The following is a 288,358-nucleotide window of genomic DNA, read 5'->3' as shown; positions in this document are numbered from 1 at the left end:
GTTGATTCCAATGAATTGCTTGAAGTTTTATCTTATACCCAATGAATTAAACTGAATCCTAAGTTTGTCTAGTTTTCTTGGATGTTTAGCTACAACACTCCAGACTAATACTTACTTTTCTCCTATCCTTAGCCTTGTATTCATTGAACACTAAAGCATTTTTCCTTTTACTGGATCACTTGTCATAATTCTTATTGTTCAGTTTGTCCCCACCAGGTTACAAGTCCTACTTGCACACAGGGAATACCACCTGTAAATACCATCGCCACCTCCTTCTGTGCCCAAGTCTCATCATTCCTTTGGCAGAGAACAAAGATTTCTTGGCTCTGAAGAAAAACATCACCCCCTCCCCTTCTATAAGGTGGGATTTGTTTAGTCCTTTTCCAGTAAGGAGATTAACTCACCAGTGGATGTAAAGTCCTAATCTTAACTAAAGTAGGGTTCTACCCTTTCCATATAAGTCCCTCATTATTGACAGACTGGGGAGACCAGAATGAAGAAGATAGAGCTTTTGGTAGTGAGGGCATACAGAGGAATAAGACCGGAGCTGTTTGTATGCTCCTTGGAGCCCTGGGTGGTGGCCACCCCAGAGTTCCAGGTACTGGCCAAACTCTCCCAGCCCTTGGCCTAGAGACACTTCCTTTTAAACTCCTCTAGGAAGCTTAATGGGTATTTCAAAAACATTGGAACCATCTTAGACGTGTTTAATCAGGGACCTGGTTTAGTACAGGCTTCCCCACACCTGGAGCAGGACGAGTGTCTGGTAGGTGCGCACAGTCCAGTAGGTCAGTTCTATTAGTGTGCACACACAGGTTTTCTTGCCCTATATCTCATCTCACCAGTAAGTGTGACTAGTCTGGCAGATCCTCTTTTGTGGTCACACAAAAAGACACTCATCTCACATCCCTTATTTAGGAAGGGGATGCCCCAAACAGAGAAGGGAAGATCACAAAGGATGCTAGACATCCTTTCGTGTGTTTTCTTACAGATGGGAATTGCTTTGCCCACACCCCATGCAGATAGCCCTTTGGGCTGTATTCGTAAACACTGGGGGGCATTTGACCCTCAGACCCTTAAGAGGAAATGCCTGATTTTCTTTTATACCCAGACATGGCCTCAATATTAATTGGTGGATAGAGAGACATGGCCCTCCCCCAGAGGGAAGTATTAACTACAATACCATCTTGCAATTAAATCTTTTCTATATGAAGGAAGGGAAGTAGTGTAAGCTCTCATATATTCAGGCTTCTGTACTTTAAGAAACAATAAAAAATTATGTCAGCAAAGCAAAATTAAACCCTAGCTCTTAACAGCCTTGACCTAAAACAATACTAGAGAGTTAAAAACTCCTAAGAATGTGATGGGGCCTAGTGGCCCACAGAATACACCCAAACCATCTTGTCTGCCTTATAATACAAGGCCTTTGGAAGGACAAGTCCCACCAAGACCCAAGGGAACTCAGACACCCAAGCCCCCAAGTACCATCTACCTTCTCTAGGCAATAGCAGGAGGATAGTTTTGACCCACTCTGGTCCAGGTATCATTTTCCACATAGAATTGAAAACAAATGTAAAAAATGATCCCATCCCTAAGAAACTGGCCCTTTGTTTAGCTATTTCAATTAGTTGTCTTTGGCCTTTGCTTGTTAAACTTCCTGATACAATTTGTTTCTTCTCACATAGAGGCTATAAAGCTCCAAATGGTTCTTCAAATGCAGCCCCAGATGGAAGCGACTGCCTTTTACCGTGGACTCCTAGACCGGCCTCCTCCAATGGGACCCAACGACTGCTCCCCAACAATGCCCACTGTCAGCAGGAAGTAGCCAGAGTGGTCATCGCCCCTGCTCCCAATAGCAGTTGGGGTCTCTTAATTGGAGGGAGACTGAGAGGGTTAATTTGAAATGCAGGCAGATAGGGCAAGGGTCCCGTGGAAAACACAGGCAGGTGGAACATAGGACAGGGCAGACACGGCAGTTTGAGCCAGCCTAATCACAGAAACCAACTAAGCATAAATAATAAAATGTTTCTAGACTCAAAGCAGGAAGCATGGAAAAACAAGGGAGGGCCTGTAGCAACAAGATGTAGGAACGCATAGAAACAGAAAAAGTTCAGCATAGGAACAGAGAAAGAACATGGAAACAGGAAAAGATCAGGTCCATTGCTGGGCAAAAACAATGAGGGGCTCAATCAAGTGACTACACAGGTAGGCTTATAGCAAATACATACCCCTGGACTAAAGGTTTTAATGGGAAGCCCTTGTTGGGTCCACCTCCCCTTGCAGGGAGTCTGAATCTGCTTGTAATAAATTTTCCACACTTTTGCTTACATCTTCTGGTCTGTGGAGCTCATTCTTCAGCATCACAAGACACCACACTAGGAAAATACCTCAGCTCACTCTTCTGGTGTTATATATATATATTTCAGAGAGGAAGGGAGAGGGAGAGAGAGATAGAAACATCAACGATGAGAGAGAATCATGGATCAGCTGCCTCCTGCATGCCCCACACTGGGGATCCAGCCAGCAACCTGGGCATGTGCCCCAACCTGGAATTGAACCATGACCTCCTGGTTCAGAGGTTGATGCTCAACTGCTCAACCATGCTGGCTGGGCTCTACTACCTCTTTTAATTTTCACAATGACCCTCTGAGTTGGTTGCTATCATCGTTTTTACTTTTAAATGTTGGGGGGAAAATTAGAATATTGGGGACGAGCTGTTAGTTATAAGATTTATTAAACACGAGAGGCCCAGTGCATGAATTTTGTGCACTTGGGGAAGAGGGGGGATCCCTGTAATACCCTTTGGGGGTCTGGGGCAGAACTCCATTGTTTGGGCAACGAGGTGGTTAATCTTTCCACAACAATAGGCAGTTCTTGAATGAAAATGAACCACATTCCTAGGTTGACTCCCAGGTCCAAGGTTGATTGTCAGGTTCAAGGTTGATTCCCAGGTCCCAAGGCAATACAACTCCCAGCCAAGTTAGAATGTCCTTTTTCAATCAGAACAAGGCAATCATGGTTAACAGAGCATGATTAATATCTCTTTTAACTATATTTAGTCCCCAATATTCTAGTTTTTGCCCCTAACATTTCCATCAGTTTTTGCTTTATTTCAATACTGTACAGTTAGAGGTGTAAAATCTCATGACTGTTGTATCTTTTGGAAATGATTCTTTGTTATGACTTTTGCTTTTTTCCTTTTAATGCTATTAACTTTTATTCTATTTGGTATAATTGGAATATTTCTATACTATTTTAAATTATTATTGTTATTATTACATTCACCTGATATATCTCCTGCCAATCCTTTATTTTCTACTTTTTAGAGTTATTTCATTGTGATGTTATTTAATACTCTAATCTGAGAGAATTTCTCTTTTAAGATCACTGATTATTAATAGTTTTGGTTTTTTATAACCATTATATTTTTCTTTCTTGCTATTTTCTAATTTTCTTCCTTTTACATTGTTTTGTTATGTGGACAAAAGGGGCCACATGCTAACCTGACAAGCTCAGGGAAGGCCTGCATGGCAGTCCTGCAAACTCAAAGACCTAAAGTAACCACAAAGGATGGTCTGACATAAACTTTAACTAAAGCAGTTATGGTGGGTAGTCATCTCCTAGGCTGGTATCTTCCCTGACAAGGTCAATCTTTACCTTAACTGAGCTTACAGCCTTTTTGCACATATGATAACATATCATTGAAATGTCATCATAACAACTTCCCTTTTTTCCAGACTGTTCAGGGCACAGCCAAATACCCTGGTGCCAGGACACATACCACAAATTCTTTCATTGTTATTGTTATCATGCTAATTGTTGACGGTTAACTATCCTGTACCCACCTAAGTAATGTGTCTATCATTTTACTCTTTATCCAATCCCAGAGGTTTTCCCACTTTGCTCTCTCCCGCCTCTCTAACCTATCACCAATGGATTTCATGTAACCCATCTATATCTCCGCCTTTGATTGCAATGTATAAAAATAGATGAAAACCCGCCATTCTCTGGAGCACTATCCCAATCCATTAAGATTCTGCTTCCCGGCAATTGTCGACAGTTTGGCCCAAATAAACTCACAAAAAATTCTTTACAGGTTTGAATGTTTTTATGTCAACAGTTAGATAGACTTAGTTGTTTTTTATTTCATTTATAGTATACATTATAACACACACACACTATGGCTATTCTTCTGGTGATTAACCTTATTTATAAAACATTTTAATTTTATTTTTGTCAAAGTAATACTTTTACATAAGTTTAAAAAGTTAGGTAGGTAGGGGCAGGACCATGGGAGGAGGAAATGAAACCAGGAACCCAGCTGGGCAGAGATACTAAGACACCCCAACTGGGGTGGGAAGGAGGGGTGTGCCCGAGAGGCATGAACTTTAAAATGAATGGATGTTACTAAGACAGACAGTGTGCAGATCACCAATCACAAGGCAGTGAGGCAAGCATATATACAAAAAAGCAGGCACTTCGCTCCCTTATCCCCCAGTACAGCGCACAGTGGATACCTGGCGCACAGTGGATACCTGTTGTGAGGGAGTACACCCCCCGTGGCCCACACGGCTATGAGCATGTGGACCTCCACACATGGACCAACATACTTTAATTAGCTTGGATGTTGAACTACTCCTGAGTGTAACCTGGAAATGAAGCTCTGGACACTGGCTGACTCCTAGAAGCCCAACTACACCTTTTCCAGGACTGGCTTCTCCCAATACACTTTGGTTCCATTAATCGTTTTTGTCCGTGACTTCCTTGTTCAATAAGAATTCGGACTCTGAGGGGCAATGGGGAGATAAGGACACATATGTAATAACTTAATCAATAGAATAAAATAAAATTAAATTTAACAACAAAAAAAAGAACTCGGACTCAAAACACCCACATTTTTGGTTTCAAGGTGGTGCTACAACCTCATAAAGAAAATCAGAAGTTCTCTGTACCTGTTCTCCACAGGTTTTACTCCACCTTTCCCCCCCCCCCCCCCCCCCCCCGAGATGGTGAGCAAGGACAAAGGATGAGCTTCCAGACAATGTTGGGAGCTGGCCCTCTGGTTTCTCCTGGTGTGACAGCCCCAGAAAGGCTGCTCTGGCTCCACCCTGTGGCAGGCACCTCTCCTGGTCACTTCTCGGCACAGCACCCGCTGCTTCCACTCTGGTGTCCCAACCCTTCCCCTGGCCAATCCTTCCCACAGAGCTCCCTCCTGCTCTGTATATTCTCTTCTTCTAAAAGCCTCTACAGCCACCCCTGTCCTTCGCAGCAGTTCTTCATTTTAAATTCTTTCCATCTACTCTCCATCTTTTAGGGACTTCTCACCTTCTGGCCCACGGCAAACACCAAGCACCCCTTCTCATTTTCTAGCACTGTAACAGGAATCAAGGGGAGGCAAGAACATGGGCTCAATCCATCATACTGAGTCAAATTCTAAGTATTTCTTTGTTCATTAGTGAAAAAAAATTAACATGTTCCCATTGTGGGGGCGGGGGAGGGACTTCAAATTTGCTTAATAAGATCAAATGAGGAGAGGAAGCAAGCTGGACCCTTCGACGCCTACATCTAGGCAATGTGAATGGGGATATTGTCATGGCATATCTGGCATTCCAGTTTCTGCCTTTCAAAATCCCTCCCTCTTGGCTTACCCATGTCCTACCACCCCACATCCACTGTCCTTTCCAGTTCTCATGCCTGTCATGACTTGAAACAGAAAACATTTCAAGAGTAACTCTCTTTAAAGGTGTGAGAGTTGATGGATAAATCAATAAACAGGTCAATGAATTGGGGGGTATCATTCAACAAAATCCAAGGGATCTTTATCCTCAGTATCCTGAGGAGAATGTGGTTTTGATTTTGAACTGAGGATTGTACCTCGGAGATTCTTGCTGTAGTAGAAGGAAGAACATGGCCTCTGAGGAAAATGCAGAAATGGGTTTGCACCCTCGTGCTGCTCTTACCACTAGTTTACCCATCCTCTTCGCCTCTCAGTTTCTCAACCTGTAAAACTGGAATAAAAATATTTTCTCTGAAATTAGGCACTACTGCCACCTCATACACTGTAGCCCAAGTCACTGCAATCTCTCAATAGGATTTTGCAAAAGCTCCTGAATGGTCTCCCTGCCTCTATGGCTGTTCTCCCCACCTCCCGCCCCCCCAACACACACACACACAACCTATGTTTAGTCCAGCAGCCATCAGATCGGGTCATTCTCTGAGACTCTGATTGGCTCCCTCCTTTCTCTCCATAGGAGAGCTGGTCCGTTGCTACCTCTCTGACCTCCTGTGCTAGTACACTCCTCTCCCTCCCCACACACCTGCTGCACAGGCCTCCTTGGTATCCCTCCATCACACCAGGCAGCTTCTACCTCCAGCACCTTGGTACTGCCTTTACTCTCTGCCTGGAGTGCTCTTCTCCAGATGCCCACAAGGCTTTCTTTACTAGCATGTCACAACTTTTAGCTTTCACCTTCTGCGTTGCTTTTTCCTCTTAGCAGTTAGCACTAGCTAACATGCTATATCTTTTACTTACTTAAATTTGCTATTTTCTGTTTCTACAACTAGAATGGAAGTTCCCTGAGAACAGGGATGTTTTAAAAATTCAGATTGTCACTATCCTAGCCCCAGGAATCATGTCTGGCCCACCATAGATGCTCAACGTATATTAGAGCAGGGGTCCTCAAACTTTTTAAACAGGGGGCCAGTTCACTGTCCCTCAGACCGTTGGAGGGCCGGACTATAGTTTAAAAAAAACTATGAACAAATTCCTATGCACACTGCACAAATCTTATTTTGAAGTAAAAAACAAAACAAAAGGGGAACAAATACAATATTTGTATTTGCATGTGGCCCCGCGGGCCGTAGTTGGAGGACCCCTGAGATAGAGTGTTTGTAAAGCAAAACAATATAGCGGAGCAGTTAAGAATGCCGCTTCAGACACCAGACTCCATGGGTTCCCACCGAGCTCTCCTATTTACTAGGCATATAACCTGGGCAAGTTGCTTCACCTCCCAGGTCTCCGTTTTATCACCTTTACTATGGAACTGGTACTACTATCTATGCATAGAGTTGTTGGGAAGATTAAATTAGTTAATACATGTAAAGTGCTTAGAACAATGATTGACACATAGTAAACCATCAATAAGAGATATCTACTGTGATCGGTATGTCTGGCACACAGTAGGTCCCAAGTTCAATGGTACTGGTGATTATTATTAAGTTCAATCTGTAAATCTGAGGACTTCAGAGAATGAGCAGATTTAAGAGGTGAAGGATGAAGTTCTCTACTTAGAAATAAAAAAGCGAAGATTGTGAGCTAGCAGAGGACTCTGTAGCTAAGCTGACCATCTCTAGTGCAACTACAAATATGCAGCTTATGCTAATATCATCTAACTCCAAACAACTGACGAAGCACCATATGGCTGAAAGAGAAATGGCATCAACAGGACAAGGGTTCAGGTTGTGGTCACAAGGTCGGTGAACTCAGAAGGCTCAGTTCATCTCACAGGGAGCGCGGAGCATAATTAGCCAGACAAGAGCACAGAGACCTTCTGTTTGAGTCCCCTGAGCAGCCTTGTCACAGCTGAATGAGGAGGCAGGCACAAGATATTATTAACTGTCCCATAAGCAAAGGCCCGTAAAAGCAAAGTTGTCCTGTATCAGCAAATTCCATTGCAGACGTATCCAGTGACAGAGTAATTCCTGAAAGCAAAGGAGCTATGAAACGCATGATTCCTACACAGTGAGATGAGCAGAGGGCCTCCACTCTTCTGACTGCTTCCTCTTCTGATGCTGAGTTTGGATTGTGGGGGGTTGATATAGACAATTGCTGTTCTTAAATTATATTAGTCATTAGGTAACATAAAGGAATTATAGGCCTTTTTATTATTCTATGCTCATACTTATAAAATGATAGCGGAGTAATGGAAAAATCCTTAAATGAATTTGTTTTCGAATAACCAGTTTTACTTCTCTTCTCGGAGTGGCCCTCGGTTCTCATGTGTCATGTTTAATAGTTACACTTCAGTGATTCAGCTGGCTATTGGGACATTATGGATATATAGGTCTTGTTCATAAAAGCAGATATCATCTTTGTATTTTTTTTATGCTGTTTATTTTTATTTTTATTTTAAATTAAATCTTTATTATTCAGATTATTACATTTGTTCCTCTTTTCCCCCCCATAACTCCCACACTCCTCCCTCACTCCCCACCCACTGTCCTCATCCATAGGTGCACGATTTTTGTCCAGTCTCTTCCCTCACCCCCACACCCCTTTCCCCCCCAAGAATAGTCAGTCCATTCCCTTTCTATGTCCCTGATTCTATTATAATCACCAGTTCATTCTGTTCATCAGATGATTTATTCACTTGATTCTTAGATTCACTTGTTGATAGATGTGTATTTGTTGTTCATAATCTGTATCTTTACCTTTTTCTTCTTCTTCCTCTTCTTAAAGGATACCTTTCAGCATTTCATATAATACTGGTTTGGTGGTGATGAACTCCTTTAGCTTTTCCTTATCTGTGAAGCTCTTTATCTGACCTTCAATTCTGAATGATAGCTTTGCTGGATAAAGTAATCTTGGTTGTAGGTTCTTGGTATTCATCACTTTGAATATTTCTTGCCACTCCCTTCTGGCCTGCAAAGTTTCTGTTGAGAAATCAGCTGACAGTCGTATGGATATTCCCTTGTAGGTAACTGAGTTTCTTTCTCTTGCTGCTTTTAAGATTCTCTCTTTGTCTTTTGCTCTTGGCATTTTAATTATGATGTGTCTTGGTGTGGTCCTCTTTGGATTCCTTTTGTTTGGGGTTCTCTGCGCTTCCTGGACTTGGAAGTCTATTTCTTTCACCAGGTAGGGGAAGTTTTCTGTCATTATTTCTTCAAATAGGTTTTCAATATCTTGCTCTCTCTCTTCTTCTGGCACCCCTATAATTCTGATGTTGGTACGCTTGAAGCTGTCCCAGAGGCTCCTTACACTATCTTCGTATTTTCGGATTCTTCTTTCATTTTGCTTTTCCGGTTGGGTGTTTTTTGCTTCTTCACATTTCAAATCTTTGACTTGATTCTTGCGTTCCTCTGGTCTGCTGTTGGGATTCTGTATAATATTCTTTATTTCAGTCAGTGTATGCTTCATTTCTAGTTGGTCCTTTATCACAACATCGAGGGTCTCATTAGATTTCTTGAGGATCTCATTAAGTTTATCAGCAGCTTCTAGACAGTTCTTGACAGACCTTAAAAGTGTGGTTTTGAGCTCTATATCCTCCATTTCTGTCATTTGTGTCCTGTTTCTTTGTCTCCACATTTTTTATGCTTTCTTGGTGCACCCCGTAGTGGTCTTTGTGCGCAGTTGTTGTAGTTAAGCCTTGATTGTTGTAGGTATTACTGGAGGGGATTTGACCTCCAGGCCAACTGTCTGTGAGAATCAGCTGTGTCAGCAGTGAGAGAACTTCTGTCCTCTAGGGAGGTGCTAATCTAGCCTTTGCCTGAGGCTATCCGGCAAATGCCTCTGTGCAGGGCTTGGGCAGGGCGGGTCACACGGGATCAACAGGGCGGGTGGAGAGAGCAGTTATGGCTGTTCTCAGTCCCGTCCCCAGAGGCTCTGCCTCTCAGAGTCCCAGCAACCACTGCAAACCTCAGAGAGAAAGCTGCCCTCGAGTTCCAACCAATGCCAGACGGTCCCGCTTCTCCTGTTTGAGTCTGGGTCCCCAGAGACTCGCCCAGAACTGGAGCTCAGAGCCTGAGACTCCCTCCTGATTGAAACAGACAACCACGCCCTCAGCCGCCAGCCCGCTCCGCACGCACCTCTCACCTTTGTATTTTCCGCACTGCGCCTCCTCTGAGTCTCGGTATGCTTTTCTCTTTCCTTCTAGTTGTAGAATTTCCCCTCAGCCAGCCTTCCTGTGGTTCTGGGTGATGTCCGTTCCGTCTTTTAGTTGTATTTTTGAAGTGGTTGTGAGAGGCAGAAATCTCCGGTGTTTACCTATGCCGCCATCTTGGTTTCTCTCCATCTTTGTATTTTAAGCAAAGTGGCATAATGCAAGCTTTCAAGAGTCAGGGGAGACCTGTATTCTATTATATTTTAAAATTAGATATAGAAAAGAAATTCATTTTTAATATGTGAATCACCAAGAAAGATTTTAAGTATTATTATAAAAGTAAAACTGCCCTGGCCAGAGTGCTCAGTAGGTTGGAGCATTGTCCCATGCAGTGAAAGGTCACAGGTTAAATTCCCAGTCAGGGGCACATGCCTGAATTGTGGGTTCCATCCCTGGTACCCGTTCAGGGGCATGATGAAGGCAGTCAGCCTGTCTCTCTTCTCTCTCTCTCTCTGCTTTCCCTTTCTTTCTGTGCATTCCCCTCTCTCTCAAAATCAATGGATGAGTCCTCAGGAGAGGATTAATAAAAATTAAAACAAGTACATGAAAAAGTTCACACAGTATTAAAGATCATGACATAAGATTACAACTGCCCAGCCATTCAGTCTCACACCCCAGAGAGTAGCTTTCTTAATAGTTGTCTGAGTAAACTTCCAAAGACTTTATAAGTATTTGTGTAACCCCATGGCCCTGTTTTTTGCTTTTTTAAAAATTAACATTAGATCTTGGAGAATTTCATAGGAGAAAATATATCTAGCTCATGAATTCTAACAGCTGCATAATATCGCATTGTGGTAATATGGACTTACCACAAATTTATTTACCTCACACTGACTTAACACTTCTCTTCTCTGAGTGTCCCTCGATTGTCATGTGTCGTGTTTAAAAGCTATTTGTAGGTCTAAGCAATAACAGCGATTTAAAAATTTTAGAGTGAGTAGGGATTACCTATGAAGCTTAGCAAAAATGAGGATTCCTGAGCCTCATCCCTAGTGAGTCCGATTTATATGTCTAAAATGAATGCAATAATTTTGACTTTTTAAAAAAATATATTGTTATTGATTTTTTTACAGAGAGGAAGGGAAAGGGATAGAGAGTTAGACACATTGATGAGAGAGAAACATCGATCAGCTACCTTCTGCACACCCCACACCGGGGATGTACTCGCAACCAAGGTACATGCCCTTGACCGGAATCGAACCTGGGACCCTTCAGTCCGCAGGCCGACACTCCATTCACTGAGCCAAACCGGTCAGGGCAATAATTTTGACTTTTTCATAGGCACCCCAGGTAATTCTGATGCAAGGGGTTAAAAAAAACTAGGAACCTCATTAATTCCAGCAAACCATTGTAGAGCTGTTGTTAAACTCCAAAATCTGTTTGTATGCTGTGAGTGCAAAGATAAGTACACTAGCCAATGCCACACCTTGAGGTGTGCACAGAAGAAGTGCAGACAGGATGCTGGAGCTGGGGAAGGAAAGACTTATGATCAAGGGAGGCCTCATAAAGGATGTCACAGCTGAGCAGAACAGTTGTAGAGTAACAAGGGTTTTCCAAAGAGTTGGAACTTGAGGTGGTGTAGAGATAAGGTAGCAGACAGAAGGAATACCATGTGAATAGTCATGGAACTGAGAGAGAACAGAGTGATCACTGAGAGTCTACTGGAAGAAATATTGGTTATAATGGTCACATCACTGAGTGTGCTACGTGAAGGAGCTTACTTATCTGTGCTTACAAAAACTATGAATTATTTCAACAGGGTTGAACTTGCATTTTAAAAAATAACTGTAGCTACAGTATGGAAATAGATTCAAGGGGTCATATACTTGGTGGTACAGAAATTCATTTAAAGGCCATCACAGCCCGGCCAGTGTGGCTCACTGGTTGAGCATTGACCCATGAACCAGGAAATCACAGTTTGATTCCAGGTCAGGGCACTTACCCTGGTTGTGGGCTTGATCCCCAGTAAGGGTGCGCAGGAGGCAGCCGATCAATGATTCTCTCTCATCATTGATGTTTCTATCTTTTCCTCTCTCTTCCTCTCTGAAATCAATAAAAATATATTTAAAAAAATAAATCAATAAAAGCTATCACAAAATCATTTTAAAATGATAGATTTTTGAAAATGTGTAAAAATAATACAAGAAAATGTAAAAGGATCTTCTTATAATTTTAGGTAGAGAAAATGCTATTTAAAAAAATAACAACAGGGGCCCTTAGAAACTATTAATCTTTTAAAAATATTTTTTAAATATATGTTTAAAGATTTCAGAGAGGGAGGGAGAGGCAGAGGTAGATAGAAACTTAAATGATGAGAATCATTGATCAGCTGACTCCTGCATGTTCCCTACAGGGGATCAAACCTGAAACCTGGATATATGCTCTGACCGGGAATGGAATCATGACCTCCTGGTTCAAAGGCTGATGCTCAACCACTGAGCACACGGACTGGGTGAGAAGATGCTTAAAAAAAATAATAATAAAACTCAGAAGTCAAAAAAGAAAAGAATGGTAAATTGGAAAAAATAAAAATGGAAAGTTCTGTGTGTATAAAAAAAAATAAAGGAAGATCAAAATACAAACAATAAACTGTGGGAAATGTTTGCCACACATGCCACAAGGACTAACTTCTTTGAATCAGAGAAAATAGGCCAATTATTCACTAGAAACAAACAAACCATGAGTAAATAGTTCTTAAGCTACAAATGGCTTTTAAATATTCAAGTATTATGTTTAAGCTCATTTGTAATTGGAGTGATTGCAAAAAAGAAACTATACTAAAGTACCATTTTCACCTTATAAAATCTTAAACAAATTTAAGAAAAAATATTCACCAAACAAATACAAGAAATTATAAGGTCATGAACTGATACAATTGTTGTCATGCAGGTAAATGTAAACTCCAAATGCACCAAGTACAGGATGGGGACAGACATCTACGCAATTGCCCACATGGAGAAATGGCTAAGATCTTAATTGATAATCTGTATATATAAAAGCCTAAGCAACTGAACGACCAGAATGACCAGTTGCTATGATGCGCACTGACCACCAGGGGGCAGATGCTCAATGCAGGAGCTGCCCCCTGATGGTCAGTGCACTCCCACAGCCAACCTTCCACAGCCAACCAACCTCTCCTGGTGCCTCCTACCCCCCCCCCCCCCAAGCTGGCAAACCTCCCGCAGTCTCTCCCTGCCAGCCGGCAGGCCCCAGCCAGCAGCCAGCAGGCCCCAGCTGGCCCAGCCCCAATCAGGACTGGGTGAGACAGCCCCAATAGGCCAGGCCTAGGGTCCCCACCCATGCCCAAATTTCATGCACCGGTCCTCTAGTAACACAATAAGGTTAAAGCTGATAAACAATATTTTCAGTATGATCCCATTCATATAAAAAAAAATTTTAAGTAACTTCACAAAATTCAAACAGTTTTACAATGTGATATGTTTACAAAGTAAACAAAAGTATCTACTGGGATTTTAGGCCAGCATATCTTCTTTTCAAAGTAAATGTAAAACAAGCTTTAGATTCATACATTGCTGAATTTCAATCTTCCCATTGAGGTAATACCCATTCTTAAAGTTGTAGGGGATGAAAGAGGCAACATTAAAGCATCTTAGCATGATGCCTGGCGAAGAATCTGTTTAATTAATGTCAAGTCTCATTTCCTTCCCTCTTCTCTTTCGTAGCCCTCTCCCTTTCCCATCACATCAGACCACTTCCCCACTAGAGTATTATATTGGCCTCAGAAGTTGTTGGAGGGTACTTTATCAGGAGAGATAATGAGAAAGTCCTTAGCAGAGTTAACGTTATGGAATTTAAAGTCTTTTGAGACAGTCCCAGCAGAACTTGGGAGTAAAGGTTGCCGAGACAGAACTAGAGTTTCAAATAGAGGGAAGACAAGGTGGCCCAAGGGTTTTAGTCACAGAGAAGCAGTGCTGGGCAGGCAGACCAAGTCAGTAGTAGGCCAGGTCAGCTGTAGGAACTTGCAGAACATAGTCACATCTGCAGCATGTTTTCAGAAATGTCTCATTAGATAATAGGAGAGTAATAGGCAGCTGGAGGATTCTCTGCTCAGAGCCAGAGTAGGAGCAATGGTCAATGTAAATCAAAGACACCAGAGGCCCAACTGGATCCATGCATGTCAGAGGACCTTGAACTGGAGCCAGAGACCAAATTAGAGCAGTCCTCTGGCAATGGCCTGTGGAGCTAATGAGAATAGTCACCAGTGTTGTTTCTCTGCTAGCAGCACTGCTCTGAGGAGGCAAGAAAACTTAAATGTAGACAGATAACTGCCTCTCTAAGAGTTTCCTACCTGTGAAGAGCCAGGAATTAATTTTACAGCAATCTCTTTACAAATGAAATCAAAACTGCTTAGGAGCCCAGCTGGCGTGGCTCAGTGGTTGAGCATCGACGTATGGAGCAGGAGGTCATGGTTTGATTCCCAGTCGGGGCACATGCCCGGGTTGTGAGTTTGGTCCCCAGTAGGAGGCATGCAAGAGGTAGCCAATCAATGATTCTTCCTCATCATTGATGTTTCGATCTCTCTCTTCCTCTGAAATCAATAAAAATATATATTTTAAACTGCTTAAGAACATGAGAGGAGAAGGTTAGCAATTCCTTGCTCCTAAGAGCAAAGGTCAATCCTATGAAATGACCTCCATAACCTATATGTATTAGGATTCTCCAGATAAACAATATATAAATATAGATATAGATATAATTTTCATAACAATTGGCTCACATAATTATGGAGTCTGAGAAGTGCCATGCAAGCTGGAGAACAAGGAAAGTCAGTGGTGCAATTCAGTCCAAAGGTTCAAGAACCAGGAGAGTAGATGGTATAACTCCCAGTATGGATCCCAAATCTCAAGAATGGGATGGTGGTGAGACAATGGTGCAAATCTGAATACAAGTCCAAAGACCAGAGAACCAGGGACACCGATGTCCAACAGCAAGAGAAGATGGATGTCCCAGCACAACAACAGAGCAAATATCTCCTTTCTCCGCCTTTTCGTTCTATTCAGGTCCTCAATGGATTGAGAGGAGAGTAATTTTTATCAGTTTACCATTTCAAATGTCTTACAAAAACACCCTCAAAGTCATATCCAGAAATAATGTTTTACCAATTATCTGGGCATTCCATATCCCAGTCAGATTGACAATAAAAATGACCATCACACTATTAAATAGCCCCAAGCATTATTGGCAAGTGATTTGTTGGAAAATTAGATAAGTGAAAGATCTTCTCTGAGGATTAAATAAAAAAAATAAAACAGGTACCTTGATTCCAAAGAGGTTGTGATCAAGTCAAAGCTAGAGTCAGAAACAAGCATTCTGGTTTCATCTTCAGAACTTTTCTCTCTCCCCCCCTCCCCCACCCCCCACCCCCGCCCTACAGGATATTCTTATCTATCGCTGTGGCTTTAAATATCACACATAGTAACAACTTCTCCTCTTAGGCTACAATACTATCTTCTTCCCTCTACCCCACCTTCTCATGAATGCCCTCCTCATTTTGCGTAGGTTCTGAGGTTTAAAATTTTTTCATGAAATCTCAACTTAATAATTACAGAAATTAAAATAAGAAGCCATCATGAACATAGGGGCAAAAATTTTCAATATAATATTTGCAAACTGAATCTAAAAGAATTATACACCATTACCAACTGGGATTTATCTTGGGTCTATAAGGCTGGTTCAACATTTGAAAATTGATTAATGAGGTATCACCTCACACCTGCCAGAATGGCTACCATCAAAAAATCAACAAACAAGTGCTGGCAAGGATGTGGAGAAAAGGGAACCCTAGTACACTGCTGGTGGGAATGCAGACTGGTGCAGCCAAATGGAAAACGGTATGGAGTTTCCTGAAACAATTAAAAATGGAACTGCTGTCTGATGCAGTGATCCTACTTATGGAAATATATCCTAAGAATCCTGACACACCAATCAGAAAGGGTATATGCACCCCTATGTTCATAATGGCATTATTTACAATAGGTAAGAGCTGGAAACAGCCCAAGTGCCCATGAAGAGATGAGTCGATTAAAAAAGCTGTGGTACATTTACACCATGGAATACTATGCAGCTGTCTAAAAGCTGGATCTCTTACCCTTCAAGACAGCATGGATGGACCTGAGACCATTATGCTAAGTGAAATAAGCCAGCCAGAGAAAGATAAATGTCACACAATCTCACTTATCTGTGGTCTAATGAACAAAATAAACTGACAAACAAAATAGGCCCCAGGGCATGGATGCGTGGAACAGACTGACGGATCTCAGAGGCAAGGGGAATGGGAGGGACGGGTAGAGATTAATCAACAAATATATATATATATATATATATATATATATATATATATATATAGTCCATGGACACAGACAATAGTATGGTAAAGCCTGAGGTGGAGTGGGGGCTGGGTAGAAGGGGAAAGTGAGGAGAAAATAGGGACACCTGTAACACTGTCAACAATAAAAAATAAATGAACAAGGACATTTTCATGAACTAACTAAATAAACAAGCAAACGGAAGGTTTCAAAGTGCTACATAAGCAGCGGGATTGCAGCGACAATGTGAGTGTGCCCTTTGCACCAGTTCCCCATGTGCAGGAGGGTTACACTTGCAAGTGGGAGACAGCAGGTCAGGGGATGGACTCATCTGCCCGGCAGGATGTAGAATAGACATTTCAGGAAATGAGGAAAGTCATTCAAGGACAGGATTAAAATGTTTGAGAAGTTTATTGCTGTGCTTTCCTTCCCAATAGGAAGGGATCATTTGAAGCTATAGCGGAAGGAAAATGGATTTGGAGTCATGCCAGGACTCAGTCCTGGCTCAGCTCCTTTCTATCTACATGACCTTTACCATGTTTAATAACCGCTCTCTGAACTTCACTTCCATCCTGTAAAATGGGGGAAAGAGCAATGCTTTTTTTCATAAAGTTGTAAGCATAGAGTAGACATTTAATAATTAATCTCTGTGTGTTTTTAAGGTGTCTTTATTGTTAAAAATATTACAGATGTTCCCCCCCCCCACTGCCCCCCATACACCCTGCCCCCACTCCCAGAGAGTAGTCATTTAATAATTATTCTTTATAATTTCTCTTAAGTACTCATATTTTCCTCTACCTATTTATAAATACCAGGTTTGCTATTTTCATGTCAATAAAATTAATATAAAGAGATGTCTCTGTGGTCACAAGGACATGAATGTCTCCCATAGCCCAGATCAGGGTTTCTCAGTGGTGGCACTGTTGACGTTTTGGGAGAGATTGCTCTTCATGGGCTGTCCTCTGCATGTTTTGTAGGATGGTCAGCAGCATCCCTGGCCTCTTCCCAGTGGCACTTACCCCAGTTGTGACAACTAAAAATGTCTCTAGACATTGTCAAATGTCCCCCGGAGGCAAAATTGTCTCCAGTTGAGAACCACTGCTCTAGGAGACTTTTCTGAAAACTAACGGGGAAAACTGCAAGGCAGGGCACTTGGATGGATAGTCAGTTCAGGTCGGAGTTCAGACGAGACAAGTCTTTAGGAGGCTTATTTAAATATCCCCTATCAGAAACACTACCTGGAATATTAGAAGATAGCCTATGCTCATGACAGGGCATTTTGGTAGTTCAGTTCATCAGAGGCAAGCCAGGAAGTAATTAGATACAGATGGACCCGCTAACTAAAGGTACGGAGGGCATTTGCTAAGCTATCGGGAGCTTGGATGAGCACTGAGATCCACAATGGCCTGAGATTCACCTGACATACGTGTGATGCAAGGGGTGCTGAGAGTCTCTCACTGTATTCTAGGGGAATTGGACTCAGCCCTATTTATAGGAATTCTCCTGTTCATCATTGAAATACACACTCCTTCAAGGTAGAAACCAGCAGCTGTTTAAACATCATCAGTGTGTGATGCTGGAGTTTAGAATAGAAAGCAAAGAGCAACGTTTCCGTGAAGACCACAGGGGCCACTCCAGAAGGTGATAAACAGGGACTCTCGGACAGTGAGCTCCACCAGGTTCCACCCTGAGCAGTGTGACCTAAGAGTGCCATAGTTCGCCACTGGATGCCATTTCTCCTCTTTAAATCAATCTCTTTAAAGTCTTCATTTAAAATCATATAGAAAGATTTATGCTATAAATAAACACAAAGTGATGATAGCTTTGAACCTCTGATTCTACGTCATTTATTTGCTCCACAAATATTGGTTTAGCACTTGTTTGTTAGGCATTGTCTAACTATTGGAAATAGTAGTAATCAAGATAGCTTAGTTCTTTCCCATTTTATTTGGGGTAGGGCGTAGGACAGTGATGGCGAACCTCTGACACCTCTGACACGCGAACTCATTTTTCTGGTTGATTTTTCTTTGTTAAATGGCATTTAAATATATAAAATAAATATCAAAAATATAAGTCTTTGTTTTACTATGGTTTCAAATATCAAAAAATTTCTATATGTGACACTGCACCAGAGTTAAGTTAGGGTTTTTCAAAATGCTGACACGCCGAGCTCAAAAGGTTCGCCATCACTGGCGTAGGACAAGTCTCAGGCCAAAATAGTGAAGTAGGACTTGTGTCTTTCTAGTCCTCCCCATCCTTGTACTAAGTATTGAAGGCGCAGCTTCAGTAGCAAGGTTCTAAGGAAACACAGATTCTGAGATTTGGTTCAAATCTCGATTGTACCATTTGCTAGTTTTCCAACACTGTAAAAGTACCTAACTTCTCGGTGTCCAGTTTCTTTTTTTTTTTTTTTTTTCGGTGTCCAGTTTCTTAATCTATAAAGTGGGAAAATATAATAATATCTGTATTGTGGAATGAGTAAGAAGATTGAATGCATTTATTGCATTTATTAAACACAAAGTAAATTATAATCAATAATAGCTAAACTACCACACATTCATTCAGGAACTTGGTGCCTCATGCCATCTTTTGTTTGACCAGAGTCCCAACTAGCATCCTTCACCCAGATGTGCCTTTCAAATAAGATTTTCCTAGACTCTCAGAGCTTGCATTGAATTCTCTCACTCAAATTCTAGTCCTGTTTCTTGATTTCTCAGCTTTGTAAATGAAATGAGAGGGAGCTAGAAGGGATCCTGCAATTTGGGGGGTGCAATGGACCTGTACTATTCTTTTCTTTTTTTAAAAAAACAAACAAACATATTTTATTGATTTTTTACAGAGAGGAAGGGAGAGAGATAGAGAGTTAGAAACATCGATGAGAGAGAAACATCTATCAGCTGCCTCCTGCACATCTCCTACTGGGGATGTGCCCGCAACCCAGGTACATGCCCTTGACCGGAATCGAACCTGGGACCTTCCAGTCCCCAGGTTGACGCTCTATCCACTGAGCCAAACCGGCTTTGGCAGACCTGTACTATTCTTGCTTAATTGAGTAAAAAATGCTCCAAAACTAACAGTATAGAAAATCATACTATAGAAAATAAAGACATCTCAGAAAAAGCATACCTTTCATAAAATATGATAACAATTTAGGACTCAAAAGAACTGAACTGCAAAAGCTAGACACAGAAGAACCCTTCACTAAGTAATGGGTTGTGGTTTTTTTAAATTATATTTTTATTGATTTCAGAGAGGAAGGGAGAGGTAGAGAGAGATAGAAACATCAATGATGAGAGAGAATCATTGACTGGCTGCCTCCTGCACACCCCGCACTGGGGATCAAGCCCGCAACTCAGGCATGTGCCCTTGACCGGAATTGAACCTGGGACCCTTTAGTCCGCAGGCCAACGCTCTATCCATTGAGCCAAACCAGCTAGGGCAAATAATGGGTTTTATTGGGAGATGGTAGGAGAAGCATTTCTTGAAGTAGCATCATAGGCCACTGCTAAGTGAGAGCTGGCCAAATTATAGCAAACATTTTCCTTTCAACGAGGTGAGAACAACGAAGAGTTGATGGACTGTGGGTATTAGAGATGGGGCTAATTAATTGTGCTGACTTTGCAGGTATAATACCCATAAATGCCGTATTATTTTTGTGAATTTAGCTCACTGTGGGCATAATATTTATTTGAGGTCATTTGGTTTGATTTAGATCAAAGATAACAGATGGGCTTTGTTGTGAGTACCAATCAGATCATGTGGTAGTGGCCACCTGGGGCAGTGTATGGAGAAGGTTGTGTGAGGCTGTGCCCAGACTCAGTGAGAAGAGTGCCAAAGTGGACTATCAACGACTGCAATGGGCAGTTAGAGAAGTAACATTGCAGACTGACATTGCAGATTCAGGCCATCTTCATGTTTTTCCCCATTAGATAAAAAGCAGACTTTTTTAGAGTTCAAGAAAGGTTAGTCAATAGATAAATCTAAATAAAATTACCTCCATACAAAAAAATATTTTTATTCATTTTTTTTAACATATAGTAATAGAGTAACTATTATATTCTAGACACTGCTGGATGCTGGGGGAACGGAGACTATAAGATATATGCTCTTTATCCCTCTGTGTCTTAGTTGGAAAACAGGACCTTGAATAATAATCCAAATAAACATAGAATTGAGAACTGAAATAAATGGGCTAAAGAAAATTCCAGAGAGCTATGAATATAGAACGAAAGGACTTAGCACTTCCTCAGAGACTAGTTTGGAATATATGATACATGGCTCTGCTGTAGGGGGTGCTTTTCGCTGTCCCTCTGTGACAAATAGAAACATTTTCATTCATTGAAAAATATTTATTGAAAGCCAAGTTCTGAGTTAGATGTTGAAGATACAAAAATTAAGAGGATGTTGGCATTTTCTATACTCACTCCATTAGTGATCTCTCCAATCCCAAGGCATTGAATAACATCTGTAAATTAATGACTCCCAAAAGTGTATTTCCACTTGGGACCTCTTCCATTGCTTTCACAGCATGTGCACCTGCATTTCTAATAGAGACCTTGCTATTCTTCTCCAATCTACTTCCCCCTCAATCTTTTCCATTTAGTCATCAGTAACACCATCCATCTTTTGCTTAGACTAGAATACTTGTGGCCATCCTTGACCCCTCTTTTTCTCTCACAACCCACATCCAATTCATCAACAAAGTTCATCATTCTTGCCTTTGAAATATTTACAAAACGCAGACACCTCTCATTATCCCCACTGAAAATACCCTGGAACAATCACCATCATTGCTCACTTGGTTTATTACCGTGGCCTCCTAACTGATTCTCCACCTCCTGTTCTTGCCCTCTTCAATCTATTTCCCACATAATCTAGCCTCCAGTCACCTCCTTGACTTCATCTTTCACTGCTCTCCCCTGTGTTTTTTCCTTTGTCCATATACTCTAGTCATATTGACCTCCTTGGTGTCATTCAAATACTAAGCACCTTTTAGCCTCATAGCATAAGAACTTGCTATTCCTTCTTATACAAATAATCTCTGTCCATATTCTAAACACCTCACTCACCTCTTTCGGGTCTACTCATATGTCACCTGCTCAGAAAATGTTGCTCTTGGAGCACCCTTTCTAAAATGTCAACTCCCTTGCCCCAAACACTTTCAACTCTTCTCCCTTGATTCATTTTTTGCTTTAATATACTATACATTTTATTCTTTTCTCATCTGTCTTTCTCTGGGCTGCATATGACTTTCATAGACTCTAGCGATTTTTGCATTTGTGAGCCCCTTTGTCCATGAAAAAATATTTAACGTTTTCTTTGAGAGTTCCAGTCAAGACGGTGAAGTAGGTGAATGCTGTGCTCTCCTTCTCTCATGATCACATCAACATTACAGCTAAATTATAGAACAATCAAGCTGAAGAACCATCTGAAGACAAGATGAATAGAAGTCCTATAACTAAGGATAAAAAGAAGAAACCAGCCTAGCTGGTGTGACTCAGGGGTTGAGCGTCAACCCAGGAACCAAGAGGTCACTGGTTTGATTCCATCCCCAGGGTTGCGGGAATCCATCCCCAGTAGGGGTGTGCAGGAGGCAGCCAATCGATGATGTTCCTCTTTTATCAATGTTCCTATCTCTCTGTCCCTCTCCCTTCCTTTCTCTCTAAAAATCAATAAAAACGTATTTTTACAAAAGAAGAAGAAACCATGTGAAACCTACAGGAAAGATGGAGACACAAAGTGGGCTGGCCCACACCCATATGTGGCTGTTGTGAATCTGGAGGAATATTTCAGCTGCAGAAGTTCCCCCTGAGGAGTGTGGGCAGTGGTTCTCAACCTTCCTAATGCCACGACCTTTTAATACAGTTCCTCATGTTGTGGTGACCCCCAATTTCATTGTTACAAATTGAACATAATTAAGCATAGTGATTAATCACAAAAACAATATGTAATGATATATGTGTTTTCCAATGGTCTTAGGTGACCCCTGTGAAAGGGTCGTTTGACCCCCAAAGGGGTCGCGACCCACAGGTTGAGAACCGCTGAGTGAGGAGCTCCAGTCCCACTCTGGGCCCCCAGCCTGGAGCTTTAGTATCAGAAAGAGGAGCCCACACAACACCTGGCTGCGAAGTCAGCTGGGATTCCATCTGTCTGGGTTAGACAGAATGCTCCTGGAAACACGGACATATTCTTAAAGAGCCTGCACAAACCTTACTTGCTCTCAGGTACCCACGTTGGGCTCTTGTGGAGATGCCAGAAACATACAAAAAAAAGCTGAGCTGTGGGGCTTCAAGGCGAGAGCTGGAGGGACAGCTGCCATTGTCCCTGTATTGGAGCCTCCTCCCATATGATCAAATCTGAATTTGCATTATCTTGGTGAACTCTGCTAGCTCCATCCTGATGACTCCCTGAGACCTAAGCCCACCCAACTTGTATACCGCCAGCCCATGCTACAGGTTTTTTAAAGAAACTCTCAAAGGTCTGCAGGCTCCTGGCCAGAAATGACTGACCTCGGTGTGCCCTGTGCCATTAAGCTCAGCACTGGTGCCAGATCTGAATCTGCATTAATTGGTGAAAACCACTTGCCCACCTGATGACATCCTCAGACCCTGCCTCACCCAACTCAAGTACCACCGAAGGCTCTTTCAGCAGCTGAGCCTTAAGGATGACCTGTGTCTTTGGCTGGACTCAGGCATGGCACTGGTGGCAGCTGACCTCACTTCTCAGCTGGTCACATGCAGCTGCTGACATTGGCCTGATTCCAATACCAGACAAAGACATTAAAAAATGTATGGGTCAATATCCATGATGAACATAGATGTAAAAATCTTCAACAATATTAGCAAACTGAATTCAGCAATACATTTAAAATATTCAACACACTTATGATCAAGGTAGATTTATTCCTGAATACAAGGTAGGTTCAGTATCTGTAGATCAATTAATGTGATATACCATATAAACAAAATGAAGGATAAAAACCATATGATAATCTCAATAAATGAAAAAGCATTTGACAAAATCCCATTTATTATTAAAATTATCAGAAAAGTTGGGATAGAAGAAACATACCTCAATATAATAAAGGCATATGTGGCAACCCAGAGCTAACATCATACTCAATGGGAAAAAGCTAAAAGCATTTTCTTTAAGATAGTGAACAAGACAAGTATATCCACTTTCACCACTTCTGTAGAACATAGTATTGAATATCCTAATCACAGCAATCTGACAGAAAGGAACAAGTATGGTCATTATTTGCAGATGACATTGTACTGTATACAAAGAAGCCTAAGGATTCCACCAGAAAACTACTAGAACTGATAAATAAATTCAGTAAAGTAACAGGATACAAAATTAATATTCAGAAATTGGTTTCATTTTTTATACACTAATAACAAGCTGTCAGAAAGATAATTTAAGAAAAACAATCCCATTTATAATTACATAAAAAGTTGAAATAGCTAAGAATAAATTTAACCAGGGAGGTAAAAGACCTGTACTCAAAAACTCTAAGACATGAAGAAAAAAAAATGGAAGAAAATCCAAATAAATGGAAAAATATACCTTGTTCCTGGACAAGATGAATTAACATCATTAAAATATTCAGACTACAAAAGCCATCCACATATTCAATGCAATCTCTGTCAAAATACCAATGGTATTTGTTATAGAACTAGAACAAATACTCCCAAAATTTATATGGAACAACAAATGACCCCGAATAGCTACAGCAATCTTGAGAAAAAAGAACAGGTTGGAGGTATTACACTACCGGATATTAAACTACACTACAAGGCTATGGTAACCAAAACATCATGGTACTGGCATAAAAACAGAAATGTAGATCAATAGAACAGAATACAGAGCCCAAAAATAAATCCATGCTTATTTGGTAAGTTAACTTATAACAAAAGATGCAAGAACATACAATGGGGAAAAGATAATCTACACTAATAAAAGACAAACATGCAAATTGACCATACCTCCACTACACCTAAAGCCATGCCCACCAGCCAATCAGAGTGACTATATGCAAATTAATCCAGCCAAGATGGCGGCCAGCAGCTACAAAGCTGGAGCAAGCAGGAGGCTTGGTTGCCCCAATGATGGAGGAAGCCAAGCTTCCAGCTTGCCACAGCCTGGCTCTGAGCTCCACTCAAAGCAACAAAGTTTTAATTATAGAAGATAAATAAACCCCAGATATCTGCTTTCAGCCGGCCATGGCCACGGAGCTGGAGCGAGCAGGAGGCTTCCCTACCGCCCTCCCTGGCTGGCTCTGAGCTCCTCTCAAGGCTACAAAGTTTCAATTATAGAAGGTAAATAAATCCCAGAATTAAAAAAAAAAAGAAAAAAAGGAGAGGCTGGGAGCTTCCGTCACCAGGGGGCTTGGCCAGCCTGAAAATGGCCCTCAGCCCCTCACCTAGACTGGTCAGGCACCCCAGTGGGGACCCCCCACCTTAAAGGGGGCTTGGCCAGCCTGAAAACAGCCATCAGCCCCTCACCTGGGCTGGCCAAACCTCCATGGGGTGAGGGTCCCCACTGTGGGGGGGCTTGACCAGCCTGAAAACAGCCATCAGCCACTCACCCAGGCTGGCCAGGCACCCCAGTGGGGACCCCCCACCCTAAAGGGGGCTTGGCCAGCTTGAAAACAGCCATCAGCCCCTCACCCAGGCTGGCCAGGCACCCCAGTGGGGACCCCCACCCTGAAGGGTGTGTGACCAGCTGCAAACAGCCATCAGCCCCTCACCTAGGCTGGCCAGGCACCCCAGTGGGGACTCTCACCCTGAAGGGGGTGTGACCAGCCTGCAAACAGCCATCAGCCCCTCACCCAGGCTGGCCAGGCACCCTAGCGGGACACCCACCCTGATCCGGGACACTCTTCAGGGCAAACCAGCCGGCCCCCACCCATGCACCAGGCCTCTATCCTAGATAATAAAAGGGTAATATGCAAACTGACCCTAATGGCAGAACGACTGGGAATGACTGGTCACTATGACACACACTGACCACCAGGGGGCAGACTCTCAATGCAGGAGCTGCCCCTGGTGGTCAGTGAGCTCCCTCAGGGGGAGCTCTACTCAGCCACAAGCCAGGCTGATAGCTGCCAGTACAGCGGTGGTGATAGGAGCCTCTCCCCCCTCCTCAGCAGCACTAAGGATGTCCAACTGCAGCTTAGGCCTGTTCCCCGCTGGCAAGTGGACATCCCCCGAGGGCTGCCAGGCTGCCAGAGGGATGTCTGACTGCCAGCTTGGGCCCAATCCCCCAGGGAGCGGGCCTAAGCCAGCAGGTGGACATTCTCCGAGGGGTCCCAGACTGCAAGAGGACATAGACGGGGCTGAGGGACCCCCCTGAGTGCACAAATTTTTGTGCACTGGGCCTCTAGTCTCTTTAATAAATGGCATTGAGGAAACATTTTGCATGGACAGATACATCGAAAAACATAAAACTAGACCATTTTCTTACACCATATATAAGAATAAAGTCAAAATGGATTAAAGACTTAGATATAAGATCCAAAACCATAAACTTCTTAGAAGAAAACAGGCAGGAAACTATCAAACATTGCTCTTAGTAATATTTTTGCTGATATATATCAGCTCAGACAAAGGAAACAAAAAAAAAATAAACAAATGGAACTACATCAATCTAAAAAGTTTTGCATAGCAAAGGAAGTCATCAACAAAAAGACAACCTACTGAATGGAACAACATATTTGTCAATGATACCTCTAATAAGGGATTAATATCCTTAATTTATAAAGAACTCATACAACTCTACACTTAAAAAAAAATCTAATTATAAAACAAGCAGAGGACCTGAAGAGACACTTCTGGCAGCCAGGCAGTGGGCCTGGTGAGGGTGCTGGGGCATCTCTGGTCGCTGCTGATATGTTGGTTCTGAGCAGAGACAGGAATGTTGGTGGGGGTAGGGGGAGGGAAGAAGAGGGAGCCCCCTCCATCACTGCTGCTGTTGCAGTAGAAATTCAAAGGTGCTTTACTTTACTAGACTGGATAGCAAACCTAGAGTAGGCATGTATCAGCCTCAGTTTTATAGTGTATTGCATGTTTGAAAGTTCCTAAAAGAACAGAGTTTAAAAGTTCTCATCACAAGAAAATAAATTGTATAACTATGTATGGTGATGGATATTGACTAGACTTATTGTGGTTTTGCAGAATATACAATTAACCACTCATCATGTTTCACACCTGAAATGTTATATGTCAACTAAAAAAATTCTAGATTGGAGCTTGATGTTGGGATTGGCCTAGTGCAGTGGTCGGCAAACTCATTAGTTAACAGAGCCAAACAATCAACAGTACAATGATTGAAACTTCTTTTGAGAGCCAAATTTTTTAAACTTAAACTATATAAGTAGGTACATTGTTATTAACTTAATTAGGGTACTCCTAAGGCTTAGGAAGAGCCACACTCAAGGGGCCAAAGAGCCGCATGTGGCTCGCAAGCTGCAGTTTGCAGACCACGGGCCTAGTGGGTATCTCTGCAGTGACTCCCCCCTCTCCGTGTCCATACCCCCCTCTACCCCCTTCTACCCCCCGCCTCCCCGGCCCTTGGCTGCAATGCAGAGACCTCCCATCTCTGGAAGAGCATTACTGTAATTGGTCCTTCTTGGTTCACAGGTAATTCCAGGGCAGCTATGCGAGATCAGAATTGGGAACTGAAGGTTGGAGTTCTCCAATGTAGTTCCACCAGTGTAACCATTGACAGCCCTGGGTGAGGGAAAATGTCTCCTTTGTTTTGTTTTGCTTTGTTTTGTTCCTAAAGTGATTAGGCACTAATTTCTGTGCTTTTTAAGGATTGCACTACAGAAAAATATAAAATGATGTCAATCTCTCTGTTCTGGGAGACAAACGCCCTCAGACCAGTCAGTGCAAGCTATGTGACTTAGTACACTACAGAGAGCTCAGTATTCCTCTTTCAGACATTGTAGCAATTTCCAGTTTTTAATTTTTTCCCTGGAAATAAACTTAAACTACATTATTAATCTTAAAAAATCATAACACTCCAGTTCTCCTACCACCTTATTCATATGAAGAAGGATCTATTAACCCAAAATTACTTAGAAGGAAATTAATCTTAGACTAAAGCATAGTCCTTTAAATTGCTAAATTGGATGAGAAAATGGTAGCAGCAGTTTTGAATCATATCACTTTGCCTGGAAATCCTACAAAGCCAGGAGAACAACAGCAACCACATGCAAAGAACAAACTATATCCTCAGAAAATGAACACACAAAAATTCCAAATCACACTGAAGTGTGGTCAAAACATGAGCGTGAAGGAGGTACCTAAGAAGCAACGTTAGTGCAGTCCTAGAGTTGGGAAGAATGGGCCAGGGAGGGATTGGCAGTGGGCCAGCTCACACCCTGACAGCTAAATTGACTCTTAGAATCTGAGGTTTTGCCCTGATGGGGAATACCATGAATGTTGCAGAAGACCAAAGAAAAACCAAGCAACACTTTTAGAGAAAAGGAGTTACACTGTTTAATACGCCGGTGGACTCAGCAGAATAACTTCCCAAATCTGAGTAAAGTAACATGCAGGGAGCTTCTCTTTTATATCTTTCTGGGGTCATTGTCCTGCAAGTATAGATTATGCTTCTGGTCCTTTTCACGGGCTTTGCAAGAAGGCCCCCAGGTGTTGGGGGTCTCCAGGCCATATCTGATGCTCTGGCCTGGCGCCAGCATTAATAAACCCCCCTCTGGGGCAGTGCACTGTTCACAGTTTTATGGCCTCTGTATTTAGATAACAGGTTATGCAAGACCAGTTTCTGGGCAAGAGGCAATGACTTAATTATAGGTTATCAAGAATGGACACTGGGCTTGCTGGCACGGATCCAGATTTCTAGCCCCCAAATATCAGGTTTACATTGGAATTAGCCCTTTTTAGCCTTCTCATGAGCAGGCCCGAGATGGAATGGGGAGCATGAACTGTGGAAGGCAGAGGGAAAAAGCATGGAAGGCCCCAGGGAAGACTTGAGATGACTAACTCAGAGGACACCACTTTTTAAAAAAATAAATCTTAAACTGTATACTTTGACCAATATATACACCCATGCAACTCATACTTGATTCAAGTCTAGGAAGGACATTTCTATCAACCCCAGAAAGTTCCCTCATGTCCGTACCCAGTTGACCCCCTCCTATTCCAAAGCATCCAGTGTTCTAAATGTTTTCTACTATAAATTAGTTTTGCCTGTTCTAGAATTAATTTAAAAGGAATCATGTAGTATATACATCCAGCTCAGCATAATATGTGTGAGATAGAGAACACCACTTTTTTTTTAAAGAAAGATGTACGTGGAAAGCATAGGCTGTTTCTTTCTTTTTTAAAAAATAATATATTTTTATTGATTTTTTACAGAGGGGAAGGGTGAAGAAGAGGGAGAGAGAGTTAGAAACATCGATTCAGCTGCTTCCTGCACACTCCCTACTGGGGATGTGCCCGCAACCAAGGTACATGCCCTTGTCCAGAATCAAACCTGGGAACCTTCAATCCACAGGCCGACGCTCTATCCACTGAGCCAAACCAGTCAGGGCGAGGCTGAGTTTCTTGTTAGTAACAGCTGGGGAAGCTCACCGCTGGCAGAAACTGCTCTTGTGAGCCGAAGGAGGCGGTGATACAGAGTGGGACCATGTTGTCTGCTCCGAAGCCTCACAAGAGGGAGCACGGGAGCACAGCAACCTGGCAAACTACTCTGGGTCCTCCCCTCACGCCACATGAATCTTGCACTAGTGGTTGGTCTGGAAAAAGATGGAACATTGAAATACATGTAAGCACAGCCTCCTAACAAGAAAAACAAACTCTAAGAAAAATTGTGAAGGAACTTGCCAGGAAAAAAAAAAAATGTTGTCACAAAGCAAATTAAAATCATAACTCAAAACTCCTACGTGAGTGGAAAAAAACACACCTAAACTTTGACAGTTAAATTGACTGAGAGCCGAAACCGGTTTGGCTCAGTGGATAGAGCGTCGGCCTGCGGACTGAGAGGTCCCAGGTTCGATTCCGGTCAAGGGCATGTACCTGGGTTGCGGGCATATCCCCAGTAGGAGATGTGCAGGAGGCAGCTGATCGATGATTCTCTCTCATCGATGTTTCTAACTCTCTATCTCTCTCCCTTCCTCTCTGTAAAAAATCAATAAAATATATAAAAAATAAAAAATAAATAAATTGACTGAGAATGGGAACAGGGGAAAAGAAGACTAAATTACATTGACATGAAAGTGCTTGATATGGTCAGAAAAAGTGAGTGCCTTGGTGAGGCTGGACTATAAAATGGAGGAAAAAACCATACATTGTGCCAAGAAATCTTCTGGAAGACAAACTATGGGGCGTTTAGTTGCTACTCTGAATGAGTCTGCGATTTATTCAGTCAATAGGCAATGAAGGATCACTTCAGGGTTTTGAGGAGAGTGAGCTGATTCAGTCCGTGCCTTTGGAGTATAACTTTACTTCTTTGAGTGAAAGATAAACTTAGAGGCAAGAGAGCCGATCAGTTAGGAAACCATTGTAAAATTTCTGTTGATTGAGTCGTCCATCGTCTGTTTCTTGAGCATCTGCGATGAGCAAGGCACTGTCACAGCAGTGTACCACACAGGGTCCCTGCCTGTAGGTAGCTTGCATCCTAGCAAGGTGAGACAGCTAACACAAGTACACTCACATCCTGTCAGGAAATTATAGGTGCTGTTAGGGGAAATAAAGCCTGGTTAGGACATACAGAACGATGCTGAAGGGAGGGGACAGTCGAGAAGAGCTGAGGCCCAAATGAAGTGAATAAGTGAATAGTCTATCTCCGTGAGAAATGCTAGGACATTGGCAGAGTCAGGAGCTAGGAGTGGGTGCTAAATCAAACCAGCCAGAGACTCTCTGTTACTAGAATATTTAAGCACTAGAGGCCTGGTGTATGAAATTCGTGCACTGGCAGAGGGGAGGGGTCCCTCAGCCTGGCCTGTACCCTCTTGCAGTCCAGGAGCCCTCAGGGGATGTCCAACTGATGAGGAGGTGGGAGAGGCTCCCGCCACCACCGCTGTGCTTGCCTGTGGGAGCACACTGCTCCCCCTGTGGAAGCACACTGACCACCAGGGGGCAGCTCCTGCATTGAGCATCTGCCCCCTGGTGGTCAGTGCACATCACAGTGACCGGTGGTTCCACCCTTCGGTCAATTTGCATATTAGCCTTTTATTATATAGGATATCCTGGTATAAAATAGAGAACCCAAATGAAAACCCTAGCTCCTAGATGTGGAAAGGTTAACTGTAGGAAGATGCTGAGAAAGTAGAGGCTAGTAAACTAATAAAAGATTTGAAAGCCCTCAGTTATCCCTGGGCAGATTTTATCAGGGCAATGGTTTTTGACTCCTGACAGCTATTTTTTCACCACACATTAGGAAGAAGCCCAACTGCACGAAACGATAATGCGAAGGGGGATGATTTGGCCACCAAATGCCATAGGGAAAAAAGAGCCAGTGTATTGCTGCAGGAACATGCTGTTACAGCCCTTGTCGGCTTAAAGGGGATTCTTAGGCAGAGATGACCCTCCTAAAAATTATCTCCCCTCATGTGTGCCTCCTAAAATGATACAGCTACTCTGGAAAACAGTTTGATAGTTTCTTGAAAAACTAAACATGTACTTATCCTACAACTTGGCAATTGCACTTGTGGGCATTTATCCCAGAGAAATAAAAACATATGCCCACACAAAAAACATAATTGTTCACAACAGTGTTATTTGTAATGGTTAAGAAGTGGAAACAGGCAAAATGTCCTCAGTAGATGAATGGTTACACCAATTATGGTACTACCATACTATAAATCACTCAGCAATAAAAAGATATGCACTATTGACACACATAACTACTTGGATGGAGCTCAAAGACATTATGCTGAGTGAAAAGCCAATCCCCCAAAGTCATATATTGTGTGATTCTATTTATATAACATTCTATAAATAAAAAAATTGTAGAGATGGAAAATAGATTAGTCATTGTCAAGTGATGGAAATGATGGGAAAGAATGGGTGAGTATAACTATAAAGGCACAAGGGAAATCTTTGTGGTGATGGAATAGCTCTGTATCTTAACTGCAATGTTGATTTCTCTCCCCCTCCCTCTTCCTCTCCCTCTCTGGCTCTCTCCCCGTCTTTTCTTCCCTCCACTTTCTCTGAAAAAAAAAAAAAATCAATGGAAAAAATACCCTATGGTGAGGATAAAAAATAAAATAAGCAGCAAAGAGGAATTCTGGTCAAGATAGTAGACTGGGTCAATGCTGTGCTTGCCTCCTCCCATGACCACATCAAAATTACAACTAAATTATACAACAACCATCATGTAAAAGCAGCTGCTGACCGGATGAACAGAGGTCTTATAACTAAGTATATAAAGAGGAAATCATGTCAAGACTGGTGAAGGGGTGGAGATGCAGAAGAGTGGGTCCCACACCCATGGTGTGGCGAGTAAGCATCAGGAAGGATATCTCAGCTGCTGAGCTCTTGCTTGAGGAAGGAGGGGTCCCAGCCCCACATCAGCTCCCCAGCCCAGGGAACCAGTGCCAGGAAGAGGAGTGCCCATAACATCGGACTGTGAAAAGCAGTGGGGATTGCATCAGAGTGCTAGGGAGGTATGCTGAAGACCTAGGCACTGCTTTTGAGTGGCCCAGGTACAGACTTGCTTGATCACAGATTCACTCACTCTAACCTCAGCAGAGGGACAGCTGCTAGAAAAGTGCCAGGGGCACACAGGGAGGAACCAACTTGACTATTTCCTGGCAAGGGCTGGAGGAGCAAGTGTGGGGGCAGCTCTCTGATGGCATGGAAGTGCTGGCAGGCACCATGGTTTTTTTGTTGAACTCTCTTCTTACCCAGTCAGCCAGGTTCAGGTGGGCTCCAAATCTGAGCTATCCATTAAGGTGGCTCACACCATTTACCTCACCCTGGTGACATCCTGAGACCCAGCCCCACCCACATGCCCACTTGTCCCAAGGCACTTCCAGGTGTTTTCCTACACAAGGGGCCTGCCTTGGCTGATGCTACAGACTTCAGTAAATCTCTCAAAGATTCACAACCCCACACAAGTAGCGACTGGCCTTGGCATACCCTGTACCACTTGAAAAAAATCCATGGGTTTTTTCCAGACCAGTAAAGCAGGTGACCGATCTTTTTCTTTTTTAAAAACATATTTTTATTGATTTCAGAGAGGAAGGGAGAAAGAGAGATAGAAACATCAATGATGAGAGCATCATGGATCAGCTGCCTCCTGCATGCCTTTTATTGGAGATCGAGCACGCAAGGGCATGTGCCCTTAACCGGAATCAAACCCAGGACCCTTCAGTCTGCAGGCTGACGCTCTATCCACTGAGCCAAACCAGCTAGGGCCAGGCGACCAATCTTAACTTGATTTGTAAATCCCGTCTGGTGGCCCCAAGCCTGGCATAAGTGGCAGCTAGTTTTGGCATGGAACATGGCTACGACTAAGTGGCCACAGGCCTGGCACAATTGGTGGCCGCCTCGGTTCACATCATGGTGTCCACCAAAAAGCTTGGTGTCTTTCTCCCTCTGCTACAATAAAAGCTCCAGAGATATGAAAAATCTTGATCTATTTTACTCACATATATGCACTAAGTGCCTATTACTTTGCTGGAGGTATTGTGAGTACTAAATATGTTTTAATGAACTGAGTTAATTAAATGTCAACCAACTAAAAATTGATTTTTCAGGCATGATGAGAACATGCCCATGCAACAAGTTCTAACCTATGTTCCCATTTTTAGCTCCTATTTTACTACTTTGATTTTCTACACTTCAGTCCATGAATAGCATACCCATGTTCAGATAGTTTTGATAAAAATAAAATACTAGGAGAAAATAACAGGCATGTTTCCATAAAATGCATTTTTGCCTCTAGGTCACTTTTCCAAATTGTAATGTGAGAAGGGCGGACCATTTTACTTGTCTTCTGCAATCATTTCCAAGTCAATTGCTTACATGGTTTCTAAGAAGTAAAGATGGAATAGCACCATCTGCTGTCAGCCTGCTGATCTTGACAAAGTGACTTATTTGGGCCTTTCTGGGAGTAGTTTGTTCTCTAATACATTTTAATACTTAGCTTTATGAACTTTGTTCTGTTCTATCCAACATGTCTATCTCCTTTAACTTGGCAATCTAAATTTCTTCTCTTCTTCTACAAAAAAAAAAAAAAAGATTGTTTTCTAATTATCACCAACAAAGTTTGTTTGATATTATGTAACTTAAATATAGTACAAGTAAGAAAATGATTCATCCATGGAAATTTAGAAAATTTTATATCACATCTCTAGAAAATTAAGAAGAGTACTGAGGTAGTAATTCTAGTTTTTCTGGCATAGAGTCCATTAAATAAAAGCAAAAATGACTTATCTGACTTTAAATGCCATTAGTTTATCCAAAAGTATTTATTGAGTGCCTGCTGTGTGCCAGGTTCTGTCACAGGTGATGGTGATTCAACAGAACCCAAAACTGACCAATTCCCTGTCTTCAAGGAATTTATACTCCACGTGCTGGTTGTCCATTTATTGTTTATCTAGGCAAAAAGAGTGTCAATGGTTGCTCTCCTAGAAGCTGATATTCAACTGGGAGAAAGCAAACAATAATAACAATAAATAAAATATATAGCATGCTGGATGGTGTTCTGGGTTGAATTGTATCCTCCCAACATAAGTTGAAGATCTAACCCCCAGTACCTCAGAGTGACATTTGTAAATAACACCACTGCAGATGTAATTAGTTAAGATGATGTCATAGCGGAGTAGGGTGAACCCTTAATCCTTCTTAAAAGGGAAAAGTTGGACACAGAAATTCACACAAGGAGGATGCCATGTGAACATGGTTAAGATTGAAGTGATGCACCTACAAGGCAAGGAGACCAAATATTGACAATAAACTGCCAGGAGCCAGGGAGGAGGTATGGAACAGGCACTCTCTTAAAAACCTCAAAAAGAGCTGAAACCGGTTTGGCTCGGTAGATAGAGCGTCGGCTTGCAGACTGAAAGGTCCCAGGTTCGATTCCGGTCAAGGGCATGTACCTGGGTTGCGGGCACATCCCCAGTAGGAGATGTGCAGGAGGCACCTGATCGATGTTCCTCTCTCATCGATGTTTCTAATTCTCTATCTCTCTCCCTTCCTCTCTGTAAAAAATCAATAAAATATATTAAAAAAAAAAAAAAACCTCAAAAAGAACCAACTCTGCTGACAACTTGATCACACACTTCTAGTCTCCAGATCTGTGAGGCAATGCTTTCCTGTTCCAAGTGCCTAGTTTGGGGTACTTTGTTATGGCAAATCTAGGAAACTAATGGAAGAAACAAGAGTATACAGGCTGCAATTAAAAATAGTGACCTTGGAAGTGACTTCCTAATGGGTTGGGGAGGGGGTTCTTTTGTAGTGATGAAAATGCTTTAGAACTAGTTAGAGGTGGTGGTGGCACAACATACTGAATGTTTTAAATGCCATTAGATTTTTACACTTTAAAACAGTTAATTTTGTGCCATATGAATTTCACGTCATTTTTTAAAATAGAGTGTTCGGGGAAGGCCTCTCAGAGAGGGTGAAATTTTAGTGAAGACAAGAAATAAGGATTGTGTCTGGCCGATGTGGCTCAATGGTTAAACGTAGATCTCTTGGTAGAGGTCACTGGTTCAATTCCTGATTTCTGGTTAGGACACATGCCTAGGGTTGTAGGCTTGATCCCCAGTAGGGGGCATGCAGGAGGCAGCCGATTAATGTTTCTCTCTTTTTTTCCTCTCCCTTCCTCTCTCTCTAAAAATCAATAAAAACATTAAAAAAAGATATTGTTTTGTCCATATCTGTATTGTAGATGCTCAGTAAATGCGTTTACTGAGCATTGAAGAATAAAGATGAAAAAGAATTTTGCCTTTTAACCTGTGGAATTTGAGCAGAAGTGTGATTTACATTTTAGAAAAATCTTTTTATGGGGGACGTTTTTAAGACAAAATATAAAGAAAAGGAGGAGCTCTGACTGGTTTGGCTCAGTGGATAGAGCGTCAGCCTGACCACTGAAGGGTCCCGGTTCGATTCCGGTCAGGGGCATGTACCTGGGTTGCAGGCACATCCCCAGTGGGGGGTGTGCAGGAGACAGCTGATCTATGTTTCTCTTTCATCAGTGTTTCTAAGTCTCTATCCCTCTCCTTTCCTCTCTGTAAAAAAATCAATAAAATATATTTTTTAAAAAAGAAAAGGAGGAAAAGCTAAAAGCAGAGAAAGAACTTGGGTGACGATTGCAATCATCTAGAGACAAGGTGATAGCAGTGGTGGGCATGAGAATGATTTGCTGAGGACTTGGATGTGGTAGGAGAGAGAATGATGGATATAAGCATGATGCCCAGATTTTGGGGGTAGGCCACTGGAGGAATGAAATGGTCCTTAACTGAGATGAGAAAGACTGTGGTGGAGCAAGTGTAGTGCAGGTGAAGGTGAGGACAGGAGTTCAATTTGGAGCATGTTGAGTTCATCAAAATAACTTCTGAATAAAAGTAATGATGCTGAGTCTGAAGTGCTTCCCACTTTGGATCCTTACGCAGTATGCAGCCGCGACACTTCGCCACTGTGAAGCAACCATTGCTCTGTGTAAGGCAAGGGAACCAAAGCGAAACAAATGTGAGTGACTACCTGCTGGTCTATTGAGAGCAGAAGCAACAACTCGCCCTCTGTCTTAGAGAGGGTTGTCTCCCAGTAACTGTTTTCCACTCTTCCATAATAATAGTATGTTTTTGCTGTACCTGACTCCCTACGACAAAGAAATTTCTAGCTGCCTGTGGAACAAGGAGGACCTGTGTAATTCTGGCCAATGGGATGCAAGTAGAAACGTCATCCAGGACTCTTTCTTTCTTTCTTTCTTTCTTTCTTTCTTTCTTTCTTTCTTTCTTTCTTTCTTTCTTTCTTTCTTCCTTCCTTCCTTCCTTCCTTCCTTCCTTCCTTCCTTCCTTCCTTTCTTTCTTTCTTTTTCTTTCTTTCTTTCTTTCTTCTTTTTTTGCCAAAGACCACCATCGAAATTGATTTTATTATAAACTCATATTTTAATTACTAGAAGTATGAAATCACATGTAAAAGTTATAAGATTACAAGGTATTTCAAGTCAACCAAAAATCCACTGGAAGCCATGGATAATCACAATACTACGCAACCTTCGTTGTGGGTAGCTAGTGTGCACTTTGCCCATTATTCTTTGTCACTTTATCCCTGATGCCCAATGTGCAGACATCACTGCTGGCTGCAGCTCTGGCACTCCAGTCACTATCTTTTTTAAAAAAAGTTTATTGCTGAAAGTATTACATTTGCCCCCCTTTTCTCTCCATTGACCCTTTTAGCATGGGTCCATTCCAAGCCATATATCTTTTTTTAATAGACAGGCTTTCGGTTATATCTTTTTATTTTCCAGCACAGACAAACTGGCTAGAGAAGCATAAACATTGTACATTTCTACCATCTTCAACAGAATATGAACATTTATTTATTAAAAATACAGAAGGGATACAGACTCCACCAATGTCTTTCAAAAGACATACAGGTCCAAGTAGTAGCAAAAGTATAAATAAATCACCAGTTAGCTGACATTCTGAACTTGATATCATAGAGTGAACGGAGATTTCTCAGTCCTGTGTTCATGGTTACTTAGTACTTCAGTAACATTTGGGCAATTTGTGGTAGAGCTAAATTCCTGTCTTTCTATATGCACATGAGGTCCATAGCTTATATAATAAAACTGGCAAATAATGCGTAATACATGTAAAATTACAACTGTGTATTTGACAGTGTCATATATAAGAAGACAAATGCCACGATCAGAAGAAAACTATTAAAGCACCAATAGTATTTTAAAAACCCTGAAATTCTATTTTTAAATTTGAAGCTATATATAATTTTATTAACCAATGCCACCCCAATAAATTTAATTTAAAAATTAAATAAAATTTAAAATGTTGAAGCTATTTACATGTTTCTACTGATCAATATGACCAGCTGAATTTACTGGAAAAGAAGTCCAAGACCAGCAGATCCTCACATTTCATCACAACCCAGGTTGTCAGCCTTCACTTTTCTGGATTCTGTGCAAAAATTAACATAAATATAGAACAGAGGGGTCATTTCAGTCATTGCAGGGTCAATAGCACCTGTAGCAGGTAGTTGCTATTCTTAGACCTTTTCTATCTTTTGTGCCCATAAAGCCACATACAGGTTAGTCTTTGCTGACTTACCCACCTTGCAAAGTCTAGTTTTTGATCTTTTGGTACCACCACTACCTTGAATAAAGAAGAGAGGGACTACTTTCTCAAGGATCCTCAAAAGGAGGTTAGGCCTTTGAGGTTTTTTCAGAGTTCATCTGCCATGCTATACCTGGATGGCAATATCCCGGATGCTTTTGTTTTGTTTTCTAAAAATATATTTGTATTGATTTCAGAGAGGGAAAGAGAGGGAAGAGAGATAGAAACACCCTTGATGAGAGAAAAATCATTGATTGGCTGCCTCCTGCATGCCCCACACTAGGGATTGAGCCAGCAGTCTGGACATATGCCCTGACTGGGAATTGAACTGTGATCTCCTGGTTCATAGGTTGATGCTCAACCACTGAGCAATGCCAGCTGGGCTCTTTTGTGAGAGAGAAATAAACTCTGCCCTGATTAGTTTTTCTTTTTCAGATATATCCACATCTAATTTTAACTAAAACGATTTGGAATTGGAGCTAGAGAATATTTAATCCAACCCCTTATAGACAAGGAAACTGAAAATCAGAGAGATACAATATGATCTACATAATTCTGTGTCCATAGCTGGACACAAATAAGTATTAGTTGATCTACCAAGTTTTAACTTTGTGTGCTAGCCACCACATATACTTCTCTTCAATTTATATTTTCTAGGGTAGGAAGCACTGTTAGGTTTAAGCCAGTCTCTCCATAAAGCTTCCCCTTTGTTGATCACCTTCTGGCCTCAGGAAGTAAGAGATATACCTGAAATAGTGCCAGAAGATAGATAAACAATGTTAAGATTTTTTAAATGACAAGGAAAATTAATACTAATAGTATCTACCATTCATTAAACATGTCCAATTCACAGGTTCTGTGCCAAGAGTGTTACTAAGATTTCTCATTTAGTCTCACAACAACCCTATGAAGTATTATTATTATCTTCATTTTTCATAAGAGGAAACTAAAGCTTTAAGAAATTGATTGACTTTCCCAAGTGTGTACAATTAGTAAAGAAACACATTAACCTAAAGTTGATTGGCACCAAACTCCGTGATTCTAAGTACTGTGTAAATTAGTATAAATGAAAGCTCTTGTGCCATCTGACCAGTCTATTTCTTTGTAACCATCTCATTGCCACTTACCAATAGAAAGCTCAACTTCAGTACATTGTGCTTCCTATAGATTTATTTTACCTCTGCTACCTAATGATTTTTTTCTGCAATACATATACTCTTTTTAAAAAATATATATTTTATTGATTTTTTTACAGAGAGGAAGGGAGAGGGATAGAGAGTTAGAAACATCGATGAGACAGAAACATTGATCAGCTGCCTCCTGCACACTCCCTACTGGGGATGTGCCCTCAACCAAGGTACATGCCCTTGACCGGACTCGAACCTGGGACCCTTGAGTCCGCAGACTGATGCTCTATCCACTGAGCAAAACCGGTTAGGGCCATACATATACTTTTAATGTACAGTGTACAACGTACATTGTAGAAGGCAGTAAAATTCTTCATTCATAAACAGCAGCAGTTATAGCCTCTTTTAGACATCTTTATTCAACTTGGGTATTTGCAGAAATGAGGAATGCATTACCTTGTATCCATGTTCCTACAGCATTAACTTTTATTTGTGGAAGAAAGGAATTTTTTGAGGAAAATGAAGGTTTCTCCCTCTTATAAAATTGTTGAGACCTACTGAATTCATTACCGTATAACAGAAAGGCTAACACCACTACTCTCTCATCACTCCATAAACCCTTCACTCTATTCTTAATCTCTCCACAACTTCTTTCTTGTCTCTTTATTTTTAACATACTCCTCTCCTGGCAAGAATGATACTCTCCTCAAATCCCCTCTCACCTCCTACTTATTACTCAAGACTGGTCAGAAGGGGGACCCTTTCCCCCTCCCCACGTGGGAGTCTGTACTTGTTCTTTAATAAATTTCCACCTTTGCTATATCAAAAAAAAAAAAAAAAAAAAAAAGACTGGTCAGAAGTCTTCTCTTTGTAAAGCCCCTTCCACCTGCCCACTCAGGTTACTAGCTCCCCTCTATGCCCCAACATGCTTGGTTCAGCTCCCTCTTACACTTTTTCCCTCATTATATTTAACTTATCTGCTCATTTGGCTATATCCTGTACTAGACCAGTGGTCAGCGAACTGTGACTCACGAGCCACATGTGGCTCTTTGGCCCCTTGAGTGTGGCCACGAAGTTTTAATCGCACTGTACGTGCGCGCCCGCACGTGGTATTTTGTGAAAGAGCCACACTCAAGGGGCCGCAGTTTGCCAATCACTGCACTAGACCAACAGCAACGTAGCAACATGAACATGTATTTTTCTGTTCTGAATCCTTATTACTTTAGTTAGTTCTTGGCACATAGTAGGTAGATAAATATTTATTGAATGAAAGAAAAATCCAATGAAAGAAAACGGCATGTTAATCCACTATTCTCTGAATAAAGCAAACTAATGACAAGCCTTAAAATAAGGAATTTGGTGTAGTATTTAGTTCAAAGTTAATTTGATATGTAAAGCAAGGATTTGCAAAAAAAAAAAAATTCCTCAAAGTCTTTTTGGCCATAAATAACAAGAGATTATATTTTTTCATTAGATTTTAAGGGGTTTGATGGCTGTGAATTTTCTTTTGATGATATGTAGATATTTTCTCACATGAAATCCTAATGAAAATTTCAATGAGCTAATAAATTATCACCTTTTACTTCTGTAAATGATAATCCTTTTTAGCCTTGCAAAAATGCCAAGTGTTGAATGATTTTTATCAAAACTAAAGAGTTTATTGTGTAAGGTAGCTGCCAATTGCCTTCACCAGATGGGCATGTTAAATTTATGAGCACACAATATACTAGTAAACTGAATATATATTTTAATCCTATTCAACTGATTGAGTATTCATATAATTTCTTGTATATTTTCAGAAAGTTAGTCTGCAGGTTATTCTTCTAGGAATGGAATCTTTGAAATTAATCAGAAATGACTGTAAAATTGTGAGCGTAATAATATGCTACTCAGAGCATTAATACCATTGAGATGATTAGCTATTACATAGCACCTTGTCTTAAATAATAAAATATGGTTTCAAAAGAAACCTTCTTTTCTCCCCAGTTTAGTACTGATTTTTTCCCACCTGCCTATCTCTACAACAGTGCCCATACTCTAGCATTAAAAGAAAAGACTAAGTACAACATGCCGATATTCCTGACACAGAATAACTTGGAAAACTGAAAACAACACTTCTTCCTTTCATAAGCACATTTCTGTCACCTAAATGTCTCTGATCTCATTTGTAAGATCATGAGACTCCTACATCTGATTACTTAGATATTTATTTTATTTCCACCATTTTCCTGATTTCTACTCACCCTGCCTTTTCTTTATTTTTTTCTTTTTAAACCGCTTTCTTGTCTTGTAGTAGACAAGTATCCTGATTTGACTTCATCTTTTCTTCTCAAATATTCTATAGCCATGCTGTCCAATACATATGTAATGTGAGCCACATATCCTATATAATAAAAGGCTAATATGCAAATTGTCCCCTCGACCCAGGAGTTCGACCTGGAGTTTGACCAGGGGGCAGGGCCAGATAGCCAACTGCCCGCAGTCCCTCACCCTGGCTGGTCCCACCCCTAGTTGCCCCCCCCACACACACCCTGATTGCAGGTGGGGCCGGCTGGCCAACCTCCTGCATCCCCTCCTCTCTGCCAGCCAGGCCCGATCAGCCCAGATCAGGGCGAGCTGGCCAGACCCCACCTGTGCATGAATTCATGCACCAGGCCTCTAGTGTAAGTATAAAATTAAAGAGTTAAGATTAATTAATATACATGTGTTTCTTATTTTACTCAATATATCCAAAATGTTTTCAAATCAACATGTAATCAATAACCATCTTACTTTTTTGTATTTAGATTTGAAATCTGGTGTGCATTTTACACTTAGAGAACCTCTCAATCCAAATTAGCCACATACCAATGCTTAATAACTACTGTGGCTAATAGCTACCACATTGGACAGCATAAGTTTAGAATATACTTACTCTCTTGTTTTGGCCTTAGGAAAATTTCATTAACAAAGCAGCAACTTGTAAATGGGACAAAACAATAATAAACCTTCAATAACACTACCATTTGCCTAAGATTATTGTTATCTATTCAGGAGTTATTTCAGAGGTGGGGGTCAAGACCTTTATAATGTGCCATTATTACACATTAAATCAATAAAATTCTGTTATGTCCTCCTAAAATCAGGAGCTCTGAGTCACTACAGAGAACAGAAAATATATTTGCTAGAAGATAGAAATCTAAGAATTTACTTTCCTGTTTTTATGATTAACAATTCAGAGTCTTTCAATTCATTATGGATAAAAGCATGGCATTAGCATACATGAAGAGAACAGAATATCATTTAATAATGTTGACATCATCAGTTCTCCAGTGAACATAATACATCTCCCAGCGACAAGATTATTTCTCACTCCATAAATGCAGAGTGAATAAAGGACACAGACTAACTCAGAATTCTCTGAACAGCCGCTACTCATTCCGTGTGCACGGCTTGACCACATGCAAGCATGTCTAAAACATAACTCGCGGCTGGGGAGATTATAGTTCTGCTGCAAAGTTCCAATGGACTAATTTTAGTGTAAATGTTGGACCTGTCTTATCCTCTCATTCTAGTAACTGAACAAAGGTAGAAAATAAACTATTGAAATAATTCAGTTTCCTATTTCCAACTGTCAGAGCAACTGTTCAAAATGTTCCTCAAATAAATCATTTTAAATGAATCTGTTTTAAAATGACCAAACGTGGGCCTCAACTGCCAGCAATTTGACTAGGAATACACAGGATTTCTCTACTCCCTTTTAGAAGCTGTACTTACAGTGGTGGAAATTGTTTTAATATCATTTCCTATTGTGTAAGATGGATCTGGTTTAAATATAAATAAACTTTTAAATAATTCTTCACAATTCATTTTGATGTTTTGTCTCTTTTTTGTTTGTTATGATTTTAGTGAGCTTTTATCTTTATTAAAAAGAAGAGATAAAATAGTTACATATAGCACATACATTGCATCATGAATAAATCTTTAACATACATAACTTAGGGTGATTCGAAAAAGAAATGAACACTTTAAAAAATGTATTACTCAGTAATTAGGTTAAATATAAAACTGTTTTCAAAACCAATTGATAAAAGGACTATTCATTGTTTTACAAATGCTCAATATGTGCACACATCAATCCTGTAGTTAATTAATCCCAGATCTTTACAGCCTATCATGAATGTTTGGAATGGCAGCCTCCACATGATTCTTTTTACTTCCTCGAGGTAACAAGGAAGAGGTAACTGTACAATTTGGTGTATATTATCTGATAGAATTAGTGAAATGTATTTGGTTGGTTATTTCTGTGGTTGAATTCTTTTCCCTTTTTGAAATGTGTATTTTAATTTGTATTTATTTATTTATTTATTTATTTAATCTTTAGTGTTGTATTACATATGTCTCCTTTTTTCCCCCATTGACCCCCTCCAGCCCCCCCCCCCCTGCACCCCCACCCCAGGCCTCCACTACCCTATTGTCTGTGTCCATGGGCTATGCATATATGCATATAAATTCTTTGATTGATCACCTCCCACCCACCCACTTTCCCCCACCTTCCCTCTGAGATTCTGTGTGGTTGATTGTTTTAGTTGTATTTCATGCATTTTCATCTATAGCCAGAATAGTCTATTATATGTTTCTTTTTTTATGAATGCTAACTCCTTTTGAACCATTCTCTCAGTGTAAGCTACCCTTTCATAGTACCCAACTCTTGGAAACATCAAAGCAGTTTTCAAAGGTGACCATCTATCACAAAATAATAGACAAAACCAAGAAACTGTAAATCTATGCATATAATTTTAAGGATATGAAAATAACCCCTAGAAGAATTCCAAATAGAATGGCTAGAAGAGATTGCCCTCAAAGATCAGAACTGGGTATGAAAAAAGTGGGGCCTGTATTGAAAGACTTCATAAAAATTGCTTAGAAATCATTCAGTAAAAGTTAGACATTGCTATTACCATTATTATTGTTAGTGTTGTTGTTATTATTACGAGCTCTTATATATTATTTAATTGTTAAGCCATATAAATTAATTACATTTATTTATTTATTTACTAGGGGCCCAGTGCATGAATTATTATTCTCATTCACAAATAAGAAAGCTAAGGCAGATATCACCTCAACTTTTTGCTCCCCACTCTGAAACCTACACCAACCTCTAGATCTCCATTTGTAGTAGGCATGGAAATGTGCCTTTTGGTTTCCTGACTTTGGGGAATATCACTGACTGATAGACCCAACTCTTAGGCTCCAAATCCATCCTGGAGTTTGAGCTGCTGGCACAATTTCCATGTCAGCCAATGAATGGTGTGCCAGAGATATGAAGGCAGACCTACTGCCCTGTGTCACTGGACCCCTCTGACTTTGATTCAAGGATTTCCCCATGGCCTTGTCAAAACTTGCTTAGAATTGCACTGCATCTAAGACACTCCCTACTCAACTTTTTCCCTTTCATATTTTTTGAACCAGAGTCATACCTGCCTCCTCCAGCATCATCCCCATTTTTCCTCATAGGCATTTTCTCCAGTAAATAACTTGCATACTTAATTCCACCCTGGTATCTGTTTCTCAGAGGAGCCAAACTAATACAGCATCCATTCTTAAGTTATTTCTAGCTCTAAGGATATATCCCTCCCTCCCCCTGATCAAGGATAGTCCATTCAACAATACTTTCAATATATATTTGTATCAATTTCTGAGAGGAAGGGAGAGGGAGAGACAGAAACATCAGTGATGAGAATCATTGATCGGCTGCTTCCTGCACACCCCACTCTGGGGATCAAGACCACAACCTGGACATGTGCGCTGATCGGGAATTGAACAGTGACCTCCTGGTTCATAGGTTGACGTTCATCCATTGAGCCACGCTAGCTGGGCAATTCAACAATACTCTTGGTACGCTTGAAGCTGTCCCAGAGGCTCCTTACACTATCTTCGTATTTTTGGATTCTTTTTTCATTTTGCTTTTCCGGTTGGGTGTTTTTTTGCTTCTTCGTATTTCAAATCGTTGACTTGATTCTTGTGATCCTCTAGTCTTCTGTTGGGAGTCTGTATAATATTCTTTATTTCAGTCAGTGTATGCTTAATTTCTAGTTGGTCCTTTATCACAACCTCAAGGGTCTCATTAGATTTCTTGTACGTCTCATTAAGTTTATCGGCAGTTTCTAGAAAATTCTTGAAAAACCTTAAAAGTGTGGTTTTGAACGCTATATCCAGTAGTTTGCTTTCCTCCATTTCTGTCATTTGTGTCCTTTTTCTTTGTCTCCGCATTTTTTATGCTTCCCTATGTTGATAAAGTGGTTTTCTGTGCTAAGTGTCCTCTAGGGCCCAGTGGTTCAGCCTCCCCAATTACCTGAGGTGGACACTCTTGGTGCACCCCTTTGTGGGCTTTATGCACAGTCTTGTTGTAGTTAAGCCGTGATTGTTGTAGGTATCACTGGGAGGAATTGTCCTCCAGGCCAATTGGCTGTGAGAATCAGCTGTGTCTGCAGTGGGAGAACTTCTGTGCTGGAGATACCCCTCCGGGGCAAGACTTGCTTCAATGGGGCTTTGGTGCTCACTGAGTCTTCCCTGAGTGTTCCTTTATGGTTCCACGGAGCTGCAAACTGGATGGTCCCACTCTGACCTCTGAGTACACTGGCTCCTGGATCTCTAGGGAGGTGCTAATCTAGCCTCTGCCTTAGGCTGTCCAACAAAAGCCTCCCTGCAGGGCTTGGGTGGGGCAGGTCCCACGGGATCAACAGGGTGGGGCTAGCAGTTATGGCTGCTCTCAGAGGCCCAGCTTCTCAGTGTCTCGGCAATCGCTGCAAGCCCCTCCGAGAGAAAGCTGCCCTAAAGTTCTGACCGATGTCAGACAGTCCCACTTCTCCCGTATGAGTCTGGGTCCCCAGGGACTCACCCAGAACTGGAGCTCAGAGCCTGAGACTCCCTCCCTATTGAAAACGACAACCGCGCCCTCAGCCATCAGCCCGCTCCGTGTGCGCCTCTGTACCTTAGTATTTTACTTCTGCACTGTGCCTCCTCTGAGTCTCGGTACGCTTTTCTCTTTCCTTCTAGTTGTAGAATTTCCACTCAGCCAGCCTTCCTGTGGTTCTGGATGATGTCCGTTCCATCTTTTAGTTGTATTTTTGAAGTGGTTGTTCGAGGCAGCAAACTCCGGTGTTTACCTATGCCGCCATATTGGTTTCTCCCAAACAATACTCTTGACCTTAAGTCCTTCTGTCTTCTCTAGGACCCGTTGCTCCACCCCCTTCATTCTTACACTACTTTCATCTTTCTTCTTAGGATTTATGGTCCCTCTCAACTAAACAACAACTACTAAAACATCTGCCCTGAAAACTGGTTCTTTTTCAGTATGGACTTGATTAAGAAAGCAGAGCCACTCTAAGAACTCCAGAAATAAAAGGTTTAATACAAGAATTAAAATTTACTTGAAGATCTGGGGGAGCAAAGATCAGGGAACTCATCACCAAAGGTCAGAAAAGGTGGAACAGACACTGATGACCACAACGTGAATCACTAAGGCAAGAGGTTATCTACTTAAACTTCAGAGAAAAACTTGGAATTTTCAAGTTGCTCTGAAAATGTTTCCATCAACTAATTCATTCCAAAGCAGTGAAGTTGATAGTTCTCAAATGTACATCAAGAAACCTCTGGAGGGAGAACCAAGATGGCGGCATAGGTTAACGCCGGAGATTGCTGCCTCGAACAACCAATTCAAGGGTACACCTAAAAGATGGAACGGACATCATCCAGAACCACAGGAAGGCTGGCTGAGTGGAAATTCTACAACTAGGAGGAAAGAGAATATCATACCCAGACTCAGAGGAGGCGCAGTGCTGAAGTGAAATACTGAGGTGCGGAGTGCACATGAGCGGGCTGGCAGCGGAGGTCGCGGTTGTTGTTTTCAATCTGGAGGGAGTTTCAGACTCTGAGCTCCAGATCTGGGCGAGTTTCTAGGGACCCAGACTCAAACGGAAGAAGCGGGACTGTCTGGCTTCGGTTGGAACTCGAAGGCAGCTTTCTCTCCGAGGTTTGCAGCGGTTGCTGGGACTCTGTGAGGCATAGCCCCTAGGGACGGAACTGACAGCAGCCATAAGTGCTCGCTTCGGCCCACCCTGTTGATCCGGAGCCGAGCGACCCACCCGCCCCGCCCAAGCCCTGCACAGAGCCATTTGCCAGATAGCCTCAGGCAAAGGCTAGATTAGCACCTCCCCAGAGGACAGAAGTTTTCCCACTGCAGACACAGCTGACTCTCACAGCCAGTTGGCCTGGAGGTCAAATCCCCCCAGTATTAACTACAACAATCAAGGCTTAACTACAACAAGACTGCACACAAAGACCACTAGGGGGTTCACCAAGAAAGCATAAAAAAATGCGTAGACAAAGAAACAGGACAAAACTGTCAATGGAGGATATTCAGTTCAGAACCACACTTTTAAGGTCTCTCAAGAACTGTATAGAAGCTGCCGATAAACTTAATGAGATCTACAAGAAATCTAATGAGACCCTCGATGTTATGATAAAGAACCAACTAGAAATTAAGCATACACTGACTGAAATAAAGAATACTATACAGACTCCCAACAGCAGACCAGAGGAGCGCAAGAATCAAGGCAAAGATTTGAAATGCGAAGAAGCAAAAAACACCCAACTGGAAAAGCAAAATGAAAAAAGAATCTGAAAATACGAAGATAGTGTAAGGAGCCTCTGGGACAGCTTCAAGCATACCAACATCAGAATTATAGGGGTGCCAGAAGATGAGAGAGAGCAATATATTGAAAACCTATTTGAAGAAATAATGACAGAAAACTTCCCCCACCTGGTGAAAGAAATAGACTTACAGGTCCAGAAAGCGCAGAGAACCCTAAACAAAAGGAATCCAAAGAGGACCACACCAAGACACATCATAATTAAAATGCCAAGAGCAAAAGACAAAGAGAAAATCCTAAAAGCAGCAAGAGAAAGAAACTCAGTTACCTATAAGGGAATACCCATACGACTGTCAGCTGATTTCTCAACAGAAACTTTGCAGGCCAGAAGGGAATGGCAAGAAATATTCAAAGTGATGAATACCAAGAACCTACAACCAAGATTACTTTATCCAGCAAAGCTATCATTCAGAACTGAAGGTCAGATAAAGAGCTTCACAGATAAGGAAAAGCTAAAGGAGTTCATCACCACCAAACCAGGATTATATGAAATGCTGAAAGGTATCCTTTAAGAAGAGGAAGAAGCCGAAACCGGTTTGGCTCAGTGGATAGAGTGTCGGCCTGCGGACTGAAGGGTCCCAGGTTCGGTTCCGGTCAGGGGCATGTACCTGGGTTGCAGGCACATCCCCAGTAGGAGATGTGCAGGAGGCAGCTGATCGATGTTTCTCTCTCATTGATGTTTCTAACTCTCTATCTCTCTCCCTTCCTCTCTGTAAAAAATCAATAAAATATATTTAAAAAAAAAAAGAAGAGGAAGGAGAAGAAAAAGGTAAAGATAAAATTATGAACAACAAACATGCATCTATCAACAAGTGAATCTAAGAATCTAGTGAACAAATAATCTGGTGATCATAATAGAATCAGGGACATAGAAAGGGAATGGACTGACTATTCTTGGGGGGAAAAGGGGTTTGGGAGATGCGGGAAGAGACTGGACAAAAATCGTGCACCTATGAATGAGGACAGTGGGTGGGGAGTGAGGGCGGAGGGTGGGGCGGGAACTGGGAGGAGGGGAGTTATGGGGGGAAAAAAGAGGAACAAATGTAATAATCTGAACAATAAAGATTTAATTAAAAAAAAAAAAGAAGCCTCTGTATAGGGTAGTAGAGATCTGGGGGGTGGGGGGAAGATGAGGGGCTGGGAGGAGAAGGGTAAAGGGGTGAAAATGGGAGAAATCTCTAATACTATCAACAATAAAAAAATATATTGAAAAAGAAAAAAAAAAGAAGCCTCTGTTGATCTCATTCTAGTTTGGCGCTAGCAAAATCGAATTCAGAATCACATGGGGAAGGAACTTAGGGAACATGTAGTTCCCTAGAATCTAATACAGAGGAAACTTTGGACAGGGGTTCTGGTGACACTCTCTACTTTCACCAGCCCCCCTCATGGAGGTGTCATAGGCACCTCACAGACACCAGAAAAGGTGCTGTGGAGCAGCCCACTGAGCTGGAGGGAGAGGCCTGTCCAATGGCACCCAAGGACTGCGTTATAGCAAAGTGAATTTATTAAAGAAGCAAAGTTAGCAAATTTATCAGAATATATCTGCCCTATCAGGTGCAGATGGACTTCCCAGCTAGCCTGGGAACAAGTCAGGTGAGGGTTCAAGGGCTTATATGCCCTAATGTCTATAGGCTTCAAAATTCCTCTGCCAGGTATCTTGGTACAGATTAACTCTCAAGGTTTCCCTTTTACTTTGTTACGGCTTCCCCAGAATTCATGAGAAGCACCTAGCAATCTTATCTCGCCAAGCCTCGGGAGGGCTGGCTTTTCTGTTAGGGAGTGAAATACAACTTCCCTTTTTTCCTTTCCCCTCCCCTCCTCCTTTCCTGCATTCTCTAGTTGGGGAGGTTTTAACCATTTGCTTTCAAGTGTCCTTGGTCTGGGGAAGGTAATGGCTTGTTATTCACAAGTCAGCTGCAAGCTGCCCAAACTGTTTGGCCTTGTTTACTTTTCTTGCCTCAGTTTCCCTATTCGTCCTGCCCTGGGATTTTCCTAGCTTCTTGCTGCCCTTGGGGGCAGTGCACAGAAAATAGTGGGGCTCCAAACACCCTTGCTCTGGACCTTCTCAGCCCTTGCCCAAAATGAGAAGACCGGAGGCTGCAGTGGCACCTGGCCTCTGCCAAGTGCTCAGCTCCTAAAGCAGGTGTGTCACTCTGAGAGACGCACATCACTGTTCCCACCTATACCCCCAGAAACTTGGCTCAGAGATTTTGCCAATGAGGAGAGGCAGGCCTGAAATCAGAGGGCTTGACACCTCTTCCCAAGGGAACTGACTCCATTTGCAAAAGAGTGTGGGAAAGTTTAAGCCTAAAGATTCTCTCAAAAACAATGGAAGTTGAGGTGAAAGCAAACAACAGGAGATTTGTGAATTCATGAGAGGTATACATGAAACCATAGATCAGTTAGTTTGCCAGAGAGATTTAAGGAAAGAGACAGGTAGGAACGCTCTCTTGGGGTCAGAAGTCTCCAAACACTGACTTTAAAACAACTCCTTCCAAGGAGCCCAAACTATTACATCTATCTGTGTTGACAGATCACAGGGCTCTGTTGAAACAACATAGCAATCACACAGCAATTAGCGAAGCTTATCAGCTCAGTGTGGTCAGGAAGAGACAAACAGATGTCTTGATTTTATGAGGCCAGCATTACCTTCATACCCAAACCAGACAAGGACATCATGTAAAGAAGAAAATGATAGGCCAATATCTCTTATGAATAGATTTTTAAAATCCTCAGCAAAATATTGGCAAAGCAAATAAAAACTTGTTGAAAAATAATTATACACCATGACAAAATAGGGTTTATTATAGGTATGCAAGGCTGGTTCAACATTTGAAAAGTTAATGTAATTTATCACATCCGCAAGTTAATAAAGAAAAGTCATATGATCATAATAATAAGTGCAAAAAAAGTATTTGACAAAATCCAACACCTATTCATGATAAAAAGAAAGAAGAAAGAAAGAAAGAAAGAAAGAAAGAAAGAAAGAAAGAAAGAAAGAAAGAAAGAAAGAAAGAAGAGAAAGGAAGGAAGGAAGGAAGGAAGGAAGGAAGGAAGGAAGGAAGGAAGGAAGAAAGGAAGGAAAGAAGAAAGAAAGAAAGAAAGTTCAGAAAACTAGGTATAGAGGGGAACTTCCTAAACTTGATAAAGAACATCTACAAAAAAACCTCCAGCTAACATCACACTAAATGGGAAAAGATTGAGTCCTCTCCTCTGAAGATCAGGAACAAGACAAAGATGTCTGTTTTCATCACTTGGATTCAATACTGTACTGGAAAGTCTACTCAGGGCAATAAGGCACGAAAACAAAATAAAAGACATCTAGTTTGGAATAGAAGAAATAAAGCTATTTTATTCACAGATGACATGGTCATACACATGGAAAAATTCTAAGGAATACACTAAAAAACAACTAGAACTAATAAGGTCAGCAAGATTGTACAGTACAAGATTAATATGTTAAAAAAAACAATAATTTTCTATGCATTTGCAATGAACAATTAGAAAATAATATTAAGGAAACAATTCCACTCCGATAGCATTCAAAAGAAGAAAATATTTAGGATAAAATTTAACAGAAATGCAAAACTTATGCTCTGAAAATTATAAGACATTGTTGAAAGAAATTAATATCAAAATAAATGAACAAATACTTTATGTTCACGTATCAGAAGATTTAATATTAAGATGGCAATACTTCCCAAATTGATCTACAGATTCAATGCAATCTTATTAAATTTACAGCTAACCTCTTTGCAGAAATTGATAGTATGATCCTAAAACTTATATGGAAACTCAAGGGGACCCAAAATAACCAAAAAAAAACTTGAAAAAGGAAGAACAAAGTTGGAGGACTCATGCTCCCCAATTTTAAAATGTACTGCAAAGCACCAGTACTGCCATAAAGACAGACATATAGACTAATGGAATAGAATAGAGAACCCAGAAATAAACTCTTGCTTACACAGTCAAATGTTTTTTGACAAGGGTGCCAAGACCATACAATAGGGGGAAAAATAGTTTTTCCACCAAATGGTTATGGGACCTCTCTCTCCCCCTCTCCCGTTCCCTTACCCTCTCCCTCACTATCTCCCTTTTTCTTTGCCTCTCACTTCCCCATGCCCCTTAAGACACTCCTCTCCTTGCCCATAAGCAGGACTCTTTCTGGACTCGGGTTAGAGTTGCCAGAGTTTACAATCGAATAAAAATCCTGTGACCGTAAGAACTCTAGAAGCCTGGGTCATTTCAACACCTCTTTTCTTCTCTCTGCTCTTAGCGCATTGTCCCTTATGGCCAGGACTAAGTTCCACTAAGGTCTCCAAAAATTAAAGAAAAACACATAAAACTATGTTAGCTAATTCAGAAAAATGTGAGGAGAGTGTTACTTTTCTTAGGACCTCAAAATATTGTGCAAAAAAATACAATTTCTCGTTACTTCTCTATAGCAATTACAAAGAAAATGTTGTCCCTATTGAAGGACAAATGGTTAGACAAAACATGATGTGTCCCCTCCAAGCCTTTAAGAGAACCCAGGGGATCAGATTCTCCAGCAGGTGTCTAGTCATCCTATTTCTATTGAAATATTTGTCACATAAGCAAACTATCCATTGTGCAGTTCGCCTCTAAATAATTACTCAGAAATTTAGAAACATATGTTCACTTTTCTCTCATCTATGTTCAAAACATATATGTAGAGAGCTACCCAGAGCTATTAATAATCCAAAGCTGGCATAACATATCTATTATGTTTTTCTGTGGCAATTTCAAGAACCAATTGCATTAACAATTGTAGATGCTGTGCTATCAGCTCAAAGACTGCAGTCTAAAAAATAATATTATGAGTTAGTGGAAACCTAACTCAAATGTTTAATAAAGGAAGCAGTCATCCAAAAAACATGCATCTGGAAACATAAGTAGCTCAAAATCTTCTAGTTATTAGGATCCTTTTTGGTTGAAAATTGCATTTGTGGAAATGGAAAAAAACCCAGAGGAACATTTTAAAATTGTATTTATTGGGGGTGACATTGGTTAATAAAATTATATAGATTTCAGGGGTACAATTCTAGAATACTGTATATTATCTGTATACTATATTGTGTGTTCACCACCTCAAGTCAAGTCTCCTTGTATCACCATTGATCCGTCCTTTACCCTCTCCTACCTTCCCCTTTCCCCTCTTTTCCTCTGGTAATCACCATACTGTTGTCTATCAGGTGTTTTTTTTCCCTTTTTTGCTTAATCCCTTCACCTTTTTCACCCAGCCCCCTAAACTCCCTCACCTCTGACAGCTATCAATCTGTTCTCTGTATCTATGAGTCTGTTTCAATTTTGTTTGTTAGTTTATTTTATTCCTTAGATTCCATATAAGTGAAATCATATGGTACTTGCCCTTCTCTGACAGGATTATTTCACTTAGCAAAATACTCTCCAGGTCCATCCATGCTGTCGCAGAGTAAGATTTCCTTCTTTTTTATGGCCAAGTAGTATCCCACTGTGTAAATGTACCATAGCTTTTTTATCCATTCATCTACTGATGGGCACTTGGGCTGCTTCCAAATTTTGGCTATTGCAAATAATAACTGCAATGAACATAGGGGCGCATATATTCTTTTGAATCATTGTTTAGAGTTTTTTCAGATAGATTCCCAGAAGTGGAATTGCTGAGTGATAAGGCGCTCCATTTTTAATTTTTTTAGGAAACTCCATACTGTTTTTCACAGTAGTTGTATCAATCTGTGTTCCCACTAACAGTGCACTAGGGTTCCCTTTTCCCCACCTCCTCATCAACATTTATTGTTTGTTGACTTATTGATGATATCCATTCTGACAAGGGTGAGATGATATCATATTGTGTTTTTAATTTGCATTTCTCTGATGATTAGGGACGTTGGGCATGTTTTCATATGTCTATCGGCCATCTGTAGATCCTCTTTGGAGAAATGTCAACTACTTTCCTTTGCCCATTTTTTAATTGGATCATTTGTTTTTTTGGTGTTGAGTTGTATACGTTTTTTATATATTTTGTATATTAACCCCTAATTAGACATATCATGTAGTAGGTTGTCTTTTTATTTCGTTGATGGTTTTCTTTGCCACACAAAACCCTTTTAGTTTGGTGTAGTCCTGTTTGTTTATTTTTTATTTTGTTTCCCTTGCCCAAGGAGATATATTAGAAAAAAAAATATTTCTATGAGAAATGTCCGAGATTTTATTGCCTATTTTTTTCTTCTAGGATTTTTATGGTTTCAAGTCCTACTGCCTCACTCTTGTCAGAATGCCTATCATCAATAAATAAACATGAGCGGAAATAGGGGACATTTGTAATAATGTCAACAATAAAAAATAAATAAACAAAAATGAATCCACAGACAACAAATGGTGGCAAGGATGTGGAAGTACAAGATTCAGGTAGGGGTTAAAAAACAATGAAAGAAAGAAAGAAAGAAAGAAAGAAAGAAAGAAAGAAAGAAAGAAAGAAAGAAAGAAAGAAGGAAGGAAGGAAGGAAGGAAGGAAGGAAGGAAGGAAGGAAGGAAGGAAGAAAGAAAGAAAGAAAGAAAGAAAGAAAGAAAGAAAGAAACGAAGAAAGGAAGGAAGGAAGGAAGGAAGGAAGGAAGGAAGGAAGGAAGGAAGGAAGGAAGGAAGGAAGAAAGAAAGGAAGGAAGATTAAGGTAGGGGCAGGTTTGATTTCTCCTGAGTTCTCCCTCTTAGCTTACACCTTCTTGCTGTGTTCTGGTATCTCTGTGTGACCAAATGTTCTTTTCTTATAAGGATATCAGTCAAATCACAGGAGGTCTACTATAATGGCCATATTTTAACTTATATGTTAAAAGGTACTGCCTCCAAATATAGTCATATTCCACAGTACTGAGGGTTAGGGCTTAAACATACGAATTTTGGGGAACACAATTCAGCTCATAACAGGGAAATTATTCACATGGGCCTAATCTAATCACACAATCTCTTAAAAACAAAAAACAAAAAAATTTCTCTAGCTGGCAGAAGGAGAGAAAGACAGAGAGGTTCCATAATGGTTGAATGTGTCCCCCAAGAAGACATGTTAATTACTTGAAAATAGAGTCTTTGCAGATGCAATCAAGCTTTCATGAGGTCCTACTAGATTAACATGGACCCTGAATCTAGTGACTGATGTTGCTACCAGACTGGGTTTGGTCTCAGGATGGGTCTACCTAGGACCCACTGATGGTGTGTCGGTTCTTGACTTCACATAGGAAAGATTTCACAGCACAAGTTCAGGTGGCTTTGAGAGTGTGTTTATTAAAGCTGAAATAAAGAGAAGGTTTAAGGTAGGAGAATCAACAGGAGAGGAAAAGTCAGAGAAAGGGGGGCCTTAGAGACAGGTTCGGGGGGGGGGGGGCGTAGCCTGGCAAGATCTGCCACTGCCCACTGCTCCCCTGGCTGCAAGTCTCATGGGTCCCTTGGAGTTTAGGAGATGCATGCCTCTGGGGGAAGAAGTTGGGGGAGAGAAAGGTTTGGGTATGCCCCCAGGAGGGAGAGCTCTCCCCGGATTATTTGCCTTGAAGCGTTTTTTATCTCTCCTTGGCTGGCTGGCTGGCTGGAATCCTAGGGGAGGGTCTTAACAGAATATTGATTAGCTTTTCAGATGTGTCCTTTAATATGTTGATTTGTCAAAATGTGTGTAAAGGGCCCTAGCTGGTTTGGCTCCGTGGATGGAGAGTCGGCCTGTGGACTGAAGGGTCCCAGTTTCGATTCCAGTCAAGGGCATGTGCCTTGGTTGTGGGCACATCCCCAGTAGGGGGTGTGCAGGAGGCAGCTGGTCAATGTTTCTCTTTCATTGATGTGTATAACTCGTTATCCCTCTCCCTTTCTCTCTGTAAAAAAATCAATAAAATATATTTTTTTAAAAAAGAAAATGTGTGTAAAGGGGTCAGGGTTATTTTCTGGTTAGTTTTATTTTTAAAGAATGCTATCGAAGAGGTACTGGGACAGAGGCCAGTCTGCCTGGGAGTCTGGAATGCATAAACCATTTGCACCTGTGTCCTTGTGATTCATTAGTTGGCTGTAAATTGCTCAAATTGTTTTCCTTGTCTAATTATTTCATCTCAGTTTTCTTTATTCCACTTGTCAAGGAATTTCCCTACTTTCTTACTCTCCTGCCTCAGTGTCTCTGTGAGAGAAAGGAGAGGGAGATTGGATACAGACACACAGGGAAGAAAGCCATGTGATGATAGAGACAAAGATTGGAGTGATGCAGCTACAAGCCAAGGAATGCCAAGAATTGCTGGATGCCACCAGAAGCTAGGAAGAGGCAATGAAGGGCTCTTTCCTAGAGTTTCAAAGGGAGTGTGGAGCTATCAACACCTTCATTTCCAATTTCTAGACTCCAGAACTGTGAGAAAATAAATTTCTATTGTTTTAAGCCACCTGGTTTGTGGCATTTGTTACAGCAGTCCCAAAGAAACTAGTACAGACTAAAAGCGTGAGAACTCCACCTGCAGCTGCCTGCTTGAAAATGTGGAAGGTCACATTGAAAATATGAGAAGGAACTAAATTCTACCAACATCTTGAATGAGTTTGGCAGCAGATTCTTCCCTAGAACCTCTGGAAAGGAAGGCAGCCCCGCCAACACTTTGGTTTCAGCCTTGTGAGACCCTGAACAGAGAATCAGCTGCACCATGCTGGAAGACAATGAATAGGTGTTGTTTTACGCTGCTAAGCTTGTGGCAATTTGTTATGAAACATGGAAAATGACTACATCAAGAAATTAAAGGATATGTAAGAGACAAAAACTTCAAATTCCAAAACCTAGACTAAAAAAGAATTGTTTCAGTGTATGAATTATAAGGGATGGATGGGAGTGGAACTTCTTCAGTCTCAAATTTCCCAACCCACCTAAGCTCATGAGTCCAGTTATGGATACAGATGAGCTGGGACCCACTATGTCTAAGCTAAAGAGAAGAGGGCAAGTCATTTGCCACCTGATCCAAGGTATCTATACTAATGCCAAAACCTGTAGATAATTTTATTAGTTTATTTGAGCCAAACTGATGACATGCCCAGAGGCAAGATCTCAAATACTTCAGTAAATGACAGTTTGGCAGGTTTTTTTTTTATACATTTGGAATTAAGGAGGGAGCATCAGAAAGATTCTCTCTCTCTCTCTCTCTCTCTCTATATATATATATATATATATATATATATATATATATACTATCTAATAATAGATAAACATGGTAATTGACCGTACCTTTGCTACGCCTCCCATTGGCTAATCAGCATGATATGCAAATTAACCACCAACAAAGATGGCGGCTAATTTGCATACTGCAGGCAGGGCAGGACAGCATGAGCCGCCAGCACAAGTCGCCATCCAGGCCCCCGTGTGCAACCCCAGAAGCCCCGGAAGCTCCAGAAGCCGCCTGCCTGCCGCCCGTGACCGGATCCGATCCCGGGCCGCTGGCAGGCCCCAGAAGCCCTAGAAGCTGCCTGATATGGCAGTAACTCTATCAGTAAGCACTCTGAAAGTCAGTGGCATAATGCACCAATTAAAAGACAGATTATGAGGGTGAATCAAAAACAAAACCCACTTTAAATATAAAGACACATATAGATTAAAAGTAAATGAATTGCCGAAACCGGTTTGGCTCAGTGGATAGAGCGTCGGTCTGCGGACTGAAAGGTCCCGGGTTCGATTCCGGTCAGGGGCATGTACCTGGGTTGCGGGCATATCCCCAGTAGGAGATGTGCAGGAGGCAGCTGATCGATGTTTCTCGCTCATCGATGTTTCTAACTCTCTATCTCTCTCCTTTCCTCTCTGTAAAAAATCAATAAAATATATTTAAAAAAAAAAAGTAAATGAATTAAGCTGCAGCCTGTTTTGCTCAGTGGATAGAGCATTAGCCCGTGGACTGAAGGGTCCCGGGTTCGATTCCAGTCAAGGGCATGTACCTCAGTTGCTGGCTTGATCCCCAGTCCCTATCAGAGCATGTGCAGGAGGCAACCAATCAATGTGTCTCTCCCTTTCCCTTCACTCTCTCTAAAATTCAATGGAAAAATATCCTTGGGTGAAGATTAACAAAAACAAAGTAAATGGATTAAGTAACATTAAAGAGATTATAAAAAATATATATTCCAAATTTTGTTAGTTGTATAATAGTTATGTTTAAGTTATTAACACCTAAGAAATTGGGTGAAGGGTACATATAATATGCTGCAGCATTTTATAGTTTTTTTTACATGTATGAGATTATTTCAAATTAAAATATTAAAAAAATAAAAATTAATAAAATATTAATTGAAATGTATCTGCATTACATGAAAAATCTCCTAATTGCTTCTAGCATAATTTATTAAATTGTGCTAAAATTTACAAGGGTTCAATTAAAAAATATCTTAATTCTAAATGATATAATAGAAAATATATAATAGTGCAGCTATAAGCACTTATCTGAAAATAAAAATTTAAAGAAGTGAATTTAAAGAAGGGATTAGCCAAAGAAAATATATGCACAACCCATGGACACAGACAACAGTATGGTGATGGCTAGAGAGAAGTGGGGAGCAAGAGCTGGGTAGAGGGGACAAAAGGGGGGAAATAGGGACATCCTATATAATAATAATAAAAGGCTAATGTGCAAATTGACTGAACAACAGAATGGCCAGTTGCTATGATGCACACTGGCCATCAGGGGGCAGACGATCAATGCAGGAGCTGCCCCCTGGTGGTTAGTGTATTTCCATATGGGGAGTGCCACTCAGCCAGAAGCTGGCTCATGGCTGGCCAGTGCAGAGGTGGTGGCAGGAGCCTCTCCCACCTCCGTGGCAGCACTAAGAATGTCCAACTAACAGTTTAGGCCTGATCCCTTGGGGGCCTAAGCCTTTAGTCAGACATCCCCTGAGGGCTCCCTCGCTGCCAGAAGGATGTCTGACTGCAAGCTTAGGCCTGATCCCCCGGGGAGTGGGCCTAAGTCAACAGGTGGACATCCCCCAAGGGGTCCTGGACTGAAAATGGGCATAGGCTGGGCTGAGGGACCCCCCCCCCCCCTGAGTGCACAAATTTTTGTGCACCAGGCCTCTAGTACACACACACACACACACACACACACACACATTTGAGTGAGAGTGAGAGAGGAAAAGAAATGGAGGGAGGGAGAGAGAAAAACACACACACACACACTGATTTGTTGTTCTACTTACTTATGTATTCACTAGAGGCCCTCATAGCCCTGGCTTTGTCCAGAAGGTCGTCTGGAAGGACGTCCGGCTGTCCGGTCTAATTAGCATATTATGCTTTTATTATTATAGATTGGTTGATTCTTATATGTGCCCTGACAGGGGATCAAACACACAACCTTGGCATAAAGGGATGACGTTCTAACCAACTGAGCAACCTGGCCAGGGCAGGAAGATTCCTGATGGTGGGAGAAAGCAAGGTGAGGGAAATATCTAGGATTGGATTACAAGGCATGTGCTCCCTTGAAGGTAGGAACACCTCTGAGGGGTCTGGAAAATGGATTACTTCTGGAATTTCAAAGGTGTGTTAACCTAGATGCACATGAACAAAAGACAAGGCTTGCTTAAAGCAGAGATAAACGTTTTACTAAGGAAGGTATGTGCCTGGTGTATAGAGACATGGCCTGCCCAGTTAGGAGTTTATGAGCAGATCACCCTGTGAGGTTACTTTTGGTCCCTGGGTTTGTCAGATTTCTTAGAGCTCCTTTTTCATTCATTCTAAGAATAGTGTTCGTGGTCAGAGAGGGACTAACTATAAAAGGCAATTATAATAAAATATAAGTAAAAATAAGTATAAGTAAAATTTACCATGGAGAGAGAGAGAGAGAGAGAGAGAGAGAGAGAGAGAGAGAGAGAGAGAAGATGAACAAAACTGTCCTTAGAGAAAGGGTCAGATTGATGCTGGGTAAGCCTCAAGCAACTGCAATGCCAATCTCGAAGTTCAGGATTTCCAACAATGGAGGATTGAATGAATCAATCAGTGTTGGAGTTGTAACTGGTAGCTCTGTTATGTGTGAACTTTGTTAATCCGAACTCCATTTTTCAGATTTTGCTCTCCTGTTTCATTTTGGTTGGGCTGTCATAAGAGATCCGAAGGGCAGAAGCAAAGCAGCAGCTGTTTTGCAACTTGCAGGCATTCTAACTGATCTGCTGGCTCACACTGTGGGTGTGAGGTCGCCTGGCAGGCCTACAGGGTTTCCACCTTCCCCTGGCTCTTCTTTGGCTTCTCACCACCATGTCAAGGGGCCCTGGCTTCTGCTCAGAATCAGAGACAGATTTCAATCAGTTCTCAAGGGCTCTAGCTCATTCCCATGGGTCTCGTTTGTCCTTGCCTCTCCTCCCCTTTACTTTCATCTTCCCTTCCCAGCCACCTGCCTTACAGGCTTCAAAACTCCCACATCAGACCCAGAGACAACAGCCATACAAAGGCTGCTTAATCAGTCCCCACAGTTGTGTAAGGTCAAATCACAAGCATATCCAATTACATATACACATATACATACATATTCTATATAATCTAGAGTTTCTGCTTCTCGGGTGAAATGATACAATAATCCACACCTATATCTTTCATATATTTTTCTTACAATCATAGAGAATAAAAACCTAAAACTTTGATAATAAAGGAGCACAACTTCTTAAATTAGCTGTTGCACATGTAAAATGGTAAAACCCCAAGAAAAATGTAAACACATGGATTTCTTTACATTTGGGGTTTCCATCTGGCCATATTTCACTAAGACATTGACAATACTGCCAGAAACTTTGCTGATACTGTCAAACACTTGGAAGTGTTTATGTATGTATATTAAGGCATGGCATGTAAAACAGAATATAGTAAATATATCAAAATGCCAGGAAATTTTAAGCTGGATAGCCATAACCAAAGATAATTTTAAATAAAGGAGAAAAATAATCAGAAACATTACATCTTTCTAGAGAATAAAATATGTAAGCATTTGTCTCTAAGACACAGAACTGTTCTTATAAGAACTGATTAATTTTGTCTTCATGACTTCTATGAATCTTTATGTTAATGATTATGAAATACTATTTTATATGTAGTAGGAAGCACATTCTATATTCATTTTATCTACATATTTTATGTAAAATTAATAAAATTTAAATTTCAAATATATATTATCAAGTTCAAGGTACTTATAAATTATTAGCGGCCCAGTGCATGAAATTCGTGCACTGGGGATGGGGAGTATCCCTCAGCCTGGCCTGCACCCTCTCCAATCTGGGACCCCTTGGGGGATGTCTGACTGCCAGCAGTCGGACATCCCTTTCAAAATCCTGGACCACTGGCTCTTAACCGTTTGCCTACCTGTCTGCCTGATTGCCCTTAGCTGCCTCTACCTGCCTGTCTGTTTGCCCCTAGCGACCTCTGCCTGCTGGCCTGATCACTGCCTAACTGCTCCCCTGCTGGCCTGATTGCCCCCAACTGCCCTCCCCTGCCAGCCTGATCTCGCCCCTAACTGCTTGCTTCCCCACACTGGCCTGATCGCACCCTAACTGCTTGCTCCCCCATGCCAGCCTGATCTCGCCCCTAACTGCTTGCTCCCCTGCTGGCCTGCTCGCCCCTAACCATCTTTGCCTCGGCCCCTGCCACCGTGGCATTGTCCAGAAGGAAGTCAGATGTCCGGAAGATGTCCGGTCAACCTGGTCTAATTAGCATATTACGCTTATATTAGTATAGATATTCAGTGATAACATCTAAGGTTATACTCTTCCTCTTTTTGGGTAAATCACAACCAGCTTAGGAAATGTTTTCCTGAATTGTGACCTAAAACACTCAAGAAACAAAAAATTCAGTGGAAAATATTTAAATTCTAGCTAAGAATAGGACTTTTTCTTTCTCAATAACATATCAGACAGATAAAATTTTGATCACTAGAAATATCCTATATAATAAAAGTCTAATATGCAAATTGATCGAATGGCAGAACGACTGGTCACTATGAGGCCCACTGACCACCAGGGGGCAGGCGCTCAATGCAGGAGCTTCCCCCTGGTGGTCAGTGCACACCCACAGGGGGAGCACTGCTCAGTCAGAAGCTGGGCTCATGGCTGGCGAGTGCAGTGGCAGTGGCGGGAGCCTCTCCTGCCTCCACGGCAGCACTAAGGTTGTCTGACTGACAGCCATCAGTTGGATATCCCCCAAGGGCTCCCAGACTGTGAGAGGGCACAGGCTCAGCTGAGGGACCCCCTGAGTGCACTAATTTCGTGCACCCGGCCACTCATTTTTAAATAATGGCCAACAAAATCAGAAATCTCTCCTTTGAAAAATAGTCTTTTGCTTTGCACAAGGCAGTTTTAAATTGGGGATTTTCAGTAAAGATCAAATTAAAAGTGGTGGCAGCTAATGTCACCAAACACAAATAATTACTTTATTCCTAACCAAGAACTTGACTAAATATTAAAGATAATATGAATATCCCCCATGGTCAGGAACAGAGGAAAATGTTTGAGCTAATTTAATAAAGTGTATCACAACAAACATATCCCACCACCACAACACACTCTCATTCATTGACTTTTCAGCAAAGTTTAAACTATACACATTCAGATGAAAAGTCTGAAAAGTACTTTCAGACATTTACCAAAGTAAATCACACCAACGAATAAATCTACTAGTCAAGAGATCTTAATCTGAACAAAGAGTCTGCAATTAACATTTAGGCACTATCTAACACAAACCCTGCTTTCTTTTTCCTCATCAAGTTAAAGCCTAACTATTTGAAAATGGTCACTTCTTCTCCAGTGGGCTCACATACACATGTAACATATTTTTTTCCCAGTTTTTTTTCTTACTTTGAGAAAAATTATTTTAAATATAATATTACATGCAATAAACATTAATATTTTAAGAATAAAAGGATTTTAAGTATAATAATATTACCAAAACTGTAGTAACATAGTATGATATTACAAAAATTGTAGGAAATATTAAAAATCTGCAAATAACAGGATTACTTCTATTATATTCTAAAATATTTCCCCCCCTCTGGCTCTATTTTTGTTCATCAGTTTATGTTGTTCATTATATTCCACAAATGAGTGAGATCATATGATATTTATCTTTCTCCATCTTGCTTATTTCGCTTAGCATGATGCTTTTAAAGTCTATCTTGTTGGATATGAGTATTGCTACTCCAGCTTTTTTTTTCTTTTCCATTTGCTTGGAAAATTTCTTTCCATCCCCTCACTTTCATCCTGTTGGTGTCTTTTGTTTTGAGGTGGGTCTCTTGTAGACAGCATATAGTTGGGTCATGTTTTTGTATCCATTCAGCTAACCTACACCTTTTGATTGGAGTTTTTAATCCATTTACATTTATGGTTATTATTGAGAAGTAGTTATTTATAGTCATTTTAATTCTGTATTAAAATGGTTTCTCTCTCCGTTTCTTCTCAGCAATCCCTTACTGCAAGTGCTTTAGCATTTCTTGTAATGCTAGCTTGGTGGTGATGAACTCCTTTAGCCTTTTTTTTTTTTTTTTTGTCTGGGAAGCTCTTTATTTGGCTATCTATTTTTAATGATAGTCTTGCTGGATATAGTAATCTTGGTCTCAGATCCTTGCTTTTCATTACCTTGACTACTTCATGCCATTCCCTTCTGGCCTGTAGAGTTTCTGATGAGAAATCAGGTGTCAGCCTTATGGGAACTCCTTTCTAGGTAACAGTTTTCTCTTGCTGCCTTTAAGATTCTCTTTGTGTTTAATTTTTGGCATTTGAATTATGATGTGTCTGGGTGTGGGTCTGTTTGGGTTCTTCTTGTTTGGGGTTCTCTGTGCCTCCTGAACTTGTGTGACTTTTTCCTTTACCAGATTAGGGAAGTTTTCTACCATTATTTCTTCAAACACCTTCTCTATTCCTTTCTCCCTTTCTGCCTCTTCTGGCACACCTACTATTCTAATATTGTTACATATTCTTTGACCACATGGGGGCAGCCATCTTTGTGTGACGGTGTGATGGTCAATTTACATATAATCGCTTTATTATATAGGATCCTATCTAATAAAGAGGGAATATGCTAATTGACCCTCACACCATTGCAAAAATCGCAGCACCCATAGCCAATAAGGAGGGAATATGCTAATTGACTGCCCCACCCTCAAAGATGGTGGTGTCCACAGCCAATAAGGAGGGAATATGTTAATAGACTGTCCCGCCCTCAAAGATGGCAGTGCCCACAGCCACAAGATGGCCAGCAGGGGAGCAGTTAGGTGCCAATCAGGCTGACAGGGGAGTGGTTAGGGGTGATCAGGCTTGTAGGCAGAAATGGTTAGGAGCAATCAGGCAGGCAGGAGAGTGGTTGAGAGCCAGCAGTACCGGATTATGAGAGGGATCCCATATTGGAGAGGGTGCAGGCTGGGCTAAGAGACAACCTCGCCCCAGTGCATGAATTTCGTGCACTGGGCCTCTAGTATGACATAAACATGCACAATAATGCCTTACATTTTCTACAGGAGGATATATGTATGCAAATGCATGAACAAGAGCTGGGAGCCCATCCAGTGTAGCTCAGTGGTTGTGTTGATCTATGATCCAGAAGGTCACGGTTCGATTCCCAGTCAGGGCACATGTCTTGGTTGCAGGATCAAACCCTAGTAGGGGGTGTGCAGGAGACAGCTGATGGATGTTTCTCTCTCATTTATGTTTCTCTCTCTCCCTCTCTCTTCCTCTCTCTCTAAAAATAAATAAAAACATTTTTTAAAACTATCAGATGTGTTTTGTTGTCCTAAAGAAGTTAAACTCTAGTGAAGACATTTGGACTCAAAGAAGTGGATTAGTGATGTGTGAGAAGACCTTGGTGAGGTCTTTGCTCAGTTATCTCTTCTTCTAGAAAAAGACCAGTACTGTGTACTTTTTCAAGAAAACTTAGTAACAGGTACCTGGTCTTGCCCTATAGACACCTTATTAAACCTTAGAGGAGGATGCTACAAAAGATCAGGAAAAATTTACCTGAGAGAGATACCTCTTGGTAAGCTATGGCTGTTATAGCCACAACCTCTACGCCCAGTTATCACTGAAAACTCACTTCTTCATGCCGAAGATAAGCACAGGTTTGCTGGCTTGTGTAGACCTCTTGATAATATGTGGTATGTGGGTAGAAATGCTGATTGTTGTATGTCACCCAAAATTCATCTCTTAAACACAATGAAAGAATGAGTCTTGAGAAAAGTTTGTACCACATTCATAGATTTTAAAACTTGGTGATACACTCATCCCTAAAATAATTCTGATTATAGCTGGCAACGTAAACATTTACATATTATTTCTATACCTAATTGTACTTCATGTAGTTTCCAGAGCATCTTGAATTTGTCTTGTTATAACATGAAATTTTTCATGGAAAACACATAAATGCTTACTTATATTTATGCTGAAGAGAAAAATGTCCAGTGGGAAAAGAGAGAGCTTGACAACAATGAAGAGATGGGGAGTTGATTAATAGGACAAAGGGCGCAGAGGCCAGGGAATAGAGCCAGGACACACGCAAAAGAGTTATTGAAGAGATTTGGAAATATTAGAATAAAGTTGTTAAATATGAGTGGGTGTCAGTTAGTTTGTAAGCTGATGGGAAGATTGTTGAGAAAAAATATCTCAATTTTCCTGAGCAATCTGGTGACCTCCTAAGAGAATAAGAGCTTTGGGTTCACACTTGAGGAGTTTTAGAATAGTCATTGATACGTAGAGAAACTTGCCATAACTGACACCTGTGTTAAGAACAACTCACCTGTCCAAAGTTTCTGAAAGTGAAATATTCTGTATGCTTCCTTAATAGTTAAAATGAACAAGTCATTTACATAAGGAATTAGGTAAAAGAAGAGAATGTGGACTGAGAAGAAAGAAAAGAAGTCATAGCCCCAGTGAGCGGAACTACAAATTCATGGGGTCCAGTCTAAGGAGTACCTCAATACAGCCAGGCAATTCTTCTGTGTCCTCAGCAGGCTCTCACCCCACTTTCACAATAACTATTTCAAACCTACTCTGTACTCTCCTCTTCTCCTCCCCTCCTCCCTTCTCATTCTCAACTGACAATCTCACTTCCTATTTCAAGAGAAAATAGAAGCTCTAAGCAAAATTTACTCAGCCTCTGCTACTGACAACATGGACTCTCTATGGGTGCCACCCACTCTTTCTTCCTGTCTTTCTGTTAAAATCTGAGAAGTGGTTTTTTCTCATTATACATCTAACTCCTTTGAGCTTCCCTTCTTTCTTGCTCACCTCTGATTATTCCATCTTTTCTGACTCCTTTCTGGTCAACATTTAAGCAGAATTAACCACTTCAAATAAAATCCACCCACCTTCAGTCCTTTACCCCATCCAGATATGGGTCTATATTTCCTTTCAAAAACAAATTTTATAAATAGCTAATTCATTTATTCAGCAAATATTTGCTGAGTCATCTACATAGAAGGCTTTGCTTCAAGTATTAGGGATTCAACAACAAAAAAAGTGGACAAAACGCCCTACTCCTATGAAATATCTACTCTACTAAAGAGCTGTGACCATTTCCACATTTCCAATTCCTATAACTACCCAATGCCATCTGGCTTCTACTTCTACCCTCTTTGAAAAACTGCTGTGACCAAGGTTACTGATGATCTCCTTGTTTCTAAATCACCCAATTTTTTTTCTTATTCTCATCTTATTGGAAGATTTGTAGCATTTGAGATGTTGACTACTCTATCTTAAAACATGGCCCTTCAGATGTCCAGGACCTAATTATAAATCTGCAACAGCTGTCCATCCCTGTTAGAATTAACTTTTAAATCCCCAACTGTTGACAAGGCCCTTACTAATGTCTCTACTGCTTTCCTTTCCAACCTCAACTCTTATGTTCTTAGTCTTCATCTTAGTTTGCCATCCTTGGTTTCAATAGTCCTGCTCTCTCCATAATCCACTGGAAGTGCCACACCCTTCTTCACTTGGCTCATCCTTATTCACCCGTCAGACCTCAGCTTTGGTATCCTTTTTTCTGGGAGCCTGAGCTCCCAATTTTCAATTCAGAAGCTCTCACCCATACTTCCAAAGGAGCTTCTAATTCTTTATCTGGCAGCATTTACCTCAGAATGTATCCACATCAGTTTACCTGTCTGGTTTTAAATACTCCAAATGGAAGTCCAGGTGGAGTATATAAAACCCTTAAGAATGGAGACTAATTATTATTCAAGATATACTTCCAGCACCCAACATGGTGTTTGGCATTGAATAGTTCCTTAATAATTACAACTTGAATTAAGATTATTTATAGAAGACCTATTTTATTCCAGGGACTATGCTGCATACATGGCAAATAGTATATAATTTAAGCCTCACAAAACCTTACAACAGTAATTCCTGTCATAGGGAACCTGGACCTCCAGAAGTAGAATAATCTGCTCCCAGCAGGTTTGACCTGTGGTTGCCCAGCAGCCCAATGATGGACAATCTCCACAAGAGGAACCATGAACTAAAAGTCAGGACATTCTACCAGGTGAAGAGAAAGAGGATGAAGGAGCACCTACAGTTCAAGGGCTTGAGCCAGAAGCTGATCAACAGGAACTGGCTCAGCCAAAGATGGGGATGAGCGTGGAGATGGTCCAGAGGGCTAAAAGCACCTGAAGCACTTTAGCTTGTGATAATCTCTTTTCCAGTGTCTTGGTTCTTTGCAATAATTGCAGAAACCAGGAGACTTCCCACACTACAAACTGAAAGGACAATCCTTTCCCCATTGAGCATTCTTGGCTCTTTGTCAATTTATTTTTGACTGTGTATGCATGACTTTACTTCTGAGCTCTTGATTCTGTTCCATTGCTATGTGTCAGCTTTTATGCCAGTACCATAGCTTTGTAGTATAGTTTGAAATCAGGAATTTTGATGGTTCCAACTTGGTTCTTTTCTCTCAAGATTGCTTTGGCTATTCTTTTGTGTTTCCATAAGAATTTTAGAGTTGCTTTTCTATTTCTGTGAAAAATGCCATCAGAATTTTGATAGAGATTGCATTGAATCTATAGGTAGCACTTAATAGTATGACTATTGTTAACAATATTAATTATTCCAACTCGTGAACTTTTTTTTTCAGTTCATGAACTTTTGATTGAAGAATTTAATTTAAAGGTTAAAGTAATTATTGATAGGCAAGAACTTTTGCCATTTTGTTCATTATTTTCTAATTAATATTCTTAGTTCCTTTCTTCCTATCTTTCTTTTTATTATTTTGTGATGATAAACTTTAATTTTTTCTATTTTTTTTGTGTAACTTCTATAAGTTTTCCATTGTTGTTACCATGAGGCTTACACCTTGTAGATATAATACTATTTTAAGCCAATAACAACTTACCTTTAATCATATACAGAAACTCTACACTTTTACTTTTTTCCCAATATTTTCTGCTATTGATGTCAGGCTGTACATCTTTTCATATTGTGCATCTACTAGTAATTATTGTAGCTACTAGTGGCCTGTTGCACAAAATTCATGCATGGGGGTGAGGGGTGGGGGCGTGTTGTCCCTCAGCCGGGCCTGCACCCTCTCCAATCTGGGACCCCTCGGGGGATGTCCGACTGCCAGTTTAGGCCAAGAGGAATCGGACATCCCTCTCGCAATCCGGGACTGCTGGCTCCTAACCACTCACCTGCCTGCTGACCTGCTTGCCCCCAACTGCCTCCCCACTGGCCTGATCACTCCCAACTGCACTCCCCTCCTGGCCTGATCACCCCTAACCACCTCTGCCTCAGCTCCGCCACCATGGCTTTGCCTGGAAGGACATCTGGAAGGTCTCCCAGAAGGTCTTCCAGTCTAATTAGCATATTACCCTTTTATTAGTATAGATAGTTATTTTTAATATGTTTTTTAAAGTTTCATATCAGACATAATAGTGATTTACATACCACTTAGAATATAAAGGCATTCTAAATTTGATTATATAATTACCTTCACCAGTAAGTTTTATACTTTTACTAGAGGCCCGGTGCATGAAATTAGTGCTGGGGGGGGGGGGGCGGGGGGAGAGGTTCCTCAATCCAGCCTGCACGCTCTCACAGTCCAGGAGCCCTCAGAGGATGCTGGGAAGTGGGCCTAAGCTGGCAGTTGGACATCCTTAGTGCTGTCATGGAAGGGGAGAGGCTCCCACCACCACCACTGTGCTTGCCAGCTGTGAGCCTGGCTTCTGGCTGAGTGGCGCTGCTCCTGTGGGAGTGCACTGACCACCAGGGGGCAGCTCCTGACTTGAGCATCTGCCCTCTGGTGGTCAGTGCACATCATAGCAACTGGTCATGCTGCCATTCGGTCAATTTGCATATTAGCCTTTTATTATATAGGATGTTTTCAGGTAGCTACTTAGCATCCTTTCATTTCAACTTGAATAATTCCCTTTACATTTCTTTTTTCTTAAATATATGTTTTTATTGATTTCAGAGAGGAAGGGAGAGGGAGAGAGAGATAGAAACATCAATGATGAGAAAGAATCATTGATTGGCTGCCTTTTGCATGCCCCCCACTGGGGATTGTGCCCTCAACCTGGGCATGTGCCCTTGACAGGAATGGAACCTGGAACCTTCCATCTGTAGGCCAATACTCTATCCACTGAGCCAAACCAGGTAGGACCCCTTTAGCATTTCTTATAAGGCAGATCTAGTGATGATAAACTCCCTTTGCTTTTATTTGTCTAGGAGTGTCCTTATATCTCCATTTCTGAACGACAGTTTTGCCAGGTAGTGTTCTTGGTTGGCAGTCTTTTTCTTTCAGAACTGAATGTATCATTTGCTCCCCTTTAACCTTCAAAGTTTCTACAATGAAATCCTCTGATAGTGTTTGAAGGTTCCCATGTATGTGATGAATTGTTTTTTCTCTTACTGTATTTAAAAATTTTGTATTTGACTTTTGACATTTTGATTATAATGTTCTCAGAGAAATCTTTTTTGGGTTGATCTTGCTCCTCCCAGCTTCTTGCCCCTGGGTGTCCATATCTCTGCCAAGATTAGGGGAGTTTTTACTTATTACAACTTTAACCCTTTGAGTGCCAACCAATATCCTAGGAACTATGCTAAAATTGCCAAGGCATTTTTGCTGATTTTACAGCAGTTTAGAAAAAAAAATTATGAATCACAAGTAAATGAAGTTACATATTCAAAAACGTAAGGAAACCTTTACTACATTGACATATTTAGCAATATCATCATCACTAATAAAAGCAGACTTAGAACTGGATGCCATTTCAAAGCGTTGATAGCCTCCTGGCACTTTTGGTGAAAGACAGGAAGAGTCTGATCGAGCTCCCCGGCACTCTAGGGGTTAAGTAATTTTTCTGTCCCCTTCTCCTGCTTAAATCAATGAACATGATGCAAATGTTAATTGGTTTATGATACTTTATAATTTTAGTAGGCTTTCTTTACTCTTTTTTATTTTTGTTCTTCTAGCTGATTAATTTCAAATGGCTGGTTTTTGAGTTTGCTGATTCTTTCTTTTGCATGATCAAGTATGTTCTTGAAGCTCACTATTGAATTTTTCAGTTCACACATTGCAGTCTTCAGCTTCAGGATTTTGGGTTGGTTTCTTTTGATGATTTATATTTCCTTATTAAACTTCTCTTGTCGTTTGTGCATTGCTTTCCTAATTTTGTTTAATTGTCTATCTGTGTCCTCTTGCATTTCATTGAGTTACTATGTTGTTTTTAAATTCTTTATTAGGCAAATTGCAGGTCTTCATTTCTTTGGAGTCAGTTACTATGGTTTTTATTATTTTTCTTCGGTAGTGCTTTATCTGCCTGATTCTTCATGATCCATGAAGCTTCCTGTTGGTGTATGTGCAGTTGAAAAAGAAAACACCTCTTACAGTTTTTACAGACTACTTTGGCAGGAAAGTTCTTCTGTCGGTTTCCTGGGTTAATAGGATTATCACTGGAATCACAGTGGTGCTGTGTGAAAGCTAGTTTCAAGACTGTTGAATTCATCATCTGATCCACACTTGGAATGCTTGTTACCTCAGATAGCATGGATCTTACCTGGTTCCTAGTGGATAGAACTGCATTTAGTACCTTGTTCAGTAGTGGGATGCTAGAACAAGGGTTCACTTCAGCATTCACAGTTGGGTCCTCAGTTCACTTTGCAAGCCTTTTACCAGGTGCATGGACAGGTGTGACTTTGCTAGGTTCCTAGGAGGGCTCTGTCCTGGTCACTGGGTGGGTCCCTGAGTAGGTTGGACTGGCACTGGACAATGGCTGAGCAGGGCTACAATTATGCCCCAGGACTGTTTTGGGTTCCACAGCCAAGACTGAGCTCTACAGACATGGTTTTGAAGACACAGCTTAGCATGTCTCCTGCAAGGTCCCTGGATTTCTCCCTAACTGTGTCTGGAGGGGTCAGAGCAGAGTAGAGGGATTTTCAGGATCTCTTATGGCACAGATGCTTCTCCTACTGGGTCCATGGGTCAGCCATGTTATTCATGGACTTTGGCTTGAAGGGGCTGGAGCCTAGTATATCTATCTCTAAGGTTGAAGACAGAGTCTCTTCCGCCAGGTCCTGAGAGGGGCAAGAGTTGGTTCACAGACCACTTTAGTGTCCACAGGTGGGATGAGGGTCTATATACCTATTACACAACACATAGGTGGGCATGACCTCCCAGATTCCTTGGTATATGGTGTTAATGATAGGACCAAGGCCAAATGGAGCTGTAGCTGAGATCTCTGGGGTGTGGAGTTGTTTCTGGGTCAAGGCCAGGAAGTCAACTGCCTAGATGCAGGCATGCTGTTTCAAAACAGCTCTCATTAGTCTTGGATTGTATTGTGCTTTTGCAATTTCCTACCTGTATCCCACAGCTGCTACTTTTGCCTGTGGACTGGTGCCAAATTATTGCTGTTCAGGCCAGAGAAGGTAACTCAGGGGGTTATCTTATTCGGCCATCTTGCTTATACCATAGTTCATGATAATTTATCCTATGAAGGAACATAAAATAAAGGGAACCAGAGAGGAAATGCAATATAACCAGTTAATAATGACAAGTGCAGGCTCTCAGGGCCAGAACAACCATGCAGAAGAATGTCTAGTTCAAATTCTGAGTTTTATAAAAAAGGAAACAGAACAAGAAAAAGTTGTGTTTGTATAGAATTTAAGAATCTTTAGATCATGTTACAGACCTTTGTTGACTCTAGAATATCCCTGCTTCCATGGAACAGAATTTACTACCCTCTCTTTAGAAGACTGGGATAAAGAGGTAAAGGAAGGGAAAACATCTTATATAATAAAAGCCTAATACGCTAAGTGTCCTGTCATTCCCATCATTTGTTCAACCAAAGTGTAATATGCTAATGATATGCTAAGGCTGCTCAACCACTCTCTATGACGTGCACTGGGGGCCAGATAGTCAACTGGTCAACCAGTTGCTATGATGCGCACTGACCAGCTTGCTGCTAGGGTCCGGCTGATTGGGACTGAGCAAGATGGGCCAGACACGCCCTGGAGTCCTCCTGTGGTCCCTCCCCGGCTGGCCAACCTCCTACATCCCTCCCCGGCCCTGATTGTGCACTGGGGGTATCCCTCAGCTTGACCTGCACTCTCTCGCAATCCAGGACCCCTCGGGAGATGTCGGAGAGCCAGTTTCAGCTCGATCCTACAGGCCAGGCTAGGGGAACCCACTTTTGCATGAATTCGTGTACTGGGCCTCTAATAAAATATAAAAGTTTCATTTTAAAATATAGATGTCCATTGATGTGGGGAAAATATGTGATGGGACTCTGAGTAATTTTTTCTTCTTTATACTTTTCTAGAGACATATTATATATGAAAATTTATTTTGTACTAAAGAAAGAAAAAACAACTTACAATTAATAATAAATTAATATTATTAATTATTATTCTTGAAATATAATTATTAATTATTCATCACAATGATATAAGCCATTGCAAAGCAAAAAGCCTGAAAGAAAATTTACTAGGCAGCTTTAAAGGAGTGCATATAAATTCTTTTCCTTTTTTTTGCTTGCCTATGTTTTCCAAGTTTTTTATAATAATTGTATTATTGCTAACATAAAATTTTTTTAAAAAAATATATTTTATTGATTTTTTACAGAGAGGAAGGGAGAGGGATAGAGAGTTAGAAACATCGATGAGAGAGAAACATCGATCAGCTGCCTCCTGCACATCTCCCACTGGGGATATGCCCGCAACCCAGGTACATGCCCTTGACCGGAACCGAACCTGGGACCCTTCAGTCCACAGGCCGACGCTCTATCCACTGAGCCAAACCGGTTTCGGCAACATAAAATTTCATTTAAAAAATAACTGTGAATGAATATTTTTGAGGTATACAAATGACAATGTCTATTTGCCCTAGCAAAATTATCAAAATATGGGGTTTTTATTCTATCAATGGGATAAAAACTGAGTAATGATATCCATGCACATCTTGATTAGTGAAAAACAATAATCAAAACTGGTGCTCTGTAACTCTCGTGAAGTGGAGAGCATCTAGATGGAGTTAGATTCTGAGAGCTATTTAATAACCTGAGGCTTTCTAAGCCAGCTTCCCACACCAAGGAGAAGTGACTTCCTGCTCAGAACCTCAGTTTCCTTGTCTGTAAAACCTGCCTTGCCTTTCTTTACAGGAAACCAGATTGGGGCAAGTTAAGCTACCTGCCCAAGATCATCACAACTACTAGGTCTCCAAATTAAGGAAAATAATTCAGATAGCTTGACTACTAGTATAACACCTAAGCAGGCTCTTTCTAATGTGCCACAGGGCCCCCACACCAGAAGGGTTAATAATCATACTCTTTTGACATCCTGAAAGCTTGTCTTTAAGGTGGTAACACACTAAAATTAAAATAATACCCCTGGAAATACCAAATCATGGTACCATCAGGAAAACGATGTACATAGGACGGATGACATGGGGAAGCATTGCCCTTCAGGTGGCAAACAAAGGTATGAAATGGAAGTTTTTACAGCCAATGGTCTGAAAAAAATTGTTTGGACAATTGAGGTACTCCCCTGGATAATGGGATGGAGTGGTTTTATAAAACTCAATGATTACTACCACAGGTCTCAACATTGGCAGTGATGAAACTTCTAAGGTATTAAAGCACAACTCCCAAAGAAGTGCCATAACACAATGAAGGCTTGGCTTTCCAGCTTCATTTAAAATTATTTTCCTTCTTCCCTAGCCAGTTTGGCTCAGTGGGTAGAGCGTCAGGCTGCTTACCGAAGGGTCCTGAGTTCAGGAGGCAACTAATGACAATTGGTTGCTATGGTGTTTCATCATTGCCAATGCAGGAGGCAACTAATCACAGTGTGTTTCTCTCACATTAATATTTCTCTCTGTCGTTCCCTCTCTCTTCCACTCTTTCTAAAAATCAATAGAAAAATATCCTCAGATGAGGATTTAAAAAATTAAACAAATAATAAAATAAAATTATTTCCCTCAAGTATATTTTTTATTGTTGACACTATTACAGATGTTCCCCATTTCCACCACCACCCCCATCCTTTGCCCACCTCCACCCAGCCCCCACCCCGTCTACTCTGGCCTTTATCACCCTATTGCCTCTGTCCATGTGTAATGCATATACGTTCTTTGGCTAATCTCTTCACCTTTCCCATCAGATCCTCTCCACCCACCTCCCCTCTGACAGCTGTCAGTCTGTTCTATGTATCCACGCCTCTGGCTTTACCTTGTTCATCAGTTTATTTTGTTCATTAGATTCCACATGTAAGTGAGATCACATGATATTTGTCTTTCTCTGACAGGCTTATTAGCTTAGCATAATACTCTCCAGGTCCATCTATGGTGTCACAAAGGGCAAGAATTCCTTCTTTTTTACAGTCATGTAGTATTCCATTGTGTAAATGTAACAGCTACTCTATTCCCTTATCTACCGATGGGCACCAAAACAAAAACTAGATAAGAAGGTACATATGAGTTTGAGTGAACATAACCCTCAAATTTAACACTCAGCATTGTCTTACCTAGGAGAAAATGAACAGTCCAGCTGGACACAGCCACAGCCATCAGAATGCTAAACTAAAATTTGAAACGTGGTTCTATGGAAACTAACCCTAAAATCATATTTGAAGTTTTTTCTCTCAAATAAGACATGTGAGATACTCTTACGATATGTTCTTTAACCTTTTAAGAATTGTTATTTAATTTTAAAAGGCATTACAATAAAAGTACGTTTTATCCTAAAAAAAATTGTTTAGGACAACATCAACTTCTTTTTTTTATATCAATCAATTAAACTGTCTTCTGTATTTGGCCATGGGATCCAAAGTGACACCAAATCTTGTACATACCTGTCACATTAGGAAGACAAATAATCTTTAACGATAGGAGTTAAACCACCATTAAATATTTGAATGAAACAAGAAATTCTAGATCTCCTTTGTCAAACATTTCTGAAACAGAGAGGCCCTTTTAAATTTCTCAAGCTAACCCCCAGCTATTTCTTTGCAAAGATGATTTCTTTTACCTAAAGCATTTTGTTGCTGTGAGGAAGTTCTTTCAATGATATTAGGAAAGTATGGGATGGAGGCCACTATTGGTTTTAGAAAAGGACATGTGAATCTGTTTAAAAAAAATAGCATAGTAAACATTTTCTTCCCCTGACTCTATTCCACCTTTGTGTTTAAGCATGATTTATAAGGTATAAAATAATGTTATCACAGTCTATAATATTGTGAATCCAGAGGGGGAAAAGTCACATAATTTCAACACCATAACAACAATTGTAATTTTTGCCTAATATCCCGCAGTATTTTTTCTGGATCATTTTGAGGATGAAATCTTCACTGTAAATGAAAGAGCCCTTCATGGAGATGATTTGTAAAACTCCCTACCTTTTTAAATGTATTCATCTCATTTTAGTATCAATAAGAAGATAAAGCAGTGGGAAATTTAAAAAAACAAACAAAACAAAACAAAAAAAACAGGCCACAGTATTGAAAGAGAAAACAGGTTCTCATTAATGAAATTTGAGATAATTCAAAAGTAAGGCCCAATTGCAACCTTCCCATAGGTAATGGACTTGATCAGTCCTTAATTATAATATTATTAGGAGAAAATAAGAAAATAATCTAGCCCAAAATTTCAATTCTAAGGTAAGAAATATTACCTACTCCAAATCTTGAGCTAATGAGTCCAAAGGAAAAAGAAATGGAGAGATACTTATATCTGTGAATTACTCTTATGATATTCATTGTCCAGGCATACCTTGCCTAACACAACAAAAAAAGAACACAATATTCAATTTACAGATGAGGAAACCATGTTGTTGTTTTTTTAAAAAGAGCAAAAAATCCCGGCCAGCATAGCTCAGTGGTTGAGTGTCAGCCTATGAACCAGGAGGTCTTGGATCAATTCCAGTCAGGGCACATGCCCATGTTATAGGCTTGATCCCCAGAGTGGGGTGTGAAGGAGAGAGCCAATCGGTGATTCTCTCTCATCATTGATGTTTCTATCTCTCCCTCTCCCTTCCTCTCTGAAATCAATAAAAATATTTAAAAAATAATAATAAAAGTAGTAAAAAAAAGAACAAAATAGAAATATAAATGGGCAAACTTGGGACATGCCTTTCCTTTGCTTGCTTGCTTTCTTTTCTTCTTCTTTTTAAATTACACCACACTTTTTTTGTTTGCTTCCCTTGAACAAAGTACCTATGTTTATGCTGACTGTCATAGGCCAAAAAAGATTTGTTCAAGCCCAGCCAACGTGGCTTAGTGGCTGAGCGTCAATCTATGAAACCGGAGGTCATGGTTTGAATCCCAGTCATGGCAAATGCCCGGGTTGCAGGCTCCATTCCCAGTGTAGGGCATGCAGGAGATAGCCGATCAGTGATTCTCTGTCATCATGGATGTTTCTATCTCTCTCCCACTCCCTTCCTCCTTCCTCTCTAAAATCAATTATATATATATATATATATATATATATATATATATATATATATATACCAGAGGCCCAGTGCACAAAAATTTGTGCACTTGCCGGGGGGGGGGGGGGTGTCCCTCAGCCTGGCCTGTGCCCTCTCGCAGTCTGGGACCCATTGGGGGATGACCACCTACTGGTTTAGGCCCACTCCCTGGGTAATTGGGCCTAAACTGGCAGTCAGACATCACTCTGGCAGGCTGGGATCCCTCGAGGGATGTCCACTTGCCAGCGGGGAACAGGTCTAAGCTGCAGTCAGACATCCTTAGCACTGCTGAGGAGGTGGGAGAGGCTCCTACCACCACTGCTGTACTGGCAGCCATTAGCCTGGCTTAGCACCCCCTTTGGAAGCCCACTGACCACCAGGTACCATCTCCTGCATTGAGCGTCTGCCTCCTGGTGGTCAGTGTGTGTCATAGTGACCAGTCATTCCCAGTTTTTCTGCTGATAGGGTCAGCTTGCATATTACCCTTTTATTATATAGGATAGAGGCCTGGTGCATGGGTGGGGGCTGGCTGGTTTGCCCTGAAGGGTGTCCCAGATCAGGATGGGGTCCCGGTGGGGTGCCTGGCCAGCCTGGGTGAGGGGCTGATGGCCGTTTGCAGCTGGTCACACCCCTTTCAGGGTGGGGGTCCCCACTGGGGTGCCTGGCCAGCCTGGGTGAGGGGATGATGGCTGTTTGCAGGCATGTCAAGCACCCCCTCCCCCCCAGTGAGGACCCTCACTCCATGGAGGTTTGGCCAACCTGGGTGAGGGCTGAGTGCCATTTTCAGGCTGGCCAAGCCCCCAGGTGTCGGAAGCTCCCAGCCTCTCCTTTTTTTCTTTTTTTTTATTCTGGGATTTATTTACATTCTATATTGAAACTTTGTTGCCTTCAGTGGAGCTCAGAGTCAGCTCCTGCTCGCTCCAGCTCCATGGCCATGGCCGGCTGAAAGCAGGTATCTGGGGTTTATTTACCTTCTATAATTGAAACTTTGTTGTCTTCAGTGGAGCTCAGAGCCGGCCAGGAAGCTTGGCTTCCTCCATCACTGGAGCAACCAAGCCTCCTGCTTGCTTCAGCTCCGTGGCTGCCAGCTGCCATCTTGGTTGGGTTAATTTGCATATAGTCACTCTGATGGGCTGATGGGTGTGGCTTAAGACATAGCAAAGGTGTGGTCAATTTGCATGTTTGTCTTTTATTAGATTATATATATATAAAAGATTTGTTCACATTTCATTTGAATTACAGAAAAAATATAAATTTGAACACTTAAATATATAATATATTCTAAACTGTTTATAAACTACATCTCCTTATCTGAAATCGCAAGCACTGCCTTAATCATATATATGGATATATTTGAGTAATACTACATTGTTCCAAGTAACATAAATATTTTCCTAACATACATCTAACAGACATTTATGGTCAATAAAAAGATTATTTGAGGCTGAAACTTGATCATTAAAAAAATGTGATCTGCAGGAAGCCACCGCTTTCCCAATACTGTCATAAGAGTGCACCAAGGAATGCAGAAGGCTGATGTACCTTGGGTGTTAGCAGGCTGACTCTAAGCATGGAGTGTTCCGCATTGAGATAGTGGTGGCTTGAAGCAGTTCCTGACCTAATAGCCTCAAAGTAAATGTTTACCAAACCTTACTGATCTTTACTGACCTTAGAGATAGTCTGTCTGCTACCTGTTTGCCATGCTTTACTGAGGGCAAGATGTGTATCTAAAATTGAATAAAAAGCGGATAAGGCCAGGTTTCCGTGTGCTTCTGCAAAAGAGAGAGGTCTCCACCTGACCCCTTATGCCTTCTAAATTCATATTTCTTGTCTAATGTTTTCATTTGTGTGTCGGCCCCTTCTTCAGATCCCGAATCCCCCGCCACAAAAGATTGCGGCATTCTGGTGCCTTGAACAGGAATTTGGAGGAGAATATTCACCTGAGGAAAAAAACGAAGTAAAAAAGGAAAAGTGGAAATTCACCAGAAAGGTGGCAAGTTCACCGCCCACAAAGCCTATGCCAGCTTTGGATTCGTGACTGTAAGTGGACGAGGAGGAACATTTTGATTCAGCCAGGTTATAATGGGGAAGAATTTGAGTAAAAGGCCAAAACATCATTGTAAATTTTTAGCTTGCATGCTCAAGAATAAAGGAATTAAGGTGTCAAAAGGTACTCTCTTAAATCAGGCTCAAGGAAAACGAGTGCCCTTGTCATCTTTAACTATGTGGGCTCTTGTTCGAACTGCATTATGCTCACTTCGTATTGGAGATCAAAAGTCTGTAACACCCAAGGCCCCGGATCCTCCGCTTCTAGTGTGGGAAGGCTCAACAGCTAGAGAAAATGGGGCTATCAGTCCTTTTATAAAAGGACTCTTTAATGCTTTCTCTGAAAATTACCAGATGACACCTAGGGACTGGCAGATTTTAGCTAAAACAGCTTTAGACGCCAGTCAGTGCTATGGAGAGCAGAATAGGAGAAGATCTGTGAAAAACATGCTGAGATCTAGGCCATATTCTGGCTGTAAGTCCCAGGCAATAGAAAATATCTGAAAGATCCATGAAAAGAACTGGTTTGTTAAGTCTTGTCTATGTGTTATGTGCGCTTGTCTGTTGATTGTTGTTTTATCTGTCTTTTTTATTTGGTTTAATTTGTTTATTGTTAGTCTATTAAGCATGCCTTTAGTTTAATTTAATAGAAAAGAAACAGTAGGTGGACAGACCATTACTAAATTTCCCCAGAGCAAACAGAATGTGGGGGTGGGGAGAAAGAATATGAGCGATACACGTGGCTGATAGCACAAGTTCTAGGAAAATTCCCTAGACAAAGGGAGGTAACTAAAAAAGGACCCAGTCCATTAATTACTAGGTCTCTTAGTGATCCTGTAAAATGGACACCCATTCTCAGAAGTCTCATTTTTGCCATGTTTTTATTTCCCAGTCCATCATTTGAAATTTGGATAGATAAGACAGTTCTCACAATTTAAGGATGCGTTTGGGATTCCCATACCTATGAAGAGAAAAAGGCTAGCTTAAGAAAAGGCATGCCCCACCTGATTTTGGGTGGACTCTTGGCCTAAACTCCATCTCTTCAGGAATACATATGGAATAAACCCAAGACTGTTTTTCTTTAAAAGATGGCAAAAATGACACAAGGAAAATATACAGGCTGGGTTTGGGAAACAAAATTAATGTTTCCATAATAATGGGTAATTCTTGAATAATAATGGACCACAGAAGAGAGAACCAAGAGGTGGCATAGGTAAACACCTGAACTTGCTGCCGCGCACAACCACATTAAAACTACAGCTAAAAGACAAAACGAATATCATCCAGAACCACAGGAAGGCTGGCCGAGTGGAAATTCTACAACTAGAAGGAAAAAGAAAAGCACATTGAGTCTGGTAGGAGGTGCAGAGGTATGGAAGTGTGGACGTACGGAGGCATGTGTGAAAGGGGCTGGCAGTTGGGTACATTATTGTCTTTTTCAATCGGGAGGGAGATACAAGCTCCCAACTGCTCTGAATACCAGTTCCAGACGAGAATCTGGGGACCCAGATTCATACGGAGTGAAACTGGACTGTCTGGCGTTGGGCCGAAATGTAAGGGCAGCTTTCTCACAGAGGTGCTTGCTGCGTTCATTGTTCTTGCACGGGGATATGGGACACAGAGACTCAGAGACCTATCTGGGGCAGGGCCAATGGGCAGTCATTGCTGTTTGCACTACCCCGAGATTCCCTGAGACCCCGTCCCACCCAATTTACAACCCCACTCAAGCTGTGCGCAGAGGCTTTTGCATATGAATGGCCTGGCCTTTCTCTGCCTAAATACCTGTCAAACTGCAGCTGGGTCAGAAAACCCCAGAGCTTCCAAAAGAAGGCCTAAGGCTCATCAGAAGCCTGCATTGATTCACAGCTGCACCTCATCTTGGCGCCTTCAAACCCCAAACAAAGAGGAGGAATCTATAGATCTCTCTGTAGCTCCTACTGGGTGGCCTCAGGCAGTGGCTGACTTTGCACCTCCTTGGAGATCCAAGAGCCAGTGTGTTCAGTGGTCAGACTGAGACCATCCAGATTACAACTCATCCCATCTATAAGAAACACACTCAGGGGGCAGACTCAGTGAGTGCCAAAGCCCCACTGAAGCAAGTCCTGCCCCATAAGGGTGTCTCCAGCAAAGAAGTTCTCCCATTGCAGACACAGCTGGTCCTCACAGCCAACTGGCCTGGACATCAATTCCTCCCAGTGATACCAACTACAATCAAGGCTTAACTACAACAAGACTGTGTACACAGACCACAAGTGGGTGCACCAAGAGTGTCCACCTCAGGTAATTGGGGAGGCTGAGCCACTGGGCCCTATAGGCCACCTAGTACACAAAGCCACTCTATCAACACAGGGAAGCAGCCAAAATATGGAGACAAAGAAACAGGTCACAAATGACAGAAATGGAGGAAAGCAAACTACTGGATATAGAGTTCAAAACCATGGTTATAAGGCTACTCAATCTTCTAGAAACCTCCAAGAAATATAGTGAGATGAAAAAGCACCAATTACCCCTTGCCTCTTGGCGCCCCCTCGATGCTCTTAGCTGAATGTCCTGCGGAGCCTGAAGCATTTACTTTGAAAAATTTTGAGTGTTCAAAGCAGGCCCGAGCTGCCTGGATACCACAGCTAGGAATAATGGAATAGGACCGCAGTTCTATTTTGTTGGTTTTCAGAACTGAGGCCATGATTAAGAGGGATGGCCAGGGGCATTCATATTGCACCGCTAGAGGTGAAATTCTTGGACTGGCGCAAGACGGACCAGAGCGAAAGCATTTGCCAAGAATGTTTTCATTAATCAAGAACGAAAGTCGGAGGTTCAAAGATGATCAGATACCGTCGTAGTTCTGACCACAATCAATGCCGACTGGCAATGCAGCGGCATTATTAGAAAAAAAAAAGAAATAAAAAAAGAAAAGAAAAAGCACCTATTAGAAATTAAGCATACACTGACTGAAATAAAGAATAATATACAGAGATCCAACAGCAGACTGAAGAATCCCAAGAATCAAGTCAAAGATTTGAAATACTAAGAAGCAAAAAACACCCAACCAGAAAAGCAAAAGGAAAAAAGAATCCAAAATTATGAAGATAGTGCAAGCAGCCTCTGGGACAACTTCAAGTGTACCAACATCCAAATTATAGGATTGTCAGAAGAGAGAGAGCAAGATATTGAAAACCTATTTGAAGAAATAATGACAGAAAACTTCCCCTACTTGGTGAAAGAAATAGACTTACAAGTCCAGGAAGTACAGAGAACCCCAATCAAAAGGAATCCAAAGAGGACCACACCAAAACACATCATAATTAAAATGCCAAGAGAAAAAGACAAAGAGAAAATATTAAAAGTAGCAAGAGAAAAACAGTTAGTTACCCATAAGGGAGTACCCATATGACTGCCAGCTGATTTCTCAACAGAAACTATGCAGGCCAGAAGGGAGTGGCAAGAAATATTCAAGGTGCCGAGACCGGTTTGGCTCAGTGGATAGAGCTTCGGCCTGTGGACTGAAGGGTCCCGGGTTCGATTCCGGTCAAGGGCATGTGCCTTGGTTGCGGGCACATCCCCGGTGGGGAGTGTGCAGGAGGCAGCTGATCGATGTTTCTCTCTCATCGATGTTTCTGACTATCTCTCTCCCTTCCTCTCTGTAAAAAAAAAAAAAAAAAAAAAAAAAAAAAAAAAAAAAAAAAAAAAAAAAATCAATAAAATATATTTAAAAAAAAAAAGATATATTCAAGGTGATGAATACCAAGAACCTACAACCAAGATTTCTCTACCCAGCAAAGCTATCATTCAGAATTGAAGGTCAGATAAAGAGCTTCACAGATAAGAAAAAGCTAAAGGAGTTCATCACCACCAAACCAGGATTATATGAAATGCTGAAGGGTATTCTTTAAGAGGAAGAAGAAGAAAAAGATAAAGATAAAACTTATGAACAACAAAGTGACAACAAATACATATCTATCAACAAGTGAATCTAAAAATCAAGTTAATAAAAAATGTGATGAATAGAATAAACTGGTGAATAGATTATTATCAGGGGCATAGAAAGGGAGTGGACTGACAATTCTCAGGGGGGAAGGGGGTGTGGGGGTGAGGGAAGAGACTGGACAAAAATCGTACACCTATGGACGAGGACAGTGGGGGGGGATAAGGGCAGAGGGTGGATAAGGGCAGGGAGTGGGGTGGGAACTGGGTGGAGGGGAGCTAAGGGGGGAAAAGAGCAACAACTGTAATAATCTGAACAATAAAGATTTATTAAAATAATAATAATAATAACATGAAAGTCAGTAAGTTATTTCTGTTACAGAATTTGCCAAAGAAAAATGCCTTGGATAATAAGAATTGGCTTTAAAGTCTCAAAGTTGTTAAACCATAAATAAATAAATGTAACTAAAATGAAGAATTTGTAATAAAGCTTTTCAGTAATAATTACAAAATATTAATAATGAAAGTCCAGTCACTCAAATGGAGACTGACTGTACTCTCTGTTGGAGGAAAGGGCCAGTCTCTCTTCTCCCTGTAAAGGCAGAGAAGCCATAGCAGTAACCTAAGATGTTATCTCTAAGGGGAAATGTAGCAGTTTATATCCAAGAGGCTAAAGGCCTGCTCCCTCCTCCCCCTGCCTTTTCTCCAGCTTCATATGCCTATACATAATTTTCCAAAGTCGTTGGTAACTTAAAGACTTTAAAACATTGCTAGATTAAATGATAAACATCTAAATATTCCAACAAGTTTTAAGTTCACCTGATTTTACCTTTTATTACAGAAAATCTAAAAATATATTTCTTAAAGGTGACAATGTTCATAAATGTCAATTTAAGAAATGCTGGCTGTTTACTTTTAATTATCATTGGAAAATTAAGGTTTAAATATTGTATGGTTTTAATAATAGAAGGCAGGACATACATTTTAAAAGAAAAAGAAGAAAAAGGTCTGTGCAAGTTGCTGAAGGTATATACAAGTTGATGACAGAATGAAAGACTATTAAAATGGAAATACTTAATGAAAGGTCTAAGGCATAATTATGCATTTTTAAAAGACACAGGAAGAAGTTTTGAAGGCTAATTTGAAAGTGTGAAATTTGTGAAGGTTGTGTATGTGATGAGAAGGGAAAGAGAAATATTGAAAGAAAGAAGTTCTAAAGTTAACTATTTTCAAGAGTTGTAAAAAAGTCATTAAATCTCAGGGACGTTTAAACAGGGGCTAGACCCCTACCGTTATCTCCCCTGCCAAGGACAGAGTAAATGGTTAATACAGAAAGGGAGGGCAGGACAAGGTTGCTGAATACTTAAGCAAAACCAGAATATTCAGCAGCTGAATTTTAAGACAGGAGCATACATAATGCCTCAGACCACCACCCAGCCTGTTCTTCAGATTGGCTTCTGTACTTCATGGGTCAAATGTATAAGTATGCTTATTTTACTTTTCAATAAAGGTGCATATTTAAATTACTTAATAAGTTAGCTTCTCACAATATAATCAAGGTCTCATATAAACATATTTATATGAGAAGCCAATATTTTATGAGCAATTGGTTCTAACAAGGTCCAAAGTAAAATTTGCATATGTATGCAAATAAGCACTAACCAAAAAGAATGCTATTTAAAGGTAAATTTTAAGCTTAATAAAAAGAAGAAAGTTTTAAAATCTCTTCTGCTACTATTTACAAAGTAAATTATTATTTATGCATTAATGCTCACCATTAATGAGACACCATAAGTAAAAAGAAAGTTACTTTTACTTGAAATGTATGCATTGCAGTATTCACCAGCATGTCTCTCCTACCTGTTTTTCTGAAAGGCAACCAAGTTGGTTGCTGTTTAAAAGAAAGTAAAAGTTTTTAAAAGAAACTCTCTAAATGTGGCTTAGAATTGCTCTGGGAGGAAATACAGAGGGAAATGCCCTTCAAATATCTAGGAACTGAAGTTAAAAAATCAATGTATTAGGCCTTAAAAAGTAGGAATATGAAAGGATTATCTTAAGACCTTAAGTAACTATTAGAAATTACTAGGGGACATTAATTGGTTAAGACCTTATCTAAAAATCTCTATGGGAGAAATGACAAATTTATTCAATATACTTAGGGGTGACTAATCTTTCCTCTCCCTGAACATTAACAGATGAAGCTAGGAAGAAGTTACTAAAAATTGAGCAGGCAATCTCCTCAGCCCAAGTAACATGGGTACAGCCTGAATTGCCTTTATTAGGACAGATTAATCCTACTGCAAATAGTCCCACTGGAGTCATCTTCCAAAATAAAATCTCTTCTACTAAGGAATGTCCCACTTGTATGCTACATCTGCCTCAAGGGCCTAATACAGGAATTAACTCTCAAGGAATGATAAGGGACCATATCTGACAAATGGATATAACACATTATACTCCTTTTGGACACCTTAGGGCATTGCATGTTTCTCTAGACACTTTTTCAAAGGTCTTAGGGCCACTGCATCTACAGGGGAAATGGAAAAACAGGTAATTAATCATTGCCTAGCTGTTTTTGCCATCATGGGAATTCCAAAAATAATAAAACTGATAATGAACCTGCATGCAGAAGCTGTCATTTCCAGCAATTTTGTAAAAAGTAGAAAATTCAGCACATTACAGGAATGCCATACAATTCCCAAGGACAGGCAATTATAGAACACCAACATCAGTGGCTAAAATCCCAACTTGAAAAACAAAAAGGGGGAATAGTGGTGAAACCTCCTGTAAGTAGGCTACACCAAGCCTTAATTACTTTAAATATTTTCACTTGTAATGCTGATGGCAAGACACCTATGGAATTACACTTGTGTCACAATAAGCCAAAGGAAAATGATCTGGTTAAATGGAAAGATCCCGAGTCTGGTTTATGGAAGGGTCCCAACCCCTTAACATTCGGCCGAGGATATGTTTGTGTATTTCCAGAAAACTCCTCCAAGGAACATTAAACTTCAACATGGATCCGAGAGAGGAACTGACCAGTCTAATGAGGACCTTGCACCTGGAGCCTCATCCTGTAGCTGCAGCTGCACACAATCGACTACTCCAGCCACAGATAGCAGTAACCCCAAGTAACACACTGAAGATAAGAAGTGGGAGGAGAATGAGACAGAGGAGAAACAGTCCAGAGATGACCTGGGAGATGGTAAAGAAGCCTTGCCATGGTAGCAGTCATCAGTTGTGCGACAGTGCAGGTTGCCCTGGACAAAGCCAGAGAAGGTTGGACCTGCATTGCCATTGCCCACCATTTGTCCACCATCCAGAACTCGAATATCATTGCTGTCATGTCACAGGGAACAGTGATTGGGAAGGGGACCCATAAAGAACTGATGGCCCAGAAAGGAGCCTACTACAAACTAGTTTCTTAGATGCCTGGCAGCAATTTAAAAAGGACATGAAAGAACTCAGTCCTTTTCATTGGATCTCCCTACATTTGACTCTTAGCATAACCACTATTGTCTGTCTCATTCTTGTTCTTATATGATTATTTCTAGTCTGCAGATGCGGAATGGAGAGTCTTAAAAGGACTCAAGCCCTACAGACAGCATACACTCTCCTAGATTTATTAAGAAAACAAAAAGGGGGAGATGTGGGAAGTTACTGCTTTCCCAATACTGTCATAAGAGTGCACCAGGGAACGCAGAAGGCTGATAGACCTGGGGCGTTAGCAGGTTGATGCTAAGCACTGATTGCTCTGTGTTGAGATAGTGGTGGCTTGAAGCAGTTTCCTGACCTAATAGCCTCGAAGTAAATATTTACTGAATCTTATTGATCTTTACTGATCTTTATTGACCTTAGAGGCGGTCTGTCTGCTACCTGCTTGCATGCTTTACTGAGGGCAAGATGTGTATTTAAAATTGAATCAAAAGCGGATAAGGCCAGGTTTCAATGTGCCTCTCCAAAAGAGAGAGGTCTCCACTGGCCCCCCATACCTCCTAAATTCATATTTCTTGTCTAGTGTTTTCATTTGTGCATCAGCCCCTTCTTCAGATCCTGAACCCCTGATGCAAAATGTTGCAGCAGTGATCATTCAAAAAAATTGAGACATGTATCAAATGAAACAAAATGAATATTTGCTTTTATTCCCTTTTTAAAATGTATTTATTGATTCAAGAGAGAGAGGAAGGAAGGGAGGAAGAGAGAGGGGAAGAAAAAAGAGGGAAAGACATTGATTTATTATTCCACTATTTATGCATTCATTGGTTGATTCTTGTATGTACTCTGACTGGAAATTGAACCCACAAACTTGGCATATTGGGACAACACTCTAACCAACTGAACTATCCAGCCTGGGCTTTATTCCCTTTTCTTACAATGATATAGATCATGATCATGCACATTCATAAGGTCCTGAGATTTGCAAAAGGGTTCACCTGCATAAATTTGACCTCAACATCACTTTTATAATCTCCACCAAAAGGTGTTAGCCTATCTTTGGTGACTTTGTGTCTTTTCTTTTTCTAATCTGGTAAATGAAACTTCAAGACTATTTTTCCAAGGGGATCCAAGATGGCAGCAGAGAAGATAGATATTATACCATCTCCTCCCAGGACCAAACTGAAATTACAACTAAAATATAGAACAATCGACCTGAATAACAAACTGAAGAATAGCTGATCAGAAGTCTTATGACCAAGGATTTACAGAAGAAGTCACATAGAGACTGGTAGGAAGGGCTAAGACATGAAAAAGTTGGCCTGGATGCATAAGGATATGTCAGCTGCAAAAATTCTCCCTGAAAAGCTGGGGTCTCAACCCCATTCCAGGCTCTCTAGCCCAGAGCACCAGAGCCAGGAAGAGGTGCCCACATAACAGTAGGCAGTGAAAGTCAGTGGGGATTTTGTCTGACATGGAGGGACAGAAGTCTGCTAGAGACATATGTGTCCTCTTAAAGGGCCAACACACAAAATCTCATTCACAGCTACTCACCTGAGTTCTGTCAGAGAGAGGGCAGAGAAGACTAGAGTCATGTGAGAAGAAACTGGGTTTTGTGGCACTAGGGAGAGAACTGAAGGGACAGCCACCAGGACCCCTGTGCTGAGTCCGTCTACTATACCACAGACACCATGTTGGGTGGAACACTCACCTCCTTATGGCATCAGCCAGTAGGAATGCAATAGACCCATCCTTTGGACTCCCTGTAGCTCCACACTGCAGAGTTTGCCCACTGCCAAGGAGTCAGCTGCCTGGGCTGTGGTGTAGAAGACCAGGCAGACTTAAGAGTTATCAGTGACTGAATAGTGTGGCTTTGGAGTGGAGGCCATTCCCTCCACTCTCCCATGAAACTGACTGGTGTTTCCCACTCATGGGAGATCCATTAGTCCCAACTTTCTGACTAATAGAATCCCTCCCTGGTGAGTTTGTGCTCCTGGCAAAATCTGGGACAGATTGAGTTGTGTGGCTCTAAAACAAGGCCCAACTGCTGCAGAGCCCTCCACTCACATGGCCAAATCTTGGTTTGTTAGGGCCTGATAGACTCTCCTGGCTTCACCCTTATGACACCCTGAGACCCCAAAGGTCTGGAGTCACCTGTCAGGTGGCAACTGGTCTTGTTATATCCCAGGACATTTGCTAAGTTGCCTCAGTTCCAGCACTGGCACTGAGTTTGAACCTATATAAATCTGGTGAACTCCACTTGCCCCTGCCTGGTGACTTACTGAGAACCTAACCTCATGCAACTCAAGTACTACCAGAGAATCATTCAGTGATTAAGCCTACAGGCAGTTGACAGGTAGAAGTGGATCTCAAGGTGTCTTGGGACTTTTGTTGACCTTCCCCAGGGCCTGATACTGGTAAAAGCTAACCTTGGTGCACAGTTTGATTCTTCTAATGCACACCCAGGCCCAGTAGAAGCAGCCACAAACCATGGATTGCTTTGTAGCTCCAAACAGGTTATCCAGGGCCAGACAGTTACTTATAAGGGAGCTCCCATAAGACTGTCAGCTGATTTTTCAACAGAAAAATTTCATCCCAGAAGCGACTGGCATGAAATATTCAAAGTGATGAAAAGCAAGGATGTCAAAATAAGACTGTGTTACCCAACAAGGCTATCATTTAAAACTGAAGGAGAAATAAAGAGCTTCATAGACAACAAAAAGCTAAAGGAGTTCATAACCACAGAACTAGCATTATAAGTCATGTTAAAGGGTCTTCTTTAAAGAAGAAAAAAATAACCAGAAGAATATAGTTATCCTACATAATAAAAGCTTAATATGCTAAGTGTCCGACCATTCATTCGACCGTTCAACCAGTCGCTATGACACACACTGACCACTAGTGGGCAGATGATTCAACCGGTAGGTTAGCTTGCTGCTGGGGTCCAGCCCATCAGGGACTTGGCGAGACAGGCTGGACACTCCCTGGAGCCCTTCCACAGTCCCTCCCTGGCCCCGATCATGCATCTGTGGGGCCCCACGGTTTAGCCTGCACCCTCTTGTAATCTGGGACCTCTCAGGGAATGTTAGAGAGCCAGTTTCAGCCCGATCCCCGCAGGCCAGGCCAAGGGACCCCACAATCCATGCACCAGGCCTCTAGTAGAGAATAAAATGGTAATACATATGTACCTATCAATAATCACTTTAAATGTAAATTGCTTAAATGTTCCAATAAAAAACATAGTGTATCAGAATGAAAAAGAAAACATGACTCATATATATACTATCTACAAGAAGACCACCTCAGAATGAAAAATACACATGGACTAAAAGTAAGTAAAGGGAAGAAAAATCATATTTCATGCAAATAGAAATGAGAAAAAAAAAGCTGGGTAGCAATACTAATATCAGACAAAATTGACATAACAAAGGCCAAAAAAGAGACAAAGATGGGCATTATATAATGCTAAAGGGATAAATTCAACAACAGGAAATAACCCTTGTAGACATTTATGCACCCAACATAGCAGCACCTAAATATATAAAGCAAATTTTGATGGACATTAAGGGAGAGATCAACAGTAATACAGTCATAATAGGGAATTTTGACACCACATTGATATCAATGGGTAAATCTTCCAGGTACAAAATCAATAAGGAAACAGCAGCCTTAAATGACACATTAGACCTCATGGATTTATTGATTTTTTACAGAGAGGAAGGGAGAGAGATAGAGAGTTAGAAACATCGATGAGAGAGAAACATCGATCAGCTGCCTCCTGCACACCCCCCACTGGGGATGTGCCCGCAACCCAGGTACATGCCCTTGACCGGAATCGAACCCGGGACCCCTCAGTCCGCAGGCCGACGCTCTATCCACTGAGCCAAACCGGTGCTGGCTAGACCTCATGGATTTAATGAATATCTTCAGATAATTTCACCACAAGGCAGTAGAATATACATTCTTTTCAGGTGCACATGGAACATTTTCCAGGATAGACTACATGTTAAGACACAAAACAAGTCTCAATAAATTTAAGAAGGCTGAAATCATATCAAGCATCTTCCCTGACCATAATGGTATGAAACTTCTAGAAATCAGTCACAAGAAGAAAACGGAAAAACACCCAAAGACAATGAGATTAAATAATGTTACTAAACAATGAATGCGGCAACAATGAGATTAAGGAAGAAATCAAGAGATACCTTAAAACAGATAAAAATAAAAACACAATAACCCAGAATCTATGGGACACAGCAAAAGCAGTCCTAAGAGGGAAATTTATAGCATAACAGGTGTACCTTAATAAACAAGAAAATTCTTAAATGAACAATCTAACTTTATACTTAAAGGAGCTAGAAAAATAACATGCAAAATCTAAAGTCAGTAGAAGAAAGGAAATAATAAGATCAGAGCAGAAATAAATAAAATAGAGTCTAAAAATAACAATACAAAAGTTCAATGAAACCAAGAGCTGGTTCTTTGAAAAAATAAACAAGACTGACTAACCTTTTATTAAGAAAAAAAAAGATAAATAAAATCAGAAATGAAAGAAGAGAAGTAACAACTGACTCCACAGAAAGACAAAGGATTGTTAGAGAATATTATGAACACTATATGCCAACAAATAGGACAATCTGGACTAAATGAATAAATTTCTAGAAACATACAATCTTCCAAAATTGAATCAGGATGAATCAGAGAATCTGAATAGACAGATTACAACTAATGAAATTGAAGCAGTAGTCAAAACACACCCAACAAACAAAAGTCCTGGACCAAATGGTGTCAGGTGAATTTTACCAAACATTGAAAGAACTAACACCTATTCTTCTCAAACTATTCCAAAAAAATTCTCGAGGAAGGCAGACTCCCATGTTCATTTTATGAAACCAGCATTATCCTGATTCCAAAGACTCTACAAAGTTATAGGTCAATATACCTGATGAACATGGATGCTAAAATCATCAACAATATACTAGCAAACTGATCCAGCAATACATTAAAAATATCATAAACCATGATCAAGTGGGATTTATTTCAGGGATGCAAGGCAGTTTCAATATTCGCAAGTCAATGACACCACATAAACAAAATTAAGGATTAAAATCACACGATTATATCAATAGATGCAGAAAAAGCATTTGATAAAATCCAGCACCCATTTATGGTAAAAATCTCAGCAAAGTAGAAATAAAGGGAACATACTTCAACATAATAAACCCCATATATGACAAATCCACAGCCAACATCATACTCAACAGGCAAAAACTAAAAGCATTTTCCTTAGATCAGGAATAAGACAGGGATATCTATTTTCACCACTCTTATTTAACATAACACTGGAAGTCCTAGTCACAACAGTCAGACAAGAAGAAGAAATAAAAGACATCCAAAATGGAAAGGAAATAGTAAAATTGTCATATTTACAGATAATATAATACTGTATATAGTGAATCCTAAAGATTCCATCAAAAAACTATTAGAACTAATAACTGAATTCGGTAAAGTAGTAGGATACAAAATAAATATCCAGAAACCAGTTGCTTTTTTATACACCAATAATAAACTATCAAAGAGAAACTAAGAAAAAAATCCCATTTACCATTGCATCAAAAAATAAGCCCTAACCAGTTTGGCTCAGTGGATAGAGCATCAGCCTGCAGACTGAAGGGTCCCAGGTTCGATTCCAATCAAGGGCATGTACCTTGGTTGTGGGCACATCCCCAGTGGGGAGTGTGCAGGAGTCAGCTGATCAATGTTTCTCTCTCATCAATGTTTCTCTCTATCCCTCTCCCTTCCTCTCTGTAAAAAAATCTAAAATATATTTAAAAAGAAATAAAAAATAAAATAAAATAAAATAAAATAAAATAAAATACCTAGGAATAATTTTAACCAAGCATTTTTGGACTGGAACCCAGATTCTTTGTCCACCGGAGTCGAAGAATGAATCCAGGGACAGAGGGTAGTATAGCAAAGGTGGAGATTTATTGAAGAACAAGTGCAGACTCCCACGTGAGGAGGGGAAAGAGTCCCACCCCATCCCTTCTTCCACAGTTTATAAAGGCTGCAAGTCCCTGTGTCTGGATAGCCCCTCTGACTGGCCACTGTAACAACTCCTGAACTCAAAGGGACATATGATGCCTTCCTCCCTCATTGTTCTTTTCTTTCTGAGCTTTCTTCCTTTTCTTTATTTTGTAAATACAGGCCGTTAGGGCTACTTCCAGCTCCCTTGTCTTATGTAAATGCCACTGTTGCTGCTCCCTGCACTGGCTTCCTTGTGTTATGGAGATGTACCTTGTCCCAATCTGTAGCCCTGTGTTTTTCTATGGACCCCAATTCTAAAAATTCCCTAAGCCTGCCTATATTCCCCTAAAATTCCTGTTTCGATATAAAGACCTATACTTGGAAAATTATAAGAACAAAATAGAAGAAAAAATTGAAAAAGATACAAAGAAGTGAAAACCTATACTATATTCATAAATTGGAAGAATTAGCATCATTAGAAAAATGTCCATACCACCTAAAGTAACCTGTAGATTCAACACAGTTCCTATCAAGATACCAATGATATTTTTCACAGAGCTAGCACAAATATTCCAAAGATTTATGTGAAACCAGAAAAGACCCCCCAATAGCCAAATCAAGCTACCTGATCTCAAACTATACTACAAGGCCATAGTATTCAAAACAGCATGGTACTGGTTAAAAGTAGACACATAGATCAATGGAACAAAATAGATAATTCAGAAATAAACTTACACTTTTATGATCAATTAATCCTATCTAATAATAGGCAAACATGGTAATTGACCGACCATACCTTCGCTAATCCTCCCATAGGCTAATCAGTGTGATATGCAAATTAACCGCCAACAAAGATGTTGGCTAATTTGCATACTGCCGGCATGGTGGGACAGCGCCATCCTGTCTGCCCTGCTGCCATCCGGGCCTGCTATCTGCAACCCTGGGCGGCGGGTGTCCCATGTGCGACCCAACCTGAGGTGGCCGGGTGGGGCAGCAGCAATCGGCTGGCCCGCCTGGCCGCCATCTGGGCATCCTGTGTGCAACTTGGCCCGGGGCAGCCAGGCAGGGCAGCGAAGGCTTGAAGGCGGCTCCGGCTGGGGGGAAGGCCTGGGTCCCAGGTGCTGGAGGAAAACCAGTGCTGGCAGCCAGGGGATAGGAAAGCCTATTGCACAAATCTTTTCGTGCAACAGGCCTCTAGTATTTAATAAAGGAGACAGGAACTTAAGATGGGGTAAAGATAGTCTAATTAAATAAATGGTGTTGTGAAAATTGGACAGATATACCCCAAAAAAATTACACTACCTTCTTAAACATACACAAGAATAAATCCAAAGTTGATTAAAGACTTAACTGTAAGACTCAAAACCATAAAAATCCTGGAAGAAAATATAGGTAGTAAAACCTTGAGCATTTATTGTAGCAATGTTTTCTTCTGGCATATAGCCTTGAGCAAGGATAACAAAAGCATAAATAAACAAATGAGACTACACCATACAAAAACAGGTTTGCACAGCAAAGGAAACCATCAACAAAATGAAAAGGCAAACTACTGAATGGGAGAACATATTGGTCAATGATACATCTGATAAGGGGTTAATATCCAAAATTTATAAAATATAACCCAACACCAAAAAACAAACAATCCAATTAAAAAAAAAAAAAAATGGGCAAAGGACCTGAATAGACCTTTCTCTAAAGAAGACAACCTACAGATGGCCAATAGACATATAAAAATATGTCAATAATTATCAGAGGAATGCAAATTAAAACAACAATGTGATATCAACTCACACCTGTTAGAATGGATATCATCAATAAATCAACAAACAACAAGTGCTGGCGAGGATGTGGAGGAAAGGGAACCCTAGTGCACTGTTGGTAGGAATTCAGATTGTGGCAGCCACTGTGGAAAACTTATGGAGTTTCCTCAAAAAGTTAAAAATGAAACTGCCTGATGACCCAGTGATTCCACTTCTGGGAATATATCTGAAGAAACCCAAAATGCTAATTTGAAAGAATATATGTGGTCCTTTGTTCATTGCAGTGATATTTACAATAGCCAAGATTTGAAAGCAGCCCAAGTGCCAATTAGTAGATGAGTGGATAAAAAAGCTGAGGTACTACTCAGCTGTTAAAATAAGGAAATTTTACCTTTTGCAACAACATGGATGGACCTGGAGAGTATTATGTTAAGTGAAATAAGACAGTCACAGAAAGACAAATAATTTCAGTTATATGTGGAGTCTAATGAACAAAACAGGCCAATAAACAGAATAGAAACAGACTCAGACACAGAGAACAGACTGACAGCTGTCAGAGGGGAGGGGTTTGGGGGCTGGGTGGAAAAAGATTAAGCAAGGAAAAAAGCTCATAGACATAGACAACAGCATGGCAATCACCAGAGGGGATGGGGGATGGGGAGAGGTAAAAGAGGGTAAAAAGAGGATAAATAGTGATAGAAGGACAATACAGTATACTAGTACAGATGATGTATTATAGAATTGTATACCTGATACCTATATAATTTTATTAACTAATGTCACTCCAATAAATTTAATGAAAATTTTAAAAAGACTATTCATGCCTGGCCAGTATGGCTCAGTGGTTGAGCATTGACCTATGAACCAGGAGGTCACAGTCCGATTCCCTGTCAGGGCACATGCCCGGATTGCGGGCTTGGTGCAGGAAGCAGCTGATCAATGATTCTCTCTCATCACTGATGTTTCTCTCTCTCCTTCTCTTTCTAAAATCAATAAAATATATGTTAAAAAAAAAAAAAGGAACATGCCTAGCATAGCCTGCTGGTCCTGGAGGAGGGTGAGAAAGACAAGACTCCCAACTTATCCCTGATGCAAGAGCAAGCTTTGCTGAGAGGAACAGAGCCACCTACTTGAGCCCAGCCCAGCTTAGCTGAACTCCAGTTGGCCCATAATAAATGCTTATCATTGTATGCCGCTGAGGTTTTGTAGTTGTTCATTACACAGCGTTCTTGGGGCCATATTTAACTGCTACATCACCCCTATACTACTGCATTAGTTATCTATTGCTGTGTAACAAATTATTCCCACACATTTATTATCTTGCAACTTCTATAGTCAGGAATTTGAAAAAGCTCATTTGGATGGTACTGACTCAATCTTTCATGTGGTTGCAGTCAAGATGTTGGCAGGGGCTGCAGGGAATCATCAGAAGGCTTACATGGGGCTGGAAGACCTGCTCCCAAGATGGCTCACTCACAAGCTATCAGCAGGGGGGCTTTAGTTCCTCACATGCTGTTGACAATGGGCCTTAGTTCCTTGTATGTGGACCTTTTCATACACTACCTGGCAGCTAACTTCCCTCTTAGAGAGTGATCACAAAGAAAGCTTCAATGCTCCGATACTATGCGATGTCACTTCTGCTTTATCATATTCATTAAATATGAGCCATTAATGGAGAGCGTATTCAAGAAGAGGGAAATTAAGTTGCACTTCAGGAAGGGAAGAGTAGCTATGTCTTTGTGAACATATTTAAAAACCAGTACAGAATTCCCTCTAACAGATTATATACATTTCTTCTACATGCAACATACACTCACTCCTCCCCAAGGCTTTCATGAGTCTCATCCCAGTAGAACCTCAGCTCATTGTTCAGAATCTCATCATTTAAGTCAGCTCCAGTTGCAGAAGACATACTTCAATTTTAGTGTCTTAAGTACAGCTCCTGGAGTCCAGTTCCTCTCCATCCAACTGAAACGCAGAACCAAACTGAAACACGTGGTTTCTTCTGAGCAGGATGCAAAGGCGTTTTCTTTCCTGGGTTCTTGTCCAGCTGGATTCGAAGAATGAGTCCACAGACAAAAGGTGGTATATAGCCCTGGCGGGCTTGGCTCAGCGTATAGAGCATGAGCCTGTGGACTGAAGGGTCCCAGGTTCGGTTCCGGCCAAGGGCAGGAGGCAGCCAATCAATGAGTCTCTCTCATCATTGATGTTTCTAACTCTCTCTCCTCCCTTCCTCTCTGAAATCAATAAAAATATTTTTTTAAAGGTGGTATATAAAAAGGTGGACATTTATTGGAAACAAGTACAGACTCCCACGTAGGGAGGGAGTCCCACAGGGGTAGTCCCCTAAGTCCCTTTTCCCCAAGGTTTATAAAGGCTGCAGTTCTTTGTGTCCTGATATTCCCTTTTGATTGGTCATTACAGAAGTTTCAAAGCTCAAATCCCATGTGAGACACCCCCCCCACCCCGCCCCCGTGTTTCTTCCCCTTCAGAATCCTCTATCCCCTGTGAAAATCTGTTTTCCTCTTTTTCCCTTTTGTTTTTCTACACCCTGTGGCTTCCCCCTATCTTCTGTGAATGGGTGTCTTCCTCTCCCCTTATCCTGTGGCACCTTTTGCCAGCTCCAAGTACCCAACCAACTATGTCTCCCTCCCCCATTCACCCCCTAATGCCTAAAACTCCCTAAACCTGCCTATTTTATCCCTAACAACTCTTTTCACAAATATCTGTGTACTAAAGGGATCTGTACTCCCACCCCCACACCCAACATACAATGGTGAGATAAGTATAGGAGAAAGAATATAATCATTCTCAGATTTTAAAAAATATTCAGCAATATAACATTTACAGGTTTTTAATCAAATCTCTAGAAGAGGTATTATTCCTATTTTACAAAAGAGTAAATAGACTCACACATTCCTATTTAATGACAAAAAGTTAACCCCTAGTGAAAAAACAAAATATCATAAAAAATGATGAGGTCACTGGAAAGTTGGTTAAAGTTATTTGTTAATAGCGAATGCTTAAATTATAAGAGGCTTAATTAGTCTTCTTATATCATCACTTTTAGAAAAACTTTCCAGATGAACTGCTGTAAGCTATATAAGAAGATATCTATTTCTGCTTTAGTGGTATTACATACTAGAGCAAATGTTTTTATAGTATTGGAATTCTGTTGAATTCAAGATTATCAACAAACCAGGTGTGAAAATAAGTATCATATTTTTAAATCGTGCAGAAAGGTATACCACTGTATATCCACTCAGAATGTAAAAATGGTATAGAGGTGGAAAGGAATTGGAGAAGGGCCTTTGAGCACTGGATTATATTAAATTAGAGTCCCAGTGCACAAATTCATGCATGGGTGGGATCCGGTGGGTCCAGCCCCAGTTGGGGCAGATCAGGCTGGACCTGTTGGGAGGAGAAGACCACAGGAGGTTGGCTGGTCAGCCCGCCCCTATTGGGCCCAATCAGAGCTGGGCTGGCTGGGGGGGGGGGGGGGCCCACAGGCGATTGGATGGTGGGCCCTGCCCCCATTGGGATGAGGGGGCGATTGGGGGCAGATCTGGCCATAGGGAGGGCTGTGGATGGTGGGATGGCTGGCCCACACCCAAATGGGTTGGGGGACAATTTGGGGGTCAGCAGTTTGGGAAGGGGCCATGGGAGGTTGGCTGGCAAGCCCCACTCCCGATTGGTGTTTGTTGGGGGGTGGATTGGGGGAAGAGCTGGCTGGAAGGAGGGGCTGCAGGTGGGGGCTGATCAGGGGTGGGGCCAGCCATGGAGAGGGGCTATGATCAGTGGGCTGGCCCCGGCCCCAAAAGGGGTGGGGGTGTTGATCAGGGGCAGAGCTGTCTGGGGGAGGGGCCTCAGGCCTATCAGGGTGGGGGGCAATCAGGGGTGGGGCAGGCCAGAGGAAGGGGCTGTGGGAGGTTGGCTGCCGGCCAATTGGGCAGTTCACTGGCCAAAGTGGGTTTCATAGTGACTGGTTGTTCTGGTCATTAAGGCATTCTGGTCACTGGCTTTATATATATATATATATATATATACTAGAGGCTAGTGCACAAAATTTGTGCATGGGGGTGGGGGGTCCCTAACAATTCTGCCTACCTGCCTGATTGTCACTAACCTCTCTGCCTACCAGCCTGATTGCTCCTAACCACCTCTGACTGCTTGCCTGATCACACCCAACTGTCCTCCCCTGCTGGCCTGGTCACCCCCAACTGCTCTCCCCTGCTGAACTGGTCACCCCCAACTGCCCTCCCCTGCCGGCCTGATTGCTCCTAACCCCCTGCCAGCTTGATCTCACCCCTAACTGCTCTCCCCTGACAGCCTAATCACCCCTAACTTCCTCTGCCTTGGCCCCAACCACCATGGCTTTGTCCGGAAGGAAGTTGGATGTCCGGAAGATGGCCAGTTGACCCAGTCTAATTAGCATATTATCCATTTATTAGTATAGATAGATTATATCGGATAGGACTGATTAAATGGGGAAGGGGGAGCCTTTTTCAGCAGGAGGAGATTATTTTGGCAGACAAAAATACATAACCCCTATATCTGAACTGATAGCCAGCCATATGCACTATACTGCCAAACTGGTTATTGAAAATTTGAACGGCATTCATACACCTTACACCAAACAGCTGTTGCCTTTAAAACCCCTTCTCAGCCCCCACCTTAGGTTCTGCGTTCACAGTTCACTCAGACTAAGTTCTGATTGATCGGTTTCTATGTCAGTCAGTGTCAAAAGCTCCACCTCCTAGGCAGCCATTGTTTATAAAAAGTAAACAAATGGTACTATATCAAACTAAAAAGTTTTTGCACATCAAGGGAAACCATCAACAAAATAAAAAGACAACCCACTGAATGGGAGAAGATTTTCACCAATGATACAGCTGATAAGAGGTTAATATACAAATTTCTAAAGAACTCGGACAACTCAGCACCAGAAACACAAACAACCCAATTAAAAAGTAGGTGCAACACCTGAATAGACATTTCTCTAAAGAGGACATATAGATAGGCAACAGAAATATGAGAAGTTGCTCAACATCACCAGTCACCAGAGAATTGCAAATAAAACCCATAGTGAGATATCATCTCATACCTGTCAGAATGGTTATGGCCAATAACTCAACAAACAAGATTGGCACAACCATTATGAAAAACATTGTTGAGGTTCCTCTAAAAATAAAATTGCCTTATGACCCAGTGATTCCATTTCTGGGAATATATCTGAAGAAACCCAAAACACTAATTTGTACCCCTTTGTTCATTTCAGCATTATTTACAATAGCCAAGATATGGAAGCAACTCAAGTGCCTGTCAACAGACAAGTGGTGTTTATCCACTTGTGGTACATATACACAATGGAATACTAATCAGCCGTAAAAAGAATGAAATCTTATCTTTTGCAATAGCATGCATGGACTTAGAGGGTGTTGTGCTAAATAAAACAAGTCAGAAAAAGACAAATACCATATGATTTCAATTATATGTGGAATCTAAAGAACAAAATAAACAAACAAATAGAAACACACTCATAACCCTGGCCAGGTAGCTCCGTTAGTTAGAATGTTGTCTTGATATGTCAAGGTTGTGGGTTTGATGCCTGGTCAGGGCACATACAAGAAGCAACCAATAAATGCATAAATAAATGGAACAACAAATCAATGTTTCTCTCTCTCTCTCTCTCTCTCTCCCTCTCTCTCTCTCTCTCTCTCTCTCTCTCATCTGCTGTCTCTCTAAAATTAATTTAAAAACAAAAAAAGAAATAAACAAACTCATAGATACAGAGAACAGACTGATGGTTGCCAGAGGGGAAGAGGGTTGGGAGGATGGATGGAAAAGGTGAAGGGATTAAGAAGTACAAATTAGTGTTACAAAATAGTCACAGGGATGTAAATTACAGCATAAGGAATAGAGTCAATAATATCATAATAACTAGGTATGAGTCCAGGTGGGTACTTGAAATATCAGCAGTGGGGAATGGGGGAAACCACTCTATAAAGTACATGATTGTCTACCACTGTGCTGTACATCTGAAACTAATACAGAATACTACTGAATGTAGACTGTAATTGAAAAATAAGTAAAAATCAGCACAATCTTGGAAAACCCACATTGAGGGAATATTTTACTAATTTGGCTCTTTGGGAGCTGTTTCACTTTGTTGATGGTATTTTTTGCAAGGCCATTTTATTTTCCAACTTAAAACACCCTCCAATATCTCCCAAAGGTTTTTATCAAAATACTTGGGTAAGTATAAGAGTTCTCTACATGACCTGAGAAAGACTCCAGGCTCAGAATTGAATTGGTTGAGAGGAATCTGGTCCTATGAGTGCTTGCCACACTCATAGTGCATGGAGCACAGGTGGTCAGGCTAGATGTGGCACAGGCGTCTGCAGGGTAACTAGATTGCCAAGGTCAGTTTACAGCTCTCTCCTTTGCCTGCTAAGAACCATACAACATTAGAACTGGCGGAGAACGTACTGATCATATTTTCCAATATCCTTATTTCACAGAGGAGGAAAGTGAAAAGCAAACAAACAAAAAACCCTTCACTCAGAGTGGTAAAGGGATTTGCCCAGGATTACCCAGCAAGTTAATGGCAGGGCTAGCGAAGACTCCAGGCCTTCTGGCAGCAGGTCTAGTGCTCTTTACACTGTGACACACATTTCCCTTTCAGGATAGCCTTCCTCTAACACAGGGGCCCTCAAACTACGGCCCGCGGGCCACATGCAAATACAAATATTGTATTTGTTCCCGTTTTGTTTTTTTACTTCAAAATAAGATATATGCAGTGTGCATAGGAATTTGTTCATAGTTGTTTTTTTTAAACTATAGTCCGGCCCTCCAACGGTCTGAGGGACAGTGAACTGGCGCTCTGTTTAAAAAGTTTGAGGACCCCTGCTCTAACAGGCAGCTGAAGTGACTTCTGCCAGGTCTTGCTCTGCATGCATATGAGAGTGGTTGGTTTTCCTCCTTCCAACCTCTCCCTCTCTTCCTCCCACCCTTCTTCCCTCTCTCCCTCTTCCCTCCTTCCTTTTTCCTTCCTTTCTTCCTTCCTTCTTTCCTTCCTTCCTTCCTTCCTTCCTTCCTTCCTTCCTTCTCCCTTCTTTTTGTTCTTTCCCTACCTTTTTATATATAGAATGTTCAAAAAAATGTATACACATCTTTTTCTGATAGCTCAATTGATGTTTCTTTCTTTTCTAATTTAACCCATTAGGATCAATAATTGTTCAAAGTGTGTATTCATTTTTTGGGACACCCTGTATAAAATACAGTAGGAGAATGCATAAAATCCAACATCATAAAAATGTGTAAAATAAGACAAAATAAAGGTAAGATTATAAGAAGGAAAGGGGAATAAATGTATTTTATATTACGCTAAATACTTGCTCCAAGAGCAAGTCCCCGATTTGTCTCCAAACACTCTAACAGCGAAGACATGATTCTGTTACAATAGGTCAATTACTTAAGAAGAAACAATTATTCTTAGTACTGACACCAGATGCAAGCATTCTTCAGAGGTTCCTTATAATAAAAACACTTGCCCCTTTTTAGGTTGTCTTGCCTGGAGCAGGCTGAAAAGATGGTCTTTAGGAGTTTAATTAGTATTCACTGCTATGCAAGTCTTAGCCCAAGTCACAAGGTGGTGAAAGGCCCTCCTAACCTCACATGAGCGTCAACTCCCTGCTGTCCAAAGGCGGAGTCACAGTCCACTCACTGTCTTGCCACGATGCCTCTGACGGGGAAGGTTGGATCATGGTGGGAAGGGGCCCACTGAGACCCACGTCTTTCTGGAGGCCTCTCTTATAGTTTGGACCAATACATATCCGAAGGATCGCAGGAGAGCGTCTGGCATAATTTTGTAATTCAAGGGAGTTTATTCACTCATTTGATATATATATATATATATATTTTTAAATATATTTTATTGATTTTTTACAGAGAGGAAGGGAGAGAGATAGAGAGCTAGAAACATCGCTGATAGAGAAACATCGATCAGCTGCCTCCTGCACATCTCCCACCAGGGATGTGCCCGCAACCCAGGTACATGCCCTTGACCGGAATCGAACCCGGGACCTTTCAGTCCGCAGGCCGACGCTCTATCCACTGAGCCAAACCGGTCTCGGCTCATTTGATATTTTTGATGCATCTTCTAATCTCTAGTAAAACAGAGAATGAGGAGTAAATGAAATTTTCTAACAGCCAGTGCACTGATACACAAACACACACACATAGAGAGAGAGAAATATCTTATTAATGTAATCGGCATTTTCTAGGTTTCCCTTCACATGCAGGTTGCCCAATTGTCCTCCAGGGGCGCTATGACCTTCTTAGCAATGATGAGAAACCTGCTTTTGTTATCAAAGTGTCCTTTACTAGTACGTTTTCATTTACACCCCAAATAAATTTTTGTACTACCGAAAGACTGTGTGTATTGAACAGGGGAAGTGTGTGGGAACATATCTAAAATAAAGAAAGCGCGGGAGAGGCGGAAGCGCATCATGTTGAGGCCTGAGTCCCGAGGATTAAGATCTTAACTGCCCTCTGCCACTCACCACCAAGTGAAAAGTCTTGGCTCTCAGACTTAGAGGGTTTAGGCAGAAACTATCTTCAGCGTGGAAGGCACATGCTCACAGACTTGTGAAACCCCAGGATAAAATTGGAATTTTGAGCATCTTTCACATACCCTTGTCATAGTTTCTCAAATCAATTTTCTTCCTCTGAACTGCTGTGCTCACTCCTCACTTAAACTTCATAGGTATCTATTTTGGAGGGTAAGTCAATTTTTACATAATTATTCTCACTCCTCTTAGTTACATAAAATATTGGATGTCTTTTATATGTACCTCAATTCCCGTTAAAAACAGTAGAGCCCTGACCGGTTTGGCTCAGTGGATAGAGCGTTGGTCTGCGGACTGAAGGGTCCCGGGTTGGATTCCCGTCAAGGGCATGCACCTTGGTTGCGGGCACATCCCCGGTGGGGGGTGTGCAGGAGGCAGCTGATTGATGTTTCTCTCTCATTGATGTTTCTAACTCTATCCCTCTCTGTAAGAAATCAATAAAATATATATTTTAAAAAACAGTAGAGAATGTTTGTCAGTAGGATGAGCTCTTTTAGGACAGGTCTATTTGTGATGGGGTCAGAGGAGGCCCACCCCAAACTTTGGGTCAAGGGGAAGAGATACTCTGAGACTCTGGCTGGGGAGCAGATGCTGAAAAGATGGGTGGCTGACTCAGCCTGTTTCTCCCAGTGCCTGCCAGAGAATTTAAGGGGCCCCCAGGCACCAGCTTCACTGTTTGTCCCAAAAACCTTGTGAGAAGGTGAAGACCCATCTCTGTTCTGTCCATTTTGTTAAGAAAGGGGATGGGGATGTCCAAAGTCTTCTTGGCCTCTTCGGTTTGTAAATAAATTATGCCTTTGAGAAAAAAAATTATCTAAGAATTTATAATTTTCTGAGAAGTCTAAAGTGAAAATGATTGGGTGCTAAATATTGATTTTTTGTCTTCTGGGGCAGTTACAAGTTTGTGGATGAGTTTTTTATTTGCAATATTAAAAACACAAAGTAAGCATTCCTCTTTTACAAAATAATACGGCATCCAACTTTTTGAAAATATCTCTAATTAGGTTGCTAGCGAAGTTCATTGGGGAAAATACAAATCAGATGTGGATGTGGTCCCTATATTGCCACCCTCTGTAGGTGAGGCCACAATGATACTGCAACTATTCAGAGTGGCAGTCCCTTCCGACCCGTCCCTTTTGCCCAGAATTAATGCCAGCTTGGTAGCATCATCGAAGCTAGAAGAAGAAATTATGCATTATTTCCCACAGGGCATAAAATATCAAGTGAATCAGGATGCAAGGGGAAATGGGTTCACCTACTCAAGGTTTGTTTTCCAGTTTAGAAATCTCTAGACCTGTTGAAAGAGAGTTATGCAACTCTGGGGTGATGTGGTGGTTTGTAGTCATTTGTTACAGCAGCTTTAGGAAAATAATGCAAACAATAAATCATTGTCCCGGTCCTTACGGAAATTTACAATTTCCTACATGGGAGAGGAAATCTGCGGGCCTTAAGAGCTGTGCTAACAAGAGCTTCAAGAGTTTACGAGGCAAAGAGAGATTATCTCCAGGAGCAGCAAAGGCCTCAAGTAGAGAGCAGTTTGTGAGTATCCAAAGAGTAGACTAAATTTGACAGGTAAACATGGGTGGTTAGGAACAGAAGGGTATTCCAAGCAGAGGGAATTCTGAGAAAAAAGGAGATTAAACTTAAGATGTTCAGGTTTTCAATGGGTTAGCTTGGCTAGCCTTAGACTATGGAATTGAGGTCTAGAAAAGCAGGCTTGTATTAGAATATTTTAACATATTTCTACGCCAGAGAAATTCTGAGCTGGTATCCAGTTCATTCAGCCTAGCACGGTTATTTTATATGTGGAAAAGGACGTTAAAGGATTGATTTATTCTCCCCAAGATCAGACAGTTCAATCTGGAATACAATTAGCACTAAAATCCAGATCTTTTAGTAGTCAAGTCATCTTTGTAGTAAGTTTTGTCTTTCAAAGACTTCTTACTCTCTAGCCTAATTTTTAAAATATTACTACTAAATATCGATTAACTCACTTTGTGAGGTCCGGTTATTTATATGCAATATTAACTATCTATCTGGTTATGGGTTAAAAACACACACAATAAATCTTCTCATAAAAATTGCTAGTGGTGTTGCTGGGCACCCTCCCAACATCCCCTTCATCTTTCCTAACCTTCCATAGCCCCTCCATGGGAAAGTATCTAAGCAAATAGCCAGGACTCGGTGTACATTTTGTCATTTAAAACAAGTCTAGAAAAATTGCCATTTAAATGTGTTATTTCTAATATTATGTTACATTCTGAGTTTTTCAACATGGAAAATTAAAACTAGAAAAGTGACCTATTATCTCACTACTTAACTTTTTTTGACTTATTTTTCAATGACATACAAATACATCACAATAAAATTCAAATACTATAGAAAAATAAACAGTAAAAATAGTAAGAAAGAATTCTCCTCAGTTTGCTCCTAGGCCTTTCTCCAAATATATACATCACCAACAAATTCTTGTCTCATTTTCTAGAAAACAAATTGTGTACAATTGTAGATTTTTTTTTAATGTAACACTATATACAATGTCCTGTGCCTTTCTTTTTAAATTTCCTTTAAAATGTATCTGGAAGCTTTTTTGATATTGCAGCTTGCAGAATTATTTTTATTGATTTCAGAGAGGAAGGGAGAGAGAGAGAGAGAGAAACATCAATGATGAGAATCCTTGATTGGCTGCCTCCTGCGTACTCCCTGCCCCCTACTGGCAATCCAGTCCACAACCCAATTATTTCTTTTAAAAAAGCTTTATAATATTCCATTATAAGGGTGTTTTGTTATTACAAACAGTGCTGAACAATACCTTATATTTTGGATGTTTTTGTGAGTGTATTCACAGAGTAAATTCCCAGTAGTAGAATTACTAGGAATGATCATGCTATCCTCCAGTAAAAATCCTTTAATATTCCTTCACCCCATTGTAGTTTAGAATCAAATCCAAATATTTTGCCTTGATTTACCAGGCCATAAAGACCTGGCTCCTGCCTGCCTCTCCAACCTGTCAGTTATGACCTGGTTTGCTCTTAATTTTGCAATTTTAATTCCAGGGCTTTTGGACTTGCTGCTGCGTCCTGTAACACTGCAACAGAGGGCTGGCTTTGTCATTGTAGTTTCACCTCAAAGTTACCTTCTTAATGAGGCCTTCAGGGTTTAAAGGAGCACCCCCATCCTTTCACATCATGCAGTTTAATTTTAATCATAGCATTTCACCTGCTATTACATCATTTTGTCTTCCCCTCTGGAATGTGAGCTTCAAAAGAGCAGGACCCCTGTCTCCCTTCTTCCCCACTGAGTCCCAGGAGCTCAGAAGAACACAGGCTCCAGAAATACCTGGTGAATGACTGGTCAGAGGATAAGTGGGTTGAAAATGACCTGCCGAATATAGGCTGACCAGGTGCCTTCCAGATCATCGTCAGTTCTCACTGCCACCTACAGTGCCCGTTCTGTATACTCTCAACAGCACTTAGTACTATCAAGCATTTACCATTTTTGCAGGTGTCCACTTTAAAGGTTAAGAAATGGAGTGATATCTCCCACTTTGAAGTCATTTCTCTTTAGACACTATTAAGCATAAATCAGATATTTGTTTTTAGCATAGCCCCAAATCCATCTTTGGAAATAAGTAGGCAATCAGACATTATTTGAATAAGAAACTTGGTAAGTAAATGAGAATTTCTCAGACTAGTTTGAAATTGATGTCATGACTACTAAGAATACACAATTTAAAAATCAGATCCTTTAAAAACAAAACTAGGACTTATCCTTGCAACATATAGTAAACTGTTTGCTGGATTTTTACCTCCTTCTTTCGTCATAGTTTTTAAATCAATCTTTCATTCATTTTACAAATATTTATTGATTGCTCAGAAACTGTGAGAAAATCCTTATCTCATCAGGCCACACCCACCTTGCAGCCCAATGGGGCCCAGTCCTTTGGCCTGAGTTTTACCTTCACTGAGAATTGTACTGTAGAAGTCTCTAGAACAACACTTGAAAATTCCATGCATGGAATCTTTGAGTGTTAACTTATAAATTAATTTGCCAATCCTCAACCAGTCTAGTCCTTTGATTGATATAATCTGGTAGTGGATTTTTAAAACTCCTTCTTTAACTTCAAATGATACCTTCCTCTTTGACAGAACTGTTTCTCCTAGTCCCCACTTTACTATGGTTTCCAGACACTTGACTTTGCATGAAATACCCCGTTTTTGGATTACCAAGGGAGATGGGGAACCACCCACAAGAGAAGGGGAATTTTCTCCCAGGTCCTAATGTCCACCTAATTTTTAAAGCATAGGTTCCTTATTGTTGTATTTCAAGCTTACAATTACATCCATAGATTATATTTCTTTTTTTTTTCTAATTTGTGGGGAATGAATGGAGGGATGGACCGAGTGAAAAACACTTTTTGCTCTCGGAAAAGAAAGAGGGGTGTCTACAGGAGCTGGGACTAAAACACTGCTGAGAGACTGGGGTTTAGGAAGGGTCAACATTACATTTAGCACTCTCCTCAAGCAGTTCTGTTCCACCTCCCCGGAAAGTAAATGAAGGGCAATTCCTCACGGAGGGAAGTAAAATTTTCGCATTGGACCAGTTAGTTCAGTTTTCCTACCTGCTAACTTCCTCTCCCCCCTTTGTCTCTCTCAGTTCATTAACCCTCCCCCTTCCCCTCCCCCAACCCTCCACCTAACCAATTTCCCTCTCCGGGCTACTCCTTTTCACTCTGCACTTTCCACCATCCTCAGCCTGAGCATCCCAAGCCGGCAAGTGATTTTGGAGCTCTGCTGGCCGCCGGGCCCCACGTTTAAGTGAGTCAACACCATCGCTCCGGGATGGGGGACCTGGAGGGTGCTCGCGGGAGCCAGGAGGTGGGGAACTCCATTTCCTTCGCGGGTAAAAATCTCGGCTCAGATTTGCCTTGGCGTTCTTACAAGACAGCTGGCAGGTTTTACTATTTCCTGTCGCCTACTTGCCAAGCTCGTGGGCACGCGCGCCTCCGGGCTGCGCCCCGCACGCCGAAACTACCTTCAAAGGCAAGGTTAGGCGGCCCGCGAGGTCGGTATTGGGGACCGTGGCCGACCTGGAGGCCACTTTCTCCCTCTCCTCGTCCTTCTCCCACTTCCCCAGTCACCTTCGCGCGTGCAAAGCGCCTCCCAGGGCTCGAGGGGAGAGGTCTCGCGCGCCCTCGCTCTCCCGCGCAAAGGGTTAATTTTTCCCATCGCACGAGGGGGAGGAGATTTCCCTGTAGACAAGTAAAAAGGGTGATGGACAAACGTGCGGGCACTAAGACCGCAAGGCATTCATTTCCTCCTACGGTGGATGCGGACGCCGGGAGGAGGAGAGCCCCGGAGCGCGGAGCTGGGAGCCGAGCGCAGGCAATGCTCAGCCCTGGATGTAGCTGAGAGCTTGGGAGAGACCGACCGCCGCGACCAGCGGCGAGGGGCAGGCCTGGGGGGCGGGTAGGGGAAGCTTAATACTTGAAACCTAGCGCTTCACAGATTATTTTATTTTGTGTAGAGAACACATAGCGACTCCGAAGATCAGCCCCAATGAACATGTCAGTGTTGACTTTACAAGAATATGAATTCGAGAAGCAATTCAACGAGAACGAAGCCATCCAATGGATGCAGGAAAACTGGTAGGTGATGCTTTCGCGTGATTCTGTGTCCTGGAGTCCCGCGCGCCTCTCCGGGGTGCCTTCCTGGCGGCTCCCCGCCTGGGCGCGAATGGAGCGGGGGGATCGCGGGCCGCGGGGAGCCGGCCGCTGAGACACGGGGGCTGCCTGAAGCGCGTAGGTCTGGGTGCCCCTGTGCGAACCTCGGCGACACATGCATTTGAACACAGATTATATAACGTGGAGCATATATGTGTGCACAGAGAGTAGATGTTTTCGCGGCAGAGGAGCCACAGTCCGGGTTCCCTACCTGTGCTGCCTCCTGGCTTTCATCTAGAGTGGGGGGTTTCTTGCTCGGCCTCCCGCAATCGGAGTCTGCGAGGCGGCGGAGGGGAACCCGGTCCCTGGCGCCGTTTAACCCTCTCCCACCCGACGCCCTCGGCTCTCCGGTCCTCTCCCTCTTCCCATCCCTCGCGCCCTTCCTTTCTCCTTGCCGCTCGCCCACTTCTCTGCCCCCTCTGCACTCCCCAGCCGCTTTCCTCCTTTCCTGGACCCCTTTCTCCACGCGGATCCTTTCCGGTTTCATAAAGAGGCGGGGTTTGGGGGGGGGCGGGTGGGGGGACCATGAAAACAGAAATAAAAATGAATGAACCCCAGCGAGGGGAGGGAGCCACGCCATTAAGTTTCTGTTTTACGGAAACGCCTTTTGGACACGCTCAGTTCTAATCCAGTGGGAGGCTGCCGAGTGGAGTTGAGATGGACTGGATCCCTTGCGTGCTCTTCCCCAGGCAAACTTATAATAACCGGGGAAAGCATCTTTCTTGTTTACCGTGTTCCCTCCACCAGCCCTTTTGAAAATCCCCGTGTGGGAGGCGATCCTGTGTCCCTCTGCAATATTTAACAGGGCAGGGCGTGCTCACCTCTCTTCCCAGCAGGCGGAGGGAGCTGCTGTGGCAGACATTCCCTCTCCCCTCCGCCCGGCTCTGGCTCTCAGTGGAGTGCCAGCCGAGCGCGCTCGGAGCTGGGCAGTGGCCCGCCGCCCCCCCCGGTGTTGGAAGAGGGCGGGGGGTGGGGTGATCGGGTAGGAGAGGCTGGGGGTGCACAGGGACCCCGCCGCCGCGTGCGCCCCGCCCCGACCTGCCTTCCTTCCCAGGTCTCGGCGGTGGGAAACCAGAGACGCTGCGTGCTGGGGGCCAGGGCGGGTGGGTGCACTGGGCGGGCTGCCGCGGGTCGGAGCCGAGAGGGGGTTCAACTTCCCTTCCTCCGGCCCCGGGAGCAGCGACTGGCCTCAGGTGATTGGGCTGCCGCTCTCCCTTCCTCCCGCCCGGCCGACCCGCTGGCGGAGAGGGGCGCCGGGGCCAGAGGGCGCGGGGCACAGGAGGGCGTTGGGGTCCGGAGGCCCGCGTGGGGCCGGAGCGGAAGCCGGGAGCGGTGCGCGATCCGCTCGGGAGGCCGGGGAGTGAGGCTGGGGCCCCTCCTGGTCGCCGAGGCCGAGAGCGCCAGGGGTGGGTGGCGGTGGGAGGAGGTTGCACACCGCGAGGCTTGGCCCCGAAGAGTAGAGACTGAGTCTAGAGACATTGGAGGCCGCGGCGCTGAGAAAGCCGAGCCCCTCGCCGGGGCACCGTCTGCATCCAGCCGCACTTCCTCTTCCCGCGTAAGGGGTGGCGCTGAAGCCGCCGAGGGCTGGGGTCCGCTCTGCGGTCGTTTGTTCTAGCTCTGGTCCCACTACTCGAGCCCATCTTCCTCCCCCGTTAGCCCCACTGTGTGCTCTGTGTTCTAAGGTCGGCGTGTGTGCGACCTGCTGCACCGGAGTTGAGCCTGCCTTTCTGGAGTCTGCTGCGCCCCCCCCCCCCCCCCCAGTCGGGCAGCCTTCCCTTGCACCATCGCCGCCAAGAGGGCCTCTTGTTTACTTTTTGCCTTTTCTCTGAGGTCACTTTCTGTGCCTCCTCCAGGTACCATTTCCCGCCTCTTTTCTCCATTCACTCAACAAGTACACGCTGAGCCAGCCAGACTGGGCCTAGCCCTCAAGGGACTGACTGAAACTGGCAAAAATGTGCCAACTCTGACCAACGTTTCCTCCTAGCTCCTTATCTGTACTTTTCATCTGGCAGTCTCTTTCCTGGCATATACTCGTATGTATATATATATTTGCAGGTATGTGTCTGCCTCCTACCAGAACATCAGCTCTCGAGGGTCTATAGTTCTTGTCTCATTCCACTCTAGATTATGATGAGCGTCTCAAAGAATGCTTTGTCCAGGGCAATGCTGGGGAAAATGCTTGTCTAGTAGGTTATAAAATGATGATTGGTGCCCACTTTATGGCCAGCACTGCCTGGTAATATCTGCAACTTAACGTATTTGGCCTCCCCCTGCGTTTTGAATACTATGTCATTGTCCCTTGCTAGGATTTCTCCCTCCCTGACTTTTTGTCTCTGTTGATTTTATGTTCTTCTTGGCATGCTTATTGCAATAAAACAAACAAACAAACAAACAAACAAAAACAACTCAAAACAAAAACGGTGCTGGCTGTTACCCCTTACTTGCAAGTCTTCTTGATCCCAAATTGTATTGCTTCTTTTATTCCAGAGTTTGTGTACCCAGTTTTATAACCTCTCTCCCGTAATCCCAATAGCCAGAAAGTCCTGAACCAGGTGTACAAGAAAATGAAGAATTTCTTTCTGTTTCCCTTGTTTACAGGAGAAGGGAGCTCCATAACCAAGGCTTAGACCCTGTCGGGGACTAGGGCACGTTTAAGAAACCACAAGGTCTTAACTTTCCAGGTTCCTTAACTTCAAAGGGTTTGAAATAGCTTTGGGAGGAAAGTACAGTGTTGTGAAGCTTCTACTATATCTTTTGAAAAATCATCTGCAGTTGTCCTAAAAAATATTTTCTAGGCATAGTTTCAAACAAAACTTGTCAATGTAGAGAATTATAGTTTATCTCTCAAAAAGGAGCTATGCTATCTTTTGAAGGATTGTGAGGACTGCCAGGAATGCTGTTTTGTACTTCCTGGTATCATTTAAGTGGACCTTAAATAAGGGTAGTTTATTAAAACGTATCCTATAATCCATATTCATTACTTTATTACATATGAATGTAGTGGGGCCCCTGTTTTGGGAAAGTGTTGTATGAACACTACAGGGTCCAGCTGAGGCAAGTTTATTGCTGCTTTAACAAATGATTAACCCTCTATTCATTGTTCTAGACACAGAATAAATAGTGCAGACCTTTTAATTATTTTAGCAAATAATTTTACCTATAACAGATTAGAAAAGCAATTGAAATGAAATGCAAGGGAATACATCCCCTTGAATAGTCATCCTGAACCTCCTCTTAGAACTGAATGCCAAGTTAAAAATACCTGGGGTACTATTCTCTGGAAAATGAGAGTTTGTTACATGAGGTGGAGGAAAATGCCTGCTTTTAGCTCAATAGCATTTTTGAGTTCCAGTTTTACACTGAAAACTCCTTGTGATTTTACAACATTGAAAAGGGGCATTTTGTTCTTTTATGAGATGTCTGGCTTTTATCTGCTCTTCTCACTAATGGCTGACTTATTTTTTTATGAAGGCTTCTTGCAAGGAGCAAAATCACCTAGTGATTGGTAAGGCTACATAAAATTCATTCAGTAAGAAGGGCAGCTGGGCTCTGCCTTCTTTCAGCAGCCTGGCAGGTCTGTGCTCAGAGCAGTGGGTGCTTCTTGCTCCAGTTGTAATTGTCTGGCCAATGATGATTATCTTCTGATGTCGGCTGACATGGTGTTCACCAATAGGAAAGCAGGAGGCCTGTGCTGACGGCTGTAACATTAAGTCTGTGAGCTGACGTCACCACAGGGCTTGCCCTGAACCTCCTGAAACCCTCCCCCGCTCCCTCTGGCATCCTCCACATCCATCCTTTCAATGCTTTGTATATTTTTCTGACTTTTCCCCCCCTCCCTCCTCTTCTGGTGATATTCTAAGAGTTTTATATTTTGTGTTCTGTATTGTAAGGTCTATAAGATAGTGTTGGGATTTTTAGAATTAAATACTGACTGGCTAAGGAAACTTTTATCCACAAATTTGTTTTTACTAAGGGGAAAAAGAATTAAAAGAAACACTGTTTAAAAGAATTGCATCTCTACACGTTCTTTCTTATATGTGAGGTTTAGAAAGTAGCATGCTGTACAATTTCAGTATTAAAGGACATATAAGCATTACAAGCCTGTTTTAATATTTTACTCAATACAGCATCATAATGCCTATTAAACTATAAAATGCAGGCTATTTTTCCTGTAGTGACAATTGCTTTGCACTGATCCCTAAATTTTTCCTGCAACCTGCTGTATGCATTTGTAAGAAAAATGGCTGAAAAATAATGCAAACTGGTCATTAAACAGAAAGGCCAGAGTCTCATTTAATCAGTGACACTAAAGAAAATACAAATTTGGCCAGTTGTCTAGGAAAGTAATGTGTCCACATTGTACTCATTATGTTGCTTGCCACTCATTTTGGAGAATCACAGTTCATATTAGCTTTAAGATTTCAAAGTCTGGGGTGTGAGGAACTTAATTTGTCAATTCAGTAAACTTTAGAAAGCACCAGGATATTTTAAAAAAAATATATATATATATATTCCATTGATTCCTTACAGAGAGGAGGGGAGAGGGATAGAGAGTTAGAAACATCGACGAGAGAGAAACATCGATCAGCTGCCTCCTGTACACTCCCCACCGTGTATGTGCCCGCAACCAAGGCACATACCCCTGACTGGAATCGAACCCAAGACCCCTGAGTCCTCAGGCCGACGCTCTATCCACTGAGCCAAACCGGTCAGGGCAGCACCAGGATATTGGCCTAATATGTGCTGGATTAAGAATGAGAAGCCTGCCCTAGCCGGTTTGGCTCAGTGGAGAGAGCTTTGGTCTGCAGACTGAAGGGTCCCAGGTTCGGTTCCGGGGAAGGTCCTTTTTGAGCTAGATCCCCAGTGGGAGGCGTGCAGGAGGGAGCCGATTAATGATTCTCATCATTGATATTTCTCTCTTTCTCCCTTCCTCTCTGAAATCAATAAAAAAATACTTTTTAAAAAAATATATGATCTATGTTCTGATCCTAAAAAATAATAAAATCTTTTTAAAAAAAAATATATTTTATTGATTTTTTTTTTACAGAGAGGAAGGGAGAGGGATAGAGTTAGAAACATCAATGAGAGAGAACATCGATTAGCTGCCTCCTCCACAGCCCTTACTGGGGATGTGCCCGCACCAAGGTATATGCCCTTGACCGGAATCGAACCTGGGACCCTTTAGTCTGCAGACCGACGCTCTATCCACTGAGCCAAACTGGTCAGGATAATAAAATCTTGTTTGGAAATTTTTATCTGAAAACTTTCATGTATCTTTAAAGAATTGATGAATACTTATGGAGTCTTTGATTTTTGATTTTTGATTTTTTTAGGATTCCCAGGGATAATGCAAATTATTTTTAGATTATAGTATTCATCTCTTATTTGTATTAGTTATAAATAGTATATTATGTTAACATTTTTACATCAGGGCCTTTCCTTTGTTAAATTGGGACTTAAATTATGTGATCTAGAGAAGGCTGCTTGTTGCTTTTAATGTTAGATAATTCTAACATTAGGTGTCAGTATCAAATTGGATTTTAAAGTCAACTTACTTCAAAGTTAAAAGTTACTTTGCATTATTCCTTTAAAGAGAATCTTTCAAGTTAGTCAGTGGAAGAGCTGTGAGGGGGATGGAGACTTAGAAATACTTAGGAGGGCATAGGATCGCTATCATAATCAGTCTTCAGCCAACAAAATAAAATGGAGTGTAGCACTAGTCAAGAATTCATCTTTGTTTCAGTGCGATGGCTATTTTAGATCCAAGTATTTTCTGAGATGAATTATCCAAAAATTGTCTCAGTGACCCACCTAATTTTTTAATGTAGGGACACAGGTGAGCCAAGCTGCCCTATAGTAATGGGAACCAGACGGTACCACAAAATTTGCCTTAGTCCTTTACCTTCTCTAGCTTCAAAGCCACCTGCTCCCACTTACTTTCTGTTTATCTCTATTAGGAGAGCACAAGAGAAGTTTACCTAGAATAGTTACCTATACTACAAATGTTTCTATAGATAACCCCAGGAAATGAGAATGAAAATCTAGCATGGCTTTATTGAAATGTTAAGACATAATTTTATTCCTTTATCCATATACTGGTTGTGTGCCTCTACAGGCAAGTACAAATGTGCTATGTTGGCATAGGTACTCGGAATTTTTTAAAAAGCAGCATTCTTCACTATATTTAACTTACAATAATTTATTTTAGAGATATGTTATTCCTTTTTATAAAAATTATTGTCGTAGAGTAAACAAAGAAAAATGAATTTTCAATTTTAAGTTCATTGAGCAAAAATCATCCAAAATGCATGTCCATGTAAGGCATCTAAATTCAAGATTTTGTATTTATGATGATTCATTCTTATATTGAGTACTCACGATTTTTAGTTTTAAGGTTCTTTACCTACTATACTGTTTTGGAATGAAGACTTTTAGGAAAACTTTTGTTTATTTAGTCACCTATTGTGAACTTTCTGAAATTTAACTTTAAATTTGCCTGCCAAAAAAAAATGCACAAGTTAAAAAGATTGACACTTATCTTTGCTGAGATAAATAAGACATGCTGATTAGAAGAAATTTTGCTGAATAGATGCTCATGATTTTTTAACTCTTGTTCTATTTCCTTCAGGATTTCATATTTTAGGTGTTTTCTTTTTCCTAAAGTTTTTGTAGAAGTGTTTGTAATTGCAATCGGATAAGGAGAATTATCGTTGATATAATGTATTTTGGGGAGGGGAACTTGATGTTATAATCAAGTTTATGATCACATATTTTAAGTGTAATAAGTATAACTCCAATTTCTTAAAGATATATTTCAGATGTTCTAGCTCAGTCCTTATTTTTTTTTTTTAATACCCATTCTTGTAGCTAGTTTTTTTTTTTAATTGATCATTTGGGTTCTGAGGCTGAAGTTTTTGAATTGACTATTTGTTAACACTTAATGGACAGTATACATGATCATTCTTTGAAAACTATGAAAAGATGAGTGAAATGCATGTACATGTATGTATGTGTACACACATACATATACACAAACATATGTTAAAGTGACTGTTTAAAAGAAATAAAAACTGATACCACATTAAAGACCATTTTTTTCTATTAGAAGAGCGTCATGCTGAGCCAAACATATGTTTTTTAATGTCCTAATTTAATTGACAAGTTTGTTGTTTTTTAAAACTTGTTAAATAATACAATTTTAATAGGTCATTTAAAACTGCAAAAAATGGATCGTTTAGGCTTTGAGTTTACCCCAATTATTAATGTTTCTCAGTCTTTTAGACTCACTTACTTGGCTCCTCCCATTCAGAGGTGGTGTGTTTTTTGTTTGTTTGTTTGCTTTTTAAATATATTTTATTGATTTTTTACAGAGAGGAAGGGAGAGGGATAGAGAGTCAGAAACATCGATGAGAGAGAAACATCGATCAACTGCCTCCTGCACACTCCCGACTGGGGATGTGCCCGCAACCAAGGTACATGCCCTTAACTGGAATCAAACCTGGGACCCTTCAGTCCGCAGGCCGACGCTCTAACCACTAAGCCAAACCCGTTAGGGCGAGGTGGTATTAAAATGTAAGTTTTAAAAATACTAGACCCACTGTGACTGGGATAATAGACTTCTACAAGTGAACTTAGTTCAGTGGAATTCAATGTTGAGCATTTCATGATCTTGTGTTAGGAGGCTCAGTGGGGGGAAAAAAAGGTTTACTCCTGAAACTTATTTTTAATGTCCATTGGATTCCTTAAGCATTTAAAAGCTGGACTATTAATTATTATCAGTGGTTATCTATATATAAAAGCCTAATATACTAAGTGTCTGACAGATCGGTCAATCTGACCTCTCAACTAGTCGCTATGACGTGTACTGACCACCAGGGGACAGATGCTCTGACCAGTAGGTTAGCTTGCTGCTGGGGTCTAACTGATCGGGACTGGGCTGGGTGGGCCAGACATGCCCTGGAGCCCTCCCACAGTCCCTCCCTGGCCAGCTGCCTCGATTGGCCTGATGGGGACTGGGCGAGACTGGACATGCTCTGGAGCCACCCTCCTGAAGTCCCTCTCTGACCTCTAAAATAATTTCTTCTAATTAATTTCCTTTCAATGTGCATAAATTTGTGTACCTGGCCTCTAGTTATTACAATAAGAGAGTAGGAAGCTCAATAAAAGGTACTTTAAATGTCAAAATCTGTAGTTTCTCAATTTTATGATTTTTGATATAGACAAAGATCTTAGTATAGTAGATTTTCTTCATTCTAGAGTAATGACACTAATAGTTGATACTTATATAGCTATTTATTGACTGCAGGTGTTCTTTTAAAATGTTTCACATATGTCAACTGTTAAATCCTTCCAACCACCCTTCAATGTATTATTTTTTCAATTTTACACAAGAAGAAATGAGGCACAGTGTTGTTAAATAAGTTGGAATTTGCATGTAAGGATAACAAGAGGAGAAATGGGCTTCAGGCCTGACTTAAGTTTTTGGTTACTCATGCCCTGATCAATTCTTTATTTGAATAGGAATAAATATTGAATCAGTAATGCATTGCACTGTAAACTTGTAAAGTACTTGACCTGTTTTATACTTGCAATAATTTCACAAGTGTCTGATGTCTTCTGATTTTTCATTAAGTGGGTCCTGAACACTTATGGCCGGAATGACTACAAAAAGCACCTATTAATGTTAAAATGAACAATAACCTGTATAGATAAATACGTTAGTCATTAAGAAATATTTTCTGAATGTCATTTGTTTAGTATCTATCAATACTTTTATAATTGGAGAAAGCCATGCCACTTTAATGATGCTTCTATCATAAAAAAAAGTTTCAGTTTTATTTCAAAGAAACCATGACATGGATTTGGAACATTTCTTAAAGCGTATACTTCCATCTGTTTTTCCTATTGGCTTCATACACTCAGCATGGTTTTGTCTCTGGGAGCTTGCTGCCATCTGGTACTGCCTACAGCCAGGCTTTCCTCCAGGCAGGTTTAGTAACTACTGTTAAATAGCCGCCCCCAGTTGAAAAAAAAAAAGTGTGGTTTGGGGATGTCCCTATTCTTAGCTGTCAGCTCCTACAATGTGAAGAATTGAAGAGCACTTTTTAAAAATTGTTTCTTAGTTTTAAATTTTTTCCTCATTCTAAAGAAAGAAATGTTTATTATAAAAGAAGAAATGAAAACATTAAAACAATAGGAAGATGAAGGAAGAAAATGTCTTGAGGTCTTATCCAGAGGCAACCACAGTTCTTCTGCCACTTCTGCCTCAGCCTTGTTCCCACGTTTCCATACATTTCAGCTTACTTAGTACGTATCCCCCGGGGAGCGAGTGCCCTGTGCTGTGCCAGGAACTGACTGCACTGGGCACTGGGCACTTCATTTGCATCAAGCATGTTAAACTCTCGGCTCACGGGCTGCATGCCTCGTTTATTTGGCCCGTGTTAGCCTTTAAGTTTGATATGCTTGATTTACATGCTCTCTCCTTACAACTTTTTTTGTTGCTCTTTTCTCCCCTTTACATTATAAATGTGTTTCATGTCACTTAAAACCTCTCCATAAGTATAATTTTTAGTGGCTACTTCATATTTGATTGTTTGAGCTTAATTTCGGTAACCAATCCCTTCATGTTAAACGTGTTAAGTTTCTAGTTTTTCCTATTAGAAATAGTACTCTGATCATCTTTGTATATTAATCTTTTCACTTACCTGATAAACTTCTTTGGATGAATACAAACTAGCACCCAGGGGAATGACTCTCTTCAAGGTGTATGATATCTACAGCCGGACTGGTGTCTGGAAAAGTGGAACCAATTGACACTCCACCAGGGAAGGAGAGTTTTCACACCCTTCTTAGTATTGAAGATGATTATATTATTAAAAAATTGATAAGTTAATGTGAAAAGTGATATCCCATTGCTTTAATTGATATTTGTTTCTAGTAAGACTCAAAAGATTTACTTGCCTTTGTTCTCCATTTGTCCTTGTGCATTCTCTGTACCTGACCTTTGCTAATGAGCTATTTGCCTACACTTGGGAGATTACAAGGATATTAGCCTTTTGAACAGTATGATTAGTAGTTGCAAATAATTTCTTCTCCAGAATCATTCCTGTGGCCTCTAGTATGCTAACTTCCGTAGTTGGGAGCAGATCTAACAACTAGTTTAGTACACGAAATGTTCTATTTCCATCACCATCCAAGTGAAGAGAAATACCTGTGCTTATCTCTCGATGTTTGTGGGGGTGAGCAGTCCCAGGGAGGAAGGGAAGGGGAAGAGAAGAGGGCTCCTCTGTTCAGTACCCTGGGGCCCTGGAAGGTCTCCCAAGGCACCTCCTTCCCCGCCCTCCTGCTACATCTCCTCTCCCAGCGCCCTCCTCCAGCCCAGCGGTGCGCGCGGCCTCTGCTGGCAAACAGAAGGGCTGGAACTGCAGCCCACTTTAGCCTTTGTCCCTAGGCCTAGTTCCTCCATGGAGTTATTTTTCACTACCACCCCCTCCCCCAGCACCTCCACTGGTGCATTTGGGCTAAGCCCCCTCCATTCTGTCTGCATTGGAGAAATGTTCCCGGTACCAAAGGAATGAAAGGACGGGTTGGTCTCCATGACAACTAGAAGAAAGAGGAATAACTCTGGAAACCTAATTTCCAACTCTGGATATTCCAGCTTCTGCAGGAAGCTACTCCAGATGGGTCCTACACGAACCAAGAACTCTTCCAAATCTCAGTGCCCAGCATTGCCTGTCTTTCTGCCTCTCTCCCCTCCACAAAAAATAAATGGTCCTCCTTGACCGGAGGAAGCTTCTGTCCGAGTCTGTGAGCTCCCATAGATCATCCTGAGGGATCAAAGAATCACCATCACCCGAGGCTGCCAAGATGAACCTCAACATTAAACACACCTGAAGTCGGTGTAGTGATTTTGCCGTCCACGAAGTGCCTTTACATCCCACTTATTCTTCCCAGCAGCATTTGGATGGTGAGGCAGCTTATCGATAGGCACACAGATTTTTAAAATGGCAGAACCTGGACTTCTGAGAAGGTAACTACTCTGTCTTATGATAATCAAAAGAAAGAGTGGACGCAGTGAAATGCCAATACATTCCTGGAAGGCTTTTTCTCTTCAATGCATATGCGAGTCTTCACTCTCTCTAGTGCAGTGGTTGGCAAACTCATTAGTCAACAGAGCCAAATATCAACTACAACTATTGAAATCTCTTTTGAGAGCCAAATTTTTTAAACTTAAACTATATAGGTAGGTGCATTGTTATTAACTTAATTAGGGTACTCCTAAGGCTTAGGAAGAGCCACACTCAAGGGGCCAAAGAGCCGCATGTGACTCGCGAGCTGCAGTTTGCCGACCACGGCTCTAGTGTATTTGTGAACTTGCTGACAATCTGTGACTATCATTACAGTTTATCCAAAGTAACAAGTGAAGCATATACTACTGCAGCCAGGCAAGATGTATATAACCCTACATCAAAAAATGCAAATGAATCAAGCAAAAGAAACCAGACCCAAAAGAATATATATGGGTATGGGCAAAAGTAGGTTTATAGGTAGTTGTTCATAATGGAAAAATTTATAATATGAGAATAAATAATAATACAAGAATAAACTCTGTTTTGTGTACTGACACTGGTAGACCTACTTTTGCCCATACCTGTAATGTACGGTTCCATTCTTATGAAGTTCAACATTTATAAATGATGTTAGAAGTTAGGGTAATGGTTACTCTTGGGGAAAGAGGAGAGAGTAGTGATGAGAGGATACCAGATAAGCTTATAGAAAGCTGGTAAGGTTCGGTTTCTTTGATCTGGGTGGTGATTTCATGAGTCTGTTCACTTTATAATATTTCATTAAGATGTTCACTTGATTTGTGCAGTTTCCTGTATGTGTTATGCTTAAGCAAAGGAGGAAGGTATTAATCTCTTTGACTTTCTGTTAATTTTTGGACTCTTGCATTGACTTTTCTTTTTTTCACAAGTGTTGCCATGAGTATTGACTGTGGTATTGCAGGATAATGGCTAACCTCTGGACTCTGGAACCAGCGTGGCTGTGCTCAAGCCCTGGTTCTACCACATGGGAACTGAGTGACTCCCTCACTAATAGGCTAATTACTGCCTGTCTGCTTCAGTCCCCTCATCTCTAAATTGGGACTTGATGATAATAATGGGGGTTGATGGTGATGATGATGATGATAGAATCTACCTTAGCAGTTTGTGAGGATTCAACAATTTATTATGCACTAGCCCAAGAAGAGTGCCCAGCATAAACATTTTTATTACACCTCTATTGTTGTTTACACCATAGACTGTGGAATCCAGAAGGAAATGAGAAAATTAAATTCCCAAGGTGTACACCCCAATGGCCTTGCAATGGATCCTCCAAATACGATGTAAGAGCCCCATTACCTAGGAATCACTGCCAAGCCGTAGGCACTGAGGGGGGAAAAAAGGAAAATGTATGACATCAACTCCACTTTCTAGAAACTTATAATTACTTTCAAAGATCCTGGCAGACGAAAACATGGTTAATATAAATATGGCTTATAAAAAGTGTGGGGGCCAGCAGTGTGGAGAACATTTGGAAACATTTTCAGAAGCTCTGTTTCATCTTCAATCACAAGTAACAATATAAAGAAGAGCCAGTCCTGGTACTAGACACTGGTTACTATTTCCTACAAAACACCTGACATTATCTCATTTAATAACTCATTCAGCAAAAGTACGATAGTCTCTCTATACATTATCCACACGAAAGGTAAATCACTGTGTATGAATAAGTGAAAATGAAAATGATAGTGGCTGAAAATTTTGGAGTAAAGAGCAAGTCTTTGGTTGTTACTCAAAGATTTTTTTTTTCTTGTTTACTTCAATGAAAGAGGCAAGGCTGGTTGGTTCCTTAAAAAGAAGGTGAAGTAAAATAAAGATCATCAGACATCAGTTTTCTCTTTAGTGCTTCCCTTGTGGGAGGCCTGTGGGACCGGACCCTCGCAGTGGAGTCCTCTCTTTAAGGGTCCCAGTTCTCTCATCTTTGAGACAGGGAAGTGCATCAGGATTTCACAGGGGGTGCGGGAGTTTCTTCCACGTGCGTATTCGTCCCCCTTTAACTCTTGATAGAGGAGGTCATCAGAGTATGTGGCTGCTGGTTGACCCAAACCCCAAGCTGGGCCTGGGCAAGCCTTACCCCCTCCCCTGTCCATGGAATGTAAGTTCCACCTGCTGTTCCCATACTGGCAGCCACTTCAAGGGTGCAGCCTTGAGCGAGCACTGTGTTGTTGAGACCATCTAGACTGTGTTCGTGACCGAACCACATTGAGGCCACTATATCAACTTTAAGATTCTGGCAGGCAGGTGCGGAGATCTACTCATTTTGCAGCACTCAAGACAAGCCTCGGCGGTGAGACCCCGTGATCCCTAAGCCTGCCACCTACCAGTATGGAGCGGCTGCCTCTCTCTTTCTTTGGTTTCTTTCACCTTGTCCTCTGTGTACCGGGGCCACTTTTGAATGTCACCTGGGGAACTCCTGAGGTTACAAAACAATAGTTCCCCATCCCAGCCTGGGTTGGCATCGCAGCTGGCAGCTGGCATCCCTCTTTGTGACAGGACGGGTGTGATTGGAGGAGTTTTAGAACTAGCCTTCTAGCAGTAGTACTTAAATCATACGTGGATTCTCCCACTTGCTGGGCCCCTATCAACTGTGGGTTATTATTCCCTTTTTAGACCTAGTATTCCAGGTCTATTTTTTGTTGTTGTGATACTAACAATAGCGGTTTTGACTTTGAGAATGACAAAAAGCAATTTTTAAATTTTTGCTGAGGTCACATTTGAGAAGCATTTGCTTGTCAGAGCAGTTATGTTGTACTTTCTCTGGTCTGGTAAGTGGGAACTCTGCTGAAGACAGAAATGTTATGACCTGTGAAAAATGGCCCCACCGAGGGAGAGCAACACTTGGTACTGACTGTAGAAAGGAAGAGAATATTGCGAATAGGTCAAGGAACATTGTGAGGCTTAATTAGGAAAAATTGATGGTCTCTGTAGTTTTCTAGGTCTGAATAGGTGGTTCCAAGGAGTGTTCTTCAAACATTTTGCTTACATCCTCCTAAAAAGAAGGTTGAAAAACGATATACTGCCTCACACATTTAAAATTTGTCACCATAAGTTGACATACATTAATTTTTGATAGCGGTAGAATAAATAAGATGAGGATTGGCTAGAAATATTTCATGATGTGATGCTAAGACAGGTTTATCTACTTTATTTGAATAATACAGTGTGAATCTGAAGTAAATCACATAGCATTTTTATCCATGGTTTTATTTAATTGGTAGCTCCAAAAACATTCCGCATTCCACGTTGATAGATTTGAAAGGATCAGAGGCACTAGCTGATATTGCTTCGGGTTGCTCTGAATTCAGAACATCCTGGCATTCAGAGGGTCTAATCAGGAGGGGTGGCGGGGGAAAATGAAGATTAGCATTTTTACTTTGTTTTGGGTCTAGAAGGAGAGTAGTGGGTAGACCATCAATCAGGTAGGCCATCAATCGTTTTCAACTTTGTTTTCTTGACGGCAGAGAAGGTCATAGATGATAGCATAGAGTGTTGTCATTAGGACTAGCTTCCTACTTGGGTAAAGCAATTCCTTATTGTTGACTTGGTCATCCATTGTCAGAAACTGAGGACTTTAACCTTAACAAGTTCCTTTTAGTCCAGTCCGCTTGAGGTAGCTCTGATTGTTTGAAGGCTGTTCTCCATAATTGACCTGAAAGTTGTATCCTTCCATTAGTTCTTTATTTTTATAATCCTCATCTGAGGATATGTTTACTGCTTTTGAGGGAGAGAGAGAGAGAGAGAGAGAGAGAGAGAGAGAGAGAGAGAAACATTGATCATGCCTCCTGTACATTCCCCATCTTGAGGATGAACCTACAATCTAGGTATATGCCCTGACCAGAATCAAACCCGAAACCTTTTGGTGCCTGGGACGACACTCCAATCAACTAAGCCGCCCACTCAGGGCTCCAATAGTCCTCTGTTACTTCTAGTTCTGACTCTAGCTGTATGTTATTTCCACTTCTGCATGACTGTCTAGTATGCATTTGAGCATGGATAGTACATCCTCTCTAGGCTTTCTTTTCTAAGCCATTTCTCAAACATCACTTACATGCAGTCTGCTAGTAATCCACATGGATGCTTTTGAAAAATAAAAAATTAGGACTCCCACACTTTTGGTTTGAACAAATATTACCTACTAGGAAACTATTGAAATTTATTAAAGCTTACTAAAATGTGGCACACATACATTAAAATGAGACAGTGTGTGTAGCAGTGGGGAGGAGGAGTTTTAATTTGGTATTCTGCTACAAAGTCTGTCACATGGTGCTCTGGAACATTACAAAGCCCTCACTGTGTATGACATTCTGGACATTTTTGTAACCAGGGTTGTCTTAAGTTGTAGTTGGTTTTCAATGACTCTCCCTACATTCATATTTGCAGAAATACTTTTTTGAACCTGTATTTTGTGGTTCCTGATATTTTGTGATTGCACCACTTTGATTGGTACTTGGTTCTCCAGTTCTTAATTACTGAGTTCTTTTGGGGTAAAAATTTTTGAGAACCAGGTTTTATGTCCTGGATCCTTAACCAGGTATTTGGGCCAGACTCACCTGGACAATTTATTTCTCCCATGAATACACATGGACAGGCTTTATCTCAGATTCAGATTTAGCAGGTCCACGGGACCAGGAAATCTGCCTAGCACGCATCTCTCCCTTCTCATCTCTGTCAATGACGTTAGAAATGTCCAAATCTACAGAGGATTTTTATGAGTTTACTTGAGCCAAAATGATGACAACTGCTGGGAAGCAAAATCTCAACAGATTGAGAAAATGATACAGAGACTGGCAGTTTTACAGCTTATTTTATACATTAGAATAAAAAAAAGGAGACATAAGAGGGTTGCGTGAAATCCATTGGTGGTAGATTAGGGAGGTAGGAGAAAGCAAAGCAGGAAATCTCTGAGACTGAATAAAGAGTAAAACAGAGACATTGCTTAGTTTACATTGGTGGGTGCAGGATAGTTAACAATGAACACTTACAGTACTTAGAGACAGTATTTGGGAAACAAAATAACAATGAGGGGGTCTGTGGTATTGTACTGTGGTGGGAGGTTGTACCCTGAGGGAATAACTCTGACCTTCCAAGGGTGTAGTATTGTACATGCAAAAAGACAATAGACAGGTTCACTTAAGGTAAGGAGTAAGGATTGACCTTTGTCAAGGAAGCTATTGGTATAGGATGTGACTGCCCAGTATGACTCACTTTTCAGTTAAGAATTTTTATGTTCAGACCATCCCGTGTTTACTTTTGGTTTCTGAGTGTGTGAGGCTCCTGCTCCTTTTCCAGTCACACCTCTAATTCATAACCAAGTCCTGTGTGAAGGGCTCTCAGTTCCATTTCTACGCATTCATTCCCATAGCCCTCCTTCAGGCCCCACCACTGCTTTGTGCCTCCTCACTGACTTTCCACATCCATCCCTCCCTGGGCTTTCAGCATTATCTTAGTCGCTGATATAATCTTGTCACCGGCGATGAAAAACCTTCCCTGGTTTCCCATTGTCTACAGGTGTCCAAATTCTCTTGATCGGTTTGAAAGGCCATCAAAATCTGGCTCCATAATATGTTACCTGTGGATTCAGCATCTATTCAAAATGCAGATTATGATCCCCACCCATCAAAATCCATTGTGCCTTTTTTTATGGTTTGCTGGCACTTTGCTCTTAGATTTAGATTTTCTCTTCCAGCTTTGAAGTCAGTTCCTATCACAGAATTTGGCTTATAGTTGCACACTTTTGTTTTCTCTTTTCTTGTTTGCCTATTCAATGTGTGTTGAATAGATGAATGCCCATATGCATGTTGTCACAAATTACCCTTCTGTGTAACTAACTGTATTGCAGAAGCTGTTCATTCACTTTCAAATGTGTCTGATTTATTAGCCAGTACATCTTCTTATTGCTCTTACGTGAGTCAGGGGAGACTAATGTCTTATTGAAACGATAATAAAAAATTCTTATTTTATTCTTTTCATCTAATTTTATTTTTAAGAGGAAAAGGTATTGATGTAGCATGACTAATTCTTAGTCAAAGACTTCCTTACAGTGAGTGGAGAGAGTGGGATTGCATGCATAGAGGAAAAAACCAGGAAGAAAATAATACCAAAATGGTAAAAAGTAGTTGTTTAAAGATGGTAAAATGATGGTTATTATTTCTCCTTTTGCTCTTCCGGTTTTCTATAATCTTTTTATATTACATTCTGGGTATATATGGGCTATGTGATTATGCATATGGTCTTAATCTATTTTTTGCATCAACTATAATGTACTTACTGTTTTTATAATGAAAGATAAGTTTCATTTTACAATGGTATTTTATCTGAAATTGGGTAACAGAGACATTTTAAAAACTAAAGCATTTTTAAATAAACATTAAAATAAGCAATACAGTTACACAGAGGGTAATTTGTGACAACATTGGGCTGCAAATTCTTACTCCAAATTAATATGCTTTCTTAGATTAAGGTAAAGACAAGTCATAGTGTTGATGTCACAAAAACTTTCTCTTGTTTTCTAATACTAAATTATACTTTTTGATTATTTTTACTAGGAATGGGCCATAGTTCTTTAAGGGAGGGAGATTAAAGACATTAATTTGACTTTAACATTACAACTTTTATGCCTAGGCCTCAGGAATGTGTCTAATAGGGCAAAGGTTCCTCAGGGACAATAGACATCTAATCTAATAGAGATAAAGGATTAAACATAAACCTGTCCCTAGAGAGAAGAAAAGTGAATAGGATAATTGGCTCAGGGACCCGGAGTCACCTGGAAACAGATGCTGCACTCATAGCTGGAATACATCATGAATAGGAGTAATCCAGTATTGCAGAGTGCCTGGGAGATTGTGTCTGATTTACAGGAGCTAGAAAGATTTTGTTATTCTCCAAGATGAAGGTTACAGAGGGGTAGTCTAGTCCAGAGTTTAGGCTCTCTGGATCCGGAGAACCTGTGTGTGTGATCTGGTAGAGGTCTCCGGGATCTATCTGATTGGGACAGTGTGACAGCTTTTTCACAGGGCAGCTTTGTAGAGCCGATCTTAGAGTTCTGGGCATTGCTTGGGACTCTTGCTTCTTCTGCACTAACTCTTCATGAGTGTGGTTTGCTTTGTAATAGTGTTTCGTGAGTTTTATGTAGCATGTATCTAGGAAGACTTGCTATTCCATACTCTTCTCCTCTCAATTGTCTCAGCAGTCACAGGAGAGAGAAAGCGAGATTGGAGGAGAATGGTTCCAAATCATATGAGTATAGTTTTAAAAAATCTTTGTAAATGTGATGATCATTTGGTTCTATCCCTATAAATTCAGAGAAAGTTCTTCTCTAAGGCCATAGACAATTTAAATAAGTATTCTTTTTGGATGCAAGCAAACAAGTGATAGCCCTGACAGTGTAGTTCAGTTGGGTAGAACCAAGGTTGTGGGTTTGATCCCCAGCTAGGGCACATAAAAGAATCTACCAATGAATGCATAAATAAGTAGAATAAAGCAATCTCTCTCTCTCTCTCTCTCGCTCTCTCTTTCTCTCTCTCTCTTCCTTTCTCTGTAAAATGAATCAATAAATAAAAACAAATGATACTTCCTCTCTCTATAAAATGCATCAATAAATAAAAGCAAATGATAGGTTAGAAATATCCTAGAGGAGCAAAAAAGAAAATATTAAATACTAATGAAAATATTATATATTAATATGTTTTAAGTGTACTGAACTTGATTTTTCTAAGATTTTCTAAGAGTCTTAAAAATACTATTTCTTCAAAAGACAATATTTCTTTTTTTAAAATCCTCATCCAAGGATATTTTTATTGATTTTTAGAGAGGAGGGGAGACAGAGAGAGAGATGCATGTGAGAGAGAAACATTGATTTGTAACATTGAAACATGAGTTTTCACATTAGAAGTTTTTGATAAACTTTCAAACATTCAAATTTTCATATGTATACTATAAACACTCAATATTTACATTTAATTTATTTTAAAAACAGGCCACTGTATTAAAATATATAGTGGTGAAAGAATTAGCTGTTATTAACTAGTGGGCTTATTTATTCTTTTTAAATTGAGCAAATGTTGATTCTAACATCTTTAGTTCTGCTGTGACAGGAAGAAGCGGTCAACACTCAGTTACCGCTGTCTGGGCTCTGAATGTGTTACTTCATGTGGATAATTCAGGAAACCAGAGAGTTGTTTTTTTGGGCTTGGCATTAAGTAGATGAAATAACACTCACACAAAAAAAAGACTCTACCATGTTTTTGAGAATTATCTCATGGCTAAGGAGTAGAAAGTTCGGCCTCAGGGCTCTACGGGTTCCTCATCTGATTGAACTTTTTATGGAAAATATTTCAAAACTTGCTGCAAACAGATGCCCCTTCAGGATTAAATTTTACTTAGTGGAAAGACTGTAGAGGCTCTTTTTTTATGTTTATAGTTTATCATATCTAGAAGTATGGTAATAAATTAAAACTGTTTTTCTTAAGTAGTTAACACTACAACAACTCCAACTGTCTTGTTTATATGCAACATCTAGGACATTTGGAATGTAGTCATTTTCTGAAGGATTGCTATAAATTATCTTTTTAAAAAATATTTTTATTGATTTCAGAGAGGAAGGGAGAAGGAGATAGAAACATCAATGATGAGAATAATTCATGCAAATATTATTTTGCTTCATCATTGTATGCACTTGGAGGCCTAGAATTATGGAGAACTGCATATAATCTTTATTTATTTTTAGGATTTTACTTAATGTGGAGAAGTATTATGATTCATTTTGATCATGCAAAGATGTGTTCTGTCACAGAAACATTTTTTAGAAGGAATAAAGGTATCAGTTGTAGTTATTGGCTGTGTCAAGTAACTTTAATAATATTGTAGAAAACTGTCCTGACCAGTTTGGCTCAGTGGATGGAGCGTCGGCCTGTGGACTGAAGGGTCCCAGGTTCGATTCCTGTCAAGGGCATGTACCTCGGTTGCAGGCACATTCCCAGGAGGAGGTGTGCAGGAGGCAGCTCATCGATGTTTCTCTCCCATCATCGATGTGTCTAACTCTCTATCCCTCTCCCTTCCTCTCTGAAATCAATAAAGATATATTTTTTAAAAAAAATAATATTGTAGAAAATTTAGGAAACATAAAACATCTATACTAATAAAAGGATAATATGCTAATTAGACCAGGTTGACCGGACATCTTCTGGATGTCCAACTTCCTTCTGGACAAAGCCACAGTGGCAGGGGCCGAGGCAGAAGTGGTTAGGGGCAATCAGTCTGGCAGGGGAACAAGCAGTTAGGGGATGATAAGGCTGGCAGGGGAAAGCAGTTAGGGGCGATCAGGCCAGCAGGCAGAGGTGGTTAGGGGTGATCAGGCAGGCAGGCAGGCAAGCGAGCCGTTAGGAGCCAGTGGTCCCAGATTGTGAGGCAGACATCCCCCGAGGGGTCTCAGATTGGAGAGGGTGCAGGCCGGGCTAAGGGACCACCCCCCCCGCCCCCCTCCCCCCCATGCACGAATTTATTGCATGAATTTCATTCTCCAGGCCTCTAGTAAGAAAATAAATGTCCCCTTGAAATAAGCACTCACATTTGGGGGCAAATATTTTTAAACTTCTCTCTCTTTCCATGAATCCATCTCTGTATTTTTCTTTTCACAAAAAGATTTTCATAAAGTTCATACCATATTTTTCTATAATTTGACTTTTAAAAAGATATAGAATGGATATTTTTCTGTTAAATACTTTCACCAAATTGTAAACAGGAGAATTGTTTCTTAAATGTCATGGACCAGCTGACATGTGAAAAGCTGGAGGAGATACATATAACCCTTTTCAATTAGAAAACAAAAACAAAAGCTAGTAGTTTTAAGAGAACAAAAAAAATACACCAAATAATGGTATTTAAATGGTTTCAGTCTGACCAGTGGAATAAAAACTCAATAAATTTCAGGTTATTTTCTTCATGGATTATATCCTCTTTGGATAATACTCATCAGTTTGCTGCAAAGAATATACCCACCAATCACGGAATTGTGTTGAGGTGCTTTCAACTGCAGGTAGCGAATGTAATTAAACATAAACATTCAACTATTTCATATAAAAATAAGTCTGGTTGGAAATCTCTGTGGTTGCTCAGTGGTTTAATGATGTCATCAATGATCCAGGTGTTATCTGAGCTTTTGTCTTGCCATTCTTAATATTGTCAGCAGTGTTTTCTTCACGGTCACAGATAACTGCCAACCAAACATCTGTCCTTACTCCAACTTCCCAAGAAGAGGGAAAGGGGCAGCGACAAAGAAGCCTTTTTCTAGTTCTCTTCTTTATCAAGGAAAAGCTTCCAAACAAACTTACCCTTAGTAAGTTTATGTAAGGATTTGTTTCTATGATTGCTATTTCTTCATCTCATGGGTCAAAGCTTCATCTCATTGGGTCACAGGCCCCACTCCCGGACCATTCCCTGGCAAAGAGGGATTGCGTTGCCTACCCTTAGATTGCTGATAAAGAGATCCATGGCCTTGAGATGCTTGTACTACCAGTCTGGCTTGGTTTCTCAGGGCCAGGCATGCTGCCCTACAAACAATATGAAGTTTTCTGTTCGCAAAGGAGGGGGTTGGCAGTGTTAGGTTGTCCTCAACTGTGCTAGTATAAGAACATACACCCTGAGAAGAAAGAAGAGATTTAAGTCTGCTATAAAATTCATTTTGGTACTTTTTACGAGACTCTTCACAAATGGAATGTTCTTACTAAAAAGTGGAAACATTGATTTATGTGTAGTGATGTTAAATGTAAGTTATTGTGTAAGTTACTCCTTAATCTCCAGAGATAGAGCTCTAAGTACTAACTTTCTAGTGGAAGTGAAAGAATAATTTCTAAACAAAGTACAAACAAATGGTTAAGAAAGAACAGTTCTCCCCATTGCATCACATGAGATTTCTAAACTTTGAGTCATCACTGACAAAGTACTGGGATCACTGCTCTCAGAATGTATCATTCATCTCCTAAACCTCAGCTTCCTTATCTGTAAAATGAAGGAAATAATAATACTGACCCAAGAGCATTGTTGAGTTGACTAAATGAGTTAATGTATGCAAGATATTCACTAACACTCTAAAAGTTTTAGCTGTGTTGTTATCATTGATGTCATTTAACATTTTACACAGTACATTCATTCTTTCATGGTTCCTTCATTGCAACCCTGTGAGGTAGGAATTTCCATCCTCATTTTATAGGTAAGGACATTATACTTTTATGTCTCAATCATGAATGAGCCCAACAATGATTCTGTTTGTCTTTTTAGTTTAGTTATACATTTTACTACTGCTGGAAGCAGAAATTATGCATGGAATGTACACATTCTGAAATTACATGGTTCATAAGATCCCATTAGAAAAATTGAAGAGGAATGTTTGGTTAATAGATAACAAGTAAGGAGTTAATTGCACCCAATAGAAATAATTATGCTCATCCACGGCATTAAATTTCTTGGGATTGATTTTTATACATAAGTATATCAACTCTAGAGTGAGAGTATAAACGTAAGCAAAGATTTTAGTATATATGTGACAGGTTCCTTTGCTTTCAATATATTCTATTCCTGTGTATTTTATGGCTATGACTGGTGTAATGGAAGGAAAGTGGATCCAGTCTCATGAATATGTGTTGACATTAGGATGCCAAGCTCATAAGGAAGGAACCGAAGCTCTCAGGAAGTCCAATTTAATTTAGTATGGCCGCAGGCAAAAAAATACCATCTGAACATTTAATATTTACTTTTGACTCATGTTCAAAATTGACAGCATTTATTGTTATAAAAAGTATGTACTTTGCTCTGGCTTGTGTGGCTCAGTTGCTTGAATGTCATTCTTTGCACCGAAAGGTCACTGCTTCAATTCCTGGTCAGGGCACACACCCAGGTTGCAGGTTCCAGGTTCCCGGTTGGGGTTGGGGTTGGGGTCAGGGTGCTTTCAGAAGGCAACTGATTGGTATTTCTCTCTCATACCAATGTTTCCCTCTTCCTTTCCCTTCCTCTCTCCTTATAAAAAAAATCAATAAAAATATTTTTTAAAATTATGTACTTAAAATGACTTTATATCTGGATATGTTAGATCATTTCATTTGCATTGAAGGTAATGTCATTTCACCTTATTTTTTGCCAAAGCATCTTATAGAAGAACCAACCAGTTAACCAAGGGAATTTTTTATACTTCAGGGGGTTGTTTTGGCAGAATGCAACCATAGGCTGAGTGACATGCCCTATTGCATAATGGGGTAAATTACATTACAACGGCTTCCTGCAGATCTAGAAATCAGGTAAAGACTTTAATTCTCATTGGCTCTAATAAATGCTCAGGAGTGTTTAGAAGGGTTTCAGACATGGATGTGCTTGGATGAGAAAATGACTAGTCGGGGTATCATCAGAGGCATTAAGGGAACCTGGAACAGTTACTGCTGTCTTGCGACTTGCTCTCAGAGAGGGAATTGGTCTGCTGGGATCACATTCTGGCTGCTTCTATTACTGCCTGCTCCTGGGTTTGACAGCCTGAGTTCATATTTCCCTGTTTGTGCTCATTCTCACACCTGACTTAGCCACAGAGCTATTAGTGTAGTTGAGGCAGGGCAGAGGTGTTACGTGACTACACAGATAAGCGGACAAAGATGAAATGGTACACTAGCAGGGCGATGCCTGATGTGCTTTCTGCGCTTTCTTACACAGACTTACCGGCTCATTCCGCACAGGGCTGTTGATTGGAAGGTGTCACCTGAGCAAATGCAGTGTGAAAAGCCAGTGTGACTCCAAATTCTGCTTTTCCTCTTTTTCTTTGAGTCTGAAGAAAAGCAGTTGTGGGAGATCGGGCAGTGTTGTAGGTTTTCACGTGCTCCTCTGCACCATGTAGCATAAGGGTCAGATGAACAGTTCCCGTATTGCAGGGGACATATGTCCATGGATTCACTGTGAGAAGACTGAAAAGCCCTTTGCATTGTGCACAGTAAAAAACAAAAACAAAACAAAAATACTAGAAATTTTACATTCTCAGGCTAATGCAAATATTTATTTTTGCAAGAATTTATTTTAAACTAAGTAAAATCAGATCACATTTCTCAAGAAGAAAGGCAATCACTCAACTAAGCAACCATAATAAGTGTGGATTATTGTCGGTGGTCTTAATGCAGCATCTAGAAGGGGTTCAGGAATCTGGAGAAGGCGCTGTGTGTAAATTAATAGAGTCTAGAGACGAAACATAAATTTGGAAGTCATTTTGGAGAGCCAGAGAAGACTTAGCCAAAGGAACTAAGTTCTCCTGTGTCTCTGGACCCTTTGCTTTTTTATTAACACAAATTGTCCTAAGGCAAAGTAGATATACATCAAAGGCAAGGTTTAATATACAGAATCCATTGTCAGATTGGGGGAAACTGCCTACGGCTGTTCAGGTGTTTGGCCAGTAGGAGGCAATGACATGTAGATTGAAATGCCCTCAGCTGCCCAGTAGGGCAGCAAGCCATCATTTATGCATTCTTTTTCAGGTTTGGGGGAATGCCCTCAGCCATTTCCAGATGATTCAGCCCTGACATGCTGGAATTGGCTTCTGGCATAAGGGCTCTTGCTTTCCAGGTTTTAACCCATTACCTAGAAGAATTAGTTCTATGTACCTCTAATCCATGTTCCTTGTAGGAGATACTGTCCATTCTCATTATTGGCCTATAAGACAGCATGGCTAACTTGTAAAACATATACACACTATAAACACACATACATACAAACATATACAGTTAGCATAATTTAACTGTGTGTGTATCAAAATTTTAATCATGATTATCTTTTGAAGATGGGATTAAGTCAGGGAACCAAAAGTGTGTTCCAGTGCACCTAATATTTTTGGGAATAGAGAGACTCAGTCCCCTTGGTCTTCGGCAGCTATGTGCATCCAAGCTGTTCCGTCTGTTCTTGAGTGAAGCTGTTATGCCCAGATTTCAAGATCCCCTAAAGATCCACCAGGGAGCGCCAAGTCCGATGCAAAAGCAAAGAGTCTTTATTCAAGCTAGCTCAAGCTCCCCGTCCACCACACTTGCCGACGCAGAGGCAGGAGGCAGAGAGCGAGAGCTCTGTGGGGAGAGGGGTTTTATAGAGGGGGTTGGAGTAAGGGGAGGAGAGTGGACTGTGGGCCCTGCCGATTGGCCAGGTGCAAGTCGGGGTCTTGTTACACAGGATGTGGTTGCGTCTATGGCACACACTTCCCTTGATTATCATTGGTTAGTTTAAAGAAATCCTAGGTGTGGCTAGCAGAGGCTTGGGCTTCCAGGAAGAAGCTCCTTACTGAGCACATGGCTAATGGCTGCTGCCCCAAAATGGAGGATCCGGGCAAGATGGAGGGCGTAGCCCTCGCCCTTTTATTCCCCCTTTTATTCTTGAGACTTACAGGCCCAATCATGGGTCGGTTTGCATTTCTACTTCACCTTCTGCTGCTAGAGGCCTGTACTGGGTACGCAGAACTATCAACTGAACCACCCCTATACACTTCTTGACAAATTGGACTAGTCTGTTAATAATGCAAGGGCTGAAAGTCAACAGCATTAGGATTACAAGGGGTCCAGCAAGGTCCACTGTCTTCTTGAGGGTGATCTGCAGCGGGTGTGTCTGGTTAGAGGTCACCTTCCACTCAGACTCCCTGCTGTCCTGGGCACAGAAGGAGCTGGGCTTGTGACCTGGCAGAGACAAACTATAACAAATGGTCTGGTGGAAGGGAAATAAACCATTTTAGTTTTAACACCCTCTATTGAAATAGGATTTTTCTTCTTAAAATTCCTCTATGGCTATCAAAAAGCCAAATCAAGACTAATTTATCTACTGTATTCAATTTGGCCTGATGTTTGCATAAACACAACAAAAATGGTAACTGACTACCTTTGCTGGAATCTCATGATTGAATCTTAATGTGCCCCGTAAAGCCAGGAAGACAAGCCATCCAGCTGCCATCAGGCCTGCCTGCAGTATCTGCTGAGTTAGGTGAATTCCTCACCTGTAGCAACTCCACCTGAGCCCACGCTCTAGGCTTTAAGGCCCATCTCAGTAGCCCTCTTACCCGTTGTGGCTCAGAGTGTGTGGGGGTTCCACAGGGATGCAGAGGCATCCTTATTGCTCCCCTTCTACTCTTACCAACCGCCAGTGATGGTAGGGCATAGGCCTGATGCTCCAGTGCCAGCCATCTTTAGGGCTCCCAAGCAGGCTACCAGGCTTTTCCTGTGGCACTTTTATTGGCTTCAAGTCTTCAGAGTCTAGACAGGTTTCTTTAAAACATGATACTCCAGTCAAAGTTTTCCATTAATAATCACTGTTGGAAACTGGTCTTATTGAATTTATGCAAAGAAATGTATTGCCATGACTTATTTAGCATTGCCAAATTTCAGAGGAATTATATAAGGAGAAAAACATACTGATCTGCTCTAAGATTTTCTGATTTTCCTTGCCAATTCCTTTTCATGGATTCTTCAGAGTTATAACAAAACAGTAACTGTTGGATTTCTTTTATCAGTCCCCCCTAAGTGCTTTGGCATAACTATTTACCCTCTGTTCAGGGAGACAGAATGTAAATTATTTACTCTCTCTGGATTACTGGCCTGTACTATTTGATTAATTTCCTTATAATAGTGCTCTTCTCCTTCTTATCACATACCAACCTTTCTAAATTTCATACTTTTAAATTAGCCTTTAAATCTTCTTTCTATGTCCTTTAAAAATGCATAACCATGCCTCAGAACTTCTATTCCAAACAGGTCTTTCCCAGCTTTCTACAGCCAAGATTTGTACCACCCCTGACATGGGCATGGTCACGCAGGCCCTCAAGACAGTATACAGGCTGCCAACTGTCAACTGTCTCTCAATAGAGACCAAAACCTGATGGGTATTCTTCTTTGCCTGGTTGGGCACCTGCCCTCTTGGCAGCTAGACACGCTTTACTTTTTGGGTTCATCCCTCATAGCCTCCTTCCAGGACAGCTAATACATAGCCATAACAATGGCCTTCAGTGTGGGAATCTGGACACTTGTCAGTTACTCCTAAAGACTACCAAGGACTGTAGACCATCACCGGTCTACAGCAACTGCTGGCAGCTACAGCTACATTCAAACCTGTAAGAGAATCAAAGGTTAATATAACATATTAATACAATGAAACATAATATTGGCACCCTGGCCGCTTCAGGCAGCTAAATCTTCTGCTACTAAACATGTCATATGGTAGGGCTATACAAACATCTTAGGGAGGTGACTAAAGTCTACTCTTGACCTTCCTATATAAGGCAAAATTGTCCTTGTCTCTTTGGAGCCATGTCCATGAAGATGCAGGCATCATCTGAGTTTATTATACAGTTTTCTGCAGGCCACTGTCACGGCTGTGCACTGCGGCCAGTTCTTCTTTCTAGCTATAAACACAGTCTGTCCAATTTCCTTAAAATGTATTCTGGCACAGGAGAAAGTTGTTTTGCTGTACACAGGTAGCTTAACCTCTATACCACTGGACCTGGACCTCTGCCCAGCAAACTGCACTCTACAAGTTCAATACGCAGCCTCCGGTTCTCCCAACCCAACTAGGCCTCGGCCAGTCTCTGAGCCAGACTCCCCCTCCCTTGGAGAATCCCAAAGTCCCGATGGCTCCCAGGTCCAGGGAGAGTGCCCTTTTGTTAACCCTGTTTATTAGTTACAGGACCCTGCTTTCTTGCCTTTCTACCATTTCTCTTTGTGGCAGAGCAGCAATCAGGCCTCTTCCAAGGGAGTGCACTGGAAGGGGATATCAGCCCCTCTGGTGAGCCAGCTGCTTCACCTAGGGTCTCCCAGGGGCCCGGCCAGAGTGTCCCCCAGAAAATCCCGGAAGCCTCTACCCTCTCGCAGTGGCATGGACTCAAGCAGGTGGTTCAGGAGCTGGGCGGTGATGGTGGTGTTGATGTCCTGGCACGTGGCACCTCATGCATGCACTGGATGTAGCCGGCAGCGAAGCGCTCGCCTGCAGCTGCTTGCGCCCGCGAGCCTTTCCCCACAGCACTCCCTGCACGCGCCACACCGTCAGCTCCAGCACCTCGGCATTCTCCAGCTTGGTCTGCACCTTGGTGCCCGCCAGCAGCTGCTGCAGCTCCTGCAGGCTCTCGTTGATCTGCGTGTGCCGCTTCTTCTCCACCAGGGGCTTCTAGGCCTTGTGGTCCGCCCGCCCCCCCCCCCCCCCCCCCCCGCCCCACGCCTCCCAGCAGTCCTTATTCTCTCGGCCCGCACGGTTCCATCAGGGCGCCAGGGGTGACGCCATAACCAGCACCGCCTGAAGCCGCCGAGGGCGCGCCCAGCGCCCTTAGCTGCATCGCCGGCAACAGCCCCTCTCTCCCCACTCTCTCGCTGCTGCCTCTTCTTTCAGGGCTGCAGCGGGCAGTTCAGGCATTCAGCCCCCCTTCTTTGACCTGGCTCTCAGGGGCTGAGTCTGCCTAGCAAACAGTTCTAAATCACCAGGGCGGCTTCGGACTTCAGCTTTGTTCCTCCTCCGCTTTTCTAGTGGCCTGCAGCTAGTAACATAACTGCTAACACCTCCGCCCCCCTTCTCTCAGCCCAGACCGGTTGCTTGTCTCCCTTTAAACAATGGGAATTTCGAAGAAAACTACAGACTGCTCCTATAGTAGCCCTCCCTCCCGGAGGCTGGGGTCCGACCTGTGGGGAAATATGATTCTTTAGTCGGCCTGGAAAGATAACATGTGCATAGGGAGATTTGCAAACAGAAAGCATGGAGGCCACCTGAAATCAGTTACAGATGCTTTCAGAATCAGGATGAGGGAAGAAGGTAAATACCAGGTTATGTCCTCTATGAGGATTCTAATAAATAATTGAAAACAGCAAGTCAAACAAAACATGTCACAGGCAGGGTTAGGGCCAGTAAATCTCTCCTCCCTGCAGATCTGTAAGCTTGTTGTGTCCACCAAAGAGATCAGAAAACCATAAATAACAAGTTCTTTGAAATTTACTACTTTGTTAATTTGCTAAGCAAACAGTTAACTTGAAAAGACTTCCCTCTTGCTTTTTAATAAGCAATCTTGAAACCTAGCCAGCCTTTATTTTAGCCTTTAAATCTATCCTAGAACTTCAAAATTTCAATTTAATACAGCGAATTTACAACCGAGGTAAGAGCAACTGATAGAAATTTATATTAACTAAGTGGGTTGATTCCCCTTTAACAGTGAGCAAAAGACTCTGAGAAAAAATAATTCTCCTTAGCTGCTAAGAGATTTTGCAGACTATTTCAGGGTCCAGCCCAAATGTTCAGCCAAGCGTATCAACAGAAAGTAGAATAAATCAAAGTACCAGTAATGAGCAGCTAAGGCAAACACCCATATTTACACTTTCTTAGTAGACTAGCCCAGGCTGGAGCTGCATCCAGTCCCCCTTCTCTGTAGTACATTGGCTAGTCCCACACAAACAAACTTTGTCCCGGTGATGACAGACAAGGGAGGGGGTGACCTGTTTTCACAGATCCTCACTCAGATGCCCTCCTGACTGAAGTCGTGGAGCCACACAAAGGAGAGGAGAGGGCAGGTCTCCTCCCTCTACACTCACATACTTTCACCAGACATTCATTCAGAGTTTAAACAATCCATCTAATTCCTAACAATTTCCCAATTCCTGAGGGAGCTCTATAGCCTCCCCTAATCTCTTTGAAATGATCAATCATAAACAAAAAGCCCCAAAAACCAGCCTTCCTACTCTGCGGAAACAAAACCAAATGGCGGGAGCGACCTGCCTCGTCTCAAATCCTTGTGAGGGGATTCCGCATCCCTCCTGAAGGGAGATCGGAACGTCTTCCGACTCTCCCTGACCGTGGTCCTTCAGTAGTGCGTCCACTTAGACCGCTTTGGGCACTACAGAATTTCAGCAATGAGCTCACACAGGACAGAACACACAACACACAGAACAGAACAGACAACACACAGACACTTACCGTGGTCAGTCAGACTCTCCGGATCGGGGTCCCTCATGGGTCTTGGGGATCCCAGATGAGCCCCCAAATGTTATGCCCAGATTTCAAGATCCCCCAAAGATCCACCAGGGAGCGCTGAGTCCGATGCAAAAGCAAAGAGTCTTTATTCAAGCTAGCTCGAGCTCCCCGTCCACCACACTTGCCCACGCAGAGGAAGGAGGCAGAGAGAGAGAGCTCTGTGGGGAGAGGGGTTTTATAGAGGGGGTTGGAGTAAGGGGAGGAGAGAGGACTGTGGGCCCTGCTGATTGGCCAGGCGCAAGTCGGGGTCTTGTTACACAAGATGTGGTTGTGTCTATGGCACGCACTTCCCTTGATTATCATTGGTTAGTTTAAAGAAATCCTAGGTGTGGCTAGCAGAGGCTTGGGCTTCCGGGAAGAAGCTCCTTAATGGCTGCTGCCCCAAAATGGAGGATCCGGGGCAAGATGGAGGGCGTAGCCCTCTCCCTTTCAAAGCCAAGTGGTGATTACTAAAAGGCCAGAGTGTGTCAGGAGACAGGTGAGAAGACAAAGAAGAAGGCAACTTCCTAAGATTGATAGACGGACTCTCTGTAAATATCTCTTCAAATCTATTTGAATTGCAATCCTTTCAGGAAGGTTAATGTCCATGCAAAATGCAGGTAGGAGGCCATAAGGCAGAACAAATACTCATGTGCCGGAATATAGGAATTTTAGGAACTTGGAAAAGAAAATCACTATGTCATGAAGTATTTCAAAAGACCCCATTTAGAGACAGGCACCTTCAGAGCAGGAGAACCGAGAATTTACTTTTAAGGGAATAGAAAGGGAATATTGCATGCTTTCCTATGTACTTACCATGGTGGCTTAAAGGATGCTGGGATTAGGAGGCTGTGCAGGTCGATTGCTTCCTGTCAGCTTGGGAAAAAGTAGAAGCACAAGTACTTAGAAGAGTTCTTGTTATCTGAAAAGAATGATATGTGATTTTTGGATTGGAACACTTGGTGTTCCCCTGGGCAGGATGGTTCCCCGGATTCTTTGTCTGCCGGAGCCGAAGGATGAATCCTTGGACTGAAGACAGTATAGCAAAGGTGGAGATTTATTGAAGAACAAATACAGACTCCCACTTGGGGAAGGGGAAAGAGTCCTGCTAACTTCTTGTTTCCACAGTTTGTAAAGCCTGCAAGTCCCTGTGTCCTGATATTCCCTTTGATTGGTCAATATTCCCTTTTAATTGGTTACTTTAGTAACCCCTGAGGCCCTTCTCCCTCATTGTCCCCCTATTCCCTCTGGGCTTTCTTTATTTTGTAAATATAGACCTTTTGGCTACTCCCAGTTTCCTTGTCTTATGTAAATGTACCTTCTCCCAGCTCTTTTGTCTTATGGAAATATAACTTCTCCCAGTCTGTAGCCCTGTGTTTTTCCCATGGACCCCCTATTCTAAAAATTCCCTAAACCTGCCTATATTCTCCTAAAATTACTATTTCAGAAAGCCGCTGTCTAATTCTTAAAGAGAGCTAGATGATTTTCCTGTCAGTAAGCTAAAGAACAAACAAGGTCCTTGAAGACATATAGTAACCTTTGGAGGAAATTCAGTGATATAATGGCTGAGAACTGGAGGGTCCAGGGGCCAAATTCATTGGCTCACACCACTGCCCAGTGACCTCACTTGGGAGTGAAATGGAATTTTTGGACTGGAACCCAGATCCTTTGTCCGCCGGAATTGAAGAATGAATCCACAGACAGAAAGTGGTATAGCAAAGGTGGAGATTTATTGAAGAACAAGTACAGACTCCCACATGGGGAGGGGGAAAGGGTCCCACTGAGTTCCTTTTCCCTATGGCTTATAAAGGTTGCAGAGCCTGGTGCCTTGATAGCCCCTCTGATTGGTCACTATTCCCTTAGACTGGTTACTATAGTAACTCCTGGGCTCAAAGGTTGAGTCTCACATGGGACATGTGAGGTTCTCCATCCCCCTTTCTTATTGTTTTCTTATTCCCTTTGGGCTTTCTTCTTCTTTTGAATGAAGGGCTTCCTTCTCTTTATTTTGTAAATATAGACCTTTTGCTGTTCCCAGCTTCCTCATTCTATGGAAATGTACCTGTTGCAGCTTTCCAGCTATGGAAATATACCTTCTGCTGCTCTCCAGCCCTCTGCTTCCTCCATGGTCCCCTTAATTTTCAAAATTTCTAAAATTTCCTAAAACCTGTCCTATTTTACCCCTTAAATTCCTGTTTCAGGAGCATGCTAGACCTCACAGGGAATAGATAATGTTGGCAGTATCTTCCCCCAAAGATCAGCCCTGAGCTGGTCTTTTGCTGATAAGCTGTCCCACAAGTGCTGGGGCTCTCTGTTCCTGACAGCGGAGGCAGCGGGGTATTGAAAACAGGATGACCAGTTGATAACTTATTAGGAATATAGAGAAGCCCAATATAGAGAAGGGGGGTGGCCTTGCTTAGAGAAGGCCACCCCCCTTCCCACCTCCCCTGGTGGACCAGAGGGTACAGGCCAAGGCTGCAGGGTTGTCCCTAGGAATTTGACTTGGATTCTTTCCAATGTGTGGGTAAATGTTTGCTTTTTCAAAGCAGGTGTTACCTGGCAACCTCCACATAGCTCATTTCGTAAGCCTCCTGATAATCCTGACGGGAAGGCATAGGATTATTTTGTAGTTGAGGAAACTGAGTCTCAGACACGTGATTCACTCACCGCTGCTCCACAGCAAGTGTGTGGCTGAACTGGGATTAGATCTCCAGCATGCCCAGCTCCTGAGACCAGCAGCCATGCTCTTCCCAGCCAGCCACCGAGCTGCAACGGCTAACGCACACCCCTGCGAGCTGGACAAGCCAGCTCATTCCCACCCACCCTACCGACACACAGGACAGAAGAAGCATTAGTAGCTGTGAGGAGACAGCTGTGAGGTTTACATGGGTTGTGGCAAGTGAGATTGGGACATGAGGGTAGATTGGCATCAGGGAAGCCAGACCGAGGAATTGGAGTCCCTGTGGTTAGGCAGGAAGGAACAATGTCAGTGAGGTAGGGACATAATGGTGGGAGGATACTCTGCTCTCACAAACCCAAATAGTATTTAGGGTGAACTCTATGAAATTGACAACCCACATTGTGGCCAATGAATGACAATGCCGTCTGGTTTAACTAAAACAGCGTCCCTGGTATTGCTGTAATCCCGTTCTCGTGTTTCACATCCACTTTCACCTGAGATGTTGGAGAGCGACGCCACCCGAGTTCACTGTTTGCAGATACCAAGCAAACAATCTTGTCCAACTAGTTAGAAGCCGGTTCTCTTTTTGCGAAAGGTCAAACCGGCTTCACAGGTTTATACGTTACCACAATTTAGACGGACACTATAGAGATTAAATGCACAGAAACATCACATGCTGCCTTCGTTTTTGGAAACCCTTTCATCAGAAACGAGCAGCCTACCTGCCTGCCTTCCATCCTGTCTCCATCCTGTTTTATTTCTTCCGACAGATTTTCATGGCATCTTGCTGGTACGCTTGAGATGGCTAACTTATGTGAACGCATTTATCTAGTGCCTGGGTCATAATACTCCTGCTATAAATGCAATTTTCCTCTTCTAAGCCCCGACCTCAACTTTCCCGACCTGGAACCTGTCATCAGAGAAGCAGCCTGGCACCTGTGGATTCACACACACTGAATTCTAGATCTTCTTCAGCCACTAAATGGTTTGGTGAACTTGAGCACATTCATTAAATTTGGCCTTCATTTCTAAGCGTGTGATTGAGGTAATCAAATTAGGCTATGGTAAGAATTAAACTAGATGGGTGTATAAATTGCTTACAAAATGTCCAGCACTTTATAAGCCCACCATAAAAGGTAGCTTGTACGGGGATGACTATGAGCAGCCATTACTATTTTCCCTTGTTTTCAGCATAACAGAGGCGTTCCTAATCAACAATACTTTTTAACTTCTCATTGAGCATGCAGAAACATTGTGTTACAACTCTGCCTCAAGACTCTTCATTGCTCCCAAACTGCCTATTGCATTGGCTCAAAATTTTCAGCCTGATCCTTGAGGTATAAAGTGGCAGAGCTGCGATTTGGCAGCATTGACCACAACTCACCATTCCAGACTCATAGCTACCTCTCTCTTTTCCTACATATACTGTAGCTTATTACCTGGCAGATGGAACTACTTCCTATTTCTTAGGTGTTTTCCAGTCCATGCTTTTCCTCTTGTTTCTCTCCCCAGGAATATCTGTCTCCTTTCACTACCTCAGAAGAACTGAGGTTTTGCACCAGAAGGGCTTCTGCTTTCTGTTTTGTTTTATTTTTGAAAACCTGTCAGATTGATTGCACATTTGTCAGATATTTGAGTCATATCTGATAGTTTGGGGTTCATTTTATTCTCAGTATGGTGCTATATTATTTTTATCTAAGTGATGTGGTTCATACTTGTTCCCAGGAAGCTAGTTTTTCTCTGCATAGCCTTGAACACAGAACATTTAGTTCAAATCTCAGCTCTGCCACTTACTACCGAGGTGACCTTATGTAAATTACTCACCCCTTGAAGACTCAGGTTCCTTGGGTTGAATGAATATCACAGTAACTGCTTTTCAGAGTTGTGAGAATCTGATTTAATGATATATGTCAAGTGCTTGGCATATAGTAGAAGTTCAGTAAAGGGTAGACTTTGTTATGTCATGTGTTGTGCTCTGGGTACCTTAAAATATGTTATTAATATGGTGTTATAAATCCAGATTCTGAGCTTGTGTTCCTATGTCATTGGAATTAATTTTAGTGATTAAGCATTCGTTGTTGTGGAGTTTTCATCTTAAGAAAGCAAATGCGGCCCTGGCCAGGTAGCTCAGTTGGTTAGAGCACCATCCTGATGCACCAAGGTTGTGGTTCAAACCCTGGTCAGGGCACATACAAGAATTAACCAATGAATGCATAAATAAGTGGAACAACAAATCTCTCTCTCTCTCTCTCTCTCTTCCTCTCTCTCTCTCTCTCTCTCTCTCTCTCTCTCTCTCTCTCTCTCGTCAAAATCAATAAGTAAAATTTTAAAAAAAGAAAAGAAAGAAAGCAAATGCACCCTCCTAAACACAGAAGCCTGGCCAGTCTTGAGTGAAGGTGCCTGTATCTCCCCCAACCCTCCAGGAGCTGCTTTGTTGAAAGAACCAAGGTGATTAACAATAGAAATTATAACATGTTAAACGAGGTGGAGAAACTGCCAGTAGATGTTTCTTTAACCAAAATATGACTCCATTTGTATTTTTTAAAATATATTTTTATTGATATCAGAGGGATAGAGAGATAGAAACATCAATGATGAGAGAGAATCATCAATTGGCTGCCTCCTGCACGCTCCACACTGGGGATCGAGCCCACAACCTGGGCATGTGCCCTGACCAGGAATTGAACCAGGGTGCTCCTGTTCAACCTCTGAGCCACACCAGCCGGGCGACTCCATTTGTCTTTAGTTCAGAGTCTAGATAGAAGCATTTCAGGATTCTCCTTTGTTTAATATTTGTAGCAGAACATAGGAAGAAAAATGGCAAAAAGAATTTGTGGGAAAAATCATACAAAATATCTATTTTCAGCAAAATGGTTCATTACAGCTCCTTGAATTAACCACATAAAGCTTTACTGAGTCTGACTAAAATTAAGGGAGAACTTTGATATTTAGTTGTCTATTTATTACCTTTATAATTCCACTGTGGATAGTCTCTAAAAACATTTATTCAACATTCTACTGTTCACTTTTTTTAGTGTAGCTTCTTAACTATAATTTTATTTATTTAAAAATAATTAAAAATAAGAATACTTTAAAATTAAAAATGTACACAAAGGTATGTGCACTGAAGGGGGTAGTCAATGTGAAGGAATATGCCCCTCCCACAACCACAGTACCCCTCCCTGCGGGTAACCAGCATATCCTTACAGAGCAGTTCTATGCACATAAAACACAATTACAAGTACAGCTGATTCTCATTGTTTGTGGTAGTTCTGTTGTATAAAGTCACCACAAACTCCAAATTAATGAATACTGAACCATTGCATTCAGGAAATACAGTATTAGGGTCCTGTGAGCCTCTGGTCACAGTATTTTTGACAGCTGATCAATACATAACTTTGTTTTATGTGTGTATCAGTATCTGTTTAAAGACACCTTATCTAATATACAGTTGACCCTTGAACAATACAAGTTTGAACTGCATAGCTCCATTTACACATGGATTTTTGTCAATTACCTGCATTTCAATTGACTCGTGCAGCTTGAACTCAGGTTATTTAAGGGTCCACTCCCCGGGACTGGGAATCTGTGAATCCAGAGGGAGGACTGTAGTTACATTACACAGTCTTCAGAAGGTTGACGCCACTAACTGCTCACGGTGAAGGGTCGATTGTATGTTGTTCATTCATTAACACTGAACTCACAGGCAACGGCACTCTAACTCATGCCTAAATGAAGTTTATCTTAACCCATGAAGTTTCTGCATAAGGCACCTCACAGCCTTTGCTTAGGAACACTAGACAGTATTTCAGCACTCTGGGTCATTTAATTAATTAATTAATTTTAATCCTTACCTGAGGATATGTGTTTATGGATTTTTAGAGAGAGAAAAAAACATCATGTGAGCAAGAAACATCCATCAGTTAGTTGCCTCCCATAGGCACCCCAACCCAGAATCAAACCTATAACCTAGGTGTGTTCTCTGACTGGGAATTGAACCTACAACTTTTTGGTGTATGGAAGGATCCTCCACCCAACTGAGCCACATGGCCAGGGATTGGGGTCATGTTAAACAGCAAAATTGCTAACAAAAAAAGCACAAAAATGCAATAGACGTGGCATTAAATAAAACCTCGAAAGGATATCTCTTGCAGTATGAGCGCCAATAAGAGGCAGAGAGACCATTGCCTTGTTTGATTGCAGCTGGGTAGGTAGACACATCACGCGACTCAAATCTTTTGCCACTCTGTTCGTGGCCATAAGTGACCTGAAAGTACTTTGAGTATTGATTTTGAGGTTAGAAATAAACTTTGGTGAGTGAAAGAATTTGCAAATATAGCATCTATGAAAAATGAGGATCAATTATATCTAGCTATTTATATATACCTATATATATTAATAATTTTAAACAGATGGTAGTATACAATTCATAATGTTCTATATATTGATTTCTTCACTTAATACAACATCTTAAGCATTTTATGCACACATATATAAAAGTGATGAAAATCAGGGTATCCAGTAATGTTTGCACGTGCATGCATGTGCACATGTGCGTGCATGTGTGTGTGGGCACGTGTGTGTGTGTATGTGTGTATAATAAGTAGTAAACAAACCCTTATGTGCTGTTAAAAAAAGACTTTAAATCTTACTTGTTTTCCTTTAGGTACCAATTTCACCAATGTTAATAGAGGTCTTGCAAATCAATAAGAAAAAGATAAATAATTCCATAAGGTAGATAAAGGGCATAAACAGAAAATTTAAAACAAAGGACATTTTTCTAAGCCACTTCTTTCAGGAAACATCTGGGAAAAATGCCTAAATGTACTCATAACTGACGAAATGAAAGAAAACAGCAATGGTTACCACTTTAATCTTTTTTATTGAGACAGTAAAATTCCTGAGCCATCTCAGTGCTAGAGAATGTGGGAAAATAATGTTGGTGGAAGTATAAATTCCTATACTTCTTGGAGTAGTTTTGAGGATAACTTTGCATTGTCTATTAACTGTTAAAAAGACTGAGGTAGAATCTTGTGCTGACGTGAAAAGATTTCAAAGATAAATTGTCCTAAGTGAAAAACATCAAGAAGCACAAGAGTATTGCAAAAATGATTTTAAAAATGTACATATGTATATGTCAATATACACAAATATGCATAAAAATCTGAGGAGTGAAATTGGGAGCCAGTGGGAAGAGGAAGGAGATTTAGCCTTTGTCTTATGCTCTTCCTATATTACTAGGCCTCTTTTTTAATCATGTGTATGTATTTTTATAGGGAAATTTAAATCGACAAACATTTATTTTACTTAATTATGCTTAAGCAAATAACTTGACAGTAAAAGATTCTCTCTGTCTTGTTCCTCTGGGTATGCTGGTATCTTGGCACATAGTAGGCACCCCATAGAGGTTTGCTGACTAAATGAAGAGAGGAAAAGAATATTTAAATAAAATGTCTATTATTCCAGTAATAATGGACATCATTCTGTCACATACATTGTTGTTTCAGTTTTACCAATAAAGGAAAGAAAATACTGCAAATCACAAAGCTAAGACTAGAAGTGATTAGCATAATAAAACAAAGCAGTGATTTTTAATCAGTGTGCCACATGAATTTTTAAACCATGCAATACCTGACTCCTACCTCTTTTTCCTTAGACAACAGCCAACACAACAATAGCCATCTGGTGTGAATGCCCTGTCTTGAATCATAAATATACTAGAGGCCAGGTGCATGAAATTCGGTTGAGGGGGAGGGGCCCTCAGCCTGGCCTGCACCCTCTCCAATCCGGGACCCTTCGGGGGATGTCTGACTGCCAGTTTAGGCCCGATTTCTGTGGGATTCGGCCTAAACCAGCAGTTAGACATCCCTCTCGTAATCTGGGACTGCTGGCTCCAAACTGCTCGCCTGCCTGCCTGATCGCCCCTGATTGCCTCTGCCTGCTGGCCTGATCACCTCCTAACTGGTCCCCTGCCAGCCTGGTCGTCCCCAACTGCCCCCCTGACTGCCTGATTGCTTTTAACTGCCTCTGCTTGCCGGCCTGATTGCCCCATAACTGGTCCCCTGCTGGTCTGGTCACCCCCTAACTGTCTGGAAAGTCGGATGTCCAGAAGATATCCGATCAACCCGGTCTAATTAGCATATTACCCTTTTATTAGTATAGATAGGTCATATAATAGAGTTGCATCTTATTGGTCACATAATGAGGTTGTGCCTGATTGGTTAATTCTTGATCCCAGAAATCCTTATATACAAGTGCGGCACCTGATTTTTTTAAAAAGTCATTTTGGAACAAAAAGTGTCAATAATTACTATTATTATTTAGTTGTAAACCAACCAAACATACCTATTTTTTGTGTTAGATTAGCAAAAAATATAGTTTTTGGTGTGCCGCAGAATTTTAGTAATTAGTTTATGTGTGCCATGATATGAAAAAGGTTGAAAACCGCTGAAATAAAGCAACAGCACAAAGTGAGTTTAGTATGACAACGGAGGCTAAGATTTTTGTCATGACTATTTGCTTAACATAATGTATATTTAACTTCTTGGTTACTAATTGGAGAATGGTTGTCACATTTGTCCTGGTTCTGGATGGATAGTGCCCCTGGGATACAGAAAAATGTTGAGAGTGGCAGTTTTCCTTCTCAGCTATGTTCCTCTAATCATGGTCTGTTTACTATGATTAGAGGAAGTGGATAGGCTGATCTCAGGGGCAGCACCATACAAATTACACCATGTTTGGTTTAAATTTCTGTGATATTCAAAATGGGGTTAATTAAATTATGGACCATCATACAAACTACATCTATTTCTATGGAGTTGCATGAATTTTACTGACATGGGATGATGTATTCTTCTATAAATGAAGAGAAGACTTTATACTATGATTTGGATTTTGTAAGTAATGAAATACATTAATAAGTGCACTGAATTATAAATAAGTGCAAGAAAATAATGTAATGGTTTTCATAGAAATCATATATTACAACATAAAGAACTGACTTGGCAAACTTAGTTTCAGTGTATAACAACCATTAACCTTTGCATTTATACATAAAGTAACTTAGTATTTACTTTTAAAATGTATTTGTTTAATCTTCCCCGTTCTTAGAAAAGGATTTGCAATTAGATGTCAATTTTTTTTTTAAATTGCACATGCTTTTATTTTTCTTATTTTTTATAGATTTTTTAAAAAATTGATTTCAGAGAGGAAGGGAGAGGCAGAGAGAGTCAGGAACATCAATGATGAGAGAGAACCACTGACTGACTCCTGCATGCTCCCCACTGGGGATCGAGCCTGCAACCCAAGCATGTGCCCTTGACTGGAATTGAACCCAGGACATGTTAGTGCTCAGGCCGAGGCTCTCTCTATCCACTGAGCCAAACCTGGTAGTGCTAGATGTCAAAATATTAAGCATTGATTTATAGTTCATTGATTTATACTTCTTACTTTCATTAATACATATTTGCTACTTCCTTTCCATTTAAAAAATTCACTTAACAATATAACAAAACAAATGATGTGTCATTTAGGCTCATTCAACAGGTATAACTCCCTCAGGATGTTTTTAATATTCACCTTAGCAAATATTTAATTCATTGAGGAAGTTGGCACTCAGTAAATGTTCATTGAATTACTTTTGGTTTTCTTCTTAAAGAAAAGAATAGAGAAAGAAGAGTAAGACAGCGTGATGAAAGGCACTTTAAGAAATATCCTTTCCATAATTATAAAAGCATAATATGCTAATTAGACCGGACATTTTTCTGGAAGAAGCTGGGACTGCGAGGAAAGCCAGGGTCCCGGGTTCCGGAGGGAAGCCAATGCCAGCAGCTGGGGGAAGGAAGGCCTACTCTTGCACAAATTTCATGCATCAGGCCTATAGTAGGATATATAATAGCCTCAGCGACCATTTGACCAGTAGCTATGACATGCACTGACCAGGGGGCAGATGCTCAGCTGGAAACATTGAACAGACTGATGCATCTCAGCGGGGAGGGCAAGAAGAGATTAACCAATGATCTTATATGCATACTAGAGGCCCAGTGCACAGATTTGTGCACCAGTGGGGTTTCTCGGCCTGGCCTGCAGGGATCGGACTGAAACCAGCTCTCTGACATACCCCGATGGGTCCTGGATTGCGAAAGGGCGCAGGCCAGGCTGAGGGACTCTACCAGTGCATGAATCCATGCACCGGGCCTCTAGTCTACACTAATAAAAGAGAAAAATGGTAATTGGCGTACGGCGATACCGTTTTCATTGGCTAATCAAGGCTATATGCAAATTAACTGCCAACTAAGATTGGCAGTTAACTGCCAACTAAGATTGGCAGTTAACTGCCAACAAGATGGCGGCTAATTTGCATATGTAGGCACAATGCAGGGAGGCGAAAGGGAAAGCAGGAAGAAGCCCCCTGCCACTGACAGTGATCTGAAACCCAGGGGGGAGCTAAGAGCTGGGGGGCAGGGCAAAGGCGGCCCTGGGGCCGCCTTTGCCCTGCCCCCCAGCCATGATCAGAGAATCAGGTGCCTTTGCCGCCCTGGCCAGTGATAGCAGGAAGTAGGGGTGGAGCCAGCGATGGGAGCTGGGCACGGTCGAAGCTGGCAGTCCCGGGAGCTAGGGGTCCCTTGCCTGGGCCTAAAGCGAAGCCCACGATCGCGGCGCCCCCCGCTGCCACTGCAGGTCCCCGCTGCCTGGGCCGGACGCCTAGGCCAGAGGCGTTAGGCCTGGGCAGGGGCGGAGCCTGCAACCGCGGGGAGCTGGGGGTCCCCTGCCCAGGCCTGACACCTCTGCCGGAGGCCTCAGGCCTGGTCAAGGGGCCGATCCGGTGATTGGTGATCGGAGGGTGATGAGGGTCAACTCCTCTGGCCGAGGCATCAGGCCTGGGTGGGGGGCAGAGCTGGGGATTGGGGGGATATGATGGTCCCCTTGCCCAGGCCTGAAGCCTGGGTCAGAGGGGTCAGGCTTGGGCGGGGGGTGGAGCAAGCGATCAGAGGGAGATGGGGGTCCCCTGCCCAGGCATGATTCCTGGGCCAGAGGCCTCAGGCCTGGGCGGGGGCCAGAGCCAGTGATCCGGGGGAGATGGGGGTCCCCTGTCCAAGCCTGACGCCTCTGGCAGAGGCGTCAGGCCTGGGCAAGGGGCCGATCAGGCGATCGGAGGGTGATGGGGGTCAACGCCTGAGGGCTCCCAGTATGTGAGAGGGGGCAGGCTGGGCTGAGGGACACTCTCCCCCAACTCCCCCCACCCAGTGCATGAATTTCGTGCACCGGTTCCCTAGTCCTATATAATAAAAGCCTCATATACTAAGTGTCTGACTGTTTGTTTGACTGTTTGAGCAGTCGCTATGACGCTCACTGACCACCAGGGGGTAGATGCTCTGACCAGTAGGTTAGCTTGCTGCTGGGGTCCAGCCAATGGGGACTGGGCGAGACAGGCCGACACACCCTGTAGTTTATCCCCGGCCCCAATCATGCACTGGGCCTCTAGTTTTATATATTATTCAGTCACCAAACCTCCTTCCACCCCCAAATATGGTGTAATATTATTTGGTTTCTGACCTGCTCAAAGTAGAAGAACCAGATACTTTGCTTGACATTGCATATACCAAACTATTTTCCCAGTATGCTTCAGTTTGCCATAACTTGTGGAGGAACAAGTGAAGTTGATGGCTATTTGACACTAGAGGTAAATAAAATGTTAGAGCCTTCTTGTACCCACCTGTATCTTCTCCTGGGCTTTGGCTCTGCTACAAGGAGACTAAAGAGGCCCTGCCCTTTCTTTCTTTATTAAATAAATAAACTTTTTATTGATTTCAGAGCAGAAGGGATAGGGAGAGAGAGATTGAAACATCAATGATGAGGCTGCTTCCTACATGCTCTCCACCAGGGGATCCAGCCCGCAACCTGGGCATGTGCCCTGACTGGGAATCGAACCGTAACCTCCTGGTTCATAGGTTGACACTCAACCATGCCAGCTGGGCCCTGCCCTGCCTTTCACTTTGGGGCCATCCTCCTCTCCAAATCTGCCACAAAAATACCGCCCCCCCAGCCCCTCCCCCCCACACACGCTGGTCCAAATGATGATTAGCCCATTTGCACAGGTTGTTCCAAATCAATTAGGTGACTGAGGAAAGGGCATCTTCTACCAGTTTTGCTATGGTCATCTTTAGCCACAAACATCCAGCGATGGGATTTTTCTTAAGGAATAAGTTTGTGTTTTTGGTGTGAATGCTGTTTTTAGTTTTATGATATATTTTGTTCCAAGGCAGGTATTCGTTAATCAAATGTTTATTTATTTGGAAATACAAAACCATCGCTTAAAGAAACTAACTCAGTCCTCCTCCCCCTTCTTTCCTGAAAGAAAAGCGTGGCTTTCATCACCCGCAGAGCCCTCTGTGTGTGTTCGTGTACATAAGGACGATTTCACAGGAGCAGGGCAGGCCTGGTAGCATCCTGGAAAGCTCTTGCCGTTCTCTCTTCCCTCTGCGGCAGCATTATATCCTATTCCCTCTTCAGGGAGCATTACATCCTAATCCAGGGCACTTGCTACCTAATCCTCTCTCCTGACTGACTCCCTTGCCAGAAACCATTTTAACTTTTTAAATATTTAGATTTTACCAACCTCGGCAGGTTCAGTAACAGCTACCAGTCTCTGGCATTTTCAAAGTGGCTCTGATGGAATCTTATTTTTCCAGTAGGTTCTGGTTTTGTTTTGTTTTGTCTTCCTCTTCTTTTCCTACCCTTTTCTTTGTCTCTTGAAGAAAGGAAACAGGCATATTTGGAGGTATGGCTACTAAGACACTATTTCTAAGAGAATGATTGTTCACTGTCTTTTTGGTGCCTCTGTGTTTTATTATTCTCACTCTGCATTGTCGCAATTGTCATTATTTAGGATAGTGCATCTTAACCTGGCTTGCACTTTCCATGTTGTAATCACCTGGGAAGCTTTACAATTGCTGGAGGTGGGGATCAAGAGGTGTAAAAACTTGCCCAGAAAATGAAGTAATGAGAACCTGTAACAGTTTAGGAAGATACTAAAACCGGGTGAGTGATGGGAGGAGCTATTTGTCTGCGTAAGTGGATTCTGATCATTTTAAATTTACCTGGAATATGTAGCCATTCTGTCATGGCATACTGAGCTACCTCTGGGTCTAGATATGAGGTTATGAACCAGGTCAATTTGGATCTCTCTGTCAGGAAAGAATAACATTGTGTTAGTACAAAGAAATATCCTAAAAAACATCAACAGCATAGTTAAATCCTGATCTTAATGGTACAAATTTTTAAACTTTGATTTTTGTAATAGAATGCATTTAAATATTTCTGGTAAATTTTAAGTTGTTTTTTGTTTTTCTATTATAAACAAAATTTTGCTATAGATTAGTAATATTTCCTACACTGAGTCCCCAGGGCTGATCAGTTTCAGGATCTACATTTTTAGATAATATTTTAAAATACTATTAACATACTAATAAATACTGTGACTTAATATAGGAGGATTTCTAAAACCTCAGAGTCATTAACAAAATATATTAGGATCATGATTTAATTCTAAACAAGCAATTATAATTGTTATCTGAAAACTTAAGGAGGAAAAGTTTTTGTCTGTGTGCACATGGTCAATCTGTACTTCAATTATAGTTTCATGGGATTTTAAAAAATGTTATCAGTTATGCCCCGCCTTTGCTTAAAATTTATTGGGGTTAATAAGGTATGTGTATTAAGTGCCTATCAAGTGTTTAAAACATGTTACTCATTTACTTCTGAGAATAATGCTGCCAGTAGGTGTTATCTTTGTTGCACAGATGAGGAAGCTGGGGCTCAGTCACAGAATCAATAACTGACAAAAGGGAAGGGTTGCCGAGGCCGGGTGGCTCAGTTAGTTGGAGCATCGTCCTCTACACCGAAAGGGTGAGGGTTCAACCCCCAGTTGTGGTGTGTACTGTAGGCAACCGATCTCTCTTTCCCTCTCTCCCTCTCTCCCTCTCTCCCTCTTTCCCTTCTTCCCTCCCTTCCATCCTCGCTAAAATCAATAAATATATCCTCAGGGGTGGGGGTGGGGTAGTCCTAGGAACTCTCTGGAAAGCCCTTATCTTTTCTGCTTCTACCACAGTTTTAGCTTCACAGCAGCCAGAATAGCCTTTCTCCTCCCAGGTAATTACACATGAGAGAGGGATTTTGTAGTTGAAGGACGACCTGGCATGTGGTTCTCTATCTCGGCCACAGAGCTGTTGCTTGACTTGCACGCAGGACAACCATCTTCCCCACACAGCGTGACAGGTGAGGCAGAAGTTGGCAGCAGATAGCTTAAAAAATAACCAGAGGGAGGCAAATCAGATGTTAAACGTTAGAGTAATAAATTCATATCGATGACACAAGGCCTGGTACATTGTATGTTTCTTAACTTTTCTGAATAAAAGAGGAATTGGTATTTATAATGGACATAGTCAGTGCCTTGGTATAAAATTGTGGTTGGTGAAAAAATTATTTCTGTTTCATCTCTAATGAGGCAAAGAATGCTGTTAAGTCAGTGGAGACAGATCAGCCTTGCAAAGCTGCTTACTTTGCATTAAGAAACTACAAAGTAAGAAACCACCCATTATTCTCTCTCCAGCGTTATTTTAGGAATGGCGCTGGAAAGTTCAGTGGATCCCATTTGAAACAGATCTGATAGCTTTGTTTAAGTCTATAAGACCACACTTGAAATTCTAAGATTATGGTAATTTTCTCTTCCTCATTTACATGGAACATAATGGTTAATGTTTTAATTTTTAAAATATCAAAAAGAAAACTATTTTAAAAATTAGGTTTATATAATTCTTCCCCAGTTTATAAAGGAGCATTGAAGGAGCATTTATTACACTTTATTTTCTTTACTTGGCACTTTTTACCTGACCACCTTGGGTATTTAATTTTTAAAAATTCTTTATTTGAGAGAGCAAGAGAGAAAGAGTGAGAAAAACCTCCGCTTATTTATGCATTCATTGGTTGATTCTTGTGTGTGCCCTGACCAGGAATCGAACCAACAACTTTGGTGTATTGAGATGATGCTCTAACCAACTGTGCTACCTGGCCAGGTCCCCCTTGTGGATTTAATACCAAAGAACCAATTTCTTAAGAATTGTCACACTTAGAGGATTTTTCTCATCCTGTTCCACTAGCACTTAAGATTCCCCCCCCCCCCCCGTTTAATAACTCTCTATTAATTTAACACATTATCTATTAAGGTTTAAAACATTCAAGAGAGAAAATAGTCAATGCTGTCATTGTTTCAATGGTAAAAGCGATTAAGTAACATGTAAGGTCTCAGAAGTGACACGTGCCACCTCCTTTCTACAGAATGGTATACTTTCCATAATTTTACTTTATTATAGTTTATTATTAAACTTGAAGTTCTTATCCATGACACCAAGAAACGTTCCCAATATATATTCTGTTCATAAGTATTTCTCATTGCTGCCAATGTTCTGGCTACTTACAAGCTAACACAGGCTGCTCATGACATTAAAAAGTGACCAAGGGTACATCAGAGGAGTAATTCATCAACTTCTGTGCTATTTCCTGCTCTCTAATAGATCAGTATCTTTACTCATGGAGAGGTCATATAGGTTTGACATACCCACTTTGAGAGACAAAAATTGACTTTGCCCATTTGGAAAAGGAAATTTTGAAAGAACCGAATGTTAATTTTGAAATAAGGTTTCTGGGACAGTGCGGTAAGGTGCTTTCCTCTTCATCTAAGATTTTTCTGAAATATTTTGAACCATCAAATACACACACACTATCATGACCTACTTGTCTTACTTCTCTCTACTTGTAAGTGTGATCCAAGTGTGACAGCAGCATCCGGGGAGCTTGTAGAAATGCAGCATCTCAGGCCCCACCCCAGACCGAATAAATCAAAATCTCCAGGTGTTTCATCTGCTCAAACATGCAGCATTTGAGAAGCTGGTATCGGGAAGGCCAACCATGGCGCTGTCTTGTATTTTCACTGAATAAGTTCTCTTTCTCTGCTTGAGGGTGTCCTTGACTCTTTTCTAAAGGGAGATCCTGACTCTGGGTGGTAGAGAGGTGAGGTTGGGCAGGTAAAGGTTTATAACCATAGTAGTGTGACAATTGCAGCCGTACAAAAACGCAGGGATGAGAATCCAATATGATGGCTGAGTTTCTTCCTCAGCAGATTCCTCTTTGATGGTGTCTTCAGCTCATGACCTGCAAAGAGAAGGGTCCGTAGTGAAGACAAAGCTGGCATATGTGTGATATTTCAGTAATCGCTAAAGAAAATGGGTTCTTACTGTAGTGAGATCCATTAAAAATAGTTTGGAGGGATGTGGGAGTGCCAAGAACCAAATCAATAGGAGTCAACTGTTTAGAATTCAGTCCTTTTCATTTGAATACTATTTTAATGTTATTCCTTTTTAGATAAACCTCCCTTTACTGCCAGGATTTCTATGCAGTTTAGAATTTAAAGATGTTTATAGTTTCAGGCAATGACTTCTTACTGTTGACTACTACAACTTCGCAAATAAGGTTAATATTCATTGGCTGGTTACTAAGGGTGTCCTGCACAGTCCACTAAGCTGATCTTCACCACACTCATAGGCAACAGCTCTTATCTCCTTTTTACTGATGAGGAAACTGAGAAACCAAGAGATGAAATAATTTGTCAAATATTAATCAGCTAGTAGGTGGCAGACAGGTACTAAATCCAGGATATCTCATTCCAAAGTCCCTCCTCTTAATTATGACTCTAGGTTGTCTTCTAGACTTCCTTATGAGTGGGTGAGCATACTAAATCTCATTATTATGGTTCTAAATAGTAAAAAACTTTGGTGAATATCTGCATAGAAATTTTCTGACATGGCCAAGCACCCATCCTATTGGTCACACCCAAGTCCTGATCTTACTGGAGACTCATTAATATAATAATGGTATTAAAAAGCCAAAATATCTCTCTTGTCATGTAGAACTTATGCAACTAAAAGGTATAGAAATTCAATTAAGAATTTTAAAGTTTAATTTTAAGTTATATTTTTAAAATATCAATATATATTATCAAGTAAGATTAAAGTATAGAATGAAAGGGTCATATAATGAATGAGCATCCAAAATTCACTTAAATCATGTCAAGAGGAATGGTTTAAGTATTCTGCTTTAAAAATTTTAAAACATTTTATCTTTATAGTGGAGGATTTTTTAAAAAAAATTTACCTTTCTTAATGAGAAATAATCTGTTTTAAAGATTGGCTATTGATGGATGATAATGAGTTTGAGACTCCCTTTTGCCAGATGAACTTGTAGAAACATACAATAATATGAAAATTACTAGCATGATAGAATATTTATAGGGAACCAGAAAAAAAAAAACTAGATCAATACATAAGCAAAGAATCCAAAACATGTAGGAGTTTCACTTTTGCAGCCTGTATGTTCAAGTTTGGCAGTGCAGGCAATGAGAATGTTTTATGAACTTGAGTTGCATGGATTTCAAGGCTATTTTGGAAGTGTATAAAGTGTAATGCAGAAAAGAAGAAACAGTTCCATTCTGATTGCTACTTTCCAGCAACAGCACAATTTGTTCTCTTGGGCTTCATGCTTTTTGTTGTTGTTTTTTAAATATATTTTATTGATTTTTTTTTTTTTTTAACAGAGCGGAGGGGAGAGGAATAGAGAGTTAGAAACATCAGTCATCAATGAGAGAGAAACATCAATCAGCTGCCTCCTGCACGCTCCCTACACTGGGGATGTGCCTGCAACGAAGGAACTTGCCCTTGACCAGAATCGAACCTGGGACCCTTCAGTCCGCAGGCCGATGCTCTATCCACGGAGCCAAACTGGTTCGGCCTGGGCTTCATGTTTTAAAGAAAAAATAAAACAACTAAGAATTTGATTAGTAATGTATTGAGCTCTCTAAAATCTATAAGAGTTAGTCTTTGAAAAATAGTACATTTATTTTATAACAAACATTCTGTGTAGATCTTTTCTAAGTGGAGACTTTTCTTATGTAGCCAGGTAAATATCGGTATTAGGAAGACCATTGAACAGGAAAATGGCAGATAGAATTCAAACCCCTGGTTTCTTCCAAAATCTTTTTCTGTCTTTAATAATTGTCTTTTTCTAGCTCATCATTGTCCTGGTTTGCAGTCACCTAGGGCTGGACAGACTGCTTCACCTCTTTTCTGGAACCAAATCAGAAGCCTTTACTCTGGTAAACTGCTCAGTTTGACCATCAGAGTGTCCTGAGGAGGTGGCTATTGGCCAGGATCCCTTCTGCCCAGATGTCCTGTGTATTTGGGTTTCTCACCTTGTGGAGTGGGGTTGGGAATGAGTGACTGGGAAACAGTGCTTTCCTGGATCCAGGAGGCTGGCTGAGGTTTGTTCTTCCTGCCAGTCCTGTCAGCAAGGTAGTAGGTTCTGTGTCCTTCCTCATGGGTTCCAGCCACCTTGCACAGTTTCTATTTCTTCCATCTACTTCTGTTTGCCTGCTCTGCTGCCCCGGTCAGAACTTCCTCCCCACCTTGAACCACCTGAATTCCTTCTCCAGCCAGATGCCAGCCTTCTCAGATGAGGATCTTAACACACTCCAGGCACTTAAACTGAAAACAACAGTGCAAGTCAGATCAAAAGGAGAGCGGTGACGCCTGACAGCAAGGCAAGGTTTCAACCATTGCTGGATTCCGGCAGCTATCAGTTCGATCTTTGAAGTGCTGGAATTCTCACCTTTAACAATGTATTTCTTGGCAGACATTCTCTACATAGTGATTGCAGTTGTCTCATTTGGAATTGGTTCATTTCTTCAAAGCAGGGAGACTCTGTTGAAAGAGTTATTTTTGTATTTTTGTGGGTGATAGTCACTCCTGTGCAACACGCTAGCAGGAGAGACATTTGCTGCATCCATCCTGGCTTAGATTACAGTGAAAGATCCTTTCTGCAGAGAGGTACCAGGAGTTGGAAAGCGGAGTGCCACAGCTGACTCAGGAGGAAGGACCTCATGAGTCAACTGTACTCTCATGGGCTCACCACCTGACTGATGGTTACTCAGGTTCTATTAGGCAGAATGGGATTTATATAAATTGTTTATGTTCATCATAAAAAAATTGGAAATATGATTTTAATGAACATAAGCAAATATGATTTTAATGCCATTATTTTATTACATTGTATAAAAATACTGTAAGTAAACACTGCAAATTTATTGATTTACAGTGCAAGATAGTCTATCTAGTATCAAAAATATATAAACTATTCTCTGTGGCTCTCCATTTCTTATAAAAGTACCTACATCTATAATAATAAAAGTGTAATGTGCTAATTAGACCAGACAGCCGAACTACCTTCTGGACGTCCTTCTGGACAAAGCTGCAGTGGTGAGGGCCGAGGCAGAGGCGGTTAGGGGTGATCAGGCAGGCAAGCAAGCAGTTAAGGGCGATCAGCAGGCAGGCAAGCAGTTAGGGGCATCAGGCAGGCAGGCAGGCAGGCAGAGTGGTTAGGGGCAATCAGGCAGGTGAGCGATCAGGAGCCAGAGTCCAAGATTGTGAGAGGGATGTCCCCCGAGGGGTCTTGGATTCAAGAGGGTGCAGGCCAGGCTGAGGGACCCCCCTACTCCCACCGTGCACTAATTTTGTGCACCGGGCCTCTAGTAAGGATTATAAGTTGGGGTGGAATCAAAATGCAGGAAACCACCTAATTGTGTGGGTTATTTCATGTATAATAGAAACTGACAGACTGTGTATGACTATTATCTAGTGGGTCACAGAGAATGCCCCTATATGGCAGATTCAGTATTTTGTTTTGAAATTTCTATGTCAGTTCCTTGACTTAAGTTTTCCTCAAGACCATTCTTCTTATGTTATGAAAGCAACTTACGTTCCTTTTGTTGTTTATGTTGTTTTCTTGATGGGAAGCCAAACTTTCTAATATAATGTTGCTCAGACTTTAATGTGCATCCAAGTCGCCTGTGGGGAACTCTGATAAATGCAGTATGTAGTAATAGAGATTCCTAATCTTAGATGATGCTGGGAATGCTGGTTGTCACTACCCTTTGAGTAGCAAAGCTCTAATCCTAAGAGTTGGCTGACATCCCTTGGGATGGTTTATTTCTATACAACTTAGCAGCTCTTTTCTTCTGAACCTGGTTTGCGTTTACTCTATAGTCTGTTCTATCTATAGAAAAAAAGGTTAGTCTAAAGATAAGTGAAAAACAGCACTGGAGTCTAGTTTGTATTAAAAAAATCTCACTTCCGCTTATTTGAGCTGATATTGATGAGCCATGCCAGTTCTAGCAATGTCCGATGAGGTTGTTTTTGTTTTTCAGTGATATATTCTTGTCAAATCCTGGGATCGGAGTTTGCTATCCCTCACACAATATTATGCTCCAGCCTACAATAACTGCTGACTTGATAGGCGCATGGCAGAGAGAAGGTTGTTAGCTTTTAAGAGGTAGTTTTAAGGGTCTATGGAAATTGACAAAGGGACAAGCCATTCTGTGTATGCTGAGGGGTGGAGGAAAGGAACATGTATGGAGTATACTCAGCAAGTCATAATATATTTTAGACAGTTTTTTTAAAATATATTTTATTGATTTTTTACAGAGAGGAAGGGAGAGAGATAGAGAGCTAGAAACATCGATGAGAGAGAAACATCGATCAGCTGCCTCCTGCACATCTCCTACTGGGGATGTGCCCGCAACCCAGGTACATGCCCTTGACCGGAATTGAACCTGGAACCCTTGAGTCTGGAGGCCGACGCTCTGTCCACTGAGCCAAACCGGTTTCGGCTATATTTTAGACAGTTTAGCATTGATTAATTAATAACTTCTTCACAAGGTATAACTGCAGCTTGAAGACGTGTTATAGTGAAGAAATAATTGGTATGTTGTAGGATTGACGGCACCTAGAAAAAAAGAGGGCAACAAAGCTTCCAGCCAGGTGATGTGAAAAGGAATTATCTAGAAGTCAATAATTATGTCACTTAACCCATTCAGGATGAGAGAGGCTATGCCATGCTCTCCCTGAAGGAAGAAGGATCAAATCAATTATCAAGAGTCGGGAGTTCATTTTCACTGTCTGAGATTTGAACTTGTTGGGCGTTACATTAATTCGTTGAACTATTTGTGCAAAACTTCCTTAGACAGACTAAATGAGCAAACTGAATCCATGAAACGGCAGCAACTCCACAGTTTAGACATGCGTAGACGGGAAGAGAAGCAATGTTCGTAAATTCTAGCCAGAGTGGGAGCGTGACTAGCCCTGTTAAGTCCTGTTCAACAAACAGGTCAGGCCAATTCCTGTAACCCTGGGGCATTGCTAAAAGAAGTCCACGATGGAATTCCTTAGACTGCAGAAATCCCAGAAACAGATGATATGTGGCGGCGCTACAGCGGCAAGATGACTGGGTCAGACACGAGCACTCTCAGCTACGTCTCCCTGCATTTTCCAGTCCCCGTTCTTGAGAGCACTGGAATGTCAAGTATGTGCTGCTGTAGAACTTACTAAGTAATCTCCGAAACAGAGGCCCTTGTAAAAAAATAAAACACATGAAAAAACAACCACAAAAAAAAAGCATACCTTTTCCCCTTGAGTCCGAATTAGGAATACAGTTAATATTCTTAAAACATGCACATGGGAATGAAAACTTTTTGATTTTGAAGTCTAGTACTGTGTTATTAAACACAGGCCTGGGAAATAGTAAGAAGTGGGTAACATGGTAGTGACTAGCATGGCAAATTCTAGCACCAAAGTTTTACACTAAACATACCTTTTCTCGCATCTGTAGAACTGGTATGCTAACAGCTGGTTGCTCGTGTTTTTACTCAGTAATACATGAAGTGAAATTGCCTTGAATAGTGAGGGGAAGCTTTCTTAAAAATAAAATACACATGCAAGAAATGTGCAGATCTTACACTCACAGTTTAAACGACTATTTACAAGTGGCTGTTTCTCTGTGGATGAAATTCTTGAGACTGCATTACTTCCCAGGTGAGTGGTGTAAGCAGCTCAGTAACACTGTCACAGCCCATTGGCAAGTGGGCAATGGGCTGTGAAACGGTAGCACTGGGAACACGATAACTTATTTTGTGAGGGGAAAAAAAAAAGAAAAGAATCCGTTAATATTGGAATAATACTAATTTTGATACTGTTGTAATTAACTAGTTATTAATAACAGGAAAGGAGCAAAGGGAAAGCCAGACATTATAGGCATGTTCCCTGGCAAACACGGGGGGAGGAAACCACATAGGGAAGATGGAGGCATGCCCATAAAGTTGAGGTGACATAGGGAAGATACTTGCCTGCCAGTCACCCCTGGAACGGAGATGGTTGGCCAAAATGGGCATGACCACTGCAAGTGTGCAAAGAGTTGGAATACGTAATCTGCTGAACAAAGGAGCTCGCTTTCCTGTGCTTCGGGGACTCCTGGGACTCATGTTGCTTGGGGTGTGCTCTCTTGGTTCTCTTGCTTTCACCTCTAGGGCCCATGGCCATGTGGACCCCACACACAATGGACTAATGGGCTGTAGCTAGATTGATACTGAACTGGACCCGGCTTCAACATGGAGAGGAAATGCTGGGCACTGGCTCTGAGTTTTAGCTCTACTGAAACCCCAGCTACACTTCTATGCCTGGGCTAAGGGAAATGGGATTTTGGAAACCTAGAGGTATGATGGCATGGAAATAAAAGCTTTTTTACTGTCCTTTATCCTCTGTGGGGGTCTCTGTAAATGCTTATCCAGCGGTACCCCAAGAACCCCACTCCCACGAGCAACAGGGAGACAAGCTGTGCTTCCCACTGTTAACAATGTGGGCAATCCAATTAGAAAATAGCCCTTATAATATGAAAAATTCTAGATTCGGCAGTCATCTTAGAATCAGCAGTTTCCTGATACCCGAATGAGAAAGGAGGCATCACTCCAACGAGGAAGAAATTGGACAAGAAGCAAAGTGCTTCTCTAATCTTATCAAGTTTCCTTTTTGGTTGTCGGCTGCCAGTGCTACCCGCTGTGGAACTCAAAGGGCACTGGCCCTTGATAAGAGCTGGAAAGAAAACATAGAGCCACTCATCATAAGTGGACTGACAAGGACGGTGACAACCATGGCTTCCAGGGTTCTTTCCCACAGCCCCTGCTGCGAGTAGTGGTATTTGAGCCACTGAAAGAAATGTGGGCAATTTGGGCACGTGTTGCTGATTCAGAAGTGGACAAAGGGATCCGAAAGGCAGAACCAGCTGAGGGAGAAGGTGGGAAATAGAGCTACTAAATAAAGTGGGGCTACACTATCCATGATAGTCATTCGGCTTCAGTGCATTGTTCTTTCCCATGCTAGCGGAATTTCCTGTAGTTTTATAATTTTTCCCTAAAATCCCAAAGCGCTGCAGGGTTCTTTAATGCTAATAAAACACTAGTCCTAATCAACACTGGTATTTTCACTACTAAACCATTAAGTTCAAATACTTCTGTAAGGATCCCAGTGATTCTCAAGATAAGGGCCACGCCCATCCAAGGCGGTACATAGTTGTCATCTGTGCTGCTTCTTTAGGTTTTCCTCACCCACAACACGCCCCAGACCTTCTGATATACCCTTTTCTGGGTGTGTGGTCACAGAAAAATGCTCTTTCCATTGTATTTTTCAGGTACGTTGTGGGCATCCTTCAAATGGTATTTTTTAAACATGGATTTGACCATTCTTTTTTAAAAAATACATTTTTATTCATTTCAGAGAGGAAGGGAGAGGGAGAGTAGAATCAATAATGATGAGAGAGAATCATTGATTGGCTGCCTCCTGCACGCCCCCACTGAGGATCAAGCCTGCAACCTGGGCATGTGCCCTGACCGGTAATGGAACCATGACCTCCTGGCTCATAGGTCAACACTCAACCACTGAGTCACGCCAACCGGGCCTTCAGATTGTATTTTAACAAACACCAATGTCCCAGACCTTACCCCAGGCAAATCAGATTCTCTAGGAGGTAACTCAAATATTATACATTTTTTAAACTCTAGAGCAGCGTTTCTCAACCTGTGGGTCGCGATCCCTTTGGGGGTCGAACGACCCTTTCACAGGGTGGCCTAAGACCATAGTAAAACACATATATAATTACATATTGTTTTTGTGATTAATCACTGTGCTTTAATTATGTTCAATTTGTAACAATGAAAATACATCCTGCATATCAGGTATTTACATTACGATTCATAACAGTAGCAAAATTACAGTTATGAAGTAGCAACAAAAATAATTTTATTCTTGGGGTCATCACAACATGAGGAACTGTATTAAAGGGCCGTGGCATTAGGAAGGTTGAGACCCACTGCTCTAGAGGATTCTAATGTGCCCCTAAGGCTCAGAATCATACACCTTTAGAGATTAAAATAGAGAACCATCAGTTATTCATGCCTATGGACTGATTTTTCCAAAACCAAGAGTTATGAAAATTAATGAATATGAATTTTTAAAAAAATAAGAGCTAGTATTATTGAAATCTGTCTAATTTTTAAAAATATGTATTTTATTGATTTCATTGGGGGCAATAAAAAACTTAGTTTAGCTCAATATTTTGTTCCAACTAAATTGTAAGCTCTTCAACTCTTTTACAGACCACTTGCAGTGAGAGCCAAAGGCTGTGTATTCTTCACAGGGCCAAGGAGAGTGGGATGCTACTGTTACCTACTCTCAATACATTTTTGTTAAATGTCCCTTTAAAGGTTATCTATTAAGATAATAATAGCCCGGCTGGCGTGGCTCAGTGGTTGAGCATCATCCTATGAACCAGGAGGTCATGGTTTGATTCCTGGTCAGGGCACATGCCAGGTTGCAGGCTTGATCCCTAGTGTGGGGCATGCAGGAGGCAGCCAATCAATGATTCTCTCTCATCATTGATGTTTCTATCCCTCTCTGAAATCAATAAAAATATTTTTTAAAAAGATAATACTAAGAGAGGTTATTGAAGAAACATTAGAAAAACTCGTCTATCTGGAAGAGTATACTATGGTATTTTTATGTGCTCAAGAGATGACCTTTATGGATAACAAAAGGAGCTGCACAGTGCTGTATTATTCATGTTTTGTTTAACTTTAGGTACTCTTGAAGACTTCAATATATTTATTTAAAAATATTACCTTTGGTTGCAATTAACCAAGTCACGGAAGGCACTTTGGCAAAAGGACATGCTCAGTATCACTCAGACATTACTAAAACTTTGAGGGTGTGTTGCTAACTTGAGAATTTATAAGAACCCTGGCTGGGTGGCTCAGTTGGTTAGAACATTGTCCAATACACCTACAGCTTGTGGGTTCAGTTTCCAGGAGGACACATACCTATGTTGTGGGTTTGATCCCCAGTCAGCACACTACAGGAGGCGACCAATCGATATTTCTCTCACATTGATGTTTCCCCCCTCTCTCAAATCAATTTTTAAAAAAGCAAAACATTTCCTTGGGTGAGGATTTAAAACATTTTAAAAAATAATTTATATGAATATTATCTCTTGGTTGCAATTAAGAAGTGCTCAGTATTGAAATCAGGAGAATATCCAGACAATTAAAAAGAACCAACACCTCAGAGTCAACAGTTGTTCCTTTTACGAGAATAAGTGATTGAGTTTGGCCAGGATCTCTGAGTGCACAAAACCTCAAAAGTGAGGAACAGGATGCAGGTGACCATGGTAATTGCAGAATTAACAATTGAGTTCAGGCTTCCTCTGACTAGCTTGTAGAAAGAAAAGAAAGGAAAGACCCAACTTTTCCACCTTTCTGTGAAACATGAAGTTAAGGTTAGCTTATAGAAGGATGCTAACCCCGTCCATCCCCAAAGTGGCATGGGGGAAAGGACAGGAGTCAGTCGGCACTCACCCAGTAAGTGAGCAAGTGAGTCAGCCCCATCCATGGCAGCCAGGATCAGGGAAGTCACAGATAATCAGCACATGCTGGGTGACACGGCTGTCCCCTAGGTGCTGAATGACTAAGGGGCAGGTTAGGTAAAGTGTTCTGCCAAGGAAGGGAAGGGACAGGACAAAGCTACATAAAACACTTAGATACTAGAAAACAATATATAGCCTATTGGTAAGTTTTGAGATGCTTTGCTATGAAAATTCAGCAATAGTAGAGATGGTTGCAATTATGTTAGAGATTTTTGAAAGACAAGTTTGGCCAAAGTTGACTTGGGAAAGGGGTCAGAGTTATTTGAAGAACCTGAAGAAAAAAAAACAACAGCGCTCATTTCCACTTAAAAACTGTAAATTAAAAACATTCTGTTGATAGGGAAAGTAGGGTCGGTTACATAGCTGTTTTCTTAGCTTCCAAATCACTTCTCAAAGAAGACCAAGAGTAGACCTGTAAGAGAAAAAGTCCAGGTCCAGCAGGGGACAGGGAAATTTTTTTATGAGCATGGGTATTCTCTGTAAGCCAAGGGGAAAAAAATCATCATCTTTAACAGGCAAAAGTACTGTGGAAGGAAAATAGGTTTGAACGAGCAAAGGAATGTCACTGAGCTCTTAAGACTACCTCACATGTCTGCCTACCTCTGAATAGTAAAATATTGACAGCCCAGAGCCCCAAGGGGGGACAAGGTATATCCACTCCTCACTCAAATCAAAGTGTATTGGGCTCAGTTCCAGAGAATATTCTTGGATTTGATATTTTTTTAGCTCCATAAATTTAATCAGCTGGAAAAAATTGTAAACGCAGGCTTTCATAAAAACAAAAAGGTTTTCTTCATTTTGTTGTTTATTTTCTTAATTTAAAAAAACAAACCCCTATAATCTCATTTTTCCCCCCTTAAATCTTACAAGAAGTGAAAGTTTCACAACCCTGTGACCTTGAGAGATGATACTTTTTTTTTAGAATATTAGAGTTACTATCTATATCTAGCTCTCCTTGGATATATTCTTATTAGTATCTATGATTATATTTATTTAACTTAATCCAAAACGCCATTTAAAAAGATGGAACACTGAGTTCTTGGTTTAGGTAGTCTATTGATATTATTATAGTCTGTTTTTATATATAATACTATGTTTTATAGAATATAACGTATCATTACATTTTTAGTTTTATATGCTTAATCTGTAAGTTTCAAGTCAGGGTTGATTGAAGGCACATGAGTGGGAAACAGGTACTTTGGGGCACCTCCTTAAGAGTTCTATAGGACTCCATTTTTATCTCCTATCACCCTCCACACTGCCCAAAATTTACCTACACTATGACTATGTCTCAGCTCCTCACACAAACCAAGCTGGGTTTCAGGCTTTCTCGTATGCAGTTCCTTCTCCCTGGAATGTTCTTCCACTCTGGGCCGGCCCCTTCTCATTTAGGAGATCTCCATTTGTGTGCCAATTCTTCATGGAGACGTTCTCATTCTTCCTTTAAAAGAGCTCCCCACCCACGTTGTCTCTCCCAGTGCTCTGTTTAGTTTTCCTTCAAAACACGTCAGAGCGGGTTATTTTTATTAGTTTGTTGGTTAGTGTCTCCCCTACTCATTAGAACAAGCTCTGTGAGGCTCACAGGGATGCCCATCATTTTCATCACTGAGATATGTATCCAGCACTAGCATAGGGTCTGGTAGATAATAGGTGTCCAATAGGTATTGGTGGGATTAATGAGGTACAAGTTATTGACACAAATCCACAAACATTGTATTACCAGTTTCCTTTACAACCATGAGGCCACGAAGAAAGAGAAGGTTGCTTGCTGTTTGATCGATTTTTATTAGTCATGTTTTACCAAATTAAAACTTTCTAGTAAATCCCTAGTGCGATAGCTACATCAGTAGTAAACGACAGAGCACGTTGTATGCTAAAATAGATTACTGCTGTTGACAAACTTAAGCCATGGGGGAAAGGGGAGAGTTGCTCTGTGCATTTATATAATGACGAGCAGAAGTAGTGGGTGGAAGAAAGAAGTGGACTCTCTTTGATCCTAGATCTGCTGTTTATTAGTCATTTACTAGTTAAGATCTTAAGAGCCTCTGAGAGCCTCAGTTTCCTTATCTGTAAAAGGCAATAATTTCATTTCATAGGAATAATGCAGATGACGCATGAGGCAGTTAAGTTGTGCCATAGTTATATAAATATAAATGTGCATAGTCTTGTTTTGAAAGTAATGAAAGGGGGAGCTCATGCAGCTAGCTGCCTGGGAATTCTGGGCAGCTGTGAGCCTATTGCCAATTGTGTTATTTCCACAAATTTGCTATGTGTCTCAGAGTGGGTTGTCGAGGAATTTATGTAATGCTAGTGAAAGTGTAACTATTATTATTGGGTTTAAAAAAGCAATAGATTCTATTAATAAGAAAAATCTGTTAGTAGTGACTGTTAGCTTTTACCTTTTTACAGTAGAAAGACTTCATAGAAGCATGTGCTTCACTGAGATGGATAAACCCTGTACAGTAAATAGGTTATAACTGCTGTTGTAAATAGGTTAAACTGTGGACAGTGGCCGATGATTCACAGTAAAAATGCCCCCTTCCCTGGTAGAGGAAGGTGAGTTTGCTCCATTTCTGATTGACTTTGATCTCTGCTTTCCAACTTTGCTCCAAAGAAGGTTAGTCACAATGGTGAACTTCTTAAGAGGAAGCAGCCATAAAATGGAAAATTACTCAAGGCAATCAGCTAATAACCCTGGTGGATCAATCAAGAAAGGTTTAATCCAGGCTGAGTCAAAGAATCTCTGAATTCTAAGTGCTGGAGAAACTGAAATGTACTCTTATTAACCCAAAAGCCTAATCTAAAGTTCTTTTGATTTCCAGTCTTTTAAGGAAACCAAAAAAATTAGTTCTATATTTTTTGACCGTTACATAGTACCAAACCATAAAATTTTCACAGGTGCCATTTCTCCTGCCAAGCTTTGATGGGTGTACTTGTTACCCATTCCAAGGAAGGACGTAATTCTGCAAACATGGCTCCTTTTCTCTTTTTTAAATATATATTTTTTTATTGATTTTTTTCTTTTTTTTACAGAGAGGAAGGGAGAGGGATAGAGAGAAGCATCGATGAGAGAGAAACATAGATCAGCTGCCTCTTGCACACCTCCTACTGGGGATGTGCCTGCAACCAAGGTACATGCCCTTGACCGGAATCGAACCTGGGACCTTTCAGTCCGCAGGCCGACGCTCTATCCACCAAGCCCAACCGGCCAGGGCCATGGCTCTTTAATTGACAATCCAGAAGCCATCTGGATATTTCTGGAATAAAATTTTCTTTTCAGGCCTCCATTTCTACCTTTTCTACGTTTCCCCTGCCTTCTCTCTATGCTCTGTATTAGGATCTAGGTGGAGGTGGTGTGGTTGTCATTTAGCAGCTAATTTTGTGAATTCAGTCTCAAGGAGCAGCTTTACAAATAAATTAACATTTGAGGACCTTAAACACAATGCTGATATGAAACTCATGAAACCACAACTGACCATAAGCCAGCTGTTCAGAGATTAGAATAATATTGTACAATGTGCATGTTGGGTACAGCTGGTGTAATTAGAGGTCAATGGCAGATACTACAGAATTAGTTATTCTGGGTAAATAAGAAAATATTCATAAACTAAGGTGAAGACTGCATCTCCAATTTTTGTTGTTATTGTTTTGCATAATGAAAAAAATAGTTTCCTATTTAATCGTCCCAAAAGCCTTATAATTTCATTTAGAAAATTGAGACCAAAATAATACTTAGAATTTCAAATATCCAGAATCCTATGAAATCACATTTATAGAGAAACAACAATGCATTGAGCTAAATTTTCTGATGGGTCCATCTGGGAATGTACAGTCTTCATAATCAATGTTTTAAGAAGCCACTGCAGATATCTTTCATATTAACCCAAACTTGACTCTTTACGTTATCGTTAATTAATATGCAGTGATTAAATTAACATTTGAACTGCATATCAACGTTTAAAAGGAAAATTCATTTTCTACTAGACTCACAGTTTTACTTCTAATTGAAGTTCTTATGGTGTTAATGAAAACCTCCTACTGAATTAGGGCCAGCCTTCTCTCTTCCTGGTTCCCTTGGATGTTTCTTCACAGATCTGAAGTCCTACCCTTTGTTCATCTTTGAGGACCTCCTCTGAGCACTAAGTTGTCCCTGGTGGCTGGTGTGGATCAGACCCGTGCGCAGGATGAGATGATTGCTTAACCGTTCTTCCATGCAGCTTGGTGATTACAGGGAGAGGGGGGAGGAAGAATGCAGAGGGAAGAGAGTGCTAGATCGCAGTCCTCCCACTGGACTCTGGTACAAGTTAAAACTCGTCACTCTTGGGCATCCTCAGCTGATTGTCAGTGACTTTCTGCATGCCATGATGTCGTTAAGCCCTTGCTTGGAATGGGTAATAAGTACACACATCAAAGCTTGGCAGGAGAAATGGCACCTGTGAAGATTTTATGGTTTGGCACTATATATGGGTCAAAAAACGTAATAAAACTACATGAGGTAGTTTAGTTCACCTGGTCATACTAAGGGAGTGTCCTAGGTCCTGTTTTCAAGGTCTGTTCGTGAATGTAAATGAAAGGAAAGGAAACTTTATTATAACCACCCATGCTCTTCCATGTGTGATAATTACTACTAGGGAGTAGACTGAGGGCAGGAAATGGTTCAATGCCTCTGTTCCCCTCTGTGCTTAAAATGGTGCTTGGTAGCAGATGGGCTCAGTGATGGAGTTCCGAAGACAGGACTCCATTATGAGCATCAGAACCAGATATCAACTGTGAAGTCAAATATATTCTCTCTAACTATCTTAAAACTGATTTCCATTCTCTCTGAGAGGCCTCCCCTGAGTGCTGTACTTGACATAGCCCTGCCTCCTGGCCCACTTGCCGTCCTTGACCTCGTACACCGCACGCATCACCCCGACATCACTGGGAGCCTTGGGTTGTTAGTCTCTGCCTCCCACAACAATGCAGGCTTCAAGAGCCAACAAGGCAAGGCCACCTCAGAAATCAAGTTGTTTACCTTTATACCAAGAAGGCTAGGAAAGCACCAACATCTACTTGTGGTGCGTGCGCAGACGGACTCCGCGGAGTTCTCGCTGTGAGGAGAACTCACATTTTTATGTCTGAAACAAAGTAACATGTCAGCCAGGCCCGGGGTGGAGCCACATGTGCCAATCAAGGGTGCTTTTCATTGAGGAGCAGAAAATTGCTGAGAAAGTGTTGAAGGCTCAAGCACAGAGTGGGAAAGCTAAATAAAAATATGAAGCTTTTTTGTGTTATAAAAAATAAAAAGACTTGTTGAGAGAGAGAGAGAGAGAGAGAGAGAGAGAGAGAGAGAGAGAGCCCAGCAGCTATGGCTCTGGTTGAATGTGGACCAATAAACCAGGAGGTCACAGTTTGATTTCCCATCAGGGCACATGCCTGGGTGTGGGGCTCGATTCCCAGGGAGTGTGCAGGAGGCAGCAGATCAATGATTCTCTCTCATAATTGATCTTTCTATCTCTTTCTTCCTCTCCCTCTCTGAAATCAATAAAAATATATTAAGAAAGAAAGGAGTGAAGGAAGGGAGGGAGGGAGGAAGGGAGGAAGGGGGGAAGGAAGGGACATTTAGTCAGTCCTAAGTAGCTGTGAGATGAGGTTTCTCAGTCCAGAAACATTTTAGTTTACTTGGGTGATTTTCACTTTTTCTCTCCTGCCTTGATTTTCTTTCAATACTAAAAGAGTGCATTCAGAAATAACTACTCCTCAGCCTAGGACTTTGCTCCCTAAACAAATGTGGGAGTTAAGTAAAGGCTTAAGAGTTAAGTAAAGGCTTAAGAGAATAAAGGTCAGAGAATGAGAAGGTCCCGGAGCCGCCAGGCCTTTTCTCCCCTTGGCCCCACCGTCCTCCTCTCAGGCTCCTGTGAGCCTCCCCGCCTCCTCACCTCCCCTCGTTCCCTGTTGGTCCAAATGCGGTATCAGCAAGTGTTTCCCATACACATTCAGTTCCGGTTCACACCTCACATGGAGTAATATTTATAAAGAAATAGAACTGCTTTTGCTCTGCTTTCAAAGTAGGATGAGGCTGTCCTTAAAGTTGGGGGTTTATCTGCACCACACTTGGCACCCAGGGGACCTCGGTCAATATTTACTGAAGACATGAAAGAATGGGCACTGATAGGCCACTTCGGGTCCCAATGGCACACTCTCCTTATTGGTCCTTACCTGACTTGAGTGCTCTGTGGCTCTTGACCCTCCCTTAACCTTTTTTTTTTTTTTTTAAATATACTCCTGGGTTTTCTTCGTGGAGCTTTTTCGCTATCTCTGCTTACTTTTTCCTGCTTTTCCACCTCCCACTTAAATTGTGATGCCCCCCTCCCTGTTGGGCTCCACCTTGACCTTCAGAAGTACACCCTTTGGATGACCTCATTCATGTTCCTGTCTTCAACTACCACCACCCAGACTGACGTGATGACTTCCAAATCGGTATCTTCATTCAGCCCAAACATTTCTAAGTCCTACACCCTATAGATCTCTTTCCAGCTCTACCAGTAATTCCCACAGCCCTACCTATTAACTTATCTTTATTAGTAAATATGAAAATGCTGCTTCTTCTTTACTCCCACCCACCAAAGTGACACACAGCTTCCAAATCAGACAAAACCAGAAACCCAAGAATCATCACCACCCCCCTCCTGCCTTTCTCCCCCACATTAAATTGGTTGTCAAGAGCTGTCTATTGTACCTCCTCTGTTGAATTCACTTCAGTAAACATAGGGAATGGTTACTGTGATGTGATACCATCTTCCACAGGACATTCACCTTGTCTGTCTTCACCAGGACAGGGTTCTTCTCTGATGAAATCACAGTTACCTGGCCTCTCCACCTTCCTCGGGTCACATTCCTCCCAGGTGTTCTCTCTGTGACTGCTGCCTGGTGGGCTTTTTAAAACTTGAATCTAACTCTCGCCCTCCTCGCTCACTTAAAACTCTCAGTGGTCTCCTATACCTTCAGGATAAAAAGTTCAAAGTAGCCCCATGCGGGGATACAGTCACTCAGGATATTCCCTCAGCTTCGTTCTCCAACCTCATTTCCTACTCGTGGCCACATCAGGTGCCTTGGTCATTCCACCTCATTTCCTACTCGTGGCCACATCAGGTGCCTTGGTCATTCCACAGCCCTTGTGCAGATCTCCACGCTTCCTCCCCAAAGCACCTCTTCTCTCATTTTTCTCTTATTGCTCTACTCCTTTAACACTGGTTATTTCTGCAGCAGAAATTCATTCCTGCCTTCCTTTTTATGTCTTCTCCCATCCTCTTCACACCTCTTGGATATGTTTAGAAAGCAAAATAAAATTGTTTTTTATTTCTCTATTTCACTAGACTGAGCAGTTTGAGATTTGTGCCCCTAGAACAGGGGTGGGCAAACTTTTTGACTCGAGGGCCACAATGGGTTCTTAAACTGGACCGGAGGGCCGGAACAAAAGCATGGATGGAGTGTTTGTGTGAACTAATATAAATTCAAAGTAAACATCATTACATAAAATGGTATGGTCTTTTTTTTCAATAGTTTTATTCATTTCAAACGGGCCAGATCCGGCCCACGGGCCGTAGTTTGCCCACGGCTGCCCTAGAACATTATAGACCAGTGTTTCTCAAAGTGGGGGCTTCAGGCCGTCCTTGTCAGAGTCACTGAGCTGTTCTTGGGCCCTCCCTTCCACCAGTGGACCTAGAGAATCAAAATTCCTGACTTTTAAGTAGACCCCATGGGTAATTTTCATGAATATATGTATTCAATAAATACTTTGAAAAACAAATCAACTGGAGCCTTTGATTTTTTTTTTTTTTTTAATTCTCACCCGAAGATATTTTTTCCATTGATTTTCAGGCACAGTGGAAGGGAGGGAGGGAGGAGGGGAGAGAGAGAAAGGAGAGAGAGAGAAACATCTACCCGAGAGAGACACACCGATTGCCTCTCGATTGCCTCTCGTCCGTTTTCCCACTGGGGCCGGAAATCAAACCTTCAACCAAGGTATGTGCCCTTGACTGGGAATTGAACTTGAGACCCTGTGGTCTGCAGTCCAACACTCTAACCACTGAGCAAACCAGCCAGGGCTTATTCTATTTTTTATTCACTTACACTGTAGTAACTTGGATTTGTCCCTGATAATTCTGAATACTCATTATGTTTATACAAGGCAATTTAATTTTCAGGAGGAAAGATTGGGTATGTTGTAAAGTAAACTGGAGATTTGGAAATCCTGTGGCCAATTTTAAACAATATAAATAGACAATTTGAACAGTTCAGATTAAAAAATAATTCACACAACTAGATTTAAGTAGCCCAAACTCTTAGATCTTGCAGTAAGCATGCCATCTCCCTTCTCTGGAACAGTTTCTCCCATGGAAATGCGAGTCATGGTGCATAACACCCGGTGGTTTGCGGGGATTTGAAAATCATTGTGGCAGATATTTTATGTGTTTCATTATTTTTAATCCAATGTCCAAGATGTAGCCCCTACACTTCATATACGATTTAATGGCTTAGGGGGCTTCCATAACCATACAAGAACCTGCTGTACACAGAGAAACCAAAGTGCAGCTGGAGCTTCTAGACGGGGCTGGGAATGAGAAGACAATGATCTGTCCAGTGTGTTAGACTCGCACACTACCTCCTTGAACAGAAATAAGTACTTACCTGTGTTTTATAGGCATTTAAATGCCGACATAAATACACATTCATGCACAAGTATAAGTTTGCCGTCTAGAATATCCTACAATGACCTTTAGTCATGTGCCTATAGACTAGTCTGAAAATCCTCAGCCTGCCAGACAGGTTGTACATTTGTAGAGCTGTTGCAATCTTTAGCCCACACACTATGTTTGCTTAACTATGCAATTCCTAGTGGCTCTTTTGGCTGGTTTGTGCAGTGCTTATAATTGTGTAACTTTAATTTACCTAGAATAGTCCATAAAACATTTTGTTTTGTTTTGTTTTGTTCTGGGAATTTTTTTTTTTTTTCCTCTTGGCCACTGTGCCACTTCTGCTTTTGCATCCAGGGTTCAGCCTTTTTTAATGCTTGACTAATCAAGCTCAACTAAATGACAGTAATTTTGGACAACATGCGTGGGAAGTGTGTATTAGGGTTTTGTTTTCCTGCTCTTTTTTGGTACCAACATAGCTCCTATAGATCCCATTGGTATCTTTATAGAAGGAGACAATACACATGTTCCTCTAAACATTTACATTTTGGTGGTAATGGCTTGCTGGTTGTCAACCGTGTTAGTGAATCACCAGAGAATTCCACATACTCTCAGTAGCAATGAAACTTGGTGTGTTATATTCAGAGAAGTTTCAATAGAAATTCAGGGTCTTGATTAAAAGTATGGTGGGCTAGAAATAACAGAAAAACCAATAAGTAGAACTTTAATGAGCATGGGGATTCCCTTGTTTCATTCAGCAAAAGTCCAGAGCACACAATCTAGAGCTCATAAGCAGTTCCATGGTGCCTTCGGGAAACCAAGCCCATGTCTTTCCCTGCCACTGTCCTTCTTTCTTATGGCTATCAGATGGCTGCTACCCCAGGCATCAGGTCTGTGACTAGGCAGGAAAGTGAAGTGCAAATGAGTAACATTCCAATGGGGCATGTCAACCTAATCAAGCTTTCCCAGAGGTTCCTCCTGGCCATGTCTGTTTGGGTATCATTGCCAGAACTGCATCACATGTCCTCCCTAGATCAATCCGCTAAAGGGTAGTGGGGAAAAAGGGTATTATGGGTGGCCGTTCAGTTACATCAACCTACTCAGACAGCTCACTAATGACCCAGTCCATTGAAAGGAGGGTTCCCATCTAAGGACACCTGTGGAGCTCATCAGTGCCTATAATGTCTGACCTGGTGTTGTGGCGTATCTTTAGAGACTCAAGGACTTTCCAAGAGAGGACCCTAGGGCAGTGATGGCGAACCTATGACACGCGTGTCAGAGGTGACACGCGAACTCATTTTTTTGGTTGATTTTTCTTTGTTAAATGGCATTTAAATATATACAATAAATATCAAAAATATAAGTCTTTGTTTTACTATGGTTGCAGATATCAAAAAATTTCTATATGTGACACGGCACCAGAGTTAAGTTAGGGTTTTTCAAAATGCTGACACGCTGAGCTCAAAAGGTTCGCCATCACTGCCCTAGGGGCATCCTATTCTCTCAGCTGGCAAAGAGAGAACAGTCCAGTATAGATGTGCCTCACTTGAGAAAATATATAGTACAATAACAAGATTTGATCTGTTTAAATAATCATTAAATTTCTCGTAAGTAGAAAAAGCTCTCTAAATGTTTTCAAAATACACCTTGGTTTAAAAACATTTATACATAGCTTTTCTGGAGTAAATCTGTTGCATAAAGCAAGATAAATCTGTACTTTTAAAAGGTTTATTTCAGCTTTGAGGTGTGAATGTAAAATCTTAGGAACCCAGTCATAACTTATTTATCCTCAGCAGTGCAGCTATTCTTGGATCCTCAAAAACATATCCCACCTGAGTTAGGAAGTTACTTTTACAAGTTCTGTCTTGTTGGTTGGGCATGTGAGAGAATGTTTTCTTAGTCCTGAAACTGACATTATTGCATGCCAGTGATTGACACATGATGGGAGGGAGCATAATTTTATATCTAAGAACATGATAAGCACCAAAAGCAATGAGGAAATACTACACTTTGCTATGTGCTCTATATTCAAAGATAAGTGTTTGAGTAAAATTATTTGCAGAAGGTACCTGACTAACCTCATACATGTATTTGACCACATGATCAGAAACTATGAAATGTGCACCCCCCCCTCCCCGCAGCAACTGTGACCACATTGCTCATTCCTGCCTTATCTTCAGCTCCAGGCCCTGCCCTATCTAAAACCTGTATCACGCACTTACTCAATATTTACTCAAGCTACTTAGATTTTATCAGTGAGCAGCCTTTATATGTCACAAAATCATGCTGACTTCATTCATTTAAACTCTTTGATGGTTTCCCATTGCTCTTAGGATTAAAAGGAAACTTTTTACACAGTTTGTAAGAGCCCTCATGATCTGGCTTTTACCTACTCCTTAGACCTTCAGCTCAACACTCTCCAACATACTCTTTGGATTAGAAGGTCATATACACTCCGTTTCTTACAGTTGGTTTGACCATGCTTTCTCTCTCTTGCCTCTGGCTCTTTGCCCATGCTGTTCCCACTGCCCTGCCTATCTTGTCTAAATTTGGATTAGAATGCATCCTTATTATCTTTATGGGAGTATTTCCTTATAATGTACTAGAGGCCCGGTGCACAAAAATTTGTGCACTTGGGTGGGGGGGGAGGGGTCCATCAGCCTGGCCTGTGCCCTCTCGCAGTCTGGGACCCCTCGGGGGATGACCACCTGCTGGTTTAGGCCCGCTCCCTGGGGAATTGGGCCTAAGCTGGCAATCGGACATCACTCTGGCAGCCCGGGAGCCCTCAGGGGATGTCCACTTGCCAGCGGGGAGCAGGCCTAAGCTGCAGTAGGACATCCTTAAGCGCTGCTGAGGTGGCAGGTGAGGCTCCCACCACCACCATGTACTGGCAGCCATCAGCCTGGTTTGTGGCTGAGCAGAGCTCCCCCTGTGGGAGTGCACTGACCACCAGGGGGCAGCTCCTGCATTGAGCGTCTGCCCACTGGTGGTCAGTGTGTGTCATAGTGACCAGTCATTTCCATTCTTTCTGCTGATAGGGTCAGTTTGCGCATTACCCTTTTATTATATATGATAGAGGCCTGGTGCATGGGTGGGGGCTGGCTGGTTTGCCCTGAAGGGTGTCCCGGATCAGGGTGGAGGTCCCGCTGGGGTGCCTGGCCCACCTGGGTGAGGGGCTGATGGCTGTTTGCAGGCTGGTCAAGTCCCCCCGCCAACAGTGGGGACCCTCACCCCATGGAGGTTTGGCCAGCCTGGGTGAGGGGCTGATGGCTGTTTCCAGGCTGGCCACATCCCCTTTAGGGTGGGGGGTCCCCACTGTGGTGCTTAGCCAGTCTGGGTGAGGGGCTGAGGGCCGTTTTCAGGCTGGCGAATCCCCCCAGCGACAGAAGCTCCCAGCCTCTCCTTTTTCTCTTTTATTCTGGGATTTATTTACCTTCTATAATTGAAACTTTGTTGCCTTCAGTGGAGCTCAGAGCCAGCTCCTGCTCGCTCCAGCTCCATGGCCATGGCCGGCTGAAAGCAGGTATCTGGGGCTTATTTATCTTCTATAATTGAAACTTTGTTGCCTTCAGTGGCGCTCAGAGCCAGCCAGGAAGCTTGGCTTCCTCCATCATTGGGGCAACCAAGCCTCCTGCTCGCTTCAGCTCGGTGGCTGCCGGCCGCCATCTTGGTTGGGTTAATTTGCATACAGTCACTCTGATTGGCTGGTGGGCATGGATTAAGGCGTAGCAAAGGTATGGTCAATTTACATGTTTGTCTTTTATTATATTAGATTCCCCCAGTTTTCCAATTACTTGTCTATTACCCCACCCCCAAAGATTTTAAACATCCTGGAGGCAGGGGATGTTTCTGTTTTGCTAATTCTTCTCAATGTCTTACACATAGTTAGCACTTAATAAATACTCCTTGAATAGCAATATAAAAGTATGAATGAATCATCATTCTCCTTACTTTCTGACCAAGTAAATTCTTAGTAATAGTAATTCAGCAAAATTTTATACCTTAACCAAAAAGGCTTTGCAAAGTTTTATGAATTAAGAGGTAAGTAAACACCTTTGATATCTGGTGTTAGGCTCAACCATCATCCTCAAAGCAATTCCTGACAAATTATACCTTCACCTGAAGTAGCTCATTATATATGAAGAAAAGTAAATATGTTATTCCTACGTTTCAGTTTTTTGTTTAAAAGGGCAAGGGACTTAAGGTTGATTTAATGTTTCTGTTAAATTCCCACATAAAGAGGCTTTAGAAGTGTAAACACAGACATAACTTCTTCTGGTCATGATACTGCTGGGGCAACTCAGAGTTTATGTCCTGTCTCTGTTATTGACACACAGTACAGGAGCTTGTCTACCCCTCAAATTTTCCTTTAGTTTTCATCCCTTGTCATTGCTAGTTGTAATTCACTGATTTCTTCTCTGTACATACGATACTAGCCAGAAGTTTTTTATTTAATTGTAGGATATAATTGAATTTGACATGTATTACAGTTGTGTTATCTTTGAGGTAGGAAATCAAAGAATCCAGAGGGATTGTGGTGGCTGAATGTTTGAAGCTAAATAATCATGCTGATCTTGAAGTAGGTCAAGCTCAAGTCTCAAAGTCTCCTAAGAATCATAATCAAGGGCAGACATTTAGGGTTACTCTTTGTTCTTAGTCTGTCTAGGTTGCTATAACAAAATGCCACAGACGGAGTCGCTTAAGTAACAGAAATTTTTCTCACAGTCCCAGAGGCTGGGAAGTTCAAGATCAAGGTACCGACAGGCCCTAGATGGCTGCCTTTTCTCTTTAACTTTTTATGGAGCTTTCTTGGGCCTCTTTTATAAGAACAGTAATTCCATTCAGGAGGGTTCAGTTCTTATGGCCTAATCACCTTCCTAAGGCCCCATATCCTAATACTATCACAGGGGAAATTAGGATTGCAACATGAATGTTGAGGGGCACACAAACATTCATGCCACAGCACTCTTCTAGATTCAGAATGTCTGAGAGGATAATCTGCCATCTTAACAAGCACCCCAGGAGCTTCTCAGGTAGGCCATATTGAGAAACACTTAAGATTAGTTGGTGAGCCCTGGCCGGGTACGTTCATTGGCTAGCAGCCGTGGGCAAACTACGGCCCGCAGGCCGGATCCGGCCCGTTTGAAATGAATAAAACTAAAAAAAAAAAAAAAAAAAAAAGACCGTACCCTTTTATGTAATGATGTTTACTTTGAATTTATATTAGTTCACACAAACACTCCATCCATTCTTTTGTTCCGGCCCTCCGGTCCAGTTTAAGAACCCATTGTGGCCCTCGAGTCAAAAAGTTTGCCCACCCCTGGGAGCGTCATCCTGATATGCCAAGATTACAGTTTCTATCCCTAGGCAGTGTACCTATAAGAAGCAATCAATAAATGCATAAATAAGTGGAACAACAAATTGATGTCTCTCTCTCTCTTCCTTCCTCTCTCTAAAGTCAATAAATAAAATCAATAAAAAAGAACTCTTATCCATAACTGTATATTATAAAGCAAAAGCAGGGGTTTGCCTAAATAACAGCAAAATTAAAAAAAAAATTTCATTTTTTAAAAATCAAAAATTAGCTGGTGAAAGTGCTTAGTTAAAGAATATAACCTTGTGCATAGATGACAGAGGACCAGCAACTCTTGAGTCCTCCTAAACCAGTGGTTCTCAACCTTGGCTCACATTAGAATCACCTGAGAATCTTTTTAAAATCCCAGGTGATTCTAATGTGCAGCCAAGGTGAATGAGACCCAGAAATCAGGATTTTAAAAAGATTCCCAGGTGATTCTAATGTGCAGCCAAGGTTGAGAACCACTGTAAACTCTTTCCATAGTACCAATGAGCAAGTTAAGAGTTTGGAGAAAATTGGCATCTAATCTCCCACTAGCACCCACATGTACACTTCCTCAGGACGCCTCCGGAGAGCCATCAAGGGGCAAAATTAAATTACAGTGGGGCCTTGACTTACGAGTTTAATTCGTTCCGAGACCAAGCTCGTTAAGGAGCTCGTTTAGGAGCTCGTTAACTCAAATTACTCTGTCAACTCAATGCAAAAAATCTGCGGAGAGACAGCTGGTATCTCAAAAAACTCGTTAGTCAGGACATTCGTAAGTCAAGGCCCCACTGTACTGTAAGTCTTTGAGGTTTAAAGAAACAGTGACACCTTATATTTGAACTGTTTATGTTTTTATTTTATGATGAATTTCTAAAATTGGGATCAGGTTATAGTGTAATTACCTGGTTGAAAATTTAAAACTTCACCTCAGCTCACGTAAGCCCTGAAGTAAAAGGCCTAATTTTTTTTTAATGCAAATAGATTGTTGCTACAGCATATATATATATATATATATATATATATATATATATATATATATATTCACTTAGTTCCTGTTTTAGTTAAAAAGTTATTTTATTTATTTTCATTTGCTTTTGTCTCTCTAAAGTCTTTATTTCTACCATAGCATTAGGCTTTGCTTCTTAATGTGTACATTTAGAGAAATAAAACATTAAAAAGTGACGTGTCCTACACCCACTTGCTGACTTAGGAAGAAAAATGAAACCTATTTCATGTCCTTGTCAGGAATTACCTTTTTTTTTTTTTAACCTAAAACCAGTTTGCTAGTGAAGCAGAATTAATGTGCTTATAGAGAATCGAATTCTGTCTTTAGTTAGGGAATAATCCTGGCAATTTTTTGGAAGAACTATCCTTTGCTTTGTATATTCAGGTTTGGTTCTGCAAAAGGATTTCCTGAAAGAACACACCTTGTTTATGAGGAAAAGATTAAATTAATTTATCTCTAAACTCAAGCTACTTTAGATTGGTCTTCGTTTAAGGTTCTTAATCTTCTGTCTATGGACTAAATTCAAATTCATCAATTTAGCAGGAAAAAAGAATGGTCATTTTGGTGTTATTCAGGCAAACCCTTGCTTTTGTTGTATCATATACAGTTATGGATAAGAGTTCTTTTTTCCCCCAAACAACACAAATTTATTGTTTTGTAGTTTTGGAGGTCAGAAGTCAGAAATGAGTCTTATGCGTCTAAGGTTAAGGTGTCACCAGGGCTGGTTCCTTCAACATACTCTAGAGGAGAATTTCGAGAATTGTTTCCTTGCCTTTTCCTGCTTCTTCAAGATCGATTAGAATTCTTTGACATGTGATAGCATCTCTCCAATCCCTACTTCCCTCATCTCCTCTCCTCTGACTCTGACCCTCTTGCCTCCCTCTTCTAAGGACCCTTTTGATTACATTGGGTCTACACAGACAATGCAGGACAGTCTCCCCATTTGAAGGTCCTTGATTTAATCATTTTGCAAAGCCCCTTTGTGTTGTATAAGGTAACACAGGCACAAATTCTGGGGCTCAGGATGTAGATATATTTTGGGGAACATTACTCAGCCTACCACACCAAACAAAAAGAATTCTCCTCAGTTTGTTTAATCATCTGATTGGTGATTGCAGAAAAAAAAGTTGGGAGTTTGATGGCCCTTCTAAAATGCCCAACTAGGACCTAACTGGTTTGGCTCAGTGGATAGAGTGTCAGCCTGCGGACTGAAGGGTCCCAGGTTCGATTCCAGTCAAGGGCACATGCCTGGGTTGCGGGCTTGATCCCCATTAGGGGACATGCAAGAGGCAGCCAATCAATGATTCTCTCTCATCATTGATGTTTCTATCTCTCCCTCTCCTTTCCTCTCTGAAATCAATAAAGATATATTTTTTAAAATCCTATATAATAAAAGGGTAATATGCAAATTGACCCTAACAGCAGAATGACTGGGAATGACTGGTCACTATGACACACACTGACCACCAGGGGGCAGATGCTCAATGCAGTAACTGCCCCCTGGTGGTCAGTGTGCTTCCACAGGGGGAGCTCTGCTCAGCCACAAGCCAGGCTGACAGCTGCCAGCACAGCGGTGGTGGCGGGAGCCTCTCCTGCCTCCTCAGCAGCGCTAAGGATGTCCGACTGCAGCTTAGGCCTGCACCCCGCTGGCAAGTGGACATCCCCTGAGGGCTCCCGGGCTGCCAAAGAGATGTCTGACTGCCAGCTTAGGCCCGATCCCCCTGGGGAGCAGGCCTAAGCCAGCAGGTGGACATCCCCCGAGGGGTCCCAGACTGGGAGAGGGCACAGGCCGGGCTGAGGGCCCCCCCCTCCCCCAGTGCACAAATTTTTGAGCACCGGGCCTCTAGTAAATAATAAAATGCCCAATGAGGTAGAGCAGTAGGAAGAGGAAACCTACACTTTTTGTTTGTACAATTATAATTCAAGGGACAACATAAGTCAGATATTCAAGCAAATGACTATGTCCACTATCAGTATATGTATTTTTTAAATATATTTTTACTGATTTCAGAGACGGAGGGAGAGGGAAAGAGAGATAGAAACATCAATGATGAGAGAGAATCATTGATTGGCTGCCTCCTGCATGCCCCCTATTGGGGATCGAGCCTGCAACCCAGGCATATGCCCTTGACCAGAATCAAACCTGCAACCCTTCAGTCCACAGGCCAGCGCTCTATTCACTGAGCCAAGCCAGCTAGGGCAGCACTATCTATTTCTAAGCAGGTGTTCCATAAGTATAAATGAGAAATTTGGCCCCAAATTCACAGTAAGCTGAAAGACGCAAAACTGAAAAACTGTCAAAATGGGCGGAGGGGGGGGTGAATCTCAATTTGATAGACCATCAAATGCCTTGTTGCCATTTTCCTGAATGCCTCATGTAATCCTCAGCTAGTGACCTGAGCACTAAATGCTGGTGTGGTCCAATAATATAGGCACAGGTCCTGCCCATCCATTTCACAGCAACTCTAAGGCTTCTCCAGTACCTATTGGTAAGCGTTCTTGACCACAACACCCAGGTACAGCCAAGCAAGGCTGCTTTTGCCCGTAGTCATACCATGCTGCGTCTTTAATGAGAATTTTTTAGACTGATACACCTCACGATGGACCTAGCCAAAGAGTTTGTAACTGGAAGAAAGATTAAACTCTGAACTAGAGATTATATTGTTGCCATCACATGACACTTGAGATTAAAAGTTTCTCTGTTGGAGCTACTTCTAACTGAGAACTGCCATGCAGAGCTTGCCTTTTGGCTGCTGGGACCATTGGACCCTAGCGCAACTGAAAAGCTGGGATTAGCTCCTGCCCACTTCTCTGTCCCAAGCAGCCAATAGGAGCCAAATGAGGAATTAATAGGAAGAGGAACCTTCCAAGCCCTCCCATAATTTCAGCCCCCTTTGACTTGTGATTAGACTTCTTTGTAAGTTGTCTTTTCATGTAAAGATCTCGGGAAGTCATGGGCTCAAGGCATGACTAGAAGTTGAAAACCAATGAATGACCTGAAGTCACCAGGTGCACTGTAGGTGAAATAGCTGGTGAATATTTGCTCATGATCAGTCAGGTTCACACAATGGCAGGTGTGTGGAATTGAGGGAAGATTCTTGGCCAGTAGTTGCTTTGGAGTCATGAGATAATGCCATACCTATCCTCCAGATGCCCTTTAAATGTCTGCTGACATCAAAGCGGTGATGCCAGTTTTACAAATCTGGATTAGATCAGACTTCGTCTTATGGCCAGGTTTGCTTTTCACCTCACTTCCAAGGCAGAACAGTGACTTCATAATACAGTATTGTTATTTCCACTTACATAGCTGAATGGCCAACCTGCTCTCTGCTCAAAATTGCTGCATTAACCATTTTTTATTGTAAAAGTGCTGTAAGTTACTAAGAGAATGAGCACTTTACAACATTAATGTCATGGCATTCCGTCGGCCTTTTAACTGCAGCATAAATCAGTCACATGGTTAAATTGAATTCCTTTACTGCTACCTAGTAATTAAACGACTATAAAAGGGACCTTTTTTGCTCCCACCATAAATAGGTCAGATAAAAACAGTATCTATTCATAACTGACTTATCATTTTCTTTTAGAAATACCTAATTTGGAAGGCTTATTTATAGGTAATTTTTTGTTACTATTCCTTGCTTTTAGGTAGACCAGTACTTTTCAGCTCAGTTCAAGAGTGACCTGCATATGTCATCTAAGAAACTTGTCCTTCATCCTGTGTAGGAATTTTTATAACAATAAAGTGTTCAGATCATTCTTTCACAATGTTATTTCTCTCCATATTCAAGCTGAGATATGTAATGTACTCATTTGCATAAAAGCTCTTGATTACTTACATAGTCAGTTCCTGCTATTTTGCTTGTCTGTTGCTTCTTAAAGTACTCACACAAAAAACTAATACCAAATTCACAAGTGTCCAGGTAGCATCTATACCGTTAGAATGACTAAACAGGACTTGAAATACCTTTGGTCATAAAGACCCAACTAGCCTGATTTTTGCATTTGATTCCATTCTTATAATATGATGTCTATTTTTTCTGATAATAAGCAAAAGCATTAGGTACCATACATTAAGTACTTACGATGTGTCAGATGTTGCCAGGGTCAGTATTTTGATGATTTACTATAAGCCGAGTAGTGGGTGTTATTTTCTCAGTTTTGTTTTTTTGGTGTTTTTTTTTGTTTTTGAGGAGACTGAGGCAGATAAAATATAAAGCAATTTACTCAAGATCACAGAGTTAATATGTGACAGGTATGACTGAAATTCAGGTCTTTGTGATTTCAGTAAGTATGATGGTGAGTGACTACTATAGTTCCTTCCAATTAGACATATGAAGAAGGATAGGGAATAAAATTTTTATAATCTTATATAATGAAAGGGTAATATGTAAATCGGCCAAATGGCAGAATGACCAGTTGCTAGGACGTGCACTGACTCCCAGGGGGCAGATGTTTAATGCAGGAGCTGTCCCCCGGTGGTCAATGCGCTCCCACAGGCGGAGTGCTGCTCAGCCAGAAGCCAAGCTGACAGCTGGCAAGTGCAGTGGTGGTGGCGGCAGTGCTAAGGATGTTCAACTTATGGCTTAGCCCAGGGAGCGGGCCTAAGCCATCAGTCGTACATCCCCCAAGGGCTCCTGGACTGCAAAAGGGCACAGGCTGGGTTGAGGGGACACCCCGTCCCCCCCTGCACGAATGTCATGCACTGGGCCTCTAGGTTTATATAATATTCATGCAACTATCACCAAAATGCTCGACATGTTGGCTAGCATTTTATACTTTCAAAAATAAAAACATTTTTTGAAAATTTAATTTTATTATGAACTTTTCATTATTCATTATTAAACTAGGAGAAAAATATTTCACTGCATAAAAGTAAATTTGAAAAAAGCATGCATAGCCCTAACCGGTTTGGCTCAGTGGATAGAGTGTCAGCCTAGGGACTCAAGGGTCCCAGGTTCGATTCTGGTCAAGGGCATATACCCTGGTTGCACACACCCAGCAGAGGGTGTGCAGGAGGCAGCTGATCGATGTTTCTCTCTCATTGATGTTTCTAACTCTCTATCCTTCTCCCTTCCTCTCTGTAGAAAATCAATAAAATATATTTTAAAAAAGCATGCAAATCTTGTCGCCCAGGAATAACTACTGTAAATTTGGGGTGGAGGTATTTCTTCTGGTTTGTAATTAAACCACATCCTGCTTTTTTCTCCCATAGTTATTAATATCACATACACTTTACATAACTCAAATGGTTGTATAATAGTCTTTGAGTGGATTTATCATAGTATATCCCTGAGTCTTAGAAATTTAGTCTACTTTTTTCACTGTTGTACTGCAGTGATTATCTTGCCTTTATCATATTTAAGGTTGTTTGCTTTAGACAGATTCCATGAAGTAGAATTGCAGGATTAAAAGGTGTGAATGTTTTAAAAAGGTTCTTGATAAATTATTTTTCCAAGAGACATATCATTTTACCCTTCCACCAGCAACACATATGAGTCATTGTATTCTCACCTGAGTCAGGTACTATCAGTTTTTTTTTTCTTTTTTTTCAAAACATATTTTATTGATTTTTTACAGAGAGGAAGGGAAAGGGATAGAGAGTTAGAAACATCGATGAGAAAGAAACATTGATCAGCTGCCTCCTGCATGCCCCTTACTGGGGATGTGCCCACAACCAAAGTGCATGCCCTTGACCAGAATCGAACCTGGGACCCTTGAGTCCGCAGGCCGATGCTCTATCCACTGAGCCAAACCGGTCAGGGCACTATCAGTTTTCTTTTTGCCTATTGGTAGACATCAAGTAGTATCTGAGAGCGTTCTTTGATTATAGTATACTAATCCTGATAAAAATAAATGGCTTATTTATCATCATAATATTCGTATGTTATTGTTGGTATCATTTTAATTTCAGATTAAGCTGGGCCTTTCACAGAATCTGTCGGGAAATGCATCAGTGAAGCAGAGAGAGTCCATTGATGCAGATGAGGGTACATCCATCAGGTGGAAACTGATGCTGTCATAGTGCCAATCGTACTTATACCTGTCTATTTTCTCTTATCCGTACTTCATGCAAACAGCTACACTGAGACAGCAATACATTGGTCTCTGGCCAGCAAGAACTAAAGAAACTGGATGGTGCTTCCCCAACATTTCTAAGCATTACTTGAAATAGTATGCTATTTCAGGAACAGCATGCCTCGGTAGGAATATAATCCTATTTCCAAAAAGAAGTTTTTTTAAAAGGCAATAGAATTGAATTCAGATTAATTTATAAGATTCTTTCAGCTTCTGGCCAGGGGGTGGGGGATGGGGAATTATAGGAAAACAATTCTTACTGTTTAGACTTAGAGTCAAGTAGGTTTGAAGCATAGATTCATAGATGACTTAAGCATTGGTTATCTTTAGTAGTCTCCCAGTAATATATTTTTTCTTTTCTCTTAAAGTACTTCCAAAACACAAGATTTTTGAAATATCCAATATTTCATTCATCGTTCATATATCATAAGCCTACTTTAAGGTAGGCATTTGGTATGAAACCTTGGGCATACACAGTTGAGTAAGACACAGTTCCTACCCTCCAGGATCACAGACCTGTAAACATGTATGCAAAATATAAAGAGATAAGTGCTATAATAGGTATGTAAAGGATATATAGAAGGACAAGGTAATAAACTTGACCTAGAGAGCAGTCAGGGAGTATCTTCACAGATCAATAGGTGGGAAGGGCATTCAAGGTAATGAGAATGGCATGTGTTAAAGGCAAGGTGAGACAAAAGAGTGTGATATCTTGAAAATCACAGTATGGTGGTAGGATAGGGGAAGTTATAAGACATGATTCCAGAGTAGACATAGGTAAAATCATTTGAACTATATAAAAGCATTTGGACACAGTCTGAGAGACAATGTTAAATCTGTCTAAATTCCTATAAAACGTATAACCCACCTATGATATTAATGGCACTCCTGTTTCAATAAACAAGATAGATGGAAAATATAAAGTATTTGTCTTGGTATGATTATATTTCCTTATGTATAGTCTGGTACAAATGTTCTCAAGAACTTCTCAATGCTAGAATTTTGGATCTGAAAGCACTGGAACATTGACTGTCCTTTTGGATGGCTAGAACTATAGAATAGATCATTCTAAGTGGGCAGACATAAAGGTAGAAAATTGTGTAATATGCCAAAGATCTTCCAGTATGTCTTCCCATTAAGTGATCCAGGGAATATGGCTGTCAGCTACAAAAAGTGGGCTGACAGTATACAGTGACTTTGTCAGCTTCCAGTATGCAGTGACTTTGGGGGAAGTATTCTCTGCAAACTTGCTTCAACTTATTTCTCCCTATTAAAAATCAATAGCCTTATGAATATGACATAAAGAAAGGGATACTTTCTTGGAGAAAAAGTAGATCTCAAGTGTAACAGATTATTTATGTTTCTGAATATCAGAAAGAGTGGTGGGGTGAGAGAGGTAACTGGCAAAAGTGATGATTCAAGAACCACTGTTGCTGAAAGGACCAGCTGAGAAGTAGCATAACATCTTCAGTAAGAATACAAGTTATGCCCTAGCTGGTTTGGCTCAGTAGATAGAGCGTTGGCCTGCAGACTGAAGAGTGCTGGGTTCAATTCCAGTGAAGGGCACATGCCCGGGTTGTGGGCTTGACCCCCAATGGGGGTTGTGCAGGAGGCAGCCAATCAATGATTCTCTCTCATCATTGATGTTTCTATCTCTCTTTCCCCTCTCCCTTCCTCTCTGAAATCAATAAAAACATATTAAAAAGAAAAAAAGAATACAAGGTAGTGGTTAGGTCCACAGGTTCTGACACTTGGCAGCTGGGGATTTAATTCCAGCATTGTTCCTTACATCAGTGGGTTCTTGTACAAGTCACTTAACCTTGTTCCTTAGTTTCTGCATGCTCAAAATGGGGATGATGGTTTCTTTGAACTATAAATGAGACATGATATATCTCAAGTGCTGGGAACCCTAAGAATAGTAGCTGGAACATAGTAACTTGTCATTACTTTGATCAAATTCAGAAGCAGTTGTGCATTCCAAGCCAGCCTTCAACCTGGTGTCCTTTGTGGAGCAGAAAGTTTCTGTAATAGACATTTATGTAGAGAGCTGCAACCTGTGGAGGCTCAGTAAACACTTAAATGTTATAGCATATAGGTACCTATCTCCCTTTTTATGTTTCCTGTCTCTTGAAGTTCTCACTGAGATCAGTAAGCATTCTTATAAGCGATGTTTTGGACTCTGCATCTGGTAGATTGCATTTCTCCATTTTGTTTAGTTCTTTTCCTGGAGTCTAGTTCTGTTCTCTCATTTGGGACATGTTTCTTTGCATCTCCATTTTGTTTGCTTCTCTGTGGTTGTTTCTATGTATCAGGTAGAGCTGCTACATCTCCCAGTCTTGGTAGAATGGCCTTATGTAGTAGCTGTCCTGTAGGGCCCAGTGGTGCAGTCTCCCTAGTTACCTGAACCGGGTGCTCCTTGTATGAGTTGTGTGTGTGTCTTCCTGTTGTAGCTGAGCCTTGATTCCTGTTGGTACATCATTGGGGGTGATTGGCCTTCAGGCTGACTGGTTACGAGGAATGGCTGAGACTACAGTGGAAGAGCTGTTGCACTGGGGCTGACCCCACAGAGTGGGATTTGCTTTAGAGGCTCTCGTGACTGCCAGGTCTGCCCTTTGGGTGTGTCATTTGTTGAGGTGGTTGGGTGGTGCTCTGGTGTGGCATGAAGCTCACCACTGGAGATGTTGGTTCTAGGGCCTCTTGGGCAGTGGAAGCCAAGGTCATCTCGTGCCTGCACCCTGCCTTGGGCCGCTCTGTGTGAGGTATAAAGTGATCTGCAGATGGCTGCCATTTGTTTTGGGCTTGGAGGTGCTTTGGAGAGACTAAGTTGTGAACTGAGACCTGCTGCCGGTAGTGTCAGGCTTGGGGATGCTTAGCAAGAGTCATGGGGCATGCCAAGGCCAGATGCTGAATATTTGGGGTATATGAACCTTTGAGAGATTTTAGGAAAGTCCATAGCATGAGCTAAGACAGGCTGTTTGTATGAGAAAGTACTGGAAGTGGCGTGGGGGTGCTGCAAGTTGGGTGGGGCAAGGTCTCAGGGAATCACCGGGGCCAGGAATGCAATATGAGCCAGGTCGATAGAGACTCAGATATGGCACCTGCCTGTGCCTGCTAGGGGAGGGCTCAGCAAAGGAACAAGGGCTTATGCCAGCACTTCTGTCTGGGAGAAAGCTGTCCCTCCAGCCTTTGCCCTGAAGCCAAACAATTCAGTCCTCTCCTTATGTCTCAGGTGCCTTTTGAGCTACTGCCCCAGTGCTGGACAGTTCAGAGGGAGTGAGTCTAAGTAAGTCCCTGCATGGGCCCTTTAAGAGAAACTCCTGGGTCTGCAACAGCTCTCCATCTCACTGAGCAACAATCTCTGCTGGTTTTCACAGCCAAAAGTTAACCTGGAGTTCTCTACCCAACACCGGAACCTTTGGCTGGGGAGCCTGGTGTGGGGATGGGACTCCTCACTCCTCACGAGGGCACCCCCACAGCTGAGATATCCCTCCTGATTTCTTTTTTTGGGGGGGAGGGGAGGGAGACCAACCTGTTCTGTGTCTCTCTGCCTTTCCTACCAGTCTCCACATGGCTTCGGTATATCCTCACTTATAGGACTTCTGTTTAGTTAGATTTCAGGCAGTTCTCAGTGATGGTTAAAGCTGCAGTTTACTTGTAATTTTGATGTGGTTGTGGGAAGAAGCAAGTTTACCTTTTCCACCATTTTGACCTACCTTAGGCCTCTGGAATTTCTCAAATTGGTTCAAAATGCTTTCCTGGAGGATGCATCTTGAATAAACACACATGAAATTCTTTTTTTTAAACACACATACCATATTTTTATTGATTTTAAAGAGGAAGGGACAGGGAGAGAGGTAGAAACATCAATGATGAGAGAGAATCATTGATTGGCTGCCTCCTGCACACCCCCTACTGGGGATCAAGCCCGCAACCCAGGCATGTGCCCTTGACTGGAATCGAACCCAGGACCTTTCAGTCTGAAGGCTGACCCTCTATCCACTGAGCCAAATTAGCTAAGGCTCAAATTCTTTATTTTTATACTTTTTTTTAGGTGGGAAACTTTCCATGTAAGCACAGCCAAGTAAAGAATATTCTTATTCTTAAGTCTTGTTGCTTAGTAAATCACTGCTGACAAATAAAGAGAAATATAAAAAGAATGGTAAATGCAGAGGCTTGGGTTTGCTATATATAGAGATTTCGAGCTATTGACAGAGCGTACGAATGCCCCCCTGAGTAATCTGAAGGACGCACTCCCTCTTAATGCACCTTCCCAAGGGGCATGCTCTTGGGAACATGGGAAGACAAATCACTCTTCCGTTTCAAAGAAACCATGAGTCACATACATGCTTGTCTCTCCTTAAGCATTTTTACTTCCTGTGGAAACTGGTAGAAGAAAAGGTTGCTATGGGCAGTGCTGTCTTTTCTCAGAATCCCTGCTTGATAAATCCCAAGCTACCTTAGTCATGGCCCAGGTTACACCTGACATGCAAGTGAAAGTCTCTCTGGAAAATGACGTAAATAAATATAGAGTCTCCCACCTGGCAGGCTTCCTCCTGCTTCCTCTGTAGAACCCGACGGTGGGTACATGCTAGAGAGTGGCTTCCTGTCTGGCTCATTCAGTCTTGTACACAGTCGTCCCAGGAGAATCAGTGTCTCCCAATGTGGCAAAGTGTGGGAGCAGCAAAGGTCTGAGAATAGCTCATTAAAAAAGTAAATAATTTGTTCTAAGATTTAGAAAACAGAAACACTTGATTTTGTTCATTACAATTGGCATACTTTATCATACGATAGCAGTCATTTCCTTATATAATCCTGAGACTTACAAAATAGAGGCATCCCTACTCTTAATTTTAAAATTTGTGTCATAGAAACCTTCCTTGCTATCCCATTGTCATGCTCTAATAATTTAGAAGAGATGGGGTAAGTATAAGGCCAATCTGAGTCGTAAGTTCTGATCATCTAATGTATTTTTATAACATGGTCCCATCCAGGGCTAAGTTAGGATTGGTTTTCATGGGATTATCATATACTCTAGGATTGGTTAGTAGAGGGATGACTGGAAATAACTGGAATTCTACTTCAAAAAGAATTTGAACACTTGTATAGGGGAGTGAGGGATTGTCTTGGCAGATATTTTATTGATTTTTTTTACAGAGAGGAAGGGAGAAGAATAGGGAGTTAGAAACATTGATGAGAGAGAAACATCGATCAGCTGCCTCCTACATGCCCCCTACTGGGGATGTGCCCGCAACCAAGGTACATGCCCTTGACCGGACTCGAACCTGGGATCCTTGAGTCGGCAGGCCCATGCTCTATCCACTGAGCCAAACAGGTTAGGGCGGCAGCGATTATTCTTCATTTCAGGTGATTTATTTCTCTTGCGTGGACAGAGATTGTAAATTGCAGTTTGGGATGGCATTCATGGCAAGGACGCATTGCGATCAATTTGTGAGAACCCATCACTCCGCACTTCGGGGGGCAGCAAGGCTGTGGTTTTTGTTGCAGGCAGAATTAATCTTAATGCTGGAACCGTGAAGGGAAAAATTGATCCAAATTGGTGGTTTTGTCTGCTTTACAAGTTAAATTGAACTGATCTGAAATGAGAACCTTACTCCGTTCAGCTCTGTGCTTGGAATCTGTTCGAAGCAATTCAGCCTGAGTGTATCTGAAGCGTCGGTGATGTCATCGCAAATAGTGAGCATGTTTTTGAGGCTGTATCACATTTCAACCTCCACTCTCTTTAGTTTTGCAATTTCTCTCTTCCTAATCTCTCTATTTTACTTCTCTTGGCCACAGTGTCTCAATCTTGGCACCATTGACATTGGGGCCAGGTAAATGTTGCGGAGAACTGTCCTGGGCACCTTCCAGGTCCTCCACACACTAGATGCAAGTAGCCAACCCCCCTCTGGTTGTGAAAACCAAAATGCCTCCGCACATTGCCAAGTAGCCTCTGAGAGCAAAATCATCGCCCCCAAAGAGAACCCCTGGTGCAGATGAAAAGAGAAGTGGTCCATAGACTGAGCCCAGGGAACTTTCTGAAGTTTAAAGACTGGGGAGGTGGCGAGGGAACCAGCAAAGAATAGAAAAAGAGCAGGTGGTGAAGTTGGAGAAGTAAGAGAAAACAGTGTCCCAGAAACCAAATGAAGAAAGTGCTCTAGAAAAGAGGGAGCCACCATCTGTGTCAAATGCCGCTGCTGGTTAGACCATTTAGGGATTTAACAATAAGAGTGATGAAGTGTAAAAACCACTGGATTGCTGCAAATAGGGACATGTACTTGATGTCGCTTGTAACATATATTTTACAATTAAAATTTGAAGATTAAAATTCAGAAGATGGTCACAAGGCAAATAATCTTTATTGTTATAAAAGAGTACTAGATGGCAATTTAGAGTTTGTAAACAATCAGGATAAATTGTGTATGTACTGCCCCGCTGGCGTGGCTCAGTGGTTAAGTGTCGACCTATGAGCCAGAAGGTCACAGTTTGATTCTCAGTCAGGGCACATGTCCAGGTTGCAGGCTCGATCCCCAGGGGGGTGTTCAGGAAGCAGCTGATCAATGATTCTCTCTCATTGATGTTTCTATCTCTCTCCCTCTCCTTTCCTCTTTGAAATCAATAAGAATATATTTTAGAAAGAAATTTTATACACATTAATAATTTCTAAAAAAAACTATATTTTCTTAGAAATTGTAAGCCTTGATGCCTAGTCCAAGGTATATAATAAATACCTTATCATATAATATATGGTATATGATAAGGAGATATATGGTAAGTTATGTGTTACCAATAAGAGCTTGAGTACTGATATTTGTGAGTTTAAATATGAGTGTCTTCAGGACTATTCATAACAGTGTGACTCAGCCACCTGCATTCATTCTCAAACGCTTTCTTGAGTTGGAGGGAAGAGGCTGGCTTTGGATCTAACAAAATACGAATAGAAGTGCAAGGTTTGCCATCTGCCATCTGTAGGGCATTCCTCTGTGTGTGGCAGTAGAAAATGGTCTAAACCTTACTGTTACGCAGGTTAATCCATGTGGTAAGATGAATAGCAGCCCCACAAAGATGCCTGTGTCTGAATCGCTGGAATTTGTGACTGTCACCTTACATGGCAAAAGAGGTTTACACATGTGATTCGGTTAAAGAATTTGATCTGAGGAGCTTCCTCTGGAGTAATCTAGGCCCAGTGTCATCACATGAGCCTTAAGTCTGGAGAACCTTACCAGACTGTGATACGAAGTTATCCCTTGGGCCCAATGTCTACACATAGGTCAGAGTCAGAGAAGGTGATGTGATGACACAAAGTTAGAGAAGGCGATAGGGTCATGGAAACAGATATTGGAAGATGGAGAAAGGCCATGAGCCAGGGAATGCAGGCGGCCTCTACATGCTGGAAAACCCCCAGGAGCAATGCAGTCCTGAGAAGACTCTGATTTTAGCCCCATAAAACTCATTTTAGAATTCTGATCTACAAAACTATAAGCTAATAAATTTGTGTTGTTTTAAGCCACTGAGTTTGTGGGAATTTGTTACAGCAGCAATAGGAATGTAATACAATCCAAGTTTATTACCAGCGTTCTCAACACTGGTTTCTATGGCCTTATCTTCTTATGTCACTAAATGAGCATCTAGATTTTGAAGGAGTGATGTCAATACCCTAATCAAAATCTTGCCACATTATTATTTTCAAAAGCAAAATGAAACTGATAATCCTTCCTTGGATATTGGGTGATATCGTATGGGTGAAAAAAAGCGCCATTTTTTCTGATCTTACTAATATTTAATCTTATCATTGCTAATTTTTATGTAGTCTTAATTTCTCATGTAAATTTGATTATGAAGACAAAATATTATCTGGAACCTACACCAGGAAATAATCTTCATCACTGCTGAGCTATTTTCTTCCTAATCTGGAAATTGCCTTTGGGCCATGTTTTCTGATTGCTTTCCTTACCCCCTTTCAATATTTATATCTAGGGGAAAGTTAGTGCAACAGTATGTTTGTTTGTTTGATTGATATATTTTTGTTGATTTCAGAGAGGAAGGGAGAGGGAGAGAGAGATAGAAACATCAATGATGGGAGAACCATCGACTGGCTACCTCCGCAATGCCCCACACTGGGGATCAAGCCCGCAACCTGGGCATATGCCCTGACCGTAATCGAATCATGACCTTTTGATTCATTGGTCCATGCTCAACCACTGAGCCATGCCGGTCAGGCGGTATAATAGTATGCTTAATCAGCCAATAGTTAACATGAAAACATGTCATTTTCCCCCTTGATAGTATGTTTTGGCTTCTTTATAGTTGTTTGAAGCAATGAATGTAAACGAAAACTCTTTATAAATATGAGGAACAGGATCATCTTTCAGTCCAAACGTTTAGACCTGAGGAGAGAGAAAGAATGCACTCTCAGATTTGGATATGCTGATACCTGTTTGTGTAGTTGTCTGTGCAGCTGTCATTTTGATTTAAATCTGGGAAAATTCTGTCCGAATTGGACTTAATCTTGTAAACCTAAATCCGGTTTCTATTCCATTATGAATAATCCTTTGCTCTTTATAGCATTTTTCACTTATGGTTTCAGTGTCCAACTCTCAGGTAAAGTTGATATCCACAGAACACTCAGGGCTTCTTCAGGATGAAGACAAGCAGGAAACATTGTTTTACTTGACTCTAATTTTAACAGGAAAGCATTTCTTCATTGGAAATTCAGATGAAAGTTTTCTATTTCTTTAAACAAAGAACATGTTTTTAAGGGAATTAGCACAATGAAATTGCTGATGAAACCACTTTCTGGATTGTATTCTGCATGCTGCCTCTCAGATTGAGAACTTACTGTCTTATATATGGCCACTAGACTTTATTGTTTTATCATAACTAGTATCGGTATATCTATAATAATAAAAGCATAATATGCTAATTAGACCGGATGTCCTTCTGGACGAAGCTGGGGCTGCGAGGGAAGCCTGGGTGCCTGCCAGCAGCCAGAGGGAAGCCCAGGTCCCCGGTGCTAGAGGGAAGCCGGTGCCAGCAGCCGGGGGAAGGAAGGCCTACTCTTGCATGAATTTCATGCATCGGGCCTCTAGTATTATATAAGACAGTTACTTGGAAATTCTAATTTGAAGTGACATTCAGTACAGAGAATTGGGATGAGGATATTGAGAGCAATATGCAAACAAAGCAAACTATAAATTATTTTTTCAATGCAGACCCCATTTTTAGTTTGCTTTGAGATGGGAGGAGATTTGTCTAATAAAACCACTGATACACTTTTGGGTAAGTTTATTTGCAGGTGGCTGTAAGCTTTACTATTTCTAAGGAGATAAAGAAATTGTCACCTTCATCAAAGAAAGACTAGAACTGAATTCTTTCTTTGATTGAGCATCCTCTAAAATCTTTGATTTTAGCTTGAAATTGATTCTGCCTGATGAGTTTTATGAAACCACGTCTTCCAAAACAAAGAAAAAATATTCTTGCATCTCTCTGAGATGCACTACCATTAGGAAAATATGAACATTGACGCTATATGAGAAGTCAGGACCACTTCATTCAGGATACATCAGCTTCCCTTCTTCTCTCACCCAAGGCATGTAATGGTATATACATGTCTATGCCAGAGGGAAGGGGAGGAGGGGAAAAAGGGTTCCAATATATGGTGACAAGAGAAGATTTGACTTTGAGTGGTGGGCACATGGTGCAATATATAGATCTTATAACCTAAAACCTATATGTTCATATTGGCCAATGTCACCCCAATAAACTTATAAAAAATATATATATATTGATTTAAGAGAGGAAGGGAGAGGGAGAGTGGAAACATCAACGATGAGAGAGAATCTTTGATCAGCTGCCTACTGCACATCCCACATTGGGGATCAAGCCCAAAACTCAGGCATGTGCCTTGAGCGGGAATCAAACCATGACTTCCTCATTCATGGGTTGACACTCAACCACTGAGCCATACCGGCCGGGCTCCAATATATTTAGTAAATAAAAAAGGAAGGAAAGGAAAGAAAAGCAAGCCATGAATTGAGTACTGTTGTGGTTAGTGGTAATGAATTGGTGGGCACATCCCTCACAGCTAACCACAAGCGGGAGGTGAAGACACCGTCCTGAGTGCTGCGCAGCTTTCAGAGAGCCACGCAATCTGGCTTTAACCTGCGTGTCCACACTGACCTGTGCCATCCCCAGCCCAGAGCAGTGTCCAGTCTGATACAGTTTCAACTTATCTCACGCCTGTGCTGCTGCCCCTTCCGTCCCAAATGCCACTCACCTCTGGCCTTTCAGCCAAAGCCTTAGGAGTCCTCCTCAAAATACCCACAGGACATTTGCTAATGACAACACTAACCTTCCTCAGAGTTTTTATCAAACATGATTAATTATAACACACGTTTTCTTCCCTGTCTAACTAGATTATCTGAGGTAGACTCTACTTTTACATAGGGATTGGCTTATTTTTATTTTTTCATTCAATGTCATACAAACCACACTGTAGATGAAAACAATAAAGTTCATTACATTTTGAATGGATGGATGGATGTCAGCATGTTTCATCAGCAACTGAAAATATCTAAGGAAACAATGGTAGTATCTTGCCAGTTTCTTAGACAGATGGCATTTTTTATGGGGCTGTATGTGTTTAACATTTTAAAACTATTTTCTCCCCAAAGATCCCATGTTCAGTTGTAAAAAGAAAGGCAACAAGAAAACAGAATGTATCAAAAATGTTAAAAAGATGACAAGGGAGAAAATTATATGTTGATAGATAAGTATAAGCAACTTTCTCTAACAGATCTGCTCTAAGAGAAGTGTACTCTCCTGGAAATGGGTGCGTATGGAACCACGCTACCGAGTCCATTGTACCAAATGTAACTTTGCTTCGATCAGGGCCTATTTCAACAATAGAAAAACTGAATTGCAAAAGAACGGTTTTCTCGCCTTTTTTTTTTTTTTTTTTTTTTTAAATAAGAAGAACCTGTGATCTTTAAATTAGCATTTGAGGGGAAGGCAGGATGAAAAAAGGTAATCGCAACTCAGAGAAGCTCATAAATCACACATTATTTTGTTTTCTGGGTCAAACATAAATTAGAATAACACCCTTTGCTTTAGTCATGGCTTTGTTTTGCAATTATAAAGTCGTCATTCATTTGTATTAATTATAGACACTTTCATTATTATTCACAAAATTATTCTTTGTCAGACTATGGGGCACAGAGTTAATTTTCAGTGATAATGTACTTGTGAATAAAACTGCTGGAAAATTCCCATTATTTTTAAAATAGAAAAATACCTTTGAAGTTCTCAGGGGGTCTTGAAATCTCAAGAATGTGACAGAATCCAGCCCTGGCTAGACCTCCAACTTTTAAGAAATCCCTCTTTCTATTCTTAAGAAATGGTAACCACTATAAACCTCCACTGAATGTCTTTTGGGTAAAAAGCAGTGTGTTATTTTCTTCAGTCTCCAACTTATTTGTGGCCTTAAAGTTACTTTTAGAACCTTGAATTGTGTCCTGACTGGAATCAGCAATTGAACTAAAGGAGAAATCTTGAAGGAGATGCGGCCTCGCCAATTAGCAGTTGTTCTCAACATCAGACTCTTCAGCTTAGAACATGAAAACTCTCTATATGCTAAGGGATATCAGCCAAAGCAGGGGTGCTTTTGGGTCTCCTTTCCTTTTCTTTTCTCCCTCAAAGCTTCCTTTTCACTTTCACAACTCGTTGCACCTTACACACAAAGCAAGGTAGCCACAAAGCAAGGTGACCTGGACATAAAGACGCGAAAACCATCTCTTGAACGTGCTCATGAGCAATTATCCTCTGTTGAAATGCTACCCATATGAATGTGTCGCCATTCTCAAACTTGTTTGACTCTTGAAGGCATGCAAGTATGCTGGCAGAGATCTTGATGTGAAATGTTAAAGAGGCTGACGCTAAGTACTGGTTTCAGTCCAGCCCCAGAAGTTGAAAATAAAAAGCATTTGAATGTGTATACACTCTTTGAGAGAGTTATTGGATTGGACAATGAATAGAAATATTGAGTAGCTACTCTGGTAAGAATAGAAAAAAACTCAGGAATGTTTTGGAACCAGGTAGCATGATAGAGAACTCTAAATCTCAAAGGATAAAGGATAAAACCATTATTTATTTTTTACTAATTGTGGACCAAAGTTCATTATTCATATTGATGACAGAAATGGAAGGGTAAATATAAGTTCAACAAGCTCAGAGCACATCAGTACTTCATTTGGGCGATCTTTACTTGGTTGATTACCTCATAATTACAACGATAGAGTCACCATCCTGAGAAGTATGTAAAGAGTTGTGCTACATAATGTACACTTAAGACTTATTAAGCAAGAAGAGTCAATGCCATCTAGAAATTGCTAGTTATATGGTAATAAAACAATGCAGTGTTACATTATACCCATCCATGAAGGCTGGCCAGAATATGAAGTATTACTGGATTACCATTGAGACATTAGGGAAGTCATTTATCTACATCTGCGATTTTCATCCAGTGTGCTGCAAGAATTTTTAAAACATGCAATACCTGACTATTTAGTCAGGTGCACTGACCTCTTTTCCCTTAAATTGTCTAATAAAAAAATGACAACAGCCAACACAATAGCCATCCAGTGTGAATGCCCTGTCTTGAACCCAGAATATATAGATTATATAATAAAGTTGTATCTTACTTGTCACATTGCATAATAATGTTGCATTTGATTGGTTAATTCTTGGTACCAGAAATCCTTACATACAAGTACAGGCACCTGCTTTTTAAAAAAGTCACTTTGAAGCAAAAAAGGTAGGTAAGCTCAGCTGGTGTTGCTCGGTGGCTGAGCGTCAACGTATGAATCAGGAGATAAGGGTTCGATTCCTGGTCAGGGCACATGCCCGAGTTGCCAGTTTGATCCCCATCCAGTCAGGGGCATGCGGGAGACAGCTGATCACTGATTCTCTCTCTTCATTGATGTTTTTATCTTTCTTTCCCCTGCCCTTCCTCTCTCTGAAATCTCTCAGGTAATTACTATTATTATTTTTGTAAGTCAGTCAAAATTATACATTTTTTTGTTAGTCTGACAAAAAATATATTTTTTGGTGTGCCGCAGAATTTTAGTAATTAGTTTATGTATGTCACGAGATGAAAAAGTTTGAAAACCGCTGATCTATATTAAATAGCGAGTGGGCAAGCAGCAAGTCATTGCTCATCTCGACTATAATTGAACCTTTACCAGATGCCAGGACTGAAAGTTAGTTTTAATTCATTTAAGTCAGTTTGCTAAAGAAAATCTTATCTTCTTCTAAGCAAAATGGAAAAATCATAATACGTTTAACTATAAATGATATATTTTGATTACTCAGTTGGAGAGGTAATAGTTAAGAGTTAATGACTTCCTGTTATTTAAGAAGCTTAAGCTTAATTCTAAATTAGCCCAAAGCATTATTTGAATTTTACCACAGCAGACTTACATAGTAGACAATGAGCAAGATTTTTATTATAGCATTTATACTTAAACAAATATCAGTTCACATTATTAACTACTTGTGACCTAGATATAGCTTAGACAATTACTGCGTGTTGATTTTTGGTAGTTTTGACCAATATGCAGTATGCAGCTGTTTAACTACAAGCAACCAATGTCTCTCTCTCTCACACACACACATCTTCTGTAGAATGAGGAAACTGGGCTCCATCTCTAGGGTCCCTTGCAATTCTTAAATTCTGTGTGTCTATGTTGTTTGGCTTGGTTACCCTAGCTGTGGAATTGAAAATTTGTGAAGAATCTTTAGAAAATGTTTGAAAAAGAGAATGGTCCTTGCCAGGAAGGAACAGGACATTACACCTAGTTCTCATTCTAGAACTGAAGAAATTAGAGAAAAATATACAGAGGGAAGATTTTTATTCTTTTTTTTCAGTTTTTATTCTTTAATACTTATATTTATATAGGTACACTTAAAAATATGAAAAACTTCTCCACGCAGAATGAAAGGAAGCCTGAGAAATACAGAGAAGTTTTTTATGTTGATTTTTAAGACCATTTGTGTATAATTACTTGGAGAATTCAGACTTGATGTTTTTTCACTTGAGATAAGGCAGATGACCATTGGACACCATAAAGAGAATGAGCAAATCCGGTTGGGAACGCTGTCTTGTTTGGAAGCAAAGCTGGTTTCTTGTAGAGAGTTAGGGTTTCACTTCTCACTCTTTGGCTGCAAGTGTTTTATGTTGAAGTCGGCAACTCCTTACAGAGAGGGAGCTTTTTATTCTTTTTTTGGTTATTCAAGGTACGTTCGTTTAATGGCTAGAATGATATGTTCATATAAAGATATTCATTTAACTTGATTCAAAATAACACAATGTAACCATAACTAAAACCTGAGATACACTGAATGAGCAATAATTTGTTAACCAGGAAGTAAAGCGATCTGTGCCCGGAAAATATGACATATAAACATGAAGGTGTGGAGATTCCTCTTACTTTTCCCCCAACCCTACACATGCCCCACCAATGATCGAACCCACAACCTTGGTGTGTGCCCTGACCAGGAATCAAACCCAAGACCTTTCAGTGCATGGATAATGCTCTAACCAAATGAACCACACTGGCCAGGGCTTGGTTACATTTATAGGAAATGTTCAGAACCATAAGGATAGTAAGTAGATTAGTGGTTGCTGGGGCTAGGGAGCAAGTGTTGGGAGGAAATAGGCAGTAACTGCTGCTGATGAATACAGAGTTTCTTTTGGAGATGAAGAAAATATTCTAAAACTGATTGTGATGCTGGTTGCCTAACTCTGAATATACCCTCGAAAATTGAATTACTCATTTTAAGTGGTTGAATTGTATTATACATGAATTGTCTATAATAATAAAAGGGTAACATGCTAATTAGACCGGATGTCATTCCGGACATCCTTCCGGATGAAGCTGGGGCCGGAGGGGAGCCTGGGTCCCAGGTGCCTGCTGGTGGCTGGAGGGAAGCCCAGGTCCCAGGTGCCAGAGGGAAACCGGTGCAGGCAGCCAGGGGAAGGACGGCTTACTCTTGCATGAATTTCATGCATGGGGCCTCTGATATCTCAATAAAGCTGTGTTTTTTTAAAAAAATAATAATAATTTACTACCCAGTTACACAATGACCATGGGATTCTTTAGGAGGGTTAAGGACTTCTTATATGCTTATAAAATCACACATAAGGTACAACCTTTCTCCCCCACCCCTTAAACTTAACCTCAAGCCCGGGTTCCTTAGCCATAAAATGAAGATAATGCTTTACCTGATTTATGGATGATTAAATGATAACGCTTTTAAACACTTTTTCTACCCATTGGAATCACTCTCTAGTCTAAATCATAATACTGTGATTATTGTCACTTATCATTACCTTTATAATTTTAAAAAGAGTACATACTATTTGATATTATTATTTCCTACATTAACTTGATAGAATTATATTTTTCTTTAGTGAGTCCTTTGTTATATGAGCGTAAATGAGGATAGTGATTCTGACTCTAAAACTAATTTAATGCTGTACACTTGCCAAATTCAAAAAAGTAAAGTGATAAATATGTTTATGACCTAAAGTACTTTCTTCTTGAAATGTGCAATAGTTAAGTTTCCCTAAAATTGTCCTAGTTTTTCACTCCTGTTTGAACTATAGAAATAGTCTCTTTCTGGAGGAAGAAAATGATCATATGTTTTTTCTAAGTATTTTATTCTTTAGTTATTACTGTGATAACTGGAAAAGTACAAGTGTTCACTTACTTAGTGTTTGCTGAACAAGCATGTACACAATTATTTTCCCTGTCAGAAAATTTGATATGACAAGACCATGATCATTCTACAAATATTTAATAAGCACTCCTGTGTACCAGGTCTTGTGTTTCCAAGAGAAGTGTTTGCAAACCTCAGTGGAAGTGATTTATTCCACCCTTATTTATGGGTTGATTTCTGGGATTACTCTCTTTATTTGAATTGGGAGTGTTGCTTGTGTAAATAGTAAGATACCTCATGAGTCAGCAATATGTGTCAGCAGTTAGGGAGAAAAATATGAAGCATTTTACAAATAATGCTCTTTAGATTAATGCATTTTGCTATTTGTATTGTCTTGTAAATTACTTTTCAACCCTTTTTAAAAATCCAATTGAGTGGGGAATGCCCATTTTAAGGGAAATATTGCTTTTTTCCAGATGTATGCTCAGATGGTTAAATTATTTACAAGGCTTCTGTTACTTTTTATTGAATTACTAGGGGCCCAGTGCACGAATTTGTGCACCATGAAGAAACTGTGGGCTGTGAGGCTGTGGTGGGCACAGGGGTGGGATTCGGCTTTCCTCTGCACCCCTGCCTAGTCCCTCCCTACAGCCCCGGTCCTCTGTCTGCTGGCAGCCCCCCTCTTGCTGCCGCCGCTCCATGCACTGATGGCGCCAGCCCTACTTGCACCCGCTGAAGGGACGGAGCAATTGGGGCTGGCGCCAGCAGTGATGAGAGTGGAGCCAACACCATCAGCAGGTGCAAGCGGCAGCTGCTGTCCTGATTGCCCCAATCACCCCCTCAAGAGCAGGGGTAGGTGGAAAAGCCCTCAGGCGATCAGGGCTGGTAGCCACTGTTCGCACCCACTGATAGGGCCAAGCAATCAGGACCGGCACCGGGCACAGGCAGTGGGTGCAAGCAGCAGCTCCAATGCTGGCTGTGGGTGCAACAGGGCCATTGCTGGCAGCAGGTGCAAGAGGCGGCTGCCGACCTTGATATCTCCTTAGGAGTGGGAGGAGGGGGGGAGGTGGAGAAACCCTGAGGGGTGATTAGGGCCGGCAGCCGCCACTCACACCTGCTGATGGTGCTGAACGATCAGGGCCGGCACCTAGCTCCGGCAGTGGGTGGGTGCAAGCAGCAGCTCCAGCGCTGGCAGCAGGTGCAAGTGCTGGGTGGGACCGTGGTGCATGGGAGCAAAGGATTTTCAGTAACCACCAAAGGCTTGCCCCGATGACAGCGACCGGTGTCCCACCATGTTCTGGCACACCTGCTCACCTCTCCACCATCCCGCTGCGGCCAATTCCCGCCATGCTCTGCGCCTGCCCCCCTGGTGGCCAGAGCACATCATAGCAACCGGTTGTTCAGTTGTTCGGTTGTACTGCTGTTCAGTCTATTTGCATATTATCCTTTTATTATATAGGATAGTCTATAGAAGCTTTTGTTCTTTTTGGTGTCATCAATACTATTATACATTTCTCCTTGGCACAGTAATAGCCAGCAGGACCTGGAGATGGCCATCTGAAATTTCATGGGTTTTTTTCCCTCATCCAAGGATGTGGTTTTTGTAAGTTGATGAGAGAGAGAGAGAGAGAGAGAGAGAGAGAGAGAGAGAGAGAGAGAGAGAGAGAGAGAGAGATTGGTTGCCTCCCGTACCACATCCCAAATGGGGATCAAACCTGCAACCTTTTGGTTATGTGATGACATTCCAACCAAATGGTGTCAGTTGAGACACCCAGCCAGGTCTCTATTTGATACTTCTTAGCCATTTCCAATTAAGAGTCCACCTAAGCCTCATTACCAAAAAGAGAATAATGAGCCCCTGTGTTCCATCAACTTTTTTCTTATTCTTATTTTATCTCTCCACCTTTAATACTGTTTTGGTTCTGTTGTTTCCTGGAAATTTTGATTGTTATGTCTCTCAGGTCACTTTTAGTTTAGAACAGTCCTAGATTTTGATTCCCTATTACTGATTTGTTGAAGAAATAAGTTCGGTGTTCTACAGAATGTCCCACAATTGGATTTATTCCCTATAAGTTTGTAGTAAAATCAGACATTGGATTAGATTCAAGCTCAAAGTTTTAGGCAAGTGTGCGTTAGGTGGTTCTGTGTTCATCCCTGAGGGAGGATTCATCCACGTTGCCATATGGACTAACATTGTCTCTTTAATGAAGGGACATTTACAAGAGAATATTTTCTGCACTTACAAAGAGGGGCTGGTGTAAAAGTTGATGAATCATGACTAAATATAAATTACTAATGGATAAACATACGTTGCGTAAACTTCTATGTTGTAAGCGTTCATTTTGCTTTTCCACAGGAAGAAATCCTTCCTGTTCTCTGCTCTGTACGCTGCCTTTATCTTCGGCGGCCGGCACCTGATGAACAAGCGGGCGAAGTTTGAGCTGAGGAAGCCGCTAGTGCTCTGGTCTCTCACCCTCGCGGTCTTCAGGTAGGCTTTTCCCTTCCTAATGAAGTCCGTCCACGTCATCAGGCGCGCTGAAGGGAGCAACAACTGAGCATTCTACCTTACATCTCGTATTTTTAGTTACTGACTATAGATCGAGGACATAAAGCCCTGTCCAGAGAGAAAGCCTTCATTGCCACCAAATTTCCCACACTGCACTCATTCTCTTATTTTAAGAACTCTCAGGCCATCGCGTCCAAACTGCTCATGTTAGTAATCCAGTTTACCTCTTAGGACTAGAAATAGCGCGCCCGTTCCCGAATTTCATTGCATAAATTTAGGTGAAGGGCTAAAGGGAAAGCCACGCCAGTAGACTGTTGAAGTCTACAGGGGAGCATAAGGTTTGAAGGCGGTGGGTATGATGTTACTGATGAATACTTCATCAAAAAATGGCACCAGATCCTGGACACATATATCATTAGACCAGAGAATTATTTTGTGCATCCCCCAAATCGCCCTGCACCTTATTGCCTGAACTGACTCGCAGGTATATGTGCATGCAGCCGTTCTTACTTTGTATCTGGTGGAACTCATCAGAGAGGCCGTTAGGACCAGGCCTGTCTCTTCAGGGGCATCTGCCAGCCAATATCCAGTCTCATTCCTAGAAGCTTGAAGGAGCATTGTGTGATATTTGGTAATTTAGGCAATCGCAAAACTAATTAGAATTAGCACACAGCTGGTGTCCAAACAAGAGCCAGAATTCACCTACAGCACTGACAAAGGTACCTGTTCCATTGGTGTTTTGCTTGTCAAAACCAGCAAGTTTATAACGAGGCTTCTGGAGTAGGGGGAGTCGATGTAGATATACTACAAAATAAAAAACTATTCATTTTAATATTTATGATTTTATTTTTATTATTTTTTTATGATTGTATGTTTTCATATTACATATTAACAGTCCTACCACTAAGCAGAAGTAGATGGATGATTAAAGCCTCATTAGTCACTGCATTTTAATAAAACTGATCAGGAAGAGGGTCTTCACAAACTCCAATGACCTGTACATTTCCAGTGTGCTGGTTTGCTGCATCTAAACACTCATTTGCTTGCTACTATGGAATAGGCTCTGTTTTTGGTGCATTTTGTGAGGTATGCATGGTTTAGATCTGTCACTAAAGATTTCTTCCATTTCACTCTGTGTTAGGGCATGATTCTCTAACAGTGGTTCTCAACCTTCTGACCCTTTAAATACAGTTCCTCATGTTGTGACCCAACCACAAAATTATTTTCATTGCTACTTCATAACTGTAATGTTGCTACTGTTGTGTATCGTAATGTAAATATCTGATATGCAGGATGGTCTTAGGCGACCCGGTCGTTCGACCGCCAAAGGGGTCGCGACCCACAGGTTGAGAACCGCTAACACAAAGTAGCATTTTTATTTTTATTTATACTTAGGTTCACAGAACATGCCTCGCTTAAAGAATTTGATATTTGAGGAAAATATTATCTTTATCCTAATGATGCTTTTCAGCCTTTTAGTTTTCAACACCCCTTGTACCTTTATTATTATTTTTTTCCTAAAACTTTAACACATATATGCAGAGAAAAGAGTACACAGCCACCTTCCCCCCATAATATAGCCCTTACCCTGCTTAAATAATTATCAGCACTGGGTTAATCTTCTTTCCTCTATATCCCTACCAACTTCCCCTTTACCCCAAATTATTTGGAAAGAATACAAACGGAAATATCTCTGAATTAAATAATATGATTTCTGTAAGTTAAGTACTCATTTTAAGAAACTAATGAAAGTATCATTACCTCTCCAAATTACTAATAATTCTTTATTCTTATGTGTTCAAATTTCTCCAGTTAGTCTCATACGTGATTTTTTTTTTTACAAAAATTTATTTTTAAGAATCTGGATCAAAATAAGATCCACACATTTCCATTGGTTGATTTATTTTAAGTTAGAGGTTTCCACCTTCTTCTTCCCACATCCCTTCACCCCCTTCTCCCCTCCATCCTTTGAAGATCATTTGCCCTTAGACTTTCCCCCCGATGGGATTTTGCTGGTTGCATTTTTCTGTCCTCTATATTTCTTATTAGCTGGTAGTTAGATCTAGAAGTTTGATTATATCCAGGTTTAACATTTGACTTTCTATGAGTAGAAACTTGCCTTTATCAACTCTTCAGTTATCCTGATGTGTAGTTACTACAGCAAAGGCAGGATAAATGCTTGATTCTTTGACATACAGTATTTAGGCATTTTTAAAAAATGATTGCTTACTTAGCATGTAAATAATAACTGTTTTTTTTAAACGATTATTATGAACTCATAGATTTATAGTCTATGTGTCAATGATTTTGAAATGAATTTGATTTTGCTATATTTTAGTTCATCTTTTGGCTGCTAAATTATCCCATCTTTGGCCAGTGGGAATTTTTTTCAAGTTGACTCCTGAATTTTTTTCACATGCACTGACTAGAACTCCTAGCTTGATTCTCTGAGGACGATGACAAGATGTTCTAGTCCAGGCATATTGCATATTCCTTGTCCAGAACTGGAATTAGCCATTTCTCTAAGGACCCCTAGTTCCTTTGTGAGAGGGGAGATAGTATTTAGAAACCACCATCTCAGCACTATAGAAAATTATTTTTTTAATGTATCCAGAGTCACAATTCATATTTATGACTACCGAGTATTTACTTCTCGGTTCTTAATTAACTTCTTATTTCTTCTTCCTCCCATGCCAAAATCTAAGTTCCCAATGTATACCAGTAATAATTCCTCATTTACTTTCCCCTTCAATGCATATGTAACAGTCATTAACAATATCTTTTTTAGAATGACAAGTTTTTCTTGTTTCCTCTTCCATTTTCTTACTTCTGTTAGCTACTTTACTTCCTTCAGAGCCATGTTTTTGTATAAAGTTTTAAAAACCAGAACTAGAGTAGTCTGAGCATGGATGGTAGGGGTCTTGTAAAAATTGATCATAACATTCTAATCAGGAATTTGGAAAATAGCGATAATGGAATACTATTGTTGTGTTAACTGAGCATTGTTTCATGTTAGGTATAGTATACTGAGGTTCCTCCATGCTTACAGAATACTGGTTGACAATGCACAGAATATTTTAAGTATAATGTTTATGTAAGTTTTACTCCTAGATAGCAAACATCTATATGCTGTTCATTAATACCTTCAAGTATTTGTAAAATATCTAAAATGATACTAGAATATGCTCAGCTCTTGTCTCTGTGTGTGGAAAGGCAGAGGAAATATGCTATCACTCAATGACAACTGTTTACTAGAAAATGAAACAAAAATATTCAGTGCTTGTAGAGCTTGTTTCTAGTGGCTCACAATTTGGAAATTGAAAGGATTTAAATTCTTTCTCTTAAGTGTTATCTTCTTATTCTAAACAAATGAAACAATTATAATAACGATATTGATAAGAATCTGGATCAATATCCAGATAAATCCAATTAATAAATCTCAATTCTGGGTAGTATATATTTATTATTCTTTGCATTTTTCCCCATACATAAATACATAATTTCATATATGCAGTGCTAGAGAATTTCAAGTGATAGTTGCTATTTTTTATTTTGGAATCCAAATATCTTTTGAATGAAGTTGATAAAAAGAATAAAAAATAAGCTCACCCTGAAAGCAGATGTTTTTAGTGAGTAAAGTTTCCTATTTTGGTCATATAGGATAGCTTTGTTATCACAAAACAATGTTTTCGTAGAAAATTTTGAATGGTTCTTACCTTACTATAATTCACAAATTTTCAAGCTCATCTGAAAACAGTGACTAGAGAGGTTTAGAAACTCCTTGCTCAGGAGACATTCTTGTAGTAGTTGGTCAGCATCCACATCACTTCCACTGCATTCACTCTCTTTGCCGCTACAGGATACCGTTGATTTGGAAAACGAAGAAAAGAGAATGGAAACCAAACCTTTCAGTTAGAGGAATTAGAAAATCACTGAAAAGATAATTTTTGTGTGTATTTTGCTGCTTAAGAATAATTTTTCTTCCTCACCTTGACAAGCCAGAAACCCCACTATGACTAATTTCCAGCTGCCACACACTTCGTTTACTCATGAACTAAGACAACTGAAATTGGAAATTAGTTTGGATATGCAGAGTACTTACGCAAAAATTAAAACCCTATCCCCATACCAGTCTAGTTCAGGGGTTTTTTTGTATAGTTTAGCAAGAATTACCTGTAAAAAATTTTTCTTCTTTCTTTTCGCTGTTGGACGTTGACTGACTATGATAGTAGTCTTCAGACACACCACATGCAATTTAATTTATTGGAAGCTGTCATAATTTTTGATAGAGTAGATAGAATATGATCAACTGAATTTTCACCAGGCATGAAATGCATTCAATTCATTTGAGAATCATTTCTCTGGGTTTTGTTTGTCTGTTTTTATTTGTTTGCAGTTTCTTCCCCTTACCCGCACCTTGTCCCCACTTTCAGATCCAAATCACCAGCTTCTGGTGTCAATCTTTACAAACATGGCTGTGATGAATACACTGCCTCCTACTTCCAACCTGCGTGCCTCCCCCTCCTGCCCCCCGCCCCCTCACCTAAGGACAAGTATTTCCTTGCTTATCTGATTAGATAATTCCATATGCATTTGGCCCTAGATGACTGAACATTTTTTTAGGGTGTAAACTGAAAATTTCTGGTAATTTGAATCAGCAAATCCTCTAGACAAGACTGTTCTTCATGGCAAATGGCATCACACACTCTGAGGTGCCTGGAATCTAGTCGTCTCAGACACTGCTGAGTCATTCAGTCATGTTGCTGTGACATCTCAGCTGTGTTCCTACAGGTGCTTTGTAAGTAATTTACTCTGTTTGGTTAAGAACTCCTAGATTGGGTACATATGTGTGTGCTTCTGATTCAAACAGCCTTTCTCAGTATGTGTCTGGCAGGGTTTTCTTCTCATTGGCAGCAGAAGGAGTTCCAGGAGCCTTCTTCTAGGTCTCTGACCCAGAACAGGTCAAAGCAAGGTTGCCCGTCAGTGCACATTAGAATAAGATAATGACTTTGTGCTGCTTATTTTTGATGCTAATACACGCTTGCATCAAATTTGCTTACTCACATTTCCTGTGATTCACTCTGGCTCCAATTGTTTTATCCCGTATTTGAACAAAGCCAGATGTTCTAGACTTCGTAGTTTGATTTCTTGTCTCATTATTAACTGACGGCTTTCCCTGTTGTAAAGAATTTTTGTGAGTTTATTTGAGCCAAACTGTTGACAGTTGCCAGAAGCAGAATCTCAAGGCATTGAGACAATGCTCCCAAGAATGGCGGCGGGCCCCTAGTTTTATACATTTCCAACAAAGGAGAGGTAAGTGGGTTACATGAAATCCAGTGGTGATAGATTAGGGAGGAGGGAGAAAGCAAAGGCGGGAAACCTCTGCTTAAAAAGTGAATGATAGACACGTGCTTCTTTTACACAGGTGGGTACGGGACAGTTAACAGTGGACAATTACTGATAACAATAACAATGAAGGAATTTATGGTTTCTGCCCTGGTGCCATTTGCTGTGCCCTGAGGGGTCTGGAAAAAAAGGGGAGTTACAAGTTACCCTGACTTTCCACAGGTGTGTTATCTTAGATACAAAAAGACAATAGGCTCAGGAGAGATCAAAGTTGATTTGTCAGGGAAGATACTGGCCTAGGACAAGACTACACACTATAAACTGCTCTTTAATTAAAGGTTTTATTTCAGACCACCCTTTGTGGTTACTTTAGGTCTCTGAGTTTGCAAGGCTTCCATGCAGGCCTTCCCTGAGCTTGTCAGGTTAGCATGTGGCTCCTTTTCATCCACAAAAGCAATTTTTATTTGCTGGCCATAACTTTATTTGTCATTAAATTTCATCATCAGCTTAAGAATAAAATATATTCAAGATTAATCGAAAATCACTTTTTTTTCTTTTATGAGATGTCCATGAACAAAGTGTTTACATGTAGCACAGGAAATGTTCAGAAAAGTATGTTTAACAGTGCAGAACAGCAGGTGAATGGTCTTTAATCAAATCTCATGATTTTATACGTGCACACCTCAATATTTGATAGTGGAAGAATTATTGGCAATTGCCTTATTATTTTTAAGGAAACAACTATATAATCCAAGTGGGACTGTTCAGATGAGAAAGATATGACATTTTAAAAACCCATATTGAAGGGATAAGTATATCATTGACCTGTAAACAGATGAAACATTGAAAATGACAAGTTTCAGAACAACTGCATCAATTTATACTCAAGCACCTCGTGTGTAGTATTTTGTTCTATGATTGCCAAGAGGGTCCCTCTTGACCCACATTATAGATAGTGATCCCAGTCATAATGATATAAAGGAAATGGATCTATTAACTATAAATGTCATAGGAGAAAAGCTTCTATTTGATCAGTAACAGGTTATAAATTTTGCATTTTCAAATGTACCACCAAGATGGCAAAAGTAACAACTCTCGAGAGCATGATGTTGACAAATAAAAAGGCAAGCTTCCGAACAATTCTGGGAGTGTGATGCCATGAATGAAAAGTTTAATAACCCTTCAGTTAACACTAGACTTTCTTTACTGACATATATGTAGTAAAAGCATGAGATCATGTTTGAAAAGTTTAGGCTAGTGATTATCTTGGTTTCTAGGGAGGCAGAGTGATGGGGTCTAAAGGAGGCTTCTGCTCCTTAAGATTTATGTCATTACAAAAAGTCAAACAAGAAAAAGATAACTGTTTGATAGAAAGTATAGAGAGCAATTTTTTTTAAAGTTGAAAGCAAATAATGAAAATGTTGTGCCCAGATTTCAAGATAACCAAGAGCCCACCAGGGAACCAGCGGGTCTGATGCAAAAGCAAAGAGTCATTTATTTCAAACCTAGGTCTGGCTCCCCTGCCCTCCTTACTGGCACAGCAGCAGGTGGCAGAGAGACCGAAGCCTGATGGGACGGGGGTTTTATAGGAGGGTGGAGTAAGGGCAGGAGAGGGGACTGTGGGCCCTGCCGATTGGCCAGGTGCAAGTCGGTGTCTCATTACACAGGATGTAGTCATATTGATGGCGTGCACTTCCCTTGATTATCATTGGTTAGTCCAGAGAAATCCTGGGCGTGGCCAGCAGAGGCCTGGGCCTCCGGGCGGCCGAGCACATGGCTCTGCCCAAAAATGGGGGACCCAGGGCAAGATGGAGGGTGCAGTCCTTGCCCCTCGATAGGCGTCCTTCCCCAAAGGCCGCAGGCCGCTCCCCAGCACCCAGGAGCCCGGGGCGCCGTTCCCCTGCTGGAGGGGGCTCGTGCCGCCCCTGCTCCCCCAAAGCCCCGGGCCTGCCCCCTCTCCGCGGCCCTCGGCCTTCCTGGGCAGGAAACCAGACCGGGGGCGGCCAACCCAGCGCCAGTGCTGGGAGACGGGCTGGTGGGAGCCCGCCTCGGGGAACGCCAGGACCGACCGTGGGGAGCGCTGGGCATCAGGGCCTCTAGGTTGAGGTCTCGCCCTTTCAGAAAATATCCATTTTTCAAAAAGAAAATATGACAATTATCATTTTATAAGATTCTGGTGAAATGTTGATTTCCATTAACTAGAACAAGTTAATAACAAAACACAAACTTTGTGCCCTATTCACACACACATAGACCTACACAGGAATGGCAGATTTATAGTTAGACTTCAGAATCTGTTTGTTTGTTTTCTCTTTTCAGACAATGACCCTGAGTTAAGTGTGTATGTAAACCCAAAAGGATAATCTGGAGAACTTTCTTTTTCATCTCTTTATTGTTCAACTCTTAAAGATGATCATTGTTAGTGTTTCTATCTTGCACACAGACATACATACAGTCTGGGGAACATAGATAAATGGAAGTCAGAAATTGTTCATTTAAATATTTGTTAATTGTCCCATTTTATCAGACTGTTTGGTTTTTATGCCTACTCTACTTAAAAATATAAAATATGATACTATTTATATCAGTTCCATCCTCTCTGGCTTTTGGGTCATTTTATTAAAGAAATGTATAAATCATTTAATGCTTTGATTCTGATGCCATATTTATAAATTTCAGCTATTGTCTCATTGTTTTAACTGAAACTGACAGGTATATAGAAAATTATTGCTTTCTGAAGACAGGTTGTATAAAAGTTTTCTTCACAGAAACAAATAGATTTTTCTAAAAAAATACATTGCTGGAATGTTTGTTCATTGAGACATAAAACAACGGATGCTAGGAATGACACAGCAGCCAGATGCTATAGTTGTTTCAAAGGTAGGTCACAGAATGACAGCAAAACCCATTTTGTTTCTCTTTGCACTAAGAGAAATATGAAGCATCTACATTGAATTAAAAAAAAAATAAACTGTGAAGTCAAAAAGCCTAGTAAAGAATAAAGGCAAAAAAGTCACTTCCATAGGAAAAACAAGCCCTACATTTGCTGAGTACATCGAGTTGGCTGACTTCCTTGACAAGGAACACGATGCTACCATTGTCATAAATGGAGATGACAGTGTCTTGTCTGAAAGACAATGGATTTGTTTAGCATTTTGTGTTGTATTTGAATCCCTTTCCACCTGAGAGCTGCCAAAATCCCCTCCACAGTTGTGCTCGGTTTGAATATCAGTTATTCTGTTCTACTACACACACAGCAAAGAGATTACCCAACAAATCACAGCCACATGTTAAGGAAAACTTTCCTTGCCTGCCCCTCCCCCACAACACTTACGTTACAACACAGCACACATGCCCACCCTTTATACACTCTCCAGCTCCCTGGAAATATATTCCATCCCCCTGCTTTCAGATACAACTCAAGTAAAATGCCACTTCAGCTGGGGCCTTACATCTGAGGTTCCAGTGCCAACCCAGGGCTCTCTGTTCTCCCCTCCCCACTTCATTAGCCATGCCAGGAGCATCGGGAATACGTAACAGCGAGGAGTTGTATGACCTAGGCCACTTCATTAGCATTGCATTTGATTTTTAGCTCTAAAACCCGATCCTCTGCCAGAATAGGCTCTAGTCTCAATAAAGATAAGAAATGGCAACTCTTCATCCTTTAAAAGTAAAACAGAGTTTATAAACTGGGATTCATACATCGAATTTTCTCTGGACAGTCTAGGTTTTATGCCCATGGTCTTGGTGTAAATATCGATACCTCCCTTTTCAGTCTCAAAATGTCCCAGCTTGAATGTCCCAGGCAATTGATTGATGTTTCTCTCACATGGGTTTCTCTCTCTCAAATCAATAAACATATCCTCAGGTGAGTATTTTTAAAAAGGTGGGGAAACAAATAGAGGAGGCTTGTAGACAGTTGTTAGTAAGTCTCCTTTCTATTTTTGGAAAGTCTTTCCTTCCAATGGGGGAATAGGAAAAATGTTCCCATTTTTCTCTTGAATCCATGGAATTACTGGATTTTCAAGTATTTCAAAAATTATAATAATTAGATTAAGTGCATGAGATTTAACTTGGGTTTTTTGTTTTTTTTTTCAAATGAAAGTGTCCATTGCAAGGGAGCATTCCAAGCTGCTGTAAAAGGGGTTTCCTGAGGAGAAGCCAGGAAAACAGACCTCACGCTGCTGTGCAGGTGGCACCTCGGGCTCTGGCAGGCTACCCTCACTACCCTTGGGCGGACACCGACAGCAGGCCACGCTGCCGCTCCAGACTGCCTGCCTGATCTATTTCCTTCCAAATGAAGAAAAAACAATCCGCTCATAGTGTAATGATCTAGTCCAAGTAGGGCAAGTGTTTACATTTTGTGGCAGTTTGTTACAAATGTAATAAGTACTATATAAGAGCCCAGATCACTACCAGGACGATTAATGAAAAGAACCCTTGGTTAATGTAAGTACAGACAAGGAATGTCCTCTCCTGGGCCCAGAACTGAAGACCATATGACAGCCTTTGCTTATTTGCGATTGGAAATGCTATATTTAGTAGTAATTTTTTAATATTTATATTTTTATTGATTTCAGAGAGGAAGGGAGAGGAAAGAGAGCTAGAAATATCTATGATGAGAGAGAATCATTGATCGGCCGCCTTCTGCCTGCCCCACACTGGGGACCAGCCTACAACCCGGGCATGTGCCCTGACCGGGAATCAAACTGACCTCCTGGTTCATAGGTCGATGCTCAACCACTGAGCCATGTCAGCTGGGCTATATTTAATAGTATTTTTTATTCAGTAACTCCTTTTTCTAGTTCTTAAAGTGAGAATTCTCAGGCAAACACACACACGAAACAATCTCACTACCACAGATGTGTATTGTTAATATTTTGGTGCATTCCCATTCAATAACTTAATATAAAGCTTGAGAATTTTTCATTATGATTTTAATTCTCTGTAATCTAATATATTTGAGCTTTGACAAAAGTATGACTTTGGTAATATGTTTGTTTTCGCAGTGCGATAACAACTTGAAGCAGCTGACCTGTAAGATATTTTAAATAATTTAACCAAAATGAATTCCTGTTTAAATCTCTGGAATACTACAGCTGTGCTAAATCTTTTGAGAGAAATAACATGAGCATTCTTGAAGAGGTCATACAGTAGTTTAGCATATCAGTATAGTAACCCCTGAAGCATTTGCTAAGGATTATTCTGAGTAAGACTGAGTTAAGGATTGCTGTTCTTATTAGCTTCTTGTGTCACCTCACAAATCCTTAAAGGATCGTTTATGTTTAGCAGGGATGAAAAAAAAAGTAACTACGAGATTTTGACTCCGTAACCTTCTTCAGGCATCACTTTTTGTGAAGTTGCCTGATTGCATAATGTGGAATGCATCCAGTGACACTGACATCCGTTACTGAGTTTAGGTAACCAGAGTTGCAGATTGGCTGAAGAAAACATAAAAGTGAACAACATGGAAAAGTACTAGAAGCTTACTCTGGAGGGGCCGGGGAGTGAGCAGAGGATAAGTGACCATTGAGAGATGAAATGCCCTTTTCTTCATAATCCACGTGTCTCCAGGCAGGGATGGGAGTGGAAGACTGTAGAAAAGACAGGAGGTCAGGGCTCAGTAGAGAAGCACTGGTCGCTCGCCCTAGGGTAACCCTCTGCGGTTAGAACAATGAAATCCTCCTGCTCAGTATGATGTCTCTCCCACATGAAACAACGATCGCAGGCCTCCTCTGACCTCATTCTTAAAAGTATTGGCAGTTCTTTCATGAAAGCTGTCCATTTCTGTTCTCTCTGTTTCAACCAAGAATGCCAACTAGTAACAGCTCATCAATTTTGGATGATGCTGGGCGATTGACAGGTTGCCTAGATCCCTCTTGATTTTGCACACGAAATAGGGAGCCCAGTTTCCTTCCCCGTAAACAGCAATGCTTTTCATTCGTGCTGCCAGTAGATGAATTTAATTGGTAGGTAGCTCTCCTTAGAGCTCATTGCCTACTATTTGTTTTTAAAAATGTAGACGTGAAAGTCGTTGAGGACTGTTTGATCCCCTCTTATCATCATGTAAATTGTCATGTTTGCTGGAAGCTGTCCTCACTGTACTCATTGTCACCCAGGACATTTCTTACAGCGTTCAGAGCCCCGGGAGTTAGAATCAACTGTATAATTAAAGTGATGGATTTGAGGCATAATACCTCCCTGCTCACACAGTGCATTTTCCTAACCACGTAATAGAGCAGTCATTTTCTTTCATTCCTTTTATTTCATTACAAATGCTACAGTGACGGGCAGAGAGGAGGCTTTTGTATGCTTTTGTTCTGAGAAGTGGATGAGCATCATCGACTCAGAAGTCAATGTGCCGGGGGATTAAAGGAGCTGGGAGAGAGTGTTCATTGATCCCAGGTGTTTGTGTTCACCCAGCGCGGCAGCAGAAATCTTCAGTGCAGTTCAGTAGACTTGCCTTTGATTTGAAGTAATGTATGAATCGCTAGCTATTCAGAGTTCTCTTATGCAGGAGGCAGGGGTTTGGGTTCTCCAAAAGAGTTTAGTTCTAAATTGGAGTTTATACTAGTTTGGTGCAAAAAATAAATAAAAAACCAAAGAGGTGCAGAGCAAGGCCAAAGAGCTCAGGAGAGAAGAGCCGAAAAGAAAATTTTAATTTCTGCCTTTAAAAAGAACATAGGAAAAAGAAAAAAAAACAGCAACATAGCAAAACAGTACAACTTTTTTATCTTCAACAGGAAGCCGGGCACCGGCGATGATTTCATCTTAACTTCTCAAACTGGTCTTTGCCAGCTGTTTATTTTTGCTAAGATCAAACCCATCTTTCAGCACACCTACAGTGAAGGAATCACACTTGAGTGTTCTCTGATCTGCTGATTGACACCTGTAGGCTGTACATGAACAACTTTCCTGTGCTCCTTAGGACTCGTCCTTAGATTCACAGTGTAGAACTAGGTTCAAGTTGGAAGTCATTCAAATGAAAGGCAAACACGCCTTTGCCTGCCTTATCTGTTTCCTTCCATCTTTGCCTGACCTGTGAATATTTTATTAATCTTCTTTCTGCCATTTCTTTATAACACATTCTATAATTCTTCATCTTTACACACATAAGCTGACAAATGGAATTGGCTCTGGTGTTAATTCTAAAGTACAAAAGGCTAATTTTCTTTGATGTTTCCAGGACCACCCCCTGTGGCCTTGTGAGGGAGGAACTGTATCTTTTTTCTCTCTCTCCTGCATCTTCTGCTCTAGCACAAAACAATTATGTTTTATCAATAAATGATGGATTTGGATAATGACAGGATACGTGATATATCTGACAAGCAATATGTGGTATCCTTATGTGCAGAATGCTATTGGTGATAGGCACAAATGGCATCTTTTTATGAGGGTATGGTTGGCAGAAATATGAATAGAGGACACCCTTCTTCTATTCCTCCTGTACAGAGGTTCCCATGGAAATAAATGATAAACCTTGTCACTCAAAAGGAATCTACAGGGAAAATGTCGCCCTGCTCCAGCACAGTCTAAATCCCCCACCTCAACACACACAATTTAAGCTATGTTATGTGGAATTAATGATGAAAGTTTTGAGAGAATTTTGGACTTTGCACTTGTTTATTATTAATGTTAGTGTTATAAGTGCAAAGTCCAAAATTCTCTCAAAACTTTCATCATTAATTCCACATAACATAGCTTAAATTGTGTGTGTTGAGGTGGGGGATTTAGACTGTGATGGAGCAGGGCTACATTTTGCCTGTGGACTAATAATAGACACCATTTATTGGGCATTTTTTAGGTGCCTGGCATGGTACTAAACTCATATGTTGTATTATCTAACTTTCATAACTGCTTTGATGTATATACACTCTCACTTTACAAATGAGAAAGCCGAGACTGGGAGAGTTTTCAATAATTTGTCTGTTGTCAAATCTTGGCAATAAACCCTAACGCATGTCCTGTTGTGAAAAGAAAATCACTCCAACACCGGAACCCACTGCAGAACTTTGTGCCCCCTGGATACTTACGTTACCGCCTTTCTCCTCCTCATCATGATCATCATCATCGTCGTCACATCATTTGGATGGCTGTGCCCATATTGCCTTGAGTCCTCTCTGGTAGGAGCACTACATTTGTAACAGATATAATTTGTGGTCTTGTTGCAACAAAGACCCTTTTAAAACAATGAACATTTTTATTTTTTAGGTGTGTTTTTTTAGATATGTTTTTATTCATTTTAGAGAGAGAGGAAGGCAGAGGGATAGAGAGAAACATGGATGAGAGGGAACCATCGATCGGCTGCCTCCTGCACACCCCTTACTAGGGATTGAGCCCCAACCCAGGCATGTGCCCTGACCTGGAATGGAACAGGCGACTTCTTGGTGCATGGGACTCCGCTCAGCCAGCTGAGCCACACAGGCCAGGGCCAGAACAATGAACATTGGGCAAGGAGAAAAGTTGGCCTATCTAGCACAAAGTTCTCATTGGGCAAGAACCTCATAAAATCCATAGAAAACACCAGCAGCTAATTTCATGATCCTCTGCCTGTGTTTCAAAAAAAAAAGGCGGGGGCGGGGGGGGGGGGGAAATGAGATCTATTAGAAGTGAATTTTAATTATTAGGAAACTGAGAAATGTGACATTGGTCCGTTCCCGAGACTGCCAGTGGAAATAGATACCAGGTTTGTAGCAATCTTGGATATAGTGCTATTCAGCCGAATGCATGTGTCCACACACCACTGTCTCCACATTTCTTCATGAAGGTAGACTGAACTTCTATTGCACTATTAATTTTGCCTGTTTAAGTATTTTATCCTAAATTACATATATGGTTATCATTTGAAATGATTATCAGAGTAATATTTGTTAGAAGGAGGGGAAAAACTAAAATTCCAAATTAAAAAAACACACCTATTTTTTAGAGGAAAATGAAACCCATCGCCGAAATGCTGGCCAAGTTAAATTGTAGAGTCCCTACATTAAAATAACGCACTCAGGTAATATACCCAAGTAAGTCCTCATGTTTTCACTTGCTCTTTTTGCACCCAGCTTTTTATAGAGGGTATGTTCCCTCTCATTTTAATTCTCATTAGGTATATAAGCCTCAACACCTGGAGCTGGCTTTGGTGAAAACTAACTAAAGGCAGTTCCACTGAATCATGACTTCCTGGTTCATAGGTCAATGCTCAGCCACTGAGCCATACTATCCAGGCTGAAACCTCTGAGTTGGAATGACCAAAAGGCCTGGAAGCTTCTAAACTAAGACCATTTGTTTTTTAAACACTTCTAGCAAAACGCTATGAGCTGTTCTATAAATCCTAAATGATTTATAATTTAACACACTCTTCAAAATCGATAAAACCATGTATCTGTAACCCTAATTCAAAAGGGCAGGCATGTGATAAAAGAAAGAACCAAATGACTGTTAAGAACAAAATGAGCAATCTTTTGTTTCAACAAAGCTACCAGAAATCACAGTGATTAGGAGTATTTTACACTGAAAACCAACCAGAAAATAGGAGTGTTGTTTTTTTATAATTAACTCCTTCATAAGTTTTAAACGAATGTTTCTTGATGCAGCTTAAATAACTACACAAACACGGTCCGGGTGAGGTCCCTGCTGGGATATCCGTGACAGGTGCACACTAACAGCTATTTCTGCAGAATGAAGAAGAGTGTCAGAGGCAGCTGAGCTTGCAAACCTCCCAGAAGTCTTTTATTGTTTCCTCCATTGGATCAAGTCCAAAGTGAGAATAATTACCCTTAGGACTGCCAAATTGCAGCCTGTTCAGATAACCCTGGTCTTGTAGTAGGAAAGAAATGTGAGCCAAGCTGCAAAAAGAGTGACTGAATTTTATAAAAAAGATTTCTCATATACCTCAGGGAGCAGTTTTCTTAGAAGTGGTCCGTTTTCTTTGACTAATAGCAGGCAAAGAAGAGAATAACATGGTTAAACACACACACACACACACACACACACACACACACACACACACGCACCACAAAATAAAGGAGAGAGAAAATCAGGCATTATCTGCTCTTAGGCTGCTATAGTAATAAAAGAGCTGAGGATTTTAACTGGGCTTTCTTGGGACCCTTTGGTGATTAATGGAAGTCTTTATGTGGGAGGGAAAAAGGGGGTAGCTCAATATCGAATACGAAATTTTTATTGTTCTGAAAACTTTATTTTTCAAAAAGTTTTTAAGTTACTCTTAATTTAAAGTAAACAGTTCCCTTCTGTTGAAAATAGAGAAGAAATTACAAGTTTTGCTCTAAATCTCCGATTCTAATAACCGGTTTGATGTTCTGGCATTCTCACAACAGACCTGTGAAGAAAATACTACTGTATAGAGGTCCTTGAATATTTCAAAATACTCAAAATGTTTCAGCACTTTCATAATTCAAAATCAGTTTTCTCACAGCAGTAATTTTAAGCATAGCACATAAATACATATCCAGTAGTAACTTTGGATTGTGTCTAACTTTTATTCCTTCATTTGGAAGTTCTTGGTTTCTGACATGTTTCTCTGTTCCACCAGTAACATCCCTATTTAATAAACACCGGGTGGCATGGTTATAATTTACCAACAGTGATTGTTAGAGTGACAACCCAGTCACCAAAATCACCCTTAGGACATCTGAGGCACTAAACAACAGACTGGTTCAGAAAATAGTGCCCAGAAAAGTGGGTATTTCTGTCCCTCACTAATGTGGCACTCCCAGGTGACAGTATTATAGACAACAAATTAGTTGGTTCACCGGTTTTGAAATTATGTGATTCTTGAGTATGTTTTAGATGTTGGGATTTATATTCCTTATGAATATTATATATGGATATTTCAAAATGTCCTGATCCAAATCCATATAAAATGCAGCTATGCCCCTATTTTGAAGGTGAAGGAACTGATGCTTAGAGTAATTAAGACATTTACCCATGGATACAGAGCGTATAGGTGACAGGATGGGGTTTATCCCATGCACTGCTCAAAGCCGGGCATACACAAGTGGGAAGGTCAACATGAAAGGTGCCAAAGCCAGAAAGTCTTTGTCAGTGACTTACACAAGAGGGGAAGATGATCTTCTGAGCCTTGAGGGAGGAGAAACTTGGCTGAGTTTCTCCAACTGTAACCTGTGGACCATGTTCATGAAAACATCTCTATTAAAAATTCCATTTCTGGGTTTTTCTCCAATTCTATTCAATTAGAACCTCTGGTGGTGAAGCTAGGAAATCTTCATTTTTACCAACCTCAATGGTTTACTGTATTTAAAATTTCTCTAATTTCGGGGGATTTGTATGCCTCCCTTCTCCCCCCTTCCTCCCCCCCCAAGTGCAGGGACTCCACCCCTCTCTACACTGACAAATCCCTATTGAACAAGTTAAAGACTCTCAGATGTTCAGTAGCTGAGAAGTCCAGTTGCAGGGTGAGCCGCCCTGCAGAGGTATCGGACTGTGACCTGGGCCAACTACGGCATACTTGGTCCTTATTCATGCATTTCTTATTGTGCCTCTGACCTTTCTACAGCCATTTTCTCCAGCACCTGGACTACTAAGTGGGTGCTTTCACCTGAGATAACATCAGTGTTCAGGCAACCTTTCACTCAAGGGCATTGTATCTCAATTGGCTTCTTGGTCAGTAAGCTTCCTGGTGGCCGAATGCCATCTCCAGAGCTTGGACAGGAAAGCAGCATTCCATACCTCTGCTCTGACGTCCTATGCTAGAAAGGTTTCTGCAATTCTGGCTTCTCCCACCTCACCTCCCGCAACTCACACCCACATTTGCCAAATGTCTTGAGTCCTCTTACATATCAGTCTGCATTTTCTTACTTGGATGTCCTGATCTTTCAACTCAACATGATCTGAAATAGTTTCACACAAAAAATGTTCTTAGCCAGTCCTTTAAGTCAGTGATTCCACCACTGGGAATCTATTCCAAGAAATAACCCCAAACAAGGAAAGACTTCATGTATAATGATGTCGATGGCAACATTATTTACACTTAAAAAATTAAAAGCAATCTGGAGAGAAGCGTAAAAAGAAGGGAGTGATAAATTAGAGTGCAAGCATTCAAGGAGACATTTTGCAGATATTAAATAAGGGATTCATGAAGACTATGCAGGAACATGGACAAATTGCAGCGAATGGAAGTAAGAAATGTACCTAAGTGGACTACACTACCCGGGTACTCTAAGCTCAGCTATGAGCAGGAAATGAGAAACACTGGAAGGTAATGAAATTATAATGTTTGTATCATGTCGATAGGATCATGACAGATTTATCCTATTTTCTGAAGTTTGTAAAGTATATAAGCTTTTATTAAATTGTGTTTTTTGTTTTGTTTTAATGTTATTTTATTGTTTAAAGTATTACAGATAGTAGTACATATGCCTCCTTTTTCCCCCATTGACATTCCCCTGGGCTCCCTTACCCCTCTTCCCCCCCCTCCCACCGCCCCCTCCCCCCGACACATGTTTTTTCATGAAGCTCATTAAACTCCCCAGTCAGGATGGCCTATGTACCTCCTATTCCAGTGATGGTGAACCTTTTGAGCTCAGCGTGTCAGCATTTTGAAAAACCCTAACTTAACTCTGGTGTCGTGTCACATATGGAAATTTTTTTATATTTGCAACCACAGTAAAACAAAGACTTATATTTTTGATATTTATTTTATATATTTAAATGCCATTTAACAAAGAAAAATCGACCAAAAAAAATGAGTTTGCGTGTCACCTCTGACACGCGTGTCATAGGTTCGCCATCACTGTCCTATTCAAAGGCTCAATACAGGGAGTAATCTTTGAATTAACCCTCATCTACTTAGGTTGGCTCTGGAGGTCCTTTGTAGAAAGTTCTCGATAACCCATCATCAGCATCCTCTTTACCTCTTATGGACCTATGACATCTCCCCACAGCTTCTCAGCAACACCTTATTCCACCTCCTCGTATCCGACCTACAAAAGTTGAAGTGTCTTAGGGCTCAGTTGTGTGGTTCCTTCTCTCTTCTATTTACATTCTCTCCATAAAAGATATCATCTCATTAAGCCATGTTTAAATATCAGATAACTCCCAAATTGAAGTTTCCAGTCCTGATCTCTTCCCTAAACTCCAATTGGTCCTTTATCTAAAAGCTACTTCATGCCGTCACTGGTTTGGCTCAGTGGATAGAGTGTCGGCCTGTGGACTGAAAGGTCCCAGGTTCGATTGCGGTCAAGGGCATGTACCTTGGTTGCGGGCACATCCTCAGTAGGGGGTGTGCAGGAGGCAGCTGATCGATGTTTCTGTCTCATCAATGTTTCTAATTCTCTATCCTTCTCCCTTCCTCTCTGTAAAAAAAATCAATAAAACATATTTAAAAGCTACTTCATCTTCACTTGAATGTCTCATAGGCATCTCATATCTAATATATCTATACAGAACTCTGCCAGGGTGTCTAAGCAGCTGTATTGCCCAAATACATACCAAATTGATCTACTTTTTTCTGTTCATATCCACTATTACCATGTACCAGCCATCATAATCTCATTTGGCAATGAGAAATATAATATCCTTCTAAATATTCTCCCTGGTAGATTTCTTATACAATATAATGGTAAATTCTTATTATTATGTAATATAATAATTATACACTTATTAACTGTTAATATTATTGTTATACTGTGTCTTATTATATTACAGCCCATTCTTCACACAGTCTAAATTTTCATTAAAAACATAAATCACTTCATGTCACTCCCCTGCTTAAATTTCACAAGCGCCTATGCGGTGTAATGAAAATAAAATCTATTTTATGATTTATTATTAATTAGTAATACCATTATCCCTATAACATAGAAACGTTTCAAAGGCCCTACAAGACGTAGTTCCTGCCCACTGTTGAACTGCATTTCATTTCACCCCCTGTGGGCACGAACACAGCAGGAATGAGCTGGGCATACGTGAGGTCCTGCTGTGCTGTTGTCTAGGTTCTTCTCCAGGTCTTATCTGGACTGGCTCTTTCTCATCAGCTCATGTGTCACCTCCTCTCCGAAGCCTTTTCTAACCTCAGCAGATCTTCCTGTCCCAAATCTCTAGTCATTGTTATCTCACCCAGTTTTATTTGGCACTGAACACACTCTGAAAATTTTAAGCTCTTTTTTATGCATTTTCCCCTCTCTCCACTGGAATATTGGCTCCATGACAATAAGTTCCTTCTGTTTCCCTCTTTTTTTCATCCTTTGCATCTAAAAATCACTTGGCACCTAGTGAGCATGGAATTTTGTTATCAACTTTTTATTTGCAGTATATTATGTACAAAAAAATTCACAAATCCTAAAAGTAGAGGTGAATGTTTTTTTAAATGAAGTGAACTCAGTCATGTAGTCCCCACCCAGATCAAGATTATAGAACATCACCAACACCTCGGCAGCTTCTCTCTGAGCCCCTTCCCATTCACTATCTCCCCCGAAGTAACCACTACTCTGACTTCTATCATCAAATTAATTTTGCCTGGATTTAAACTTCATACGAGCAGAATCATACAATATGTGGTGTTGTGTATGCTTTCTTTAATCCAGCATTATATATGTGAGGACCATCCATGTTTTTGCTTATAGCCATAGTTCCTTTTTCTCATTACTGTATAGTACTTCATTTATACTTTTTATTTCACTGTATTCTAGGTAGACGTTTGGATTGTGTCTATTTGGGGGCTATAAATAATGCTGAGGTGAACATTTTTATACCTGTCTTTTAGTGCACATTATGTTGGCGTTTCTTTGGGGTATACACCTAGGAGAGAATTTTCTCAGTCTGGCAAATAGCTTTCCAAAGGGTTTGTACCCATTTACACTCCTACCAACAACAAGTGAAAGTTCTAGTTGCTCCCCATCCTCACCAACACTTGCTATTGTCAGTTTTCCCAATTACAGTCATTTTGGTGGGTGGCTTACTTTCTCCTTTTGAAATAAACCAGCTGTCTGGATGGATAAAGTATCAGAGAATAATAATAAAAAAAGAATAAGCCCATATATAAGCAATCTGATAAAAATCAGAATTTTCCAAAGGGATAGCTATGCTCTCTGATTTTGCTCATGTTGGATACTGGATTATTATCACAATGTTCAAATGTTTACTAGCTCTGATATTTATATGTAACAATACCTGGAGGGGGTCCTTAATTTGAGATTTCTATGGAGCTGCTTAAAGAGTTTGTGGATAGTGGTTGAGATCATTATATAATGAAAATTTGATACAGCTTATCATACATATATAGTTATAAATAGTCACAGTAAGTTACAGAGATGCGTTCTGATTTCATCCTCATCTCATGCTTCATTGCATTTTAGTCTCAGACATTTGTACTCATGTCCTCTCTTCCGCACTCATCACTAATTCTTCATCTTTAGTTATAAATGGGTTTAGTTTATAATGTCAAGTGCTGAGTCATTATCAGGCAACTTCTTCATCTCTTTCTGGTGTTGCTGCTGGCTGTGACTGTGCAATACTGGTGCTGAGTTTTCTACTTGGCTTGTTCTATATTTCCATCTTTGTGCCACAATAGTTCTATGCAACACCACTATGGCTGTGGTAGTTTTGATCAAGTTGGCTTGCATTCTATTATCTCTTTATTGTTGGAAACTTTGCTTTATTTCAGGAAGTCATTTTAGCACTTTTATCAAAGGCACATGCCACCTATGTTTGGACTTTCTGATTTCTCTTTGGTTCCAATATTTTAAAAGCCATCTATATATATATAAAAGCCTAAGCAATAGTCTGACCATTTGACTGGTAACTATGATGCACAATGACTACCAGTGAGCAGACGCTCAACACACAGGCATTGAAACATGGAACAGACTGATGAATCTTGGGGGGAGGGGGAGAGAGAAGGGCAGGAAGAGATTAACCAAAGACCTTATATGCATACTAGAGACTTGTTGCATGGATTCATGCACCGGTGGGGTACCTCAGCCTGGCCTGCTGGGATTGGGCCGAAACTGGCAGGCCAAAAAATGCCACCAGTGCACGAATCAATGCACCAGGCCACTAGTTACCTAGGAAATCCACCTTTTTGATGTTAGCATAAGTGATTGCCCAAGGTAATAAGAGTTTGGACTGGGAGATACCTAAGACCCTTCTAGTACTCTTGTTTTAAGTAAAATTGCTCCCTGAGCAATAAAGATGGAACAATGTGAGATTTGGCCTTGTGCCTATTTTTCTGGTTTTACGCCAACCCACTGGAGGCAGAACCCTAATCATAATCTTCTTGATGACATACGGGACTTAGTGGCTCATGCAATTCCAGCTCCAGAAGACAAAGGAATAGGGTACAACTTGACCTAGGGATCCAGTGAAGTCCAGGGTCAAGGGATGTAAGACAACTTCTTATTCCATCACTTTCTTCAGGTCTTTGCTTAGATGTCACCATATTATTGATATGCTGTATCTAAAATAACAACCTCCATTCCCACTCCCTATCTTCTGGTATAGTACACATTTGCTAACATACTACCTCTTTTCCTGCTTTAAAATGTAAGCTGCAAGAAATGTGAGACCTATCTGTTGAGTTTATTTTTCTTGGTGCAGACCCAATACCTAATGCCGCATCCACATTCTCTCTAAACTTCTCCAGGTCCTAAAGTTTTAGGCCTCTCCTTCAGCCAAAATAACGCCTGGCACATATATAATGCTCAGGAAATAATTGATTGAATGAATGAGTGATTAAAAACTCCTGGCCCTCTCCTGTCCAGAACTCTTTAAAGATCTGGATTATCTACAATTCTATCCATTGAAAACTTACCTAACACTCTAGGAAGAGTAAGGGAGTTTCAGTCATTCCCTCCTCCAATCACATTTGTCCTCTAACATCTAATTGTGAAATATGGGTTTTTCCTTTTTTTTTGAAGAAATGGAGAAGCAGAAGAATGTGTATTTGGAAACCCAGAGTTTTGAAGGGATGTGAGTAAGGGAAGGGAAAGCAACAAGATCAAGGGAGAAGGCCAAAAAGTGAGCTCAGAAAGGCCAAACACAAACCAACTAACCTCCACTGTATCTTTTCATTTCTCCTCTCAATCATTAGATGGAAGATGGATTTTCCTCCAGAAGGGAGAAAAGCCTTAAAACTCAAAGGCCTCATCCTCATTGTTGGGATGGCTGGGAAGTGAGGGACAGTGATGGAGGGAATACTCAACATACGCTCATATTTGATGATGAAGTAAGAAGACCTTCTCCCCTGAGGAAATGTAGAAGTCTGGAGAGTTCGGCTTTGCATTTGGAAAGTTCAATAGCTCGGTCTTCAGACTGTTTTAACATTTTGTTTTTATTGCCCAATCCTAGTCATAATCATAACTGTCATATTACACAAATACTCACTGAGTTCCTATTATTCATAAAGTGCTCAAGGGCCCAAGGTAATTCACAGGTTTAGCCCACTTCCAGACTTATGTCCCAAAGAAAATTGGATACAGCTATCATATATATAAACTTTAATTATATCTATCTATCTATCTATATATCTATATATATACACACACTTTAAGCTTTTTCTACTTTAAGGGTTAACAATACATATATTCCTCTGTTGAAAGAATGATACTATGCTCCTAGGATAGGACTGATAGAATACTAGGCCAGTGCAAGTGCAAAGTATACCAACTCTCAGCTCCCATGAGCTTGGTAGCATATGTGTTGTGGTCACATTAGAGATGGAGATATTTCTGTGAACTTGAAGAGATGGAGAAGCAGTGACTAAATGGGCTTTAATGCTTTCTGTATTTTTGTGGTCGATGTTGTTGGTTTCTTTTTTTTCTTTTTTTGGAAGTTGAATTTTTTATTGACAGAATTAATCAAATATTCCTGGCAGAGTTGGCCACAATACACTATGACATTCAAATTAGACCTATTTAAATGTGACTTCTTTTGATTCCTTCAATTTTGTACAATGATTACAGAGTGGTTCTAAATGAAAATCACTTCACCCAAATCACCCCTGTCCACTTAGTTGTTAGAGACAAAGAGCTTGCTCCAAATTTTTTAAAAGATAGGCTAAAATACAATCAACCAAAATAAGCTATCAGGCCTAATCAAGAAGGGCTTAATATTACTCATTCTCATCTTTGAACATTTTACTTGTCTTTTATTAGAGCTACTAGATAAGGGTTCCCACAAGTACATCAATTTATTTATAGGCTTTGGATGCAAGCTCTTTAAGAGTATTCCATGTGTATTCAAAAGAACCTACATTCTCATGATAATGTACACAGTATTTTTTAAAATTCTTTATTGTTTGAAGTATTACATATAGTATTACATATGTTTCCTTTTTCCCCCATTGACCTCTCCCCTGCCATCCCCACCCCCCTTAATGTCCCAGCACATGCCCTCACTCCCTTAATGTCTGTGTCCATTGGTTATGCTTATATGCATGCATACAGTCCTTTAGTTGATCTCTTCCCCCCATTCCATCCCCACCCTCACCCTGCTTTCCCTCTGAAGTGTGATGGTCCTGTTCTATGCTTTTCTTTCTCTGGATCTGTTTTTGTTCATCAGTTTATGTTGTTCATTATGTTGCACAAATGAAGGAGATCATGTGATATTTACCTTTCTTCAACTGGCTTATTTCGCTTAGCATAATGCTCTCCAGTTCCATCCATGCTGTTGCAAATGGTAAGAGTTCCTTCTTTTTCACAGCAGCATGGTATTCTGTTGTGTAGACGTACCACATTTTTTTAATCCATTCATCTGCCGATGGGCACTTAGGCTGTTTCCAAATTTTAGCTATGGTGAATTGTGCTGCTATGAACAAAGGTGTGCATATGTCCTTTCTGACTGATGTTTCTGATTTCTTGGGATATATTCCTAGAAGTGGGATTATTGGGTCAAATGGGAATTTCATTTTTAATTTTTTGAGGAAACTCCATACTGTTTTCCACAATGGCTGAACCAGTCTGCATTCCCACCAGCAGTGCACGAGGGTTCCTTTTTCTCCACCTCCTCGACAGCACTTGTCATTTGTTGATTTGTTGAGGCTAGCCCTCCTGACAAGTGTGAGATGGTACCTCATTGTCATTTTGATTTGCATCTCACGGTGACTGAGCATGTTTTCATAGGTCTCTTGGCCTTCTGTATGTTCACTTTCAAAAAATGACTATTTAGGTCCTTTGCCCACTTTTTAATCGGATTGCTTATCTTCCTTTTGTTAAATTGTATGAGTTCCCTATAAAGTTTGGAAATTAAACCCTTATCGAATATAACATTGGCAAATATGGGCTTTCTTGCAGTTTTGTTGTGGACTTTCTTGTTGTTTTGTTGATGGTTTCTTTTGCTGTGCAGAAGCTTTTTATTTGCTGTAGTCCTGTTTGTTTATTTTCTCCTTAGTTTCCATTGCCCTAGGAGCTGTGTCAGTAAAGATATTGCCACAACATATGCTGTCCTGCCACCCGCCATCTTCTTTTTTTCCCCATAGTATTTTTTTATATCTATGGTTTCAATTCTAGCACAAGATATTCTGCACCTGGGTGCTTACAGGCTTCAAGCAAATAGCATGAATAGCAGGGAATGAGAACTTTCCCTCTGTTATATTTTCACAAAAGCTTTTGTCTTCTCTATATTCTTTTGAGTGTAGATTAGCATAATCATCTCTAATTTGGAAAAAAAAGCCCAAGTTTATCAAATAGTGCCTTAAATCTTCTCTGTAATCAGAGAACAACTGCATGAGACCTACTGCTAATCCAAACAGTCCACCTGTATTTTGCTGCACCATCGTTTTATATTCTTCTTCAGGGGGCCAAGTGTAGCTCACCCCCCAATAATATCTAGCCTCGTCCCTGGTGGAGTTCCAAAAGCGGGCTGGTAAAAAGCTTTATGGCATCTGGGTGATCAAGAGATAAGACTTTCTCTAGGCCAAGAAAATATACGTAAGTAGCAGAATTGATGACAGATGGAATCCCATAGATGCGATGTGCCACGTGGGAGTTTTGAGTTGTCTTCAATATCATCAATGAGTAAACTGGCATCATGCTACATTTCCTGCACCTCAATGATAATCTGAAGCTTATCTTTTGGAACTTTTAGCCAATGATTAAATGCCTCTGAAAGTTTGGTTCTCATTTGTTTACTTGGTAATTATAGCAAGTACTTGTGGGGTTCTAGCAGAATTCTTTGGACTGTTTTTGAGTCTTCTCCATTGTTGAATTCCAAAGCTGATGATGGTTCAACAAAGAGATCACAGTTCTGCACCACCGGTCCTGGACTTCCTACATTGTAGCTCCTCCTGATGCCTACATGAATCCTTCCCCTTCCTGCATCCAGAACTCCCCACCCTCCTCAGCCTCAAGAAATGCGCCGTCCAGGTCACACTCAACATTGTTGTTTTCAATGGTTAATCTGTTAGTAGCTGGATACTATTTCCTACTAAGAGACAGATGTACATACAGATGTCTTCTCTTGAAAGTTACCAGAATACTGAAATCTAACAGATTAACCTTTAAAATATTTTGTGAAGAAAAAAGAAAAGCACAAAAATAAGCAGAACAGCACTCTTAGCTACACCTACTGGGAGGACAAGGACCATTCTCAGCAATCGGACTGTCCATGTCACAGAAAACGTGGACATCACACTGAAGGGCCGCAGTTATTGGAAGGGCCCCAGAGGCACCCTGTGGAGGGACTTCAATTACATCAATGTAGAACTCAGTCTCCTTGGAAAGAAAAAGAGGCTCCAGGCTGATAATGGATGGGAAATAGAAAGAAACTGGCTACTGTTCACACTGTCTGCAGACACGCACAGGGCAGGATCAAGGGTGTTCCACTGGACTTCTGTTACAAGATGAGATCTGTACATGCTCACTTTCCCTCAATGTCGTTATTCAGGAGAATGGTTCTCTCATTGAAATTAGGAATTTCTTGGGCAAAAAATAGATCTGCAAGGTTCAGATGAGGTTGGGCTTTGCTTGTTCTGGTGTTTGGTAGTGTCTCAAGCCCAGAAAGATGAGTTAATTCTTAAGGGAAGGAACTTGTATCAAATTCAGCTGCTTTGATTCAGCAAAAGCCACAACAGTGAAAAACAAGGATGTCAGAAAAATTTTGGATGTTATCTATGTTTATGAAAAACGAACAGTTCAGCAGGCTGGTGAGTAAGATCCAAGTTACCCAGCTATAGAAAGAGCAAGAGGCTGGATGGTTCCTCAGCTCTGTTTGTGATATTTTAAAGATGCAATAAAAGCCATGTATTGACTTTGGGGGGTGGGGGGAGAGAAGAGAAAAATCAGAACAGGTAGGAGAGTTTAAGCATGTTTCCAGCTCTTAAAATTCACAGAACACAGTTACTATGAGTGTATTTGCTTTGAAATATATGAGAATATATGAAATAAATGAAAGTGATGTAGTCAGGAAAAGATTTGTTGATGAAAGAGGTTGTCCTGATATCAACAATAATGTTGTTGAGTGAGTAATTTTAACATCCATCAGCTTATGTGATCCTCGTGACAATGTATGATGCAGGCAGAATATCAGACAATGCCATCTCCATTTTATAAAACAAGTGAGAATTATGAGACGTGCCCTAAAGCACTTGATAAGAGGAGACGAGATTAGGAATCTAACAGCCAGATTTTCTTTGCCTAGCACTGGGCTGCCTCTCTAATAATACCTTAAACTTAATCTAAAGGATGCCTTAGATATTAGGAATATTTTCACATATAGTATTTCAATGGGTATTATATATTTTTAAAATTATTAATGTTTTATTAAGTCTTATAGGTATAATATTACTGAGAGATGTGCTTGTCTTGTGCTTGGGCCAAGGTGCATGAAATTTTATATATAAAACTAGAGGCTGGGTAGGGTCCCCAGGCCTGGCCAGCCATCAGGGCTGATCAGGGCCTTCTGGCTGCCCACCAGAGCTTTCCTTCTGGCTGCCGGCCAGGGCCTTCCTTTGTTCTGCACTGCCCCTTGGTGGTCAGCACACGTCATAGCGAGCGATTGAACTCCTGGTCTCTGGGTAGAACTCCCGAGGGGACAATGTGCCTATTAGGCTTTTATATATATAGATATTTTTATAGGTATAGTAATTAAAGGCAGTCATCTCTACTCTTTGCTGCTAGTCGATATCAAAGTTGTCCTGTTTGAATTCTCTATTCAAATATCTGGATTCATGGAAAAATTGGAACCAGACAGGAAACAAGCTAAGATCTATAGAAGAATTAAAGAAAAGAGTGATTTTATTTTTCAAATTAGACCTCGTATGCACAAATGCATAAAAATGTGCTTATCTATGCTAATATTTTTGTGTTCAGAATCATTTTGTGATTAAATTGGGGCAAAGAGTTCCTGTTGCCTCATCGTGCAGAATTATGGGAAAATTTGATTTGGGCATCCAGGTGCCGGAGAATGAAAATTCTCAGGCTTCCTTTGAGCAAAAGGAAACTCTTGAAATGGAGGGTCCCAGAACAGACCATTTGGGTACTGACACTTGTCAGAGTAGCCAAGCCAGCATCCTGGGTGATTTTGAAATAAGAGAATTCAAATTGGCCATAAGTTCAGAGATTGCATGTGTGGATTTTTTGCTGGGGTTTCTTTTGGAGCAGCAGATGACTCTGCAGCACAGGCACTGCCATCTGCTGCCAGCGTGACACATTTGAAGGGGGACCCATCTGGGCACCATCTATAAACACTTCACAGTAGAAGAGCTTAATATTCACCTGGAAGATAAATTTCCAATGATTTCTAGGAATAACAGCACAGAGAATTTTTACATCTGCCAGTGTTTAGCCTACAGACTCAATGTTCTGAGATGATTGCTGGTCAGCTGCCAAGAGGCACTTTCTAGCAAGTCGATAGCTGTCATCGAAGGGCTTCAGTCATTATCTGTCTGTCTTTACCCATCCCACTAATTTCATGATGGTGGTGGTGAATTGATCTCGTTTGAGAACTTCTATACCTCAGATGCCAAAGGACTTGGGAGATGGGGAGGCTGACTCCCCTTACGACATCACCAAGTTCACCTGTCAAAGAGATCACCAGATGTCTCAGGCTCTGTAATCCTTTGGAAAATCCCCCAGAAACTTTCCTGGAGGTCTGTATCTATCTCTTTAAAAATATTAACAAAAGATGTAATTTAGAAAGGAATATCTTTGCTTTTTCTATCTCTTTTGAGTGGTGATATTTGATTGGTTTCTTTAAACAGTAAACATTTTTCTATAGGAGTGAGATATGACACCAGGCCTATTCACCTAGTAGGCATATATACTTATTATTTGTGACATGAATATTGTTCAGATTTACTTTCTCTAGTATGTCCTTTGATTATAATACTTCACTTACTGTGAACAACTATGAAATTTTCAGAAAAATAACAATGTTTTAAAAATTAATCTAATGGATTTTTAGATAAACTCAAAGGAAGGAAGTGGGCAGATAAAGACCAGCAGTTTATGGTTTAGGTTTCCTCCCTTTCTTAGAGTTATAACATGAGCTACAGAAGTTTAGGGCTGGAATCCTAAAGGGCATTCCTAGTCCTAGTTCTAAGGATGTGGAAAACTGACGGTCATGATGTCATTCTTCCTTTCTTTCTCTCTCCCTCCCTTTTTTATCTTTTATCTTTTTTATTTGTTTGTTTGTTTGGTTGGTTGTTTGGTTGGAGTAGGGGAGAGACTATTCAGACATATAATGTTATTCATCATGTTCACATACTCTTCCAATGAAATTGTCATGAATCATTCCTTGGGGGGGAAAAAAATTTCCCTTATGCAACTGTGAAACCTAGTTAAGACTGTGCAGTGGAGTTAATGGGGCCATGCTCTTAGTCCTGGCACTGGAATTGTCACTGTCCTAATAATCTGGTAATATTCCAAACGAGATTAAGAGCTTTCCCAGAGGAACAACGTTTTCTTTAGAAACAAGATGACTAACACTTTGATGATCCCGGTGAGTTTTGTGGCTTTCACGTTAATCTTCACTATTGCCCACATTTATTTTTAGGTTCTTTCCAGTTCCTGCAGCGTCCTGTTTTGATTTTCTGCTGCACTCAGGTGGAGACACTATGATAGTACTTGATCTCTTTGTTCTTGTTGTAGAAGTCCAGAAACCAGCACACTGTTCTTTCCATAGGTAGTTGAAAGCCCATTTGCCTTAGTCATGGGCAAGCCTCACTTGCCCTGCCCTGGAATGCATTAGGTAGCATCCCATCCCTGGTTGAATAAAGAAGGCACAGGAAGAAAGCACGAGAAGACATTAATTTTGTAAAATTTAGCAGAACCCCGAGGCTTAAAATTCAGGGACAAGGATTCTCATCAAGGACAGCAGTGATGCATCGGTAGGCAGTTTTCTTCATCAGTTATCTGAGCAACTTCATCTGAAGGTTCGTGGAGTTGGAGGGGGGTCGGGGAATAGGGCAGCAGGAAAGCATCTTGGAGGGCGAAGTCTCCAGGGGGTTCTTAACTCATAACTAGAACCCATAGGTTTCTTCCATGGCTGAGGTTCTGAGTTAATTGCTATGAGATGGGTCCTAGGCATATGTTAATGCTTCTTGGTGATTGTAATATCCCATCAAGTTGAGAACTACTATCCTAAATGAAAGTCTGGTGGGGAGTTCAGGATCAGCGCTGCGTGAAAGGCAAAGCACTGGGACTGGAGTCAGAAGCTTCTTAGTAACTGTGTGACCTGGAACCAGTCTCCTGCCCTTTCTCCTAGCCTATTTCTGTCTGCAAACCAGGATAATTATAAAACGAGAATCACATTTTATAATGTCAGAGTTCAATAACGTTCCTCTACTGGAATATCATGCCAGCATCTAGCACAATACCTGCACAGTCAAGTACTTGTCAGCCAGAATTGAAGCTGGCATTGGTGGCCTCAGAGTCAGGGTGAAGTAAGCAGTGGCTGCCCTCCACGCTTGGCCCTGCTGGGGCTGAAGCTACTAGTCGTGCCAATATATTTCAGATTAAAACATAATATAGTAGCTGAAGTAAAAGAAAATCTTGTCTGTTTTATGAAACAGCTTACATTCTTAATCAAAATTTCAAATCAAAACTTAAATGTGGTAAGTTCCGTAGCTAGGTGTCACATTTCTTTTGAGAAATTGTACCAATTGTCATTATTATTATCATTGTTTATTTTTAATCTCCCCACCTTTTCTTATTCCCTGCTCTACCAGGTTGGTTTTTATCAGGTGATTTTGCCCAATTGGACCCAGCATTTCTTAGCCTTGTCAGATGCCTGAAACAAGTGAGTTATATCCACATTGCACACCCCAGATGCAAGGACTGCACTAGCAGTCATATGTAAGCAACATTCAGACTCTTAAGGCTATTTTTATGCCTAGCTTTACAAGTTAAGGGAATAGACATATGCATCAGAAAGTGAATTGAAAGCAACCCAGCTTACCAAACATTCAATAAGAACATCTGTTTCAGATTGGTTTTCTGACTTACCAAGGGATTTGTGGTGAGTGGAGAGAGCAGTCACTGTGTCTCCACCTTCGTGTGTCTGTGGCAGAACCACATTCTCTGCTACATAAGATCGCTTCTCTGCGCTGCAAGACTTTCCTCACTTACAGCTTCTTCCATGAAGCCTTCAGCTCTGACACACTCACACGGCAACATGTAGCATTGATTAGAAGTTCATGAATCTCCCTACAGGCATACCTCGTTTTATTGTGGTTCGCTTTACTGAGCTTCACATATGTTGCGGTTTTTTACAAATTGAGGGCGAGACCCTCCACCAGCAAAATGATTACAACTCACTTTATTGTGAAACTCTCTTTATTGTGGTGGTTTGGAACGGAACCAGCCATGCCTCCCAGGCCTGCCCGTATATATGCTAGTATGTAACTGATTCCATCTCAAGAAATATAGTGGAAGCTACTCCATACCTCGGGACTTAAGTGATATTTCTCCAAAAAGGCCTTAACTATCCTCCTTTGCTCATGCTAATTTAGGATCAGCTTTCTTACTCAGTCTGTTGCTGTCTTTCCATGTGTCTCAGTTTTTATGTCTGTTCTTTTTCATGGTTGTTGTTGGCTCTCTGATACCCCTGTAGACTAAAGCTTCATTCATCTAACATTTCTGATCTCTTAGAAGCAAAAGAGTTACTGACTATCTACATAGCATTCAGGCCTTTAATATGTCATTCTTTTATCATTAAAAAAATTCCTAAGGATTACCTGATTATAAATATTGAAATGATCATTTAAAATTAGGTTTCCGCAGAAACCGGTTTGGCTCAGTAGATAGAGCGTCGGCCTGCGGACTGAAAGGTCCCAGGTTCGATTCCGGTCAAGGGCATGTACCTGGGTTGCAGGCACATCCCCAGTAGGAGATGTGCAGGAGGCAGCTGATGGATGTTTCTCTCTCATCGATGTTTCTAACTCTCTATCTCTCTCCCTTCCTCTCTGTAAGAAATCAATAAAATATATAAAAAAAAATAAAAAAATAAAATTAGGTTTCCAGTGGCTTCTGAAAAAAGAAATACATGGGTATTGTAAAACAAAATTCTAATAGGTATCATTGTTAACAGTTTAAAGGGTTTTCCTCCATAGATATTTTATAACTGTTAGTACATATATACATCACCTTTTTAAAATGTACACAAATTGGATCACACCACACAGAATGGTCTGGCGCCTTAGATTTTTCACTTCATCATCAGGTATCTCGGAGCTCTCCTATATCAGCACCTAAAGCAGCACATTTTATACCTAACTATACTGTGTTTATTGTAATTTATATAACCATTCTCGTGTCAGTGGACTTTATATTATGTGCTAACCGTCTTTTATATATTACAAAACATACAATTTGGTATACTTTTGCAAGTATAGCCAAAGGGTATGTTATATTTCTAACAATGAAAGGTCAAAGGATGTACGTATTTTAAATTTTGATATATATGTAATAAGCCATTTTAGCCTCATGTGCCTGAACCACAAGGTGTTTGGGAGACATTTGAACTTTTAAGTGGAGATATCCACTTTAAGATTCCAGTCACAATAAGTGAATCAAACCTAGAAATGATCATTCAGTAAAGAGTGAAATTGTGCTCTCTGAATTGTTAGTGGAGACACAGGGGGAGTAAATTATCAAGAGACTACAATGAACAGCCCCATTTAACTGCTGATATAAGGACCCAAAACAATCCACACTATTATTTAAAAACGTGTTTTTAGCAAAGGCTAAATACTAGACCAGACTAAAGCAGACATTGTCTGTTGAGGATACCTGTCATCAGGCATGGAAAGGTTTCAGAAGGCGGGTCACACTCTGTTCACGTGATCCTGATGTGGATATGCCATTGCTCAGTATCGCAAACACTGTAATCCTGCCTCACTGCCCGAGTCTAGAGGCGTCCCAGTGAGCTTTTTGGTTGTTGTGAATTTGTTTAACCTGTTCTGGGATCATTACTATTCTTCCTACTCTGGAAAATGTCAGTCTAAGACAAATGGCAGTGTGCTTTGCTATCAGGAAAATCAGTGACCTCTCCCTATGTTTATAAAGAGATGCTGCTATTGGATCAGCTGTTGCCATGTTTTGACAACTGAAAAATATCTCACACCTTTTTTATTCTTTTTCTGATTATAGGATACTAGAGGCCCGGTGCATGAAATTCATGCACTGGGGGGCAGGTGGGTCCCTCAGCCTGGCCTGCACCCTCTCACAGTCCAGGAGCCCTCACTCCTTACTGCGTACTGCTCCTTAGCGCTGCCACAGAGGTGGGAGAGTCTCCCGCCACCGCCACTACGCTTGCCAGCCTGAGCCCAGCTTCTGGCTGAGTGGCGCTCCCCCTGTAGGAGTGCACAGACCATCAGGGGACAGCTACTGCATTGAGCATCTGCCCCCTGGTGGTCAGTGCACATCATAGCGACTGGTTAGTGTGGTCATTCTGCTTTAACAGTTGCTTAGGCTTTTATTATATAGACTAGAAGCCCAGTGCACGAAGCAGGGGAGTCCCTCAGCCTGGCCTGTGCCCTCAGGGGATGTCTGACTGACAGCTTAGGCCCGCTCCCTCTGGACATCCCTGTGAGAGTGCACTGACCACCAGGGGACAGCTCTGGCCCTGCCCCCCCCCCCCCCATCGCCCCTCCTCCACTGTGGGTTGCTGCCCCTTCCTTCCCCCCCCCCCACCCTGATTGCCATCCCCTCCTTCTGCCTGCTGGCACCTGCCTTGGCTGGCCTGGCGCCGCCTGCATGCCGGCCCCACCAACTGATCATTCCACTCTTAGGTCGATTTGCATATTAGGCTTTTATTATATAGGATTGGTATAATAAAACATTTTCATTGTCCAGTCCTGGAAATAATTAATTGCCTCTTTGGTTACTGAGTGAGCAGAGTGGTAGGCTCGGGGCGTGTTTGATACTTAAAATAAAAAATACTTCAGAAGGCTTATTTTAATTTCAAAATACCTTGCATTTTCATTGAAGGCCAGTAAGGAAACAATAAAAATGTAATGTTACTACCTATTGGTGTTCATATTGAAGTAATTGAAAATATTATACCAAAGACTCTTCCCACGGCAGAATTCTGGAATTCTTATAGTCATTACTGAGATATTCTGCTTTGACTTACTATTGGCATTAAAATTGGAAATCTAGAATAGAGAGTCACTTCTTTTCTCAAGCTGATAAATGGTCAGACCTCACGGTGAGTGCCTGGGTTTGAAAGAAAGTTAGCCATGTGTCTCACCCTTCTTCACATAGACCCCCAGCAGTTACAGAGGGGAAAATAGCCAAAACCCTGTAAAAGAAAAAAACAAAAAACAAATACAACCTGAAAATGAGAACTTGTTTTCCACACTTTTACTCTGGACATCCCAACATCGACTTATGTAGCACACGAGGTATCCAGAGGTGACTCCCGACGACAGAGTCCCAGTATGTGTCAGCACCACAAATGGTTTGTGTCAGAGTTTGAACTTCATTTATGTCAAACACCCACATGTTTACGTGCATGTTGACTGTCTCTGCGAACCGCTGTAGAGATCCTCTCCCTGCCCCAGGAAGCACTGTAGTCTCTTGACACTGGTGGACGTGGAGGACATAGGTGTTGATTCAGTAAATGACTGTGTCTTTTCACCAGGCCCAGTGCAGTGTGGTGAAGCTTTGTAGGTGTCGTTGTGATTGTTGACTCAGTTGTAGCCATCGTACCTAGTCGCCTATTAAAAATACGTCAATTTTAAACTGTCAGTGTAATTAATATATGCTTACTTTAAAATAGTCAATGCAGAAATGTGCATAGTACAAATGAGAAGGGTCCCTCCCCCACCTCTGAGGATCTCAGCTAACAGTCCCATGAGCATGCATGGCGCCTCCTTGGGGACATACATGCCATGGCAAATAGCTATTGATGAATAAACAGGCTTCCTCTGAACTGGGGATCCAGAACATTCGTTTGAGAAGCAGCAGCTCAGCTAACCAGGCCTGTGGTTTACTCCAGATCTCCTTACTGCAGGTGCCTAATGTAGCGGACGGGGGAGCAGACACATCCACTTCTTTCTCTACTGGGCCCTCTCCTATTCCACTAGCTGTTATCATCTGGGCTCTGACAAGAAAAAAGATATATTCCCGGCCTCCCCCCAAAAAACACACACACACACACACACACAAAAAAAACTAAAACCAAATAAAGGCCGCCGGTGTGACCCTACAGCTGGGGAAGGCATGTGATGTGGTAGTCATCTGCCCCCGTCAAACACAATGGCCCAGTCTCTCGGCCTCTTTAAGGCCCTAGATTTGGAATAATCTTTATCATCTGATCAAAAGATAAATGTCACCTGATACTTTTCTATACCCACAGACTCTCCTTTAAGACATTCTATGGAAAAATGCTCATTTCATATCATAGTGTGAACTTGGTAGCTGACACTTATTTTGTGAAAAGTTGGCTCATGAAGTAAAATACCTAACAATGAAATACTTAATAACATGGATAATCATCAGTTCAAATCAAATTCTCTGTGTATCGGTTTCCTAGGCTTTTTTTTTTTTTTTTTAATATATTTTATTGATTTTTTACAGAGAGGAAGGGAGAGAGATAGAGAGTTAGAAACATCGATGAGAGAGAAACATCGATCAGCCGCCTCCTGCACATCTCCTACTGGGGATGTGCCCGCAACCCAGGTACATGCCCTTGACCGGAATTGAACCTGGGACCTTTCAGTCCGCAGGCCGACGCTCTATCCGCTGAGCCAAACCAGTTTCGGCCGGTTTCCTAGGCTTTTAATTAGCTTTCACCTCTCCTTCCTGACACATGGAGATGAGTGAGGTATGTGATTTTTTAACAATGAAAGATAAATCAAGTAAATCAGTAATAATAACAATAAATAGTAATTACATAATAATTGGTGCAAACTAATATTCAGCACTTACATATCAGAGAGTCTATGCTAATTAAATACCTACCTATATTGTCTTTTTTCCCTACCTATATTGTTGTAAAATTTATAGAAGTAATTTGCAAGTTAGATATGATTATTTTTTCAGATGAAGAAAGACTAAGAGAGGTGAAGTAATGTGCCCAGTCATGAGAGCAGTAAGTGAGAACACTGTGATTGGAATTTGCAATTCTAATCTATTGGTAGTGGCCCAGAGTGGTTGAAATCTTTGATGCTATGTCTAGGCGTGGCCAGGAAGAGTGGCAAGCCTCATTAGCCATGAGTATCTAAGGTCTGCTGGTAGCAGAACATATGCCACGTATTTGACTCCTGCATCACAGAATCTCACAAGGTGATGCAACTTAGGGAGGAAGAACATCACCTCCCTTAAAGTATATTTTGGTCAAGTGTCACAGTCTAAGCCCTGAGCACAGTTTTAATAAAAAGCCACATGATTCTGCAATGTTTAGTGGCTGAGATGTGCCAGGGGCAGAGCTACTGGCTTCCCACAACTAACAATCATCTCATTGGCCACACAGCTCCCCAATGGCTCCCTGTGGTAGCATTGTCACACCCCAACAAAGCGGCTTTGCCCACGGACACATAAGCCCGATGGCTGGCACCGACAGCGTCCCTGAGAAATGTACTGTCCTCTGTTCTGAGTCAGCCTTATTGTTCAGAGTCGAGGGAGTGAGGCTTATGACCAGATGCGGGACAATGATATGTGCTATGTTCTTGTTGTCAGCAACACTGCGGGTCACCATGTGTCTAAACTTTCAAGTCTAAAATCCTCTGAAATGACCTCCTCACACCCTAACCCTCACGCTTGAAGAATTTTTTGTCTGTAACTCAAATGCCACTTCCTCTGATGTCTCCCAGGGCCACCACTACCTTCAGCAGCAGAATTGGCTTGTTTATTCTTGTCACCCCAGCATCTAGGACAGTGCCAAAAAAAAACTTTAACGACTGAAAGAATAAGTTAAACTATGCTGATACTTAAGAAATTGGGTGTAGTTAAACTACAGTGATTTTGGTGAGCAGGGAAGATGGAAAGATAGTAACTATTCCAAAGGTACTTTCCCTGAATCTACTCTGATCATGGGTGAAGCAGAATGACATAGCAGAATGACATAGCAGAAGAAGGGCTTTGCTTACTGGGGATGGTGGGTGCAGCCGAGGGGGAGAGACATGCTCTGTAAAATGTGCTGATGATTCCCAAATATCATATATCTGGCGCTAATGAGCAGAGATGGATACATGTTCAAAGTGTGTCATTTGTGTGTTTCTGTGCTTTTGGTGTGTACAAAAGTCATTGACATATCTCCCACCGGTCTATGAAAAGCAGACAATTGATGTAGTAAGTACTTCACCAGCAGTATCTATGACTAGGTGCATTTTGTAGCCACAAAATGTTAACTAGTGTTCAAAAGTCTACCGAACATCAAATCCTGTGCATTGTGTCGGCCGGGATGCTTTGGGCTGCAAGTAGTAGAAAGCAGAACTCCAAATGGCTTACACAATAAGGAAGCTTTGTCTCAAAAACAAGAAGTCTTGAGATAAGGTCACTGAATGATTCATTGAGCAGCAGAGTCACATCTTGAAGGACTACTTTGCCATCTCCTCTGAGTTAGCTTCGTTCTCAAGGGAGCTCCCTCATGGTTGCAAGATAGCTGCTGCCCTTCCAGGTAACACGTGGTAAAGAGCGAGGAAAGCTTTCCCAAAAGACCTAAGCAGCTCTCTCCTCACATCGCACTGTCTTGAATTAGGCCCGTGCATACCTTAAAAGTTATTGCTAAGGGAAACTGGATTGCTACAACTTGCCTAGGCAACTGAAATTTACTCCCAAATTGAGGATGAGGTCAACTTCCTTGGGAGAACCTGAACTAAATCAGGATTCCTTTAATATGGAGAAGGAGGAGAGGACTTGGCTCTTAAATAGGGAATTGACCAACCGTGTCAGTTACATTTGCTCTGTGGAGATGCCATGTTCATATTTTCATATTACCTTCCAAGTGTCCAATATGGTAATGACCTTAATCAGGGACTTCCTATTAAAAATTAGCTTTATCTGGTAAGGTAAAGATAAAACATATAATGAATTCAGATAAAACAGAAACATCTCCATTACCTACCTGACTTGACCAATGAAATTCAACTCCCCAGTCATAATTAGGAAGAGAAACAAAAGCTATTTTCCAGTTCGGTGATGCTGCTACTCATTTCACTAGTTTTTCTCCTAACTGACTTCTAGAACCTAGACAGGGATACTGCCAGAAAAAGGGTGGGCACGCACATCTCCCCAGATGGTCAGCCAGCTTTCCCTTTAGTCATGTGTGTGGTTTGCATACCGAGACCTATGCCTACAGGGTTCAGTCATAATGGAGGCCACTGGTTCCAGTTGCCAAGTTCTTTCACACTTGAGGTTACATCACTGAGCTCAGCACTTCTCAGCTCCCTTGTTCTTTAGCAGTTCCTTGATAAAAATTTCATATGTCCATTTATTTCCCGACGAACTTTCACTTTTTCAATAGTCTTTGAGCACTCATGTCTGTGTGGAGGCAAACACATGACCGGGCATTGAAGAACAGCGTCTGAGCAGTGTTAGTTACATGGTTATGGGGCACTCAGAGGAGGGAGCCTGGAGGGCTTCCTGGAGGAAATGGCAATAGAGCTAAGACTTGAAGGAGGCTTCTTCTGGTTTCTATGAGAAAGATAGATGGGACAGTGGCAAGGCAGAACCAAGGACAGTGGTTTAGAAGCTGCTGCAGGAGGCCAAGGAGGCCTGGGCTGTCCAAATGCACAGGCAGCATTGGCTGAAAGAAATAAAAAGAGAGATTCCAGGAATAGAGCCAAGGGCCATAGGACAGAACTGGGACAATTCTAAGAGTTCTCAGCCAACCCTATCTCATCCCCAAGATTCTTAAGCTAAACTATGGACGTCACCAGCATTCTTCATGAGCTCCTGCCCTGGATCCATTTCCCCTTTTCCGTGACCTCTTTTTGGAATATTTACGAAAACTAAGTGGTTTATGTAAGCTCTTCAGATTAAAGCCCTGAGTTTTTATTACTCTTGTTCACAGAACATTGGAAGACGCTTCTGGGTAAATGCAAGTTGTTATGGCACATGTATGCCTGTTTGACCAATGGCAAACAGCCTTCCAAGTATGGCTAATGTCAGAAGTGAAATTATTTTCCTGAATGTTATTTCTTTTCTCTTTTCACTTATGAAGTATATTCGGTGCTCTTCGAACTGGTGCTTATATGGTGTACATTCTGATGACCAAAGGCCTGAAGCAGTCAGTTTGCGACCAGAGTTTTTACAATGGACCTGTCAGCAAATTCTGGGCGTATGCGTTTGTGCTAAGCAAAGCACCTGAACTGGGTGAGTGTCTTCTCTCCTTCCATTTTCTCCTCCTCGATCCCTTTATGCGACCTACCCACAACATTTATTTAAAGACAAACAGTTTAAAGGTTCTGTTTGGTTGGCTACAGGAAAGTTGCAATTAATGACTCACTTTCACTACCTTTTTCTCTCTCCCCTCCCTCCTTTTAAATAATTGTACATTGTGTGTATGAAGAGCAAAATACTTGACATGAAACATGTAGATTTCCAAGTACTACTGTATATACATGTCCGGGGGGAGGGAGGGGGGGGTATAAAATATACACAGCCTCTTCCCTCTTCCCTCTGGCCCATCAGCAGCTTAGCTAATATAAAACATAAGGACAGCTTAGCAATGCGATTATTTCCAAGTCCCGTGCCAAAGCATACTTCCATTTCTGGAGTTAGGATTCAGACTAGGAAACTAAGCTTTTCATTTGGGGTAGCCTCATGTCCTCATTAACACATGCTAAGCATTGGTTTCTGGTGTTGTTTGATTTTAATCACCAAAGAGACAGGCCTTAGAGAAGAGGAATATAGTTCACCTTTTAGAAACTAATTGAGAAAACATAACTGGTTATATTTGTAGATTTCTAAGGTTTTCCCTTCAATTCATTCATGGGCTTCAGTATAAGTGTGTCACAGGTTAGCAGAAGCAGTGAGAAAGTAAGAGGCAGTGGTTTGACATGGGTACAGTTCCCCAGGATAGTATCATGATTGCCCAAGGAAGGGATCCACTGGTGACGAGCTCTGAGTTCATCCATGAGCAGTGCTGGCCACTGTCTCACAAACCGGTACACATCGTAAGGAACACCCAGCCGTCCTTTGGGTTTCCTAATATTTTATTTCGGGAATTAAGACTTGTATGTATTAAATTAAAAATGTTTATGTATGTATAGATTGTGTTCTCCCTTTCGTTTTCCCCAAAAAAGGTTAGAGGTTGTAATCTCATTATAAGCCACCTACAGTACAAGAGATCATCAGTTTTTCCTTAAGGTGCCCTCGCTCATACCCTGTGTCTTTTCACAAAGGCCTCTCTCTGATATGTGTGTCAGCAACCCACTCACTTTCCCCTAGCTGTGATGCACCTGCTGCCTACAAATACCTGGCAATGGGTTTGAACTGTTGGTTTGATTTTGCCTTCCCAGGTCAAGGAGAAGGGAAGAGCAGCACAAGAAAACTTTTTCTGAAAACCCTTCCTAAGTAAGGGGCAGGGGCACAGAGAGGGGTCCTCTACACAGTCCGCAATCACTAGATCATTGTGTGTGTGCCCCCCACACAGAGCCTATGTAGCCTTAGAGTGAAGTGCATTAGTATACATTCATCCCTTTAATAAATTTACATTAAGCACCTCCAGGAGGTTAGGAATTTAATAGGGGCTAGGATGGAATGGCTACTTTATCTAAAAAGAACTCTATAATATGAATTTTATGAACTAGGCCCCAGGAGGCTATTTTTTATATTTGAATTGGTGCAAAATCTTAGGTAACAGAAGTGTTTTCAAACCTGAAGCTACAGACAGTGCCCGGAAGTCTGCAGCTATATTAAAGGATTCTTTGTTTTACTTAGAGTCATAGACTGTCTGAGTTCCATCACGTGGTCTCAAAGTGGACTTGGTCTGAGAATGTGAGCATGTCTTCTTTACCCGTAGGGTTTTGTGGAGTTTTTCTTTAAAATAAATTCATACATTATTAATATTACATCCCACTGACTTAATTTATGCTCTATAACAAATATCCTTATGAATTCCTTTGTCTTTTTTGATAAAGAACTGAATGCAGATATATGAATACAGTAAATGCATGAAATGTGTAACACCACCCCTCCCCATGCTATTTTTTTTATATATATATTTTACTGATTTTTTTTTTTTTTTTTACAGAGAGGAAGGGAGAGGGATAGAGAGTTAGAAACATCAATGAGACAGAAACATCGATCAGCTGCCTCCTGCACACCCCATGTTGGGAATCTGCCCGCAACCAAGGTACATGCTCTTGACCGGAGTCGAACCTGGGACCCTTAAGTCCGCAGACCGACTCTCCATCCGCTAAGCCAAACCGGCTAGGGCCCATGCTATTTTTGAATACATTTACATTTAACACCTTGCTACCCTCAACAAATTTTTTTTTAAAAATCAGCAATGGTGCCTCAATGCATCTGGCTCTTAAGCCTCAATGTGCAAAGGAGCCAACCTCAGTCTGTTTCTAGAATTGTCTTTACCCTGCAAGGGCAGCTTGCCTGTGTTCTGAGTTCTCTCCTACTGGATTTGAGGGACTGGCAAATAAACAGTCCTTTCTACCTGTTGAATAACTCACTGAAGAGCCACTCCACGCTCTCCATAGCGGTCACTTTCCCTCAAAGACATGATTAGACCTATGCTCTCAGCCCTCGTGCTCTCTGGCTTCTGTTCTAAATTGAAATCAAAGTTTGAGGATGGTGGACAGAGTTCAGATTCTGGACTGTTGGTGCAGCCTCAGAGGTATCCGGGCTCCCATCCTCTGTCTTAGAGTGTTGATGCCGATGATGCTAATTAACCACCTGCCTTAAGTTCATCTAGGCCCAAGATGGCCATACCCTGCTCCCCAGTGCAGACATTCCCACTGAACACGGGGTCTTCCCCCTTTGAACCTAGAAAGAGCGGGACTCATCTCTTGTGCCATTGGCTTGATGAGCCCTTTCCTGTTGCATCCTCGCTTACCACTGTAGTTTGTAGGTTGGCTATCAAACAGTCCATCTTCTCACCATTAAAATATGGGATTAAAGTGTTGACAATGGGCTGAAGAAAATAAAATCCTAATCTTGACACCGTTTTTTAATGAGGCTAGTTAGTGACACAGATTCTTCCTGTATTTTCAGATCCATCACACAGGTTTTTATAATCTGAGTACCTTTATAAAATATGATTTATTTTCTTTCAAATATCCTGGAGCTCATTTGATAATGGCAGTCCCCTGGTAAAGTGCTGAAGCCAAGTAGATGCCCAAATCAGGCCAATGCAGGGTCCCGGAGGTAACCAGCCCAGCCCTTGGTTAGTGAACATATTTGTTTTGAAAGTTAAATTTCTTCCCAGTTTTTTGCTTTTGGAAAACCTTGCCACTACTGTTGCAGAAGAACGGAGAAAAACCAAGCCACGCTTAGAGAAAGGGAGTTACATTTTATTATTAAATCCTGTGCAGGCCCAGAGAAATATGTGTCTTTCAAATTCTGGGCCCCCCAACATGGAGGAAACTTCTTTATTTATATATACTTTTACCAGTCCTTTGTCTCCCAAATTTGCAATGAGACTTCCGGACCTTCTGAGAAAGAAGGTCTGCGTGCTGGGTAGGGGCTATGAGACCATATCTCAAGGCCTGGCCTGGTGTCAGCACTGACAACTCTGTCTGGGGCATAGCTTATGGCCTCTCTGGAATGGGAGTAGTCTGATTTTCCTTATTATTTAAGCAAGCAAGCATTTACAGAAGCCGTACTATCAGGGTTAAAATCTCAAACAGTTTTTATGTAAGATGGATGCCTCACTACCATTTAATTAAGAAAGACTTATGCATTTGGATTATATGAACTTTTCTTATTTTTTAGGTCCCAAGTTCTGTTTTTTCAATACTCTAAGATTCTGGACTTCCTTATGCGCACCAGAAAGAAAAGGTCTTGTGAGGAAATGAACAGTTCTTCCATGTTCAATACTGAAACCCTATATTCCCCCCAAAACTTGCATGCCTACAGTTTTCACTAATCTTTTTTTTAAATATATTTTTATTGATTTTAGGGAGGAAGGGAGAGAGCTTGAGAGATAGAAACATCAATGATGAGAGAGAATCATCCATTGGCTGCTTTCTACATGCCCCCTACTGGGGATCGAGCCCGCAGTCCTGGCATGTGCCCTGAGCAGGAATCAAACCTCCTGGTTCTTAGGCCCACGGTCAACCACTGAGAAACACCGGCTTAGAGTTTTCACTAAACTTTTGTTTTTTTACAGTGGCAAAAAGTGCATACAACTCACCACTTCTAAGTGTACAGGGCTACAGCAGTAAGAACAATTGCATTGCTGTACGTTCATCACCTCTATCCTTTCTTCTCCGACACTTTTTCATCTTCATCATCTACAACTCTCTGCCCATTAAACACTATCTCACCGTTGCCCCTTCACTAAACTCTTACTAGTAAGACAGGCGTTCTGCTTCAGAAGAAATCAATGAGCTCATCTCAGTGAATTACAGGGTTACAGTCTCATAGAGCGAGTGAGGGGAAGAGAGCCACCACCTGCCTTGTGTGCCAAAATCCTGGAGTGCCTGCTGTTAGAATTATACTAAAACCTGCTGAGATTTGGTTTTGCTAAAACTTGGAAACATCTGCTCTGAGTCTAGGTCCTTGCTCCCTTCGGCTTGTCTTTGTTTTTGAAACTCTGACTCAGCAGAGCTCCAGCTAACTCTGAAGAGAAGCACAGCAGTCTGTGACAAACCACACATGGAGCGACTCTGGTGGCCGTGCGCCCCTGGGGACTTCTGAATGCTGAAGGGACAAGGCATGGAAATACCATGCCCTGCCTGTAGGTTGGCTCTTGACTGAAAATAGCTGAACCGAAAGTTAGAGAGACTATAGTGAAGAGACTGTAGTGAAATGAGTCAAAAATCCCAAACACTTCATACTTAGCCAAAATCCTTACCATGATGCCAACTGGGCCTTTGGCTGAGAAAGATTTAGTTGGTCAACATCACCTACAGAGACCCTATCTTTAATTTGCATTTCTAGGACACTAGCTTTTGGCAAGCCTGTAAGTATCATGGCTTGTGACAAATCAAATGTGATGGTATGTGGTTTCCCAGAGGGGGAAAATGGTATCTGCCAGAGTGATGTGACTGTTGAATTTTAGCTGCACTATCAAAAGAAGCATGGGCCAGCTCAGGGAGCCTTTCTGGAACCCCTTCCCTTCCCCCTCCCCCCCCCCCCCAGTTACCCCTCGCCAAGGCCTTCTTGGGGACAATATCCCTGATGTGGATTGGAGTGCTCCTGATGTGCTCCAGGACCATTACTGAAAGATACTCATTGTCATTACTCCATCTATCATCCTACTTATCTGTTCTGAAACAAATTCTCGAATGAATTCCAATTAATTTTATTTTGAAGGTCTCGTGACATGCATGTCCTTTACCTCCATGACCCCATATTAAATGGAAACACCTAGCGTGTCTCAGATCAAGCCTGAGACCTCCCCCCTGCACTCAGACAGGAAGAACACAAAGCAATTTTCAGTTCTAGAACTATAGGTTCCACTCGCCATTCTTGGTAACCCATCCTGATACACGGTCACTGTCTTTTGTCTCCTACTACCTTCCTCACAATGAAATTGGTAAGTTTTAATATAAAAGTGATGATAGAGTTAAAATAAAATCTGTAAGACATGCTTATTACTTTATGGAAAGTAAATCTTATTACAATGTGTTTGAATATTGTGTGGGACTAAATTTGTTTTTAGCATGCAATGCCTTGGACTTCTATATGCTTGCCACTCAGAACAAAGGTAGGCTGGAATTATTGTGTCTCCATGATCATCTACAGAGGAAAGGGAGGCCCAGAGTAGTAATTACATAGAAATAGCAGATCTTTGACAGACACAAAATAGCACAATTTAAAACTAAGAAGTAGGCCCAGGTCTCCTAACACTAGTTTTGTCCCTTCAGTATACAAGTGAGAGTTACCACCACCATCAGTCATTGTCAGCCTGTCTGATAGTTATAGGCATAATATTCCAGGTACCTCACAGGCGAGAAGAAGACTTCAAAGAAAATTTTATAACAGGTTCAGAAATGCAGGAACTGGCAACTTTTCTGTTCTAGGCAAACATGAAGTAATAATGTTTAACAATTCAGTAGGGAAATAAACTTACATCTTCTGCTGAATGGAATGGGGCACCACTTGTATTAATCCAACCACGGCCACCTTCCCAAGGTCCAGCATTCTTTTGTACCAAACCTTTTAGGGCACCCTTGAAGTGTGAGGGATATGACTTCCCTTTGTGCTTAATTAAATTTCAGAATAAGAGAAGAGACCACCTAGTTCTCCTTGTTATACAAAAAGAAGTCAAGTTTCAGTTCACCAAAAGTCATGAAGGATGTGGGTTTTCGCCATCTCTGGGAGCCATAGAAATAGGAAAGAGAAAAGCATTTGCCTGCATGAACCTCTTTCTGTCCCACATTCCAATGTCTCCTCGCTTCTTTTGGTACTTGTTAATGGAATTGGGTGTATTTGTTCTTTTTATGTTTTTACACGTGTTCTACAGTATAGGTTTCAGAATTCCTAGACTTCTCAAAAAAATCATTGCAGATATATAGCATCTACCTATCTGAGCATAATTCTAGCTTTTGTAGTATAAACTTCATACCTTAGAAACAGTGGTCTTTTTCTTCAAGGGGATAATGTTTGTAACATTTTTGCTAGCTCTAGAGAGCTATTTCAAAGTTAATCCCATAAAAATGTATGTCAATCTGGAATTTTTATCACTTGATTCATTGGTTTAATAAAACATTCCTATTGCTCTCTTCAGCAAATATGGTAGACGGTGACCTTTATTCTCTTTTTCTGCATTTGCCTTTTACTTAAATTTTGTGTGTGTAAGAGAGAAATAGAAACATCAATGATGAGAAAGAATCATTGATTGGCTGCCTCCTGCACGCCCCCTACTGGGGATCGAGCCTGCAACCCAGGCATGTGCCCTTGACCCAGAATCAAACCCCGGTCCCTTTAGTCCACAGGCCAACGCTTTATCCGCTGAGCCAAACCAGCTAGGGCGAATTTTGTTTTTCTAATTGCCACATGTCAAGCTGTCACATTTTACAGGAAGCTCACAATGATGTTTTTAAGGGGTCTCTGGCATGCACCAAAGGAAAACAGTTTCGTGGCTCCAGAGAAGCCACGAACACTGTGCTGGGCACTTAAATCTAATCTGTTTCTCTTGATTGATACCTGATCTGAGACATGCGATATCTCCTAAAACGTATGGCAACCTGGTTACTAATGTCCCTTCCAGATCAAAAATTAGTAACGTTTTGGGCAAAACACCTTTCTGAAAGTAGCATCTATTGAGCTCTCACCATGTGCTAAGAGGGTCTGTTGATAAGCCTATATAATCCTCAGACAATTCCAAGCTACTATGATTATCCTCACCAGGAAACTGGAAAATGGTGAGAATAAATAACTTGCCAAGGTCACAGAGGTAGTAAATGTCAGCCCAGGATTCTCACCCAGCCCATCTCACTCTCAAGGGCTAGTTCAAGGTATCTACTTTTCATGCCAAAATAGACAGTACCATTATGTCAGGGGCTCACGTCCGCTCTTTCCCTCATTTGTCTTCCAGGAGACACAATATTCATCATTCTGAGGAAGCAGAAGCTGATCTTCCTGCACTGGTACCACCACATCACTGTGCTCCTGTACTCCTGGTACTCCTACAAGGACATGGTTGCCGGGGGTGGCTGGTTCATGACGATGAACTACGGCGTGCACGCCGTGATGTACTCGTACTATGCCCTGCGAGCGGCGGGTTTCCGAGTGTCCCGGAAGTTTGCCATGTTCATCACCTTGTCCCAGATCACTCAGATGCTGATGGGCTGTGTCATTAACTACCTGGTCTTCTACTGGATGCAGCACGACCAGTGTTACTCTCACTTTCAGAACATCTTCTGGTCCTCACTCATGTACCTCAGCTACCTTGTGCTCTTCTGCCACTTCTTCTTTGAGGCCTACATCGGCAAGATGAGGAAAATCACAAAGGCGGAATAGTGTGGGGACTGAGGAGGAAGCCATAGCTCAGGGTCATCAAGAAAAATAACAGAAAAAAGAAAATGGCACAAGGAATCACATGGTGCAGCTACAACAAAACACATGAGCAAACACAAAACCCAAGGCAGCTTAGGGATAATTAGGTTGATGTACCCCAGTCAGTTTATGATCCTTCTTGGGTGAGGACTCACTGAGTGCACCTCTATCTCAAAGGACCGCTGCTAGGAGACCCCATTCCCTCTTTACCTGTCAACTTTAGGGCAGAGGAGAGCAAACGTGCACCAGGGACAGAGAGAAATAGAAGGCAGACAAAGGCTGTTCACACTGTATGGAAAGTATTGACAAAGGGTTGTTTTTCCTCTAAGGATGAAAGAAGTTTACTTGGAAAACTGTGGGAGCACATGCACACACAACCCTTTCTCATCTTTTTGACACTAAACTGGAGCCAATAGAATAAATAAAAGTGGAAGAGACACAGGGTGTATACTAGAACATTCATGCTTTTGCAAAAATTAAAGCCTCTTTAAGCAAGGTCAGTAGCTGTAGCCCCCATGAGAAAATATGTCTTAATCACCTCTCATAAAAACGGATGTAGACAAGTATATTTCAACTGGTGTGTTTCCCTGAACAGCACAGCCTCAGGCTAGTGAGTTTGCCAAGACCAAACCGGGCACGGGATTTTTCCCAGGTTCCTCCTGGGGGGCTGGAAGCAGCACAGCTCAGTGCCGAAAGGAGCAGCTCCCTCAGCATTTCTGGCCGCTTAGCAGTAATTCCTACTCTTAGAGGAGGTAGGAAGCATTATCCTTGGTTCAGGTGTCCCCGGCTTTTTTAAAGAAGAGTAAATATGGGATAGAAAAGAGCAAAGCCAACCGAAAGATTTGAAAATGGCTTCTGTACTACGAGTAAAAAGGTGCGACCGACCGTTCTTCAGCTGGGAAAGGGAAAGGAACGGGAGAAGTGAGCCGACGACCCGTACAGTGCATTTCTCTCCCTATTTGACTTCGCCCATACTCATAACTTCCCATACTCATGAAACCGTGTGGCACAGCCCATATTTTCTATATTTTTGTGAATTTCAAAAAGAAATCTGCAGGGCTCTTCCTGATATTGAGTGAACACTGTGTTTCTGCATCATCTGCATTTGCTCTCTATGCAATGTAGAGGTGTGTAAAGTGCCCTCTGCTGGTCAAGTGGAGATACTTCAACAAACACTTCATGGGAAGTTTGGCTGGAACAGTTGACAACCAAGGGCCCCCTATAGACTTACCCTTCAAATTTTAAATGATACAAAACACACGTCATGTTTTTGGCCAAATCAGAAGACATCCTTCCTGCTTTAAGTCAGCTTCAGAATTTTTTTTAAAGGGACTTTCGCTCTGGAACTCAGAAAATCAATTTATTAAGAGCCATATTCTTAAAAGAAAAAAAGCTAGTTAATATATTATTGGTAATAATTTCAGTCCTCTACAAGCCAAATAAATGTGTAAACATTCCTAGTATTTCAAAGAAGCAATTATGTAAGTTGTTCAATGTGATATAATAGTATTCTAATTGGTTAAGTAGCTTAATGATTAGACAAACTAGTTGAAAAAATTAGGGGCTACTACACTGCATAGATTATACACGTTTAGCCACACATGTATGCACACAGATGTGGAGTACACTGAACTTCAAAGCCCAAATGAATAGACACACATTTTCTGGCTAGCAGAAAAGAAACTGTTGTTTATCTTTCTTGCTTTGAGAGTATACAGTCAAATGGATTTTTTTCCCAATTATTTTTATATTATTTTAGCTTTAATTGTGCTGTCATTCATGAAACAGAGCTGCTCTGCTTCTCTGTCAGAGATGACAAGGGCTTTCTCCTCATCTTGTTTGTGTGTGGAATTTAAAAGAATAAAGTTTTATTCCATTCTGTGTGAATGGCTTGAACAATGAACAAAAGAATCCATGCAAAACAAGTCACAGCTGATAGACCGAGGTTGGAGCAGTGTGTATGCAGGGAGGGAAGCTGTTACATCTGTGTTAAATTATCATGAACAGTCTACGGTGTCTTGACGTTGGTTCATGGTGAGAAACAATTGATGGAGGAATGTATTACTACTAGGGCAAAAGCTGACATGAGCTGAAAAGATAGGTCCTGCCGTAACAACTAATAGATCTTTGCGATGCAAATAATGTTGTTTTGAGCTTTGAAAATACATGGTACTGTGCAATAAGCTCTTTTCCTTATAACAGAAAATAACCAGAATAATGAAAATGAGGCATCGGTCAAATAACAGCTGACTTGAGTTTAATTAAAGGACCAGTTAGAGCTCATCTGGTTGATTTAATGACTTGATCCATTGATTTATCATTGATCCTTTAACGCAGGTTAGAATAAGGAAGTGAGTATAGACTCAGTGACTTCCAACTACTTTCTATTTGATGCAGGTTCATGCTTGTGTTCACTTGTGAAAAGATTTAGAATTTTTGTTTACAGGTTGAATATCTAATAGTTTTTCAGTTAGCTAAGTATTTCTAAAAGCTTTTCTGATGTTTATCATGGGAGGAGAAAAAAGCGCACATTAAAATAAAATTCTGGTATTACAGGTTCAGTACAATGTTTTTAACATCTCAGCTTAACTGCTTAACTATATCAAGTTAGGAGTCTGGACCACTAGCCATGGCAAATCTGAAGCCTGCCAGAGAACTGACTGCCATGCAGATAACCCTGCTGCCAGTTAACATTCCAGAAAAACTTGGGCAGGCAGCTGCCTCACTATGCTGCAGTCGACTCTCTTTCTATCGAAGATTTTCACTGCATTCTAATATACAGTATGGTGAAAACATTCCTGCATTGAAAGAAAAAATCATTTCATATATAAGTACATGCAATTTGATACACTAGATCTGAGCATCAACCCAAGCCTATGAGTTTGCAATGAAAAAATTTCTGGTGAGAAATGCTCTATTCGTAGAGCAGGTTTTTATCTGGACCATCTAGCTTTACTAGTGAGAAAAGCAACTACTATACTATTCCTATCCCTTACCAGGCCAAATTACCAGATGAGTCATATAGAGAGGTTATTATTCCAGGTAATTTACTCCCATCCTTCAATCACACTCCATTACAAAAATTAGGGGAGGGACAATACATAGCCACAGATTGTCGAAGGGGGGTGATTGATTACATCTCCGTCCCTTCACCTCTGCTAAGGTATCTCTGGACTTCATTTGAGTGGGTGTTTGTAGAATTCAACGGAAAAACGCTGCTAGGAAAGAGACCCACAGAATTAAAAATCAGATGGGGTGCCTTCATGGTGAGATAAAGCCTGCCACATCAGAGTAACAAATCACCTGAAGTCAATTACACTGGAGTAGAATATCCCAGGAGTCTGGCCTCATTCCCAGACTGCCGAATTACCTGGCAGAGACAACTAGGTTGTCTCGGGTTACTGTCGCTTCTGGTAGAGCCGCCTCTCCGCAGCGACTCGGTGTGTCACACAACTGAGTCAGCTCCCACACAGCCTGGCTTTCTCCCAGTCTGGCTAATGATTCTTGAACACAGTTGTTGGGGTGGCCACACGCTGATTGGAGAGAGAGTTGTTAGGAGAGTGGAGAAGACTGTGCCTCCCAGAGTACAATGCTTCGAGTTGTATGTGCATGGCGCTTGTCTGTCTCTTTTAGACCCTATTCCCCTGAAAAAGTTTCCACCTTGAAAAGAACAAGTGTTTGAGAATGTCACGATGAAAGCCCAGAAATTCCCCGTAGCCCATTCTCTTTGTTTTCAAGAATAAATATTTTGTTATCAGTTTGGGATGATAGTGGAGCCTGTGTTCCAGCTGTGAGTCATCATCTCCTGTAACTTTTTTAAGTTGTTCTGTCCCTTTTTTATTGATGTACAAGACCTGTTTCTTTGTGCCTCAGACCCATGATTGTCCAGAAGAGATTTTGCTAAAGTGAGAGCTGTTTAAGCACTGATCCGCGTGTGCCGACAATCAGTAGGAAGCGCTAGGTCCCGCTTTTCCACTGAACCCCCAGTCTCTGTGTGTGGTACCCGATGCTTAAGCCCAACAAGTGTCGGTGAAGGCATCACATTGTCTGGAATGCCAGCTGTGACGCTCCCGATTATAAACACCCTCCGGCCAATGTCAGAACCCACAGTTCCAGGCCAGTGAGGTACACCTGTGCAGAGCATGGAACACTCACAAGCCCATTGAATCAAGTTACTTTCCTCGTCCTTAGATGCTGAAAACTTAGGACTCACAGAACAGGGAAAAATCATCCCCGGGCTTCCCTTAATCCCAAATTAAAGTAAGAAAAATAAAAGTGAAACGAGTTCTAGCACCAAGGAGACAGACAGTGAAAGCACGCCGCGTGTGGGCTCAGGGCAGGCAGAAGTCTTGCAACCAGATACACTTCACTGCAGAGCCAAACCCCAAACTACATTGTAGAGAAGCATCTGGTTCATTGAAGAGACCGTCCCGTCAATCAGGGCCAAGCCATATCTGCAGCCCCTGTGGGTCAGGATTGGGGGTCCTGACTCATGCTGATCTTTAAACGCTGTTACAGTCTTTTCCCAGTGCTTGGCGGCACTTGAGACTACTTCTCCCAGTGGGACAGGAACCAGCGCTCTGGCAGCAGCTGGGGGCGCTGCCCAGGCACGCGGGCGTCGGACAGGCCCGCCTGTGGGCAGGTTCAGGCAGGAGGCTGCTTGAAAGCCGCTGGAAGAGGCGGCCTCTTGGGGCCCCTGGGCCTGTGTTCAGAGAGAAGCCCATCCATCTGAGCCTCTTCAGTGTTGCAACTGTTATTTTCAAGTGCTTACTTCATGACATTAAAAGAAATATTTTTTTCTGATATATTAAATTAAAAATAAAACCATAACTTTTGATTTAAAATCCAATCGTGTTGCCAGTTTCTTTTCTCTCTTGTTGTAGGCCATTCAAAGGGGGCGCCCAGGGCACTGAGGGCCACCAGGAGGGCCATGCCACTTGTGACGCCCACATCCCTAAAAGTCCTCCGTTCTCGGGCAGAGCCCAGCAATGATGTCATCCTCAGCGCCACTCACAAGCCCTCAGGTGCCTCGCCCTCCCATGGAGTCTCATGGGTGTCACACTTCACAGCTTCTATGCTTCCCAGACCGTTGAGCTCACAGAGCAGCCCTCGTGGACAGGCCATCTAAGCTGGATTCCCATTTTACAGATGGGGACGTTTTGCTCAGTTGATCAAATGTCACAGAAGTGGAAGGAATGAGATTTGAATATCATCTCCTTCACCTCAGTTCCTTGTAGCTATAAACAAGTGTTTAAATGCAGTAGAGTGTAAATGAATAAAATTCCAATATTGAGCACCAAACTGGGAAGCACCTTGCTATTTCACTGAACAGTGTGTTTCAGGCCCAAAATGTGTCGGGGAAGATAGTTAGAAGCACAGCAGTTTCCTCCTTTCGCGCCTGCCGGCTGTGAGCAAGGGCCGCCCTGCCTTCCACTCCTCAGAAAGGCTGGCCTCGGCGTCTGGTGGTTTTGTATGTTCTAGTCGACACTTTTCGGGTTCAATGGCTTGTGGTATTCTTTGCGGCATCTCTACACTGTGAACAACAGCAATATTGTATTTATATTTCAATTTAAATATGTTCTACATTTATATTTTAAACCAAGCACCTGTTATTTGTGGTGGCTTTCCACGGCCAAATTATGATGAACATGCCTCTTTTTCACATTATCTCAGAATAAATTGAGACGGAACTTTCTATTCCTCTGTAATCTATTCAATGTATGTTCTCAACGAGGGCAAATGGGGTAGTGGTGAACCCTATACTGTGCACAAAGGATTTTTAATTTGCAAAAGGAAGAAAGAAAGAAAGAAAGAAAGAAAGAAAGAAAGAAAGAAAGAAAGAAAGAAAGAAAGAAAGAGAGGAAGGAAGGAAGGAAGGAAGGAAGGAAGGAAGGAAGGAAGGAGAAAGGGAAAGAAGCAAACCGCAGTCTCAGAAACCCAACAAATGACTGCTCCATTATGCAGCTTCTGATAGAAAAACAGCCTCATACAACGCAAGCTTCAGAAATGAATAAAGCAGGCATTAAAATACAGGTACAGGCCTAGCAGGCTTGGCTCAGTGGATAGAGCATCGGCCCACGGACTGAAGGGTTCTGGGTTCGATTCAGGTCAAGGGTATATATCTCGGTTTCAGGCCTGCCCCAGCCCTAGGTCGGGGAGTGCACAGGAGGCAAGCAGTCGCTGTGTCTCTCACTTCAATGTTTCTCCCTCTCTGACTCTCCCCCTCTCTTCTACCCTCTTAAAAATGTGTGTGAGTGTGTGTGTGTGCATTTTATATCACTGTCTAGCTAACAAAATGCTGTACTTATATAACTTCAAGACCAACACAATATATGATAGCAACCTTCCTAGGAATAAAAAAATAAAAATGGGAGATTACCAATATTTCAGCAATGTGATCCCCTTGGCTGTTTTTTTGTTTGTTTGTTTGTTTTTCAAAATGAATGAAAGTAATTAGAGCCACGGTGAGTGTCCCAAGTGAACCGTCAGGACCGTTACAATAACTGAAAGGGCTCCCCACCGGTGGGTCTCGAGCTGGTTAATCTCCAGCCCTGGTAGGTCTGGGGCAGGTTCTCAGTTTATTGCCAAACCCCGCTCCCGAGAGGCAATGGTGATCACGGAGATTTCCACAGATGTCCGCCCTCCCGCCCACAACACTGGACACTCGCATACAGGACTGTGCATGCACTGTCTGCCTCTGTCCAGGATGTCCTGCACCATCCTATTCCTAACAAAGAACCCCAGGCAAGATGAGAAGCTCTGGATCAGAAAAAAATAGAACCCTGCTGGTCTAAGAGAGATGGCCATCTAGTTCACTTTTACACTGCAACCTTGTGCACTTTCTTCGTCTGTCATTGTTCTTCACCCATATAACAATTGAAGGACGTAGCCACTGGCATTTCCCCTTATTCATATATGCAGCATAGAATAAAGATCATACACGCACTGTGAAAACCACGCTGCAGCCTCAGGGTTAAACGCCAGTGGCAGCACCCTCCGGACACACCCCCTGCGACCTCACCACTGGATCTGCAGGCTTTGGTATTTCCAGACCCCCAGGGTGCAAACCCTGCGCTACACTCTGGAGGGTTTTATACACAGCTTCCTTTTCTCTCCAGTACACTAATTCCTTTCATAACGGAGGGAAAAACTGCCCACCCCCCGGTGGTTCTCTATGTTTTATTTATGAAAACTCTAGTGGGTGTTTCTTAAGGCAGCCAGTATCTCTCCACAAAGAGAAGGCAATCAGTGCTTGCTATTCCTGCATCCTCCTATAAAATGCCAGGGCGCTTTCGCAAATGAGGACTTTGTCTTCGAATTAGAAGCAGTTCTAATTTCAACTTAGCTTTAGAATAATCGAATCAATAGAACATAAAGAAACCCACTGAGCTTCCATTCGGCCATCACGCCAACTTGTTTGTAACCCGAATTTCCCTCCGACCCAACCGCCTGCAGAGGCAAATCCTGGCTGGGGTGCAGCTCCCAGTGATACAGGACGTCTGACTGGCGGCCAAATCTTTTGCATCTAAATCTGAAAATTGCCAAGGGGAGTCTTGCAGCCTCCATCAGGCATTTCTGCTATGCAGCCACCCCCACCCCATCAACTTTCTCCCTCCCTCCCATCCCACCAGGTCTTGCCTCTCTTCATTGGGCCTGCAATCTCTCTGACTCCAGGTCAGCAGTTCTCCGCAGGCTCCTGCCCCGCCCCGTCAGACGGCAGAGCACCCCCTTCTTTGGGGTGGGGCAGGATACTGCTTTCCCCTGGGTTAGATGTTGTGTGAGAAAGCTGGCCCCTTTGGCTTCTCAAGAGAAAGATATCCATGCAGGAGGCCGGGGAATGTGTTACAGAACTCACCACTTGGAGTTCACCACTTGGAGACATGGCTGTCCTAAGGTAGTTTTATTTACTTGCAGCAAAGTAGACAGGGGGTTGATTCACAGCCAAAGCTCTGCCTACCTGAAGGGAGGCCTAGCCGTTGCCTATGCACACTATTCATCCGTTACAGGTGGATTTCTTCTTTGGCGTTGAGTTCCTGTCAAGCTCATCCTGTTTACAGTTGCATCTGCAAAATACTGGACATTTTAACATGTAACAAGAGAAGCATTTAGTAAGAACTGCCCAGACCTTGAGGCCCTTGTGCCATCCACCAGACGGATTGCACTGCATCAGGTCTCTTCCCTCCCTGGCGTGGGGCAAAGCTTGCCCCTGGCTGGAGCTCCATGGACCTAGTTTCTTTCAATGAAGGCAAATAGTTATTTCTGACGTTTTTGTTGTAGTTTGCTTTTTGTTTTGTTGCTTTTGGCATTCATGCATGATTGGCCAAGAAGACCCTTATGAGGAAGAAAAAAGCCTTTCACCTGAACATCCAGTATTTGGGCCCAGATATTATTGTAACCTGTCCTAACGTATCGCTTGTCACCACGGCTCCACTTCTCACTTGAATATTAATAAAAAGAATTCTTAAGGATATAGAAGTGAATTCCTGCTCCTTATGCTTAAATATCAGTTTTTGGCATAATGCCATTCAAAATTGGCCGACTATTAATACAACACAAACATTTGAATTTAAAATAGGATGGCCTATCTGTATCATGGTTTGATGGGCAAGTCTGCCAGGAACTGTGTGTCTTGTGAGGCTTTCTACTAAAAGAAGCTGGACTCCAGAAACATAGACAACTCCACAATCATTGTTATTATATTTAAAATTCCCTAAAACTCTGGAGTTTACAGATAAAATTCTAAGCTAGTTAAATACGCATTTGTCATTCAAAAGCAGTAAGTGAGCCTGCCAGAGTGGCTTAGCTGCTGGAGCGTCATCCTGTGCACCGAAAGGTTGCGGGTTCCATTCCAGGTCAGGGCACGTACCCGGATTGTGGGGTTCAGTCCCCAATTGGGGTGTGCATGGAGGGCAACCAATTGATGTTTCTCTCTCACACTGATGTTTCTCTGTCTTTCTCTCTCTCCCTTCCTCTCTCTAAGCATGTCCTTGGGTGAGGAATAAAATGAAAATAAAACAAAAGCAGAGAATGGAACATTAGTCACTAGAAGCATCATGAAATATAGACCTGTTCTCTTACCTGTAAACTCACAAATAAACCTTCAGTTTGAAAATGGATGTAGTGAGGTCATGTGAAGGAAACTGTATGTTTGTGCTGAGGAAGCATGTGGGCTTGTCTGTCCATTTGAACTAGAGGAACTACATTTTGAGGTTGTAAGTCATGTATTTTGCTTTAACTGTGGGAATTATAGAAACCTTATTTAACCTAGGTATAATGCCACTAAAAAGGGCTTTCCTTGTCTAGAATTTTAGTGTACTTTATATTTCTGTGTTACTCTACACATTATGGCACAGCAACTGCATTCTAATGATAATGGCGTGTTTCTTTCAAAATTGCAGCTCTGGTCATGGATTTTTCCAGTGACCGCTCTGAGACTAGAATAAAGCCAACATTCTCCCTCTCCCCCCAAATAGAATGCTAGAGTCTGTTTACCTCTCCTTTTCCTTTAATTACACAGAGATTATTTATCAAGAAAAATCTTTATTACATCTGAAAAGCTATTTTAGTTCTTATCAAAACAGCCCACATTTACATACATATGAGTATTTTTAAGAAACAATTTAAAGTTTTTTCTATATTTTGAACTGCTCCTCAGAACTTAATTCATAAGTAATTTTTTGCGCCTAACTGCTGATCCAACTTTTTATCGTAAGAACTTTCAAACATATACATGAATGTACAAAGAATAGTGATGAGACCCCATATTCCCTGCACCTAGATTTTTAACATTTATTAACATTTTGTCATAGTTGTTTTAAAGTAAATCCCAGGCATTATGACATTTGATTCTGAAATATTTCAAGAAGCCTTGCTAAGAAAAAAAAAGGGCATTTTCTTACCTAACTACAATATTGATATTATGAGTCTTAGCAACATTAACAGCAATTTTTTATTACCATGTAACAGCCTGGCCATTTTTCAAATTTCCCTGATTATCTCCAAAATGTCATTTTACAGGAAGCTCCTCCTGCTTTTTTTTTTTTTTCTTGCTAAAGGGTTTATTGAAGACACAGGGTTGATGGTCCTATGATATGTACCATGTTCTAGATTTTTCTGATTGTTAATTTGTGCTATCATTTAACGTATTCCTCCGTCCTTGGTATTGCCAATAATTAAGGAGTCAGATCTACCTCTATTGTAATGTTGAATTCCCCACTTATACTGTAGGCGACTCCTTGGAGATCTTTCAAATACCCAGTTCCCTATAAGCCTAATCCTTTTGCTATCCATTTTGATAATAGTTGCTTGAATCATTTGTTTCATTAGGAAATGAAAAAATTGAGATTTTATAATTCTGTTTATATTTTTTTTACATTTACTAACTAAAATTTCTTTTCTGAAACTAAAACTTATTCTTCATCAACTGAGACAATTCAGACATTCGAAAATGCAATTTATGTAGGAGACTATATAAGTAAGGCAGGATAAATTCTTCCCTTAAATGGCAATTTTCAAAATATTAATTTGGCACACCGACTACCACCAATGGTGAAAAATGAGTTTTGAGATTTTTTTCCTTTCTACTCTCTTCTTTTTCTCATTATCTTTATGAACTCATGAATTTTTATGTATTCAGCATGTTTCAACCAGGTGTAGTTATTCTTTTTTGGCTGTTCCATCGTTGGGAACCCTTTGGAATGGCTGCTATGTCCTCTCGGCATGTACTCAGAAGTCTTTGGTAGTTTCCTTTCCTTTTGGCACAACAGGAAGTCCCAAACTCACCTTGTGCTTTTCCTAACTCTGACCAAGAGTCAACCATCCAAGGAATCAGAGTTTCTTTTATGGGAGAAATTACCAATTTTTTTAAAAAAAATTTTAAAATATATTTTTATTGATTTTTTACAGAGAGGAAGGGAGAGGGATAGAGAGTTAGAAACATCGTGAGACAGAAACATTGATCAGCTGCCTCCTACACACTCCCCACTGGGTATGTGCCCGCAACCAAGGTACATGCCCTTGACCGGAATCGAACCTAGGACCCTTGAGTCTGCAGGCCGACGCTCTATCCACTGAGTTAATTTTTTTATATACTCCAAAATACTAACATTTCTAAATTAATCTGAATTTAATGACATTATCAGGTTAAAAGTCAATTTATTTTAAAGACTAAAAACCCACTGATGTGCTACTCACACACACACACACACACAAAAACCCCCACAGTTTAATTCTCATCACCAGGCACACACAAGAAAGATATGAAGCACTTTCCTACTGGTTCTGCAATATTCCCATTGAATTGGTACAAGACAGATTCATCCCCATCTAACAAGGGGAGCTGAACAGAAAAGCAGAAATTTAATTGTACAGAATATTAGATGCACATAAACTTTAAGGCATCAGCCGTGTTCTCTCATGATTAACAAAAAGCTAGTGGAGGCTTTAAAGAAATTGTACCAAAAGTATTACGCAAATGATACTAACTGCCAGTTATTTAATTAAATTTTAGTTAAGTAATTTAAAAAGAAGTGTTTTGATCATTATTTAAAAATTTTATTGTACATACAAGTAGGTAAGGATTTACCGAGGATGTAATATCCTGGCTGGAGCAAATGTTCATTTATTTATTCAGTCAATTAGTATGTATGTGCCTAGAAATATGAGACTAACATTTAGCTTTTGTTGCTGTAGTGTTTTAAATTAATTTCTGGAGATAGGCACTTTTTCTATGACTTTAAATCCATCACAACTCAACTATTCCACAACAGTCAAAGGTAGGATTACAGTATTATAATATGGTCAGAAAACTTAGACACATGAAGAAGTTGGCCTAATTTCCTGAGATATCAATTCCCCTGAGGTCCTTGGCAATTGATAGCCCCTTGTTTTTCCACTGTGGTTTGGGTTGCGTTTTCAAGCCATAAATCTGTTTTATTCTCCTTTTGGTTGCCAACTTGTCACCATCACCATCTTAGCCAGCCCAGCCACCTCATTGTCAGGCATCTTTTTGTACCAAAGAGTAAACCCGAGGCCCACGTATTCTCCCCCAGAGGACTGTCTATGTCTGAACAGCCCAGGAGACTTCCAGTAGGGGAATTTTTCCATTGAATTTTGCCTCTTTATCAACAAACACCTTGTCACCAGAGCTGCTCTTTTCACTGTTACTTTCAAGTGATACCTGACAACTTGCTTCCTCAATTCACAGGGCACCATTGTGGAGAGAGCCCTGTTCTGGGAAGCGAACATTCTACCCTCTGAGCCACTTTCTGAATGAACTATTGGCTGTGATCTGCGCAAGTCACGGACCTTTGGCGACCCTCAGTTTGCTCATCCCCAGGTGATCTCTGAGGGTCGTGATCACTCCACCATTTCTCACAACGAAAGCTGCACATGTCTCCAAAACCCTTCTACACATGCACACTGCCGAAGGGGACATGCTCGAGGTCACATCCGGGTGCCATCTCCACTTGCATCACTGCGCTTTGGTTCTTTTCAGCTGTTACAAATTCAACCAATCAAATTAAGTGGGGGCATGAGGAAAACGGACAGAAAAAAAACAGTAATTGAGGACTTAAAAACCACCGTTACAACTTGACTTTTTCAAAACAGGCTGCCTAATAAAATGGACTGGGTTCATCAGAAAATAATCTGATTTTTGAATGTTTTTACAGGGGCGCTGCCTTGCTTCAAAGTAACTTGGATAATGTAAGCCTGCAGATTCCTTCTCCTGGCTTTGACTATAGGCTTGAAGGCTCTGTAGCAAAATGGCAAAGAGCATGTTATCTAGCGTCAAACTACTCAGGTGGAGACCTTACTCTATCACCACCTGGCCGTGTCAGTTTGAGCAAGTTGCTTCACCTCTCTGCCTCAATTTCCTCATCTATGCGATGTGGGTAGTAGAAGTACCTGCCTCATAAGTCAACACATTAACGTTCTTAGAGGGCACCTGGAACGCCCTTCGTCTCAATCCATGTTAGCTGGTACGCGTCGAACCAAGCCACCCTTCCTGACCACAAAGGATCATTTTTTATTTTTTTCGACACATCACCATCACCCTTCCTCACCCGCCTCTGAAAGCTCACAAGTCACTCCATTTTGTATAGATCACACGACACCTGCGGGGACAGCTAACTTTCCAAGGCAGTCCGACAGAGAAACCCTGACTCCCAAATATTTCTAGAACACTTTAGGTGAATACCTATCCAGCTGCAAATCCATCAACTCACGCTGGGTCATTATTGCTCTCCTGAGAGCCGCTCAAAAAAAATTGTCTCCTGGCAAGAGAAACAATCCACCTATTCTTCGGCATTTTTCCCCCCCTCTGAAAGGCCATATCTACTTGTGGTCTTAGAAATGTATATGAATGCTGAAATGTGTATGCCTTTCCCTTTTAGCTAGATACTTCAGCCCACAACTCCTCCACCACAGGCCCTCATCGCTTTCACCTCCACTATTCATAACCAGCAACCTGAGCAAAGATCAAGCACTCTCTGCCCCCATGACTGCTGCAATGGTTATAATATTTTCATAAGGAACATTTATAAGCGCCTTTCGCTAAATGCAAAATTTTCCCCAAATTCCTTCACGTATGCCAAATGTGGGAAGAAAATTAGTCACCATCAGAAGAGTACTCTTAAAAACTTTTTCTGCTGTGAGGCCTAGCTAGAGAAACTTGAAACTATAAGAACATGCCCAAGGCTTATTTGCTGGTGAATTGTAGATCGATTCACATGTATGGTTCAATAAATCACTCTGGAAGTTTTCCCAGCAGCTTTCGGAAAAACAATTTCTCAGGTGCTTCCTTGAAATGATGGAGGCAAAATGGATTTTTCTACACAAAATGTTAATTAACGCAGCTTCACATATTAAAGCATGTATTTTTGCGGACGTACAATGTGACACTGTATCCTTCTTAGCTTGGAAGCAGGAGACACTGGATTAATTCATCCACTTAGAAACCTTGGTCTGGAAAAAAAAAAAAAGGTGTTCCTACCTCCGAAGCCAACAGACTGACACTCTTAGGAAAGCAGTGTGTTTGGAGGCCTGGTGGAGAAAGAGCAAATTATTACAACAAACCTTTTTATTAGCACTGTATTGAATACATTCTCTTGCTTTCCCCTTCAAATTAAAAGGCTTTTCCACTTAGACACAGTTTAACATGAAGAAAAACATTACTTTTTGCAGAAGGAAAGAAATAGCATCGGTTTCACGGCACCCATTCAAGGGAAACTTTCTAGTTGTAAAACCACAAACAGCTCTTCAACATTTTCCGTCATGACAATGCTGATGACGGCGGAGGTGGCGGGTGTGGGCGCCACACTCTCTTTACCTTGGAGCGCAGCAGCTGCTGTGTGTGCTGGCCGTGTTAGAAGTGATTAAGGAACTTCTGATGTAGGCGATATAAGCCAGATTTATTTAACACTTCGTGGACAGTCTCCATTTGGAGAACGGCAACATGGGCAGAAGACAGGAGGCTTTCATAGGGTAAAGAATAAAGAAAGCCCAGCCGGTGTGGCTCAGTGATTGAGTGTCGACCCATGAGCCGAGCGGTTGCTGGTTCCATTCCTGGTCAGGGCACATGCCCGATTGCTGGCTTGCTCCCCAGTAGGGGGCCCGAGGAGGCAGCAAATTGATGATGTTCCTCTCTTATTCATGTTTCTCTCTCTCTCTCTATCCCTCTCCCTTCCTCTCTCTCTAAAAACCAATAAAAACATAATTTTTTTAAAAAAAGAATCAAGAACAAGAAAGAAAAAATGTAAATATCTGAGTGTTTGGGGCCACATAGTCAACCTTGTTTGGGTTGGGAAGGAACCAGGAAGTAGTACATGCTTGGTGTGGGGGGTTGGCTGGCTGGGTAGAATGTGTCAGTTCTGGCCAAGGGGAGTATTTAAAGGGACACGAAAGTTACCTGAACTTCAGCTCCCTGACATGGCACCCTGGACAGGAGTGGCTCCATCTTAAGCCTAGAAGTTTATTTCAACAGCTGATAACTCAAGGGAGAACTGCCTACTCTTTATGTGGGTGCCTCTTGGCGGTGGCGGCTGGGGGGTTACAATGCAGACTGTGATCAGTTATTGACTGCTGTTGATACAGAACACTGGCCCCCTTACCCCAGGTGGGGCCAGTTCTGCAGTGCTCTTCCTGGCCCTGGATCTTCCATGAGGGAAAGCTGGTCTCTAGTTTATACCACACCCTTGTTTAGGTTTTCCTCTCTGCCCGATCCCTGCTTCTCTCACTCCTCCAGAGAGCTCTCTCCCGATACATAACCTGAACAAGAACGCCACATCAGGCTTCTCTAGCGAATCCACCCCAGAGCTGGCGGCATTGCATATGATGCCAGGGAGCAGTGCTGAGGTCGGGACCCGGCATCACGAGCTGCGTGGTTGGAGAGGAGGGCACGTGCTGGTGGGAAGTGGGATGCCACCAGCTCCTGGCATGGTGATGGCTTGAGACCTTTGTCTGTGGAGAACTGGGGTAGGTAACTGAGGTGGAAAGAGGTGCATGAATTGGTGCAATGAGAGAAGCATTGGCAAGATCTGTGGGAAATAGTAAGTGTAAGAACTGGGGGATTTAATAAAAAGAGAAAATGACTGCAGATGTATTTAATCAAGGTTGACTATGTGGCCCCAACTACTCAGTGATTTAAAGCAAAGTATGAGACTAAAAAAGGCGAACACTCCTTGGCAGTTTTTACAGTGACTCTCATCTCTTGCAGCTGGAAGGCTTAATTGTAAGAAGGGCAGAATTTGAGAAAAGGCTGGATGTCCAGTGAGGCCAAAGTCAGGACCTTGATAGGGAGGAAGTAGGACCCTGGGAAGTGGGATGGGGATATCCAGGTAGAAACACTTGAGAACTTTGATACCCCCGCCCTCAAGATTCTCTCCAACTCCCAGAGTCTGCAGTGGAGGCCCCTCCGCCATCCCACAACCATACTTGAAGAGGGTTCATCTTACTCAAGAGCCACACCACACAATACTTGCCTCTTCTGACCTGTCCTCATTCCCCTCCTGGCCAATCACACCCATGATTCGGGTCAAATTTCAGTATAACCCCCTGAGGAACTGCTGAGGATAGAGAGAGATTGTCTTCCTAGGCAGCCACAGGGCCAGGCTAACATGGATCACCAGGAGTCCAGCCAGATGCCAGGGGAGCACACCAGGAAGAGCTGGGGTGCAGGACAGGACTTACTTACACAGTAGAATTTCTTCAGGATTTCCATTGCTATCTTCTGTTCATCTGGGAGATTTATCCCTTTATTCCTGGGGTTGCAAACTGTTGGGTCAGCAAGATTTTTTATGTATAATTTTAGAATTTGAATGCTTTTATGCAGACTCACTACCCCCTCCCCCACTCTATTATGTTGTGGCTTTACATGGTCATGTTATTTCCCTGGCCCTTGAAGATATTTGTTATTTTCCTGCTCTCCTCTCTGCCCCTTTGCTTTCAAACATCAATTAAAATCCTTTTTATTGCTTTTGAGCCCTCTGAAATGACTTCTTGACTTTTCTTTTAATCCCTGTTTATGTACACATTTAAACGTGGTTGTTTTTCTTTTCGCATTTAAATTCTATCATATTTTAACTTACATTAATCTTTTATTTATTTATTTTTACTTAAAATTCTAATCCTTCAGATTGTCTTCCACAACTTTTATCTACTGTTTGTATGAATTTATTTCTGTTACTTGTCACATATGTATTTATAAAATAACTAGAAGCCTGGTGCATGAAATTCATGCCCAGGGGTGGTGGAGGGGTGGGTCCCTCAGCCCGGCCTGCACTCTCTCCAATCCAAGACCCCTCAGAAGATGTCTGACTGCCGGTTTAGGCCCAATCCTGCAGTCAGACACTCCTCTCGCAATCTGGGACCACTGCTCCTAACCACTCACCTGCCTGCCTGCCTGATCACCCCTAACCACTCTGCCTGCTGGCCTGATGCTCCAATTGCTCCCCTGCCAGCCTGGTCACCCTCTAACTGCTTCCCTCCCAGGCTGATCACACCCTAACTGCTCCCCTGCTGGCCTGATCACCCTGTAACTGCTCCCCTGCCAGCCTGATCTCCCCCAACTGACCTCCCCTGCCAGCCTGATTGTCCCTAACTGCCATCCCCTGCCAGTCTGATCAACCATAACCACCTCTGCCTCAGCCCCCACCACAGTGTCTTTCTCCGGAAGGACATCCAGAAGATGTCTGGTCTAATTAGCATATTACCCTTTTGCTAGTATAGGTATATATATATAACAATAAACATGGAAGTTTTCACAGTCTATTTTAGTGGGAAAAGATAATTTCCTACTAACATTTTTATGTATTATTAATTAATGATTGATTAATTAATAATATTATTTTATTTATCAGGCACCTTGAATTATTTTATAATTCTCACAGCAATCCTATAAAGTAGTTATATTATTATCTCCATTTTATAGATAAGAGAAATAAGAGAAAGGTTAAACAACATATTTAATGGTATACATCTAGTGATTGAAAAAGCTGAACTTGAACTTGATTAATATAAGTCTAAAGCTCATACTCTTAATTACAACATAGTTCTAAAATTCCAGTTGCCACCTTATAAATATTGGCTTATCTATATATATAAAAGCCTAAGCAATTGTTATGACAGAATGACCTAACAACCAGTCGACCAGTCGCTATGACACACACTGACCACCAGGGGGCAGATGCTCAATGCAGGAGCTGCCCCCTGGTGGTCATTGTACTCCCACAGGGGAAGCACCACTTAGCCAGAAGCTGGGCTCACAGCTGGTGAGCACAGTTGCAGCGGCAACTCCATGGCAATGCTACTGAGTGGTGGCAGCAGGCGCAGTGGGCTGGGATGAATGCTAGCTGTGTGGTGCCTGGGCCCCGGCTCGGGCTCCTCCCTGGCCACCTGCCACTTGGAGCACTGCTATATTCCCTGAGGGATCCCGGATTATGAGAGGGCACAGGCCAGGCTGAGAATTCCCCCGGCCCCCATGCACAAATCCATGCACAAATCTATGCACCAGGCCTCTAGTTCTAGAATAAACTCTTAAATCTCACAATAAGTTATAGCTTTAAAAAACGTAATGAAATTTAGAAAGACAACTATTTCACAAAATGGTTTGACAGCTTTTATTTTCTGTTTTCCAAAACAGGCAAGTAGAGGAGGAGAAAAAGAATAAAACTTCTAAAGTGGTATAATAGATCAAAGAAAATCCCATCTCCTTTAAGCTGCCTGTTCTTATTGACCTACTGTTTAATTCTTTTGCCTTTTATGAATTCCTCTGCCTCACTTTTATTTATAGTGATGAAAACTACAAAATGAAATGAAAAGCATCCCATGTATATCTAAAATGAGATAACTTCCCATCATAAGAATATTCACAATTTCCTGTAAAACCTGTCAGTGTTGTGGCACTGCTAGCCTTTAGATAAAAACCCAGCTCCAATACATGACTGAGAAAGCCTCATCTGATCCAGCTCCCACCCACATCTCCAGCCACACCTGCCTTGTTCAACTTCCTCCAACCATTCTCATGTTTTTTCAGTCCTTCCAAGGAGCCAGCTTATCCCCATCTCAGGGCTCGCACATTCCCTTGTTCTTGTGTTCAGAAGTAGCCTCTCAGCTGCTTGCTTCCTCCTGACCTAACGCTTCCTTCTTCTCTTTATCGCAGCTTCAGTGTCAGGCCCTTGGGGAAGTCTCTCCTGACCTTGTAGACTGGGTTAGATTCCAACATTTCACAGTATAATCTTGCTCTGTAGTAATCATCGCCATCCTACTTTAACATCTGTCTCCGCAGATGGACTACGCGCTCTGTGAGGGAAGCCCCGTCTTATACCCAGCCCTTTGTACAATCTCTGCAACAAGTCTCAATGTGTTTTCTAATGAATGAACATATAAAAATAAGTGAATAAATGAAGAGAGAATGGGCCATAGGCAGAAAATTCTTGCTAATCATCACAGGTTAATTTACTGGCTTCTGTTTCCCCCACCCCTTGAACCCACTTATTCCTTAGCACCACTTCTCTTCATATTTCTGAGTGGTTAGGGTTCCATAATTTAGGCCCAGGTGGAGCTGCAGTAGCTGCATACCATGAAAGAGCTCGTGCTGCTTCTCCTTCAGCCGTGCATGAGCAGGCAGCTTTAGCCCTCAGTGATTAACCCTGTGACACCTTCAAGTAGCCTCCATTCACCCTATATAATAAAAGCCTAATATGCAAATCGATCAAACAGTGGAATGACCAGTCGCTATGATGCGCACTGACCACCAGGGGGCAGATGTTTAACGCAGGAGCTGCCCCCAGCCCACAGGCTCCAGGCCACACAAGGCGGGTGCCAGCGGGGGGTGGGTGGGGGGGCCCGATCGCCCTGCCAGTCACCCCACAGATCGGCCCTGATCGCTTGCCAGGCCGAGGGACCCTACCTGTGCACGAATTTCATGCACCGGGCCTCTAGTTATTCAATAATACTCACAATCCTTTGAACCTAAACTTTCTCATTATCTGTAATTTCTCTTTGAGACACATGAGATGTGAACAAGATTAAATGCAATTATCCAGCTTTGCCATGAGAAGTCATATTTATCGATACTGTGAGTAGGAAGTCACTAACTATAGATGTGGTAATCTTGGGCTTAGTTCCAGGCACTTTTTCCACATGGCTGGGCCAATCGAACCCAGAGAATTACATCATGTTTTTATGAGTCTTAGTCCTGGGATAGAAGACAGGGTTATTATCAGAGATGGTATCAAAAAGTATTGAGAACGGGAGGCAGAGGTCTGGTAGTCTCGGTAGCAATAGTTGAGAGAGGCAGACTGAGAAAAAGAAAAGGAAAGCAGCAGTTCTCTTCTCTCCCCCATCCCACTTGCAGCCAGGGAAATATCTACAGAGCATCGACTTGCCCCACTCCCACCCCACTCCATTCCATCTCACAGACCATGGAATCAGATGTCCCTGAGAACTCATGAGTCTCCTCCAGGTTCTCACGGCTGCTACACAATAAACTGGCTGGCATCATTTCTCTCCCTGATCTGTTGGGGGGACTTCCCGAACCTGGCCCTGCCCGTGTCCCCATGTATCTATACAAACTGCCTACGGAGGTTTCAGAGGAGAAAGACATTTACATAAGCACAACAAAGTCCCTCTAACTCAAGGAAGTTGTCTTGCAAAAGTGTGCCCTTGATTATATAAAATATATTCATCAGGACTCTCACAAATGACAGAAACCAAATTTAAACTGCCTTAGGCAAAAAAAAAAAAAAAAAAAAAAAGGTATTGTGTTAGTCCACTACTACTGGGAAGGTCAGATCAATACAGCTGGAGCCAATTGCTCTAATGATGTCAATAATCTCTCTATCTCTCCCTCTTTCCCTCCTCCCTGCCTCCCTCCCTACTTCCCTCCCCTTCTTGCTCACCCCCTCCAGTTCTCCTTATCTCTCCTCTCCCCCCCGACCCCCTCACTCTCACTCTCCCTCTCCCTCTCAGTATTTAGTTCTGCATTTCTTTCTGTGGGATTCAGTCTCAAGCAGGCTCCCCAGGGAGTGGCAAATGACTCCCAGCAGCACCATTATTATGTCTTATCACTTTACCAACTCTGACAGAGAAAGGGAGTTACTCTTTTTCAATAGCACTAGCAGAAATCTCATAAAGGACTATTATTATTCTGATTGAGATCAAGTGTACGTACATCTCTGGACCAATTAATGCAAATCCAGGGATGAGACATGCACATTGACCAGGCCTGAGTCACATGGCCAAGAATGGGGTCAGCCTCACCCACACTGAGAACTGGGAATGCCTGTTGCCCTAAGAAAGAGCAAGAGCAGGTTGCTGTACCAGAGAAGAGAAATCGAGTGCCAGGCTGACAACCAGATCTGCCCATCCCAGGAGGCACAGGTCCCTCTGCGCTGCTGGTATTTATCCCTCTGCCGCATCCCTCAGGTGGGCATGGTGGCCCATGGAGTCTTTCCCTCAATGGGCCACCTGGCTCTCCTACAATAACAATGGTAGCTCACCCCTTCTGTGGTCCTCACTACGTGCTCGTCACACGTTTGTGCTCGCATGTTCCTCACACCTGCATATGAAGTTGTTCATATCACGATCCACATTTTATAGATGAGAAAACTGACACACAGGTTCACACAGCTAACAAGTGGTGGAACTGGGGAGTTGGGGGCCAGACCCAGCAGGCTGGCTCTGATGGGCACTAACATCGGTCTTGCTATTTTGCCTTTGTGATATAGTCTTCTTTTGTTTCTGTTGGATATAATTAGACTGTTGAAAGCATGGTCTCAGAAGTGTCGATGAAGGAATGTCCAGCCTAAGAAAAAGTCTTAAAAGGGTTTATTTCAGCCCAACTGACAGCTGCTGAGAAGCAAATCTCTATGGATTGAGAAAACACTCTGGAGAATGGCAGTTTTGCAGCTTATTTTATACTTTAGAATCAAAGGAGGGGATGTAAGCGGGGGGGGGGGGCGGGGGGGCGGGAGGTTACATGAAATCCATTGGTGGTAGAATAGGGAGGCGGGGAAAAGCAAAGCAAGGAAATCTCTGAGATTAGATAAAAAGTAAAATGGAGAGACACATCTTTTACAGTGGTGGGCATGGGATAGTTAATAATTAACATTTACAGCACACAGATGGCATGCTGGAGAACAAGGTAACAATGGGGGAGAACAAGAAAACAATGAGGGTTCTGTAGTCCTGAGCTCTGGTGGGAGATTGTACCCAGAGGGGTCTGGAGAGAGGGGATTACTCTGACATTCCAAAGGTATGTCATCCTAGTGTAGATGCAAAAATAGGCTCAGTTAAGGTAGTGACTGACCTTTGCCAAGGAAGATACTGGCCTAGGACATGACTACCCCCCATGACCCACTTTCAGTTGGGAAGTTTTAATTTCAGACCATCCTATGTGGCTACTTTTGGTCTCTGAGTGTGTCAGGCCCACCGTGCAGGCCTCCCCTGAGCTTGTCAGGTTTAGTATGTGGCCCCTTTTTCATTCATGAAAGCAGGGTTGATGCCTGAAATTTTTTTCACCCCAGGCTCAGGGAGAATTCTAATCCCAGAGCTCAGTGATTATAGTGGAAAACGGTAATTGGAATTTCATAAAGATTTTTATGTGTTGATTTTTTTTACCTGATTTTAAAAAGTCATGAAAATAGAGAAAGTGTGAAAAATGACCTACTCTATAACAGAATTTCTCAAACTTAACTTGTTCACAAACCCCTTCAAAAAAAAAAATAAACACCTGGAAGATCAAATTAAAATTACAGTAAAATACCACTCATATTGCCAGAAAGGCAATATTAAAAAGACTGATTCTAGATCAACCAAATCACTCATGTACTATTGGTGAGAATAAGAATGGTACAACCATGCTAGATAAAATTCTCTAAGTTTCTTATAAAACTAAAAAAAAACCAACTGTCTTATGATGCAACAATCCTACTCAAAAAGAATGAAAATATCTTTATACAAAATGATTTGTGTAAGAATGTTCATAGCAGCTTTATTCATAATGACCAAAAACTGGAAACAGACAAGAGGATGGATAAACTACAATATCCTATATAATAAAAGCCTAATATGCTAAGTGTCTGACCATTCGTTCGACCGTTCGACCAGTCACTATGATGCACACTGACCTCCAGGGGGTAGACACTCAGACCAGTACCTTAGGTTGCTGCTGGTGTCGGGCCAATTGGGACTGGGCAAGACAGGGCAGACACACCCTGGAGCCCACCCATGGTCCCTCCCCGGCCCTGATCGAACACCAGTGGGGGGCCTCAGCCTGGCCTGCAGGGATCAGGCTGAAACCGGCTCTCCAACATCCCCCAAGGGGTCCTGGATTGCAAGAGGGTGCAGGCCAGGCCGAGGGACCCCACTGGTGCACCAGGCATCTAGTATTCATATAATAGAATATATTCAGTAATATAAAGGAATGAACTATTAATGTATAGGACAAAAGGGATGAAGGAAATATAGGCTGAGTAAAAGAAGACTTACACAAAAGAGTATATACCATATAATTCCGTTTATTTGAGGTTCTAGAATAGGGAAACATATTTGGTAAAAAAGAAATCAGGACAATTGTTGTCTGGGGTTAGAGGGTAAAGACAGAGATTTAAAAGGAACAGGCAGCCAGGCTGGTGTGGTTCAGTTGTTGAGCATCGACTTGTGAACAGGGAGGTCCTGGTTCGATTCCTGGTCAGGAGCTCCTTGGAGAGTGTGCAGGAGGCAGCAGATCATTGATTCTCTCTCATCATTGATGTTTCTATCTCTCTCTCCCTCTCCCTTCCTCTCTGACATCAATAAAAATATCTATATATATAAAAAGGCAGTGACCATGACAACGGAAACAACCTGTTGACTGAACAGCAAGCTGGGTGGGGCGACCAGGCCAGCAGGGGAGGCAGTGAGGGACGACCAAACAGCAGGCTGCGTGGGGTGACCAGGCCAGCGAGGGGGGGCTGTGAGGGGTGACCAAATGACTGAACAGCAGGCTTCGTGGGGCAACTGGGCCAGCGGGAGGGACAATTAGGGGTGACCAGCCTGGTGGGGGGGGGGCAGTTGGGGGCGACCAGGCCCTGCAGGGGGGCCAGTTAAGGCAGTTAGGGGCAATCAAGCTGGCAGAGGGGGCAGTTAGGGGCAACCAGGCTGGCAGGGGACAGTGAGGGGAGACCGAGCCAGCAGAGGTGGGCTGTTGGGGGTTACCAGGCCAGCAGGGGGGTCAGTAAGAGGCGACCAGGCAGGCAGGGGGGCAGTTAGGGGCAACCAGGCCAGCAGGGGGGCAGTTAGGGGCGATCAGGCAGGTAGGCAGGTGAGTGGTTAGGAGCCAGCGGTCCAGGATTGTGAGAGAGATGTCCTGGATTGGAGAGGGTGCAGGCTGGGTTGAGGGGACCCCCCCCCCATACACAAATTTCATGCACTGGGCCTCTAGTATTTTTTATAAAAAGGAATAGGCAAAAGAAAGCTTTCTGGAATGGTAGTAATGTTTTCTATTTTTCTAGGAGTCTGGATTACACAGGTGTAAGTAAGCATTTTGTCAAACTCAGTAAATTTTATTCATTCAGAATAAAAACAATAAACAAATAGTGAACTCTCATTAGTGACCTGCATACTGAAGAGTTTCAGAAGAAAAGTACTTATCTATGTTATAAAAGGCCAGTGGCCATAACGCCGTAATGACCAGTCACCAGGAGATGTATGGAGCATCTCTCGGGCCCTCCCCCCCCCCCCCGCCCCCCAGGGGCGCTGGCAGCATCAGTGGAGCATCATGGAACGCCAGTGTCCCCAGAGCGTCACGGGGCATCTGCAGCATCCACCGAGCGTCGCAGGGTGTTGCGAGGTAGTGGACATGGCCCTGATGGCAGGCTAGGCCTAGGGGACCCTACACGTGTAATATGCTAATTAGACCAGATAGCCGAACGACCTTCCAGATGTCATTCCGGATGTCCTTCCGGACGAAGCCGTGGCGGTGGGGGCCAAGGCAGAGTTGGTTAGGGCCGATCAGACAAGCAGGCAGGCAAGTAGTTAGGGGTGATCAGGCAGTAGGCAGAGTGGGTAGAGTTGATCAGACAGGCAGGCGAGTGATTAGGGGCGATCAGGCAAGCAAATGAGTGGTTAGGGGCAATCAGGCAGGCAGGCAGAGTGGTTAGGGGCGATCAGGCAGGCAGGCAAGAGGTTAGGGGCAATCAGGCAGGCAGGTGAGTGGTTGGGGTGATCAGGCAGGCAGGCTAGCGGTTAGAAGCCAGCAGTCCTGGATTGCGAGAAGGTGCAGACCAGGTTGAGGGACCCCTCCCATGCACAAATTTCATGCACTGGGCTTCTAGTTTAAAAATAAAATGCATGAAAGCATTAAAAATAAATGGCCTTGGCCATTTTGGCTCAGTGCATAAAGTATCAGCCTGTAGACTGAAAAGTCCCGGGTTTGATTCTGCTTAATTCTGGTCAAGGGCATATACCTCGTTTGCAGGCTTGATCCCTGGCCCCAGTTGGGACTCATGCAGGGGGCAGCCAATAGATGTCTCTCTCATATCAATGTTTCACTCTTTGTGTCTCTCCTCCTCCCTTCCATTCTCTCTACAAATCAATGGAAAAAATATTCTTGGGTAAGGATTAAACAAAAAACAAAAACAAATAAATGAATTGATGCTTGGATCAAGGGATGGATAAGTTAGATAAGCGACAAAGCAAATAAGTAAAATGTTAATGGGAGAACCTAAGTGGTAGGTTTATGGGTGTTGGGTGTAGAATTCTTTCCACTTGACTGTATTTTGAAATTTTCCATGGTAAAATGTTGGATGAAAAGTAAACACCTAACCGTTAAAATAAACTGTTGACATAGGTACCACTTGAAAGCACTTCACCGCTCTCCACTCGTGCAGGTTCACAGCCTCACACAATGCTGTAGCAGAAACTCGCTTTGCTTGCCGTCTCGAGTTGCCAAAGAACATTGTTCATTATTCCAGCTCTGTTTACGCCTATATTTAAAGCTGAGTGAAAAATTTATGGTTTAGGTTCATATCTATCTTTCCACATTGCATGTCAAAAATCACACATTTCCTCCAATTTGTCTCAGTTCCAAACTTTTCTGAAACAAAGGAACAACGGACTAACATTTGTAAAATGAGCCCTATCCTCCTTCAGGAAAGTCATTCTTTAGGAAAAGAGGGGATTGGACTTCTGAAAGTCTTGGTCACTGCACAAATATGTCTCTAATTTAAGGGCATGATGGCAAGAAATTAAATCTGACAATCCTGGAGCTTGGTAAGTTTCCTAAGTGCCACCACGAACTCCGTTGCCTGAGGCACTGCCCAAGTTCAGCAGGAGAGGATCAGATGTACGCAGTTATCCAATATTTGGATCCATGACAACCCACATCAATAGTGATTTGGACTAAAAATTTTTTTCTGACAAATTAATGACAATCATTCGCAAGGCTTAAACAATAGTCCTTAATCAGGAGAAATTGGGAATGCTAGAACAGCAGAGCAAGCAATATAAAACAAATTAGTACAAGAGGTTTGGAGCATAGTCAGAATAAACAAAATGAATTATTTTAGCTATGGCAACTATGATCTTGATCAAGGGGAAAATTTCTGAAGACAAACATTCAGCTGCCTGAAAGAGTTTCAATAGCTATTCCCAGGGATTGAGTCCATAGAAGAAAAGAAAAAATGGCACATGGACTTTCTACTTGCTATGGTATCCAAAAATGAAATGCCAATAAAACGCAAAAATCATTCTAATTAGGCAAGCATAATGAATCAGTTTGTTGGAATTGTAATTCAAATTGCAATCATTCATCTTATGTACTCTAGCAATAAAATGAATAAATTAATTTGCTGTTAGGGAAAGCACCCACAATGCTGTTTGCTTTATTTATTTATTTTTTTTATTGATTTCAGAGAAGAAGGTAGAAGGAGAGAGAGATAGAAACATCAATGATGAGAGAGAATCATTGATCGGCTGCCTTCTTCACACCCCACACTGGGGATCGAGCCCGCAACCTGGGCATGTGCCCCGACCGGAATCCAGCCAGGCTGTTGTTTGCTTTATATCTGTGTATATGTGTGTAAGGACACGAATCAAATCTATGCTTTTTTTCTTATATCTACATGAAAGCCAGATTTATTAAGTTACATAGATGAGGTCTATTTTTAGAAAGACTACTGATAATAAGTTTACTTAAATTTTAAAAATGATAGTGATGCAGAAAGAAGAATTATGGAGCTAATATGAAGACTAGGAAAATGTCTGTAGACCTTCAAACTGCCCCCTAAGGGAAGAGGCCAAACCTCTGTGGCTATACCAAACATACACCAAACATAAATTACAGATAGCCAAAAAAAAAAAAAAAAAAAAAGACAAGAGAGGCCCCTGCCAAGAAAACCAGAGTGAGGAGACAACGGATTTGGGTAGCATCTACCATTTGGTGAAAATGGAACACTTTTCTTGAGACAGTATGGTGAACAGACACACCATGAACATGGCCAGGACCATGCATAAAGCAGTGGTACAGGTGCTAACCAGACTCACACAGGCTACTCCCATTTACTTTTCACGGGGTTTTGAAAATTGATCTCTAAAGTGATCCCAGGTGAATGTCTCCTTGGCCCAACAAATCTCTGAGAGTACTTTGATTTTCTTTGCATCCAAAATGAACCTATCCTTTGTGGCTGTGCCTCTTAATTGACAAAATGAAGGAATGGAAAATAAGGCAAGCTTCTGATTAAATTAGTGTGCCAGTTCTCTGAATTATGGAAGACCTCTTGCAAACCCCAAATGGACAATATGATTTCTCTAGGACTCGTTTTTAAAAAGTGAATGAACAGTTGGACCAACTCTGATGATTCAGGGCAGAAATGAATTGCTATAGGATTCCTTCTTAAGCTCCCCATGCTAGAATAATTTCTTTACCCTTCCCAGTACCATGTCAGAGGACTTTTTCTTCACCTTGTCTCATCCATCCCTGTCATCCTCTCTCCACTGCACACCCCTTCAAATACTTCAATCTCTAGAAATTACCTACAATCTTACAGCTAAAAACGCACGGGGCCAATTGGAATGGGAAAGCACCATATTATCACTACCAAGGAGTACGCATCTAGATTAAGGAGAAAAAGTAAAATGCTGACCTCACTCCCAGGATCCTTATTTGTACAGTAGTCCCCCTTATCCACAGGGGATACGTTTCAAGGCCCCCAGTGGATGCCTGAAACCTCATATAGAACCGAACCATATATATACTGTATATATACTGTTTTTTTCTATACATACACATCTATAATGAATTTTAGTTAATAAATTAGGTTTAGTGATAGATTAACAGTGATAACTACTAATAAAATTTAAAAAACTATAATAATACCCTATATAATAAAACCCTAATATGCTAATCAACCAAATGGTGGAACAACTGGTCACTAGATGCGCACTGACCACCAGGGGGCAGATGCTCAACACAGGAACTGTCCTCTGGTGGTCAGCGTGCTCCCACAGTGGAAGCGCCACTCAGCCAGAAGCTGGGCTCATGGCTTGCGAGCACAGCAACGGTGACAGGAGCCTCTCCCGCTTCCACAGTAGGACAAAGGATGTCCAACTGACGTCTTAGGCCTAAGCCTCAGTGGGCCTAAGCCGTCAGTCAAACATCCCCTGAGGGCTCCTGGACTGCAAGAGGGCACAAGCTGGGCTGAGGGACCCCCCAAGTGCATGAGTTTCATGCACTGGGCCTCTAGTACTGTAATAAAATTATGTGATACGGTCTCTCACTCTCTCTCTCTCAATATATATAATTGTATTGTATTCACCCTTTCACTTAAAGGAAGCATTTTATAGCTTCTCTTTGGCATATCCAAATTGCCAGCATCACTACTCTTGCGCTTTGGGGCCATTATAAGTAAAACAAGGGTTACTTGAACACAAGCCCTGTGATACCAGGTCAGTCAATCTGATAACTGAGATTGCTACTGACTGCAGCCTGGAATGGGGAGAGTCTACAGCCTGGAGGTGCTGGAAAAGGGGTTGATTCATGTCCCACATGGGACAGAGAGAGACAGTAAAAGGTTTCATTATGCTATTCAGAATGGTGTGTAATTTAAAACCTACAAATTGTTTATTTCTAGAATTTACCATTTAATATTTTCAGACCGTGGTTGACAGTGGGTAACCAAAATCAAGGAAAGGAAATTGTGGATAAGAGGGGCACTACTGTAGAGGGAATTCAGCATCCTGCATGATGGGTGGAGGGTAGGGTGTAGATTTTAGTTCTGAGCTACAATGTTTCCCTCTAACTTGGGGATCACAGTCACAGACCCCTGGAAGGGCCACATAGGCCCACCTGAAGAAGCTATTGACAAGGGACATTTGAGGACTTTAATTGCAAATTCACACGGAGTGCAGGCCTGGCACAAAGATAAAGGATGCAACATAAGGGCTCCTTCTTTAGGATGGCTGACTGGAAGAAAGTGTTTCCTTTCTTCCAAAATCTCACCGGTACGACAGAAGAATAGAATTTTAAATATGAAAACCTATTTTCAGAGGATAATTCACATTTTTTTCTTTTCTGGAATATTTTAATTTGACAGACATAAGCCTCAGACAAACATCAGAAACAAATTTAACTTAACTGTGTGGATAGGATTTCAAGGAAATGAGAATCATGCCAATTAGGTTGAAAAATGACTCTCTTTCCCATCAGAAAAACTGCACACATGCAAGATACGCAAAACTTGCTTTAGTGAGCTATTCATATAAAAATGATCTGAGGGTTTAGTGGACTCTTGCTGTAGATGTCTTGTAGGGTTTTGAACTAACCAGTCTACCCATAGGTCCTACGGAGAGAGCCAACCAAGGTGGACACATTCATATTGCGTCCATCCTTCTCCTGCCAATGGCTAATTGGAGCAGTGTGACCCAGGGTGAGCAAATCAACAAACTGGACCAAGAAAATCAGATTCCTTCTCCTAGGAATTTGGAAACTGGATCCTGATTCATTTGCTACTCAAAGTATGATCTGTGGACCAGCAGCATCCAGTTCAGCTAGGAACTTATTAAAAATGTACACCCCGTACCCTGGGCCTGAACCATTATTTGCATTTTGACAAGGTCTCTTGGTGATTTTGTGGGCATTAAACTTTGTGAGACACTGAGCTAGATGATGGGAAGGGGAGCACTTGAAAGTAAAAGTTGTGTAAAAGTTGGGCTGGGTGGGTTTCGCATCCTTCTGGAGGGCAGGCAAGCCAATTGCAAGGACACACAAAGGCTTGACAAGGCCATGTTGTCCAGAACAGAGGGAGAGCCTAGCAGACTTCCAGACAGAGCAAAGACAAGAGCCCAGGGCAGGGACCGGGGGAGGGATCCCAACTCCTTATGCTCCTACCCAACCCTAGTACCCAGAGAGGCTTCGCTACCTGGGATGGTGCCCCCTGACCTGTGGCAACATTGGCTTGACCGCTTCATTAGGGCAGGCAGCTCCAGTGGGAGTCTGCTACTGACCCCTGATGGTTTTCATATGAGCTTCCTGGGTGATGCAGTCTCTATAAAATCTAACACAATTTGGACGTTTCTTGTAAAAGCTGTCTTGTGAATTCCCAAGCTCCCTGTGACTACAAGTGTGAGGTCCAAAGTGGAAGGCAAAGGACCCTCTTCCGAGACTTGGAAGAGGAAATTCTACCTGGGCATGGAAGTCCTTTGGGACATGTGTGTCTCTAAGCGCTCTAGTTGCAGGGCATGGATCCCAAAGGCTCTTTCCTCTTCTTTTCTTTTCTAATGTTTTATTTTAATTTAAATTTTTTTTTTATTGTCTAAAGTTTTACATATGTCTTCTTTTTCCCCAATTGATCCCTCCTCCGCGCCTCCCCACCCCACCTACAGCCATTCCCACCCCTTTCCTCTCTTCTGATCATGAGCACATGGAGTGACTGCTGTGGGGATCTGAGTGGTCACTGAAGTCCAGTTTTTCCGTTTGTTATTCTCTGAGAACTCTGCTGAGCTTTAGGACAGCTTAGAATAAGAGGATGGGAACAGTTGTGATGGGACAGTTGTTTGGAGTTTGAGACAAAGTTGAAAGAAGCTATGAATTTGGAGTGAGGAAGGAACAAAGCTGTTCTCACAAGAGTTCTCACATGGCAGAGAATTAAAACACTGTTAGAAGCAGAACACCTTGAAGCTTTCTTTCATTTGTGATCTTGATTTCCTCTCTATTGTAATAGCTTAAAACGTTATCCCCATCCATTAGCTCATGATTACAGAAAGAACATACAGTCCCGCTATAATTTCCACTCAGGACAAACAGGAAGTGAGGTATGATCTGCTGAATAAATTCCCAAACACAGAAGGTTGCACGAGGAGCTGAACAGCAGCATTAAAATTATTTAGGTTCAGGGGGAAACCTAAACAAGGGGTGGCTAAAGGTCAGATTTGTTCATAGAAGAGAGGATTGAAGCAAATCCAGGCCCCGGAATTAGAGTGCCCCTTCTCACCATAATAATGAACATCATTTCTTACCGTCTCCAAACCAAATCATTTCTTATGAGATTCCAAAGGCCAATTTTAAATTTTTCTATGTATATTGCCTCCTAGGTCTTACACAGCCTCTTTTCTTATAACCTCCATTATCTCATCCCTCTTTTTGTCAAAAACACTCAAAGTGTGTAGTAAACAGCATTTTCTGCCTGTCTCCAGACTCTTCTAACTGTGGAGGAAAATTCCCAGCTCAGAAACATGCTAATCCAGCATGCATGCTCTATGACTTCAGGGATCCAGAGTTCAGCAAACCCAGCCCCAGTCAATGCAAGGAATGTAAAAAATTCTGCTTGGAAATCCATGAAGTGCTCAGTAGAATTTGGAAATAATTTCTATTGTGCTCTTTTGGATTTTTTTAAACCATAAAATATACTTAAAAAAAAACTTTTCTGTATGACATGTGGGCAGATCATAGAGAAATAATAATGATAATACCTATGTGCCCACCGCAGACTTAAAGATAGAACATTACCAGCATCTCAGAAGTGCTGGGTAACAATCACCTGAGACAGCCTCTCTCCTACTGTCAAAGACAACTGCCATCCACAACTTTTGTCAACAATTCCCTTTATACTTTTATCACTTAAGTCTGCATCTACAAAGAACATATTGCTCAGTTTTACCTGCTTAAAAACTTTATGTAATGAAGTTATTAGTATGTAAAATTTTCCTTCTTTTCTGTTTTACAGATTAAACCATACTTAACAGTTTTTCAGGTTAATCCTCCCCAGGATTTTAACCCTTCAAATTCTTACTCCCCTGGTAGCAGTTTGATGCCTTTAACTGGACTGTTGTTTTTATTTTATTGTTTTCTAATTAAATTTTAGACTTAGCTTGTCAAGTTGTTTTTTTTATTTAAAAAATTAGAATTTTATTGAATCTAAATATATCTTGGAAGAGCTTTGACAACTTTTTAATATTAAGACTTCTTATCCATGAACATGGTGCATCTTCTTTTAGGCCATCTTTCATGTCGTCTAAGTTTTTAACTTTTTCTATAATAGGCCTGGGCCTTGTTAGATCTACTCATGGTTACTCCATATTTATAATACTGTTATAATTGATACATATTTCAACTACATTTTCTAGTTAGTGGTACTGAGATATAATGATTTTGTGTTACTTCTTGTGTAGATTCTTTTGTGTTTTTTATAAACAACTTTATCATCTAGAAATAATGAGAGTTTAATTTCCTTGTTTCCAATCTTTACATATTTTTAAAATTTTTATCTTATTGTTTTGGGAGTATTACTGTGCTGTCAGATTACTTTTACAATATCTAGTAGTGTTTAGTGGAAGTGATGATGGTAGGGTATCCTTGTTTTGATCCTGATCTTAACATTTCACCATTAAATATAAATGCTTATTTATAGATTTTTTGGTAGATTTTTCTTCATCAAGTGAAGGAATTTTCCTTTTCTTCTTATTTTGCTAAGATTCTGTCATGAATAGATGTTGAATTTTATTGAAAACTTTTTCTGCATCTATGGAAATTTTTTTCTCTCTTTCAATTTGTTATTGTGTTGAGTTATAGTTATTGGTTTTAAATACCTTTCCCATCCCCATCTCTGCCCCATGGCTGTAATTAATTAATTTTGCATGTATTATATAATTGCCTCTGGTCATCATCTGTTGTTTTTAAAAAATATATTACTGAATTCAATTTGTTCAGACTTTTGGCATAATTGAGTTTGATCTGTAATCTTTCTTTCTTGCACTATTCTTATCTACTCTAAAAATAGCAGTTATAATAACCCCATAAAATGAGATAAGAAGTGTTTTCTTAAAAAAAAAAAGACTTCATTTTTATCGCAATTTTAAATTCACAGCAAAATTGAGAAAAAGGTAGAGAGATTTCTTATATATCTCTTGTCTTCACACATGCATAGCCTCTTTCTTATAGACACTTTTACCCACCAGAGTGCTGTATTTGTTACAATTAGTGAACCTACATTGACACATCATATTCACCCAAAGTCTATAGTTTACCTTAGGATTCACTCTTAGTATTGCCCTTCTATGAGTTTGACAAATGTATGACACGTACCCATCATTATAGTATCATACAGATTATTTTCAGTCATAAAATTCCTCTGTTCTCCACCTGTTCACTCCTCCACCTTGACCCCTATCAACTACTATTCTTTTTATTGTTTCCATAATTTTGTCTTTTCTAAAATGTCATATAATTAGAATCATATAGTATGTAGACCTTTCAGATTGGCTCCTTTCACTAGGGAATGTGCGCTTAAGGTTCCTACATATCTTTTCATGGCTTGATAGTTCATTTCTTTTTAGCTCTAAATAATATTGCATTGTTGATACCACCATTTATTTATTCATTCATCTACTAAAGGACATCTTGTTTGCTTCCAACTGGAAATTATGAATGAAATTTCTATAACTATCTATGTGCCAGTTTTTGTGTGGACATGTTTTCAACTCCTTTGGGTAAATACCAAAAAGTTGATTGCTGGATGATATGATAAAAGTATGTTTAGTCTTGTAAGAAACCACCAAACTCTTCCAAAGTTGTACCATTTTGCATTGCCAACAGCAGTGAATGTGATTTCCTCTTGCTCCACATACTTGCCAGTATTTGGTGTTATCAGTGTTCCAGATTTTGGTCATTTTAATAGGTATGTAGAGATGGGCACCAGGTAAGAGAGAAGAAGAACCTGCACCCTTACAGCAATCACTGTGGGAGAGAGTGAGGACCTACTGGCCCCCGTGCATCTGTGTTCCACTCTGTCTAACCACGATGACCAACTGTATCACCAATTCACACAGGGATTAAATTCTGGGGGAAAGTTCCAGTTTACCAAGTTGACACAGCACAAAGCTATCAAACACGTCAAGCTTGGGATTTTCCATGTGGGAAAATTTGTTTAAGTTTGAAATTTTTAAAAATTTCTTTAATGGGTTTAGGACTATTTGAGTTTTTTTTTATTTCTTTCTCTGACAGTGTTGGTAAGCTTTTTTTTTTTTTTAAGGCAATTGTCCATTATACTTTCAAAAAGTTATTCATACTAATCTCTTATTTTTTTAAATTGCTACCACACCTGTAATTTTATGCCCTTTTCAGGCATAACATTATATAGTTGTTCATTCTTATTTTCCTGATTAATCTTGTCAAATATTTATTAAACTTTTTCAAACAATTAACTTTTGGTTTTTGTTGATCTTCATATTTTTTTTCTATTTCATTAATTTTGTTCTTATTTTTATGTTATCTTTGCTTATACTTCCTTTGGTTTCATCTGCTTTTCTTTTTTAACTTCAGTTGAGTGCTTCTTAACTCATTAAGTTTCCATCTTTTTTCCCTTTATAATATAAGGATATAAAGCTACAAAATTCCCTTTCAATGCCATTTTAGTTATATGCCATTAGTTGTGACATATAGAATTTTCACAACTGTTCAGTTCTATGTATTTTCTAATTTCTATTAGGACTTCTTCTTTGACCCATTTAGAAGTGTTTTGTAATTTCCAAGAATTCTAATTATTGCTTTATTATTTAACTCTAACTCAATTTCATTATGGTCAGAGAAAATGGCTATTACCACATTAATGTGGTCTTATGAAACTTACTGAAGCTACATGATAGAATAGCACATCAATTTTCATGAATTTCTATGTATTTCATGAATTTCTATATACTTAATTCTAATAATTCCACTTTTAAGTCTTCTATATCCTAATTTTCTGTCTCCTAAGTTTACTAGTTACCAAGAGGAGTATGGTATAATTTCCTGCATTATAGTGTTTTCTTCAATACTTCTTGTAAGTTGTAAATTTTTTGCTTTATCTATTTGGGGCTAGGTATTAAGTTTATATAATTTTAGAATTTTAATATATTTCTATCGAAGTGAACATTTTATCATTATGAAGTAATTTTTTATCTCTAGTAATGTATTTTATTATTTATCTTCACTCTCCTTCAGCTTTGGGCATAATCTTTCAGAGTAAGTAAAATGGGAAGAATAGCTACCCCACTCACTTTCATGGTTTGTATGTTAGAATTAATGAGGTCAAATAAGATAACAAATACAAAAATCCTTTATAAACAATAGGGAACAATGCAATGTAAGCTAGCACTCTGGAGAAAAATATTTAAATTCTACAGATACAAAGATTTTTTGACCTCAATATAAGCTAGCATATATACCCACACCTACAGAACTAAGTAGGCTTAAATGAGATGTGGGTATAAAGGTTTAAAAGCTCCGGTGCAGCCCAGTCATTACCATAGTTCTTAGGTGGTTTCCTCACCATTGAGGCAACAGTGGAAATACTATTGAAAGCCGATGATAAAAATTTTGGAAAGTTGCTGTTGACAGAAATCAAGTGGTTCTAGGACTCTAATTATATATTTTCTTACCTATCATTAGAAGCCACTGCCTGTGTCTCTTGTGCTATTGTCTCCAGCTCTAACAAATTAATAAGTATTTAAAATTAATGTCAAAATTCCACAGTGTCTCTATTTGGCTTAGCAGCTACCGACAAATGTTACGGAATTATCTCACTAGAATATATAGACAAAGGGGTTATTGTGGTAACTTATGGGATGTTTAATTACTGTTTGAATTATGAAAATGAACTGTGATTCTCAGTAGAAGCTTTATAATGGCTTCTCAAGGACCTCTTTGCTTATAATAAGCATCCTGCCTTATTAAAAATAGATAAAAACAAAAAATACTTTTTTTTAGCCCCAGGTAGACATGGACAAACTGCACAGTGTTGTGTAATACTAATATAGACATTAATTAATGTTCTCATTAATTTTCATATCCACATGTCCCAAGCAGATGTCTGTTATTGTCATTTTAATGTAAAAAATCAAATTAAATATTTAATCTTTCTTGATATTTATGCATAGTGTTGTCTTTTAAAATTCTGATCCATGGGTTTGGGGCTCTACTCTTTGCCCATCTTCATGTGCCGCTTACCTGGATTAGATGCAGCACAAAACACTCATCATAGTGTAAGCGAGTGGTTCTCAACCTGTGGGTCGCGACCCCTTTGGCGGTCGAACGACCCTTTCACAGGGGTCACCTAAGACCATCCTGCATATCAGATATTTACATTCATAACAGTAGCAACATTACAGTTATGAAGTAGCAAGGAAAAATTTTTATGGTTGGGTCACAACATGAGGAACTGTATTTAAAGGGCCAGAAGATTGAGAACCACTAAGAGCTAATACTAGTAAAACAGTGATCACTAGATGGAGTGAAGTAATAACAATAATACCATTTGATTTTATGAGAAGCATTATGCTAAGTACTCTGTGTGCATCATTTCATTGAAAAATCACAACTATCCTATGACAACATTCGTGTTATTCTACCCATTTTACAGGTGAGGAAACTGACGCTTAGAGAGATTAATTAGTTTGAATAAAGTTACAAAACTAGTAAGTGATGCAATGGGATTGAAATCTAGTTCTGTTGACTTCAAAGACCATCTTCTTATAACCACTACCTTATGCTAGAATCCCTCCAGAATAGAGCTAAGAGCCATAAGGAAAAAATAAAAAATAAAGAGGCTACATGCCAAAAGTTTAAGGCCTAAAACCTATGTAGTTTACTCAGGAAATGTTTTTAAGCTCTCCTTCAATATGCATTTACTTTCATTTTACTTACAATGCTAATATGCTTGGTTATCTAAACACTAAGTTTACAAAACAGAAGCAACAAGGAAGGCAAAGACAAGCTTCTATGAAAGGTAATTGACAGAGGGATGAGAGCTAACAGCTTGACTGTCCACCAGAAAAGTAATGAAAATAATAGGTTAAAGTGTTCAGATTCAAGGTGTAAGGACCTTTAATATCAACTGAAGGAGTTCTGATCATCACAAAATGATAACATGCTATTATGGTTGATGTGTATTGACGTTCTTATGTTATCAAGAAAATATGTAATTACTAGAGGCCGGGTGCACAAAATTCATGCTGGGGAGAGGAGGTGTGGTCCCTCAGTCTAGCCTGCACCCTCTCCAATCTGAGACCCCTCGGGGGATGTCTGACTGCCTCTTGCAAACTGGGACCTCTGGCTCCTAACTGCTCGCCTGCCTGCCTGCCTGCCTGATCACCCCTACCCCCTCTGCCTGCCTGCCTGATCGCCCCTAACCACCTCTGCCTGCCTGCCTGATTGCCCCTAACTGCTCCCCTACTGGCCTGATCACCCCTAACTGCTCCCCTGATGGCCTGTTCGCCCCTAACCACCTCTGCCTCGCCCTGCACCCGGGACCTAGGATTCTCTCCCTCTGGCTGGCCACAGGCACCCAGGAACCGGGACAGCTTCACCCGGGCTGGCCACAGCTGCAGGGGACTGTGGGCAAGTGGCTTGTCCCTCTGCCAGGCCACAGCCCCAGCCGCTGGCACCTGAGACCATAGAGCGTGCGGCTTGTTCCTCTCCTGGGCTGCAGGTGCAGGTGCAGCCACTGGCAACCAGGACCGTGGGGCAGGTGGCTTGTCCCTCTCCCTGGCTGCAACCTGGCTGGTCCCCATTCCTCTCTCGCAAGCTCATTTGTGCCTGGCTGGTCCCCATTCCTCTCTCGCGAGCTCATTTGTGCCTTGCTGGTCCCCACCCCTCTCTCCCCAGTGTTGAGTGTCTGAGCCGTTAGGGCATGATGGCGTGAGGTCGTGATTGACCATTTACATATTAGCTTTTTATTATATAGGATGCTCAACATATTTTATGCAATGGTAGAGAAAGAGGGTGGTCTTAAATTGATAAAATAATATTTGGAATTTAAAGAAGTTGGCCTTG

General features: G+C 41.4%; 1 protein-coding gene and 2 pseudogenes across 4 annotated transcripts; 1 reads left to right on the top strand and 2 right to left on the bottom strand.

The window, feature by feature from the left end:
- Positions 1-107,283: 107,283 nt before the first annotated feature.
- Positions 107,284-253,371, top strand: ELOVL6 (ELOVL fatty acid elongase 6). 2 transcript variants are annotated; one of them, XM_081091461.1, is made up of 5 exons: positions 107,284-107,376; positions 107,519-107,639; positions 203,546-203,677; positions 242,615-242,766; positions 250,115-253,371. In XM_081091461.1, exons 2-5 carry the CDS (start codon positions 107,551-107,553, stop codon positions 250,537-250,539), a joined length of 798 nt encoding a protein of 265 aa, XP_080947587.1. In that variant the 5' UTR covers positions 107,284-107,376; positions 107,519-107,550; the 3' UTR covers positions 250,540-253,371. The 2 variants fall into 2 exon arrangements, with proteins under 2 accessions (XP_080947587.1, XP_080947586.1); XM_081091460.1 differs by having other exon boundaries at positions 107,314-107,639.
- On the bottom strand, positions 135,604-135,970 carry LOC308529675 (transcription cofactor HES-6-like; annotated as a pseudogene). The gene has a single exon. The product of its transcript is annotated as a transcription cofactor HES-6-like (transcript).
- Positions 227,121-229,206, bottom strand: LOC308516183 (geranylgeranyl pyrophosphate synthase-like; annotated as a pseudogene). Its single transcript has 2 exons — positions 228,520-229,206; positions 227,121-227,358 (listed from the first exon to the last, which is right to left on the bottom strand). The product of its transcript is annotated as a geranylgeranyl pyrophosphate synthase-like (transcript).
- Positions 253,372-288,358: the final 34,987 nt, after the last annotated feature.

This window comes from Myotis nattereri, assembly GCF_964212035.1.
Source record: "Myotis nattereri genome assembly, chromosome: 1".
NCBI classification, from domain to species: domain Eukaryota; kingdom Metazoa; phylum Chordata; class Mammalia; order Chiroptera; family Vespertilionidae; genus Myotis; species Myotis nattereri.
The sequence above is the reverse complement of the archived record's forward strand: the minus strand, read 5'-3'. Positions and strand labels throughout refer to the sequence as shown.

Excerpts from the sequence above, each read along its gene's own strand:
- ELOVL6 (XM_081091461.1), top strand. The coding sequence starts at position 107,551 with ATGAACATGTCAGTGTTGACTTTACAAGAATATGAATTCGAGAAGCAA. Across the intron at positions 107,640-203,545 it reads CAATGGATGCAGGAAAACTG|GAAGAAATCCTTCCTGTTCT; the intron begins GTAGGTGATGCT and ends GCTTTTCCACAG. Across the intron at positions 242,767-250,114 it reads AAGCAAAGCACCTGAACTGG|GAGACACAATATTCATCATT; the intron begins GTGAGTGTCTTC and ends TTTGTCTTCCAG.